Source organism: Ictidomys tridecemlineatus, chromosome 8 (genome assembly GCF_052094955.1).
Source record: "Ictidomys tridecemlineatus isolate mIctTri1 chromosome 8, mIctTri1.hap1, whole genome shotgun sequence".
Lineage (NCBI taxonomy): Eukaryota > Metazoa > Chordata > Mammalia > Rodentia > Sciuridae > Ictidomys > Ictidomys tridecemlineatus.
The window spans coordinates 37,797,316-38,079,127 of NC_135484.1; the positions used below are offsets into that span (position 1 = coordinate 37,797,316).

The following is a 281,812-nucleotide window of genomic DNA, read 5'->3' on the forward strand; positions in this document are numbered from 1 at the left end:
AAGGTCATAAGTAGGGCCCCTGGTTCTAAGGGACCTGTTAGATGAGGAAACATGCTGTCCACCTTACCCAGCCTATGGAAGCATCAGGGGCTTTTCCCTTTCTTTGCAATCTCCACCGTACATTTCAGCCAATAGGAACTGGTAGCTAGAAGAGAAAGGATCTGTAGGGACCTGAAAAATCAGAAAATCAGGTTAACGTTCACAGGTATACACACACACACACACACACATTTTTACTGGATCCATAAATTATGCATGCATGTCCAGAGAATTCAGAAGATAAAGGCACTTTCTTTTTCATTTTCAAGATAAATTATTTAATTGTATGCTGAATTCCTACGTACAAAGGTTACTCATTTAAAACTTTAAAATATATAATCACTAAAATTGCAATCTCTACCAGTCATCTAAAATTTATTAACGTTTTAAAGTTTTAATGCAAGGTTTTTTAACCTCAGCCCCATTTACATTTTTTTCCTGGATAATTCTTTGGTGTATTGTAGGATGTTCAGGAACAGGACTGGCTTCTCCCTTTTAGAGATAGCTAGTAGTAGCAGCTTCACAGCGGTGACCATCAGAAATGTCTGCAGATTTTGCCCCCTGTCTCCTGGAGGGCAAAACTTCCCCAGGGGAGTGAGAACCATGGCTTGGATTCTTTTTAGAAGACTCCAAGTCATTGATTACCGGGTACATGCCTACAGTGAAGGGAAGTCCTCTGAGCCTAGTCAGGGATGGAGATTTTTGTCCCTCATTTCCACAAAGAACTGCTCTTGGAGTTGTTCTGTCTCCTTTATCCAAGAAAGGACATAGGGAAATTTGCCTCCTTTCTAAAGAGAGAGGGGAAAAGCAATAGAAGAAAGAATGGCTGAGGAAAGTAGTAGACATTTTTTCTCTTATTTACTTTGGGATGGTGAAGTGGGGGATTGAACAAACAGATCCATATGAGTTCTGTCCAGGGTGGGTTACATTTCATTTCAAAATGACTAGTGTTCTTATATGATCTATTTTCTTGAGAGGTAATAATAATGAGGATTAGGAAGGATTTGGGTGCCATGATCTTTCATTCCAAAACCTGTAGTTTGCAAAATGATTACTTTAAGGCTAATTATATTTCTTTGTTTATTTTTAAAAAGTATTTTCTGCCTAGTTTTTATTACGTTTCCTGTTAAATATGTTCAACTCTTCCAGAAACACTGAGAAAGAAAGAAAGAGAGAGAGAGAAAAAAAGAGTATTGTCTCTAAGGTTAGGCCAATACATGGTATGGCAGGTGTAATGGACACAAGGGAACTTCAAAGAAGAGACACAAATGGATAGAAGACAAAGGCCTCCGTCATACACTGAATTACCTGTTTTGTTTTGTTTTCATTCTTAAAAGATGTTTTACTCCCCAACACCACCAAAAATAAAAAATAAAAATAAAAAGAGTTATAATTTCTTTTTCCCCCTTTTTTCCTATTGTTTTAAGTTGTACACAATAGTAGAGTATATTTTGACATCTTTATACAAACATGGAATACATCTTATTCTAATTAGGATCTCAGTCTTGTGTTTGTACATAATGTGGAGATTCACTATGGTATATTCATATATGTACATGGGAAAGTTAAGTCAGATTCATTCAACTGTCTTTTCTCTTCCTATCCCCCACCCCTTCCCTTCATTCCTTCCTTCCCCTTTGTCTAATCCACTGAACTTCTCTCTCCCCCTCCCCCCACTGGTTGTATGTGTTTTTAAGGATAAAACAATTAAGTCCTATTAGTGAAGATTTGTGAAATGGTTTTCCTAAGATTTAACACAATTTTTGTTAAATTTATTTTAAAACAGGGAGTGGGATCCAATAACTTTTATTATTCATTTTAACATTCTGATTAGAAACTTTGAAAAAAATCAATTTATACATGGATTTTGATATTCCTTTCAACCTATACATTAACTTTACAGAAACTAAAATATTAAACTAAAGTATTTTTAAGCCATAGAAAAACTAGAAGAAAATTTAATTGAATATTTATTAATTTTTCATCTTACACAGAATGTTCAGAGTTTATGTGAGGGTGAGGGGAAGACATGTGCTCTGGATAAAGGCAACCTTGGTATGCAAATAAAAGTCTGTAAGGTGATAAAAGCTGTCTTACACCTTTACTAGTCAAAATTTGCTTTGTGGATTTATATTTCCTTTATAAAAGGGAAGTTTGTATTTTATTTTAGGTTTTTGAGGGAGTAGCAGAGACTTTTTTTCTGCTTTGGCTTTTAGTTCAAAGTAATCAATACACCAAAGTGGCTTATTTGGGGGTGGCATATTCTGATTCCCCATCATATTCATGATGACATATTCTGAACCTCAACAGGAAAATAATTGAAATCTCTAGACTCTACAAGACCTTATATAGCTACAATCTTGATATCAAAACCCCACAAGAATAGTTCTGAGAAAGAAAATTATGAAAGTTATGAAAAACCATTATGGAATTTCTAAATAAAATGAAGGCAAGTAAAATTTAATAATGTATTAAAAGTGTGTGTGTTTATCAGCCATGATTGACATCTGGAATCCATGGGTGTCTCAACTCCAGGAAACAGTAATGGAAATAATGGAGTACTGGAGGCAGCTCATATCAGCTCATGAATGTTGATAATGAAATTTTCAAATTAGACAGCAAAATAAATAACTTGGGAAAAACAAATGTGAATTTGGGAGCAAGGTCAGAAATGCAAAATGGAATGAAAAGCAATAAAAGTGGTGAATACCAATAAATACAAATAAAATTTTGTCTGTAGAATGCAATAAAAAGCATTGTCTTGTAAGGTTTAAAATATGCATGGAATTGAAATCAATAGCACAATTGCATATATGTCAAAAGTTAAGGTGTTCTAAGAATCTTATATTGTCTAGGAAAAGGTTAAAACTAACATTTAACAGTATAATTTTATAAATCAAAGGTGAATTTATTAGTCATTTATAAATCAAGACAAATAGAAAATAACCAAATTGAAATGGGAAAAGATTATGCAAAAAAAATGATTCAAGCAGACATGTAAGTGACTGGTAAATTGATGAAAGTATTCAAATTCATTGGAACTCAAAGCAATGTGAAGTCATTTGAAAACAAGATAGCATTGCTTATCCATCAAGTTTAGGAAAGGGAAAATGTCTAACAATAATGTCCATAGGACAAGGAGCAATATGGATTCTCACCCACTGTTAGTGGGAGTGTAAATCTGTACGACAGCATTGGAGAATAATTTGTTGATACCTAGTAAAGTTGAAGATATATATAAGCTTCAACCCATTAAATCCATACCTATATCTACACTTCAGATTTGGAGAAATGCTTGCCTTTGTGCACAATGAGACATACACAGATTCTGATTGCTGTTTTGATTGTAGTAGCAAAAACTTTTAAAGAAGCATGTCAGTTTGGTTGAGCTAAATACATAATTGCACATCTGTTCTTTTCTTACATGTCTTTTTAGTTGTTTCTAGCTTTTTGCTATCAGAGACAGGGACTACTATGAACACTCTTGTTCATACAGAAATGTGCAACATTTCTGCCAAGGGTGTACTTAGAAGTGAAATTTCAGTGTTGAAAATTGGTTGTAAGTTGTTAAGGCTGAAGAACTAAAATGGATTAATATAATAAGTATTTTTTTTACAATTATCTGCATGTATGTCATCAATGTTTACTTCTATGAATTAAAAAAAAATAAGCAGAATGTTTCTTCAGTGTTTCTAGTAGGTAAAAAATTTCATTTTATTGTGCCCTGAATATTTACTCTCCCAAATTATAATGAGATTGTTTATCTTTTCATATGATTATTGACCATTCTGTTTCCTCTTTTGTGATATACCTGTTCATGTCTTTTGCCTGCTTTTCTGTTGGATTGTTTGCTTTTTTCTGATTGACTTTGGGAGTTCTTTACATATTCCATATACTTTTTTTTTCAGTTAATGTGTTGCAACCATTTTTCCACTTTATAACTTCCCTTCTCACTTTTTCATACATCTTTTGATAAAAACACATTCTTATGGCAAACTAAACAGATTTTTTTTTGTAAGAAAACATTCATTCCCTTGAAATTACAAATTGTATTAGTCAGCCTTCTGTTGCCAAGGAAAACAACTTAAAGAAGAAAATATTTATTTCAGCTTATGGTTTCAGAGGGTTCAGTCCATAGTCAGCTGGCTCCACGGATTCTGGGCCTGTGGTATGACAGAATATCATGGCAGAAGTGTGTGGTGGAGCAAGATTGCTCATCTCAGAGCACCTGGGCAGCGAGAGAGAGAGAGAGAGAGAGAGAGAGAGAGAGAGAGAGAGAGAGAGAGAGAGATAAAAGAAGAACCAGAGACAAGATATACCCATCCAGGACATGTCCCAGTGATTTATCTCCTCCAACTAGGCCCCCACTTCCTACAGATTTACCATTCACCTATGAACCTACAAATGGACTGATCCATTGATGAGTTTGGAGCCCTCATGATCCAATCATTTCCCAAAGCTCTACCTATGAACATTGCTGCATTAGAGACCAAGCCTTCAACAAGTAGACTCTGGGGGACATTCCAAATCATAGCACAGATATATTCTTATACATTTTCTTCTAAAAGTTTTAATATTTTGCCCTTCACATTTAAATAACTTTTTTGCAACTTAAGTGAATTAAATTTTGCTTAAAGAGTGAGAAAGAGGTCTAAGTACATTTTCTCCTGCCACAGTCCGGCTGCAGCAAAATAACCGGGGTTTGACAAGCAACTTGTGTACACTGATACAGCAGGAGAGGGAGCCGTTTATTGTAGGACTGAAGTGGTATATATACATTCCACACAGCTTATCTTAATTAACATAAACTAGATAACAGCAGTCAACCAATAAGGAATCTCCACACTTAATGGCTTGCTGGCGTTACCTCACAAACCATTTCCTCTGGCAAAATGCCAGGCGCCATCCTGACTTGTTTATAAACCCTAACATTCTCCATACCATCCAGTACATCTTTATTACTAGGACTTCTTTTCTACCTGTGGATATGCAATGTCAATTCTATCATACATCACATTTCCATGTTTGATTTTTTTTCTGAAATATCTATTCTGTTCCATTGTTCAATTTATTTACCACTAGTTCAATACTATAGCATCTGAATTATTATAATTTTATACTAAATTTTTACATCAACTCAGAAGTATCTCCCTGCTTGTTCTTCTTCAAATAGTCCTGTATTTAGACTTAACACAATACATTCTGTAAAAAAAAAAAAAAATGCTTCTAAAAATTTGGCCAAAATTTTATGAAATCTATGGATAAATGTAAGAAATTTGAATCTATTTTTCATTAGTATAGTAACTAACTCAATTCATTTTTTAATCTTTTGATAAAATTTTGTCATATTCTAAAGACCTTAAAAATTTTTTTGTTGTATTTCTTCCTAGGTTCCTTGCATTTTAATTTTGTATTTCTATCTGTAATAATGTTGCTTAACTGATAATTTCTAACTTTTGATATTTAGAAATGCAGTTTTTAATTCTGATTTTTCAGCCATTAAACATAATAAACACTCTTAATATATTTGTGTAGATTTTTCGTTTTCTAAGGAAATAATTATATTATCTTCAATGCAACTATCATCTATATCAATGTATATATATATATATATATATATATATATCATTCATATAACTTCCCCACTTTAATATTAAACAAAAGTGACAAGCATGAATGTTTTCTCTTCTTTCTGACTTTTAAAATGAAACTTCTAATTTACTATCATTTAGAAAAGTATTTATATTGGGTTTTTAGTAATGATAACCTTCAATTTCATGTTTCCTTAGGTTAGCATCCTGAAAAGATGTTGAATATTTTCAAGTGATTTCTCTGTACTTGGTGAGATAAATATATATATTTTTAATCTTTTAATGTGGTGTATTACATTAATATACTTTCTAATGTAAATTCACTTTTGCATCCTTGGAAATAAACATAATTTAGCTTGTTAATAGTTTGTTTGGGATATTTGCATCTCCCTTTATGAGTGAATCTTTCCTTGATATCAATCAGGGGTCAGTGCAGGAAACAAACAAGTCTATGTTTTATAAGTAGTCAGGGATTTTATATAGAAAATTAGGGACTTACATAATCCTTGGCATATGAAAAGAGCAAGTTTTGTATGTTTTGGAATATACAAAATATTCCAAAATATTCCAAAATACACAGAAAATAGAAGTGTCCCATTAAGAGAACTACCACATCGATACATCATTGCAGCTATGCCAATTAAGTCTGGAGCATCCATTTCATTTCTGAAGCCATCTATAACTGTCCAGAAGCTGAAGGATGTACATCCAAAGCTGCAGAAGTTATGGATCCTTGCATAATCAGCAGAAATAGTTAACAGCTACAAGAAAATCTCTTGCACCTTCTAAATCTCTCATGAGAGAATATCAATGAGGAACTTGACAGATGTTCAAAACACCACCACTAAGGGAGTCTGAGAAATGTAGTCTTTATTCTTCTAGCTCCTACAACATAGAAAGATATTTTTATGGAAGCAAAATGAACTTAGCAATATCCATTTATGATAGCTTGTATTTTTTATCACACTGTCCTTGTCAATAATTAATATCAAGGTTATGTTACTCAGAATCCAATGGACAGACTTCTCTATTGGTGTAATCTGGTATGGATGTAAATATTTGAAATTCTTTCTATATTGACTCTGGTAGAACTCACATGTAAAATCATTTGGGCTAGCTGCTTTCTTGTGGAAAGATTTTAACTACTTATTGAATTTTTTTGGTTGTTTTTTGGACTCTTTGGGGGTTTTATTTGTTTATGATTAACTTTTGTGAGCTGTATTTTGCTGGAAGTTGAGCATTTCAGTTACAGCTTTCAAACTTATTTCATAAAATCTTTGAAGTATTTTCTTTAAGTATGCTCTAAGTTCCCTCTTTTGTTGTTAACATAGTTTATTTGTGCTTTCTTTAATTCTTTCTTGATAAGCATTGTGAGGTTTGTATTGCTGTGACCAAAATACTCAACAAGAACAACTTAGAGGTGGGAAAGTTTATGTTGACTCATGGTTCAGAGGTTTAATCCATGGTTGGCTGGACATTCTCTGAGCCCAAGGAGAGGCAGCGCATCATGGCCGAAGGGCGTGGTAGAGGGAAGCAGCTGAGAACATTGCAGCCAGGAAGGAGGGGGCAGGTGAAAGGGGCAACAGGGAAGAACAACCCTTTGAGGGCACACCGCCAGGTATCTTCCTTCTTTAGTCACACCACCTGCACATGGTTGATAGGGAATAGGCAGTGAGAACATGAGATTAAGAGAATAACTCCATAAACTGGGCCCCTTGTGCTGATCCCAAATGCTATCTTTTCTTAAAAAAAAAAAAAAAGCAATTTGCCTGCAGTCTTCTCCCTGTTCTCCCTGGCTTAACTCAACAGGATATGTTACATTGCTCAGAAAAAACAAACAACAAAAAAAAACAAAACAAAAAAAAAAAACCCTCTCATCTGCAGGAGAAATGCAAGCCTGAAATGCAGATAAAAAGAACACAAGTCACCCTGAAGTGGGGGCCTTTTGTGACCTTTGACCAGGTCCCAGAACTCAGAGATATAAGGATAATTCCCCCTAATGATAAAATCGGTAAGAATGGGTTCCAATTAAAACCAGTCAGGAAGGGCCAAAGTGACCTGGAGTTGTCATGCACAGTGGAACAGTGGAGACTTGAAAGTCTGGGGCCTTCCTGCTGTCAGTCAAAAGTCAAGAGGAGGAACTCTCTGGAATCTACCCTAGGAACATCAATAAAACTGGAGGGCAGCAGAGGCACACATCCTTCTCCTCTCTGAACGGTGTTTCTGCCTCCCCTTTTCTCTTTTCCAATCCCTTCAATAAAGGGATGCCTGCGACTCTGAATGACATGTCTGAAATCTTTCTGGCGTAATCACAAGAATTGGAGTGAGAAAGAACTGCAGTAGTTGCCTCAGTTTGGCAGCGTGGCTCATGTTCATTAGCACAGTCAATCCATTCAAACTAGGATGGACTGATGAGGCCTCAACTCCCATAATTCAACCATTTTACCTCCAAGTATTCCGGCATTAACACCTGTGTTTCGTAGGGAACACCTCATATCTAAACCATAACATTGCACCTCTGGGCCCTCAAAAGCCCATATTCATCTCACAATGAAAAATGCATTTAGTTAATCTCCAGGAGTCCCATAGTTTTATCGGTTCCAGCATTACCCAAAGTTCAAGCGAAAAGTCTCCTGTCACAGGGAAGATGTACTCTTCCAGGGCCCACCCCTAGAGGGCCACCTCCTCCAGCTACATCCTGTCTGCCTACAGTTGCCACCCAGTCAAACAATTCAAACTGCGCTGACTGACTGGTCCCAGTTCTCACAATCCAAACATTTCAAATATGAACATTCTTGTATTAACACAGGAGCTTTAGGGGTGCCTGATTTCCAACTATAATACATTGCTAGATGTTTATGCATTTTATTAGTCTTTTTAAGGATTACATTTTTGTATTTATAGACTTTATTTTGCCTTTTTCTCTTTCATTAATGCCCTTCTTTATAATCTATGGACTATTATTTTTTTTTCTGAATTTTCACCTTGGAAGATAAGCTTTTTCATTTGCCTTTCTTTTTTCTAGTATATGCTTATAAAGTTTTATATATTCCTTCTGATACCAATAGCTCAAGTTTTGTCATGAAGAGTTTTTTTTATGATTCAACTGTAATTTATATTTTTAATTTTATTTCTTTTTTGACATGAAAAATTTTTAGTTATGTTTTTAATTTCAAAATATGTGAGGGCAGTATTTAGTTAACTTTTAATATTTTATTTCCAATTTAATTTTGTTGCATTTGGCAAATGTGGTCTTTATGACATAACTATTTAAAAAATTGTTGAGATATGCTCTAATATGTGGTCAACTTTTGTAAATCTTCCATTTATATTTAAAAGGAATATGTACATTCCCATTCTTACATATTTATGTGTCCTTGAGATAAAATTGATTCATTGTGTTGTGAACATTTTCCATACCCTATTGATTTTTTTCTTGTACAATCAATTATTAATTGTTGCATGTTAAAGTATTTCATTATAATGGTATAGTTATTCATTCTTCTATTGAAAATTGTTACCAAAAATTGTTATTCCTTTGAACAAATTTAATATTTTTTTCTTTTTATATTTAAAGACTTTATTTTGCCTTAAAAATCTGTGTAAACAAAAGAGAATATATAGGTATACTCTATGTCTTGGGGTTTGCATTTATCTAATTTAGCTTTTTCCAATGTTTAGTTTCAACATTTCTATGTTGTCTCTTCAGAAAAGCACGGTGCTGGATTTTTTCTTATTTTTCTCTCTCTACTATTTACTGCATATAGTCTATGACTTGCTTTTTTTGTTTAATTAGTGCATTTTAGCTACACAGAATATAATGGGTTTCATTGTGGCATATTTTTACATGCTAATAACATATTTATTCCTTTAAAATTGTAATTATTCATATGTGTTAACGTATTTCTATATTTTTACTGTGAGAATTTTCTTCCAATGTATCCCCTTTTTCCCTAAATCTTGTCTTTTTCTTGTTCCATTTATTTCCCTGTAATTGTCTGAAAATATACACACTAATTCTATTCATTAGGGATGAAATTTCATATATTAACCTTTATATTTAGGAAAATAAAGTTAAGTAATATTCTTATTCTCTTCCTGCCTCATATGAGAAGAATTTAAGAAAGCAGTGATGTCACCCTCTCTCCACCTTATATACAATTGTAGTTTGTTATATTTAAGTGTCATATTTTTTATACTAATTTTATTTCATTTCTTTGTAAATCTTCTCTATTTTTATTCTGGCTGCTTTTAAGATTTGGTGGGCTTTTTTGGTGTTTTATTCTGTATTTCTTCTGATATTTGTTTATGTTTGGATTTGTTATGCTACTCTTTCATCAAGTATTTTAACATTTAGGTTAAACATAATTATTGTTTTATATCATCTTATTTTTAAATTTTGCTTTCTTATATCTCAGATCTTATTTCTGGGAACATTTTACTTTGCATAAATGTATGTCTTTTAGAAATTCCTTTCTTAATAGTTTCTGAAAGAAAGTTTGATATTCAAGTCAAAATTTGTTTCTTTCAGGATTTTAAAATATTGCTGGGTGCAGTGGCATGCACCTGTAATATCAGCTACTTGGGAGTCTGAAGCAGGATGATGGAAAGTTTGAGGCTGGTATGGGTAAATTAGAGAGATCCTATATCAAAATAAAAGATATAAATGGCTGGGGATATAATTCAGCAGTTCAATCCCCAGTACTGGGGGGGGGGTGGCGGCAGGGAAGAAAGAAAGAAAGACAGAAAGAAAGAAGAAAGAAAGAAAGAAAGAAAGAAAGAAAGAAAGAAAGAAAGAAAGAAAGAAAGAAAGAAGGAAGGAAGGAAGGAAGGAAGGAAGGAAGGAAGGAAGGAAGGAAGGAAGGAAGGAAGGAAGGGAGGAAGGGAGAGAGAAAGGAGAGAGAGAGAAAGAAAGAGAAAGAAAGAAAGAAGAATTCTTGTCTTTTAATCACTGAAATTGAAAAGTTATTATACTAATTTTATTTCATTTCTTTGTAAATCTTCTCTATTATTTTCTGGCTGCTTTTAAGATTTTTTTTTGGTGTTTTTATTCTGTATTTCTTTCATCAAGTCTGGAAAAATCTTCAGTCAATTATTTTTAATATTTTCCCCTATATCAATGTAATTCTGGTTTACATATAGTAATATTTTTGTTTCAACTTCCATCTATTTTAAGCTTTCTTTGACATATTTTATTTGTCTTAGTTTCTTTTCGTTGGTAAAATTTATTCAGTTCTTTCAGTACCCAATTCTTTCTTTAGCTGTGCCTAATCTTCTGTATTCCTTGTAATTAATGCAATTTATTTATATGTATTACATAATTTAAATTTGTTCTTATTTTTATAATTAAAATATCTATATGTAATGTTAAATTTTATATTTTATTATTATTTATATTTTATATAAACATAAATTATATTAATTATTTATGTTTATAGTATTATTATTTCTAAATATTCAATGTTGTCTTTTTTCCAAAACAGCTCTTATTTTTTGTTTCTTGCTCCTTAATTATGATTTTAGATTCTTATGGTTACAATAGCAAATTGCTACAAACGTGGTCCTTTAAAATAACAGAAATTTATACTCTTATAGTTTTAGAGGTTAGAAGTTCAAAATCATTATCAATGAGTTAAAATCAAGCTATTGGCTGGGGCTGATCTGCCCCTCCAGTGATTCCAGGGAAGGATTCATTCCTGGCTTTTTCCAGTTTTTGGTCGCTGGAAAAAGCAATTTTTTTTTTTTTTTTTTAAAAGATGATATAGGGGCTGGGGCTGTGGCTCAAGCGGTAATGCGCTCACCTGGCATGTGCAGGACCCTGGGTTCCATCCTCAACACCACATAAAAATAAGAATAAAGATATAATGTCCACCAAAATAAATCAATAAATATTAAAAAAGATGATATAAAACAATAATTATGTTTAATCTAAAAGTTAAAAAACATGACACTTAAAAATAATAAGCTATAATTGTATATAAGGCGGAGAGTGAGTGATTGATGTTACAGCTTTCTTAAATTCTTCATGTGATGCATCCACTTTCTTCATCTCTTGTCATATTGACTTCTTTGCTGAGAGCCACAGCCCAATGGGCATGGCCCCTGGCATTTTGCCAACAGTATTGGTTGACAGGCGAGGCATTACTATCTGCCTCAGCCCTACTTTTGAGTTCTTGTGGGGATTCCTGGGGATTCCCCGAGAGTTCCCATTGGTTGGGGAAGTGCAGGAGGAGGGATTTCCGGAGGAGATATTTCCGGTGGCTGGTTCCTGGACGAGCCATGTGGCATTCGGGAGGAGTTGCTGGTGGAGTTCAAAAATAAAGTTTGTTCCTGCTTCAGTGGCTCTTGATTTGTGCCCAGCCAAACTGCAGCACTTCTTCCTTCTCCTTCCTGCATCAAATGTCCTTCTGGCTTTTTAAACAGATGTATAAGATTTTGGCATTTAGGATCATTTCTATAATCCAAGATAATCTCATATCAAAATTGTTAATTAATCATGTTGGCAAAGTCTTCGTTTTTTCTAATTGCTCTATAAAATAACATTCATACCAGAGATTAAGATATGCATATCTTTTATGGGGTCATTATTCAGCCCACCACAATCACAGTGTGGTTCCCTGTTTCATTTCTTTAAATATACTCATGATACTTGTATTCTGTTTGGTCTTAATAATAGAAGTGATTGATACATTTGATTCTCACTGGTGCTGTTTCATTTTGGTTTACAATTTTCCATTTTAATTTCATGTTTTTTGAATTTCACCAGTAGAATATTTGTTCCTTAGGAAGAGTAGATGTTCATGGGGTAGAAATGGTGTTTGATTTTACCAGGTAACTGAAGATCCACTTTAAATGACAATTCCAGGCTTATTAATATTTAAAACCATGCAAGCAATATTAATTCAGTCCCCAAACTCACATGGTGGCTAGCCATTATATAAATGTTTGGGGAAAGTGTTTTAACCCTCACTAAGAGGGTCATGTGCTTGTGTGGCTTAGAGTTTATTTGAATATTCCTTCTTTGGAATATTCTTCTGGTTTTGAGTCTTAACTTTATGAAGAATTCTCCAATTGGTTACCTATCATTTGTGGTTGCAGGATTTTTTTCTTATAAATGGAAGTAAGAATCTGCATATATCCCCAGATTTTCTAATCTCTCTCTGCTCATAATTCATTTCTGTCCTTGCATTTCCCTTACTATCTTTAATGCCACCTTTTAATTTAAAAAGTATCAGGCTTTTGAGTTTGTCTTGTTATTAGAGTTAGAGATTTAAAAGTTTTCATTTGCCAAAAATCAGATTTACCAATACAAAATCTTCTCATTCCTACTTTTTTTCATTCTAATTTCCTATACTTTGGATCTCCTACTCATGAACTGATAGATGGACAGATAGTCAACCATATATGTAGAATGCTATAAGAGGTGTCAGAATGTTACCAGAAATAACTCCTGACTCTTGAGAACATACTTGAAATTCTCCCATGAAGTACAGATCTGGATAACTTGAAGGCAGTGTTAAAAAACAAACAAGTTCTTTCAATGTATAAAATACCAACTCATATGCTAATGTCTTAAAAAGGAGTTAAAGACCTTTGCTTGATAAGTTTGATTGAAAAAAGTGAAAATGGGGTATTGCCTTCAAGTGACGTTTTCATTGGAGTCCCTAGAGAATGGAAGTCATTAAAAACAAAAAATACAATTGCTTTCTGATGTATGATGGTATCCTCCTGATAAAGTCTATGTTAAGTTGAAAATACTCTAAGTGAAAGCACAATTAATACACCTCACCTACTGAACATCATAGTGTAGCCTATATTAAATGCTTCCAGAGCATTTATATTGGCTTGCCTTTGGGCAAAATCATACAAAGATTATTTTATAATAAGTATTGATAATATATATTATATAGTTTTGGGGTTCTGTACTGAAAGTGAAAAGCAATGTGGTTTTGTACCATTTTAAAGTCAGAAAAATCATAAGTTGAGCTATCATGAGTCAGAAACTTTTGCAGTTCCAAAGAATGTTGGAAAAATGTTATAAACAAACTTTCATCACTCATGATATAGTGTTATGTGGGAGACCAACCTTGCATGTGACTCAGTTAACTCTCCTGCTGAACAATGTGGTGTCAGGCACCCATGCTGCTAGACTGCTCCACTCTTCTAGGGTTCCAGTAACTGTGTCTTCGTGCTGGGCCATATCTTCCTACAGCCCCATGGGTGGAGCTATACTAACCAGTTCCCTTGTAATATTATCCCTTGCCCTGTTTAGGATAGAATGTTCCATGGAAGTGCCTTGTGTGTGTGTCCTCTTCTCTTACTGTGCCCTTGTGTGTGGCCAACCTAGATGTCAGTCAACCTGCTGACAGCAGACATCATGAAGCTGGACTCAGCCCCCTGAAACCTGACCCCTTGCTTCATTTGAATAGCTTCTCCTCAATAAAAAGGGTCAGCGCATGCTCTCTCTCTCTCTCTCTCTCTCTCTCTCACTCTCTCTCTCTCTCTCTCTCTCTTTCTGTGGACCCTTAAGATCAGAGGAGCTGTCACATCGACCCCAAAGAAAAAGGTATTTGTGTCTCTTGTGTGGTTATTTTGCATAGCCCAGTTAGCCCTGTTTACCTGGAGTGACCTCTGAACCTTTTAGTCGCGAACAGAAACCCGGCAGTGTTATACTTGCAAAAAATCAGAAACGTTTGTTAATCTGATTGGGATTCATAATTCTGCTGTTAACCATCGTGCCAGATTGCCTCTGATCACTAATTTTGTTTTTCTCTATTCCTAGGAACAATTTATAAATCACTGTTGCTATTCATTCTATAAAAACTATAGCAGGGCTGGGGATATGGCTCAAGCGGTAACGCGATCGCCTGGCATGCGCGCCTGGCATGCGCGGGGCGCTGGGTTCAATCCTCAGCACCACATAAAAAAATAAAATAAAATAAAGATGTTGTGTCCACCTAAAACTAAAAAATAAATATTAAAAAAAATTGGACTGGGGATGTGGCTCAAGCGGTAGCGCGCTCGCCTGGCATGCGCGCCTGGCATGCGCGGGGCGCTAGGTTCGATCCTCAGCACCACATAAAAAAAATAAAATAAAGATGTTGTGTCCACCGAAAACTAAAAAATAAATATTAAAAAAACTGGGCTGGGGATGTGGCTCAAGCAGTTGACTGACATTTAGGTTGGCCACACACAAAGGCACAGTAAGAGAAGGGAACACACACAAGGCACTTCCAGGGAACATTCTATCCTAAACAGGGCAAGGGGTAATATTACAAAGGAACAGATGCACGTAGCTCCACCCATGAGGATGTACTACTATCATGCGGGGAGGAAGAGTAGAAGGAGGGGCCGATGGGTTCGATCCTTGGCATCACATAAAATAAAGATGTTGTGTCCATTGAAAACTGAAAAATAAATATTTAAAAATTCTCTCTCTCTTTAAAAATATTTAAAAAATTCTCTCTCTTAAAAAAAAACAATAGCAAATATTCAGTGAAAGTATAAATTATCAATCTGCAGATTAAATTTATGTGCTATGAATGTTGCATGATATCAGTAGAAGAATGTGAAAATAAAAGAAAAAATACATTGACTTTCTTTGAAATGTATTGCCTTAAATTTATGCTGGGAAGCATATCTAATGATATCTGTTCACCAACCTCCTGTTTTGTTTTGTTGTTTTGTTTTTTGTTTTTGTTTTTTATTGGAAGAAGAAAAGGGCTTGTCCATCATGAGCTAGGTCAACAGTTTAAAGCATTCACTGAAAAAAAAAAGGAGAAAATTAACACAATTCAAAAAGCTGCAAGAACTCTACAACAATACGACAGTTTAAAGCAGTTCAGTAAAGAAAATGCACAATTATTTCCTATAACTGTCAAATGACCATAACAACCAGTCTATATAATGGCAAATAGAATCAATCTGAATGCAAATAAGATCTGTCCAACTGCATAATTCAATTTCCAGCAGGAAAAAAAAATCTTTTTTATTCCTCTCACATATTCAAAGAGTTTTGTTTTCTACCTTATTATCTTTCATTAATTCCATCTCTTCCTAGTTCCAACCCACGTTTCCCAAATCACTTGGCAACAATACACACACACACACACACACACACACACACACACACACCATAAATACACACACTTGGGAACTTATTAAAATGTCACAGACCTCAATTTCTAGGAAAATGACCACTTCACATGACACAAATCTTCAGTCTTCTGAGTGACCCAGGTGCCTTCCTCAGTGGCCTACTGCCCATCTCCAGGCACTTACTCACAGGCACTCTGGGGTCCAGCCATTTATAACAATTTGAATCTCCCAATGAACCCATGTTTCCATAACTTTCTGTAACTGTACTTGGCTTAGTCTGTATTAGGAAGATGTTTTGCCCCCTTATTCAGAAACCCAACCTCTCGTAATTCTTTTTTTTTTTTGTATCAGTCATTGAACTCATGGGCTCCTCAACCACTGAACCACATCCCCAGCCCTATTTTGTATTTTATTTATAGACAGGGTCTCACTGAATTGCTTAGCACCTTGCTTTTGCTGAGGCTGGCTTTGAACTTGCAGTTCCCTTATCTCAGCTTCCTGAGCTGCTGGGATTACAGGCATGTGCAACCACACCTGGCTCATAATTCTTAAAGATTCAATTTTTTTAAAAAAATTGTTTTCTTTGTGAAGGATTTCCTGAGTTTTTATATCATGAAATATGTTAATATAAAATTAGGTTCTTCAGATATGGGAATGTAGCTAAGGGACAGAGTGCTTGCCTCCTGGAAGGTCCTGGGTTTGATCCCCAAGTACTGCAGAAAAGAAATTAGGTTTTCAAATTGTTGTATAAAGTATTATTCTGTTAAGCACTCAAATAAATATTTTTTAGTGTTAATTGTTTTGCTTTTATTATAATGCATATTAAAACTATTCTGGTTTTTTTTCATTTTGACATAACAGTATAACATTGGTTTGGGAATAAATTGATTTTATCTTAAAAATAAAGCAATTTAAATAGAAATATTAAATAAGTAGCAACTCATTTGGATGTCTCAAAATGGCATATAAATGATCATACTTTGAGAAAGTTCTGATCTATTACTAGCTTAACACCTGACAACTGAGTAAAAATTGTTATGCTCAACATGAACACCAGACGGCGCCAAATCACAAGCACTTTCAAACTATCATGTAAATAATGATTTTATTTCAATGGTAAATCCGATGATAACAGCTATAATTTCTTGATTATCTATATTGTTCTAAGCATTTTTCTCAGCAATTTACATAAATAAACTTGTCTCTCACAATATGCCTTAGAATTACCTGTTATTATCTTTGTTTTATAGATGAGATTATTTCAGATAATAACAATGTTTTACTGTTTTGTTTCAATTTGCATTTAACATGCATTTAATATTGTTCCATGCATTATGCTGGGTTTGTTATAGATTATCTCAGTTATAATTTGTAGTATCCCTGTCAATTATTTTGTATTATATTCCTTGTTTGTAGATGAAGAAGTTGAAATTTAGAGAGATCATGTAATTTACTTGAGAGCAAATAGTATAATGAAGTTATTGGTGGAGATGAGCCTATTCAGTGCTATAGCCGCCCATTTCACTGTCAAATAACCTCTTCAAGGTGTCAGAATAATTTTTTCTCTTTATCTCTTCCTGCTCTTTTTCTTATGCATTAAATTTACAACATCTAATATAGTAACTTTATATGTCATATAGCTGTTCTGATAGGTTAATGTTTTAAAGGCAATCCACATATAAACAACAATAATGTTCACACAAGCAATGGAAATTTATTACAATGTCTTTCTTTTAAGTTTATATGCCTATATCTGGTAAGAAAAATGTCCTTACTTATGTAATATTTGTCAAAAAATAAGGATGAGAAGGAGCCACTAGACTTCAATAAATTCACCACCGTGAATTTTACTATACTATATGTTCATTTCATGAGATAATAAAGTGACTTATAATAAAGTAAATACAAGTTAAAAATAAATAAGGATTTGTTGACTACAGGCTCTGGGTCATTTCAGAAATGCAAGAGTCAAACTCCGTTGTATCAGGACCCAGAGGGTCCTGAGAACAAGAGAGCCTCTTTAATAGAAAGAGAGATTCTAGGACAATGATTATAATTATGGCTTTAAAACTATTTCTGATTCCTCTATCAGTGCATATCACTAGAACATAGAGTGTTCACCACAAGAATCCTGCATTTTAGCATTTCCATTAGCAATACCAGAAAAAATTCAAATTGTGAAATTGAAAATGTGACCATAGTCCTTCATTAGAATATTTATTTTACTAATAAACTAACTGGGAAAAAAAAAAAAAAAACAAGCAGAATAGCCCGGGTTCCTGACTGCAAAGATAACTAAAGAATTGAAGCATTTTCCTTTGTAAGGTTTTCTCCCTATAATTTGTTCTGGGACTTTAGAACAGGCTATTAATTCTGACAAAACTTTCTATCCTTGGCCACCAGAGTGTCCTCTACATTGAGGGAAGCTTTTTGGTCTTTAGTAATAATAAATAAGATCTTACTAATTGCTTTTTGGTCTTTAGTAATAATAAATAAGATCTTACTGATTGCTTTTTGGTCTTTAGTAATAATAAATAAGATCTTACTAATTGCAAGAAGTTATAACTAATATGAGGAGCTCGATACTTAGAATTTAGGCCATAAAAGTTTGCTGTCTGATTTATAAAAAACACACTGTTTTTTTTTTTTTAAAGAGAAAGTGAGAGAGGAGAGAGAGAGAGAGAGAGAGAGAGAGAGAGAGAGAGAGAGAGAGAGAGAGAGAGAATTTAATTTATTTTTTAGTTCTCGGCGGACACAACATCTTTGTTTGTATGTGGTGCTGAGGATCGAACCTGGGCCCCAGGCATGCCAGGTGAGCGCGCTACCGCTTGAGCCACATCCCCAGCCCCCAAAAAACACATTGTTTTAATGAGGAACTTTGAAGTGACTGGAGGGTAATTTGCACCATGTGGCCTCCTCCTAAAGGTCTGGCAAGATTTGTGGGTATAGTGCACCCACTGAGCCTATAACAGGCTGACTTTGGCCTTCCCTCTGAAACTGCCTGGTGCTGTCCGTCTCCTGGCTGTCCAGGTAGATTTGGAACTCTTCAAGAGCCCTTCCAGCCTCCCCATCTCCTTCTACCTTTGTTCATGCCCAGAGTGGTTATTGGTCCCTAGTAGTGCTGTAACAATGTACCATAGATGATGTGGCTCAAACAAACAAACCAAAAAAAAAAATTATTTTCTCACAGTTCTGTAGGATAGAAGTACAAGATCAAGGTGCCAGCAAGGCTGGTTTCTGCCCAGGCTCTCTCCGTGGCTTTCTTTCCCCTATATCTTCACATGCTCTTCCTCTCTGTGTGTTTGTGTCCTAACATTTTATTATGAGAACAAGAGTCATATAGAATAAGGGCCCACATCTAAAGACCTCATTTTAACTTAATTACCTTTTTCAAGACTCAATGGTCACATTGAGATTACCAGGGGTTAGGACTTCAGCATATGAATTTTGGGGGAAATACAATCCATCTCATAATAAGGGTTGAGAATTGTAGTAGGACCGTTGCCTGAACTAATGTCTCCTTTTTCTCCCTATTTAATGCAAGGTTGAAAGGTGGTAGCAGTAACATTCTACACATATTTTAATCTCTCTTTTTTTCACAGTAGGGCTTCTATGGACCCTGTTACTTTTGGAACCAGAAAATTATTATTTTTAAATTTTATTTTACATTATTTTTTTATTTTGCCAAAATATAATTTACAAACAAATTATAGCCTTATCTGTATGTTATGTATCTACACCTACATGTACACATATGTGTATATATATATGTATATATACATACACACACACACACACACACACACACACACACACACACTCACACACTCATGGGAATGGTGTGGTAAGCCAGCTCTCTGCTGCACTCCCCTAACCTCAAAATCCTCTGTTTTTGTAGAGTTTGCCCATTTCTGTAGTGTAAATGCCATCATTTTTGCAGATTTCAAACTGCTGATTTGATGTTACTGAACATTGTCTGTAAGAGATGAACCTAATGGACTTTTGCAAATCGATAGAAGCCCTCTCTAAGACATGCACATGCACAACTTTCCTTGCCAAAAATGTCTGTGGTATTGTCTTATTCTTTCCTTTGTTATCCTTATCCCTACAAATTCAGTATTGATGCTGATCATGCTGCCTCTCATTTCCTTGGCTCATCTTTCCACTCCAGTTACACAGAAGCAGTCTCTTGCTAGCAAGTATACTGAGGCAGCAGCTTAGCTCTGATTTCCTCTTAGGATTCTCTGCCTCTACTTCACATGACATCCCAAGGAGACTATTAAACCCTGGAGATTCATGTGGAAATGCAGGCATATGAGGGAGTCATTGCTCCATCCACCCTTGCCAAATGGGGACCAGAGTTGGTGATAATTATCTCCAGTCTGCAAGGAGGGCGATTCTGAGGCAAACTGTGTGGTGCTTCAGAGGTCCTGTGGGACTGAGGCACAGTTGCACAAAGGGACCTTTGATAATGTATCCTTCCTCAGCACTTCCCCCATTCCCCACCCCTCATTTCTGTTGTTTGGATTCACATCCTCTCTCCCCCCAAATTATTACCTCCAAGCAAGATCTCATCTTGGGCTCTGCCTTTCTGGAGGGGGCACAGCCTGATAGGCTGTTCTTGATGCTGCAATGTTTTGATGAGATATAATTGCCATCAACATCGCTGAGCAGGTTGTTAATTAAATTTTGTCTACAAATACTTAAATTTCTTCCTCTTCAGTTGAAATCCAAATGAAGAGTAATTGGCTTAGATTGTAACTTTTAGAAAAGAAAAAGCTATATGACAATATCCAAATGTGCATTAAAAAAAGAAAATTCTTTAGAGACAGTGGTATATAAAATCATTTGTCTCAGCCATATTCTATTTAAAATGTTTATATACCAGCAAATTATCATAGAGAAGTGCAAATAGATTTACTCAGTAATCTATGGATTTCTTCTGATCACATCCACAAAATATGACTTCATAGTGAAAGTAAAAGGTTTAAGAACACACAAAATTCTTATGTAGTGTTTGAAATAGCTATGGAAACACTGGTCATTATATTATAATAGCAAAATATTGTGATAAAGCACATTCATAAGTAAAAGGAAAAAATAATGAACTCAGAGGGTGGTAATAACCCACATTCCTTCTGAGTTACAGACTGGGTTATATTATTTTCAGCTCAAGTTTGAATTATTTAAGTATAATAAGACAGCTAATTCTGGTGAATGTAATTCTTGTGTTTTATTTTTGTTTTATATAATCAGGAATTAAAATCTAAAATAGATCCATATTTAAATTACCAGCTCAAATGAAATAAAACCATAAAGACTTTAAGTGCATACAATAAAGTTAAATTAATAAGACAAATATAAATTTAAAATCTTCTGTAAAACTGTAATGGGAAAGACCCAAGTATATAACCAGATGAGTATATTTAATTTAGGTTTAGAAAAACAATAATTTCATTTTTTCCAACTTTCAAAAAGAATCTCAACACAAATGAAAGCTATGTAAATAATAAGAATTTAGAAAATGCCAAAAGAATAAAAAAGAAAATAAACATTGTATATTATTTGGGTGTAGAAGGATCTATTTTTCTTCTTTTGTGTGTATACATAATTTTAAAAAAATTTTAAACAATTTCATTATCCAATTGGCATTACATTTATATTTAAAGTATTCTAGGATGAGTTTCCATTCATGTATAAATCATTGTTATAATCAGGTTAAGGAACATTTTCCAGAAAGTTTTTATCTTTGCTGTTTTCTGTTCCTAATAACTCTGTGCCTCAGACTAAGACAGCTATAAAGAAAAGATCTAGCTGAATGTGATGGCACACAACTGTAATCCCAGTAACTTGGGAGGCTGAAACAGGAGGATGGCAAGTTCAAAGCCAGCAACTTAGTGAGGCCCTCAGCAACTTAGTGAGAGACTTTGTCTCAAAAAAAAAAAAAAAATCAATAAATAAAATGGTTTGAGGATGTGGTAAAGTGCCCCTGGATCCAATCTCCAGCATCCCTTTCCTCCCCAAAAAATGAAAAAAGAAAAGGTGTATTTTGGCTCAAAATTTTGTACCTTTCCAAAGGACTGCATCTGTTGATGGTTTTCTTATTGAAAACCAGAGCATCAAATGGCAAGAGACATGTGTGTGTGTGTGTGTGTGTGTGTGTGTTCCTCTTCTTTTAAAGTCATTGATATTTAATTAAATTGGGGGTGTCCATACTGATAAATTTACCTAATTCTAATCAATTCTCTTCCTCTAAACATCATAGTTGGAATAAAGTTCCACCCTCTTAATATCATGCAATAGGAATTAAATTTTGACATGTCTTCAAAGGGGACAACCCTTTTATAGGAATCTGTGAATTCCTATAAAAATCAAAAGCAAGTTACATGCATCTAATACATAATGGCACAGAGTAAACATCTCCATTTCACAAGGGATAAAAAGGCATAGAAAGAAGGGATGGGACCAAAGAAAGATGAAAATTCAGCTGGGTAAACAAGTCCTGTAGCTGTACATGGGGCACCTTAGGCACATGGCATCATGATGTTCTCTCCAAAGGCTCGTGTAACTCTGCCCCTACTGACTTGTTGGTTGCAGTCCACGTGGCCTTTCTTTTGGCTTATTCTGCTTTATGCCTGCAACTTTCTTTGGCACACATTCCACAGTACTGTCATCTCTTAATTTTGAGGGATCTCTACTATAGCTATGACTTCCTTCTCACTTCTTCATGCATTACCCTCTCAGGGAAGCCTGCAGAGACACCAATCCTGCTCCACCTTTCCTGGCCTCATGGCCTTCGTTTGAAAGATCAGTGGAAAACCTTCATGACCTCCTAACTCCAGCATCCTCCTGCATTTCTGCAGAGTGAGCACCACATAGCATATGCTAAGGTCTGCACCTTCTTGAGCAATAGCCAAATCTCCTGGGACCGTGACTGCAGCAGCCCCTGAATGCCTGTGTGGCTGAGCATAATGAAACAAATTCCTATGACCCCTTTTGAAAACATGGTGCCCCTGTGGTCTCTTCCCAAATGATGATTTACCTTTACAACCTTGAGCCTAAGATGGGTATGGTCTTGCCAATTCCTGAGTTATACCTCAAGCCATCTCTCCTATTGTTTCTGGTAAAGAACTTAGCATCCCTTTAGTGGCTGTAATCTCTTAACAACCACATCTTCCATATCCCCTGCTTTATACACACTTTTCTGGCCAAACTGAAAGTTTTTAAAATTCTTCAGCTCTACTTTATGCTCCTGATTATCAGAGTAAACTTAGCTAAAAGCTGCCAGCAATAACCATGACACTCCTGAATGCTGTACTGCTTGGAACGTTCCTCCATCAGATTAATTAGTCCATCATCTTTAAATTTAGTCTCATAGAAATTCTCAGAACCTGAGGAAAATATAGACAACTTCTTTGCCAGAATATAACAGGAATGGCCTGTAGTTCAGTTTCCAATAGAGTCCTCCTTCTCCCCTGAAACTTCATGAGCCCAGATTTTACTATTCACAGTCTGATTGGCATTGTGGTCTTCTGAGCTCCCACCAGAACTGCTCATTAAGCCTTGCTTACAAAATTTGAAAGCTTTTCCAGCTTGCATCTCTCATCTTTTAAAAATTCTTCCCACAAACTCCAAAAAGCTCCAAGGGCTTCTGAACCACATGGTAGGTTAGTCACAGCAACAACACCACTTCTCAGTACCAATTTGTGTTTTTGTCCAATTTTTCATTGCTGTGACATAAAGATCTGACATGAACAATTTTTAGAGGAAGAAATGTTTATTTGGCACTCATGGTTTCAGAGGTCTCAGCCTCTTAAGCTGACTCCATTGCTGTGGGACAAAGAGTAAGGGAGAACATCATGGAAGAAGCGTGTGGAGAAGGAAAGCAACTCAAGACATAGCCACCAGGAAGCAGAGAGTTCTGCTCACCAGGAACAAAATATCTCAAACTTTTGATGTGGTCCCATAGATCCTTTAAATTCTGTTCATTTTCTGTCAATCTTTTTTTTCTTTCTTGTCTTCAGACTGAATGATTTTTAATTGATTGATCTTCAAGTTTACTCCTTACACTTCTATCTCCATTGAACCTGTTTATTGAATTGTTTATTTCAAAGATCAAATTTTTTCAGTTTTAAAGATTTCTCATTTGGTTCTTTTAAAAGAAATTTCTAGTTCTCTGCTGAGATTTCCTTTTTTTTAATCCATCTCCCTTTTGCCAAGTCTCTCCTCTCAGGTCCCTGACCTCATACTCCAGGGCTGATCTGCCTACATTCTGTGGTTTTTGAAGGCAAACCAGGACCAGGCTTCTGTTAGCATTTTAGCAGCTGTGCCCTCTGCAACTGTGCCTGGGGTCAAACCACTGGAGAATAAAAACCAAGCACCTTCCCACTATGGGGGTTGGTTCTGCACATTTTGATTCTTCCACAATTTGCCTGGTTTTGCTTACTTTTTTAGCATTTTCAGGTGTTTTGTCTTTTATTTTGTGGGGGAAAAGGGTCTGCTGTCAGGGTGTCACATCTCCTTGCAGAACCAGAACTCCTTGGGAACTTTCATTTTTGCTTCAAAAAACAAATTTTATATAAAGGAATAAAAATCAGATGCAAAGCATTGGCATTTCATCATAAAAAGGATGACTTCTTGCATGAAGTACATTTGTTCAACCCTAAAAAAGTTTGGGGGTTGAAGATCTGGAAACTGTTCTTGGTTATTTGAGTGACAGCACCAAGTGAAGTTGAAAGAGTCATCTCAGAATAGGCTTCAGAAGCCATCTCAATGCCACGGTATTTTCCCATTTCTATTCCTGGTGGCGTATCCAATGAATTCATCATTGCAGTTCCCAGGTCTTTATTAAAATTTCCCTTGTGCAGAAGATAAGTAGTAGGGATGATGATGATGATGATGATGATGATGATGATGATGATGGTGATGATCTGAAGGACTCTTAACAAAGATATGAGAGGTGTTTGATGTTGTTCCCTAGTGACATGGTTAACTGTTCAAAATGATATGTGAAGTATTCCAGTGGAAACCTCAAATTGCCTCCGGTGACCTTAACAACCAATTGCATTTTCTTCTTTTTATTTTCACAGTTTAACACTGAGAAAAGTTTGAGTTCAAAGTAATGGAAGATGAGAACAATTGTATCAATCATTTAAAAAATGCAGTTCATTTAACAAAACACCACCAGTAGCTAGTCACAGAGTAGATCTTTAATAAATAATCACGAGGAAGCAACTCTGAGAAGAATGCGATGATTCTGAGTGCTTGTTGGTGGCTCCAGGAAATTTTGCAGTGGTGTGTGGGATGTTTAGTTCAGATTTCTTCCTTGGAAGACTGAATGGTTCTAGCAGTGAGCTAGCAACATGACCCCATGAGTTCTTTGAGCAGCCTTTATTCCCCTTGCTCAGGATTCCAGCTTCTGGCCGCCTGGAGTTAATTGCAGCTGCCAGCTTTTCCTGCAGAGCCTGCTGCTTTTTATGGTCAGAGGAGATAAACAGAGGCGCAATAGGAGATCTATTTCTGGGTGTTGAAAGAGCCTCTGTGCCCACTGGTTGAGGGGGAAATCATCCAACCTCCCCCATGGCATGCCTGTACTATTTCCTAGGGCTCTCCTCTTCAGACTGGCACTTCCTGTCCCTAATTTAAATAGTAGATAGGCTAAGAGAAATAAAATAAGTCTTAAAAAGTCTAAAAGTATGAACTCATGTCTAACTTGGCAAACCGAAATTCCAATTTGGCAAGCCAATACGTGTTCATTCAATGTTGAATTCATGGTCAATATAGAAAAAATATTCATTTGTGGGGTGGGGGGGGGGTCACAATTACTACCCAGCTGTGGTCAATAACATTCTCTGGGTCAAGAGTGACTTGCTTGAGGGAAGGAAGGAGGGAGTTTCCATTCACTGAATACTACTTTGGGCCTCCTGTGTGATTACAGTATCCGCAGTATATTTGTTCCCTTTATGCAGTTGTTAAAGCAAAATTGAATGTCATAAAATTGTGAAAGAGGCTTATACTTGCTCTAGTTTGATTTTATTATACATTATTCGTCACACATTGTGGTATAGCACTCTAGAGAGCTGGTTGTCCCCTCCCCAACACTGAAGATGGTTTGAGCAGCTGGACCAACGCAATAGCCTAGGAGCCAGCAGTAGGATCCAGGCTTTAGACACCTGAGCCCTGCTCATTTCACTACCCCAAACCATCTTGTTTATGTGATGTAAGTTTCTTGACTGGGGACACAAGCCAAGAACAAAATCCTAGTTAAAATAGTAGCATCAAGAAAAAATATCTTTTGTTAACAATGATATTAGTGTCTGAAAAGAAACAGTCATATGCTAATAAATAATACACTTTTAAGAGCCTTTTCCTTATTATCAACTGAGTACAGAGAAATGCATAGTATAGGAGATAGACATATTGATTCCAGCTCTACAAAATAAATGTGCTACTCAAATGATTTTCTAACGAAACAGAATCTGCTTACATTGTGATTTAACAACTATTTAGACTCATTTTAATTAGTTATGATCACTTTCACAAATAGGATGGTGTGTTTAAATTCAATACATGTAGAAACAGTCCGTGGAAGACTAGGTGACTTTCAAATTCTAATATAAGATATTGCTGTCTTTGGACTGAAACAAGCAATTATGCACTTTCTGGAAAGGAAATAGCACCTATGTCTAATTGACTGCATGTTCCAGCACCCCTCAGTAACAGAGAATATGTGGTGGGTTTTGCAACATGGGAGCCTAGAATGCTTCCTCGACTGTTTTGTGGCTTGTCTTAGGGCCCTTGTAGGGATAGCTACAAACTATCCCAGTCTTCCAGAGAATTCCATAGAGGAAAGAAGGGAAAGTATTCCTTAATTCTTTAAATAATATTTGTTAAGCGATTGATGACTGTGCATCACTGCTGTGGTTATCAAAGCAGTACATACAAGGCATTTAAAACTCACAACAATCTTTCACTAAAAATCTATTCAAATTTTATAGATTCTGAGAGGTACAGGGAGGTTAATTACCTTGTCCTAGGTCCCTGAGACAGAAAGTGAAACCAACATTTGTGGGACCAATGTCTATGATCTTTGTTTCATGCCTGGGTCTTTCAACTGTAATCCCTAAACTATAATCTCCTTAAATCTCTTATTTCCAAATACAGTCACAATCTGAGATTCCATGGGTTAGAACTCCAACAAATGAATTAGGAAAGAATCCAATTCAGCACTTAACACCACCCTGGGGAAAGTGGAGGCACTACAGGTAAAGGAAGGCACAGGAATGGAGGCAACTCCCAGAAGTTAGGAGGGGGAACAAAACAGAGCGACCTTCAGAGCTGCCAGAAGGAGGCAGAAAGTGCCTAATTGCTTGTTTCAGTCCAAAGGGGACAGACTTGCTGATGCTGATTTCAGACCTCAGGCCTTCAGATCTGTGAGAAGACTTTAAGCCACTGAGTGTGTGGTACTTTACTTAGGAAACCTATAATGTCAATACAACTGCCTTGTCCAGTGGTGACTTGTAGAGTGCTCAACAGATGAGCCCATGGTGATGGGCCTGGCTGGGTACAGACAGGAAGGCATCCTGCAGGAGAAGATGCTGGGTCAGAGGACTATGGAGACTTGGAATTAGGAGGAGGTGGAGGTAGAGAAGCATCCTACACAAAGGTGAAGTGGTTTGACATACCTAGTCTAACTGAGAAATACCAGAACTGAGTAGTTTGAACTAATTTTAAAAGTAGGTTGCATAATTTCACAGGAGAATAAATACAAGTAGTCAACAAAAGTATGAAAAAATGTTCATCATCTCTAGCAATTAAAGAAATGCAAATTAAAACTACACTGAGATTCCATTTCACTCTCATCAGAATGGCAATTATCAAGAGAACAAGTCATAATAAATGTTGGAGAAGATGTGTGGGGAAAGGTCCACTCATACATTGCTGGTGAGACTGCAAATTGCTCCAACTATGCTGGAAAGCAGTGTGGAGATTTCTTAGAACACTTGGAATGGAACCACCAGTGGACCCAGCTATCCCACTCCTTGGTAGAAACAGGACTCAAATGGTAGAAACCCAGAGGGCTCAAAATCAGCATACTACAGTGATGCAGCCATCTCAGTGTTTATAGCAGCTAAATTCACAATAGCCAAGCGATGGAACCAACTTAGGTTCCCTTCAACAGATGACTGAATAAAGAAAATGTGGTATATATTTATATAGTAATGGAAATTACTCAGCCATAAAGAAGAATGAAATTATGGAATTTTCCAGGAAATGGATGGAACTGGAGACTGTCATGCTAAAAATAAGCCAATTCCAAAACACCAAAGGTCAATGTTCTCTCTGATATGTGGATGCTAAACACAATACAGGAGGCAGAAGGGAAGAATAGATGTCTATTGAATAAGACAAAGGGGAATGAAGGGAAGGGAGAAGGGATGAGAATAAGAAAAACAGTAGAACTAATTGGATGTAACTTTCCTAAGTTCACATATGAATACACAACCAAGGTAATTCCACATCATGTTCAACCACAAGAATGGAATCTTAATTAGAATAAGTTATGCTCCATGCATGTGTAATATGCCAAAATACATTCTACTGTCATGTATGTCTAAAGAGAATAAAAAAATTTAAAAAGTAGATTGCATAGGTCTAAATTTAAGAGCTGAAAGAGGCCTTTGAGATTGCTCTTGCACTTTTTTATTTTATATCAACATCTGGGCAGGTATCAGAGAGCAAATTAGTGAAAACATTCAAGACAGAAATTGGTCTCCCAAGCATTATCTAATACTCTCTCCACTAGACCAGGGTTGCAGCCTGGCCTTTTTTTAAGTGCATATACAGCATATTCCTTAAAACAGAGCAAGGGGCACAAAACATATTTACTTAAAGAGTAATTAACTGAATAAATAATATTTAATAAAATTTGGAAGAACGAATGTCAGAGAGAAAAATAACCATTGGTCGTAGGTGTGCTTTCAGATACACTATTTCACTTGATGGGAACAATTCTGTGTTATTATTCTCTAATTCCCAAGGTTTTTTTTTTTTTCTTTCAAAACTGCAAGTGTTAAGAAGTTTGGGTAACTCGCATCAAATTTCCTGGTTAATCAGAGAAGGACTCTGAAAAGCAATCTAGTGCTGTGGCTTCAGGCTTCTGAACTCTGGGTTCAGATGTCAGTTCAGGACCCTTCCAGACTGTGACAGGGGGCAAGCTATTCAGTTTCAGCCAAATGTTAATGAATAATGAGGCAACTGTAATTTCCAGGACACCCTGATGTAGTGCAAAGGAATTTGCTTTGGAATTTGAATCAGGCTGGCATTATGACTTCATCCTGTTTCACTTTCTTCATCTCTAAAATGGGAATGGCATTTAACTCATAAAGTTGTGGAGTTTCTAAAAGAAAATTATATGCAATAACCCTGAAGATTTCTGCTCATTAAATTCACTTGGCAAATGAAAATTCTTTCCACCTTTCATCCCTTCCCTCCTCCAGGGGTCTTGCTGGTTACTGGCGACCCTTTTTGTTAACCTATCTTCTTAACGTTCCCTTTCTTTTCTCTCTTCCCTTTCATCTCTTTCCAGTCTTTTTCTTTTGGGTTACGTTCTACATGAAATGTAGAAAACAAACCAGACAGGTTTGTGAAAAGTGAACAGACAAATGGAAGATGTTAGCAGGATACTTCAGGTAGCTGCCTTCTAACCTCCCCAGAAACATTAAACTTATTTAAAAAAAAAAAAAGTATTTATCCTTCAAGCACGCAGGTAAGGGAGACCGCCTCGGAATGTGTTGTCCCCACATAGATGCTGCTCCCTGAGAGTTGCTCCCTTTGCTCATCTTCCTGGGAGGAGATCCGCCCTCCCTCCAGATCCAGCTTTGGCCAGGGAACCGCTGCAGAGGTGACAAAGAGCACTCCACAGGCACGCACTCTGCACCACGCGTGCTCCATAACCCACTCCGCCACCTACACTGGACCCAGAACAGTCACCACCACCCTGGCTTAACCATTGTCCACTGGCGGCCTCCATGCCAAGGCTGCAGTGGACAGAGATGCTCCTGTGCACACGCTCTGATGCCCCCAAAGATTTCAGATCCCAGGACAGCTGTGGTTCCCTGGTGTCCTCCTGCTAGCCCCAACAGACTTTGGTGGGACCTGCACAGCTGCAGGGTAAGGATCAGAAGAATGGGGTGGACTGGTCCCAGGGTCTAGGTGGAGGCTCCTGCCAGCAGAGGTCTGCTCTATTTTGTACAAAGGCAATTCTAATTTGTTTTTGCTTTATCTTGCTTTATTTTGTTGGTGATGGGCATTGGGGAATGGGGAGAAGAGAAGGATGTTGAAATTGTGAAAGGTTATGTTCCTCTTCTCTTGTTTTTCTTTCTTTCTTTCCTCTCTTCCTTCCTTCCTTCCTTCCTTCCTTCCTTCCTTCCTTCCTTCCTTCCTTCCTTCCTTCCTTCCTTCCTTCCCTTCCTTCCCTTCCTTCCCTTCCTTCCTTCCCTTCCTTCCTTCCTTCCCTTCCTTCCTTCCTTCCTTCCTTCCTTCCTTCCTTCCTTCCTTCCTTCCTTCCTTCCTTCCTTCCTTCCTTCCTTTCTTTCTCTTTCTTTCTTTCTTTCTTTCTTTCTTTCTTTCTTTCTTTCTTTCTTTCTTTCTTTCTTTCTTTCTTTCTTTCTTTCTTTCCTTTTCCTTTCTTCTTTTTTTTTCTTCAAAAGATAGAATTCTCCTCCTGGGGCAGAAACCAGGTTAAATTCAACCCTTGAATTTAACACCAGCTGGAGGGTGAGGACCCGAGGTAGTGACTTTGGTCTCTCTTTTCTGTCCTGCATTCTTTCCATCTCCAGAGGAGCTGTTCTCATCCACCACACTCACGTTTGGAGTAGGAAGACCCAATTTGAATCCCTGGCTTTATCATTTCCAGGGTTGCGTAATCTTGGGCTCCATCTCCTATTTTTAGTTTTATCATTTATTCTACAAGCATTTCAGTGTCATGACGTGCCTGCCAGTTACTGTAGAAGGTTCAGGGGGCACACTAATGAGTAGAATAGGATCCCTGACCTCCTGGAATTAATTTTCTTGCTAGAGAGCCTCAGATATTATAAAAGTAAAAATCATCAATTTTGGGGTGATTATAGAGTGGGGTGGGAAGAAGAGGCCTGTTTCATATTGGGGATAGAGGAAATCCCCAAGTCCACATGGAATGGACAAGTAACTTGGAATGTGTACCTCAGTTTCCACTCCCCTTTACCCCCACCCTACCCCACCTCATCCCACCTCATCCCAACCACTCCATTCCCAGGACTGCTGCTGAACGCTACTGAGTGTTCACAGGAGCTCACAGCTGCGTCCCCACTCTAGTGTTCTCAGTCGAATGTCCTGCTCCCTTTCCAGGAGCAGGTGGTGTTCAGAGTCTGCTGTATGTCTCGGGTAGTAAGGCCTGGTCTACTGGGTTCCATCTGGGACACTCTGCAGGGCTGTCTAGCTTCCTGCTGATGGACCCAGGCATTTGTGGGGACTTCAATGCACTTCCCTTTCTCTCCCTGCCTAATCCTGATTCCTCTGCTCCCTCAAGATGTTAATGCTGAGAGAACTTAGCAAAAACAAACAAACAAACAGAAAACTGCAAATTCTGGTGTTAAAGTCTGTTTCTCAGAAAAGGACCCTCCTGCCCCAGACAGAAGCAACAATGTCAGATTGTATTTTAGCCACATCACCTCAATAGCACACTGTAAAGAACTCCAATAAAGGACTATAATCTTTTGTCCGAAAAAGCACAGTGGACACCTCCTATGAGCCTGTCACTTTCATAGGTTTGGGAAATATTGAGAGGGAGCCTGAAAGTAAAAACACCAGTAACTGCTGTGGTCTGAACAAGAAATGAGGGTCATCTGCATTGATGCGATGAAGGTGTGAGTAGAGAGAAGTCATTTAGGAGTCGTAATCAACAGGGCTAGGGACAGAAAGGACGAGGTTGGGTGAAAGGAGCCACACAAGGTGAGTCCCAGCTTTCTAGCTTGGGCATCTGGAATCCATGTCAAGAGGCTGCCCTTCTCACATGTCCTTCAAATACCTGAAGGTCTGAATCCCAAAAGACCATTAAATTATTTTTGGCAATAGAAGAATAACTACGAAACACTTGTGAGGGATAATTTTTAAGATAGTTTCCCTTTACATTGTGAGTATGGTCCTGCAGTGGCCACAGGGCTCAGCTCTGGTGGCATGTGCACAGATTTGCCTTGTCTCTTCTGAGGGCCCATGATAAATAACATGGGCATCCTTCTCTGTGTGCTCAGTCGTAACTTGTTGAATAAAGAAAGAAGAAATGATTGCCTGTGACCAAGGATTTTATTATGGAGTGAGGAGGTCAGCTGAAGCAAGACGAGGCATCTTTTTCATGTTGGATCTACCCTCTGGCTAGTCAATAGGCACCTTTTTTCCCCCCTATCTCTTGCTCACTTTTTACAGGGTTGACCAATGGAGAGCTCAAACTTCTTTTACTCTCTCACCTTTCTGGTATGCATTGAAAAATCATGTTTCTAGCTTCTGCCACAAGAATGAGTCTGGTAAGAAATGCTGCCAGAAGTCCAACCACAGCTTACTAACAGGGAGTGTCCACCAGCAACTTAATGAGAAAACGGTAGAATCTACCCAGACCAGCAGAACTGAGGGGCTGCATCCGCTAGACCAGGCATTCCTAGTTCTGCAGAAGATCTCTCTATATAATAGGCTTTGCATGTAACCCCTGGAAAGCCGGCTGTTGGGGCTGAGATTGCCTAATCTAGCTGTGGTCTGGAGTGAGCAGACAGCCCAGGTTTGGGCCACTGAGACCTGGAATTCTCTATTACATTGATATAGAGTCTTCCTGCTCTAATATATTCAGGACGAACACAGAAATATTATATCGAGTGGTAAAGAAAAAAACTTGCTTTGCTAATGCATCAGCAGGTCTTATTAGTTCTAATCTTAAATTAAAAAACTTCTCATTGTACCTCCTATCACTGTCCTGCTCCAAGCTGCCTTCAGTTCTTTCCTGATACATTATGGTGCCCTCCTGGCTGATCTCCCGTTTCTTATCTGGCCTTGCTTCAATCTGGTCTCATGCCAGAAGCCAGAGTGATTCTGTTGGGAAATAGGAATGGTCATATTACCCTTCTGCCTACAATCTCCAGTAGACTTCTCGTCTCACTTTAATAGAATGAAAATATTCCAATTCTCCTTCTACCTTTGCAGCACTGTCCCCTAATCCTCTGTCCATACCACTTTCACCTGCTTCTATTCTGGCTACTCTGGCATCTTGCTCTAGGTTCTTGCCCAGCTGCTTCCTCTGTCTTGATTGCTTTTCTTGCAGTGCAACTCGTCAACACAGCTTCCTCCCTTCTCTCATGCTTATGCTCAAACTCCAGTTCCTAAGCAGCCCATACTCCATGACCTCATTGTCCATCTCTTTTCCCTGATTTACTTTTCTCCTTTTTGCTTCAACGATTTACATATTTTACTTATTGGTCTGTTTCCTCCATGACTGTAAAACGTGAGCTCCATGAAGGCAGGCATCTTTTGTTGACTCCTGTATCAACGAGTCTTGGAATAGAGAATGGCACATAGTAGGTACTCAAAAAGTATTTGTTGGATGAATGAATGGCAGCCATGCCTCAGAGAGTCACTCACTATGGCCAGGAGATTGGGGGAAAGCTTCACGATCTGTGGTGACTGTTTCTGTATTGCTGTATCACTTTTTGGACAGGTGCTTTAAGGAAATGGCATCCTTGATTTCTAGTTGATGTGAGATGCTCACTGTCAGAACTGTCACTACACTCATAGACCCAAGAAACCCTGGCCTCCAGAACTAAATTGCTTGGGAAAACACAGGAAAGATAGGTTCTATAAGGGTGAAGTAGATCCCTGTGACTATTGCCAATATTTTTCCAGCTTTCTCTCAGCTTCTATTAGTAGCTTTGTTCTAAACAAAGTGGGTTGAAACAGTAGAAATTTACTGTCTCATTGTCCTGGAGGCTAAAAGTCTAAAGTCAAGGCATTGACAGGGTCATGCACTTTCTGAAGGGAGAATTCTTTCCAATTCTCAAAACTCTTCTAGTTTCTGTTATTTGCTGGCAACCTTTGGCTAATAGAGGCATCCCTCCAGTTACATCTCTTCTAAGTGGAATAAACATCTTCTGGAAGCTCATAGGCTCTTATTTCATAGTTATAACATTAGAGGAGGACAGATAAAAGTTTTTCTTTGGTCTCGGGTTGAAAGACTGAGGAGGAGGGGTGATAGTTGGCTTTGTTTGACTCAGGCATCCATCTCTGAACTAATTGGTTTCATTGATGGGGTGGAGCATGAGAAAAAATGGCTGTGGTTGGGTGGGTGAAGAGGAGAAAACAATAGATGTTGACTAATTAATCACTTTCTGAGTAAAATTTTACATTTAACCATATACTAATCCGGAAATATATGTATCAGGCATCATGCATTAAAATAATTTGTCTTTTAGGGCACTTCATATCACAACTCTGAGACAAGGTACTAAGCTTGCATTCTCAGTTGCTTGTGGCTGACATCACTGCTTCATTTTGTATTAGCCAACCTATTCAAATGGGCAGTTACTAACAGTAACAAGAACTAAGTTTTCTTGAAATCTCATAAGAGCAAGTGCTTAAACTTGTATAAAACTTGGTTAATCCTCAAAACTAGACTGAGAGACATATACTGTTAGCTTCCTTTTATAGAAGAGAAAACCTTTTATAGAAAACACAGACGTTAAATGACTTACAAGATTACACAGCCTGGAAGATGCAGAGTTGGGGTTTGAATCCAGCAGTCTAGCCATCAAGCTGTACTCTTACCTTCCTCACAAACCTACCCCTTAGGATCTTAGGATCTGAGAATTAAAACCTGGCCTACTCTAAGTTTCATGCTGAATAATACAGTCATTTATCTCTTTTTGGAGGGGTTTAGGGGGGATTGAACTCAGGGGCACATGACCACTGGGCCACATTCCCAGTTCTATTTTGTATTTTATTTAGAGACAGGGTTTCACTGAGTTACTTAGCACCTCACTTTTTGCTGAGGCTGGCTTTGAACTCTTTCTTGACCCTCCTGTCTCAGCCTCCTGAACTTCCAGGATTACCGGTGTGTGCCACAGCACCTGACCTCATTTATCTTTTAACATGAAACTCCTAGTAGTAACTGTGATGAAATATAAAGGCAGTTAATAAATACGTGGAACAGAGTATTAGGTAAGGGCAAGGAAGAAACTTCATAAGGAGGTCTCCCATTGATGACTAATCCATCATCTCTCAATAGACTACCCTGGCCATGTTAAAGACATTTCCCCCCTCCCTTTGAGGGCTGGATGACATAAGTGGCTTAAAATGAGGGTGTATGTAGTTTGAAAAACACTGTTCAATGCCAGAACACATTCAGCCTGCTCAACACTTGGAAGAGGCACTGTGGGACCAGAATGCCAGAAGAAACAGGAATTCACAGTTCCCAGCTTATATTTATGTTGGAGCATATGTCATGCCAAACATTTGTGGTGAATTGTGTAAGTGCAATACATTTCTACTGTATCATGCATGTGTGTGTTGTTGGCAACTGTAACTATAATAGGAGATACCACCATCTTTTGTATTTAAAAATAACAGCTTAGGGCTTGGAGATACATGAGTGCTTATTACAATGAAAGAAACTAAGTGCAAATGGATTTAAGGGCAATTTAATTTAGAGAACAGAAATTCAGTACAATATATGTAACCAGTCTGGACATGTTTAAAAAAGGTTAGATGCCACTTTATCACCTGTCAAATTGGCACATATTTTTTAAAATGACAAAATCATTTTTATGAGGATGAAATAGAATGGATATTCTTGTAAACTGATCATGGGAACATAAACTGGCATCAACTTAAACATTTGACATTTGGGTATGTGAGTGTGCATGTGTCTCAGAGTGGTTTTCAGCCTCTTATCCTGAAATTCCATTACTAAGAATTTATCCCAAGATTTGCATTCAAGAGAGTTCACTGCAGCCTGCTAACAGCAAGAAAATACAAATAGCTAAAATACATTCCATTTGCAAAGTTAAATATTATTTTTTCAATGTAGTCTGATGATCCAAGAAACACAATATAGTAATAAAAGACAATAAATTATTTTAGGTAGATGTCATATTGGAGTCATGTTTGTCTGTATCTGGAATTATAGGTGATTTTTATCTTCTGAATTTAAAAATTATATTTTTTGCTCCCTTAAGTTTTCAAATGGAAGAATAAAATATATTTAAAATGTTTAAAGTATACAGATTTTAAATGTCCAGCACAAAAAACTATATATATATATATATATATATATATATATATATATATATATATCCTGATGAAGTTTTGTGCATCATATAAATATGGAATGCAGACTGTATTGTGTCTGGCATAATTTGTACAACCTAATCTTCATGAGATTCAACTATTTTTGCATTGACTGCTCAGTAAGTTTTGCAATTATTATTATTTTGGGGGGTAGGAGTACTGGGGATTGAACCCAGAGGTGTGTAATCACTGACCTCCATCCCCAGCTGGCTTCATATTTTTATTTTGAGACAGAATCTCACTAAGTTGCTTAGGGCCTTGCTAAATTACTGAGGCTGGCCTTGAAACTGCAATTCTTCTGAGACTAGAAATGTGCATCACCATACCCAGTATAATTTTTTTCATCTTTCTTGCTCTGATATGTTTCATTGTATGAATATACCCCTATGCATTTATCCATATTCCTGCTAACAGAAATTCTTATACATACCTTCAGATCAACAAATGCCCTTATTTCCCTGTAACACAGCTAGGAAAAGTATTACTAGGTTGTAGAGTTGGTGTGTATATTTGACTTAGATGTTTCCACTTTTCTTTAGCTAGTCTAGCTTCCTTTATCAGGAGAGTGATCACCACCCTAAGCCAATCTCTTACTTTCATATTATTTGTTTATCATGACTCACTGAAGAATATCTGGACCAATCTTCACCTTTTGGTGCTTTTCTCCAAAAACTTGTCACAGCAACACACTCCACCAAAATCACACTCATGAATTTCTGTTCATTTTCTGCTTCTCTATTCTGAGAATCCAGTGCAGAAATGACTCCAATAACTTCAGATTTACTTTTGTTTGGCATTAATTCATTTACTTTAGAATACAAATCTATTGGAAAAAAACTCGAGAGTCTTGTCTCTTAAAAAACTTTTATTAGGTGTTGCTAGATGACTTTGCACGATGTATCGCACACATCCTGCAGTAAACGGCACTCACAGTAATCCACACGACAGCTCATACAGTGACAGTCACAGCTGATTCCCCTTATAGTTTTCATCCATGTAGAGTGAGCATCATTAGATTTTTCCATGAGATCTGATCTCAGACTCAAGATTACCCTCCCATCTTAAAATAACCAACCAAAAATAATTAAAAAAAAAACAACAAAAAACAAATAAAAGCCCAGCCACAACAAAAGGCTATAGGGAAATTACCAAAAGTCTATAATTAGACTCTACAAGAATATCACAAGGTATTCATCTTTTAAAGATGTGTCCCTAAAATTTATGTGATCTGACACTTGGGTTGCTTTTACCACCAGCAGCAAGTGAGATAGTACTTCTATAGAAGGAGCAGTACACTGACACATATCCACTGAAAATTCTTGAGGTAATAGATTTTTAAATTTCACTGCTTAAAAAAAAAAAATCTGCTAATTTCCAGGTCCTGTCCAGCAGGACCTATCTGTTGGATAGGAAGATTCTTTTCTATTTTTTTCTTTGTCAAATATTTACACATATTTGCATATACAACCTGTGTCTTTGTCTTTTCTAAACACATGGTTTATTTTATTCATTCATCATACATTCATCAGGAAAAGCTGAATTACATACTATGGTACATAAAGAATACAACAAAACCAGCATTTTGTATAAAGCAAAACAAAAGACATAGACCAAGAAGAGCAAAATAATATATTAAACATAATAGCTTGATGTCGATAAAGCCCACAGTGAATGAACAGCAACATGAATTTGTGAGTCTCATGGTTATCCAACATCTGTATGGAAATTTATTACTAATAAAATATCTCCGAAGACATGTTGTAGAGAAATGATCAAATTCCTGAAGTAGCATATACTTTGTTTTATTTTTAATGCTTTTGTCCTAGTTTGAGCTATAGATTTACCTGACAGTCATTCCAATTCCTGTTTTAAACTTAATTAGTATTCTTTTTTGTGGTTTAAAATACACTTCAAGTTTAATGGCTTGAATTTCTGGTACTTAATATTCATTTCATACTTTCTTTTAAAAATGAACAATAAGTTTAAGAAAAATGCACTGGCTAATTTGCTGTTCTAGAGGTAATACAGTAGATTATGGTAGCAAATACAGGCTATATACATCCCTAAAGAGATACTATCTCATTAGCACTTTTTAAATAAAGGGACAAAAGAACACTCACAAAAAATAGATATGGCTCTTTAGATAAGAAATAAAGTCAAGTGAAAAAAATAAGGCACTAATAACATATATAAATGTTATATACCCATCACACAAAGCACCATATGGAAGGTTAAAGGGACTATACATTAGTGCTATTGAAAAAAGGGAATAAGCCCAATTTCCCTGGCTTTTCTTCACCCAGTTTCCTCCTTTCTTTTCTGTAATCGGTGTAGACACACTAAGGTGGTGAGAAAATTATATACTATGCAAAATTAATGGAACAGCACAAAATAATCATTTGGAAATAAAAAGTTGATTGCTCTAGCAACGTAAGAAATTTTTCCTTTTAAATTATCCTTATTTTCCAATATTTTTAGCTCAGTAAAATTTGTTTTCTCCTTTCTAATTTCTTTTCAAGGATTTCTGATAAGAATATTGTCCATTTGCTTATTTTATTTTTACCTGTCTTTTTCCTAAAATACATTAAAAATTTTTTTCCAAATAGTTTTATGAATACCAAACTTAGTAATATAACTAATGAAAATCAGAAACAGTTAATATTAAAGAAACATTGTTTTTCAATCAGGCTCATTTTAAACATAAAAATATTATGATATATTTTCAGAAAATGACTACAAATTTTAAAGAAAACTTTAAGCAATATAATAAAATGGATAAAATCTGGTACAAGCTACTACTGGAAGTCACTCACCTTAAATTTAAAAAATTTGATACTGTTAATAAGAATATAACTAAAATGAAATATATTCTGATATTTAAATAGGAGATGCAAATTAGTTTTTAGAACTTCAATTTCTGAATATATAGGAATAACAAATTAAAAACCCCAATGTTTCTTTTTAGCATTTTATACTCTTCATGAAAAAAGGAAAATGTGAATTATTTACTTGTCCTACAGTTTTGCTATACATCTATATTAATAGATATGAGTATATTTGTTTCATAAAAATGTTTAAAATATAAACAAAACAATTAATTCTCATGGCTTCTTAATAAATAATATTAACATAGTCACATTTTAATGCTGCAGTTTTTGTGTTTCTTATACACAAAATTATTTCTGTGGCCTTATGAAGTTGAATTATTATTATATGTTCATAACTGTTTTCTGAAGCAATAAGATTGTCAATTAAATTTCACATTAAAAACCTGTAACAGATTGTCCTTAATAAGGTAAATGGTAATATATATAAACCAATTACTGTTCTAAGTTTCATATGAAGTATAATTTGGTCTATTTTAAAAAATAATATCTGTAGATTAATTGTGATGAACATGATCAAATAATAAAAGTAAGCTATTGAGGGGAATTTTAAAAAATGGAATATGGAATTTCAAAAAGAGGGGTCTTTAGAAAATAGTCAGCTGATAAAAAATCATGATACTTGATCAAAAATTTCTTTAGAAAGAAAGATAAAGCATGCTAATTTATATATTGAAAAATTTAGATTGTTTATGTCAGATATTTAGATACTATTTCCTTCAAATAAACAAAATATAATTGAATATAGAGGAAGTAAGACGTTAACAAATAGCAGTTTTTAAAAAATACTTGACTGGATTATTTTGAGAATATTTCCCTAGCTGGGGCATGACAGGAAGATCTCCCAAATTTGAAGAGAACTGATGACCGAGAGAACACATGCCAGCTACAAGGAAGAACATAAAGTGACATTATTTCCATAATTTCTGGGGCCATTTACAACTAACTTTGATGCTCCCTTGAATTTTTTTTGTTATGTACTAAACCTATATGAAATACAGTTTGAGTGTGGCTTATGTCTATGAAAAAGTTGAACATTTGCAATGACAAATGGTTTCTAAACCATTCATTTAAGGTCATCTATTTTGGAGTATCAAAAATCTAATTATGTTCACAGTATGAATCAATGTTTGACTCTTACAGACAAATGCTGCACTATATAAATTCCCCACAAGTCCAAGATGGAGGCCCTCTGGTTGAAACAAGGACCAATGGCCATAACTGGAACCATAACCTATTTTGGATGAAGAATAAATGACTTGGGTTCAGGTTGGATGAATGTCTACACAAACTTTCTAGCCAACTGATGTGCAAAGACAATGCTGATCTTAGGATAATGTAAAGCAATTTTTGAGGCTTTTTTCTAGAGTATTATTAAGCTTTCTGGTCCAACTAATATCTTCTCATTTGTTTGATTTACTTTTTGGCAGAGAGCTAGGTGGAAGTTCTTCAACTTCATCAAGAGGCGGGAAGAGTGTCCCAGAAACTCCTGGATATATTTCAATTTACGGATAAAATTAAGCAATATAAATTATGCTCATTATCAGAGTTAAATTGTATAGTCCTTTAAGAGTAGAATTTCATTTCATCAGAGTGAAAGGAGACAGAGGTGAGATAATTTATTCATCAGGGAAGGTAACTGCTGAGGCAAAAAGCAAGATTAATCAGGAAATCTAAGAGATAGGTAATGTTTTAAATAGATGGGTATCACTGCCCAGTCAGATAAGAAAGTCATGTAATTATTCATGATGGAACAGTGACAGAAATGAGGCACATGATAGAAAACAAAGAAATATTTTCTGTTAACGAGTCTGCATAATCTAAGTGATGTGTAAGAGTTAAGAGTGAAACTAATAAAAATCCTTTTATAGGTATAAGGAAATGGCAAAAAGTGTGGGATAGTGACAATGTCTTGTGTATTTTTAAAGAATAATTTACCATATTTTAAAATTTAGGTCCATATAGTTACTCTTAAAATGTCACTTCTATAGTCAAAAGGAAAAATAAAGAATATCATTTCTAGTACGCATAATTACATGCTTCTATAATTGGCAATATGTATAAGGGGACCCTAGGGTAGGTGGTAGGTTCAGGTTTTAGCTAATACTCCAAACAGACAATTATAATAGTCTCACACTACTGTGACTCTGTTTATTGGATCTGGGACCTCACAACTTATGGCACACAAAGGCTCTATACAATACTTTGTTATGAAATGAGTATTAGTTCTAACCTCAACACCAGGAGTTCCATTGAATTTTCCTCTTAAAGATTGTTATCATTGATTTGCATCCAAAGAGTAACATTTCACAGTCTTAAATATTTCCTAAGTAATGTGGTGTGTGTGTGTGTGTGTGTGTGTGTGTGTGTGTGTAAAATGTGATTTTAGAACCTGATTTCCATAATAGGAGAAAAAGGTCATAATTAAATTATGAGTTTGAAAAACAAAATATGTTCAAATTGTTTTGATCTACCATGTTTTTAGTCAGGGATACTTCTTTCATAGAATACATGAACTATGCATATATATTTAAAAATTTCAGTAAAAATTCACTTAACATTTTAAGCCAATGTTACAACTAGGTTATTAGATAACATTTATTAAATATTATTTGCTATATTTGAGCTTTAAACACAGCAGAAGTTTTGAAAATTTCCAGGTTTACTATAAAGAAACTACTACATTTTTTCAGGTTTTATTTTTTTACTTGTTTTAAATGTTTAGCTTCTGATTCTACACAAATTTAAAGAAATGACAGGTTTGCTAACATTGGTATTCTACTCTATTCATTGAAACATCTACATTAGTTGCTTTGTCATTAAGTTATTTAAATGGCACAAGTATTTTAAAGTGCGTGGACTTTTAAGGCTATATTTACAACCAATTATCACAAAACAATAAAGCTAACCACAGGGAAAAATTATTTTCTATAGTTGGGATAGATTTCAATCACAAATATGGTTGGATAAGCATATGACCCATTGAAAAGATTCACATTAAGGCCTATGCATATGTAGCTTCCTTGTAAAATCTATGATGGCTTTTGATGTGAATTTTCTTTTCTGTTTTTTGTACTTAGTAATATATGTCGACTAATGTGATTTAGGCCACTACATTTTTTTTCATCAATATAAATTTAATAGGTGGCATAAAAGTCTGATGTTAAAAACAATTGCATTTGTTTAACAAAGGAGAATTCATTTAACTTGGGATGTCTTGGCAATGCCTTCCAATGTGACAAAGGTCAGTCAGAAATGCTGATGCTCTGCACAGACCAGAGAACTTTTCACCTCTTCTTTTCTTCTCATTTCTTTTGGCAAAGGAGTAGTTAAAATAGCAGAGGTGTAAATGTATGATATGTCAAGATCATTGTATTGTCTTGAGCTACTAATAAAAAAAATAGCAGAAGTGTGGAGAAAAACAAGGTTGGGAAAGGTAAAGGAAGTGGAAAAGACTGCAGCAGTTTACAGGTATTTTATGGGAGCAATGGGTCTTATATTTGGGTGGTGGAATTGAAAAACAGAGTCTCAGAGAGGGCCTGGAGGCTCATGAGATGGTGTCACAGAGCAAGGAGTTTTCTGACAGGCACCACTGAATCTTGATCCCACAGCAGAGAAAGTACAATCGAAGATATCATGTTGTAACCAGATTGGTGTTTAATTACCTCGTATCATTTTCCTGTCTGTTCTAGTCTTAGGATACAATAGCACCTATCACTAAATCACGGTAGTGGTAACAGGAGGTTGCTTGTACCACGGGTTGGCCTCTTTCCTCTTCCTACTCCATGTACAGAAATCTCTAGGGCACTGTTGTGATTCACTGTAAAGTGAGAGTTCCCTGTTATTCTATGATTTATACTCATTCCACCAAACCTTACATAATGTAATTTATTTTTCTATGGATTATTGTGGGCATTTGTAACTACTGACATACTGTTTTCTACTTTTCACATGAAATAATTAAATTTCTCTGTGAAGTCATGTGCATAAATGTAGATAGTGTTTAAAAAAAGTGACAAACATCATCAGTTTGGTTTGAATATTTCATTTAAATCTCTCAAGTTTAAACCAGGCAATTCAAAAATCTTTCTCACGTTATCTGACAGACAGTTCATCAGATTTTATTATTATTGGAAAAAGATTAATTTTAAATAAGTTTTGGTAAGGCAATTATTTGGCTAATCAAGCAGGGAAGAAATTATCATTCAAAAGATGTTCTCTTTAAAAATTCTGCACTCCTGGTTAATATTTCTTTTACTCAAAAAATTTTTCAAATACATTATTTCTCATTTCCTGAAAATGCACTGAAATTTTTATTACAAATATCCTGTAAAAATCAAAATTTAAAACTATGGAAATGTTCATGCATGATGACAAAAATATATGCCAAAGGGTTTTCACTAATGCTTTGTAACAGGGAAGTGGAAACAATCTTGACGTCCATTCAATAGGAAACTAATTCAACTAAAGTATAGCCCCACAATGGATTATGTAGTAATTTATAAAAGAATGAGGTAAATATATGTATATATATATATAAACTCTTATGGAAAGATATCTACCAATATATAATAAAATGAAAAAGTCACAGCAAAGAAATAATATTATTATTCTATTTATATAAAATACATGCATGAACATGTACACACACACACACACACACTCACACATACTCATACACCCCTCCCCACATGGTTATTTGTAAATTTGTAGAAAGTGTCTGGAAGGACACATACCAAAGCATTAACAGTGGTTACCCCTCGTAAATTAGGGTGTGGTAAGCAGAGGAATTTGTGTTTTATAATTCTATATGATTTGATTTTTTAAAGGAGAATATATTAAATTTATAATAAAAACATATAAAAATGTCCAGCCTTTGATAGAAAGATATTTATTTAATGTGCACACTTCTTTTTCTAAAGTAGTTTTTAGAATTTATTGTAAAGATTACTACTATTGTTTTACCTTCAAAGTTGGCACTGACATATAAAGAATCCTTTTTATTTTCTTCTTTCTGTGTAAGATTTTGAAATTTAGTTTTTAAAAAATCACACATAATTACTTTATGTTGCAGGGAAAAGCCTAATATGTATCCACCTTTAAAGAGAAAAATGCATTCATTTATTTTAAAAATCTATGCAATAGAAAAATGAAATCCTGTGCAATACAGTGCACACTGTCTCAGTAATGAAGAAACAGCCTTCACTGATAACAGACACTACTTTGTAACTGGCATATTGGAAAGTTTTCCAAATCATATGAAAATACCTCAAAAGATAAGTTATTTAAAGAAAGGAATAAAAATCCCTGAGTAAGCCAAAGACAACAGATATAATGATCTAAGAAAATAGATGATTTATGACCAGAGAATATATTTTTCAACTAATTGGTATATATGTGTATGGCATATGTATTCATATATGATATATATATATCATATATGTATAGATCCTCTATATTTAGAATTCATCATATTCACACATTGCCAAACTGATGCCTAAGTCCTGGAAAGATGAATTAAAAAAAACTTGAGCACTTTTATGTCAGAGCCATGTATTTGGGCTAGAGATTCTCCTTCTCCCTAACTAATACTAAAGCACCTAAAACAGACACTCAATAAATACCTGACAAATGGTTGGATGGGTGAATGGAAAGATGAATTTGTGAAACTAGAGCATCACTTTTTCTCGTCTCATGTCATGCTTTAAGATACACTACTCTAGAATCACAAATGTCACAATCGCCTTCAACAGAAAATAGATGAGTCCAAAAACCCAACAGCTATTCTGAATTATTCTGAAAAAAAATGCAAGCATGCTGCCCTTTCACCCATGAGCTAAACACAAATGGTAAAATGTCTTACACTCTGGAGCCCAATAAAGACCAACCATCTATATGAATGCATGTTTTTTATCATATAATCTATTTCAAGTCATATAAGTTTGCTGATACATAAATGCTACATCCATGGCAGATAGCTAATTTTGAGAATTTGGAGACAAGTAAAAAACCTTAGGCTTCTTAGAAGTCTTTTCTGCCTTTCTGCTGATAACAGACACTACTGTTCATGATGGTAACAAATGAATATACTAATTAATTGTCCTTCTCTTATTTTCAAAGATTTCTCCTCTGAGAAAAACTTTCTGAAAACACTTTCTTCATTTTTTGTTTTCCTTCTCCAAAAACAGCTGTTTTTTTAGATGAACATATGAACATAACCCCTCTATAAGAAGATACCAACAAAGCATTATGCACTTGAGCAGTAAATGAGAAATCCTTTCAAACTGGTATGTTTCCATGAAAAACTTGAGGTCAAATAAAAACAAATAGGAAGAGAAGATAAGGAAGACAGTGGAGATTAAAAAATTTAAAACCTTGATCTAAAATAAATGATCTATCATCATAAGTTGGTAATTAAAAAAACAGTGGAATATGGAATTTGTTTAAAGACTTAAGCAATTCTCTTACTAATAAACTTGTTCTTTGGGTTAAATAATCTCACATGAAGGATTTATCCACAGAGTAAAGCACATGTGCTATAATGGAAGAAATTGAAAAGACTGAATATTTGGGTCTTGAGGGCTTACTAAAAGCAACCTATTAGTTTTGTCAGTTTACAAAGTCCAATACACCTCAGGATGACCATTGCACAAATTTTTCTGTGTGTGACAGAAAGAGAGAGCAAGAAATAGAAAGGGTCAACATCAAAATAGCCTGTTGTCTACATTGACTTTAATTCAATATGTTAGCAAATTATGCCCACAAAAGAACTATCATCTCTAAACAGGTCTAAGAAAATGTGAAGGAAAAAAAAAATAGTGTAGAGGCATGGAAATAGATACGCACAAGGTTACTGGGCCTAGTTTTAACATATATTTATATACACACATTCACACTCCTACACATATACACTTCATTAACTCATAATTCTTCTCATTAATTTAGTTTCATTATTTCCCTTTTGGGCACTGAAAGTTTTAACAATTACAGTATCTGAAAGATAAAGGAATTACACTGTTTGAGACACAGATGAAAACAGATGCCATCCGTGAACTTGTATCTTCTGAAAAGTGACCTTGCTTATTGGGACAGACAGGACCTTAGCTATTCACACCAAGTCCCACAGATAGGCTGGAGGGAGGTTGAGGGTTCAAAGACAATCCAAGCAATGCTCAGAAGAGGCACCCTCAGAACAATTCTGAGGAAAACCAGTCCTCAGTTAAAATATTTTCTTCCAAGAAACACAAAGGTCAGAGATATGATACAGATGTTTATAGTTTATGAAAGTGACCATTTTTTTTTTAAAGCAGCAATTTGTTTAGGGTAAGGACAGGATACCATATGGGAGTGCACCGGTAGCCAGAGGCATTGTGGCTTGCAGAGAGCCATGGGGAGACGAGACGCAGAAGGTTCCTCGCAGTGTTTTCAGGGTAGAACTCACAGATGGTGTGCCATCTTGCACAGCTCCTCCTGGGACCAGCTTAGTGGGGTGAGATCACCTGCATTTTACCAATGCATACCTGTCCTTGATCGCTTTCTCTGTTTCTTACAAAGGCAATAGATAGGAAATACAAATAAACCTAGGGATTAAAAAAACATAAAGGCAATTAGGGGGAGACACATTTTGGTTTCTTTGAAACTTTTCCCTTTCATTTCATTGCATACTCTTTAGAAATAATCTTTTTTTTTTTTTTTTTTTTTTTTTAGCAATACATGGACATGAAAAGAGAGAAGATACCTATGCTATGAAATATGTTTATTATTATTTAATTCTTTATTATTTTTCTTTAGCTCTTTCTGCCTTTTAACATTCTCAGTGATATAGTTTCACTAGGGAACAAAGCTTTCTAACAAAATATCAAACCTTAGATTTAATCTTAATTATCCATAGTCGAATCCTTTGTACACTATGACAGTCACATTTCAGTTTCAAGTAATACCACATCTTATTTAAGAACACCTTGTGGAGCCAAATATCAGATGTGACTCCCAGTTTTAAGACTAATAAGGTCTTAGTAAGCCTTAATTTTCTCAAATATAAAATGTAGATAGTAAATAATTACCTCATCCAGTCCTGACTTACTGCAGTAACTGAAATGTCAGACACTGTCTATCTGTCCTGCACATGTATTACTTTCCAAATAAAAATTTATGTATGAAAAATCATTTTATTTAGCAAAATTAAATAATTACAATTAATAAACAATTAATAAAGCAGCCTTTATCACAGTGTTTAACTTAATCTTTTATAAAGCAATGGTTCTCAAAGTGTGGTCCTTGGACCAATAGTATTAACATCACTTGGGAACATTTTAAAATAAAAAATCTATGGGCTGTGCCTCCATACTCAGTCAGAAGTTGCAGGTACAAACAATCAACTATGTTTTAGCTAGTCCTTGTGGTTATTTTAAGACTTGGTAAAGTCTGAAAACTATTGGTTTAAGGTGCATACTTTAATATACTTGTATGAATGAAACTATACAAATCATTAATAGGTTTTCTATTTGTCCATGTTCAAGTAGATGTTGATATGTTCCTGTATACATGGAAGGCATTTTTTACTAGGTGAAACCAAACACCTACCAAACACCAAAGCCTCTTTTCTTTAATGCTCCAACCTGAAATCAGAATTGGAGAACTTTAAGTCTAGTTCACTTGACTCTTGCACTAAAACACAAATGCGTCCTTGGTATAAAGAGGAAGCAATAATGAATCCAAGTGTTCAAAGACTGAAAAACTGTCACACAAATATATCCTACGGGAAACATGATACTCTGAATTTAGAAGTCACGTGCTGAGTAGCTGTCTAAAATAGGCATGGGACAGAAATTATGGCCACTAACAGCTGACTCACTTTACATTTACACTCATTTTGTCTCCATTGTCATGTGAAAAATCTAATCTCAGACATGATAAGTGTTTCTTACCGATTACAACTGCTATGGCCCCTAGTGCTAATCCCAAAACCAGGATTAGAGGTGCAACGAATAATTTTCCAGCTGGAAAACAAAAAACAAAATAATTTAGTATCTAAAAGCTAACTTGCCAAACACTTCCAGCAACGCTTCTAAATATCTCAGTGCAGGTTATTTTTAAAGAAGTCTGATGACAATTAAGACCTTATTTTCCTAAGAAATATACAAGGTGTAGAACAGCTAATGAACAAATAAGTTCATCATGGATGTCTTGGGCAATCTGTGTCAAACATCTCAGAAATCATTTATCTTTCATAATAACAACAAAAACAAATCTAAACCAACTGGCTCACTTTATACTTCCAAGGCCATCCATCTTTGTGTTTTCCTTTGGATATTTTCCATTTTCAAGATGCTGAAAGATTAAGAAAGGAGTGACACGTTCTGATTTGGTAGGAGAAAATCCAGTTATTTCACAAATGAAGAGCTGGTAGGGACTACAGAGAAATTCCACCTAAGACCACATCTGAAAAAAAAGTGGTTTATTTACTTCCTGAGTCCAAAGAAAATTAATAATATGACCTAATAGAATGAATGACAAATGGAATGTTGTTAAAACTCCTCTTAAGGAAAATTACCCATAAAAATCATGTTGGGAATAATTCAAGTAAATAATTTTTAAAAATTTAAAAAGGAAGGCACCTATAAAACAAAAAAGGCTACATGCTGGTAGGGTACTGTGTCTGGCAGCATCAGCCAGTATTTTCTCTCCTAGATGAATAATTTATCAGTGATAATGATCAGTATTGTCATATGTGAACACAGAACAGAATCCACAATGGGAATCTCACTGACTTTGAAAGAAACTAGCGCACAAAATAGGCCAGAAAACAGTGTCTGCTCATTCCTTAGCACATGGGTTAGAGCACGTGGCACAGTTGTACAGCTGCAAAACTCAAATGTGGTAGGAGAAGTGAAACGAGGAGAAAAATCTGCAGGAGGATCATACAGCTATTTAAGAATGAAATAGCAATAGCATCCTATAAACAATTTCTTTGTTTTAATCACCAATTACACACAAAAGAGAAAAACTATGCAGCTACTGGTTAGAAATCTGACAGAAAAAAATTAACTTATTTTTTAGAAATGGTCTGAGGAACCAGATGACCAGATGTATATGGAACATAGCTTTTAATATCTCATTTTAAAAGATAGATTTAATAGCTGTAATGATCAACTTGAATTGTCAACTTGATTGGATCAAGAGAGGACGGATATTAAGAAATTTATGGGTGTGGCATGAGGGTGTATCTAGGAATGATTGGCATGTGGGAAAGCCAAATGAAATGTAGACTCTCCCTAATCATGGGCAGCATTGACCAATAGGATGATGGCTTGGGTGGAAAACAGCAGATGCCAGCTCCATTCTTCTGGAATGGGTTCTTGATAGCAATTGTCTGAGGATATTGGACTCCTGCTATTTTACTCTTCCAAAGCAGACTCTGATAGTGATTCTCTCCCGAAGCGTGGTTGATCCTTCTTGTACTGGGGCTTCAGCCTCTTGGACTGTGCAGCTACTGATTCTTCCAGCTCTAAAGCCTGCAGAGTGCCATTGTGGAGTATCACCAGCTTTTATAATTATACTTCCTGTTCATTCTGTTCCTCTAGAGAACTCTAATATCTAATTAATATCAACACAATGTCTAACATGTGTTTTCTTTTTTATTTATTCTAATTAGCTATAGATTACAGTAGACTGCATTTTGACACATCATACATAAATGGAGTATAATCTCTCATTCTTCTGGCTGTACATAATGTAGAACTACACTCGTCATATAATCATATATGCACATGGGATAATAATGTCCAATTCATTCCACTGTCCTTCCTACCTTCCTGACCCCTCCTCTCCCTTCACTCCCCTCTGTCTGATACCAAGTACCTCTATTCTTCTCTAGGCGCCTGTTTATTGTGAATTAGTATCTGCATATCATGGAAAATATTTGACCTTTGTTTCTTTGGGATTGTCTTATTTTGTTTAGCATGATATTCTCCAGCTCGATCCATTTACCAGAAAATACCATACTTTCATTCTTCTTTAAGGATGAATAATATTCCATTGTGTGTGTGTGTATATATGTATACACATCACATTTTTTAAACCCATTCTTCTGTTGAAGGGCACCTAGTTTGATTTAGCTATTATGAATTGAGCTGTTATAAACATTGATGTGGCTACATCACTATAATATGTTGATTTTAAGTCCTTTGGATATAAACTTAGGAGTGGGATATTTGGGTCAAATGATGGCTCCCTTCTAAGTTTTCTGAGGAATCTCCATACTACCTTCCATAGTGGCTGCACTAATTTGAAGCCCCACTATCAATGTATGATTGGACCTTTCCCCCCACATCATCACCAAAATTTTTTGTTGCTTGTATTCTTGATAATTGCCATTCTGCCTGGAGTGAGGTAAAATCTCAGTGTAGTTGTGATTTGCATTTCTCTAATTACTACAGATGTTGGATGATTTTTCATATATTTTTTGATCAAATGTATGTCTTCTGTGAAGTGTCTGTTCAATTCCTTAGCCCATTTATTGACTGGGTTGTCGAATTCCACCATCAAACACTCACAGTCATTCCAGGTGAACCGGGATACACTAAACAACCACACAGAGGCAGAGACAGAGAAATATCTTTTTCTTTAGGTCCTGTGATGGCTCCACTAACCTTAAGGGTCCGTGGAAAGATAGACAGACAGAGAAAGAGAGAGAGAGAGAGAGAGAGAGAGAGAGAGAGAGAGAGAGAGAGAGATAGAGAGAGAAAGAAGAAGAAGAACAACAACAATAACAACTAGTAGTAGAAGAAGTAGTAGTAGAAGTAGTAGTAGTAGTAGTAGTAGTAGTAGTAGTAGTAGTAGTAGAACCCTTTTATTGGGAAGAAGCCATTCAAATGAGGCAAGAGTCAGGTTTCAGGGGAGTTGAGTCTAGCTTTGTGATGTGATGTCTGCTGTCATCAGATTGACTGACATCTAGGAAGGCCAAGCCCAAAGGCAGAGCAAGAGAAGGGGACAAACTAAGGGATTTTCCATGAAACATTCTTATCCCAAACAGGGCAAAAGGGTAGGGTTACAAAGGAATAGGTGAGTGTAGCTCAACCCCTCTGGGTGCTGCCTACTCCTGGGACCACACCTTGTTAGCACTGTTATCCAAGCAAGGAAAAAGACTAAGTCATGAGTCATGGCACTACCACTCCAGACTACATTGATCTTTCAGATCTGCTTGGTGCATTAGGACTTAAAGGTGCTTGCATTTGGAGTGAGTCCCCACACTGGATTATTTTATTATTTTAACCATGAATTTTACTTATTTTTCACCAGTGACATAAATCAGTTAAATAATACAAAAGCCCACTGAATGGTGGTGACCTTTGTATATTCTTAGAGCTATGGTTAAAAGTTGGAATTTCAGAATCTAGGACTGTATATTTTAAAATACCCTGTTTGTCTCCTATGCACATAGCTCAGTCTTTTCATTCAAACTTCCTCTAAAAATAATTATCAACATATTTTCATCACAGTAATGGAGCATGACTATAAAGAAAAGTCACTGATTTTTTGTCTTTCAAAATCACAGACATCAAGGAACATGTGCTCCCTCCCTATGGGGTGAAATAAGCTTATTCTAAGGATGATCCACATTGAAACCTTAGTATTCCTATTTCTGACAAAGTCTGGAGAGAGTGAATACACTTTTTCTTATTCCTAGGACAGTAACACATTTTTTAAAAATACTATTTTCAGTAGGAAATAATATTACACATACACTCTATTATTCATATGCCTATAATTTAATTTTGCCTAATTATGTGTTCCTTTTTTTGCTGTTGAACATTCTACTTGCACATAAACTATTAAAGTTGATCATGTTTTAAAATCTTTCACATTACTATCAAATTTCTTTGCAAAAGAATGATACATTTTGATATTTTGTCCATCAAAGATTTTTAAATACTAATTGTGATTTTTAAAAAATTGCATTAAAATATTATTCATTTTGAAAAAAAGAATCGTATAAAATTTCCAATTTGCTCAGTACAGTATGAAATTTCAGCATTGAGTGGTAATTTTACAAAGTAATGGATAATCAGGAGTCCCAAATATCTCATTTTATTTTAATTTATATTTTTCTACCAATAACTCTGAAAATTTCCTCCCCCTCCCTCTCCCCTTCTCCTTCTCCTTCTCCTTCTTCTTTTTCGTACTGTGGATTGACTCCAGGGATATTTTATCACTGAGCTATATACCCAGCTTTTTTTATTTTTTATCTTAAGAGAGGGTCTCACTAAGTTGTTTATGGCCTCACTAAGTTGCTGAGGCTGGCCTCAGACTTGTGATCCTTGTCTTAGCCTCCCAAATTGCTGGGATTATAGGCATGCACCACTTCTCCTAGATATACTGAATATTTTTGAACATGTTTTTGGTCTATTCATATTTCTTTAATTCTGGTTCAACACTCTGTTGTCTTTTTTAAAAAATTTGGGTATTTATTTTTGAAGGGGGGCTCATTGCTTTTGTTCATATAAACTGTCATCTAGAAATCACTTTACACACTGATTTTTTAAAAATTATATGATTTACTTAAAACCTTCAAATTTTGGTGTGAAATATTACAAGGATTTAAGATGTTTCCTTAAGTACTTTCATTTCTAATACCTGAATTATCTGCCTATGCCCTACCATGGAGATGCCCTGCATTGGAGTCTGCTCATCATCCCCTTTCTTGTGAGTAGAACCTTTGGTTTCTAGCTGGGCAAATGGTAATGTGCAATGAACACCATATTTCCCATTCCTCAGATGTGGGAGGCATGCATGCCCTACCTCGGCTTCTGACCAAGGACATGTGGAGGCTGTATCCAAGGCTGCGGGGCCAAGATGTATAACATTACACAAGAAGAGTGTCTGGAAGAGTTGACCTATAATTCATCCACTCTCTTGTATGACAGGAAGTCAGGGAGTCACAAGGTAATTCCTTTTCCTACTTTCATGGAGAGAGGTGAGGACTCCTCCATGGGAGTTAAAGTCAATAGCAGTTGAGGTTATTGTGCTGGGGTGGGAGAATACATGTTGGAGGGAAAGCTCATCTTAAGCCAGCTGCTCTCTATTTTGTCAGGTGTATCTTGACTTGGCTGCACGTACACACATGCATGTGAGCACACATGTGCACACGCATAAGGCATAAGAAGAAGACCCAACAGAAATCCATTTTCTGAAATCTGACCAAAAAAAAAAAAAATTAAATAAGAAAACAGAAAAGGTACAGAGAAAATATTGTCTTGCTGACAATGTCTATGGTATTCTCCGCTCACTGTCCATTTCATAAGCTGTAAGATAACTCAACCCAATTTTTGACCAGAGAAGATTCTCGGGGTGTCCAGGCAAATATCAAGAAGGCCCAAAGAGATATATCCTGAGAACTGCTGGAAAGATAGAACACTAAATAACTTCCTTCATAAGAATGTCTAAAGAGAAAAAGAAAAAGGAAAGAAAAAAAAAGACTGGCCAAACCAAAGATATTTAAAATAAAGAATGGAAGGAAACATCTTACAACAATAAAATCTAAAATGGCACTGAAATAGGATTAAAAAAGACTAATCAGGCTGAAAATATAAAGGTTTTGTATTTGGGACTGCTGTCTGTCTCTATAAACTTACAAATAGGGTCCTGCTCAATACTTTATTTGCAATTATTTTTCTCATAATATTCATTATAAATAGGGGAGCTTCCTTATCTATCTCTAAAGGCTATATGACTAACCAGCAAATATAGCTAATATACCAACCAAGAAAATAAATAAACAAAAAATTGCTGAAAATTACTAAAACTAATCTTGATTACTGGATGCTGTTGGCTCTGTAAAATTATGTTTAAAATGGGAGTTCATAATCTGTTTGAATCAAATGTATGAAATATGATATGTCAAGAGCTTTGTAATGTTTTGAACAACTAATAATAAACAAATAAATAAATAAAATTTAGCATATTTCAATCATGTAAGATTTTAGACGTTTCCATGTTAAAGTGCATTTAAGGTGTATATTCTTTTTCCCGACAGAAATCTGTCATTAGCACCAGCTTTGTTCTAGTCAGCCATCATGATTCCAAAAAAGGAAAGGGCGGTCACACACCAGTGTAGTGGCTAAGAATGGTTACAGAGAGATTTTCATGAAGTCACTAAGCCGAACTAGATAGAAAAGGGTAAGTATGGAAGATGTTGAAAAGTATCTTATACACACAACAAGACTGCCAGAAATAATGTAGCACAACACTGTGAAAAGAGAGGAAGAAATCTCACAGTGGATACATTACAGAGGTGCCAGGAGCTAAGGGAAGACGACATATTAGGTCACAGGAATGAAGGTGGTGGCATTAGGCCAGGGGGATTCGGTTACAGGCAGATATCAGCTTATGGGTGTGCGTGTGTAGAAGTCATGTGTGAGGCTGTGTGTTACTGAGGAAGAAGGGGTAGAAAGTCAGTCTACAAGAGCACTTACGCTTGCGTAATTAAACTTGGGTCTATATATAATGAGGACTTCTGAAACTCATTCCATTAACGGCTGGCTCTTAATTAGGAATATGATAGGAAAACATATACAATGGCACCGATTAGGAAGACATAATGGAACTCCATTACAGGGCTGTGAAACGTGTGCTTCTTTCCATCCTGCTAGACCATGTTCCCTGCTGTACTGTACTGCAGTACTTCATCAGTGAACAGAGGATGTGTGTAGATATTGTCCCTCTGATCAAGTGGCTTATACTAGGGCTTCAGAAATTTAAAAGGCTGATCACTTCAGATTTCTTCCATGTAATCAATGATTTGTTTTTCAAATAAAATCTGCTTACTCAAATAACTAATGTCCTGTTAACAAATTAAAGCTTTCAATTTGGTGGGTTTTGGTTTTGTTTTGTAATGGAAATGTAACTGAAGTGATTCTGCAAGCTGTATATGGGGTAAAATGGGAGTTCATAACCCACTTGAATCAAAATGTGAAATATGATATATCAAGAACTATGTAATGTTTTGAACAACCAACAATAAAAAAAAAAAAAAAAAAAAAAAAAAGATCTTGCTAGGTTGCCCAGAATGGCCTCCAATTCCTGGGCTCAAAAGATCCTTATGCCTCAGCCTCCTGAGTAGTTGGAATTATATATAAGTAGGTGCCACTGCACCAAGTCGTTTTCAATTTTGTTCACAAAAGGAGAGAGAATATTCTCCTCTTGCTTTGGGGTAAAGCCCTATCTAGAATACCTGGCACACAGCAAGTGCTCAGAATTATCACGGGTATTCCAAGTTCTACAGCTTCATTCTGAGGGAAGAGTCCCATAAGCTTGTCAGATACTCACCACAGACTGACCCTCTCACTAATCTCCTTAAATGAGGTCTCTCTGGGAGGTAGCGATATTTGCATCCAAATATACTGAGGTTTGATGTGTGGTCTCCAAAAAACCGGAGTTGGCGGTATCTCTCCCCACATCGATAACAAAAATTAGTGTTACACTGTGAACATGTCATGTGGTCACATCCTTCAGTTCTCTGGATGTGGATCTGTATTGGAGAAAGAGGCAAAGAGAAGAAAAGATTTTTAAAGTTTTTAGAAAGTAAAATCTAGCAACCTTTATTGGAACAACACAGCCTTTACCAAAGTGGAAGTGTCACATGGCATCCCTTAGGCATCCAATATACTTATAATAACACTCTGCAAGATTAATTTGTTACTAAGTACTTTTGTGTATGGAAACTTCAATAATTTTTCAGGTACTCAAGTTGTTGGCTTATTTTGATCAACCTATAAACAAACACTGCCCACAGAAGATTCATTCGTCTTTCCAGGCACACATCTAACTCAATGGACAAGAGAAAATTTAAAATGCTGTGAAAGTATTTTTATCTTTTATTTTATGCTATGACCAGCAAGAATAAGGTGACTCAGGGGGAATAAGACAGGAGAGTTTTCCTTAAAAGAAACGATTACGTAAAAATTTCTGTGAATAAATATCAAGGAGCAGAAATTTCTCTTTGCTCAAAGAAATTGTAACAAATACACATGTGTATGCAATACCTTTTCACTACCTAATATTATTTGTAAATATGTTGTTCATAGGACTGTGAAATGCCTTCTATGCAATTCAAACCTTCTCCTACTGTTGCAGTCAAGCTACGTGTAGCCACAGCTTCACCCATAATGTAACAAGGACATTATTTTTGGACAGTCCATATACTCAATGTGTAGTCACTGTTTTAAGCACTCCTCGGTGCTTAAGATCATGTTATAATCAAGATATTGATCTTTTTAGGTATAACTGGACTCTGAGTCCTCGTGGATCCTGTATCCACGGATCCTGGAGCCATCTTTTATTCCAATGTTACCCACTTTTCCTGTTAGGAGAAACATCATGAAAGAAACTCTAAATATACAACAATATTATTTCATCAAAAGACACATACTTTCATTATACTGCCTAACTCTCATGAATAAAATGGGATCACCTAAAAATACAGTTTCACCATAGAGTAGCCACTTACTACATTCAAGGGCCATCTTCACTCATTAATATATATTTGCAGTGGTGGCACTGGGTTCTCATTCCATTATATAAAATGAAATATACCACACACAAAAGTCATTTGCTTAGAAATTTCATTGCAATTGTTCCCATTACCATTTTTACTACTATCAACTTCTATTCATGATGTTGTTTTGGGATTTGTTTGTCAGTGAATATTTTAATGCAATTGGGAACTTCACCCTTCATACCAGAGTCAAAACCTCCAGGAGTTATCTGGCTCCTGTCAGTAAAGCTTAAATCCCAATCTACAACATGACACATTTCATCTGAAATTATGCTCTTTTTCCCCTAATGCACACTGCATTTCTCTGAACTAGCAGAAATGGGGTTAGAATCACATTTTTAAAAAGCTGGTCAGTGATGTTAGAGACGGGATAAAATCATCCGGGTAAAAGAGATCTCTGAAGAGAAAAAGCTAAGAGATGAAAATGATTGCTCATTTCAAAACATAACTTATTTTATAGGTGTGAGCATAAAAATTTTGGAAGTTGTTATCTCCAATCACATGCCACATTTGTTTTGTGATTAAACTGCAATTTAAAGGAATTTTAAAAGGACTCATGAGACTAAAATAACAATGGATATCAATGATAAAATTTTCATCAGAAAAATACACACACATGTGAATTTATCTATCATATCCTAATCTACCTACCAATGAGTTTCTAGGTGAATCTGAGAATTTTGAAGAATAGGTAAGTAGAGGGCAGCCTATTACAGGCAAGCACTGGACACATGGATAAATGAATGAACCACAAAAGAAAAGTCAGCGGAGTGGCCAGCAGGACCTCAGGTATCCAGAATTGTTTTGTGAATTGTAGGTTAACTGCCCGCTCTCTCCAGTGACTCTGGGCAAGTAATTCTCAGCCCCACAGGAAAGCGGAAAGAACCTGGGATTTGACTTCCAGTGGCCTGTGGGTCAGTACTAGCTCATCTAGCTACTTAAAATGAAGTCACTTACTTCCCCTGAGTCTCAGTTTTAATGATGTTCCTCTCATGAACCCATTGTTTGGCACACCCAAGTCAGATCATTATAAAGGGTTCTCATCTACCTTTATCCACCTAAACATATGAGAAATCAAATAATTAGGTAATATAACTACAGACCTCTTCCTTGCCAGGTGGTCTCTCTCCCTTTCTTGGACTGACACTGGACTAGAGTACCTGCAGATAGGCAAGGTGTTTGTGGTCAAGAGGAAATGAACATTTGCGCTCAAGGATTACAAACAAATGATTATTTTGGCAACAAAAACTACATTTCTTGCTATTGGCCACCCTATTCCTTTATAGTCATACCGATTTTTAAAAAATTTTATATGACAGTGCAGCTGTAGTGAATACAGGTTTTATGGGGCCTGAGGTTATTTAATTTCAGGGACCCTCTTTAAAGAGTGCAATTACAAACAAAAATTTGATACAAGGCCAAAAATGGGGGCCGTGTAGGTAAGGATCTCCAGAGCCCAAGCTTTTTAGCTTCCTAGTAAAACAGCACTTTCCTGGTTGTGCCTGTTTATTAGTGATTGTGTGTCCATATCAATTCAGCACAGTAGATGGCATGAAGGTATAACCTAGGCCAAAGTTCTACTGGACCCACCCTTCAACCTTTCATGATTCTTTAAACCATCAGGGCACTAAGAAACACATCTGAAGATAATTGCTGTGCACCTCAAACATCTTACACTCAACTTTTTGATTATATTTTGCATTTGATCTTAAAATGGAAATGATACAACTTAACAGATTTCCTCATCAGACAGCAGTGTTGTATGGAGCCTATAAAGGGAAGAGGACTGATATCTAGAGTTTATTTTGTGCCAAGCATCCTACATACAAAGATTAGCTCTTTAAACTGCACCATGAGATTGACATTCTTATTCTTAATGGGTACTCAGAAAAGTGATTTGCTGAAATAACAATCCTAGTGAGTGGAGAAAAATTTCAAATTTCTTATGCTATGCAACCTTTTATTGTGAAATTAAAGGTAAAACCAGAGGGTCAAAATAGTCTTTGCTAATCAACAGTGTAATCTTCACAGTAGAGGTTATGAGACAAATACGTCTGCTTTTCTAAGATTTTCTGCTTGTTTTTGCTGCTCTCTGGATCCACACTCTTCCTTCAAAATGGCATCAAAACTTTTTCTGATGGACAACTTGTTCTTATAAGTTAAACTTGTCACTTATAGTATATATGCCTCAAAATTTTACATGCAGTTCTGTCATTTTATATCGGTTTATAATATTGCTTCACTGAGTTCTAAAATCTTTATGTGGCCTATTTATTATTCCATTTAAATACCCAAACTGCTATTTCTATTCTCTCTTTTAAGGTTTTTCCTTAGTACTAATATTGTTATTATATTATAATATTCTGAACATAGCATGAAACTAAAATATTATTGATCTTACCACACAGGAATTGAAAAAGTAAGGTCTCATAAGGATGTTCAGTAATTTTGTACACTGTAGGAATATATGGTTCTATAAAGGCAGGGATTTAATTGTGGAAAATGGTATCATGATTTACCAACTCTGAAGTACACAGTGCTTTCTTTAGTACTATTGTGGATTGAATATATCTTGATTATATATAAATATTTTATTATTTGATACCAATAGAGAAATGAACAGATATGACATCAGTTAGCATACAACAGAACACACAACTTTTTACATTTGTTAAGCAAATTGCAATTTTGAACTTCTGAAACTTAGTGGGAAATAAATTTCACATGCTAAATGAGTTCCTTGGGTATGTCTTTGAGTGGCATGCTTGTAACAATGCCATCTTTTTTTTGAAACATAAAGCTTTAAAATAGATTAAAATTATATTCACATATGGTTCATTTTTTCCCCAAAACAAAAAACATTCATCAGATTAGCTCACTAAAAAATAAACTAATTACCCAAGTGACTACAATTCAGCATCAAAATTCTGTTTTTACTTAAAAGATGGAAATAGACTAGGTATTTCTAATTCATTAGCTTAAACTGAGTATTCACAAGCCATGGATGTTATGTGTATGTGTGTATGTGTGTGTGCTCACTACTGGGCATTGAAAACAGGGCCTTGCTCACATCAGGCAAGTACTGTGCCACTGAGTTGCACCCCCAGCCATCCCAAATGCTACTTGATTTGTTATTACACACACATTTTCTTCACTCCATCAGGATAAGGATGGCTACTTAAAGAACTCAATACTTATGACCCAAATGTTGCTGATACCTCTGTACACTTAAAGTCATGAGATGAAATGTTCAGAATATGCCAGACATTTTTTCAGTAAGAGTCTGATATTAAGTTCACATTGTAGTAGACGTAAAAAGACACAACTGTTTATCTTTGTGCCTATGATATTCTTCATCCCACAGACCAAAAACCAGTAATAAGAAATTAACCATTACACATATGAACATACATAAAATAGTACCAGTCTCCCTCAAGTTGTTTACATTTAGTTTAATAAAATGATCATATAGAATCTAAAAAATAAAAGTGGAATATAGTTTTTTTATTTTCATAGAGATTCCACTTAATCAATGGGTGGAAGAAAATCTCCAAGGGCCCAGATCATGCATATCTTTTTCACTCCTTAATAAAGGTCCTTGCATTGGTCTCAATATACAGCATATTCTCAATTACTATTTATTAAAATAATAAATAAGCATTATCTAGGATCTCCTAACTCCAAAATTCAATGAACACACTTGTAATTTTTATTGTACTGCAGCTTCCAGTATTATTTAATCAGTCAATCACTATCCTTTCCAGACCTCTGATGGACTTGTGCTTTAGTGACATTGTTTTTCCAGGTTCTCTTCTGATCTCCCCCAGGTTGCTAGCCCTTCACCTATCCCTTATTCCCATCCACACGCATCATGTTGCACAATCTCCTTGGGTGATTGCTTCCACATTCACCTGGCTTTGACTCCCCTCCACAGGATCTTTTTTCTTTATCTCCACTATAGACCTAGCTCCTAAGCTTCAGACTCAAACAGCAACTGTGTGCTAGTCACACACATCTGTATGCTTTGTAGGCATTCCCAGGCCAAATAGGCAAAATCAAAGTCATCATCCTTATCCTATGCAAAGCCCTACTGAAATACAATAGTGTTTAATCTTTGTCAGTCTAACAACAATCTCTCCCTTCTGTGAATCCATGAGAAAAAGGAACACATCTTATAAAGCATATAAAGGATCCACATTCGAAGTCCATATGAGGAAGAATGAAAAATGAAATTCATTTATTCAATAATTATCTATTTAGTGCTACAGAGTGCCCAACACGTGCTATAAACACTAGAAGTATCTTTAGTATCTCTCAAGAGAACAAAATTAATTAAAAAAAATTCTTACTCTCATGGCTGAAAATACATCCATTACCTTAAAGAACAGTAAGAAATAGAGGGCTACAGATAAGTAATATGACATGTGCTTTATTTTAGCTCCATATTATCTACTGAAGAAGGGGAGGAGGTTTGAAATTATATAGCCTTATCAGGAAGCTGAATATTACTCCAAGACAGTGAAGTGAACAAACTAGCCATGTAGATGTCTGGGGGAAAGAACGTCTAGACAGAGGGAAGAACAAGTGCAGAGACCCTGAGATGTTTTAAAGCATGCATGGAGGGCATCATGGCTGTGGCAGGGAGAAGGAAGTACATGCAGCTAGAGGAGTAATGGGGTGGAAGCATGTTCAGGCTGTGAACTGTCACATGGTTGTCATAGGACTAGCATTTGCGTTGTTTAAGATGAGAACCACAAAGTTTGAATCAGAGGGATCAGAGGGGTGATGTGAACTGTCTCACATGAAACAGCCTCATTTTGGGTGCTGGGTTAAGAACATTGAAAAGTGGGAGAAAACAGTTAGGAGTCTATTGTAAGAATCCTAGAAAGGGAAAGATGATGTCTTGCCCCAGACTGTTGATGATGGAATCCTGGTATGAGTTCAAACTCTGAATAAATTTCAATCTGATAATCGATTGACTAGAAGTGAGTTATAAAAGAGATGACACAGAGTTCTTGGCTCAAGCAGCTGGAAGATTAAATGGTTATTTAGAGAGATGGGGAGTTATGGGAAGAACTATTTGGGGGAGAAGATTATTATTGCATTTGAGAAGTCTATTAGAACCCAGAGAAGATGCTGCATAGTATTTGGATATACACCTTTTCCCACAGTTCCCTAAAACTTTACGACATGTCAACTGCTGCCATCAGCAAAATTTGTATTTGTTTTTTTAATTGGTGTTTGTTTTTTGGTGCCAGAACCTAAGGCCTTGCACATGCAAAACATGTGCTATACCACTGAATCACCCCAGTGCCCCTGTTTTGAATTCTTGTTTGAATTTGCTCTATAGACAGAGACGGCAACTCTTAAAACTTGAAATGAAATGAATGCATTATCTAAGAGAGCTTAAGATCCCCTAGCAAAAAAAAAAAAAATGGCCCCATCAGACTCCAAGGGGAAAATGAGTAAGTAGCTTTTAATTCAAATGTTCCCTTGTGGACATGGTTCACTGGACTTCATCCTTCTCAGAAGCCCTCATCAACTATAACAGACTCAACAGGACACTCAACTCTCTGGAGATGTTTCAGATTTTACTTTTTCTTTTTAGTCAGGGGATAATTAACTCACACAGGTGGCTAGTGTTGGCATTATGGATGTCCTGCACAGTAAAGAATCAGACTCTTTCTGTAAAATTTTTAAATGCATTAGATATTTGTGTTGGTGAAAATCTTTTGAAAAATATCTGAACTTAGAAACCTAACTTTATTTTACATATAAACGCAAAAGAATGTTTATATAGTTTGCAAATACAATGAAGTTTTTTGTCACACTATTACTGTATAAAATGAGGAAAGATTGACTGCATTTAGAGCATAACTCCATTTTATATATCAGCCCAAAACACAGTTCCAGTACTTCAACTACATACACATATAAATACAAATACATATAAATATGCATATATATGTACAAAAATGTTCTTTTTGTCTATATGTTAAAATGTTAAATCCAAAGGACAGGTATCGATAGAATGTCACTTTAAGATTTCTTAAATGCATGGGTAGGTATAAATCTGATTGCATCATTATTTGTTTTAATGTTATGTTACCTAAGTATTTACACAATGATATATATTATATTATAATATTTTAATTATTTCTATATTATATTCAAACTAGGAGAGTTTTCTGACTTTTGAAGGAAATGTAACAGGTGGTCACATTATATATTTAAATCTTGGGATAGTAAATAAGCATTAATTTTTTTGGCATTAAAAATAGGGCATTAGAGGCAACACAATCTAAGTCCAGGAAGTATTTGCTGTCAAACAATCAGGCTATTCTCATGTCTACAGTTCACCCTTCGGCACACCGGGAAAATAGCAGTAATAACCACTGCTCCAAACTAAGATATTTCATGCAATATGAAAAATTAAAAATGGTAAATCAGTGATCCAGTGGAAGCTATTTTATTTCCTGAGTGGCACTATTTGGAAGCTACCCTCAGCCCCTGTGCTTTTGCAGTAGTAAATAAAGTACTGAAGAACTATAGGATATATATAAGAGCAAACATGGATATGCCAACCTTTTCCCCAGTAACCACAAGCTACATAGCTATGGCTCAGATATAAATGACCAAAGTCATAGCTTTTGTGTTAATCTTATGTGAACAGAAGAAAATTAATCATTTCCTCTGAATCAATATATTCTTGCCCAAAGCATCCTATTATAGGACTTAAGAGGATAAAATATCTAAAGAGAAATATCTCTACAAGTAATTTCCCTTAGTTGCAAATTCACAATAAATTGTGAATTAGCATAGTTTATTTTCCTTAGTCCTCTTTTGGGTTGTTACTCAATCAACCTGAAACTGGCTCTATGTCTTAGAATGGTGGTAAATACTTTATCCTTACAACTTTCTTTTGAGAATTAAATTAGACTACTATACACACTATTAAGGCTCTCATGTTATTTTTACTGTATAATATCTCAAAATTTTATCAAAAGACAAGTAATGATTAAGATCTTGAGAGCATACTGGAATCAGCATCTTACTATCACACCTGAGGATCTGATGAGGAAAATATAATAACTGTAATAGAGACAGACATACAGTAAATGTCAGTAAGTATTAAACAGTGTTATTACTGTGCTAATACCTTAAAAAAAGATCACTGGACAAGGACATTTTATAAACATGGAATAAAAATGGCTTATCAGAATTTGGCAACCCCTAATAGTATTTTGGCATTTCTTTCTTTTTTTAATGGTTCTGACACTTGAAACCAAGACCTCCCATATGCTAGGTAAGTCCTCTACCACTAAGCTAAACCCACTCATGGATGTTCTTTTAATAACAGAAAAGTGATTATCTTGTCACCTAGAAATCAGAAACGTGTTGATCCTGGAATAAAATAAATAACTTAATTTAAATTCATAAATCACATTACTTGTATACTGACCTAAGAAAATGTATAATTTCCTAGCAAGGTGTGGTGGCACACACCTATAATCCCAGCAACACAGGAAGCTACAGCAGGAGGATCATGAGTTCATAGCCAGCCTCAGCAATTCAGTAAGGCCCTAAGCAACTTAGTGAGATCCAGTGTCAAAATAAAAAAATTAAAAGGGCTAGGGACGTGGCTCCATGATAATGCTCCCCTGAATTCCCAGTACACCATCCCCAACCAAAAAAGTATAATTTCTTAATTAATGATCTCTACTCAATGTCTTGTTAAATGTTTTACATAGAGATGTGAAATTATTTATAAGAGGAAAATCAAGGTGGTTAACTCCAGGTAATCTAGTCAATTGTGACTACATTTCTAACACATTACATACATGTTTAAATAAATATTTATTTAATCTGACATTAAGAAAAAAGATAATTTGGAGAAGAGAATTTGATGAATTCCCTTTTAATTTCCCAAATCAATAAAAAAGCAAACTGTTCTGAGAAACATTAACCCTAAACTTGGTTTAGTAAGTTCAGTATTCCAAGCAACACTTAAACTTTACCCAAGGAAGAATGGAAAAAAAGTGTGTGTCTGTGTGTGTATGTGTGTGTGTGTGTGTGTGTGTAGCAGCCAAATCTCAAAAGAGTTGTCTTTCTGTAAGCTCCACATTTCTGGAAAAGCTGTGATGTTATGGACCTCCTGTTTCGTGATTAGATTTTATTTTTAATATTGAACTGTTTCAAACATTTAAAAAATATATAGATAACAATGTAACAGCTACATAGGGACTCACCACCCATATTTAATTATGTTGACATATTGAGATATTTGCTTCAGAAATATTTTTGAAGCGATAATTCTTGCTTTGTATAATGCTTTCTTTGTATATTTAATGTTTCTTGACTGTAACTTCCTGCTTGCTTTACACTCTTGCTTGCCTCACATAATCAGGTAAAAGGGCCTAAATTTTTTACTTGCATTTTAAAAGTTCATGTGTTAAAAATATATATTGAGATTTCAGAAGTCTGGCCTTTGGAAAAATGGTGTTTTAACAATTTGAAACTTCAATAGGGAAAAACATGGTATGCTAGATGTCAAAATCTGGCTAACTGGAGAATAACCAATACTAATTGGCTAATAGTAAACCTTTTGAGTCAGATGGATGGCTTATTAACCATTCTTTTTTTAAAAATTATTTCTTTTGTAGTTATGTATGGACAAAATGCCTTTATTTTATTTGTTTATTTTTATGTGGTTCTGAGGATGGAACCCAGTGCCCTCACCCGTGCTAGGCAAGTGCTCTGCCACTGAGCTACAGCCCCAGCCCTTATTAACTATTCTTAAAGATTCCTTACCCACATTCTTGAAGGTTTCCTAACTGCTTTTATTTTTCATGATGGTTATCATATTGGGCAATACTATTAGACCTTTAGAAACATCCAATGGGTATATGCTACTACCTGAGACATATTTAATAATAAATATTCATTAAAAGTTTCTCTTAAAAAGTATGCTGAACAATAAAACTATATGTGGCAGCCATTTCTGGAAAGGAAACAATGAAATACTTGTTTTGTTTCTTTCCTTTAGTTTAGTCAGTGGTAGATTACTCTATCATTTAAAGAACTACAAACGGCTGGGCCAGGTGGTGCACACACACCTGTAATCCTAGTGACCCAGGAGGTTGAGGCAGGACAATAGCAAGTTGGAGGCAAGCCTCAGCAGTTTGGTAAGATCCTGTCTTAAAATAAAAAGGAATGGAGATGTATCTCAGTGGTAAAGTGTCTCTGGGTTAGATCTCCCGGACCCAAAACATATATATATATTTTAAAGACAATTGTAATGACTGTGCACTTTAGTTGAGGAATTTTTTTAAATTTTCAAATGAAATACAAATTTTTAAAAATCATATTTGCATTTGAAAATAGTAAGCCTAAATTATAGAACATGATTTTTACCATGATTTAAAAAAATATTGAATTTTCCACAATTAAAAAAAAAATTCAATCAAGCATGGTGGCATATGCCCAAATTCCCAGTGGCTTGAGAGGCTGAGGCAGGAGGATTGCAATTCAAAGCCAGCCTCAGCAATTTATCGAGACCCAAAGCAACTTGGTAAGACCCTGTCTTAAAATTTAAAATATTAAAAGGTTTGGGGATATGGCTCAGTGGTTAAGCGCCCCTACATTCACTGTCCATTACACACACAAAAAATTACTAACAAATAATAACTCCGATAATAATTAAAAGCTAAAGTTTAAGTATGTATGAAGCTATGAACATGGTATTTATAGTTTTATCTTGTATATTACTGTTATTTTTAGGTGTGCATCTAACTCAGATTGTAGTATCTCATCAAACATAGTCTAAAAATGAATTTTTTTATGTGTAAAAATGAAAAGATATTTCATATTTTCAACAAAATTTAATTTTCTTACTTTCTTTAAATTTATTTTAAACATTAAATTTCATAAACTAGATTTAGTTTTGTTGATAACTAAATAAAAAAGAAACTCAATATTAGCATAGGTTTTCTGTAGAGTAAGAATCTTATAAAAAATCATTTGTAAGATAACAAATGGTATTTCATAACTGACTGAAGAAAATTCTGTATTAGAAGGCAATGACATTCAAATAAAGATGCTAACCAAAGTTGATCTTAACACAGTACCATAAAATTTTCATAAAATGTTTTATAAATAGGTAAATTCCAGAAATGTTTGTATATGTTTACCTTAATGTGAAAAAAACCACACTTATAAATTTTCTAATAAATGTGAGAAAAAAACTTTTAAAACTTATTATCTGTCAAAAATGAATTATAATACTAATTTTGACTTCTTAGCACAGGTTAATTTCTTAATAATACTATACCAAGTATTAAATTGGTCTTTCCACTTTAGAAAAAGGTAAAAATCTCATTATGGGAGAAGTAAAGGAGAGAAAAGAGTTACTCTATTGAGAGTATCAATTAAATGAATTTTTAGATAATCAAACTCTGCTTGAATGGGCAATTTTTAAATAACTATTTTGTAGTTATAGGTGAACACAATATCTTTATTTTTATGTGTTGTGGAGGATCAAACCCAGTGCCTCATGCCTGCTAGGTGAAAGCTCTACCTCTGAGTCACAACTCCAGCCGAATGAGCAGATTTTACAAAGGCATAATCATTTAAAATTCATCAGTGTGGATACATAAATTTCATGAAAAATTAGCAGTAAGATTAAGTAGCTAAGAAAAGAGACTCTTATGTATCAAAACTTAAAATGTGCTTAGAAAGAAATTACAAATCAGTTGGTAGGAGAATTATTTAATAACCATTCCAAGATGGAAAAACTAGTTTCAGTACTCAATGTATAATAATCAGGAAAATAAATTATGGGCCAATTAAAGAGTTCAAATATTTGGAAATCAAATGGCTTAAAGACAGGAAGAAAACAGACCTTTATAATCAAACATATGAATAATAAATGATTAAGTTTAGAAGAAAAATATGTATGAAAGATTTGTAAATATATAAAAAAATATGTGTGTGTCCAAAAGGTAAGAGAAAGGTATATATGGTAAAAGAAAAATTTGAAAAAATTTCAAAAATATATATGCAAGCCTAAAGATAAGGATTAACCTAGAAATAAGGACTATCAAGTAAAAAAGAAATAAACAAACAAAAAACACTATCATCTGAGTAAAAAGAAAAAAGGAAAATATGTAAATAAAATACACCAGAAAACATTTTCAAATAAATAGTTCACATAATTTGATAATAAAATTTATGCCCCAACCTAGGCCACATAAATAGGCAAAGAATATGAACAGAAAACTTTAAAAAGGTTGCATTATATACTACAAAACATATTGTATTTTAAAAGAATATTTATATTCAGTTCATAAGTAAATAAGAAAGTGCAAAATGTGAGAACAATGCATTTTAAAACTATTAAATTTAAAGAATTAAAGAAGTGTTCACACAGAAACAAATCCTCAAAATTTTTCTCATAGAATTACAAATTGTTTCATTCCTTTTAGAAAGCAAATTGGCAGTACATGCCCAAAACTAAAAGCACTGATATTTAACCAATAATTCTACCTTTATGCATGTTTTAGAGGTTCAAAACATGGAAAAAAGATACATTCAAGATAAATATCATCAACACATTATATACAGACACAAACCTAAACCAGCTGTGGTGTAGAAAGGTAAAATATTCACACAAATATTACACAGTTAATGAAATGTTTTGGAAAAGGCTTTAGAATTGTTTGGGCTGTTAAGTGAAGAAACTAATGTATCAAATTATTGGCATATTTTAGATAAAACACTACAAAAAGTAATTCCAATGGGGCAAAAACCCCATTTGACACAGTGAGTAGATTAAAGTCCAGGACTGAATACTCTGCCTCTTTGCCCAAATTTCCAGCATATGTTTTATAACCTTTATAAATAAAATGATTATTTTAAAATAAAAATCCATTACAATTTTGAATTTAAACATAATATACCTATAGCAGGGTACAAAAATATAAATATATTTTGCTCACAACAAAATTTTACATATATTTGATTATTAATATTAAAAGCATTTATATGAAAATAAATAACAATGTCTTTGTCCATCTGAAGAGAATACATGAAAGTTTTGTTTTACCAACCCTCCTACCATCTTCCTTTTTTATATTTACAAATTTTAAGAGAGATATTTATGGAAAGAACCTAAGCAAGTAAAATAAACATGAATTCATTAATTTTATCTCAATTTCTATCATAAATATAGAAATGTTTCATGGGGGGAACATAATTTTAAGGTCCAACAACAAAAATCAGAATAAACAAAATCTTTTAGGCTGCACTTAAAAGAAAAAAAAAGTTTGCACTCAAAATACGTCATAAATCGTGAATTAGATGAATATAAATTTCATAAATGTGAATTTGACCAGAAAACAGGTTCTCAGCTACAATGTAGTCATTTAAATGAATTCCCTGGCTCTTTTCCTTTCTTCTATTTAAAAGGTAATTCTTCTTAAAGCCCAGACCATGGAGCTATTTCTACAAGAGGGAATCAGCATGCAGGCTTTCTTTTAACTGATTATCTATATTTGTCAAAACTGTGGGAGGTTATTAGTGTGCTCAGAAAATTCCTTGTTTCATTCCTTTTTCTTTTACACATGAGGGTCGATTTAATGTTAGATCAAGGGATTAAAGTCATAAGCGTATGACTTCATTTCAATCAGAATTTCCTCAAGGCATAATGCTGCAGTATTGTTCATTCAGAGAATAATCCCAGAACTGCTGACTGAAAATTGTTTTTTATAGTTTTCCAGGGAGATATAAAGTATACTTATGAGCAAAGTGCTAAGTAGAATGACTTAACAGCACTCAAATTCCCAGTAGCCTGTGGTTTAAAACTGAGCAGTAGCTTCAAATAAACACAAAAGGCAAGAAAAAAGGAAAAAGGTCCTCCTTTTAAATTGTTTTTCAATGGGATGAAAAATATAAGGGTACTGAACAATCGATGCACTGAGCTGAAATAGACCTAAATAAATAAATAAATAACTGAATGAATTTGCCTCCTACAGGGAAAACAGACAAAACTTTAGCTCACACATCTCTATACATCACTTTTTACAAAGCTGGTTCAATTAAACTATTTCAAAATTTCTTCCAATTGCCAAAAATACAACATTATCTTTTCATGCTATACATTTTACTTACGGTATTTATAAAACAGTATGTAAATTTGGAATAGTAGATCCATATAGTAGTATTATTCTCAATAATAGGATTTATAAAATACTTTTACTACTTCAAATTGTATTCACAATTATTAAAATTTTAAGTATTTCTGATAATTTGAATTTCACTTATCTGTTCTAAGTCTCCAGGAAAGAAGGAATTGCAGAGTTACTCTTAAAAGAAAATTAAGCTCAATTTGGATATGATAACCAAAAGTAAATTTGGCAACAGATAAAAACCACATATGGTAGAGTGTACATATATACATGCATAAAATTTTCTAAAGTAAGTTAAAAAAAAACACTTCAACAGATCCCTATCTTATAAGAACCTTTGTTTTGTTTTGTTTTTGTTTGTTTGTTTGTTGTTTTGGCTGAATTTACTTGGTGATCTCTCTTCAGGAGGATCTTCCCTTGCTATTCGCATGGCTAACTTTCAGTATCCAGGTTTCAGCTCAAATGTCTATTAACTCTTGATTACTTGAAAGATTATAAGAGGGAAATTAAAGTGGGATTCATAAAATCCATAAGTCTTGATTTTGAGTATTAGTGTCTATCTCAAGAAATATACAAAGAAATGAAATGATCAATTTAAAGTAATCCTAAAGTGATATGCAATGGCCAAAGGACAAGAAAAGCAAAGGACGGTAAGGATTCAAAGCCTGCATAATTAATTGGGTAGGGATTACAGTAGTGTGGCAAGCTAGAAATGATACGTTGATATCATTTCCAAATTAACTTTTCCTTCTTAGTTTTTAAAGAAAAAATAAAGATTTTGATGTTTTAAATTAATTCAAGTGGTCTCCTTAAATTTTGTAATGTAATACAAATACATAATAACTCATAAGAATATACCTTGTTTATATATAAAATGTTAAGCTTAAGACATGATATAATTTCTCTTCTAAAATGAAACAGCAAATACTCTTTCTCCATACCTGTGTTCAGATAATCATAAATATGATTCACTTCAATATCGTGGATATTATTCAATTACATTCAGACGTACACATTTCTTCCCTTTCTTCCAAAAGGTCATCTCACCTTGCACTTTGGACACTTCTGGGCATTCCTCTGCCCATGCTCGATCTCGCTGGCCCAGTGACGCAACAGTTTGTCTCCTTTTTTGTACTCCTTGCAGTTAACACCTTCATGCCAAGGAGAGTGGCACTTGAAACACCAGATGAATTGGCAAGTGGGGCACTGGATCTGTGCAAAGAAAAATAATATTAAGTACTAGTAGACAGACTGAAAGAACAAGAATGGAGGTGCTTGGGAAGTTAGCAAAAGTGTTACAATTTAAAATGCCTCCTTTTCAACAAGAATAAGACATGAATATTCTGTTATTAAAAGAGGAATGAATTGCTTTAGCAAAGATGATGTGGCTGTTCATAGACCACACTGGAATTCAACACTTGGGAAGTTGTAGAAATCAAATTGCCTTTATGAACATCTCCAGATGGAAGCACCGAGTAAAACTTGATGGTTCTCAATGCCCCAGATCCAGACACTTCTGCTCCCTTTAACTCACTTTTCCCTTCCATCAATTTCCCAGGTTTTTCATTGCTCTTCATAACAATGACTTGCTTCACTTTATGAAATCAAAGCCCCACAGATACTTCATCACATGAAAAACACACTAACCAATACACTGCTATACTAACCATCTGCTGTGAAGCAGCATCCAAAATAATGGGTACCCTTGGTTTGCTTCCAATATAAGGAAGGCTAGCTATAAAAATAATGCAAAGAATAAAATAATTAAAAATGTGTCAATATAGTGACCCTGTAGCTTGTATTGAGGAAACCATCAAAAAGAGGTCTTCATGCCATATCAATGTTTATAGCAGCACAATTCACAATAGCTAAACTGTGGAACCAAACTATATGCTCTTCAACAGATGAATGGATAAAAAAATGTAGCATATATACCAATGGAATATTACTCAGCAATAAAAGAGAAAAAATAATGGTATTTCCAGGTAAATGGATGGAGTTAGAGAAGATAATGCCAAGTGAAGTTAGCCAATCCCCCCAAACCAAATGCTGAATGTTTTCTCTGATATAAGGAGGCTGATTAATAGTGGGATAGGGAGCAGGAGCATGGGAGGAATAGACAAACTTCAAATAGGGCAGAGGATTTGGAGGGGAAGGGAGGTGGTATGGAATTATTAATATGGTGGAATATGATGATCATTATTACCAAAGTACAGGTATGAAGACACGAATTGCTGTGCATATACTACGTATACAACCGGAGATGAAAAATTGTGCTATATATGAGTAATAAGAATTGTAATGCATTCCACTGTCATATATAAATAAAAAAAGAGGTCTTCATATTTTCACTATGTGGAGGTGTATATGAGCATCTGTGTACATGTTCATTGAAAATATTTGTCTTCCACTTGACATGGAAATGTTTTATCTGTCTTCCTTTACCTGAATGGCAGTGGAGTATACCACCCTCACAGAGTATTTATTATATATATATATATATATATATATATATATATATATATATATATATATATATTCATATAGACATAATGGACTTTCCCCAGCCTCATTTGATTAAAATGAATTATCACTTTGAATGAATGAACTAAAGTGATGAAAATGAATCACTTTGAATGACATTTATAACTTTTCTTCTCTAGGCTCCTGCATATCAGGACACTGCAACATGGGTGAATGTACTAATGTTTTGAAGACCAAATTTGAATTTCTTTTGGTAAACTGTGCACAATATCACCACTTACTTCTTTGGATCACCATGTTTTGATAATGGAGATTCCACTACATAAATTAACTGACAATTACAATCACAGCTCTTCTGTTTATAACTCAAAGCACTGAAGTTTTCACTTACGTCAAGAATAAATAATGCTTTCCTACACAAATGTGAAAATGCAAAAGTACTTCTGTTTTTAACTTTGGATAAAACAATAGAATTTGTCATTAAATTAAAAATCTTCATGTCTTTTTAAAAAAATTCTGTTAAACGGAAATATTATGCAACATTTTTTTTATCTTCAAGATAATCCTACAAAGTAAGTATGAAGGTAACATAGCAGGTATGTGTTAAGAAGAGATTTAAATATACATTTGTCTGACTCCAAAATCAGCACTTTCTAACTGTGCAGAAACACTTGCTCACACTCAGCAGTGTTCCTTCTTTAATAACTGACAACTTAAAACATAGTAGTCAAAGATTGTTAAGTGGTTAAACTATTCAGTAATTCAAAATTCTACATGAATCCCAATGAAAGGTGAACTATGAAAATCCTTTTCAAGATTTTCATAAAAATTGGAAGTTTCCTTGGATAGAAAAAAAAGATCTCATGATTCAGTTATTTAAAATAACTGTTTTTGCCTTTTTTGACCACGAATATTAAAATAAGTCATTTTTCAAAGAAGAATGAGTTGAAATGGGTGTGTTTCAGAAAATAAAATATTATGTTTATTCCCTTATGCCATTGAACACTGAAGAACAGATGTCACTATCAATGGAGCCTTCCTTCTGAAGACAGTGAATAAAATGCAAAGAAAAAAAAATGACATCATTTTTCCTCCTGTACCTGCCAATATGTCAGGAGGAATTGAATACTTAATTCAGTTCTCTTCTATTAGATATAATCCATGATTTGAAATTGCTGGGCTCTAGTATCATTAAATAAAAGTGTAAAAGGCCTCTTTGGTTTTTAAATCAGTCTTAGATTTTATTTATGAAATGAGTAGAAATAAAACTTTGAAATGGACTCATTCTATGAATATCAGACATTATTATGGTTCAAGGATCCTTGTGAACAGATGTTGAACTCATGTCTTTGGATCTCCAACAAAGATAATGAGAAGTGTGCAATTCTCCCAAGGTACCAGAATGAAGGAATCTGACACTTGGTGTCTAAACCAGGCATGGTGGCTCCCAACTGCTTGTGATAAATAAGTCCTACTGCATGTCCTACCACCCTTCTCACCAACAAAACAGAACTACTGACAAACTGACAGGAGTCATGCAGCAAGCTCTCAAGTGAATATGAATAAGGAAAATTCATACTCAGCTGCTTACCATGTTTTGGATTAAAATTATGAAAAGACTAACTGCCAACCTAAACAACATTGGTATTTAGAAACTACATCTGAATTGTTTCAATACTGACTTTTTGGTCTAAAGACGTCTTATTGACCTTAACTATATTCCAAATTGGCCTTATGTAAACACATATAGACCTCAACACCACACCTTCCTCCACGCTTTTATTCACAGTTATTCCCCTCATGAAATGTCACCTCACAACCACAAGTCTGCCACATGGAGTGCCTTGCCTTCTGCATAGTCATATTCATACAGAAGCAGGAGAAGAGGCAACATCAGCATTGCTTAAGAGCTTGTTAGAAACAGAGAATTCCTGAAACCCCAGAACCGCTGAATCAAGAGTGCACATTTCCACAAGGTCCTCAGGGGATTCATATGCATGCTGAAGTCTGAAATACACTCTTCTATACCAAGTGATCCATGGTGTTGTCCTGTACACAATTTATTGAATCAGGAAAGGCCAAAAAACATGTATCCTCTGGTTGGCACATTGGCAAACTGCCTAAGAGGCTGCTGCCATGAGCTTTGCCCAGCAGAGGTGCTCATTGTTGAATGTAGATTAGCCAAAACAGATTTTTTTTTTCTCTCCTGAGAAGTGCAATGGGGACACATATACACGCTGCCTTTGCCATTGAGAGGAGCTGAGTGTCCACAGTGAAGATCACTGGAGAAGGAAATAGGCATTGACTGTGGTGAGATGACAGAGGGGCTCTCACACCACCAGAGAACTATCTGTTTCTCCATGAGGCCTCCCTGGGTGACTGCTGAGACTGGTTTCCTGTCCTTCCCACTTCCTGTGGTGCATTCAACAAACCTTACTCATTGAGGCAGGACAAGAAACAGCACATCTCTACTTCCTATCACTGGGAAGACTACAATTAACACAATCTGTGTCTGTAATCTTATCCTAATATAATTTTTCTTACTTTAAGATATCTTCCTTATTCCTCCCCATGAGATGCAGTTCTCTCTTAGGGAATTTACGTTGGGCAGGTAGATGTGCAATCTCCTTAAGAGTCTACAAGTTTACTGAGGGCAAAAGCTGGGTCACATTCATTCTGTATTTCCTGAGTCAAGTAACACAGACCCTCTGACATATGGTGGACCCTCGGTAAGTTATTTGTAAAGTGGATTAAATGAATTCAAAGAAAAACCAACATCTCTAACTTAGAAACAGTAGCTGAGATGGCATTACCATTTCTTAGATTCCCAGATGATGTTTACTAAATATTTTTATTAATGTGCTAACTCTTTTTACACATTAAAATACACATTGGGCAGAGGGTGCAGTATGAGTCACCACTCAGAGGTCTCAGGGCACACTTGTAAACAAAAAGTGTTCCAATGTAGCCTGAACAGAGACATCACTTTACCAGCTCACCTCTGAACCTTGATGAAGTGTCCAATAAATAAGGTCTAGTAAGTACCTACAGTCTGGGCTTGTCTGCCAAAATATATTGTGATTCAGAAATTTCTTATATGAACCATGTAGAAATTACAGGTGTCATACTGGGCATGGCATTACAAGCCTGGAAACTCAAATGCACTGGAGCTAAGGTAGAAGGATCCTAAGTTCAACACTTACAAACTGTTTCAAAATAATAAAAAAAAAAAAATACAAAGGGCAAGGGATGTAGCTCAGCTAGAGAGTGCCTCTGGATTCCATTCCTCAGTATTTAAAAAAAAAAAATCACAGCTATCAGGCTAATTTCCTAAAGAAACTAACCAATACAGTAAGTGATTTGGAAATCTTACAGTTATAAAAAGTTTAAGAACTGAAGATCCATTTCCTGTACAGGAGAAGACGTGAAAGAAGTGTAGGGTATTTCAGAGATGAGAAAAGGAGTCTTGATGCACAGCTTCAAACACCTGTAAGGAAGCCATTTGCTCCTTTATAATATCAAATCCTAAAGTCGAAGCGCAGCCATCAAAGGAGAGTCCCCTCACAGGAAAATGGGCTCAACTTCCTGCCTTGCTCTTATTCCCTGGGAGTCCAGTGCCTACCTGGGATCTCTCCCTGCATAGGAGCACAGTTATATATGGGCTCCACAAGGCACTGTTCCTTAAAAGAGATACCAGATGTGGCCAAGTAACCCTTGTGTTATTGTCTCACAGCACAGCTGAAATTGGAGTAAAAAAGGAAAGAAAAAAACTTTTCTAAAGTTTGGGGACCAAAAGCACACATAACGATGCAGGGTAACATATGACAAGATAAGGTATATCAAGTTACAGTGCATACTTATATAATTAATCTTATAGACCTCCCTCAATATTGTTTTCCTAGCTCCATTTACATATGTAACACATTATTTATTGCATAATACACCCTCCTGGCTTTTATTTTTAAGTGAGAGGTATGCTCTTCCAGGACAGCACGTTGGAACTTGGGTATGGGGTTCTCTGCAGTGTCTCTCCTGAAATTGAGAGTCAATGTTCATACCATTCCACCTGGAATCATCTTTAAGCACCTACAGATTCTACATAAAGGTAGAAATACAGAGGGTAGTAGACAAAAAGTGCACAGACCAACCTTCTTCCAGAACATCTTCTGAGTATTTTATAATGAGAATCTGACTGGCTAACTTCACTCCCTTTCCAGCTAGTCAACAGAGAGAAATGATTCTTCACTTATCTCTTATGCTGAAGACTCAAGGGAAAACAAGATGAATCAAAAAAACAAAACAAAACAAAAACAGTAGTTCCCAACATTGTAGGCCAATACGTAGGACCTATAGGTCTTTATTATTACAATTATCTATTTTTTTTTTTAAGAGTCAGATATAGACTAAAATATCAGATGTATTCCAACATTTAGCTATGGATAGAAGTTGAAGCCCAAGCAAAAACTCTGAAAATATCATGGCCAGTTTGTGTGTAAAACAAAGAACAAGGTTAGAAAATACCTCATTAGTGACTAAAGGGAGAAATGCACTTTAATAAAATTTAGTAGGCCGGCATCAGAGCTGGGCATTAGACATTTTGTCAAAGGAAGAGTATAACACCCCTTTTGTTTAACTGGCCTCTTTAAGTGGACTAGACGACTCATTTTATCTCCCTCATAAATCTATGCCAGCAGCAATCATTTAACAAACTACACTTGTTTACTATCGGTTTCTGACACGGACGATGCATTAATACCAAGAGAAATCAGCATGTGTCATAAACTAGACTGACCTTGCAGAGCTGAATCATGGTCCAATTCTCAAATTTGTAAACACTGTCAATTTAAAGTGATGGTGTCAGGGAAAAACAAAAGAGCAAAGGAGCACACTAATCACACTTTCATGGGCAAGCATTACACATCTCTATATATGAAAAGAAATTCTCAAATCATTTCTACCAAAGAAAACTTTAGCACGTTGTAAAGCACACCAATTAAGGACAACCTATGGACTCTATGGTGTTCTGAAAGCCCTTAGAAAAATTCTTTTACTACACAAGGAAATAATACATCTGTGAAGTTTTATAAAATGTGATTTCTACCCTGAGGGCTTGTAATTGTAAGAGAATAAAAGACTGCTAAAGATATAAGGTCAGAACAGAGAGAGTTTCTCCGGGATATTTTATTGGTTCTTTTCTTCCACCTTACGATGAGTCACAGCTCCTTTGTGTAAATGATGACGGTTCTGCTTAACATTTGTGGGAAGAACAGGAGGAATTATTATTAGTTTTGCCTCAAGGAAACCATAAAGAGAATTGCCTTCACCATGTTCCTGTGTGGAGAGGCATGACCTTCAACTCTCACTGCAAAGCAGCCTACGCTTGGGATGGGAAAGGAACCTGGAACTGCACCTATCACAGTGAACTCCTGAGTGAAATAACTTAGTGGCTTTTAATCCTGTGCAACCCTCTACCCTCCCCTCTCATCCACGAAGAACAACAGAATAACCATCAATGTTCTTTCCCTGAAAAACATATGCTCTTCATTTTCATGACTTCCTTGTCAAAATTCCTTCTCTTCCACCTCAAGGTTGATGACTTCTATCAGGTCACTCCTGAACAATGTTTCATGACATCTATTTCTTGATGCCCCCCCCCAAAGTCTTCAAACTTAACACCATGAGCATATCTCAAACCAAACCTTCTTCCACTCCCCAAAACCTTTCTTCCTCCAGACACAATTTCTTCCTTGCTTTATTCCCACTGCGCACTGATCTCTGTTCATTTTGACTCCTTACTCTTTTCTCCATAGCCAGGGATGCTCATTTTGCTCCCCTTGCCTAAGTGATAATGAGCATTATAATTTTTAGCATGCATTGAGCACTTTATGTGTCAGTCGCAATGCCAAGCACTCTATATGTGTGACTTCATTATGTTCTTACTATACTCTTAGGACATGGATACCATTACTGTTCCCATTGGAAGATGTGAAAACGGTACTCAACGTTACAGAGCTAGTATGTGGCAGGCTGAGAATTTAAATCTAGTTTGAAACCAGTGCTCTCACCCAATGTTCCTCCTTGGTCAATTCAGCATTTCAAGGCTTAGTGTGTTTGCCCCTCAGTGAAGTCCTCCCAGTCTTCCACGTCCTTTCTTCTCCTAGACACTCAGAATTTTCCATCTACATTCATTACAGTTCCAAATGTCATTCACACATTGGACAATTTATTAGTTCCTTCAACAGAGGTATTTGGAATGCATACTCCACAGGACATGGTACTGTATGTAGAGTGAATGAAAATGAAGTAGGGAATGAAGCAAGTCAGGTCCTGGCCTCCTAGAGACTAGTAAAGCAATAGGCATAGATATATGCCATAAAACCCCAGATGATAGTTGCTATGGAGAAACACTTTGGATACATAATTTTGGATACATAAACATAATATGTCTGTCTCTAAGCATCATATGAGTATATAACAGTCACAATTATATTTTAATTTTTTTAATTTTCCCACTACTAATGTATTTCCAAGTTGATGGGCAGTTGGTGTTGCATTAATAAATTTTGGGAACTATTTAGGTTAGAAATTAAATTTCAAATTGGAAATTGAAGTCAATCTTGTAGAAATGGGATCATAAAACCTTTTAGCATCATGACGTGAGTTTCAGAGAGAAGACATAAATATTATGAATGAAAGAATAAAATTGGATTTGACCAGAGGCAAGGTTCTCTCAATGTAAATCTCTCAATTCAGGAATGTACTTGTTTAATTTGATATAGTATGAGTTGACAATGTTCAGAACACAATGAAAAGCTCTATTACTCGAAATTTTTCCAGCTGAGGTTGCTGAATTAGTGCTTCAAAGGATAAATGAATGTGAAAATGAGTTCTGGTTACTGCGTCTTGATTGTACTCTGTTCAACCTTTTCCCATCTGCTGATTACACAATAATTAACAAGTGGTCGTTACAAAGAGCTATGTATGAAAATGAAATCCCCAAATATAATATTTTAGATCTCAACCTTCATGTGAGAAGCATTTACTCAATCATAACATTTCCAAACAACTTTAGCCTACTATATTAAGTGCTTCTAAATTTTCAGGAAAAAAAACAATAATAAATGCTCAAAGAATAACATTAGAACAAGATACTGTAACTCAGTGACTCAAAAGCAGTACCACTGGGCTGGGGATACAGTTCAGTGGCAGAGCTCTTGCTCAGTATGTGCAAGGTCCTGAGTTCCATCCCCAGCACTGCCCCCAAACAAAACAAAACAAAACAAAAGCACTAGTACAACTGAGATAAACATTACAAGGGATTTATCAACAGTTACAAAACCCACTTAAGGATATAAACATAAGGCAGTTGCCTTAGGATGCAGCTTGTTGCATTTGAGTACTTGAATTCACTACTTTTGAAGTTATGATAAGCTATAACAGTTTGGAAGTGAGTTCTATTACTGGAGAAACTGAATTAAAATTAAAAAAAAATACAGCAAAACGAAAGATGTCCATCTGTTCACCACAAAGAATAAAGACCTTAGTGCCAGTTTAGAGTACTATACTTTAACCATGAACATCACAGGAGTTTGCTGGAGTCAGAGCCCTCCCTGCCTATAATATCCAGACAGGTATGGGCATATAAATCCGGTCATGTTAATGTAGAGCTTAGAGTTTAATGATGATAAATGCTATATAAAGGTTACACTAAAAACAGTACACATCATAGACCCAGGAAGTGTTTGAATCATACCTATAACTGTGTACAATGTAGAAAAGGGGAATTATCCCCACATTTGGTAGTAACTTTACTTTGGTTGGAAATGGCTTTATAGTTTCTTTTTACATTGTGCTATAGCTTGGATCTGGAGTGTCTCCCAAAGGCCCATATGCTAAAGGAGTGGTCAGCAGCCTGTGGCATTAATGGGAGGTGGTGGAACCTTTAGGAGGGAGAGCCTAGGGAAAGGAAGTTAAGTCCTTGAAGGGCACATTGGGATCCTGGCTCCTGCTCTCTATGCTCTCTGGCCTCTGTAAGGTGAGCAGCTTTGCTCTACAACCCATTCATCTCCATGATATCTGCATGGCCAGAGGCCCAAAAGCAATGAAGTCAGCCAACAAGAACTGAATCCTCTGAAATCCTGAAATATCCTTGTAAGTTGATTATTTCAGGTATTTTGCCACATGACAGAAAGTTGACTAACACATATTTAGATTTCTATGCCATACTACCCTCTGAGGATTTTAAATGCTTTATTATCACTTACTATGTATTGAATTTCTTCCCAGAGCAACTTTACATTTCCTGTGCTTATAAGAAATAAACAATTGCATCTGCAAGATTTAATATCTTGATCCATTTGCCCCCTGCTTCTCTTCTTAACCTATAACTGACTGACAGATATCAGGGGATGATCATTGGGAAATGTTATCAGGATACCTTTGGTTCACTCAAAAATCATACACATACAGGATTTTATATTTGCAGTTTTTCCATATTTCATTCTCAATACATGTGCACTGTGATAAGTAATGCTCATTACAGGATGATTTCAGATGAAATAAGACTTATAACATTTTATGCTGCTGTAATTGTTTCTAAATGATCCTTTGACTCATTTAATAAGAACAATACATTTTGCCATTATTCAATTATTCCCATTTTGGTTCAATTATGTGTACATTTTGAATATCACAAATAACCTCACTTATCTCTAATTCTAAACATAATTTAGAAAAAAGTAAAATATCCTATGTTCTAAAATAACAAATACTTTTAAAACTTCAAGTTTCCTGATAAAATCAATTAACATACAATTGGAATATAAGTAAATAAATAAAGACATATAGTAACAAAAAAAGTATTTCATATCAAGTCAGTAGTCAATATCACTGTAAGGTAGTTATTTTAGTCTTACATTTTTGTAATGTCAATAATGACATTTCTTACAGAAAATTAACAAAAGGTTTCTCCTAACAAAAAGGCACTAGCTTGCATAAAAACCAGAAATAAAAATATTAACCATGAGAGTCAAGCAGTTGCAAAGACCAGTTAGTCACTAAGAAGCTCTAACTGACTCAGGAATACTCCAGCTCATCATTGTAATGGCAGAAGAAGGTACTTGCTAAACCACACCAGGGTTCCCTCAAAGCCACAGGAAGAATAATGTACAGAACACTGCTTCCAAGACTCAAAACATGGGCAAAAACTTACCTTAAATGGAGATGATTTCAAACAGCCTTTGAAACCACTTCATCCTGCCATTTACTGTAATAACAAGGATGAAAACTACTGCCACAGCCTCATTAGTTTTCTGCTTCATTTACTGAAAATGTTCCCTGTTCTTCTGACTAATAGTCACCTGGTGAGGCTCAAAACTTTGCAAGACAATTGTTCTGGGGTAGGCCTGGGGGCACCTGTGCATCTTAAAAACTCTCCAAGCAGTTCTACAATAGTCAGGGCCATGAGTCAAAGATTCCTCCCACAGCTGTTGCCTTGGTTTCCCAGCCTTCAGTCTTGGCCTCCTGTGACAGCCTCTGAATGCTGCCACAATGATCTTTTGTAATGCTCATGGAATTAAATTCAAACTTCTGAGCATAGTGTGGAAGACTCCACAGGACTGCTCTAATCTACCTGCCAAACTGCTCTTCACTATTCTTTCCTCATTGTCTCTGCAAAGCTGCCTCCTAGGGCCTGGCTTCAGCCTCTGCACCTGAGCTCTTACTCACCCCTTGCTCTGAGCTCTGAAATGCTCTCCATTCTGCCCAGACCCCACCTCCTCAGCGAAGCTATTCCTGACATCCTAGTGCCCAGCTTCCTGCAAGTGTCCCCAAACACCCTATATGAATAGGTGTGTGTGTGTGTGTGTGTGTGTGTGTGTGTGTGTGGTGGGGGTGGTATTTGTTCTTTTCTAATCACAGTGAAGTGTCATTTTAGAGAATATGTCTCCTTTTATCTTCTGTTATAGTTTGATTTTTAAGCATCCCCTGGATGGTAAATAAAGGCTGGCTCCCGGAGTGGCACTAGTAGGAGTTGGTAGAGCCTTAGGAGGTGAGGACTAGTGGGAGGTCTTCAGGTCACTGAGCCTGTGCCTTCAAAGGAGATTGTGTGACCTGGTCCCTTCCCCTAGCTCTCTCTTGCTCCCTAATCACAAGGAGAGTCCCAGTTAGTCATGGACTAAATCCTCCAAAACTGTGAGACAAAATAAACATTTTTTCTATAAGTCAACTATCTCAGTTACTTGTTATACTGACAGAAAACTGACTAACACATCTTTATTAGATTTTATGAAGCAGGGACAATGTCACCTTTACTTTTGTGTCCCCTAAACTTAGCACAATGCCAAGCATACACTGGTATTCTATATTTGTTGAATAAAAAATGAATAACATTTTACATTATTTTCCTTCATTAAAGAGTTAGAAGAGATTTTCACTGGGACCACTAGGAAACTCAATATCAAGCTCAGAGTTTAAAAAAAATCCCTAGTATTAACTTGGTATTGGTAATGATAATGAGTACTACTCTAATAAAGATTATCTTTCCAACTGTATTACCAGATAAATTTTCAACATGATTAAAGTCAATAAAAAAATCTTTAATTAAATCCTCAAGAGTGCCATCTTAGCATCAGTCTCCCCAGACCACACATTTTCAGAATCACAGGCAATGTATGCTCACCTTCAGCTCCGGGAAGGGAAGGAAGCCCACTTAATGCCCACCACAAGTTGGCCCAATAGGGCTGCTCCCATCATGTGACATTCTAACCCACAACTCTGGTGAACATGCTTACTTTATATTTGCTTTCTGATCTTGAAGGGGTGGGAATATGTCCTTTTTTCTTAAAGGTTGTAAAGTGCTTGCACTGAGGACACGGCTTGGTGCTGGAATCAATGCGGCCAAGTTCCAAGAAGTACTTATACTTGATGGAGTCTTCGTGTGTTAAGTTGTAGACAACAGTTGTTTCTTCCAGGAATTCAAAGCACTCTGTGATAGGGCATTTGATTTCTACTTGGCCAAGTTGTACCTGTGTGAAAGAACAGGTGGTATTGGTTATTAAATTTCTTTCTCTTTTTTGCATTAAATATTGTTATATCTTGATTACAGTAAAGGGTTGTCTATTATTTTTAAAAATGAGGGGCAATCACTTTGATACCTGTATTAGGCAGTTCCAAAATAATCACTGTTTCCATACTGATTTATTATTGGATGTTTAGTTTTCTCTGATCATATTGGTGAACCTAAGCCACAGGCTTGCCAACGAAACAAACTTCAACCCCATCCTAGAAACACCATGATGAGCCAGCATTCACACCCTGTGCCAATGATAGGAACAGCAGGGTGAGCCACATTCAGACCATGTGCCAACTACAAGGTGTTTCAGATGTCATTACTGTAGAATATTTCGGCACTAAACTTTAGGCATATTTTACTTTAAAAGGACAGAAGATATTTTGTAAAGTATATTATGCAATATATCTTGTAGTTTGAAAATCATTGCCAAAAAAATAACATTTTTTTCTGATCCTTCCACCTGGCCTCCACTTATGATTTTAATTTTACGTTTGCTCCTATGTCTCCAGAAGCTCAGGAGCAAGGAAGAAAAGTAAATCAAACACAAAGGTGCAAAATAAAATTAAAAAATCGGCTATTACTGATGAAATTCACAAAATGAATTTATTCAGAGGAACTCATGTATTTAGCATTTTGTACAGGATTCTAGATATGGCTAAAGTAGAAAATAACAGTAAAATATTAAAGCACAAAAATGTGAACACAACTGATTTTTGAAAGCTGAAGGAAATAAACAACTTTCAAATAAGAAGGGCTAGAATCTCTCCTTTATTAGTGAATAGGAACTCCTCTATGGTATAATAATCTTCTTTGTCCTTCCTAATATAGCAAAGGCAGGCACTGAAAACTCCACATGGAAAATGATGATTCTCCCTTGTGTGACTGACATTCTGAGAAATAAAAACACATCCACCTGAATGAGAAACGCAAACCCTAAAGGCCGAGGCAGGAAGGGGAGGAAGCCACAGGCTCTATGGGAGAAAATCGTCACAAAGAGCAATGAAACTTTGAAAAGCCTACATTCACAGTAACTTTGAACTTTACTGTTTATACTGCGCGAACTTGGAGGAAAGTAGTTACAAAGTTGGAGGGTGAAGGGTGCATGAGAATGACACGTTTAATTAATACCGTGACGGATATGAGCAAAAAATGATACAAAATGGAAGGGTCTGAGGAAGAGAGTCTGACTTTGATTAAACCCCTGAACCATTACGGATCTGATGAAAGTACAAAATGATACTTATTTGATGCTACTACTGTATAAAATGTGGTCCAAAGAGCTTTGTTTTTAAAATAGTTACCCAGTTTTTTTATTCTTTTTGATGAGTTTGTTTACAGACTCAATTTTTTCTATTTACATTGTGGTGCTTTCATGGTATACTGATTCTATTTTTTTTTTTTTTTGGTACTGGGTATTGAACTCACAGGCGATTAACCACTGAGCCACATCCCCAGCCCTGTTTTGGATTTTATTTAGAGACAGGGTCTCGCTAAGTTGCTTAAGTCCTTGTTAAGTTGCTGAGGCTGGCTTTGAACTCATGATCCTCCTGCCTCAGTCACTTGAGCTGCTGGGATTACAGGTGTGCACCACCACACCTGGCCTCTATTTATGATTTATTAAATTATTTTAAGACAGCAGTCCTCAAGAGAGTTCATGTAGACAAAACTACAAAACAAGAAGTCTGGCTCGGTGAAGTATATAACTTAAACATTCAAAAATGATGAAATATTTCCCCCTTCAACATTCTGTTGACATTTTTGAAGGCCAATCCTGAGCCTCCTACTGGGTTAGGGACTGAAGCTTCTCAGGTGCCCATTGATCAAGAGGCAGTGAGGACAGAGTGAGTGTCAACACCTGGCATGATGAGTGCAGGTGTCAGAGTGCAGCATGGGGAAGCATGGGAACCTCGCCTGGGGAGGCTCAGAGGAGGCTTCTGGGTAGAAGGGAGGCTCCAGATAAGATCTTAAGATCTGTAAGATTTGGCAAGCAAGGATGAAGGCATTCAAGCAGACCGAAAAAACAGCACAAAGGAGGCCTGGGGAATACAGCAGAGCACACAGAACAGGGATGGTCATATTGTTCCCATCCCTGAACCCCATCAACTTAAACAGCACATGGGCATGCATCTGAATTTAGAGATCATCACCTTAGCAGGGGGATTAAAGATGTGTAATAATAAGAGTGTGTGAGTACGGAAAGCTGAGGCTGTGCAGATGAACTTGGACCAGAGGATGAGAGTAGAATCGCTACCTTGGGAATCTGCATTTTGTCCTATAAAACTAGAAAACTATTCCATTTGTAGCACATGAGAGTTTCTTTTCATTACACACCACACACACACACACACAAACACACACACACTGCTCATTTCAGTCACTTTAAGGGCTCCTTTTTATTGGGGAGCAGCATACTTTATTGGTTTTGGAGAACGAGTTCTCAATTCCCAGGTCAGGGTTCGAATCCTGACTCCCTCAACTTATAAGTTTATTTATTTTATCTAAATACATGATAACCATTGATGCAGCAATTTCACAGCCATCTGGGAATAGTCATGTCTTAGGGAAATGGAATGTAGTTTAGGGACTACCATCTTCTGCAGCTCAAGAGACCAGGCCACCTTGTCACTCGTTCAGCAGTGGGTGCTCGTCAACCACACTGGGCTACCTACCACTCAACATCCAACAAGCACCTTGTCTTCTATTTTGATGTTTCTCAAATTTGTCTGTAAACTCATTTTATTTCCCATAGAAAATTCCTCTTTACTTACATACTCTCCTATTGACTATTCCAAACCTTCTCTTCCTTTCAAAATCCCTATCCTACCTTATTGACCCAATAGCCTTATACAGTATTTTATTGAACATGCAAAAATCAGATGCATATTCTCCTGTCTTCCCACTGCCAGCTTTATCAGTGTATCAACTCTGACCCCATCTTTTCTTCCTTGTTACCTTGTATAGTGGAAGGCTAAATCTACTTCCAGGACAACTGCATACAAATTGCTTGAAATGTTTGTTGAGAATTCAAGTTTCTTGGCTGACTCAAGACCTTACATATTCAAGGTTGAAATTATTGTATTTTGGGTTTTTTAAGTATTTTTTCCTTTCCACTTTTTTTTTTTTACTGGTACATTATAGTTGTACATATGATGTAATTTTTTTGTTACATATTCATATATGCACACAATATAAGAAAATAATTTGGCCCATGTCAATCGCCAGCACTTCTCCCTACCCTCCAGACTTCTCAGCTGTGGTCCCTTTCCTCTACTGATCTCAATTTGATTTTCATGAGATCCCTGGCCCCCACTCCCATTTCCTTCTTTCTCTCTAGCTTCCACATATGAAAGAAACATACAATCCTTGACCTTCTGAGTTTGACTTATTGTTTTTTTAACATGGTCTGTAGTTCCATCCATTTCCCTACAAATGACAATTTCATTTTCAGAGTTGGAATTCTTGCCAGTAAGCCAATAATTGGCAGTCTGAAAAATCACTCTCATAATATTTTCAATCTCTCATATTTCTTCATACTAATGCCTTTTTCATGCATAGTATTATTCATGATCTGTCTGATCTCTTCGTTTCTATATGTGTTTTTTTTTAGAAAATAATTTTCTTAAAAGATTACTGCCAAACAAAAAAATCTTGACTAAGCAAAGTGCATTCATTTATTTAGTCAACAAATAAGTGTTCCATTAATTCAAGATGCACTTTAAAATAATCATTTGACATCTGAAAAGTCAAGACTGTTTCAGAATCAATAGTCATTAGCCACAGTTTAATTTGCACTGTTTTTACTTTCTTAGTGGTACATAACATGATACTGCATCCTACAATTGATCATATCTTTTAAATTTCAATGAAGTGTGATTTTTATGGATCAGGCATTGATATGAACTTCTGGTGAGATGGCAGGAGAGAGAAACATCACATTGGAGAAAATGCATTATAAGTAAACAAACAAACAAAAAGATTGTAACCAGTGTTACCATAAACTACATACACATAGGGAGAGAGTCTGGGAAAGTGTCTGGGCCTGACATGCAGAGGAAGACACTGCCTGCAAAGCAAACCAAGACAATGGCCCCAGGGAAGAAGGTGCGGAATGCGCCTGATATATCTGTGCTCAAAGCAAAGAACAGAGTGACTGAAACATATTAAGTGAGACAGGGAACAGCATGAGATGATACTGGAGTGTCAGGCCGGAGACTGATCACACAGGCCTGGTTGGCAATGATTAAGTTTACACTATATTCTAAGTTCAATATAAATCATCAAAGGTTTTAAGGGGAGGAGTAATGTCTTGATTTACATTAAAAAAAAAGAAGAAGAATCAGGCTCTTCTAGGAGGATGCATTGTGCAGGAGCAGAAGTGCAGGTTGGAAGAATAGTGGCTCTCGGATTTTAACTCTCTTACCACCAGTTGTCCAAGTAGTAGATAATGGATGACTGAACTTGGTAGCAAGAGGTGCCCAGAGAACCAACTGGGATGTTTTAAAATTGACAAATAAAAATTGTATATTTATGGTATGTAACAAGTTGTTTTAAAATATGTATATATTGTGAAGTGAAATGGTTAAATTAAGCTAATTAACATATGCATTATCTCACTATTTTTCTTTTCTTTTTTCTTTTTTAGTGAGAACACTAAAACCCTTGGGAGCTTATAACACATTGTTATTAACTAATCACTATGTTGTATAACAGATCTGTCAAGTTTATTTTTTCTAAGTAAAAGTATGAATCCTTTGACCAACCTCTCCCAATCTTCCCCACCCCACCCCAACAAACCCTTGGTAATTAACATTTTACTTCCTGTTTTTATGAGTTCAGTGTTTTTAGATTCCAATATAATTATGGTTCTGACATCATTCTGCTTATGTTATTCAACATAATGGCCTCCAGGTTCATCCATATTGTCACAAATGACAGGATTTCCTTCTTTTTAAAGACTACTATTCTATCGTGCATAAATAACTCATTTTTTTTCTATTATCCTAAATGATGGACACTTAGGTCAATTTCATATTTTAGCTATTGTGAACAATGGTGCACTGAGTGTGGAAGTGCAAATCTCTCTTCTACACATTGATTTTATTTCCTGTGTGTGTGTGTATACATATACATCTATATATACACATGTATATATATATACACGGTATACCATATATACTACACATACATATGCTATATGGTAGTGTGTGTATATATATCTATATACATATACATGAACACACACATATATACTATATTGTGTGTGTATGTATGTATATATGTGTGTGTGTGTATATATATATATATATATATATATATATATATATATATATATATATATTTAGAAATCAAGTAAAGGGAGGAATCAATTTTAGGTTTTTTACTTGAATAGCCTGTGGACTGGTAGGTGGTACTTACTGAGAAACTTCTAATAAAATACAGTTTACAAGGATATATTTGCTGGAAATGATTCAGAACCAATTTTATAGTAATAGAAACAAAGATTATTGATGTATTAAGAAATACTGAGTTTCTACAATACGATAGTTAATATAAGAAGTCCATGATATAAAGTATATTATGCCATAAATCTTGTCTTCATGGAATCTCAGAATGCAGCAACTAAATTAGCCTTGGTAGTCTCTTCTAGCGACTTGGGACTTGATGGCACTAATTTACTTGATATTTATCTAATATTTTTAAAAAAAACTTTCATTAGAAATAATTATAAACATATGTAAGAGTTGGCAGTTTAATATTAAAATCCTTAAGTAGTCATACTCCAGATTAATAATTGTCAATATATAGCCATTCTTATTTTTTGTGTGCCCTCACTCATCCTGTCCTATCATACTATTTTGAAGCAGGTACCAGATATCATGACGCTGCATTCATAAGTATTTCCATGTGGGCTTAAAGAGTTAGATGTCTTTTAAAAAGCTATCTATATATCTCCCAAAATGTTTTAATACCATATTAACATTTCAAACATGTTATTTAACTTTTTTACAGGAATTTTACATACTTAACATACTGAAAACCAAGTTATTTTTGCACTTTTGTTGTGGTCAAGGCTAACTGATGATTGAACACTCACCAATCAATTCCACTATTTATATTATGGCAAAATACGCTGAGTTGCTGAAAAAAATCATGTCCATTCTTGTAAGAATAAATTACTTAACTCTAAAACAATCTCCAAGGTATCAGTAAGAGACATTATTATCCACTTAACACCTGAGGTAGATGGCTAATTTGGAACTTGGGAGCGCTCCAAAGTAATTTAGTGACTCAGATAAAGAGGACCTCTGAAGTGGAAGATTAATTAATTAAATCCTCCAAAGAAAAGGACAGAGAAAAGTATAAACCTGAGGCCTCAAGACTCACTTTGTGGAATGTATAATGTATGACATTTATCAGGGTTATAAGGTTGGTTAAGAGAAGGTATAGTGCCTTGGCCTTTTGCTCACTCAATACCAAGGGATTTCAGATTTCCTGTCCTTAGATATGGAACATATACATATGGCAGAGGAAAAGAGAATACCACAATAAAAACATGAACATGAAACACACATGGCATCTACCCCATGCAGAGCACAGCTCCAAGCTCTTAGTGCATACTAATTGTTCTGCCAAGCACCAAAGGGCCAAATTTGTTTTCAAGTTCAGCTTTCCCTGTAACTTTATCATCAGTGATTATTGGGAGGTGGATGTTCTACTGATATATGTGCTTTTTTTCTACTCAGCAGATACTACAAGACCCTGTGATATATACCTTGATTTAAAAAAAAAAAAAAAAAAAAGAATGATGAAAAACATCAGGCCAGAAGTTTTGTCAATTTTAAGCATGATAAACACAGGGACAGCTACACATAGACGCACCACATGAAAGTGCCAAATACCAAACACAGAAACTTATTCACAAGCAATCAGAAGAAAAAGGCATATTATAAATAGAAAACTTCAGCTCCAGGTATATTGCTGGTAAATTCTACCAAGGTTTAAGGATGAAATAACACCAATATTACATGAGTTCTTTTATAGAAAAGACAAAAAGAGGCAAAGGAGGAAACCATTGCACTAGCTGCTATCTAAGGTAAACAAACCTGCACAGGACAATGAAAGACAATTACTGACCAATCTCTTTAATAAAAACAGAAGCAAAAATCCTAAAAAAAATGCTAAACAAAATATTAGCATCTAAAGCCAACAATACATAAAAAGGTAACATATCACAATAAAGCTGGCTATATACAAAGAATGCAAGACTGGTTTAACATTACAAATCTATTGGTATAACTCATATATTAATAAAATAAAAGGAAAAACCACATGATTATCCCAGCAGACAGGAAAATTTTTTGATATATTTAAAATTAACTCATGATAAAATTTTAGCACAATAGGAACAAATTAAAATTTCCTTCATTGGATAAATGGCTCTACAAGAAAATCTATAATAAACATCATAATTGTGAAATATTTGACACTTTCTTTGTAAGTTGGGCATGGGGTCATCATGCCAACTGCCATTATTATCAGCAATGATGAGAGCTCATAGCCAATGCAAGCAGACAAGAGGACATGAAAATAAAACAATTAGAAGCAAGGATTTAAAAATCCCTCATTGTTTATAGACTTCATGATTGTATCTGCAGAAAATTCAAAATAATCTACAGATAAAGTATCGGAATTTTTAAAAGTAGGTTTACCAATTTGTTGAATAGATCAAGATAAAAACATCAAATGTACTTCTATATACCAGTAACAAGAAATATAAAATACTTAAGAGATAGTGTCAACAGCAATATTAAACACATCAAATATGAATAAATCTAACACAAGATGTTCAATAACTCCACATATAAATACTTGAAATGTTTTTGAGGAAATTAAAGCAGTAGATAAATGGAGAGATATTCTTTGTTTTTTAATTAGTAGATTCTATACTAAGATGTAAACCCAACTATTTTCCCCCCCTTTCCCCCCCCCTCTCTCTCTTCCTCCCTCCTTCCCTCCATCCCTCTTTTTCTTTTTTATTTTTGAGGAAAATTTGGTTCAAAATTACAAGTCAGTTCTAAAATATGCGTGGATAGACATGATTCTTGCTATGGACTAAATGTGTTCCCCAAAGTTCTTATATTGAAACCTAATTACCAATGCAATGGTGTTTAGAGGTTGGGCGTTTGGAACATGATTATGTCAGGAAGTTAGAGTCCCTATAAATGGATTAGTGCCCTTACAAAAGAGGCCCTGGAGATCTGCCTCACCCCTTCTACCATGTGAAGACACATTATACAGATGCTGTGTATGAGGAAGAGATCCTCACCAGATACTCAATCTCTTGGTGTCTTGATCTCAGCCTCCAGAACTATCAAAAGCAAATTTGTTGTCTATATGCTACTGTGTTCATTAACTTTCCATTGCTTTTACAAAATATCTGAGATAATCAACTTAATAAAAGGTGTGTGTTGGCTTATGGTTTCAGTGCACAGAGGAGAGGAGGTTGGCCCTGTTGCTTTGGGACTGTGCAGTACATTATGGCTGAGGCACATGGCAAAAGGGGTCTGTCTACTTCATGACAGCAAAAAACAAAAACAAAAACAAAACAAAACAAAACAAAAAAAAACCAGCAGGAGAAAAAAAAAAAAAAAGGAAAGGAAAGGGGCTACAGTGCCAACATCCCCTTAAAGGGTATGCCCCTAACTTTCTTCCATTAGGCTTCACCTACTAAAGGTTCTACCACTCCCAAATAGTGCCAAAGGTGGGGACCAAGCTTTCAACACAGGGGCCTTTGGGAGACATTCAAGATCAAACTACAGCAGCTACTCAGTTTATGGTATTCTGCTGCAGGAGCCTGAATAAACTAGGATAACATTCTTGATTTAGAAAAACAAAAGTAGTAAAACTTGTTCTACAAGATAAACGACTAATTATAAAGCTACAATAATTATAATAGTTTGACCCTGGAACAAGGTTAGATTATTAAAAAAAAAAAAAAAGCAACATTGGATCAGAAAAGAGTACAGAACAAAACCACCTACATTTGGACATTAGATATATTGACATTATAGAGCATTGGGGAAGATCCTTTTTTTTTTTTAATAAATTGTTCTGGGTTACTTAGATATTCATAAAAAATATCAGTCATGATTCCTACCTCAAACCAGGTGTACAAGTGAATTAAAGGTGAAAAAAGGAAGACTTCTGCGATGATCAAGAAGAATATGAAGATAATTATCTTCAAAACTTTGGGAAAGAAAAATATTTCTTAAAGATGATACCGAAACACTAACCATAACAAACTGATAAATAAGACTAAATAGAGTTTAAACCTCTGTTCACCAACAAACACTATCAAGAGTGTGAAAAATACCTTCCCATACAAAGCATGGGAAGGTATTTGATATACCTTCTAAGTCTTTCATATCTAGAATATGTAAAGAACTTTAAAATATTAAGAAAAAGGAAGACAACTAACCTGATAGGAAAACAGTCAAGACTGAACATGCATTTTAATACCCAAAAAACTAGTAAACACACGAAAGAGTGTTCAACTTCAGGACTTATCTGCAAAAACACATTAAAACTGCAATGACATGTTATTTGGAATGAATTAATTGAGCTCTCCTAGAACTTAAAGATTCATCAAAACAATGTTTAAATAGTTCATAACTATAGAATTAATGTGGTATTAATGTTTTCTACAACCAGTCCAAATGTATTTTCCTACATACAGTCATACCTTTTTGTTAAACTTATTTTCCCCCTTCCTCACCCTGAATTATCATGCTTCACATATTTATACACTTATGTACATTTAAAATTTTTAATTCAGTTTTTTATAAGATCATAAATTCTCAGAGTTCAAATACCAAAGAGTACAAAGTAGATACACAATTAGTGAGTCTGTCTTATAAGTATTCTCTTTTCCCCACTCATGACAAATGATTGGGGTTTTCTTCCAGAAACTTTTAAGGCATATATGAGAAATGCAAATGTATATATATATATTATATATATATATATATACACACATATACATGCATATATATATATATATTCTGTCCTTTTTAAAACCCAAATGATGTGCTGGAGTTGGGGCTCAGTGGTAGAGCATTTGCCTTGCCCATATGAGGCACTGGGTTTGATCTTCAGCACTACATAAAAACAAATAAAACAAAATAAAGATATTGTGTCTATCTAAAACTAAAAATAAAGTTTGAAAATATTATTTTCCTTGCTTTCTTTATCTGATAAAATATTTTAGAGATTTTTCATACCAGCCTACAATGAGTTTTCCTGTCTTTTGTTTTTAATAACTGCCTACTACAGTATTCTACTTTACTGTAACCAGTCTGTCTTCCTTCCTATCTTGATGAACATTTTGATTGTTCCAATATTTTGCTGTGTCAAACAATGTTGCAATGCATAAATTTATACATATATTATTCACATGTGTACAAGTATTTCAGTAAGATTGTTAGGGTCGGGCAAACGTCGGAGGAAGAGACCACCAAGAGACTTGTCTCATGCAAAAGCAAAGGGTTTATTGGGGGGGGGGAACCAGTATGCTGGGGCTCAGAGTTCTCCTGAGAGAAACTGGAGCCCCGAGTACAGCTTAAGCAGAGTTTTTATACAGTGTTTAAACAGGGAAGTTCATATGGCAGTTAGGGTGCGAGAGAGTGGGATTGTTACAAAATAACCATTACAGAATAATCATGCGTTTTGCCAGGGGGTGTTGGGTCAGGGTACATTTTGACATAAGTAACTGTTTTTAACATAAGTTTCGGGTTCCAGGAAGACAGAACTTAAACTTACAGAAAAGCAAAACTTAACAGGAGAGAAAAACTTAAATTTAACCTTTACAAGATGAATTGCTCTAGATCATAATTGCTAGATCCAAAGGATCATGTTTGTATTTTTAATGAATGGGTCTAACTTGCTCTCCATTGCACAGTTAAAACAACTGGAAAGGGGCTGGGGATGTGGCTCAAGCGGTAGCGTGCTCGCCTGGCATGCGTGCGACCCGGGTTCGATCCTCAGCACCACATACCAACAAAGATGTTGTGTCCGCCGAGACTGAAAAATAAATATTAAAAATTCTCTCTCTCTCTCTCTCCTCTCTCTCTCTCCTCACTCTCTTTAAAAAAAAAGAAAAGAAAAGAAAAACAACTGGAAATCTCACAATAAAGAGGCATGATAAGAATAATTTAAGGTAAATTACAAAGTTTTATTTAATAGGTGAGTAAAAATTTAATATTCAGAATTGAAAGGGCAATAAACATTTCTTCCTTAATTATTAGAAAGAATCATAACTAGAATCCAATTTTCTCTGGGGAAAACACAATGATATATATTATCAGATGGTAAGCAATCTGTTTTTTAGGAGTAAATACTGGGTCTTTGAGAAGGCAACTCCCTAATTCTAAGCAATTAATGAAGAATATTACTATGATGGGTATTTTTATGCAAATTACTAAATAAATAGACTGACACAAGAATGTGTGGCATGTGCTCAGATTAAATGGAATGAGTACATAGTCAACCATGATTAAAATGAACTTTGTGAAAGGCAGAATTTGAAAAAGAGACTAGATATTTGGTTACATTTTAGAGTGGTGAAATTTCTTAAAGAAGAAATTTGAGTTCATTTTGTTGAAATGTTACATACTTTTTTGCATCACTAATCTAAATGAGATACTCCAATTTCTCAGAACCTGAAAATAAAGACATGATACAGGTCATTTCTTCATGGAACCCTGACATGGGAATCAGCCACAAAGTCCTGGTGCTGCCTTTGTTCTGTGTGTGCTGGATAACCAGGGTCACAAAAATCAACTTTCTTAGAGATGGACTAGTTCATTATTACACATCCCTTCTAGCTCAAAAATCAAAGAATTTTGAGATGTCCAGTACAAAATCAAAACTGCATTTAAGCCTTCTAAAGCTTTAGCTCTAGCTTAAAAAGCTGTTGCAGGTAGATCACAAGATCTAATCACAAGAATAGATTCCAGAGTCAAACCAGCACTGACCCTCTTTTAATCTTCTTCTGTCCTTAATCTTTCCTTCACTAGAATCTGCATTTGTAAACTGGGATGGAAATAAAACAGCCAAATTGGGAGGATTAGAGCTGTCTTGAGCTAATGTATGTAAAATGCCTAAAACAGTGCCTGGTAGATAGGGAATACTTAGTAAAAATAAAGATTTGTCTTTCTTGGCATTTTACACAAAGTATTTCACAAAATTAATTTTAGAAATTAAAAACACTTTTGTGCTTATTACTCATTTTAGGAGAACATTTTAAATTCTGCAATCATTCATAATTCAGTATTCTCATTCATAATTCAGTGTTCTCCCTCCAAAAGCATATTATTAAAGGCATATAAACAAAAGTACAAACTACATAGTGCACAGTAATAAGCACGGTACACCATAGGAAATATTTTCAGCTGAACCAGTACCACAGAACAATAATTAACATCATTTCAGTGGGAAAAGGAAGCTTTAACAAAACATCTTGCCCACATGTTCAATCTTGGTGAATAGGAACACATGAAAATGCTAGGTACTAGTTCATGAAACAACTTTTAAGTTTTAAAAGACTCCATAGACCCACAAGAAACTGCAACTCATCTCTCTCTCTCTCTCTCTCTCCTTCTTCATTAGTTTCTTTCTCTCGGCCCTTATGATAGGTTTAAATATCCTATAAATGCCCAAAGTAAAAGTCCTTGATTTATATGTTTACAGCAGCACAATTCAGTACAGCCAAACTATAGAATCAGCCTAGGTGTCCATCAACAGATAAATGGATAAAGGAAATATGGTACATATAAATAATGGAGTTTTATTCCGCCATAAAAAAACCCAAAATTATTTCATTTGCAGGGAAATGGATAGAACTTGAGACCATTATGTTAAGCAAAATAAGCCAAACTCAGGAGGTCCAGGGTTGTATGTTTTCTCTCATTTGTGGAAGCTACAGAGGAAAAAGGAAAAGAAAGGCAGGGATCTCATGAAAATGAAAGAGAGATCAGTAGAGGAAAGGGACCAGGGGAGTGGGAGGAGGGGGGATAGAGTAAGTGTTGGGGAATGATATGGGCCAAATTATATTGTTAAATTGTGTGCACGTACAAAGACGTAACAACAAATCCCATCATTATTCACAATTATAATGTACCAATGTGTAAAAAAAGAAAGTCATTGGTTTAGTCATGGAACATAACTGTACCTTTGAAAAAGTCATAGAAAATTATCTTAACAACTCTGAACAATGAAATATGAGATTGAACTCTGTAAATACAGAGCAGTTTCGAGGATTTGTAAGTAGGCACACTAGAACCACTGACTCAAGCATGGGCACATTAATGGTAACAGATTAAGGGGAAATGATTATAAAACAAGACATGTTGGGCCAGTAATCTAGCAGCTCCTCTAAATCTCTTCCTGTTCATGACAGGGTGGTTTTTTGTTGTTGTATTTTTAAATGTTTGTAAGATGTTGATGGACCTTTATTTTATTTTATTTTATTTATTTTATGTGGTGCTGAGGATCAAATCCAGTGCCTCACACTTGGAAGGCAAGCACTCTACCACTGAGCCACAACCGCAACCCCATGACAGGGTGTTTTTAAAATTTCTCTCTTTGGTCTTCTAAGATGTTTTTAACCCCATCTTCTTGGTAATGGAGCTTCAAGTACTTGAAGACAGCTATCATACCACTTCAGTCTTTTCAAAGTAAACATCCTGTGTTAGTCAGCTTTTTCTTCCTATGACAAAATACCTGATATGCAGCCAAGAAGCAAAGAGAAAGAAAGGAGGGGTTAGGGCCTCCATATCTCTTCAAGGTCATGCCACAAATGACCTAACTTCCTTCCCCTGGGTTCCATATACAAAAAGGTCCACCACTTCCCAACAGTGCCACAGCCAGGGATGATCCCTTTTTAGCATGAGTCTTTTGGAGACACTTCAAATTCAAACTAAAGTGAAGCCCCACTTTTTCTTAGATATCATTTGAAGTCTTTCTTCTCAGATTAGTTGGTTTCTATACATGTGACAACTAGAAACCAAAGCCATTGTGCAGGTGTGGTCTGACTAGTGGAGGGAAAATAAGTTTTCTGTTTTAACCTTGGTAAAAATGGAAAGAAAAAGAAAAGACAGGTCCTTGGAATTGTAAGTTACCAAAATTAGTCCAAGAAGAGGTGGAAAACTTGAGTGATCCAAGTACTACAAAGATATTAGAGCCCATCTTTTTCCAAGGAAAGCTTCTACTTTCTCAGTTTTCACCACGATTGTAATGGAATATGATGTCCTCCATTTTTCTCTCTGGTGTTTTCTCTTTTTTCAACTCATCTTGTCTGTTTTTATTTTCTTTAATCATTGAATCTCATTCTTAAGGGTGATTATTTCTTCACGTAACCAGCTTTTGAACTAGCTTATCCATGGTATTATTGCTTTTTTCTTTCTGTTTTCCTTTTTTTTTTTACCCTTAAATATTTTTCTCTTCCTATTTTCAGTTGATTCATTTTTCTATTCTTTTCTCATTTTATTAGATAGTTTTTTAGTCTCTTTCATTTCTGCTTTTACTTGTTAGCAATGAATGGTTTATGCTGTATTCAAAAAAAACTGGGGTATAAAATATCATTTCTTCATTATGTTCTGGGAAGTTCATAATATGTGTTCATTTTCTCCTTAGGTGTTTGTTAATTTCTATGCAGGTAAAGTTTTTTATTTTTAACTTTTTTTCCATTATCTTTTTTTCAACTTCATTTGATTATGAATTGGGTAACCATAATATAAAATTTTAATTTCCAAAAAATAAAAGGCTTTACTTTTGGCCAATTGTATGACCTTTTAACAATTTTTTTACCGGACGTTACAAATTTTAGCTCTAACAAAGAGGTGTAAGATGCTATATAGATGGTTTTTAAAGTCACACTTTTTATTTCAGTCTATTCTGCTATGCACTTATAAATTGTAGACTTAATCTGATTCTGAATGAAAAGTATTAAAATTTACTACTGTAACTTTTTCAAATTATCTTTGCACTTCTAGTCATTTTTGGTTTATATATTTGATTACAACAGTGTTTAGTGCATGCAAGCTTATCACTCATATTTCATTGTCTACTCCCTATTTGCTGTTTTTACACTTAAATTATTTTTCTACTTCATCAGAAACTAATGCTGCCACTTCTACCCTCTTTTCACTGACATTTTACTCCTATGACTTTGCTCACTTCTTACTTCAACTTCTTACTAAGTCACTTTGCTGTAAATGATCTGTTTCAATTCAATACCCAAAGGCGAAGCACCCAACTAGTTACAATGGGGAATATTAGGATGATTAATCTGCTACCCTGTAGTTATTTCCCATTAATCAGGAGAGACAGATATGGGCATTAATAACATAGTCTGGGCATACACACAGGAGAACTCGTTACAACTGCTCATGTAAGAAGAGGGCTTTTAGTTAAATCATGAAGAATGAAAAGGATTTTGATGAGAACATCTGGCAATTTTATGTCTTAAGTGGAAAAAATTTGAAAAAATAATATAAAAATGTTACATGAGAAAACATAATAAAGTTATATTTTCAAGAGTGTAAAAGAATATGAGAAAACATGAGCTGAGAGAGAAAGAACCTCTCAAAATTGATTCTAGAATGTGAAATTTTTTTTTTATTTAATGTTCTGACATTTTTGTTAAAATTTTGATTGCACAATTTACTTTTTGCCTAAGTGTTAAGGGCATCATAGACTGGGCCTCAGTCTATGATAGATCCAGAACTGATGACAAAACCAGCAACTAAATCTTTGAATTTATCTTGAAAATAAGACAAGATACTAGTAATCATCAGATTACACTTATTAAAATTAAGTTATGACCATTATTTAAGTTTGTTTCTAAATATATGCAGTGGTCTCAGTTTATATCCTATGACTCTGTACCAATGGATTTTGGGCCATGTCCCCACCTTTGTTAGGGTGCAGCTGAGAAAGCAGCTGTCATAAGTAGACTTACCCCCATGGGAATACCACCCAATGATGCCATCATCTCAGCTAATTCACAGCAAGCAATGTGCCTTTTATGTAACTGATTTCAACATAATTTTTTAATTAAAAAAAATCCGAAAACTGTCCTTCCAATTTGTTTAACAAATAGAGCAACAAAATTTTTCCTTATGATAATACTTGTAAAGTTGGAGGTAATCCAAGTTTGACACGTTTAAAAAGACATGTTTTATATTTTAACTCTGAACTATTCAATTTTTTTTCCCTCTAAAGATTTTGGTCTTTAAAAATTGGCAAGTATCAATGCTTTCCTAGACGTTAAACCAAGTTAACATAGTTTTTAAACTTAAAAACAGCAGTTTCAACAGAGCCTTTCATGCCAAAACAAAGTATCTTTGTGCACCGTCCACCCAGTTCTAGGAATAGTCTGTTCATTACCTGGAGTTTTTAGATTTAATAAAGAATGACAGACTTTCCTTCTTCCTGGCTTCTACTCATTATTTCCAGATACAAAATACTGTTTAGTGGAGGGTCAGGACCAAATTTCCTTAATATCTGTCAGGAACAAAATAAAAGTGTACTTAAACATGAAAAGAAAAGTTTTGTTTTTTGTTTTTTTAAACTGTCTTCTCTTTTGATGCGAGAATTTAATGCCTTCAAAGTAAGGAGAAAACTTAGAAGTACAGCAATGTCTTCAAAATATGAATGTAATAGGAAGGTGTCAATAAGATATAGGTAGTGAATGAATACACTATAAATGAAAAGCTGTGATTAGATGGAAAACAGACTAGAAAATTCAGGATAAAATGTCCTGATTCACTGTAAATACATTTTAGAAATCCCTGTTGTAACTGAACTTTGTAATTTCTTTGGATGATCCTAATATAATTAAAACCTCTTGACTTTGCTATGGGTCAACAAGGTAAATATTTGCTCATGAATTAGAACTGAGATAGATGAAATGTGGGGTTCTTCACTGAAATAACAATTCACTTAACAAAACTAGCTAAGATAAATATATAGGACATCATAAAACAGAAACATAATTAGACTTACATGAACAGGAAAAGAACAGTGAAACCTGATATTTCAAGAGAATAAAACTAAATATTAAGTTGTTTTTTAAAAAAATTCATACCTTTTCTGGTAAGTGAGCATAGGTACAAGTGTAAAGACAGAACAAGGACATAATCTAAGTGTTTTATATACTGCAATTTTGTATTAGTTATTTCCAGTTTTATTTTATGCTCTTACCACATTTATCATACTGAGTTGTGTTTTCCTTAACACATATCTTACAAAGTAAATCCTTTTGGAACTGCATAGCATGCTGTATGTGTGTGCACATGTGTGCACATCTGTGTTATAGTTTGGACCTGAAATGTCCCCTAAAGACGCATGTACTTAAAGTCTTGGTCTCCAAAGTCCAGAGGTGAGGGTTTGGGAGAAGATTGCCTCATGAGGGCTCAAACAACATCAGTGTATTAATCCATTTAATGGTTTAATAATTTACATGGGTTTTGGGGAGGTGAGACCTAGAGAGGAAGTAGGACACTGGGGGAGTGCTCTGGAAGGGTTGATCTTGTCTTCAGCCCCTTTCTCCCACCCTCTCAGCTTGCTGGCCACCATGAGCTAGAGCAGCTTTCCTTTACCACAGCCTTCTACCTTGATGTTGTGCCTTACCTTAGGCCCAAAGCAACGAGTACACCAAGGTCTAAAACCATGAGCCAAAATAAACTTTTTCTCCTTTCAGTTGTTTATGTTGATGTTTTGGTCCGTTATAAAAAACTAACAAGAGGTGTGTGTGTGTGTGAGTGGGTGTGTGTGTGTGTATGCGCACGCGCAGAAACGCAGGTATGTATATCAGGATATCATAAACTATAGTCCTCAAATCATCTCTGTGTGCTGTTCACCTCTGTATTGTTGGGGGCAGATAACCTTAGGTTTCATCATATATCTAAAAGGATACTGAACCAAAAAAAGGAAGATTAAGATAAACAGATGAACTTAGTCTTGGATATCCAAGAATAGGATAGCTGATGGCATGTTCATTCAACAAATCCATTTAATAAATATTCACTAAGTCACAGACACTATTACTCTTTACATGATAAATATAATAGTATCATACTATGATTTTATCATTGTTGTATTTCATTTGCTTTCATTTTTTTTCACTCAGCAAAGGAGAAATATTCAGGCAGAAACATCATTCATACATCCATGTTGGCTTCCATGAGGCCACAGGTCACCCAGGAAAGTAGGGTGATTTCTGGAGAATGAAGGGTCTAAACCTGAAACCTCATATACTGAAAAAAATTAATAACAGATATCTTTTTCTCAGAGAAAGGTTTCTCACTATTTCAGTTTTAACTTTTCATTTTTCTACCACAGATCTGATGATCTCCTTGGGCTTCCAGTGCTCTAAAGAGTTCAATCACACATCTGTCAAGAACTTCTGCCACTGTCACAATGAATTGAAAGACAGTAACTGCAGCTAACATTTACTGAATGTTTAATATGTACCAAGCACTATTCTAAGCACTTTCCATCAATTATCTCATTTAATCCTGACCAAGACCTACCTGGATATAACAAGTAACTTCCCCAGTTACTAGAAAGAACATACTGAAGCTTAATTCATACTAGTCACTGCTAGAACCTGAACACATTGCTATTATGCCACTGCAGATTCCTATCCAGACTCTGTAAAATTAGCCACCTGGACTAACAATGACATATTGCTAGCAGCCACAAAGAATTCTTATATGCTTTAAAGGCAGATTTTTGTGTATGATACTTTGATAAGCATAAGCAGTGTATTATAGTTTGGATATGTGATATCTTCTAATAGCTCATGTGTCAGACAATGCAAAAATGTTCAGAGGTAAAATGATTTGATTGAGAAGTGTAACCTCACCTGGCTGAGTGTTGCATGCCTGTAATCCCAGAGACTTGGAAGGTTAAGGCAGGAGGATTGTGAGTTCCAAGCCAGCCTCAGCCATGTCCAGGCACTAAGCAACTAGTGAGATTCTGTCTCTAAATAAAATACAAAAATGGGTGGGGATATGTTTTAGTGGGTCAAGTGCCCCTGAGTTCAAATCCTAATATCAACCCCCACCACCACCACCAGAACAAAAAGAGAGGTGTAACCTAATCAATGGATTTATCCACAAAAGGAATAACTGGGTGGTAACTATAGGCAGGTAGGGTGTGGCTGGAGGAAATAGGTCCCTGGAGATACATGTTTGGGTGTTTATATGTTGTCACTGGTGAGCAGAGCTTTCTCCCTCTGCTTTATCAGTGCTCTAAATTGCGTTTCTCTGACACACCCATCTGCCATAATGTTCTGCTTCACTCTAGGTCCGGAGCTATGGAGTCAGCCAACCATGCACTGATCCTCTGAAACTGTGAGCCAAAATAAACTTCTCCTTCTCTAAGTTGTTCTTGTTAGGTATTTTGATCACAGTGATGCAAAGCTTACTAAAACAGAAATTAGTACTGGAAAGAGGGTGCATTGTTGTGACTAATTGACCATGTGGTTCAGAAACTTTTCAAACTGGTTTGAGAGAGGAATTTGGAAAGGTTTAGAGATGCAGGCTGGAGAAGTCTTAGAATGTTGTAAGCAGAGCTTAATGGACAATTCTGGTGAGAGCTTGGAAGAACAGAATGCTGATAGGATTTCAGGCAATAAACACTGGGCTTGTGAGGTTCCAGAGGAGGAGGACTCTGTTGAAAACTGGACTAGAGGATGTTCTTATAAGATTCTGGCAATGAAATGGTCTATATTTTGTGCATGTCCTGAGACTTTCTGTAAGGCTGAATTTGAAGGCAATGGACTATTTAATTCAGTGGAGGAAAGTTCAAGGCAGCACATCATTGAGGAAACGACATGGATATTGCTGGAAGCTTTCAGCGAGGTTTACTGTGAGAAGCAGGAGCAGAAAACAGAGCTGAGGGATTTAAAAAACTTAACAGTTTGTCCTGAAAAGTAAGTGTAAAACTGGGGTTAAGGAGGGTGTGGCTGTTAAAGAGATTACAGCCACTAAAAGGAAGTTCTTTACCTAAAAACAATAAGAAAGCTTGCTTGAGGATAATTCAGGAATTGGCAAGACCAAACCCATCTCAGGCTCAAGGCTGAAAAAACAAACCATCCTTTGAGAAGAGACCATGAGGGCACTCTGCTTGCAAAGGGGGCCTAGGAAGTTAGGCTCAGCCACTCAAGCACTCCAGGGCTGCTGCAGCCATGGTCCCAGGAGGCTTGGCTAAGGCTGAAAATTGCAGCAGACCTTGGAATCAACAACATGACATTGGATTTGCAGGAATGTAGGATACTGAAGTTGAGAGGTCATGGGGGCTTCCACTGAGATTTCAAAGGAAAGCCTGGAAGGTAAGAAATAGAGTAGCAGTGTTGGCAACCCTGAAGGCAGTTTCTAAGATGGTTATTCATGAATATGTGATGAAGATGAAGCCAAAGATGAAGTGAAGACTCCCAAGATTAAGAGATGCCAGTCATGTGGAACATCTGCCAAGGAAAGCTACAGAAATCAAGCAGAAACAAGCAAAGAGAGAGGCCATGTGGCCTGAAACCAGCAAACAAAACTTTCCGAGAGAACATCCCGATGCCATGTAGCCCAGGCTGGATATGGAGCCACGGGATTTCTTTGCCCAGCTGGATTTTGGTCTTGCTTTGGTATTATCCCTTCTTTCTATGCCCCTATTTCTCCTTTGTAGAATGAAAATGTTTACCTTGTGCTATTATATATTGGATATATGTAACTTGCTTTGATCTTCACAGGGACTCAAATCTAAGAGTTTGCCTTCCGACTCAGATGAGACTTTTGTATTTGGACTTTAGGCAAACAATAGAACTGTTAAGATTATGGTCTCTTGGGAATGAAATAAATATGTTTTTCACTGTGAGGTGAATATGAGTTTGGGGGGACAGAGGTGGAATGTTATAGTTTGGATATGCATGTTTCGTAAAAGCTCAAGTGTGAGACAGTGCAAGAATGATCAGAAGTGAAATGATTCGATTATGAGAGCTATAACCTAATCAGTGGCTTGATCCACTAAAATGGGTTAACTGTGTGGTAACTGGAGGCAGGCAGGGTGTGGGCAGAGGAAAGAGGTCACTCAGTGTATGCCTATAGGGTTTATATTTTGTTCCTCATAAGTGGAACTCACTCTCTCTGTGCACCTTCTGTCCTGTCCTGAGCTGTACATTCCTCTGCCGTGATGTTCTGTCTCACCTCATGCCCAAAAGCTATGGAATTGGCCAAGCATGAACTAAATATCTGAACCTATATATATTTATTTATTTATTTAGTTGTAGTTGGACACAATATCTTTTATTTTATTTATTTATTTTTATGTGGTGCTGAGGATTGAATGCAGGGCTCTGCACATGCTAGATGAGCACTCCACTGCTGAGCCACAACCCCAGCCCCAGGACATACTTCTTTCACACACATTCTTCTTGCCTAAATCCTTTGGGTCCTAGCTTAGATGTTAAATCCTTTTGGGGGTCTTTCCTAAACTCTCAAAATTGCAACAGGTGATCCTTAATAATAAGTGCTCTTGTAGCAATGCATGCTTAGTCCTATCATTGTATCTATTCTGTTCTCAATAATTGTTTGATTTTCCCATTATCCAGTGAGCTCTTTGAGCATGGAACCACTTACTATGACATCTTTAATCCCTTGCTCATCCCATGGTGTAGAGTAGGTTCTTAATATTTGTGGAAATTCAAAAAAGAGGTTAATATAGCCTGTGTGAGGTTTTCTACATAATGATTGGGTAATATGTCTTTAGCCAGAGAAGGTGAAGGTCAAACAGAGGGCAGATATGGGAATAATAGAGACCAGGCCACTAGTCCAAGTACAAAATCAATTAAAGTGGAGAAAACATGATTTTGTGAATTTGCCTTGTATACACAGTGGCCTTGTAAATTAAATGGTCAGTGTTGGGTTCTAGACTATTTTAAGGGGTTCTGGAGGGAGAGATGACAGTCAAAGTGGTCTTGATCAGTAACTGTGAAGAAGACAAAATAATCAGTCATAGCTACCAGGACAAAGACCTCACTCATGCTGGAAGTTTGGCCCCCAGAGGAATGGCTACACTCTTGGCTAAATACGGCTTCAGCCATCACATACACTATGCTAACTGAAAGGAAAAGATGAGATACAGAAAAGAGTACTCTTTATTGGTCTGCCGTCTTTCCCAGTCCAACTCCCCTGAAGTGTTTTTAGGCTGCTTAGATGAAAATAAAATGATTGTTATGATATTTTTTTTAATCATTGCACTAATTTCACCTTTACTGCCTGACTGGATTCCTATCATACATAATGGAACTATGTAAATTTTATCTAACTATTGAGTAATCTCATCATTTTATGAGAACAGAAACACACCCTCCCTGGCCCCTGTCAAAATCAAAAAGTTCTGGTTTGTGTCTCATTCTCTAGAAATAAAAACTATTCCCAGCATATTGGAGGCCTGGAGAATTGGGAAGTGTTTAATGACAATCCTGGGGGCAGGTAGACTTATTTACTCAACAGCACAATGTTTTATCTTCCTAGTTATACAGAGAAAATTTGGGAACTTTTATTTGCACAGCTGATATATGGTTTTATAAAAGAAATTTGGAAAATAGAAAAGGGGGAAAAATCATACTTTGTATTATCATCCAAATACTATTAAGATGAATATTTTCATGTATTTCCTTACAAAATATATCATGCATGTACTCTAAATTTTATTCATTACCTTGCCTTTCTATGGAACACAATGTGAGCCTTTTCCATGTTATTGCCATGTGTGGTCACTGTTTCTGAATGTTGTGTAATATTCAAAAAGTAGACGACCCACAGTTAACTTCATGAACACTGCTTCTAATTTAGCACTATTTTACATAATGTGCAATAAATAACTTGGTTATAAAAGTTTTTCTGTACTTCATATTATTTCCCTAGAATATATTCCCAGAATTGGAATTATTAGGCCAAAGTATGTGATCATTACAAGACTCTTAACACGTATTGCCAAAATGCTTTCTAAATGTCATATTTACTTACACTCCATAACAATAATCATTTTACCACATCTTGCTCTGCAAAGAACTACCATTAAAAGGCAACTGTCTAAGCAAAAATAACATAAGAAAACCTTCAAAAAATTTGCCTTTAATTTGGCAAGCAAAAAATGGCAATATTACTATTTTATTTTATGTTTACTTCTCTAATTATAGGCTTCAATATAGATCAGTATATTTGGTATTTTCCCCTGCTCTGTGAATTTTTTAGCATGTGTTGACCTGTCAGTCTGATGCTTCAAATACACTATGAAGTATTCATGGAGATTATATAATATTCTATGTAAAGTCAGAAGAGTTTCCTGCAAGACAAGCCAAAACAGCAAGTCTTTATCCAGAATCTGACCCTGAACAGATGTTTATTTGGCAGCTGAGCTGCAATAATTAACATCAGAAAGCAGGGCAATTTAAAAAATATACAGCCAAATCTCACATCCATGAATCACGGTTCTGTAAACCATCTGGATGACTGAGAAATAACCCTCCATTTTGAGAAAGACCTGCATGATAGTACTAAAGACAAGAGTCCTCTGAATACCAAGTGCTTACAGCATATTGTTTATCTGCCTCTTAAATCACTTCCATTCTCTACCTTTTAATAACAGATATTGATTTAGTGGTCTCAGCATTCTTTCCCTGGGCTATATGCTTCTCATAGGCACATACCACATTTTATTTTTCTTGGTATCCTAGAGAGCACTAGGATTCTGTCCTGTATACAGTCAGCACTTAGAATTTATTTGTTGAAATAAATTGGAATAGAATAATCCAGATCTTGGCAGACATCTGACCCCAAGCCAGAGGGTGTCTCTAAATTGTACTGGGAGCTGTTTATCATCAGGATAAATAGTTCTGTCTCAAACTCTCACCAGTAGCACTGCATGAGAAGAACAACATGAAGAGAGAACAGCACTTGTCCTCCAAGGCAGGTGGGATGCCTTCACACCACTTATAGTCCTTTGCCCAGGTCTGTGGGGCTGTTCTGTGTAAGCTGAAGGAGCCATAAGGTGAACTGCAACTTCAATTTGATATTTGAAAATGGTAATACATTATTTTAAGATATATTATTTTAGCATCCTCCTCCCACCAAAAAAAAAAAAAAATAGTTACAGGTAATTTCCAAAGAGAAAGAAAGTTTCAAACGTGGTTTTCAATGTACAAGTAACAACTTAGATTTTCATTTTAATCTCTCAAAATAATTTAATGGTGTATTTTCAAAACACTTAGCTAAGATCACACTTTAGGAAAAACGCTGATTGATTTCAGTTCCAAGTTATATCTGTTTTGCAAAATTAAAAGTCTTCACAAAGTCCCTGTATTGGTAAAGAATTTAGAAAAAAAAAAAAAAGAACAACAACATAACCAAGGTCATGATTCTATAATCTATCTACGAAATTACTCCCATCTTTCGATTTTGAGACATTTCATCTCCCTCTCTCATACACACACAAGACCTTTTCTTTTCTTTTTTGCCTAGCCATTTAAAGTAGGACTGCTTTATTTAATCACAATATAATCATCTGATCAGGAAACTATGTACAGATAAAATATTTTTACCTTCTATAAATTCCATATTCATATTTTTCCAGTGTTCTCCAAAATGTTCTTTATAGCTGATTTTTTTAAAAATCACTTAGAATCCAATCAAGAATCATATAGTGCATTTGTCATTTCTCTTTCAGCTGTTTTAGTCCTTCAGCTTTTAAGGAAGTATTCTGTCACTAAAAATTTGAAAAGTTCAGGCCGGTTGTTTTGTAGAATGTCCCACAATCTGGATTTGTTGATTATGTCCCCATGATGAAATTCGAGTTACACTTTGAGATGAGTTTCCTTCTCACACATCCAATCAAGAAGCACACATGTTTCCTTTCTCTCATTGTTGCCCAAGACAAGCTTGATCACTTCTCATGGTGAGGTCTGCCAGGTCTCTATTGTAATTACATGTGTTTCTGCAGTTGGTACCTGATGATGGGATCATATCTTGTTTACTAATGACACTTTACCCAGTGGCAGTACCATCCATTTCTGGTCTTTCCTGCATCAGACATTGCACTGCAGATCCATAATGGTGGTTTTTATGGTTCTGCTATTTCTTCTGCATTAACTGGCACTCTTTTGCACAAGGCAAAATTTTTCATGCTACTTTTAAAAATATTACTAGAGACTCTAAATTTCCTTTTTTTTTTTTTTTGGTATTTATGATGCCCCAAAGTATGGCCAGTGGAGACCTCTTTAAGTTAGCATCTTTTGACAGGTCTGCATTAGTCTTGAGTAATTCCTTGCCCGACAGCTATAATCAGCTGATTCTCCATAGAACCCTATTTATTGAAGTGGAAAATTTAATTTTGAAACCAAGATGAAAGCTTTAGAAATGCACTTATTTGTGCTGGAGTACAATGGCCCTAGGGCTTTTCAGTGATCACAGCTATTTTACCTATTTGTGAACCTACCTATCTACCTGCCTGTCCACATAACTATATACTTTCCTGTATTTTCAATCATAATTTCAGGCATATGCCTCCAATTCTAACCCAATAGTATAATTTTTCACTTTCCATCATTACATATTTGTAATTCTCTCCTCCAAAAGTCAGAAAACTGATATGAACACATTATTTATTTGTTTTATTTTCCAATATGTATAAAAGTTTTATAATTACCACATGAGAAAACTTGCAAAACAAAACTATTACATAAAAATAAAGATTTGAAATTATTTTTCTGCTCAGAACATACCTCCCTAAGTGCATAGTTAAAGCATTACATCTAAAAGTTGTCCCAATTAACTCATTCATTGATTATGCAATCTATTTGAGAAAGAGTTTAGTTCCTTTGTTTGTTCTTATTCTATTTTCAGGCTTGCCTTTTTTAAAATTCCACTTGGATTTCATTTTATTTCTGTAAGTAAAACATTAATATGATTCAAAAATCAAAACTATATGAAAAATAAGCAGGGTGCAGCGGCACACATCTGTAATCCTAGCAGCTTGAGAGGCTGAGGCAGGAGGATCCCAAGTTCAAAGCCAGCCTCAGCAAAAACAAGGCGCTAAGCAACTCAGTGAGACCCTGTCTCTAAATAAAATACAAAATAGTGCTGGAGATGTGGCTCAGTGGCTGAGTGCCCCTGGGTACTCCTCCCCCTAAAAAAAAATCTATATGAAAAGAATACCCAGAGTTTTCTCAATGTAGTTCACTCAATATTTATACAGACAATCCTTCCACCTCATTCCCACACACTTCTATTGGTTAACCATTTCATTGTTTCTAGTTTATCATTCCTAGGTTTCTCTTTGCAGAAATCAGCAAGTATTCTTATTTTATTTATTTTTTCCCCCTATATACTCTTAATTTACTTGAAGAAATAAAGAATTCCACCTAAAAAGTTAGCTGAGGAATATAAGGTAGAGTATAGGTAACAAAAGCAGTACAGAAAATAGATACATTACCACTAAATGTTCTTGTGGTTTTCTTTAGTATATCCATAAGAAGTGTTCAGAGACAGATTTTGACAATCATATTAATCACACACTTAATCTAAAAAGCCATAATAATCCAAAGTTTTGCATTAACAAATACATAACACAAAGAAATTCTTTACTAATTGAATAGAATTTTCTTTTTTTTTCTTTTTAAACAATTTTTTACACTTTTATTTTATTTATTTATTTTTATGTGGTGCTGAGGATCGAACCCAGGGCCTCGCATATACTATGCGAACACTCTACAACTGAGCCACAACCCCTCTCCTGAATAGAATTTTCAATGCTAAAGAAACTGCAGTCACTGTGCACACCTATTCTTAACTATCAAATGAGCATAAACACTGTGCCATGCACTAGATAAAAAGGAAGCAAGATTAAAAAGAAAAAATCACAAGACACTGGAAATTATTAAAAATTGCCTTAGAATTAAGTTTTTGAAATTCAATTAAGTAAACATAAGCTAAAAGCTCACTTTAAAATAGTATGCAATACAACTAACTCCAATTTAAAATAGAAAATTTGCAATTTGAAGAGTTTTTCTTGTACACTTGTTATGATCTGGATCTAGAATTTCCCCCCAAAAAACCTCATATTTTGACAGCATAATCCCCAATGCAGCAATGTGCAGAGGTGGGCTTTTAGACAATGATTAGGGCTCTGACCCTATCAATGGATTAATCCATTTGCTGGATTAATTCACTGATAGCTGAATGGACTACTGGATGGTAACTATAGGCAGGTGGGTCATGGTTAGAAGAAACAGGTCACTGGGGACATGCTCTTGGGGACAATATCTTGGCCCTGGCTCCTTGCTCACCTGCTCTCTTTCTGTGTTTCCTGGCTGCCATAAGCCAAGCAGCTTTCTGCCTCCACATCCTTCTGTCTTACCTCGGCTCAGAGCAATGGGATCAGTCACCTTCTGAAGCCTTCTGAACCATGAACTGAAACCTCAGAAATCCTGAGCCCCAAATAAACTTTACCTCCTAAGTTGTTCTTGTCAGGTATTTGGTCACAATGATGAAAAGCTAACACAACATTGTTGATGGGAATGTAAATTAGTATAGCCACTATAAAAATCAATATAGAAGTTCCTCAAAAACTAAATACAGAACTACCGTATGAACCAACTATACTACCCCTTTCTATTTTATCCCAAAGAATTAGTGTCAGCATACTTTAGAGACACATGCTTACCCATGTTTATCACAGTACAGTTCACAATAGGCAAGTCATGGAATCAACCTAAGTATCCATCAACTGATGAATGGATAAAGGAAATGTGGTATATGTATGCAATGAAGCTTTATTCAGCCATGAGCACAAAACTGTCATTTTTAGAAAAATGGATGGAACTAGAAAACATAATTATGAGTGAAATAAGACAGGCACTTAGAGAAAGGTACCATACATTTTCCTTCATAGGTGGAAGTTAGACGGAAGAAAAGGTGGGAAAGGGGATGTCATGAAAGTAGAAGAGTTATCCCATTAGTGTAGAGAGAGGGAACGATGGACGGATGGTGGGGAATGCATAGGAGGGTGAAATTATCAAGTTGTGTTTATGTACATGAGAATATGTCACAATTAAATCCACCAATCTGTAATTAAAATGCAGTAATGATAGGACCATTAATGGAAATTTTATTAAATATTCAGACATTTTTTACTTTACAGATAATAAGTGTTATTCAGATATAATTTGACTTTCTTTAGCCTAACAAAAATTCAATGCATTAGAGTGCCAAATATATTTAAAGAAAAATATCAAAATAATATTAATAATACCCAACACTGATAAGATGTACCAAACACTATACTAAGAGATTTAGGTGTATCACTTTGCTTTCTCTTTATAATATTAGTTAGGGATTATTTTATTATGATAATTACTGTAATTATCTCCATCTTGCAAATGATACAACTAAGGATTTTCAGAAGGTAAGTAGCAAAGTCACAGAGTAATTCAATTGTGTCTAAGAAACTTAAAACTTAGGTCATTCACATGTGATTGTGTATTCTATTTTTATCGATATTAAACATGTACATTATTTTTAAAAGTCAAAATATTTCTTAAGAAGTAGATAATAAAAAAGAGACCCAATCCTAACATCTATTCCCAGAGGCAAAAAAACTTTCAACTCTTAGCTACTTCTTTTGGTATTACCTTCACATTCCCATATGTGCTTATGCTCCTAGATTAGAGATTATCTGTTGGATTTTTTTTAAGAGAGAGAGAATTATTTATTTATTTATTTACTTATTTATTTATTTAGTTAGTTGGTTAGTTAGTTTTCTGTGGACACAACATCTTTTTTTTTTAATTTTTATGTGGTGCTGAGGATGGAACCCAGTGGCCCGTGCATGCCAGGTGAGCGCGCTACTGCTTGAGCCACATCCCCAGCCCCGTTGGATTTTTATTCTTAGAGTTTAGAATTTAGAACTCTTTTACATATCTTGCCATTTTATTTACTTGTATCCATTTTCCTAATAGTTATAGTCCAATACCTTAATAATCCACATCTAGGTCATTAAACGACTAAATAAGCAATATTAACTATTTACCTTGAGAGTATATCATCATTACATTTATTATATTACTATAATTTCATTCTTAGTAGTTAAACATTTACTTTTTAATCCATCTTTTTAGCTCATATATTCCAATCACTAATGCTTGTTAAGACCCTCCAATTGAAATAAAACCTCCCTAAAAATGATTTTTTTTCCCATAAAATTAGATGAATTAGTCAATCAAGTCCCACTTTTTCTTTCTTGAAGCACGCCTTCTGAAGCCTCTGTCTTCAGACTGATGCTAGACCTGCTACTTTCCCTCTACTTCTTGGATTCCATGTTTCTACTCTCTTCCTTGATTTCCCCTTTTTTTGGTGGAGATCCTTGCAGAGTTTTCATGAAATCCATTATTTAAGAGTGAAGTAATAAGAAGGTCATTGGAAGATCTGGGAGCTGGTATCACTGGCTGATCAGATGGTTGTGATAAAATGCTACATTGGCTGGTGCCAGAACAAGTGGCCACAAGGAGTTTGAGGAATTTACCAACTTTACATTGACTTCCTGTAAATTCCTATTTTCATTACAGAATGCCTTATTACAGTGTACCTGAGCCCATCTGCTAGACCTCAAGTCTTCATTACTCTGGGAAAGAGGTAATCTTCCCAGCTCTGCAAGGTAGGGAGAGGTATGGGGGATGGCATTCCTTTTCTGTATTTAGGTTTTCAACTAATCCTACTGCTTTTAGCCCCACAACTCACCACTCTCACCTAAATATTCTGTTACCATCTATACCAAAGACTTTCTGAGCTTCAGTGGTGTGAACTAACACCTTTCTTCTTGGTTTTCCATTTTTAATCATGTAAGTTTTAAATATCTCTGTTAAGTCAGTCATCCCACTACAACTACTTCTCTCCTAAAATGAGTCTGGATTTCTGGTCTACTGTTGTCTTCCCCCTTTTTTTCACAGTCTCTGTAAGTTAAATTCAAGTTCCATGAATGCTTATGTATTTGGAAAGCCTTCAACAAAAACAAACAAGATGTTATATTTTCAATTAAAATCCTTATGCTCAAGAAGATCTGCCCTTAAATAAAATAAGCTCATTCCGTTGTATCAAACTGAGAGTTGAATTAAGGCAAATTCTGGAAAGAAACTACTGTAAACAAACACTCAACCAGTGCCCCTTGGATTTCATTTGATCTTAATGTCACTTGATCTGATTAAAATAAAGATAAGCATTATTTTCCTGAAATTTAAAGTGGGAGGTTTGATTAAGAAACATTAAAATGCTGTACAAAATACAGATGTAAAGCAGTATCACTACATGTTTCCATACCGTCTTCAATCTCTGTTGATGCCAAAGTAAGGCACCTTCATACCATAACTCTATAAATCTGAATAACTCCATGTTACCTTAGCTCAAACTTTTAAATAGCCAGTCTTAAAAATGGCTAGTGGTTATAATTGGAAAAACTCTAATTTAAACAATTATGTACTAATAGAGGGGTGAGTGTAACCAAGAATGTTTTAAAGGCACCTGAGAAAAAATCTGATTAATGGAAATAAATAGTAACCTTTTTTGTAAAGTGAATAAAATATCTGGTAACTTGTAAAGTAAAAAAAATGCTTTCCTGTAACACTGGCTTTGTACTTCTACAGGTTTCATTTTAACCTTTGCCACCAAATGTGTTAATGCACTTATAATACTATCTTTGTGCCAAAATAACCACTGAATGCAATTTGACAGAAGGATTAAAGTGACTATTGCCCACACTGTAAAAATATATACTCAGTTAAGATGTAATTATTTCCTCCAAAGTCACTGATATTTAAGTATACATAATTAAGGAAGGAATTCAACCTCTATTTTAATTACAGGATTATACACTTGAGCTTAAAGACCTATACAACATATGATCCTAGTACGAAGGAGAAAGAAACGTGTACACTTCCCATAACATTTCCTATACACAAAGTCTTTTTTTTTCCCCTGAAATAGGTTATCTTTGTTATTTTATGTGTTTGTATAGTACTCATTTTTTATACCTACTTTATAATTCCACAGCACAACCTTATAGCAGCTTATGATAAGAGAGACAAATATAATAAAGCTGCAACACAGAGGTAAAAGAACACTTGCTAGTTCATCAAAGAGCTAATACTATTGAATAAAAAAACTTGCAAAGGATAACAACTCCAATTAATCCCCACATTTAACAGTCTGCCAGGGCCAAGGCAAATAGAAAACACAATGTCATGTGGTCATTTGGGTCCCAAAGAGGACATTAGTTCATTGGGAAAGCGAAACTTTTTTTTTTCTTCATGAAATTCAAAAGAAAATGTCATAATGCTTCATACAAAACACTCTGAATACCCTGAAAGGCAATGTTGTCAAAAGTAGTTTATAAAACATATTTTCATATGACCAAGTCTTTTTTTTTTTTTCATTTTATACTTACTCAGATCTAAGACTGATCTGCAAATGGGAAAATAAGCAAAGGGAAAGGGGCATGGGGTGGAGTCGAACAAACTAGGCTCCAGTTTCCAGGAGTCCTCTCCCAGTGGAGGCACAGAGAATGTGCATGACACCCCCAGCAACAGACCTATGAAGAGCTGTCTACCAAGGACAGTTGTCAGTGGAGAAGCAGAACCCAAGGGGTTTTTTATTATTATTATTATTATTATTATCTCATTATAGATAAACATAACTTTGAGCTTCATTTTAACATAATTATACAAGCATGGGACATAATTTTTTTCCAGTTCAGTCCCCAGTATTTCCCTTTTCCTTCTCCTCTTCCCTCCCCACTGCCCATTCCTTTTCTCTACTGATGTTTCTTCTATTTATTTATCGCTTTCAAAAATGAGTGTATTATGAATATACATACAGAAAGGTAAAATTCACTGTGGTTTATTAATATATGTACATAGGAAAGTTTGATCGGATTCATTCCACTCTTTCCTTTTCCTGTCCCTCCTCTTTCCCCTTCAATCTACTTTCTCTACTCCACTGATCTCTCTTCTATTTTCATGGAACTCCACCCCACACCCAACCTCCCATGTCCACATACACTTTTTTTCTTTCTTTTTTTTTCCCCCTCTCATTTTGGTTTAGCTTTCACATATGAGAGAAAACATTTGATCCTTGACTTTCTGGGTCTGGTTTAGTTCACTTAGCATGTACCAGAGACTAGAGGTTGAGGTAGAAGGATCCCAAGTTTGAAGCCAGCCTCATCAACTTAATGAGGCCCTAAGCAACTTATCGAGACCCTAGGTTTAAAAAAAAAAAAAAAATTATAGAAAAGAGCAGGCCAAGTTTTGGGGGGCACAAAAGTTTCCTGTACCTAAAAAGCACCAAAATCCCAGATTCCCAAAGGTGAGTTTTCCGTATAAACTATACCATGTACACAAACAAGTTAGACAGCAAACCACTCATACCATTTAGGGAAAATGACATCGCTGTAAGCTTACCAGCCATATTTCCATGTCGACTGAGGGCCAAACCTGCAAGTCTGACTTTCTAAGGATAGCTAGTCTCAACCCCTCAATTATTTTTCTGCATGAATTCCATTAAAAACAAATGTATCAATGACACACTAAGTTGATTTGCCAGCCCATTGATGAGTCATAACTCATTTTGAAAATAAAGCTACTATACCTCCCATTTTAAAAGAAAAAAAAAATCCCTCACTGGACACTCTATTCTCCTCAAGCTTCTGGGTTTTTTTTTCCCCTCTGCTCTTCTTTACTATAAAATTTCATAAGAATGTTCTATATTTCATCTTTATTTTCTCAATTCCAATGTTTTTGGAAACATTTCTTAAGATCTACACAAGCACAAATAATGAAAGAATACAACGAAAGAAGCATATTCCTCTAACTACTATCAAGTTGCTATATTTGCTTACAGATTTCTATTCGTCTAATAATCTACCTGTTGAAGACTCCTTTGGCCAGCCCCATTTCTGCTCACTCCTTATTTCTTCTTCCCCTGCATCAGCTTGGCCAGCCTCCTTTTCCTTTCCTATACAAAAGACTCACTCACACATAAAACTGACATACCTGGTTCTGTATTGTATTTTGAGACCTAGTAATACTGACATGCAAAAGTTTAATTTATCAAGTGGTTTTGTTACATTATATTCTATCAAACCATATTGTGTTAATACATTCTCTTATTGGTGCATTGTGAGGTTGTTTCCAAATATCATCTCTATAAATGATTTTTGGAGGTCTTATGTCCTTTCTGACACTATTATTATTTCAGAGCATGTGAAAATCTGAAGAACAAAGAAAATGTCACAACGTATGGCAATATCCATATTTATAACTCTTTTATAATGTCCATATTTATAATTCTACATGATTAGTGCATTTATGTACAAAAGTAAGTAAAACAAGAATCATACTATAAATATGCTAACTTGAGACTTACATTTATTATATCACGATAATTTTCTTTTATAAAATATTTTAAAATGCCCATGAGTTCCAGTCTATATTTAATCTGTCATTCAACACTTCAACTATCCACATTTTGCCTATTATATAATATTATTTTCTTAAAAGTATAAAGTTGCTGGTTATATAAGTATTTTTAAAGGCCAGTTTAAAAATCAACACTAATTTTATGAAGAGGGCTTTTTTTTTTTTTTCCTTTTTGGAAAATAAAGCAACACAGCCTAGGTTTACAGCTTTATGAAGATGTGAGTTAGGACTATTTAAGTAATAGGTCCCTTTGCTTCCTTTCTAGAATATCAACAATTTTAGGTGATCTTCTAATAAAAAGCTACACAGTGTACACACTGATACCAAGAAAATTGAAATAATAAAAGAAGAAGAAGGAGGAGAAGAAAACTACTAAGTGGCTATCATGAGTTGGGTGAAAGTTTGCAATGCTTCAGATGGTAAGTATCTAAAAGGCACAATGGTGGGTTTTTTGGAAAATAAAAACATGTGGTTAGTATATTCACATAGTCACAGCCCTTTCATCTCAGTTCACAGTGGCCTAAAACAGTAAGATTGTGAGCAGGATGGCTTAAGAAGCAGCTTTGAATTTGCTCAAAAATTCAATCTAGCACAAGACTAAGTTCCCACAACATTACGCTATGAAGTATGTAGGAAATGAACTTGGCACAAAATGGTATTAATTTTTAATTTAGAAAGTAACTTTCCTTTACCACAAAATAGGTTCTTCAGAAAATTGTAACCCCAGTAAATGAATGAGTCACTGGAAGAATGAAACTTGGGCTTTGATGTGTTTTGAGTTTGGACTGCTTCTGATCATAACTAAGATTCAGTTACCTCTTGAAGCTAATTATTCCATTTGCCATTAGAGATAATCAGCACAGAGTTGGATTCCTGTGCTAGTTCCTGCATCAAAATTGTTTAATTAATAGCTATACCAAATAACTTAATTATATTATTAAATATGGGAGAAATCAGGGCTTTGCCTCAATTATAATTTTATTTTTGTCTTGTGTACCTCAGTTTCCTTACCTGCAGGCACCTCACAGTACTGTCCAAAGGATTCAGTGAACCAAACCATGCAAGGCATTCTGAGTACAGGCAGCACAGCTCAGTAAGTCACTGCTATAATCGTTATTCACAATCTCTTCCTACCTTCTCTGCAGTAGTATTTTGATAACAGCAGAGAAGAGCCACTTATTTTACTTAGGACCAGCCATTTCACCCCCTGCCCCCTGACTCCAGGGAACCCAATGGAACTCCCTGGGGCTGTCTGGGTGACAGTGCCCTCTGAAGTTCTGCACATATTAGTCCCGAGTTTAGTCCAGAAACCATTCCCATTTAGCAACAAGCAGACAAGCAGAAATCTTAAATAAAATGAACTCCTTCTGTAAACAGAGACAGATGGTATGACTTGTGCATGGTGCTGAAATACGATGAATAAATAAGGAGTATTTCTTCCTCTTGGTTTTGTTCTTCTGTTAGTAATAACCATTATTTTTACTGTCTTGCTACATATATTTGCTTATTATCTGTTTCTTTTCCACTATAATATAAGCTTTGAAAAGTAGGGGCTCATTCTGGTTACTTGCTATGGCCCCAGAACAATGAACAGTTTATACTGTACACAGTAGATGCTCCATAAATAAGTAAGACTAAATGAAATAAACCAAAATTAAATATTTCAAATATTTTTAATTCCCTTTTTAATGTTTCTTTAAGAAAAATCAAGGTAGAAATTATAATTTTCAGAAAAAAAACTAATATTTTGTATCTGAAAAACTACCCTTGACAAACACTGTGTGGTTCAAAGATATTTTAATTCAGGCTCTGAAATGATACCTCCAATTTAAGGATTTATGAAAGACGATTTAAAAAGAAAGTGGAATACAATCAACAAACATAATGTACATGCATAAGAAATTCAACTATGGTCATAAAATTGCCAATAAAACCAAAAATCAAATTAAGGTAAATCATCACATGCAATTTATTTCAATTATAATGACATCATCAATCTGTGAAAGTAATTGCACAGGCCATGGGCTACTGTATTGTGCTAAGTATCACCGAGGGAAAAAGAGAAACAAATTCATGAAAAATCTGAGTACAATAAATCTCTGTAAAATACAAAACTAAGATTTGGAATATGTACTATACCCTAGTTGTAAATCCACCTTTATTAATAAGGACCATGTAAAATTAAAATCATTATGAAAACATATTTTAAATAGAAAACTAAAAGTTTTATAAACAATTTGAACCATTACCCATAATGGGGATATGCAACTTTAAAACACTTGATAAATAAAAATGTGCTGAAGAAATTATAGAGTATATTTAAAATCTTATATTCATTGTAGTTGCCTCATATTTATCAGTGAATATTAATTTGCAAAAACCCTTCTCATATTCTGACAGGTAAGCTACTCAAACTGAAAAATATTGTTATTCTGACAAGGGTAACTCTTAGAAAAGTGGTCTATTTTAGTATCATGTCTACTATATTTTAAATATTTGAACTTATCTAAAATGCCCCAATTCCTTCTTATTCCTTCATAGTTTATTGCTTCTTTTTAATTATATCTCTTGATGACTAGATACCAAACCACCTCTCCCTACTTCTTTTATTTAATGAGGCCTTCATGTTAAATTCAATATATATTTGTTCAATGACTGTTCTCTTAAAAGGAGAAAGTGGTTTTTTATTTAAAAATGGCATTTGGCCAGCACCTCCTGATGTAAACCCTTTGACTCACACTAAAATGCTTATTAAGACAAAGGAAAAAGTCAAGGACTCAGCACTAAAAACTATGGCTGGCAGTTAATATCCTACCAAAAAGAATGTCTTTAAACGCCAGCACTGATGGAAGTGGATACACAGAAAAGGAATAAAGGAAAGTAAAACAAAATGTAAAGGACTAGATAGAAAAATGCCATGAAAGAAACCATACTTGATTTCTATTAAGTTTTTTTTTTTTTAAATTAAAGTTAACTTTTTCAGAACCAACTCTTCCTTGCTCTTCATGTAAAACTACTGAATCTATTTAAACAGAAGATGCATCCACACTAATGTTGGTACAAACTTTAAGACATTGTAAACCAAGTGATTTTCTTTTGAGTAATTACATAATGAAAATCAATAACCACACTAGAACAATGAATCAAGAACTGAAATACATGGAATGAGAGGAGCAAAGCCGGGGGCTCTGAAGTCAGACCTTGCCAGGTCTGCAAATCAGCTCAATACTTATTCTGGTCCAGAAAGTGATTAAGCTTCGGAGCCTTTGGCTTATGACTTCTCAGGTGAACATAATATTGCCTAAATTGTCATGCTCGCACAAGGTAAGAGAATGTGATGACACCTGACACATAGCCTCAGCAAATGGTGGTTATTATTATCTATATTATTCAAAGTGACAATCCGGTTAACTCAGTATTTACTTCAGTCCTTAGCTTTCTACTGTCCCTGAAGATCCACTTTTGCGGAGTTAGTCATAGACAAAATTTAAAAATAAGAAAATTTTATCTTAGGTGTTTTGCTTCCTTCCCTTTTAACATCCTTATTTCACTTCTTGAGTTTTTTGTTACCTATACCAATACCACACCACCTTCAAAATTACCATTTTCTAAAGTGATTTATCAAATCTAAAGAGTTTGCTAATGTGTCAGATAAGCCAATCAATGGCTTAGTGTGTTAACCTGTTCAGGTTATAGGTGAATTTCACCCTTCATCTTTTTGGAGGTACATCTTATATTGAAATTTTGAATATAAGAGTTTTAGGAACCTTAAGCAGAGCTGGTCATTGAAGCTGGCTGATTTAGATCACTGCTGAGTTCCTCAACCACTGCACTGCAATCAGACACAGCCTTATCAGGGATACTACTAAGGAAACTGAATTCCAAGTCCCTGGTCTAACCTGTGAAGTAAGGATGGTCAGGACCAAACACACAAAGTACCCTTTCTTTAAATTTTGCTTATAGAAATGAATAGCCTAGGTCAAAGTACATATATTAAACAAAAGCAGGTACTTTTTCTTGAATTCTCAAAGTCTACTTTTTTTTTTTACATAACAAACTATTTTTATTGATCTTTTTTTTTCTTTTCTTATTTAGAAACTGGGGATTGAACCCAGGGCTTTGCGTATACAAGTCAAAACACTTTACCACTTAGTTATATCCCAGCCCTGAACTATTTTTATTGACTAAAATAAATTTAATTGAAGCACTTTTGAACAACATTTCCTGGAGATTCAATGTGAAATAGTTTCCATCCCAATAACAGAAATTGGTTCAGTCACTCAAATCTGCAAAAAACAGTGTTCCCTTGAGCTATTTCATGAACCGTTTATTTGGAAGACAATTATAGTAATGCAGATATCTAAAGTTGTATTATAACTTCTTAATTAAGTCAGTTCATGCATTATGGCTGATTAGCACCATACAATGAGAAGTTTCAACTGAAACCAAAGTTGGACTTATTTAATACTAATAAGCTGGAATAAATAAAATCATTATAAATCATTATGCCCTGGCTGTTCCCATCTTAAGAAGAAACAATTTCTAGTCCCAATAAACAGAGTGTATCTGCTACTTAATAACTCTATCCTCATTCCTTCACAGCAAATGCTCCAGCAGAATACCTTAAGAAAATGTTGCTAATTTCAATTATGTGAAATGGATGAGATGCAGAGAACAGACAGTACTCCCCGAGGGTGCCTGCCAACTCCATCTACTCTTCCTCTTTTCTCTGTGAAGGCCAAACCTGCCAGTCTGAAAATTTGTCTGACCCTCAGGTTTAGCAAAAAAGAATGCTGAGCTGGCTTCACATTATCAAAAGGGGGTGGAAGAAGACCAGCATGAACCAAAAAACTATTAAATGAAACTAGTTTAATATAGGGAGATAAACATGGGAATCTAAATTTTTTTTTTAAAGATTCTATAACAGAACATGGGTAAGGTCAATTGGAAATAAAACTGCAAGGCTTTAAACGGTTTTTGCAGAAATCTCTCCCTGTGTGTGCATGGAAATGGAATGCAGCTTGTCAGCAGTTTATCTCTGATACTAGTTAGAAAGCAAAGGCTTTGATATTTCTCCATGTCTTTCAGAGGGATTGCACAATAGAAGGAAAAATAAAAGAGAAGGGCAAGGGGGGGGGGGCGGCAGGGAGGGAAAAGTAAGCCTATACCTAATTATACTACAAGTAATCAGCTGCCCTGCAGTGATGTCCTAGACATCATGATACACTGCTGCATGATCCACCGCAAAATTTCATTCTCTTATTTCCTCCTTCTCTCTCCCTCTCCTTTTTTATATTCTTCCTAGAAAGAGATCACAACAATTGAAAGAAAATTACTTCTACTTCCAGAAAAGAAAAGTAAGAAGAAAAAAAAAAAAAAGTTGCTTTTCCAGGCTTGATGTCTATGAGGTGTCTTGAAGAAACCACAAGGGCTCCTGCAGCCTGGTGAGTGTGTCCTTCTGCAAAACCTGCCCTTATCCCTTTCAGGAACTGACTTATGGGGATGGGTAAGAGAGGAAAGTCAGTTCTACTACAGTCTTGATTCTCCAATTCTGTACCTTGACCCAAGTACCAGCAACAGGTTCACACATATGAGTTATAGAAAAATGGTTTCAAATCAAAGAACAAACCCCTTGTATGCACATACATTTCTGATGTGTCTGTTCAGGGAGGTCCATTCTATCTACTCCCTTATTCTCTGGGAATGAGTGATATCAACTTGCATATAATGAGATATAGAAATGTATATAATAAAGTATCATCTTCAACCATTAAATCAGAGGGAAAGAACCATTTTAAATGACAACAATCAATGCTAATGTCATACAGAAAAATTAATACTGTCATTATGTTACTGATAGTATAATATAAACCTTTTGAGAAAGTATTTAGTAACTTCAGTTCAGTATGGTGAATTGAATTTTAGAGGAAAATCTCTCCATTAGCCACAAACAAAGTACTGAATAAGATAAAACATTTTTTACTACCTAATTAGGCTTGAAACCAAGAGAGAAAAGTCTCCAAAAAAAAAAAAAAAGTCATGGCGAGGAGGTGGCCAGCTGCAAGGCAGGGAAGGCTTGACCTGAGTTAAATGCTCAAAGCCACAAAGTGTTGCTCCATTTTTCAAGATTAAATAAAACCCTATTGTGTTAGTCAGCTTTCCATTACAGTGACAAAATATCTGATAAAATCAATTTAAAAAGGAGGAAATATTTTTTGGCTCAGGGTTTCAGGGGTTTCAGTCCATGGTTGGTTGACCCTGTTGCTTTGGGCCTGTGGCAGCACAGTGAATCATGCTAGATGTGTTAGTAAGCTTTTTGATGTTGTGACCAAAATATCTGAGCAAGTTAGAGGAGGAAAAATTTATTTTAGCTCATGGCTCAGAGGTTTGATCTATGGTTGGCTGGCTCCATTGCTCTGAGTTTGAGGTGAAGCAGAACATCATGGCACAGGGCATGGTAGAAGAAAGCTGCACAGCTCATGATAGCCAGGAAGCAGTGAACATGATGAGCCAGAGAAAAAACACATAATCCCCAACGGTTGCCCCCAGGGACCTACTTCCCCCAGCCATGCCCCACCTACCTATAGCTACCACCCAGTAACCCATTCAAATTATTAATCCATCAAATGGCTTAATTTACTAATGAGGTTACGGCTCTCATAAAATTTTGTCACTTCACCTTCTATACTAACACTGGAGCTTTTGGGGGACACTTCACAGCCAGGGAGTGGATGGCAACAGAGGCCTACTCACCTCAGCTGGGAAGCAAGGAGAGATAAGAAGGGTCCAGGGTCCTATATCTCCTTCAAGGGCACACCCCAATGACCTAACTTCCCCTGATTAGGCTCCACCTCTTAAAGGTCCCACCATAGGCTGGTGTTACCTACCAAGTGTTCCACCACATGAACCTTTGGGGGTACATTCAAGATACAGACTACAATACCCCATTAAGAGTGTCAGCCCTGACCAATGGTAAAGAAGTAGAAGCCTGGACAGTGCTGATGGCTAAGATGTCCATACTCATGATGCCTGAGACTCCCCACTGTAACCCCAGGCAGATATGACAATGCATTACACCTGTCCAGGACTGGTTAACACTTAGCTTCTTTGTCAGTATGGTTCTCTCACCTGGAACATGAGGGAAGTCAGTGTATCGTAACAGAACAAATGCAAAATACCGATAAAGGTATATGTAAAAGATGTTCATCACCATTTTAATAATAAATTCAAAACTGAGAACTCATGTTAATGTCCATTGATAGTAGACTATTAAATTGTTATGAATTCACTTAGTTGAATAGTAAGCTTTGATGAAAAGGAAAGACTGTAAAGCACATTAGAAAATGTATATGAAATAAATCTAAGTGAAAAAGCATGCTGGAAATTTCTGTTTAATAATAATAACTATATAACACGCACAGAAAAACATAAGTAACTAGAAGCAAAATAACATGATGCTAGAGACTATGCTAAGGGAGTGAGGTTATAAAATCTTGTCCTTTCTGTTACACTGAAGTTAAGAGAATTAATTAAATCATCTGCATTAGATAACACCTTCAATTGAAATTTTTCAACTCTTGAATCACAGTTTTAATGTGAATCTTGGAATCTTAAGTGAAAATTTCTGAGCTCTTTTCTCTTTATTGACATAAACATCTCCAACACAAGTGGTGCTCTACTCTTCATTCACACTTTAAATGACACCACTAAGGGCAAAACCATTTCAGACAAAGTAGGAGCTCTTGATATGCAGTCTCAGGTCTTTGTCACTTGCAGGAGCTGTCAGAGATGGCACAGCACTTCAAACAATACCACTGAATTAATAACCAATTACTGGGTCCTTCCAAACAGACAACACTTTTAACCTATTCCTCAAGATTTTAGGACATGATATAAATGATGTTCACCTGAATTTTAAATGCTATTTCTATAAAGAGTGATATAAATCAAGCCCAAATCTCCCATAAAAATAAGAATAATTTCTAGTAATGCCTAACTAAGCTCTAATGCCTAATTTTGTATAGAAAAACATATTTAGTTACTTTATGACTTATACTTTAAAACTTTTTAATGAATATAGTTCAATCAAGAACAATAAATAGGGCTGGAGCTGGGGCTCAGTGGCAGAGCACTTGCCTAGCATGTGTGTGGCACTGGGTTTGATTCTCAGTAGTGCATGTAAATAAATAAAACAAAGGCGCATTGAGGACTAAAAAAATTAAAAACAAAAACAAAAATGCATTTATATTTAGAATGTAATGTGGCATATAAATTTCTAGCATTATACCTTAAGAATTCTTAAATATTAAGAGTTCCTTCAAAATTTCAAAAATTTAGTTTTAAGAGAAAAAATTTCTCAAATGGTTCAAATGAATAGTTGAAGATCTGTTTCAGGAAGTTTAAGGCAAGAGCACTTGGTGACCAAAAATCCAATCTAGATTTATCTGCTTTCATCGTGACATTCCTGCAGAGATCAAGTTTATTCTGTTGCCTGAAAAACAGAATGTCTTTCTGCTTTCTCATCAGCATTAAGAAGTTTCACCTTGAACCCTTATCTTATGCAAGATGTATCTGTCTTCAAATTGCAGAGTCAACATGTTCACACAAATTTTTTTTTTATCCCTTGAGTCTCACTATGCTGATATTTCACTGTCAAGATGCTTCAGATTTCCTCAAGTGACTTCAGGCACAAGCTTTGTGTCTGAGTTCACAAAATTGGTCCTATTGCAGCTATAAATCCCAATATAGGCCTTTAGAAAGTAGTTTTTTTAACTCCTTAAGTCAACTATAAAAAAAAAAAACCAAACAAACAAAACCTAAGCTTCTGTATGACTACAGAGTAAGAAGATTAATTAAGAAACAAATCAGACTCACCATGAGCTGTGGCCCTTGCCCTTTGTGCATACATTTCTGCCTTTGTAATTTTACTGCTCCCTTTCCACAAAAGATTAGTGGTTAACACAATGAACAACCATTTATAAAGATCTAGGCCTTTCCAGAACCTGGCTAAGAGCCTTGCCTTCTTCCAATGATGCTATCATGACTCAGAACACTTCTGTACTTGCCTTTGGGGACAATTCCCTAGCCAGGCAAGACAATCATTCTGGTTATCTTGAATTTGCCAGACATTTATTCTCCCCAGGGGGAGGTTTTCTCTGTTCTGCTTATCTCCCCTCAACAACCACCCTCATTCCTCCTAACCACGGGACTCCTCAGCCACAGCAAAACTATCCCGATTGGAAGCCAGTGGGTGAGGCTGCAGTGGAGGGCAGAGGTAAAGGCACTCAATTAGAGCTGGAAGGCTAATGCTTGGGAGGGAGGGAGCTACCACCCTATGACAGCCATTCCTGGGCCAGCTGTCTGCTGACCCCTGGGGACACAACTGAACCGTACCTCTATAACAAGGTTAGAAATTAGACACATGCTCCAAGTCAAAGGCAGAATATAACTGGCATGCCCCAGAAACTGTCTAACATTCTGACTACATTTTATTTTTCAGAATTGCCTGCGAAAGATAAACTTATTGGATTACTGAATTTTAAATAATAATAATAATAATTTAAAAAACACTTTTAATTCACCATCCTAAAAAAGAGAAATCAGAGTAAAAATTTAATTTAAAAACAGGTATTTCAAATGCAGATTTTTTTGTTTGTTTTGTTTTTGCAGAGCTTGGTTCACTTGGCTGCTATGGAATTAAACGTAGATGTTAGAATCAATTCATTTTGAGTTCCCATTGCAGGCCTTTTGTAAATTCTCTGAACCTGTTTCTCTTCCAAAAACCACATGCCTCACAAGGAGATGTTAAGGACTGAAGGACACAGTAAAAGTGAAACTGCATGCTACAATATCTGATAACAGCTACAGACATTGAAAACTTTTTTGCCTTTTCCTTTACTACAATTATATTTAGTTTCCTTTGACAAAAAAAATAACTGTATATAATTATGGGAACAAGGAGATGTTTTGAAATATGTATATATTATGGAGTGATTAAATCAAGAAAATTAACATATTCATTATTTCATATACTTATGTTTTATGGTGAAAATATTTAAAATCTATACTTTTAGCAATTTTGGAATTTAAAACCATGCTGTGCAGTAGATTCTGAAAACTGATTCCCCTAGCACCTTGGGTGATGATGATAATGGTGATATTGCTAAGAAGTTCTGAGTTTTTGTTGTCTACTAGTTACTGTCCCTCCATTGGAACAAGAGGACTCTGAGGCTTAGAAAAGTCAAAAACTTTTCCCAAGGCCACCAAGAAGCAGTACTGGGTGTATAATTCATATCAGTCTGACTCCAGAGCCAATGTTGTTTTTCACTATGATATGCTTGCTCCTTTTCTTATCAGAGATTATAGAAACATGTTTCCTCTTCATTCTGCTTCTTACAGACCTGAACTTGAATCACATATAACTATGCATTTTAAATTCACTTAAGAAATATAAATCATAAATTGCCAATCACAGGTATGTATTTAAGTGCCTCAAGGGACATTTTGGTGACAAAAACAGAAAAAAAAAATCAAATGAGAAGAAAACAATATATCATGAGAATTCAGTTTCATTCAAATCAATGTACTGTAAACTAAAAGCCAATGCTAATCACTACATCATATGCTTTGTGTTGAAAATCACAACTTTAAATCTCATCTACAATTTTTTAAAAAACTTCCCCCTTCTCCTACATCAAAGTTTCCTGACTCCACAGCTTCCTGGCTGTTCTGGTTTATATTTCTGCCTTTTACTGTGGACCCAGAATCATTATAATATACCAAGCTGCCTCCTCTCACTTGACTACAGGACTTTCTCCTTCACCTAGATATAAGAGAACCAAACGGATTCCACACTACTCATTTAGTACTTAGTTACAAAAATAATGCCATGGGGAAAGTTCCACTCTAACACGGAATATGAACTTTCTCCTAAGCTACTTTTTTTTTTTTTTTTTTTTTTTGGCACAAAAGTCATGTGCACGCTGGCAGAAAAAGGAGAGGAGGGAGGGATCAGCAAAGCTTCAAACAGGAAAGTAAAGGGCCAGACCCAGGCAGACAACCAAAAGCAAGCAGAGGAAAACAGGGTGGCAGCCGTAGTAGATAACATGGTCATAACAACAACGAGGACGATGATAAATAATAACCTTTGGGATGAAAGTCAAGAAAGGAAGTAAATGAGGAATGAAACCAAAATAAAGCACAGAAAAGCAAACAATTCCTGTAAGTCTCAAGGGGAGAAAAGGGGAAGCGATGACAGCATTTAGATTCAGAAATGGAAGCAAAAGTAGGACAGTAATTCAAAGAACTTGGGCCGGTTAGAGACCATGAGACTTGTGATGGGGAGGATTAGAAGGTTGAGGTCATGGTTTACTTAATCCACCAATGAGCACATTGTTCCAGTGCCTGGAAAGTGGAAGCTAAATTCCTCAGCAGCCAAACAAGCTTCCCAACACTTGGTAGCAACAGACCAGAAAGAAAGACACTTTTAACAAGAAGAGAAAGATGTCCCAGTGAGGATAACCAAAGTAGGCCACTGGGGGGATTAGCAGTCTCTCCGGTATTTTGCTTTTAACAAAACCAAATAATTCAATGTGTGTCATCCATTAGGAAGTTGAGCTTTATAAGAGTTTTGGTAACTAAAGATCCTGTCTCCTATGGAGAATACAACAGCACCCAAACCTACACATTAAAAACTACTTGAGCACACCCTGCCTGGATGGAAACAGTAATTCTAGAGGTCTGCCTTGGCACGCTCTCCCATCTGTCAGGGATAATTGATGGGAGTCACACTTGTTCTTCAGCTGCTGTGCATTTTTTTCACTTATCATTGGTTTGAATCACACCACTCAGCATTAGAACATAATCATCTGTTTCCCTCTCTCAGCACAAATAATACAAAATCTATGCAGTGGTGCATGCAGGATTCCATTACCATGTACTTGTATCACATAGGGGAGAAATCTTACACTTTGTTCAAAATTGTAGACTTGAAAAGGACACATTTCTGAGAATTATATGGAAGAAACCCACTCAATTATTTCCATTTATTTGTTATCACATTTTAATCAGTAGTTGAGAAATCTGATTGTTGCATCTTTATCTGCCAAGTTATAAGATACGGATAGGGGGTAACATTAATATGGGATACTCTTCACCACAGGTTTTACTAGACCCTTTATTCTACAGTTCTCAAATTAAGACCAACAAGCCTGAAAGCACAACTCCCTTCACCACTAATCTCAAACGTCTATCCTCTAAAAAATAAATGGTGGCAAGGTGGTGGAATATGGGTACAACAAGAATGATAAGAAAAAAAAAACAGGAAGAAAATGAGGAAATTTACATGGAATTTAATATTATACTGAAGTCACCATTCCCTAATAGACCTCTAATCCCTAGAATACCTTTGCCTTCATTTATTTTCCTTATGAAAAAAATCTCATAAGGGGTCAGTGAATATTAATCAATAAAAAAATCAAAGGCCAATTTAAAAATCAGCATTCTGAAAAATGCCAAATCAATAAGTAAAAGGTAATCTCTGAGTTGATCACTGGAAAATTGAGATTTCTATGTTCCAAGCTCATTTTAGATTGTATTCATAACATGCAATTCAAAGATATTTTTTTAGACATTATACTTCTATTAAGTATAGGTGTCCTGAAAACACCTTATGGCATAAAACATAAAAAACAAAAGATGCTTAAGATAAGTATATTATTTTTAGAACTAAGGAGTTTATGCAATTCTGAAAATATCTTTTTTGCTAATGTAATCAATTTAGAACTATCCCCCCTTCCATTAATGTAGTGTACTGCTGGTGTGAATACTCAGTCAGGGACAGAAAAAGCTTCCTTAGAATGCACGCATTCGGACACTCACATATCTCAGGCAACAAATTTAGATAAATTATATTCTAGAGTGTCAATTTCTCTAATATGCATACAAATATGAAATTTATTCCATTTTCCTAGAATACCTAATTAACTTAAGGACTAAAATTTCCTTAGGATATTATGAAAGATTATATATTTAAGAATGAAAGAATGAATAGTTGTGATTTTCAAACACTTAATAAATTTTTCCTTACATCATTTTATATTCATATAAAAAGAATGATGAACAAATCAGAGCTGTCATCTGACATCTGTTACATATGCTCTTGTGTTTATATATGTTGGGTTATATATAACACATCATATAACATTAAGGGTTCGTGTTTCTCAAAATAGATTCTAATGTATAATGACAATTAGCTGTGGTCACAAAGGCATTTTCGTTTGTTTTTTTTTTGTTTCAACCAGTTAGTTACATGAAACTTTTCAGGTGATTATTCATTTTTTATCACCATTTAAATAGAATGCATATTTGGCATTTAGATTCTCAAATATATTAAAATACTTATTTAAGATCAAGATATTGGCACAATGTGGCAAGGTTTTATACTTTGCCAATCAATAAAGAGGAAGGAATAGAGATATAAATGGAGAGTGGGAGTACTGAATGATGAACCCCATTACATACACTAAGTGTTCTTGGTAGCTTAAACAGACATGAGACTTCAGAGCAAAGGAATCATCACATGATCAATGACAGCAATCAATGACACACTCTGATGCACTGATTTACGTTCAGAAGGAAAAAGAAAACATCATTACTCTGATCTTGTTAATTTGCAGATAATTTGTTGGTGGTATAATTAGGATCTATCATATTTTGTAAATGTTTCAGTTTAATAACTATATAACAGTTTAAGAGAAATATGCATAAGGTATGTGAAAAGTATAAATATGTTTAGTGTATATTAGAGTGTTAAGTCAAAACCAGATAATCTGTATGTTTTTTTTCCCTTTAAAGATGGTCTGAACATTTCTCAATATTAAAAAAAAAAATGCTGCATAAAACTTTTCAAAGGAGTCTTTATCATTTATCTGCTACCCAGAGGAGTCCAATAAGGCTCAACCGCATTTTCAAGCTTAGGCAAATGGAGCAGAGGTGGGTTACCTCACTGGTCTCTAATTACACTTTAGGCATTGACAGAATGGCAATTTGTAAACCTAAAGTATAATACTTTTCCCATAATATCACACTACACATAACAATGAATTTGAACTACAATTTTAAAAGTTTAGAAAAATAACAGATAAAAAAAAAGACCATTAGTTTTTGCTCTTTTTTTAAAAAAGAAGTAGAAGAAATGAGAGAAGAGATACACTTAAAAGGTATTCACAAGACAGAAAGCATCCAGTGAAATTGGAGATGAGATCTGCTGGGGCGTCAGCTGAGGAAGAAATGAATCCCTGCCAGCTCCAAGTGCCAACTTCCTCGTGCACCTGCGGTTAACCACTGATGTCACAAGCAGGCTAAAATGGGAATGATGTTCCTGCAAGAGGAAATTTAAAATAAAATATCCCAAGACCAACAATTCTCTGAACTTGAATGGGAGACTTTGAACCAGAGCTAACAAGACCTGGCAGGCCTTGCTTGTCCTCACCGAAGTAAAGACTATTTATTCCTTATTTATTGGAGGCACTAAGTCACCTTGAAAGATTAAATTGTGTTTGACGTCAAATACTGCCATTAGTCAACTACAGGCTCTAGAATATACAGGAAGGTATAAACAGACATATCCGTAGAGACTGAATATCCCTTGTCTTAAATGCTTGGGACTAGAAGTATTTCAGATGCCAGAGGTTTGTTTGTTTGTTTGTTTGTTTGTTTGTTTCGGATTTTAGAGTATTTACATAAACCTTAAACATCCCTAATTTGAAAATGTGAGATGTGAAATGCCCCCAAACCCAAAACTTTCTGAACATCAGGTCAGCACTCAAAAAGTTTTGGATTTTGAAGTATTTTGAGTTTGGGATTTTCAAATTAGGGGTGCTCACAACCTGTATTCGAAAACAAAAAGTAGCAGCAAAAAACAATTTTGAAGGAATGGATTCATCATCTATTTATTCAGTGCCTATTATATGTCAGGCACTGTTTTTCACCAAAATAAGCATATAGATTCCTTTCCCACTTCAAATTTATAGGCATTGTTTTGTTATGTTGACAAATGGTTAGTTCAAATTTGATAAGGGTTATGACTGATGTAAGAACAATGTATAGGAGGAAATGGTACTTGAAGGAATTCTGAATTTGGGGGTGGTGGGCAAAGTGAAAATCTAGATAAACTTTGGGTTTACACTAGCATTTGACAAAACCAATTGAACTGGTCCTCACTCTTCTTGTCCATATCCCACAGCAGTTTGTCCCTTGAAGCCTGAAATGGGGGAAAAGAGGTGAGGGGAAAAGGCAGGTATGAGTGAAACATAAGGTAGAATCCACAGAAAAATGGGGAATGGTGAATCAACACAGATAACCAAGACAGACGGAAGTGGCAGGGAGAATGGAAATGGCGGGAACTGAGAAAGGAGCAGAAAAGGAGGCAGAGAGGAGAGACCTGGAGAAAACAGAAAAGCTTTCCTTTTGGACATAGCTGAGGTATCTAAGGAAGAATGTGTATTAGGAGATGTCTGGTCACCACCAAAAAAAAAAGGGGTTGCTGGAGTTTGGGAGACACATCAGAGCTAAATATTGAAATTCTGGCATCATCTCCACATAAGGGCAGCTAAAGTGATAGGAATCAATGAAGTTAAAGAAAGGTGTACTTACAGGGCAGAAAAATTAAAGCAAAAAACACACACTGGAGAAATAAATTAACAGAGAAGACAGGGTTAAGAGAGGCCTTTCGGGAAAGACCGAAAGTAAAAATGAAGAGAATGTACAGAAAAAAAAACAAAGACAGCAGTGCTTCAGGGCTTCAGAGGGAGCAGAGTCTGTCATTTGCATAGGCTTCTCCAGGGACTTGGGGATGTGTTCATCGAGGGCTTCTAAGAAGCAAGATGTTATAGCTGCAACTGGTCAAAAACTCGGTCATTTTCTGCTCTGACTTCCCCTCCGCAGTGTGTTGGTTGCCATTACTGCAGCTGTGAGGAAGCATTTTTCAGGTTTGCCTAAGCAGAATTTGAGGTGGGGATGTCTTAACTCTGAGTTTTGAGGATCTATGTGATTTAGGGTCACTTTGATGTAGTGAAGTAACTGGCAGAGCCCTAGGGAGAATAAGCTCCAGGAATACCTCGTACCCTTCTGTACTGACTCGTCTGGAGTCACGACTTAAGGTACAAGGTCTGTATCATGATGAGTCCCACAGAGCTCATGTGGGAAGCTTCTGAACACTGAAGGAGAAACAAGGTCTGAAACCCAGCCAAAAACTTGTGTGTAGAAAAACCCTTCCAATCATCATCAACACAAAACAAGTTAGGAAGAGGCTCTGCTTCTCCATGACTGGTCCAAACAGAAGTTCACTTCTGTCAGTTTATCAATTAACAATTAAAAACATACCAAGCCAAAGAAAGAAAAAGAAAAATTATGTTTTGATTAAAAAAATGATAGAAAACAGAATTTATCAGCATGTCTGAGTTTATAAGACACAAACCTGAAAGACAACTAGAAGTTAATCTTTGTGAGAAGGTATGTTTCCTACATGTAAACAATCGATACTAAAACATAATTTAACTATTTGAGGAAAACCTTGGCCCTCTTGTAGTCCATCTCTCAAAGCTATACAAAATTTCTGTCTTACAAATGTAATCAGATTGTATACAGTAAAAAAAAAATGGTAATAGGTAACATAAAGACATATAAAGCAGTTAACAGAAATATTATATTTTAAATTAGTATATTTATGGCATTTGGCAGTTTTTAAATGTTTAATTGTCATGATTTATTTTCTCATTCTAATAATTTATTTTTACACATAATTTTCATATTCATGACAGTATTCTTTATCTTTTCTTTTTAAGAGAGAGAGAGAGAATTTTTTAATATTTATTTTTTAGCTTTCGGCGGACACAACATCATTGTTTGTATGTGGTGCTGAGGATGGAACCCGGGCTGCACGCCTGCCAGGCGAGCACGCTACGGCTTGGGCCACATCCCCAGCCCCTATTTTTGTCTTAATGAATATTCTTGCACCACAGAAGCTTCAATTTACAAAAAACCTAACCTACTTCAGATTACAGATGTTGACTTCAGGAGAGTGACATCTCTAGAAATGGGTTAGAACTTCAGACTACAATGAATTGAAGAGAATTAAAACTCTTCAAAAGGGACTGGGGGTAGCTCAGTGATAGAGCATATGCTTAGCTTGCATAAGGCCCTGAGTCTGATCCCTAGCACCCCCGCACCATATGCTATAAAAAGAACACCACAGAAAGAATAGAGAACCAGAAGATGATCTTTACAACATATTTAACCCATTAAGCTCTATGTTTTTGATTCTCTGAATATTTTAACTATATTGACAGTGGTGCATTAAAATTGTTTAGAAATTATAATTTATACCTTATATATTATATATATATTTATATACACATATATTTTTTCCATGAAATCTATATTTTCAAATGCTATAGTCATTCACCCATTACTTTTCTCAAAAGAAGAGAACTCTAAAGACATAATATTTATTTTCAAAGTGACCATAAGTGGTATGTTTATTGCTCAATTTGTTTTTCATAGGTGTTCTACATTTGATGATGGGACATAATGGGTTAAATTAACAAAGGTTTAGTATTCTGGGGATTAAAAACAGAACTCTTATGAATCAATAAAAAAAGAGATAATCCAAGAGACAGACAAAAGAATAAGTTAAAGACAGGAAAAAAACAAAGTAAACATAAATGACTCATCATCTTCAAAAACATTCAAATTCATTATAAATCATAGAAATGCATATATTAAATCATGACACATTTTTTACCCAGAATATTGACCAAAGTATGGTATGACAAAGTGCCATTGAGATTGTGGAGCAAAAGGAACACTCATCAGCTGTGAGAGTAAATATCATCAGTTGACAAAACTACTTTGGAAAATAATTTGACAATACCAAGCTAAATGAAAAATGCACAGACTTGTGAAGCAGCAATACCTTTCCTGGATAAAAACTCCTGGCGTATATACTGTCTGTGAAGGATACAGCAAACAACAACAGAAAAAATCCAAGTTTTTCAACAGTACAAGGTCTATGTGAAACGGGGGCCTATTCAACTTCTAAAGAGCAATGAAAATGAGAAAACTCTCACATACTTCAATAGGGATGAATCTCTGAAATTTACAACTATGAGTTTAAAAAATCTTTCAATAAATGAATATACCAAATGTATTTTTTATTTGTATAAAGTTAAAATCAGGCTGAAGTAAGCAAAACTATTTAGGAATGCAGACATTAATAAACGATTTCATAAAATCCAGGATGTTGGTTAAGTCTGTCTGAGAACACTAGACATGTTTTGGATGGGCACTGGAATAGTTTTCAGAAATAATTAATGTTCTATTTCTTAGGAATAGTGGTGTTATGCATTCATTTGACTATTGTTTTAAAAACTCTTGACTAGATATTACATATACCATATACTCTTTGTACATATGTTAGCTCACAAAATAAAAAAAAAATAAGGGATAAGGGAGAGGCAATTTTTAATAAATTATGATTTAAGAAGGTGATTGCATAACAACAAACTGACAGGCCACAGATAACCTATTCAAGGTTAACAATAGTCAAAAATTAGCAGTAATCTTGCTTTAATTCTTTCAAAGTGGAATCATAAGTTATCTTTTGGTAATAACTGAATACTCACCATCCCATTTTAGCACAGTCCTGGTAGCCTAAATTTACAAATGAACTTGTATACCCCTGGATCATCAAACATTCTTGTATCATATCCTTAACTATCTCAGGGCTATCTCTTTCAAGCTGTGAGTTCCAAATCCCTGGGGCTGCCAATAGTCACACAGAACTATAAAACTCAGGGTCAAGTAACAGGTGTAAGGTTTTTCAAGTATAATTCTTACTACTAAAAAGATGAAAGCATAACTTGAAATATGATACCATACAACTGCCTAATACAGCATTTCTGGCACAGAAGACACTGGGCAGCTCAAGATATAGTAGTTTCAGTATATATATAAAAGAAGATTATAGAAAATTCTGTGCTTATCTAAAAAGTCTTACTAATAACTTTTCTCCAATTTAGCATGATAGAATCATGCTATTCTGCTAATTTAAAAACATGTTTAAAATTTTGCATAAGGGAGAAACAACACACACACACACACCCCTAACATATATTTTTTTCTCTCACCTAACATTTCAAAATTAATTTTTTTCTAGGCTGGCTCTTTTCTCCTCTTCTTGGCATGACACCTTCCCTCTTTGCAATCCCTTTCTAAGATGCAAAGTGTTGTTTCTATACTTTCATTGACTTCCCACTGCTGGCTGGCTGAAGGCTCATACACCTTGCCATGGAATAAGGGCTCAGATACTGACACATGTCTCAGAGTTCCCCCTGCTTCTCTTGAGCCACTTCAATTCACTAGAGGAGCTATGTTCTTGCAGCCAGGGTTCTCTCAGATCTGGCTTGGCCCCTTCTTTATCTGGCTAACTCCTAATTACATTCATATCTCACCTGAGGCCTCATGGTGCTCCATAAAACCCTCCCTGACAGCGTCCATGTCCTTGGTCTATGCTGCACCCATCAAACTGCACCCTGCTCAACGTGGCTCCCACTATACTATAAGACAAGTGCTTTTATATGTAGCTCTAACTAAGAGGTAATTCCTAGACTTCGAAACAGGACAGGTTTACCTTTGAATTTCCAGGATCAGAAAAAGTGCAAGAAGCATCTAAAAAGCCCTAAGTGAATGTTTTTGCAAGTGGCAAATAATCTTATTTTATTATATTTCCTCAGCCTCTTCATCAAAGAAGAACTAACCAAATTCTGGTTAAGATAGTCTAAAGATAATTTAAATCATAGTGCTAGAAAGGGAGAAGGGAGAAGAGAAGAACTAATATTCATTAGTATTTCCCATCTGCCCCTTAGTGTTCTAAACATTCTATTTATATTAATTCATTTATTCAGAAAACCCAAGATATCTTTTAAAATTACACATTCCTGGTCTCCATTCCATAATTACTGAATCAGAATTTCTCAGGGCAGGACCTTGAGATCTATTTTTAATAGATGTCTCTCACATTAGGAATAGCTGGCCTAGTAGTCCAGAGCAAAAGAAATTTTATATGACACCATACGCATTGTTCAATTTGAAGTTCACTGTTGCCAACTAATGTTATATCATGATGCTGTAGAAATCTGCCAATAATTCTATCACAGACAAATCCAATGACATTAGTTTCTTAGCCCATAAAATGGACAAGTAGTACATTAAATGGAAGAAATTAGAAGATTCCACAGTAGTGTCTTTTTATATATGTTACTATGATATCATCAAAGAAATAAACTGTTGAAGGTAAATGATGGCTTTTCAACTTTATTAGCAACTAAAGATGAATTTATTAAATTTGCTAATTAGTAATTTACCAAAGTATTCCGATTACTTTACATTGAAATTTGACCAATTATTTTACAACAAAGAATAATGACCTGCTAAATAATTATTCTTTACAAAGATTTGGAAGAACAACAAATGTAATTTTATTATCAAAAAGTTAATATAATACTTTCCTAAACAACTAAATTCTTACCAAAAGAAACCAAGCCAATTTCAACCACAAAAGCCTCCTGCCCTCTCTCTAACTGTTCTAAACTTTTCATTCTATAAACTAGAGTGAGCTGACAGCATCCACTATTTTGCTATAGGAATCAGCAAAACAACATCATATTACATAGAAACGTTAAGTACCACCAAGCATCTTGTGTCAAGTACATACTTAAAATGAATGTTACAGAGCCTCAGCCTGTCAGTTTCTTGTTTTCTCTTGCTACACTATAATTATGAGGTTTTCATTTAATAGGAAACATGTTGTAATATATGTAAATTTGTAGGAGATCAGTATTTAAGATATCAGAAGCTTTACTTAGTAAATGTTATTCTACTTACAAAAGAACACCTTTGTGATAAAAGAATGTCCTACTTAAATAATGCTAAAAAAGAGTAATCCTTAACATTTTTAATGCTTCACAGCCTGGCATCTCAGAGTGTGATGCCCCAGTTTGGCAGGGCTGGCATCATCTTGGAATGACTTAGAAATGCAGAAGCTGGGGCTTCATCGTAGAATTGCTGAATCTGAATTTGAAACCTTAACAAGACCTCCAGGGTGTTCATTTGAGAAGTGCTGATTTGCAGTGTTTGTAAATCATTTTGGATCCCCTGGGTTCAATGCTAGTACTAGACTATGACCTATATGACTTTGTGGAATCCAAGGGCCTACAGTGAGGCATATATAATAATCAATATAACTTTCTATGATGATGAAAAAGTTCTCTGCCTGTGCTATCAAACACAGTAGCAGTCACTGTCACAGGGGCATCTGAAATGTTGCAACTGGGGCTGAGAAATGCATCTTTAATTTTACTTAATTGTAATTAACTTTAATGTATAGTTAAATAGCATCATGTGGCTAGTCACACAGGTCTAGAGACTATAATATAAAATTGCTTCCAGTTCTAAAGTCTCAAAACTCGAGATACAGAAAAATGACTTTTAAAATTGTACTCAAGAGAGTACTTAAATTATTATTTGAGCACCTACTATGTCGCTAGTACTCAGCCTTCACGACTGAACAAAACAGATCAAAATCTTTGTCATCATAGCTCACAATTGTGCAGAGAAAGAAAATAAAAAGAATTATAAGTAAAAACACAACATTACTTGAAGATAATGAGGCTATGGAAAAAATAGAGCAGATTAAAAGAAAATGAAGAACACAGGTGTGCGGATGAAGATTGGTGGCATTCATACATGGGATGCTAAAAGGAGACAACTAGGAGAATCTGACACTTGAACAAGGACTAGAAGCAGGAGTTAGCCATGTAAATGTCAGAAAGAGTCACCAGGAAGAGCGAATAGCTACTGTACCAGTCCTAATGAGGGCAAAGGCCTGATGTGAGTGAAGAACAGAGTAAGGAACAGCAAGGAGTCCAAGGAAGCTGATTTTCTTGGTGAGCAATGGCAGGAGTAATGGCAGATGGAGTCACAGAGGTCAGAAAGGAAACAAAAGGAGGAATAGGGTCATTGTCATACTTAGTTTTCATCACTGTGACAAATACCTGAAAAAAAAAATCTTAAAGGAGGAAAGATTTATTTTGGCTCATGGTTTTAGTCCATGGTCAGCCTGGCTCCATTGCTGTGGGCCTGAGGTGAGGCAAAAATATCATGGCAGAAGGGTGTGGCAAAGGAAGGTTGTCTAGCTCATGACAGCTGATAAGTAAAGGAATGGAGGGGCATGGACAATAAATACCCTTCTGGGGCATATCCCAGTGACCTACTTCTTCCATGATGCCCCACTGCCTATATTTTCCTCTACCTACCAGTTCTCCATTCAGCTATGGGTGAATTAATCCACTTCTGAACACTGTTTGCATGGGGGACCAAGCCTTCAACACATGAGCCTTTAGGGGACACTGCAAATTCAAACTGTCAACACCTTGTATCATGTAAGGCCTCGTAGATCACTGTGAGATGTTTGATCTTTACTCTGAAGAGTCAATATAAAACATGACATAATTTTAAATGGTTCCTTGGGCTCTACTCTAGACAATCAATAATCTACAACTGCATGGGGCAGAAGCAGGGAAACTGGGATTTTACTGAATTCCTGGGGAGAAATGATGGTGGTTTGGTTGACAGTGGAAATAGTGAGAAGTGGCTTCATTCAGGGTATATTTTAAAGGTGTTAACAGCCGTGCATGAAGTACAGGACTGTGGTGTAAGAGGAAGAGAAAAGTCAGAGTCAATTCTGAAATTTTAATCTAAGCAGCTAGAAAAATGGAGTAGCTATCAACTTAGATGGTAGCACCATAGGTGGAACAGACAGAGATGGAAACAGTTCAGTTTTTGACATGTCAAATGAGAGTTGTATATTACACACCCAAGTTGAAATATATTTTTTAGACTAATAAATCTGGAATTCAATAAAATAACCTAAATATAGATATCAATTAGAAAGCTGGTGACACAAAGAGAATACTTAACAGAAATTAAACAATATCATGAGAGTAGTAAGCATATAAAGAGAAGATAAGAGGACCAAGAATGTTTAAGGTTAAAATAAAGGTTAAAGAAGTATCTCAGAAAGGGATTAATAATGAAAACCACAGAGAAATATCCAATGTGGAAAAGACTGTGGTGTCCTTGAAGCTACCTGAAGAAAATATTTCAAGGAGAAGGAAGTGATCAATTGTGTCAAATATTGTTGAGAAATCAAGTAATATAAAAACAAAAATTAAGCATGGATTAAGTAACATGAAGATCAATGGTGATCTTTACAAAAATAGTCACATAGAAAGGTAGAGACAATGCTTAACTGAAGTGGGTTCAATGGACAATAGAAAGAAGAAATGAGAAGGAGGACAGCCAAGTTTTGCAGAACTGGATTATAAGGAGAGCTAAGAAAAGGTTTTGTATCTGCAAGGAAACAAAAAGCCATAGCAAGAATTTTTGTCTACATTTTCTTTTCTTTTTAAGGAAGACAGGAATAGGAGCTAGTTTGTATGCTGATAGGAAAGATCCAATAAAAGAGAAAAAATCAATGATAGAGGACAGAGTTCAGGCAACCATTTGGCCAAAGTGCCAAATTCGGCCGATTGCTTGTTTTTGTTTTATTTTGTTTTGTTTTTTGTTTTTGTTTTTTAATAGACCATGAAGTAAAATTTACTTCTACATTTCCAAGTGGCTGAAAAGAAAAAAAATCAAAGGATAGTTCATGATATGAAAATCATATCAGTTTCAAATCTTAGTGTCCACAAATAAAGTTTTACTGGAACTCAGTCACGCTCATGGTTCATTCACTATCTTATGTGTGCTTTTGTACTACAGCAGCAGAGCTGAACTGTTATGACAGAGCTAGTATATAACATCCTACCACTGATTCCCACCACTGCTCAATTCACTATGAATCACAGTGACACAGTTATAACTTGACAGCATTTCAAGTGCCACACATATCGCTGAGTGTGACACATTTTTTTTTTATTATCAACATATATGTCAAAAGAAGAAGACAAATTGCTTTGAAGACAGAGTGGAGTGTGGATTATCTGGCTACAGAATTGGATGGCAAAGCATTTGGTTTATTTTACAGGGACACTACAGCTAAGAGTATCCCATGAAGGACTTTCAAATTATGAATATGCAAACAAGCCAACGAATTGTTACCAATATCTAGCCCTACCTACCTGTGTGAAAAGATGTTTTCATGATGAAAAATGTAAAATTTCAATACAGATCAATATAATGAATATTTGCAACCCATATTAATAGGGAACACTAGCACTGAACTATAATCAAGCAAAATGCTATCTCAAAAGAAACAATTGTTTTATATATTAATAGAGATGCATTGTAAATTTGAAAATATTCTGTTAGTATTACTATCAGATTTTTAGTTTTGTTAATAAAATTTGTGCAAATTTATTATGTCTTTTCTCTGACATGATGTAATTACCTGTGTGATATTTGTGATTTTGCTTCTTGGCCTGCAAATACTAAAATATTTACTCTCTTGTCTTTTACAGGAAATGTTTGCTGATAATAGCACACAGAAGGAATAGATGTTAGAAAAAAAATTTTTTTTGAATAGGCAAGCTATTGCACCAATGATTCAATTTGACCTTTAAACAATTCTATTTGAAATGTACAATTTCTAGAACAAATATACAATGTATAATAATCAAAATAACCTTAAAGGAAAGTCTGAGGACAACTAGAGGAAGCATTCAAAGAGAAGCCATGGACAAAGTACAAAACCTAAAGGACACTTTAGACCAGTATTTGAGAATAACCTCAGAGGAAATCTGTTGCCTGATGCTTGTCTTCCCCTTCCTCTACCATGAAACTGCATCTCCTCAAATTGGGAGGAAAAGTCAACCTGACAATAACAACATTTCAAAAGAAGGGAAAGCATGTATATAAATGATCATGTTTGAGTTGGTAAGCAGCAATAAAGATCGAGAATCATGCCAAGCTGGCAGAAAACAACAAATGCACTTAGAGGAGTCATTGAGGAATGCAATTTGAATTGAACTCCCTCAATGGAGATGACAATTTCTACTTCTGTGACTTATCTCAATTTGCTTTAAAATGCAATTAAAGAACTGAAGGCAGAGGGCACTGATTACACACATGAATAATTTTACAGTGTTGTCCTTAATTTCCACTGGAGAGACTCCCCAGAGCGTTGGTCATAGGTTCAGAAAGCAGCAGACTTAAGATGGTGAATTTAAATCCAACCATCTCTACTGAAATATGCTACACTGTGATTTGTAAAAGTGTGCTATCAAGTAAAAAGAAAAAAAAAAAAAGCTAGCTTACTTACAAAATAAGCCAATGTGAGGATGATGATTATATAGACTATTAGAGTTGGAAGAAATCTAGTGATCACAGTGTTCATATCCCTGACTTTACAAGTGAACCTGTTGAGTATTGAAAATAAAACTTAAAAAATAAAAAGTATTTGTCTTAGGATTAAGACTGTTTAGTCTGACATGACAAAATGCCCCATACCATTCATTTCTTTTGGCTGTATTGGCTGGGAAGTTGAAGATCAGATTTCGTGTCTGATAAGGGCCTTTTCCTCAGAAGTGGCCCCCTCCTGTGTCCTCACATGCCAGAAGGAGCAGATGAGCTCCCTTAAGCCACTTTTGTAGTGAGTGGCACAATCTCTTTCATGAGGACAAAATCCTCATGTCCTAATTACCTCCTAAAGGCTATACCTCTTGAAAACTCTGAAATCTGAAATACTTCTGGTTCAAGCACCTTTTGATAAGGGGTAATCAGCCTATACCTATAAAATTTTACACTATTTTGATTAGCACAGCTGTGGTCTGAATATTTGTTTCCTCCCAAAATTCATGCTGAAACCTAATTCCCAAGGTAATATAATTAAGAGGTGGGACCTTTGGTATATGACTAGGAAAGTGCCAAATGAAGAATTAGTATCCTTATAAAAGGGACTTGAAGGAGATTATTTGTCCCTTCTGTCACATGGGGACACAGAAGACACCATCCATGAAGAATGGACTTGCACCAGACGCAGAATCTCTTGACATCTTGATCTAGGACTTCCCAGCCTCCAGAACTATGTGTAATAAATTTCTGCTATTTATAAGTTATCCCATCTAGGGACTTTTTGTTACAGCAGCCCAAAATGGACTGATACACTTAACTTTAAAGCATGTCTTTATATTTGTAGAGAAAAATTTCCCTACTTTCTTATAGAGAATTTTGTTAATCTTGGACTTTCATTCTTTAGTGCACACAAAAATAAATCTGCATATGTGCATTATATTATAATTTATTCAGAAAAACTCACCTCTTTATAATATTTCATCTTCCCATTCAATGGAAACTATCTCTCCACTATTTCAGATCTTCTTTCATTTACCTTTATCATGATTTTCTTTGTAAACATCTCCTATGTCTTTAGATTCACTTCTAGGAACATGTCTGAACATAATTTCTTTTTCTAATTGGTTTTGGTATTATCCTCTGGAAATAATGACCCTTTATTCCCCTCCAAACCGCAAGTCTGTCTTTCTTTCTTATACTGTGTTGACTAGAACTGCCATAACAAAGCAAAACGGAAACCATGACAGCAAAAATCATTTTTTTTCTAAATTTAGTGGAAAAGTTCCTAATTTAATATTGTTTAATATTTAATGTAATCTTTCAGTACATCTCAAAAAGTCAAAGGATCTTTTTTAAAATTTTTTTTTAGTTGTAGATGGACATAATACCTCTGTTTTATTTATTGTTTTTTATGTGGTGCTGAGGATCAAACCCAGTGCCCACATTTGCTAGGCAAGTGCTCTACCACTGAGCCACAATCCCAGCCCACAGATCTTCTTATTTTTATATGTTAATGAATGCCTTTCTTCATCTACTAAGATGATATAATTTTCCTCCCTCAATCTACTGATGTGATAAATAATATGAAATCTTTTGTTGATGTTAAATAAAGCATACTTTATTGAAAATTCTCCTTGATTGTGATGTTGGAGTTCTCTTTTTTCCTTTATAATGCATTTGCTGGGTTTTATTTGCTAGTATTTTATTTAGGATTTTTAAAATTGGTATTAAGAAGGCAAACAGGACTATACTATCATTTTTCTTGTAGTTTTTTTATTTCTTGCAGTTACTTATCATTCAGAAACAACATCACCTTGAATCATTACAATAAGAGTGAGCATAGTACAGCAGTACACTGAGAGAGACTATATACACATAATTTTAATTACAGTATGTGATTATAATTTTTCAATCTTATTAAGAGTTATCACAGTTAACCTTATTATGCCTAATTTATAAATTAAACTTCACCACAGGTACATATGTATAGGAAAAAACACAGTACAGAGAGAATTTAGTAGTATCTATAGTTCCAGGCATTCACTGGAATGTACCTCCCACAGATAAAGGGGGGCTACTACTTAGAGTACATCTGCTTTTCTTTTAAAATAAAGTTTCTATTAAAAAAGTGGTCCTTTACTATACCAGTTATATCTGCTTCTTTCCTTCTCTCATCTTCCCATGAACTAACAGCAAACTTGACAGCCAAGGAAAGATGAATGACTTCTCAGCACAGTTTTTCAGTTTTGCTCAAAGGTAGTAGTATATGAGTAATGCAATTCCATTTCAATCTTCTCATCAGGAACTCGGTAATTTACTTTCACATCCCAGAAAGTCGTCAACATTTGGCTTTCTTGATATATATTCAGTGATATATATCAGTGATGATATCAGTATATCAGTGATGTACCAAAGGTGATTGAGAAAACAAGTGTCTGCATAGCATCTAGAAATTAAAAAAGCCTTCTGAAGGTACAACATTTGTTTAATTTGTTTCCATGTTGGATTGTGCATAGCTTCATATATTAATATCCTACTAATGATGAATAATAAATTACTACATAAACTGTGTTATTTAAACACAAAAAATGCAAAACTACTTTTCTTTTTTTGGTGGCTTGTGTGGGTTTTTAGACTACTGAATTTTCCCATAACATGAGATACCAATTATGACATTTTTGTTATAGAAAATACCAAAGTACTTTATCTATCAAAAGTTAAAATAAACACTTTAAAAAATCTTGTATTACCCTTCTGAAATGTTTGTTCTATAAAGGAAAAATGTTTCTTTTATGGTAAAATGTTAAGCTGCTGGAACCCAAAAGCTAAATCCATTCACACTTATGAAGAAATTTTTTGCAAACATTGACTTCCCTTTTAAATGAGAAGATCCTTGACATAAAGATGAATATAAAGGAAAACGTAAATTCCTTGCAAAGCACTGGAAGGAGGTATTACAAATTCAATGAATGTTCTAAACAACAATTTAAAGTCAAATTTTAAATTATTTTTCCCCAAATTGTATTATATACATTTAAGACACCAAAGCACTTCCGGATACTACCTAGAATCTGTGACAGATGGCACCATCTAATTTGAAAGCATTTTCAATTTACAAAACACTACTTCCCCTTAGCTTATTTTCCAGTGGGATTATATGGAGGAAAGCTGAGAAACTGAAACATGAAGCAAACATACATATTTATTTTCTTCCAAAATCTAGTTAACACATACCATGGGACAAATTAGATAAATATTTGAGGTTTCCTCATAAGTTAAAAAAAAAATCACATTGACATTACCTCTACCTGAAATATTACAGATTTTATGATTAGTGTCGGATGTAAAGAGAGGAAACAACTTTAGGAGTTATGAACTAAATCATGGGGAGGGAGGGGCAACTCAGTTGCTCAGCATAAAATCAACAAAGCAAATCTTTGTTTAAGTAGTTATTTTATTGCTATACTTTTACTAAAAACAAAGAAAAAGATAGCCACAATCAAAATAAAACAGCCATTGTATAGTTAAGCCATGACCCCAGGGCCTTTGTGACTAAAGGCAGAGGAAGTGGAACTCAGACACACTGTTACAAAAACAAGATTTAGAAGGAAAAGAGGAATATGCGTAATCAAACAGAAATTAACCGGGGAAGCAAATGACAGTTACTAAAATAATTCAACAAAGTAAGAACAAGCACTAAACAGAATTACCAAAAAATTCTAATAACATCCTCTGAGAACTAAAGGTTGCTGGCCAGTAAGACCTTTGTTATCTGAGGGAAGGGGAGGTGACAGTTCCTACTCATTCTTTCTACATGGCAAACTGTATCCAATGGAGGAAACAGTAAAAACAAACAAACAAACAAAAAAAGAAAGTAAATTTCAAAAAAGTGACGCAAAAAATGGCCAACTTTATTGACAAATTACTTTTGATGGAATCAGTAAAAGAACATCCATGGACATCTTTTCAATAGATGTTTCCATATTTTTTAAGAAGTGACTCCTCACATGAGCATCTCTGAAACCAGTTAAAAAATAAAACAAAACAAAATAAATCCATTCCAGACAGGTGAAATTCGAGAAGAAATCAAGTGAAAAGATGCTGTGTCTATGCTGCTTGAAAGGCAGGCTGCAGCCAATGCATGTGGCTGTCCCACTTGGGGCCTTCCAACAATACAGAGCTGCCAGGATTGCTGTGCTGCTGCTGCTGCTGCAGCGAAGCTGTGCCCTGACAACACCTTTTAAAGGCAAAATATCCAGAAAACAATAGGATGTGAGAAAGAACGTCTCCACTGCTTGAACTCTAGTGTAAGTCACTGTCGCCTCTGCTCTGGTCTATTGCAACTGCCTTCTAACACACCTTCCCACCCCTCCACACAATTCATTCTCCACACTGAAGCCAGAATGCTTTTTAAAGCATTAATGATCATTTTACAGCTCTGCCACACTGACAATGTGCAGTGACTTCCCTCACAGCTGGAATGAATTATTGATTCCACAGAGGAGCTATACAACCGGACCCACACCCACCCCCACAAGTCATCTCCTGCTCCTCTCCACCGGCTGCACCGCTGCAGCCGCACTGTCCCTTCAGTTCTTGAAACCTGCCCATGCCTGTGCCCACTCTGGGCTCTGCACACTCAGCTACCTGCCTGGAGAGTTCAGCTCTGTACTGAGTTTTGTTCTGCTGACTCTTGCTTTCCCCAGGCAGCACTTGCCTCTTCATTTGTATATGCCACACTCACCATCTGTACCCGTCTCCAATCATGATCACCTGCACACCCAGTGGGTTTTGAGTGTGTTATGTGTGCTTGTTCACTCCAGCTCACTTACTTAGACAGCTCCCTTCCCCATTTCCCTTCCCTTCTCCTACCCTCCCCTGGACAGCAATCAGCACTTTTCAGAGGCAGCCAAGTTTCAACTTTTTCTGCTCCTACAAAAACAGCTTTTTCTTCTTAGAACCACTTAAATCAATAGTCAATACCAAAACTTTCCAAGAAGATGGAAAGTTTACTGCTCTGTAAAGATACACTGTCTCTTCTGATGGCAACTAGAACGGGCGCTAAGCAAATATTTTGTGCTCAGTAAATATTTTTAATAGAATAACAATGCTTTAGTTCTCCCTCCCTCTAATTCCCTAAAACTAATTGCATATTAAAGAACCAATTCTCTAAACCTTGCCTATGGTGAAAGACAGTAAGTCTCAGTTAGTGGAAGAAAAGATTTCTCTATGTAACAAGTTTGTGATTCACAAACCACCAGTGATTCAATATGTGCTTCAATTTGTTTTTCCAGAAAAGGTGAGAAGATTAATAGCAATTCCTCCATAATGTTTCACCTACAGTCTTATGATCAAAAGCCGACACTTCATGAAATGGGCAGGGTGGGGCAGGGGGTAAGGATAGTCTACAGCCACAGATCAGCATGCTATTTGTTACCCAGACTATAAGCAGACTGCTTACTTGACTTTGGCCTTATTACCACCCTGAACAAACCAACTGGGCTCTGTTTAATCTATCTAGATTATAACACACCAAAAGGATATAAGAACAATATAAGAACAATCCAAAAGTTACAGTGATTTTCTTCTGCATCTTAATTTTAATTACATCTTGTTAACGGGTCATATAATAACATTTTGCTATCACTACTCATTGTAAAAGCAACATCACAGAACTGGCTTTTTATTTTCGAAAATTTTTGTTCAGCATTACATGATCCTGGGCTTTTATATTTATTTTGACAATTTGTTTTAACAACTGTTGTAACTGAAAAGACCCCTCACACAGCCACAGCAACACAGCACGTGTTGCCCATGCTTACTCAATCCTTCTACTGATGTTTGTGTCTCACCTATTAGTTATGCAAAGACTGCTGCTGAAATTCAGCTAGATCTACAACTTCCCTGATGATTATCAACTGCTCTTACAACTAAAAATAGTTTTTAACTTTTGAAATTACATACAAGTGATTTAAAAATCTCTCTGAAGTTCTTCATTTGGATGATTTTTAACAGGAAAAGACTGTTTCCAAGCTTTTGAAGTCTTAGATATGCTAGAGATTTTTAAAGAGAAAAGCATGACTGAACACTTTTGTTCTAAAGTCTTGAAAACAAATACAAGCAAACCTTAGGGGGGAAATGCTATCCTTTCAGTGTTTTCCTTGCAAGCATTCCTTCTGAACTCTTTCTTCATCTTCAGGGTGAAGTCTCAAAGACTCACAAAGTGACATATTAAAACTCAGAACAACAACAATGTGGAAAATGGTAAACCCAATGACTATCTGTTTTGGTTGATACAAATTACACCTGAAACACAAACTCCATTGGAAATGAATATATTTAGATTTTTAAAACTCAACATCAGTAAATATTCCTCTTGTGACACAAATAACTTTGAAAACTGGATAGGCAGACAGACAGTATGCATATATATATAAGAATGCCTGTGTATGTGCATGTGCACAAACATATGTACACACATATAGTTTTAACCTAGAGTACCAACACATACACAGAATATTTCTTTGTTTAATTTTAGGAGCCTTTCATTTTCAGTGTTTATTTCAGAAACAGTCTTAGGAAAAAATGATAGCACAGGGAGAAAAAAATCAACATTTCGGGTAAAAACTAGTTAAAAGTAGGGTTAAAGGAGAACTCTTGGGCTTGTGCCTAACACCAGGGCATCTCTGGCAGGAGACAAAACTTTGCATTTTCCGCCTAGGTCACGCATTCATACAGAAAAGCAGGGATGGCAATCTGGGCACATCAAAGTCTCTTCTGATTTTCTCCAACAGTTTTACTTAGACATAAACTATTGATTAACTAAACTCAAAACATTAGGAAAAACAGCTTATAGTCAATTGTTCCATTTTCCCTGCTGTTTTAAATTGTTAGGCAACCAGTGGGAAAAGATGTGGTGGCTGAAGTTGCCACATACAACTCAGGGCTGATGAGCCTCACCAACAATGAGCACAGGCAAGGATCACGTGAGGAAATACGCCAAAAATGAGCACCACTGAAAGGGAAGTAATTTGCTACGGAGCCTATAATTAGCTTCTGAATCTTATAGTAGGGAATATTATTGAGGCAAATGGCTTAGGAAGATTTTAAAAGGGATTAGTCATTCATGTAAATGAATTAGAGCAGAATTCAGTTACCTGAGCCAGGTGAAAAAAAGGAAAAGGGGAAAAAAAAAAAAAAGCCCACATCATAAAAGCAATATATCCTCTCTATTTCAGGATTCACAGATCCTCAATCAGGAAGAAACTTTTGAGTATAAACTACACACTTATGGAAATTTAAAGAGTTACCTACTCAAGAAGACATGAATCACAGGTAAAATCATCCACACAAACTAAAATATCATAAGCAAAAAAAATTCGACAGCAGTTCAATTTAACAGATTAATCAGGATGGATAATTCTAAGGTGTTATTAAAGGGAATACCATTTTTCTATAGAATGTGCCTGGGTTAAAAAAAAAATCTATTACATCAACTCTTTTTATGCAGAAAATATTCCTAAATTTTTCAAAATAGTATTTTAACTACCATTAAGCTAAAATTTTGATAGGATGAAAAGAAAGTTGTATGGTTCAGAATAATTTTAAATGGAGCTAATCAAAATAATTAAAAGCTGACTGGCACCCTGATATATTTCATTTACAATGATATAATCTAAGACATTTAATTCTAAAAGATAATAGCTTTTACATAAGCTTTGCTTAAAACCAAGTGAATCCTTACAATAATTCAAACGTAAAGTACAAAAAAGAATGCAACACTAAAGTATATTAAACAGTATAATGATACAAATTGGAAATACATTCAACTAAATGATTGACATATTTTTTAATCAGATCAAAATTCAGGCTTCAAAGTTTTACTACATAAGTTCACAACATTCCTTATTGTTTTGAATTGGAAGTTCTAAAACAGAGCTCCAGAACCCTTGGCTCATAAGATGTTGGGGTTCAGAGTCCTTCCACTTGAATCTGGGCAGACTGCTCTGCTCAAGTGATGCTGAGGGACTTCCAAGTTAAGATAGAAAAGATCATGCAGCTTCCACCTGGCTCCCTTGGTCACTATCTCCGGGGAAAGCCAGTGTCCAAGGAAGAAGCCAGAGACTGCCATGCTGGCAAGACCACATGCAGCATTCTGGTAGAGAGCCACAGCTGAAGTCCCTGACAACGGCCAGCATCAGCTGCCAGCCAAGCAAGTGAGCGGACATCTGACTACAACCCCATGAGAAGCCCCAAGCGTGAACGGACCAGCTGAGCCCTTCCCAGATTCCTTATGCACAATGTCACGGTCAAAATAAAATAGTAGCCTTAAGCCCCTCGGTCCTAGGGAATTTGTTAAACAGGAGGCACTGTACCAGAACAGGGATTATAATTAAAGACATACCTCAGGGATAGATGAGATGCTATAGGATAAAGGCTCCAGCCATGACATTTCATTGCATTCAAAATTGAAATATACTGTTCAACAAGATGTCACAAGTTCATACTCAATAATTCACCTTACTTTTTCTACAAACCTAAGCATACTGTTCATTTATTTTTAATCATTCCCTCAGTCTTTAACAAATATTTACTGAACACCAACTCTGCTCCGGGCTAAGTGCTACATGCTAGCTATGAAAGCAGCTCAGAAAATATCGGATGGAGTGGGGAGGGGGGTGCCACAGAAAATTAATCAAACATCAATCACCACCCAAACATATAATTACACGAAGCGAAAAATACAATGCTGACAGAGTAAGAAGGACTCTAAAAGCATTAAGAGCAGGACGGGTTCAGGCCTGAGACCTAAATCCAAGACATCTGAAGGCTGAGGAGCAATTACCACACTGTGGTTGGAGAAAAGAGAGCTTTAGTGCCAGAAGGGAGTGAGAGGATCAGAGGTCAAGTCTTTTCCGCAGTGCTAGGAAGTAGGAAGTGTGGATAAGGTAGTGGGAAAGTCTTACAGGGTTTTAAGCAAGATAATTAAGTATTGATCATTTTGGCCATCTGTGTTGGCTTTGTATTACAAAATACCTGCGATAATCAACTTAAAATGAAGAAAGTTTTATTTGGGTTCACAGTTTCAGAGGTTTCACTGTGTGGTCATTTGGCCCTGTTGCTTTGAGCCTGCAGCAGCATAATACATCATGGTTAGAGCTCATAGTAGAAGAGGAAGCAAGAGAGAAGGGACAGGTTCCCAAGTCTTCCTTGAAGGACATGCCCCCAAGGGCCTAGTTTCCTTACACTAAGTCCTACCTCCCAAAAGTTCCACGACCCCTCAACACTGCCACAGGCTGGTGTCCAAGCCTTTAACACATGGGCCTTTGAAGGACATTCAAGATCCAAACTACAGCACTCTCTACTCCAATAGTTTACATATTGACAACACCAGCCTGTGTATCAATTACATATGGAAAACAGAAGTCCATTCCACGATACTCATTCCATACCTACAACACACAAAGAGCCAGAAAATTAATCAACATCAACAACAAATCACTAAGTTATTCACACACACACACACACACACACACACACACAAGCTTCTGAATACAAGGCAGAACAGAACTGAAAAAAAGCCACTCACATACAGTGAAATAAAAAAGAATCTCACAGCAAGATTCCTGTGTTGTTTGGTAACCTCAAGAGGGCTACCCAAGAACAGAGGAAGCCTGTGTAATCCGGATACAGGGGGTCAAGGAGAATTCTCAGAAAAATGTTTATGTTCAGTCTAGAAGAATGAAGAGGTATAGAGAGGCAAGAAGAGCTGGAATCACAAGGAAAGAAAAAAAAAAAGATTCCCCTAAGATAGAAGTTCATGCCACCACAGGGAAAGACTCATAATTCTGAATGTCATGAAGTGTTCAAAGAACAAAAAGAAGTTGAGTAACAGCTACAAGCTGGAGGGGTACTTGATGAAAAACAAAGCATGGAGAGGTGCAAGGAGTCAGATCACGCAGGGACACGTAAACACTGCTGTTCAGTTTACATTCTACCCTCAAAGCCAGAGCCCCACAGTGAAAGGCAAGGAGAAAGAGTGCCAACAATGGTCTCGCATTATATAAAGAAACCTCCGGCTTCAGTGTGGAGAACCGAATAGAGACAGTCAAGGTTGGAGCACTTGGCACCAAAGGGGAAGTTGTTGTTAGAAAGCAGGAAGTGGTGGTGGCCTGAGCAAGGGAAATGACAGCAGAAAGACAGAAAGGTAGAGAAGAATAAAGAAATATTTTTAGGATGCAGAATTGAAAGACAGGTGGTGAGATGGAGGAAAAGTTCAATGATGACCCCAGGTTTCAGATCTGAGTACAAACTGGTGGCAACAGGGAATCCCAAAGGAGGAACAGGGAATCCCAAAGGTTTCAGGAGTGTGGAAGAAGAGGGAACTAGATTTGAGAGGTTAAGTAAGTTTAAGTTGTCCGTGGGTGGAACATCCAACCATAATCGGAGATGGTTGTATGGTACTTAGGTAAAGAGGGTGATGGAACTAGAAATGAAGATTTGGGAATCAATGGCTCACAGGCGTTATCTAAAACCATGGGAGAATATGAGATGACCCACCAAGAGTGTTTAAAGTAAGAAAGCATATAAGGCCATCTGGACACAAACTTTAAGACATATTTAAATAAGAGAAAGCTCAAATGAAAACAGAAATAATAACCAAAAAGTACAGGAGGAAACAAGAGCAGATACTGCCATTAAACCTGAGCCGTAAGCCAAACATGCTTTTCTAAACTGTTTGACTTCTGTTGATTTTCTTAGATGAGGCTAAGTTTGGTAGAAATTAAGTTTCTGACAAACATAATTAAATTTCTTCTCTTGCTCTGACTAGAAGACTTGTGATTTTGTACAATACAGACATTAACTTGAAAGAAAAGGAAGTTTATTAATACTAATCTTTCCTATAATAAATTTCCAATGGATCTGAATTTAAATCCCACTTTCGACATCGCCCAGCTTTGTGACTTTGAGCAGGTTACTGAATGTCTCTGGCCTTGAGTTTCCTCATATAGCACTGTACTACCTACAATACAGAATGGAGTTGTCCCTGCTCTCTTGAACCCACTCTAATCAGAAGGCTAGCTCCAAGACTGCTGATGCAAGCAGCCCTGCTCATGGTTACCAATGACTTCCTTGTTGGGGAATCTGTTGGCCAATGTCAGTGTTCATCCTGTTAGAACTCAGAAGCACTGGACACAGAAGATTCCTCCTCCCCTTTTGAAACACCACCTTTGTTTGACTTATGGGTAAGTACTGTATCTCATTCTCTTCTTGCCTAACTGGCCCTCTCGCTTTTCCTAACCAACCTTGTTGGTTCTTTCATACATTCCAGATTCCACATCTGTGCACACTGATATGCTCAGGTTCAATCCTCATTTCTCCTTCCCTATTTACTATCACTCCCAAGGTGATCTCATCTAGTCTCATGACTTTAAGTTCCATCTAAATGCAATCAATGTCCAAATTTATATATTCTATTCAGATCTGTCTTCTGAATGCCAAACACTGATGACCTACAATATCCCCCGGTGAATGTCTAAAATGGCATTTCAAACTCTGTACTTCCTCTCATCCTAGTCCTCTTACAATATTACTCTATGAAATGGTGACCCCATTTTGCTAATTGCCTGGGCTCAAAACCCAAGTTATCCTTAATTCATTTTCCTTCATCCCATATGTATACTAAAACATGAGGAATGGACATATTAATTATTTTAGATAAAACATATTAAGAGGAAAAGCAATGTGCTTAATAAAAGGTTAGCTGATGTCCCAGGAGTGGTTTAATAAAAACTCCCAGAGAGGAAGCAGAAAAGAGATCCAATAGGTGTCTGTTCACTTTAAGAAAAGCTTTTTCAGATAAAGCTGGGAAAATACTGACAATAAGGCTGTAAGATGGTTCTTTGAGGACATTTATTATAGTTATAAAGTATTTTGGTTCACATACTTGTACCCAATAAGTATTTGTTAAATGCCTAAGTGGTGCACTAATAAGTAAATAAGTTAATTATGAATAATTAGCCTCAGCTATCTGTCTACACTGCCCATCAAAAACTCTTTATACAGAGCTGAGAATTCAAGTCCTAATGATCTCCTTTTATGTCTCCCATACCAGGAATATTAGAAGAGTTTTCAAGTATAAAAGCAGCTCTACTCTGGGAGAAAGTTTTAAAAAATCATACTCTAAAGATATTGATTTGATTCCTTAGGTAAGTAGTACTTTCGATGTAATTTGCAATCTTTTAGGAAACAGAGCGCAACCCAGGGTGTCTCTGTACCATGAAGAGACAACTGGTAGGGAAGAGAAATACCCATGTAGCAGGAAGATCAAGTTCTGCTGGCCCACAGAGGATTTCTCTGCAGCAATTGAATACCAATTAAAACCAGATTTTTAAAAAAGCAAAGGAATTATTAAGAGAAATGTAGAACAGAGAGGAGAGGGGGAAAAGTGGCCTGAGTAAGGAAGTTGTAAAAGCAAATGTTACTGTACCTCTCTCCTTGACCGATACACACACACATAACACACACACACACACAGGCATGTACATATCAATTTTATACATAAAACTATATATTTATGTACACCTTAATTCTCACCTCCAAAATTTGTAGAGTGACTTTAAAATAAATTTCAGTCTTATTCTTCACACTTTTAGGACTACCAAAATCACACCTGGCATGATAGCATCTATAAACTCACATGCGTATTGAATGCCATGATTTCTAAAAATATTCAGGTTGCTTTAGGGTTTACAGAAGTGAAAAAAAAAACTCCATATTACGCATGAAGATCTGGATGACTTAGAGACCTTAATAACAGAATATATTAGCTTTGGCCCTAGGTCACTGATTCTGAAGTGACTATAATAGCAGTCATTTTAGGACATTACCATCCAGCAGCTGTTTAGCTCACAATCTGCAAAAGAAATGTTCTGCTCGGCTCTATTAATACTCATTGGACAGGTGTATGCATTCCAAGTTACATCCATCTGCCAATTCCCTGGCACTTTTAAGCAGAGTGGTGAAACCACAACAGCTGCTACCTTTACCATGCCCTTTAGCATGCTCAGTTCTTTCCTTTATCTAAAGTATGGATTATAAAATTTCATATTAAAAATACATTTTTATCTAAACCAAATTCAAAAAGGAAATACATTTGCAAAGGATTTCTAAAAAGAGCAATAGTATTCTATGGAACAAAGAAGTCTGTATTCTTCCTAAGAGAATGTGGAGAAGGCCACACCAGCTGAGAAGGTCAGCCGCAGGAGAGCTTGGGAACCTGCAGGAGACTGCAGACATTCCTGGGGCTGTGTGCGTCAGCCATTTTTGTGGAAATGCATTTCTAGGCTTTAGTATGAAGGATGTATGTTTCCAAGGCAATGTACACCAAGGTTACTTCCACTATCTCTGTCTTGATGCACTGTAGCCCCTAAATCAACACCTAATGTGGCAGCAGAGTTCTAATTCACCAGTTCAACCCTTCACTGGGGCAATCAGAAACTACTGCAGTGTAAAGTCGTTCCACTAGGAAAGTTCCCCTAGCTCCACTCACAGTGATAACTGGAGAATATTTGTGCTTTGAAAAAATAAAAGAGCACAGAGGTATTTAAGTCAACTGTTAGCTTTGTACTGAAATATTGATGACAACTACCCATCAACCTTTACAATATAGTCCGTCCCTGGAACTACTGGAAATAGACTTTTATCATTGAAAATTTTGCATTCCTATTTTCCAAGTTCATATTTTCTTTCAAAGAACTCAGCATCTCCTTTTAGAAGGAAATTCATTTAACCAGGCAATATTCCAACTCACATTTAATATGCATTTTAAGTGTTTGCATAAAATGCTTACTAGAGACTCTGCTTTATTTTCTTAAATGATGTTAAATAATGTATTAAGTACATGGCACAAACTCAAAAGAATGAAAAAAGTCAAATAGGTATTTAAGTTTATCATCCCCCACCCCCATGCCAGTCATAAAAACTTTGAAAATTAAGAATTGACACATTCGCTTCTGTTAAACTTAAAAAAAAAAAATTAACGAGAAAGAAAGAGCTCACCATGCCTCTTTGATTCAGTTCAACAGGGCAGCAAAACAACCATGCAGTTGGAGGTTGTTGTTTTGCTCTGGTGCTCCTAGGTTACTATGGATCATTGCCTGCCATTATAGTTCATTGATGAGGAAATTCAGGCATAGAAGGTTTAAGTGGCAGGGAAATAGAGATCCTTTGATGCCAAGAGACCTCAGCATTGAGTCAAATTAGAAATTTTAAAATCACAAGCCTCTTTTTATCCAACTAAAAAAAGTCTAATTTTTATGTCAAAAGTTTATCTAAACTCTTTTATTTTTTATTTTTTTTAGAGAAGGGAGAGAGAGAGAGAGAGAATTTTTTTTTAATATTTATTTTTAAGTTTTCGGCGGACACATCTTTGTTTGTATGTGGTGCTGAGGATCGAACCAAGGCCGCATGCATGCCAGGCGAGCGCGCTACCGCTTGAGCCACATCCCCAGCCCCAATCATCTAAACTCTTTTAATCCTAATTTAAAAAACAAATTTAGTAAACCTGTTGATTTTCTCTGCTTTCAGTTTTTGTCTTATCATCTTAAATATCAAGAAGTACAAGGTAGAATTTAGTACAGAGGTAGAATACCACTTTCCAGCCTTGGTTTCTGGGGCAACCCTCAGGTTCTTCATAAATTCAATAACTATTAGTTGCACATCTATTATATGCCAGACAACCTCGTGGATACTAAAGATAAAAAAGTGAAAAAAGCATGTGAAAACTCCTGTCCTCAAGGAACTTGACTAATTTCAGTACAAGATAGGGCATAATTCCTACTATGGAGAAAATAAGAATCAGGAAGAGAGATAAGGGGTGAGTGCAGGGTCAGTGAAGACCACAGGGTGTGATATTTGAAGAAAGTTGAAAGGAGGGAGGGATGGAGAGAGAAAGCAAAGGGACCAGAGAGGGACATATTAGGGACAGGAAGCAGCAAGTATAAAAGACCTGAGGTGGAAGTAGTCCTGGTGTTCAGTACTTGCTGCTTATTATTTTAGATAATATATATTTTTCTTTATAGAAATTTCTGTCAAATGTGTTGGGAGGAGGTCAGGAATATACATGTAATAAACACTGTAGACAAGTTTCAGATACTATGCCCTTTCAAAGGAATTTTTTTGGGTACCTGTTGCAATGACCACTGGATTCACCTTGCTACATCCCCCCTCACCTGCCCATGTCTTCTGCATTACAAATCAAAAACTAACTTCCAAAAGCTAACTTAGGGTAATTAAAAAGAAAAAAAAAAAAGCAATTTTTTTTTTTTAGGAAAACGTCCACCTCAAGTAAATCAAATTGGCTGGCAGAGTACCCAAGCCACAACGCCCACCTCCTTTCAGCTTCTAAACTCCCTGATACTTGAATCTTGCATTTAACATTTAAGTGCTACCTGGCCTTGTTATTTTGTTGACATCTCATTATATGCTACTTTGTATTATTATTGTGTACACATCTGCTCTCACAGTGACTTCTCTGGAGCAAGGCCTGTATTTGGGGAATGTCTGAAATCCACCACAGGGCTTTGCACGTGGAGAGCAGCAATATCTGTTTGATGGTGATGTCATAGAAACAACCACAACAAGCAGCAGACATTCCTCCTGTTTGAAGTATCCGTTTGTGGATAAAGCCTGAAAGAGACATCATCGTCTCTCATAGGCCTTTGGATAATCTCAGCAGTTTGGCCAAGTTACTGTTCATGTAACATTCCATTTTGTCTAAGTTTCCCTCTGCGTTTTCAGCTGGGCAGAATACACACTTTCAGTCTAAACCCAGGCATGGTCTAACCACAAAACATAGAAAAACCACACTGTATGAAACCCTGTTCAGTTCACTTTAACCAGTGTTAAACACTACTATGTGAAAGGGACTCCATGTGAAACTATTAGTTTCAAACTATAAGACATTGTCCAGACAGTCTAGCAAGACAGACATGTGAAAAACAACTTCAGTGCATGTATGATAGGAAGAAGTATTTAGAAAAGTCTATAAGCAGTGGCTTAGAGGATGAGGTAAGGCTTCGCAGAAGAGCTGGCACCTGAACACACAGGGTTTTGAAAGATGAATAGGCCTGGGACAATCAGACACGGGATCAAAGGGCATTATGGATTGTGCAAAACACTGGCTGCAACATCACAAATTGAAAATGGCTGGAAGAACACATTCACCACCAGTATAGGAAAACTGCCCTGTTTCTCAAGCTTTCCAAGAAAAGAAATATACTCTCAAAGAGGAAGTGAGAAGGAAAGTTCCACCAATACTTGTTTAGTTAAATCTCTTACTTTGTTTTGCTCTTTCTGTTTTGTTTCTCTCTTAAAGAAACAAAGTACTGTGCTGGCTTAAAACTTAAGTGAAGAAAAGTACTTCAACTTCACTGAAGAAAAAGAAAACTGAACGTGGACAAGAGCCAAGAAGTAAATATATAAGAAGTAAATATATGTATATACTTACTTTCACTTTTCTGGAAAATATGAAAGGAACACAATTTGGAAATCGGTTATCATGGAACTGAAATACTAATTCCAACCCTTTTCTTCACTGGGTCCATAAATGTTTATCTTGTGTCTACTGCCTGTTAGTATCTGGGATACCAGGCCAATGAGGCAGTCTCAATGCCCTCCTCTGAGCAAGCTCTTGCTTGCAACGTAGTAAAAGAAATAAGTAGAAGGCAACTCATTGTGTACCTTGCTCCCTCAGATGCCAACCAAAACCTGAAGCTCAGAGCAGAGTTAAATTCCAGTCAAGTAAACCGTTGAGAACCAAACACACTTAAGCAAAAACTATGAAATAAAAATTTTATAGAGGTCTTTGTTAGGTCGGGCGCAGGAAAGGAACATCAATCAAGTGCGTGTCAATCAGCAGGATCTCCTGACTAATACCTGTCAATTAGCAGGACCCCTTGGCCAATCCTGGAGTTCAGCCAGCTCCCCTGACCAACTGCAGCAGGACAAGGGAACCTAAAAATCCCCTTTCTTGTCCCAATCCCTTCCCTTCCTACCGTGAGCCCCATAAAATCTCAGGCTGGTGAGCTCCCACGAGGTTTCTCCTCAGACCCTTCTCCTGTCCACTCTTGGTCTGATCGAATTCCACCTGGGAGTGATATCTCAGCAAAGCCTACTCCTTCGGTGGCCTTTTCAAATCTGCCTCCTTTGGTTGCTACCTGCCTCGTGTGATCTTACATCTGGTGCTGACACCTGGGAAGGGATTTGGGGGCTTCTCCCTCAGGGGATTAAGTCCATCCCTTACCCCTTGAAACGAACCGGGAAATTTCTAAGCTGCTCTTTCTGGGCCAACAGGAGTAGGGTAAGTTCGCTTCCCCTGACCTTCCAGACCCTTTCTGTCTGTGGGGTCTATCCATAAGTCACGCACATGCCATAGGCCCTGCCCGTTCTGTTCAGGGCTCCTCCGGGAACTGTGGAGACGTCCCAGTTCTCCTGAGAGCCTTTTGGGCCCGAGGAGGCACAGGGAGGCCTCAACCTCTGCCTAGCCCTTATCCGTTCCTCAGGTGAGCGTGAGCCAAATTTGGGACTCCTTTTTCTGTTCCCACTCACCCCCAAGGGTGCCCGGAAGGTCATGGGAAACAAGAAATCCTCTTTGGATCCCACAACCCCTTTGGGCTGTTTATATACAAATTTTACCAAACTAGGCCTTGCTTAAGACCTGCGCCTTAAACGCCTGGTCTTTTATTCTACTGTGGTCTGGCCCCAGTATGAACTGGACAATGGGTCAAGATGGCCCCCGGGGGGAACGTTTGACTTTCAAGTCCTCACTGATTTAGATAACTTCTGTAGCCTGACAGGGAAATGGGTACAAATTCCTTATATTCAGGCTTTTTGGGACATCCGCTCTGGTCCCACCTTCTGTTCTATCTGTTCTACTGCCCAAGTTTTCCTTGCTAGAGAAAATCCTAAAACTCTCTCCCATTGTTCCCATTGGTGGGAAGACCCTACATCCTTTAGGTCTCAACAGCTGACATGGACAGTCCTACCCCAAGGATTCAGGGACAGTCCCCATCTCTTTGGGCAGGCCTTGGCATGGGACCTAACTGCTTGTGACTTGGGGGATAGCACGCTCTTACAGTATGTGGATGACCTCCTCCTATGCAGTTAATCACTTAAGGCTTCCCAAACACACTGTTCAGCTCCTCAATTTCCTGGGGTCCCAGGCTATAGAGTCTCTCCAGTCAAAGCCCAGCTTACTACCTCTTGAGTTACCTATTTAGGTGTACTTCTCACTCTAAAAGCCTGAAAACGGACAGGATTCAAGCTCTCTGTGAATTTCAGCCACCCGAAACAGTGGACTACATCCCTTCCTTCCTGGGTCTAGCAGGTTTTTTCAGGCATTGGGTTCCTAACTTTGCACTTCTTGCCAAACCTTTGTACCAGGCAGCTAAGGAGACTCCTCATGGGCCCCTTACCTCCCCTAACCTAGTAGCCAATTCCTTTTACAAGCTCAGGGATACTCTTACTTCTTTTCCCACTCTTTCTCTTCCTAACCCTAACCATCCTTTTCACCTCTTTACGGATGAAAGACAGGGTATCGCCACTGGCCTCCTCGCTCAACCAATTGGACCCTCCTATAAGCTGGTGGGATACCTCTCCAAGCAGCTTGACTCTGTGGTTCGGGGATGGCTACCATTCCTCCGAGCACTGGCAGCAGCAGCAGAAATAACTAAGGAAGCCCTAAAACTTACTTTGCTCCAACCAATAACTGTATTCTCCACTCATCAACTGCAGGACCTTTTAAACCATAAGTGTCTTCCTCTTCTGAGCCCTTCAGGAATTCAAGAATTCCACTTCCTCTTTATAGAGAACTCCACCATTACCCTCTGTTCTTCGTCTCCTCTCCATTCAGCCACACTCCTCCCACTATCCCAGCCCCCCTCAAGTGCTAACCATTCCTGTCCACAGGTGCTAGCGGCCCTTCGATCACCCCGTGAGGACCTCTTTGATTACCCACTTCCCTCACCTGACTTAACCATTTTTGTGGATGGCAGTTCAGTGATGGGTCATGACAGACATCGTAGAGCTGCATACGCAGTAGTCACTGCTGCCTCAATTCTGGAAGCCGGCTTCCTTCCTGAAGGAACCACCTCCCAGAAGGCTGAACTTTTCTCACTTATCAGGGCTCTTACTTTATCCAAAGGCAAACAAATATGCCTTCCTAATTGCTCATTCTCATTCAGCTATTTGGAAGGAATGAGGATTCTTGACCACAAAAGGATCACTAGTGGTCAATGCTTCTCTCATCTCCAAGCTCTTACAGGCACTACAACTGCCATCACGAGTGGCCATCATACACTGCAGAGGACATAAAAATCCCTCTGACCCTATAGCTATAGGCAACAACAAAGCAGACTCTATAGCCATAGAAACTAACAACAAAATTCTCAGCAGCTCCTATCTTATTTTTATCCACCACAATTAAGCCTAACTATCCTCCACAGGAACGACAGGACCTAATAACCCAAGGTGTCCATTTTGGGAAGGATGGCTGGATTTTCTGGGGGATAAAATTGCCCTCCCTAAACAGCAAGCTTACAGCCTACTGATGGACATACATAACTCTCTTCATATTGACCCCAAGCCCCTTTTCCAGTTTTTACCACCCCTCTTCTACTTCCCAGGAATGAGAACCACTCTCAGCAGGTCCACTGGGCTTGTTCTGTCTGCTCTACAGTATCCCCACAAGGGGGCATCAAACCTAAACTCCCTACACATCAGATGAGAGGCCACCAACCAGGCGAAGACTGGTAGATCTACTTCACTCACATGCCTAGGCACAAAAAGCTGCGCTACCTACTGACTTTGGTTGATACTTTTTCAGGTTGGACAGAAGGCTTCCCTACCTCCAGGGAAACTGCTGACACCATCGCCTCCGTCCTCATTGAGCAATTCATTCCCAGGTTTGGACTTCTCACCACCATTCAGTCAGACAAGGGTCCAGCCTTCAATTCTCAGGTTGTTCAACTAGTTTCCAAAGGCCTCAACATCACTTGGAGGCTCCACATCCCCCACGACCCCAATCCTGTGGTAAGGTTGAGAGGGCTAACGGCATTCTCAAGGATCATCTCACTAAACTTGCTATTGAACTCAGACTGTCCTGGCCCAATCTCCTGCTGTTGGCCCTCACCCGAATTCAGGCAACCCCTAGAGCCCCCTCAGGCCTTAGCCCCTTTGAGCTGCTCTATGGGTGCCCTTTCTTAATCAGCCAAAACTCTCCTGTCACTCCTCCTCCCCTTGTGTCCTCCCTGCCCTATCTCACACTTCTACATAAACTACTAAGGGAACACGCAGACGGGTGTCTTCCTGCACCATCCGTTACTTCTGTCCCAGCACAATCAGGAATTGAATCGGACCCTCTTCAACTGGGTGACACAGTCTTAATTCAAGAGCTCCATCCTCAGTTGTTGAAACGTCGCTGGACAGGACCCCATACAGTCATACCTGCCATCCCAACAGCAGCCAAACTCTTGGGCCACTCCCCCTGGTACCATGTCTCCTGCCTTAAAAAAGCACCGGTTCCAAATGTGCAGTCCTGGACTTCCACCATGTTGGGGCCCACCAAACTCAGGATTTCTCACCAACCCTCTCCTTGTATCACTAATTAATCTCTCTCAAGCTTCTATCCCAACCCATAGATGGCGCTTCTACATCCAAGCAACATGGCAGCAGGATGGCACCACCAGCTCTCAGTTTATGGGTCAAGGCGATTGCCCTTTCACTAGCTGTAATTGGACCATCACCCTTAATATTACTGGATTCAACCAGGCCACCTCGTCCCACTTATGTTCAGCAATGCTATGCTTCATAATACACCAAATTGAAGAATCCTGTAAGCCCTGGCCTGACACCTATGGCGGATGCCCTTATAATTCATGAAAGAAACACTTCCTAGATAAGTTTGTTATGAGAATCAAGCATACCCCAAATTAACTATTTGGGACCCATGGGACCCAAAATGGGCTTCTGGTGTTGATGGTAAATTTTATTCTTGGAGTTTTGCCAAACACCCTTCAGCCTCTATCAGAATATGGAGAACTTATATACAAGTGTTCCCTCAAATTCACATAACCATCCAGGAGCAAGAGAAGGAACTCCAACACCAGCTGGATGCAGTTGCCCATCCTAAAGCTGACCCTTTCTCATAGATGGCCCTAATCATCAGGGCCTTCAGCTTCTCAATTTGTCCAAAGTTAATAACATTTCAGACTGTTTCCTCTGCGCAGGTTTGGATCATACTCCATTAACCGCGATTCCCATTGATTTCTGCTCAATACCTCAATTAGACCCCAAGGACCCCCCTCTCCAGCCTTTGAGGAAGTACCTCTTTTTTGTAACTCATCAGGGAATTTCTCTTGCTGCTACACTTCCTCAGGTTCAGCACCCTGTGACCAGATTATTCGAATTTCTTCCTTAACCTTGCTCCACATGGGTTCTTTTTCTGGTGAAATGGTACCCTAACAAAAAATCTAAGCCTCAACATGCAGTTTGCTTTTTGTATTCCTTCCACATTGGTCCCCCAATTAACTCTGTACAGTGAGGCTGAATGAACATGGCTTGTTACTACCTCTCTTTCCAGGACTTGTTGCTACCTCCTTTTCCAGTCTTTCTACCAGTAGTAGTTAGACTCTCCCTGGCTTCCTCCCTTGCTGCCTCTGGACTCGGGGCAGGAGGACTTGGTTATGCAGTAACCGCTACTCAAAAGCTTGAACAACAACTTCAGGAAGCAGTAGAGGCATCAGTCGCTTCCCTACAAAGGCAAATAACATCTCTTGCCCAAGTCTCAGCTCTAGATCTTCTGGCAGCAGACAAAGGAGGAACCTGTCTGTTCCTGAAAGAAGAATGCTGCTATTATATCAATGAAACTGGATCGATCGAAGAGAATGTTGACACCCTCTGTCGTTTGGGTGAAAGGCTTAAACAGCAACAATCAAATGACCCTTGGCCAGGCTGGCTAAACTCACCCTCATTGCGTGGCTGACTCCCATTCTCACTCCTATAGTAGTAATAGGACTTCTATTAATGATTGCTCCCTGCCTCCTCAGGTTAGCTCAAAAGCACTTGAGTGAAATTGCTAGAGTGACCTTCAACCAGATGCTCCTACACCCCTGCAGTCACCTACCCACCGAACCTACACGGGAGCCATCCCCTTACCCCAGCCCCCTAAGCAGCAGGAAGTAGCTAGACGAAATTAGCTGACCTGAATCACCAAAAGGGCCTAGGATGTTAGGTCAGTGGCAGTGACTGCAGCCCACGAGGGAAAGGAAACATCAATCACCCAAAATGCCTGTCAATCAGCAGGATCTCCTGATTAATGCCTGTCAATGAGCAGGACCCCTTGGCCAATCCTGGAGTTCAGCCAGCTCCCATGACCAACTCCAGCAGGACAAGGGACCCTAAAAGTCCCCTTTCCTCTCCCAATCCCTTCCCTTCCTGCAGTGAGCCCCATAAAATCCCATTCCAGTAGAGCTCCCACCAGGTTTCTCCTCAGACCCTTCTCCTGACCACTCTGTGGTCTAATGGAGTGATATCCCAATAAAGCCTCCTTCGGTGGCCTTTTAAAGCCTGCTTCCTTTGGTGGCTACCTGCCTCGCCTGATCTTACAGTCTTCATTAATGTGTCCTGTCAGCTCTTCCCTTAGTAGGTAGCTTGAAAGGGGACCTCCTTGCCAGAGATTTGAAATGATGAAAGGGAAGCCGAGGGAGTACAAAAAAGGTGACATTACCTGGGAGCTCAGGTAGACTTTGAGGCACTCATCGCACACGGCCTTCTTGCAGCAGGGCAGGGGCTTGATGGGCTTGTCTTCCAGGCACACCCGGCACATCAGCACCGTGAGGGGCGCATAGGGATCCCCTACCCCGCCCAGGCCAGAGTAGGGTGGAGCTCCTAACAGGCCCGGCACAGAGAATGGCTCAGGCGCCAGGTAGAACTCCAGCTCGATGCTGCCGCCGTCGGGGGAAAGGGGGTCAGCTGGGAGTGACAGCCTGGGGCTGGGGAAGGAGGACTGGGGGTTGGAGGTGTTGGGCACCTGCGGAGCCCGAAGTGGCGACTCTGGCGGCGAGAGCTTCTCAGCGGTGGGGACCTCCGGCAGGTCGCTCTCCACGCAGTACACAGAGCAAAAGACTTGTCTCTTGGCTGGGGGCAGGCGCCGCTGACCCAGCACGTCCAAGACCACTCCATCGGGAGCCACGGCGTGGGTCTTGGGCTCCGTCTCCTCCCTGGGGGACGCCTCCTGCTGTTCATCCCCTCTCTCTTTTCTGTCCCCAGCTTCCTCCTCCTCCTCCCGCTCCAGCTGCAGTTGCAAAGTCTGGGGATTGAGGGGCCCGGTGAGTGCCAGTCCCGCGGGCTGCCCCAGTGCTTGGCTCTTCCTCCACTCGGGCGCTCCCGGGCTCCTCGTGGGCTCCGGGGCGCTGGTGTCCGCACAGCTTGAGTCGCTTCCGCAGCCGCCGCCGCTCGACTCCGAGGAGTCGCCGCGCGGCCCGGGAGCCCCGGCGCTGTCCCCCCGCGGCCTCGGGGACTCAGGGTGGCCCGCAGAGCCCCCGTCCGGGCCCCGCGCCTCCTGGGGCCCGCCGCCGCCGCTCACCGTGCTCTGCTCCTCGCCCATCGCCGCCCGCGGCCCGCGCCGCCGCTGCCCATCCAGCCGCCGGGACCCCCACCCGGCGCCGGCGGGCAGCGGGGGCAGCGGCTCGGCTCCACTCGCGGCTCCGCTTCTGCTTCCGGGTCCCTCCTCCGGGGCTGGGACGCCCCAAGCTCCCTCCAGGGAGCCCGTGCTCCCGGGCCGCGGTGCGTGGGGAGCCCGGCCCGGCCCGCCGCTCCTCCTTCTCGTCCTCCGGCGCGGCCAGGCACCGCCTCGGGGGCGCGGAGGGCCGCTCGCTCGGGGCGCGGGGGCGCCCGCCCCACATGCAGGTTGGGGCGGTGCCGCGGCCCCCGCGAACCCTGGGCGGGGCAGAGGAGTCCCAGAGGAGGCGGCCGTCAGTCCCGCGCCATCGCCGGTCCCGGCGGCGGGACGCGGGGCCGGGGGGGCGGTGGTCGGAGAGTCCAGGGGCCTGTGGCGCCGCGGCTGCGCGCACCAGTAGGTGCTGGAGCTCGAGCCTGCCGCCTGGGCCCCCGGGGGAGAGGCCGGAGAGGGCGACCTCCCTCTCCTCGAGCTTCACCTAGAGCCCTGCTCGCCACCCCTCACCCCACCCCTCTGGCGCACACCTCCCCACACGTACACACGCGCGTAAGCACCCGCGCACACACTCACACACCCGAGTGGGTGTGATCTAAAGAGCTGAGATGCGCTCTGGCGCCCAGAGTTCACACTCGGTCTCAACAAAACCCTTCAGGTCAGGCAGACTCCCCTTTGGGCTCCACATAAAGTAGAACTTCCTACAAAGCTACTCAATATTGCAAGCTGGAACTAGAAAACCCTGACTGCTTAAGGATGTTGGGTTGGAAGACACAATGCTAAGGATTATTCAAAATGCTGTTATATACTACAGTTTTCTGCCCAGTGAGGCAAGAAGGATCTTTGAAACCCACAAGAAATCCAAGAAGCACTTTCAATCTACTTCAGCTGGAAGTAAGGACAAGGGCTAATAACTGATCAGCGATTTATTCCTTTTTTTTTTTTCTCTGTCTCTCTCTCTCTCTCCCCAGTGTTCTCTCAGGAAATTTTGTATGTGTGTTTCTTTGATTTTTTTTCCTAAACCTTTTTTAAATGGGCAGCACAAGGTAACTATATGATCTGGCCTAATTAATAAATTGGATCATTGGTGGAAATCGTGAGGAGTTTCATTAACATAACCATATTCATCCCCAAAACTGTTTCCAGGACAACAATTATATTTGAGCCAGAACTTAATTATGTGTTGATCTATCTTTATTATACAGGAAGTATTAGTCACCCATACACTGGTGTATTTTAGTTCCCTAAAGCCAATGAAAACATTTTTGGGAAACCAATCTTTGGGAGTTTTTTTGTTTTGTCTTGTTTTTTTTTTTTTTTTTTAACTTTATCTTGGGAAGGAATTCAATTTACACATTCATGTGATAGGAAGGAGCTGTTAGGTGTGTAGAATTTTTTATTCTATCTTGAAGTTGTTATTGGTTTTTTAAAAAATATTTTCCAAATTAGATGCAAATGTCATCAAGGTGACTAGCTGTACAGTACTAATAAAGCAATGTACAGTACAAAGAACATTTCCATCATATGTATCCAATGCTCAGGTGCACCTGGAAGGGATAAATTTGATCACTCCATGTGCCATGTCATTTACATGAATGGCGAATTCTTATTTTGAAGATGAAAATTTTTTTTCCATCTTTGGTCAATGATTGCCTCATAACTGTTGTGTTTCTCTGAAACATGCCCTTAGTCCCCAGTGCTTATTGTTTATTTTTGTAAACTTTTTCATTGCTGTGACCAAAAGATCTGAAAAGAACAACTTTAGAGACAAAAAACAAAAAAAAAAGGTTATTTGGGGGCTCACCGTTTCAGTGGTCTCAGTCCATACATGGCTGACTCCATCTCTCTAGGTCCCAGGTGAGGCAGAACATTAGGGCAGAAGAGTGTAGCAAAGGGAAGCAATTCAGAACATGGCACCAGGAAGCCGAGAGATTCCCGGGGTATGCCCCCAATGACCTACCTTTTTCAGCCACACCCTACCTGTCTGCAGTTAAAACCCAGTAAATCTCTATCAGAGGGTTAATGCACTAATTAGTTTTAGGTTCTTATAACCCAATCCTTTCACATCTAAGCTTCTTGCATTATTTCCCACATGAATTTTGGGGGGATACCTCACATTTAAACCATAACATAGGGATAAGAAGCCCACTTACATGGTGTACCTTTTGTATGTGCTATGTCATAAACATCTCTCCCTGCTCTTTCCAAATGGACATTTTTTTAAAAAATCCGTTTTCCAGATGAGAACAGGCTGAGAATAAGGTCAGAGTAACAATAATAGATACAAAAATGTATGTTTCCCAACATCTGTAAAAATCAAATCAAACCGCTCAAAATCCCATAATTTTGTGTCTCCCTCCCACACACACTTGTCACTGGAGTTCTGAGAACTTGATCTTCCAGTATCCACTTTGTTCTTTATCCCATAGGTTTCAGCTCTCTGGAAGTGGCTTCTCTTGACACGTAACCAACTATAAGTCATTGTTGGGATTCCTGAATGCTGCCAATAACTTCAGTTTCAATGGACTCCCCTTTTCATTGCCATGACTTCTCTCCTACAGGATTTAGATGCCCTTTGTGAAAATAAAACCATGCTGTTCCCTATCTTCACTCTTCAAGTAGACCCAGCACTGAATTTAGGACCCAGCACCCCTGACATCCAGTTTGGGCCATGCAGAATCCCAAAAGTGGAGAAATTAGTTGAAAGACATAAGGTCAAAAAGGTGGTTCTAACATCAGTTTCCTTAGAATGCGCAAAGCACCAGTGATGATTGCACTTATGGGATTTGTGGTGCACACCTGTAATCCCAGCAACCCAGAATGCCAATGCAGGAGGATCTCAAGTTGGAGGCTAGCCTCAGCAAGGCCCTATCTCAAAATAAAAATAATAAAGGGCTGGGAATGTTGCTCAGTGGCTAAGTACCCCTGGGTTCAATCCCTGATACCAAACAAACAAAAAGGATTGACTGAAGATAGAGTTACTGTAGTAAAAACTCCACTTACCTCCCACAAACTTAATGTTCTCAAAACTTGAACAATGTGTTTGATGGCAGGCTCTATAAAATGTTAGTATAGCAACTCTCAATAACGTTCTGCCCCTACCAGTTTCTCAGCACGTCCTAATCTGCAATGAACTATGTAGACTTCAATATCAGAAGACTACCTCAGATCTAGAATTGTCAGTTTTAGAAGTGACAGGCAATTGCTTTTGATCATTATTGAATGCTATTTTTTCTGCTGCCACCTTTCTTATCTTGGCTTTTAAACATAGCTTGGTTTTGGCCCCTTAATATTTTTTTATGCAAAAATTAACTAGACAATTAAAAAGCCTAGATTTTTATTAACTTTTAGAAAAATGATATGACGTATGAGAAGCTATGAATCATTTTACTTTTTCATGTTAAAGCTAAAATGAATTTCTTATTAACTGTTGAGGAGAAGGAATACTCAACATTTTAAGACCATGAAACATTGTATAGAAAATATCTGACTTATTTGTCCACAACAGTCCCTCAATTATCAGAACATGCAAAAAGAAACAGAAATGCTTTAATTAAAAGAAATCTGTGTTCTGAAGAGGAATAAAGGAGCAGAATGGCTTCTGGGCCTACTTCTGAAAAGTCCTCCTCTCCTTTTCCCCCGGCTTCTTCTGAGGAAGAAGAAAACCTGGAATCCCAAAAGAAGTGGAAAAGAGAACATACCATTTCACTTTATTTTCCACCCAAATCACGAAGAAAAATCCAAACAGCAAAATTTATGGAAAAGTTACTCTGACAAAGAAGTGTTAATTGTTCAGAATCTAAAAGTAACAAATGTCCAAATGCTCATGAAACAGAAGAAACTAAGAGGGAGGAAGAAGAGGAGGCAGCAAGAGAAGGGAGGGAGAAGGGGAGGTTGGGAGTGGGGAAGGATTTTACCTATTCTCCAGTACTCTAAATAACTGTCTAAACCACTTAATACATTGATGTGTTTCATTCTTATGTTTGCATCTGTATGTATAAAATGTATATGAAATTTTAATACTTTTTCTTCTGCTTTTCTGTCTTTTCTTACTTAGTGCTATATCCTGAACCCTTTCATACTACAAATATCCCCGTACATGATCCTGAATTGTGACCATATAACACTGACTATATACACTATTGTGGTAACTTATTTAACCAATTCTACTGTTCTAAAAATAGATCACTTATAATTTTAATAAAATGTTTAACATTCATGTCATTTAAATGTTTTATATTAACCTAACATAACCTTTGTGCACATTCTTAATATACAATAGGAAAAAAGTCCTAACAATTAAATTGCTGCAGAAAACGGTGGACGACTTGGAAGGCTTTTGATACATATCATCCCAGAAACTTATCATGAATTTTCCCATCAATAGTGTGGGTATAAGATAGCACTTGAATCATTCTAAGGAGATTTGTTTTATGCATGATATGACAATTTTAATCAGTGGATACTTTTTTAAAATAAAAAAGGATAAATCTAATATTAACTCTCAATCCTCCTCTATTTACAATTTAACATGTATGTAAATGGTTCTCTGTTACTAAGGTTAGGATTCTGATAGCATCCCTTTCTCATCTCTTTTGAATTTCTTCTTTATCTCTTCTAATTACAATTGTGTTGTAATCAATTAAACTTAATCATCATTTAATACTTTTAAGCACCCAATGCAAATTATCCATTTCTGCTATAATAATGGACATGAACAAAAAAAGATTTTTAAAAATATTTTAGTTGTAGGTGGACACAATACCTTTATTTTATTTTTATATGGTGCTAAGGATCAAACCCAGTGCCTCATGCAAGTGCTCTACTGAGCTACAACCCTAGCCCCCAAAGAAGATTTTTTAAAAGAGTAAAATAGTTTTAACTCAATGAACAGAAAAATAGGTTAATTATTAAAGATGGATATTTGCATGCATGTTCATGACAAATTAAGGTACATAAGTCCTCCTTCCTTGTTATACTTCCATTCAAACTTTTCTCAAATATCTATTAGATTCTGTGTCAAGCTCTGGAAAATTGAGTTTCTTAATTTTTTTCAAAGGAGAAAATAATGTACTCCCAATTTTTTCCTTATTGTTAACTATGTTAACATCTATAAAACACTTCAAACTATCCAGAGCAGGTGTGATCTATATATGGAAGCCCAGTACCTAGCATTCTGCATATATTTAGATCCCAAGAAAATATTTTTAAAGGAAACAAAAAAAATATTCTATAATAACTCAAACATTATATAGAACTGTAGTTTCCAAATTGTGTACCAAAGTAGTCTGAAATGTAGTAAACTCGTAGGATTACTATGGGATATTCAAAATTCTTGAAGGAATCACATCATCCTTTCAAATACTATACAAATATACTGCTAAGCTGTTTGGACCTGATTACTATGAGAAAATTCTTTTGGCTTAAAGAGCTCTGTGAAAAATAACTTGAGACATCAAGGCATCATAAGCCAAGAAAGTTTGGTTGGTTTCTGGTTGAAAATCTCAAGCATAGGGTAGAAACTATGAGGTAGAGACCCTGATTTCTAGAAACTTAAAATTTAAATTTAGGAGACACATGTGTAATAAAGCTTTAACCTTGACCAAACAAAGTTTTGACCATTGCCTCAAATTCCCGGGAGGTAACCTCTAAGCCATTAGAATGGCCTGTTGAGTGAGTATTACCTGGGGTCTTCTGGCCGTGCCATCTACTCTGTGCTAACAATGTGATTTATGGTTGGGGCTTTGAGTCATGTGATATCAGCTTGACTTCAGGAAGGGTCAGAAACTGAGGTCAACTATGTGGGTGGTCAGCTATGTCTATGTTATTGACTCCCAGTAAAAACCCTGGACACCAAGGCTTGGGTGAATTTTCTTATTGCCAATACTCTGTGCATACGGTCACACACCATTGCAGAGAGAAATAAGCATGGACTGCTCAGATTCACTGGCAAAGGACAACCAGTGACTCTGTGCCTGGCACTCCCTGGACTCAGCCTGCCCTATGTACCTTTTCCTATTGTCGATTTTAATCTATGTCCTTTCACTGTAATACACCATAACTGTAAGTAATCCACTTTGCTGAGTTCTGTGAGTTCTTCCAGAGAGCAATTGAAATTGAGGGAGGTCTTGGGAATTTCCCAAATTATAGCACTTGGAAAGCCAAGTCCCTTACCTTCATAGCTTCTATTTGCCTGATTATCCCAAGTGGTAAGATGTCATGGAGAAGGTTTGGCTTCTGGTAATTCAAGAGTAAGACAATTCAGTATGGAAACAGAAAATGAATTATCTTTTTCTTTTTTAAAATTTATTTATTTGTTCTAATCAGTTAAGTTATACGTTACAGCAGAATGATCTTCAATTCATTATACACAAGTAAAACACAATTTTTTACTTCTCTGGTTATACACAAAGTAGGGTCACACCTTCGTGCAATCATACATGTACATAGGATGATGTTGTCCATCTCATTTCACCATCTTTCCTACCCCCATGCCCCATTCCTCCTTCCCCTTTGCCCTATCCAAAGGTTCTCCACTCATCCCCTTCCTGCCTCATTATGGATTAGCATCCACTTATCAGAGAAAACATTTGGCTTTTGGTTTGGGGGATTGGCTTACTTTGCTTAGCATGATATTCTCTAACTCTATTCATTTACCTGCAAATGTCATGATTTTATTCTCTTTTATTGCTGAGTAATACTTCATTGTGTGTGTGTGTGTGTGTGTGTGTGTGTGTGTGTGTATATATATATATATATATGTATATGTATATATATATCTCACTATATCTCACAATTTCTTTATCCATTTATCTATTGTAGGGCATCTAGGTTGGTTCCATAGTTTGGCTACTGTGAATTGTGCTGCTATGAACATTGATATGCCTGTGTTACTGTAGTACAAATTTCCTTTTTCTTGTCACAAAATAAAGTTGAGTTTTTTTTTCAGATAACACAGATCAGAAACTGACCATTTCAATTTGAGGTCTACTTGAAATTAGTGATGACATTTTATGTGACAAAATCTAGCAAGATGATCAGATTCTGAAAGTTTTTAAGCCACCAGCATAAGCCATTCAGTAATATTTATTTTAGAATTAAGGCAAATAATTTTATCTATTTATCTTTTAACATACTGCTACCAAGTTGGAATGGGAGATCCAAGCTGCCTTTGGGGGATGATGAATACCACAAGCTGTTTCTTAAACACTGTGGAATCAATAAAACTCAAAATATTTTTCTCAAATACTTTAAAAAATGTTCTCAACATGCAAATATCTTAAAAAGCTTTTTATTCACATATTTCTAACTCATTCACATTGTATTTTTTAATATTTATATAATTTTGGAGTTATATTTTACAACTATTAGCATCATGAGAATTATATTTGTTCCATAATTATTGGAAAAGTGCCAGATTGAGCAGATGGACATCTGTGTTCTAGCCTTGTCTTGCCATCGAGTATCCATTCACCTGCACTTTTCTGGGCCCTGGTTTTTACTTCTGTAAAATGGGTATCTCAAACTGGATGACTTTAGGGTTCATTTTAATACTAAAATGATCATTTTCAATTTAATGAATACATATTAATCCCTATTTTGTGCACTATGGTTTTGAAATACATAGGACTGTAACTTATTCCAAGCTTTGAAGAATCCTTCAATCACATCAAGACAACAGATCTCTAACCATAATTTTATCCTAACCAGACAGATTTTGTGGGAGCAATCTAGAACTATAAACTTAGCACTATGAGAGTGGCAGCCCAAGGCTGATTTCTACTTAGGTTAGTCATATTAAGTTTCACGGAGGGCCTGGCAGGGGACTTCAATTTTTATAGTTGAAGAAGGTGTTAAAGACAGTATTTAGAAGTGACTATGTCAGCAAATATGTGGTGACAGAACACATGGTGACAGCTGCCTGAAATGGCAGGTCCTAGTCCCTTGTGAAGACAGGAAAGAGAAGCTGACACACACACACTTGTTTAGGAACTTTGTGCAGCAGAATTTCATTTGCCCTTCTAGATCCTGTCTCTCCACTGGTCTACCCTCTGTGCTCCTGGAAGCTGACCCACAGAGACACACATCAAGAGCTCCAATACCCTGCTATCCTCCAAGTCACTTCAACCAGTGAACCTCCCGAGTGGGTGATCAGAGACTGGGGTGTTTATTTTTCCAGCTTTTCATCTTCCAGGCCACTGTGGGCTATCTCTGTCCTCTATTGAAAGCCATGGGTATTACCATCTCTGTGTTCTGAGAGTTTCTTTCTTTGGGCTAAAGGGAAATGTATTTGTTTCCTAGGGTTATTGTAAATAGTAACAGCCTGAAAGTGTTAAAATAAATTGGATGCCTTAAAACAAGAAGAATTTGTTGCCTCGTAGTAGTCTGGGGGCCTCCAAGTCTGAAATCAAGGATGTTGACTGGGCTGTGCCCCTTGGAAACCTGTTGGAAGAAATATTTCCATGTCTCTTCTAGTCTTGGGTGTTTTCTAAGGCATTCCTTGCCTTGTGGATGGAGCACTTGAATCTCCGCCTCTATCATCACGTGGCATCCTTTTCCAGAGTATCTGTCTCTGTGTCTGTTCTTCTATTTTTTTTTTTTCCTAGTACTAGGGATTGAACCAGGGGCTCTTAACCACTGAGCAACATCCCTAGTCCTTTTTTATTTTTTGAGACAGTGTCTCACCAAGTTGCATAGGGCCTCATTATTACTAAGGCTGGTTTTGAACTTGTGATCTCCTGCCTCAGCCCCTGGAGCCGCTGCGATTACAGATGTGTCCCACCAAGCCCTGCTCTTCACCTATTCTTGTAAGGATACCATCACATCAGACTAAGAGCCCATCTTACAACAGTAAGATCTTATCTGAATAAATTCTACTTGCAACATTCCTGATTCCAAATGAATCCACATTCTGAAGTCCTTAGGGTTAAGACTTAAATATCTTTTGAGATAACAGACACAAACAATTCATCTTGTCAGGACATAACTGTTCCCCATGTTTTCTAATCCTAGGGTACTGCACTATGGCATATGCAAAACCAAAGCCCTGTTCAGACTTTGTAATTGGTCCCATTAATAAGCTTTTCTAAATGGAGTTTGTTTTCTTCAGAGATTTTAACAGTACAGATTTGATTGCCTTTAAAATTATTTGGCCGGCTTTTGTTTTGGACAGTAGGATAATTTTAACAGAAAAATCAAGATCCATTCTGGATTTAAGAAAAAATAGGTATTATGGCAAAGTAAAAATAGGCATTAGAGAAAGAGGCCTCAGGAAAAAAGATATGAGGTGATAACCCACTATTATGTCACATTTTTATGTTGAGATATGATGGAAGTGGGAAGTAGGAGGGAGCACCAGTGGCACCAGTGGCTGACAGTGGCCCATAGTCAAATTCAGTCTCCTTAAGTCCTTTCACCTGATGGCACTCTCTCTGGCAGCCCTTTGCCTGCTTTCTCCCCAGTCATTCCACAGACTGTGTTCCCTCTGTCTGGTGTGCCCTTGCTCTCTGTCCTACATGCTGACCATCCCTGTCCCCCAACTCCCTTTGTCAGAGGGATCTTCCCTAAACAGCACCTGCCCTCCAACACCTATCCACCATCACCTCTCTCCCTTTCCTCTGTTTTATTCTTTAGAGTACTAACCCAACAAACTCGATAAGTTTGTATTTTTATATTTATTAGTTGTTAATCCAGTTTTAGATTTTTAAACTCCATGAAAACGAGGGCTCTTTCTCTTTATTGCTATTCTAACTTCAAGTGTTAAAAATGTGCCTGACATACAGTAGGTACTCAATACACATTTATTAAATTGCAGTCACCATTAGATATAGAATCTACAAGGTATGCTAATAGATATAATATAGTCATGAGTGACAGGGAAGAAATTAAACCTGATTCCAAGGTTATTTCCTCTCTCTCTTGAATAGTCCTGATGTCATACAAGTAAATTTTTTCTAATGTCATTGTATCTTTTATACCTTGATTTAATTTATTTATTTTTACGCGGTGCTGAGGATCAAACCCAGTGCCTCACTCATGCTAGGCAAGCCCTCTAGCACTGAGTCACAACCCCAGCCCTCATAGAAGTAATTTTTAATGCCTGTTTTACAAAGCAAGATTTGCTAAACCAGTTTAGTTATTTTTGATATTTATAATTTGAAAAGTAGTTTCTTTCATTTCCAATGTCATTCTAAAATCCTAATGTTAGTCATAAAAATTAGGTTCCCATGAGAAAAAATGTTAGTAGGTTGTGTGACTCATAAAACACTTTTTTAAGATTGTGCTTCTGATCTGTACGTCGTTATTCTACTGACACATTCTATTGATACTATTCTGACTATAGGTCACAGCTAGAAGTTCCAGGGCATTTCCCCCCTTTCTCTTAATTTCATGTACTTATTATGCCTATGCATCATCAGTTGACTTAATTTTCCCATCTTTTCATCAAATAGTTAAGTTAGAAAATTAGTCAGTGTATTTAACATGATTATCCAGCTTGTTCTATGATGCATGATTTTGTTATTTAATTTTTTGCTTCCAACTTTAGGCATGACTAAGAGATATTGTGAAATTGCAACTTCACCAGCATAGGCTTTCCCGCACCTAACAGTCCGGCCAGCATGGTGCCTGCATTCCTTGTTCCTCATAGTGGCAGCTGCAAGATCTTCCACCACACATTAAAGACAGAATCTGCTGATCTCTGACAGTCATAGTGAGTCGCAAATATGCAAGGCCTCTCAGTCTCTTGCTCTAGAGATTATGCTATGTGCCCAGCCATAGCCAAGTAGGAATGACCATGGCATTTTTAGTTGAAAGGTGACCCCAGCAAGCCATTGAGATGATAATGATTATGTTAAGATGTGCATTCAATTGGAGATTAGACCCCTGCTGTCTGCCTATGCCTGCTTCTTTGGAGCTCTCATGGGACTCCCAGAGAGTTCCCATTGGTTGGGGAAGTGCAGTAGGAGGGAATTCCGGAGGAGGGATTTCCTGTTGGTGTGGTGTGTCCTGGGAGAAGGCTGCGTGCGTGGCATTAGCGGGAGTTTTGAAAATAAAGTTTGTTCCTGCTCGAGTGGCTCGTGATTTTGTGCCCAGCCAGACTAAGGCAGCTATGTTATTATTTTAAGAATCATTTTAAATTCATAGGAAGAGTGAATAAAATTAGGGTGATTTTGAAAGTTATCAATGATAAGCTAGTGTCAGTAAAATTAAGTTAAATAAGACCAGATTCTTGAGAAAACTGGCTTCTGTATTCCTCCTAGAGAATCATTGTTAATAATATTTTAAAATTCAGACATAAAAGTTATTCTTATTTTTTTGTCTATTAAAAATTAGCACTGAAAGCCTCTAGTTAAGAGTCTTTACTTTTAAATATACAGTACTCATTTGAAAGACTATGAAATAAAAGTTAAAAACAGGAAATGAAGGAGAATTTTAATCACTGAAAAATTACACATTAAGATCCAATTGTAAGAAAGAAAAATTATAGTGTATACCTAGCTAGAGATGATAAAGATGGTTGGTTGATTTTGGCTTTTTTTCCCCTCTAGTCCCAAAGCAACCAAATTCTTTTTGATAAAAGTTGGCTTTAGAGAAATCATGTGAAGTAATGTGTGCAGTAGTGTTTACTTTGCTCATGGTATACATGCTAGGATCACACTTTTCTATATGAAAAATTCTCTCTCTCGCCATATTAGTCTGGCAAGATCCAGGATTTTCCTGCATTCTTCCCCCATCTAAACTTACATTAGCTTTGTTCAATTCCCTCAGGCCTTTGTGTCCTTCTTCTAATAACAATGACTAATTAGTTCCATTAATAATAAATATCTTGCATATCTGTAGCATGATTTCCAATATGTTTTTACTTGCATTCTCCCATCTGGATTTTCAACACATTACACAATAGGAATGGCTACTGTATAGAGTTGGCAATTTACAGTCCATTGCCTGTTTTTGTATAGGCCTTTAAGCTAAGATTGACATATTTTAAAGGACCTGTCAAAAACAAACAAACAAACAAACAAAAAAACAAGAATAGACAACAAAGTCTTGTCCAAGAAAGTCTAAAATATTTATTACATGTCACTTTACAGATAAAGTTTCCCACCTTAGGCAAGTATCATAATCTTTACTACCAGATTAAAAAAAAAAAAGGCAAAGCTACATATAAATGAAAAGCTAAAAGCCTTTCACTTTAAATTTTTCTTTAAAGACTAATTAAAAGATCCATCCCCCTAAATAAAGGGTAAGAGTACTAGTATTTTTTTTCTGAGACATGAAAAATTAATAGTAAGAATGAGGAGTTAAAAGGAGATGAAGAACAAGTATTTAGTAGATATTTCCTTTGTATCAATTGTTCTCAGGTGTACTTTTGTATGCAGATATTAAGAATTTTGAGATGCTCAATAAATATCTGTATTGCCTATTATATGAACCTATGTGTAGTATTGAAGAATACCCTGTGATTCTTCATAGATCACAAAATCATATGGTCCTAACTACACCCAATAGAAAGAAAGTAGTAGTTATATGGAGTGATACATTTCTGAGTAAAATCTCAAGGATATGTTCCAAATACTTCATACTGGATATGAACCATTAATAAACTTAGGGTAATGTATTTTAATGTTTTAACCACATAATCATTTGGTCTTTATTTTCTTCTATGTAAAATTGAAGTGTTTACCTAGATCACTTGAATCTGTCCTAATTTATAAAGCCATATACCTTTAAATGTCAACACTAGCCAAATTGCAGATAATTACCTTTGAGGTCTGAAATATTCTGTTACAATAATTTTTTGCAAGGGAATTTTATGACTCTCCCCAAACGTTTGAAAATAATTTAGGGTCTAATTCAATAGAAAATACAACTTTTCTAAATACATGTTTACTTTTCTTGACATTTAAGGCATTACATTGATTTTTTCTAATTCTATGGCCATGTAAGTTCTCTCATATAACAGCTATAAACTCTCATTCAAAACCCCAAATAACACCCCCCACCACACACACACCAACTATCTGAAAGCTCTAGACAATGAAAAAACGCAGACATATACAATTCTTGAGAGGAGAGGATTGACATTGGAAGATGTAACTAGCTGTTAATTTGCCTCCTATTTATATTGGCTTAACCTGAGGGCAGGGCATGGTCTATGTTGCACAGGGAAGAAGAAATCCTAATAGAAGGGTAAGCCACAAATTCTATGTATTGATTCTTCTAAAATCTCTGGCTGACCTTAAAACACATGTGCACAGGGCAGACTGCAAGCACCTCCACTAATGAGATAATAGTTAAAATGAGATGCAAAATCCTACACAGAGACAGCATTCATAGTTTGAGCCCAATTAGGTTAATCAGTTGATAAGAAAAATAAATTAACAATTTGAAAAAACTGTACAGAATTGAGAGTTTCTACAACATATTATTTTCTATACTGGGATTTAATACAAAACTGCTTGGTGTAAACAACGAGAAAAATGTGATCCATTTTCAGAAGACAAAACAACAGAGAGTATCTGCAATACAACCCAGAAGTTGGAATTAGCAGACATTATACTTATGGTCAATGAAGTATCTTCTCTCTTTCTCTTTTTTTTTTATGTTTATCTAGTTTTTTTAAAAAAAACTTTTAATTTTATTTTTTAAATATACAATAGTGGAATGCATTACAATTCTTATTACATATATAGAACACAATTTTTCATATCTTTGTATATAAAGTATGTTCATGCCAATTCATGTCTTCATACATGTACTTTTTGTTGTTGTTGTTGAATTTTTAAAATTTCAGCAAAAGTACAGATATTACAAAACAGAACCCAGTAGAAAGACATAAAACTTGAAATTTAAATATTCACCATATGGACAAAAGAATGGAAAGAATCAGTAAAACTTGAAGATAGATAAATACAAATTATTTAATCTGAAAAAGAGTGAAATATTTTTAAATGGCAACTATGAGACAATAATAAAATATCTGATATGCAAGTAACTGGAGTTGCAGAAGGAGAGGTGAGAAATCATGAGGTGAAACATACTTAGGGAAATAATATTCAAAATTCTTCCTAGTTTTATAATCAAAAGATTTCAACAAACCGCAAGCAGGATGAATGTATAGAAAAATTAACCTCTGCTTATCATAGTCAAGTTGCTGGAAACCATAAATATAAGGTAATATTTTTAAAGGAAAAAAAAGGACACATTATATTAGGTTAACACTGCTTCAAACAACTATTGACATCTGAAACCATGAAGGCAGAAAGACACTGGAAGAACATCTTGAAAGTGTTAAAACAACAATTTAAAACAGTTTTAAAAATGTCAACTCAGAATTATATAACCAATAAAAACAATATCCTTTAAAAATAAAAATGAGCCCTGATACCCTGTCAGGAACCTGACATCCTAGCAACTCTGGAGGCTGAGGTAGGAGGATCATAAGTTCAAGACCAGCCCCAGCAATTTAGAGAGATCCTGTCTTAAAAATAAATAATAAAAAAGGCATTGTGTACTGTAAGTATAAAATATTTCTTTAAATTCTTTAAGCTACATATGAGTGTTTAAAGCAAAAATTATGGTATTGTTTTCTGGGAAATATATTTCTAGTCTGAGGTTATTCCATTTTCTTTTTATAATAATAATAATTATTAATACATATTAACTGTGCACATTAGTGTGATTTATTGTGCTATTTCCCTCATGAATCCATCACACATTGACAGGTCCATTCACCCTTCTTCTGCTCTTGGCCCTTGCGCCCTTTTTTGTTTTATCAGTTTTAAAATGTCCTATCTTACAAGTCAGGGGTTCACCTTCACATCTCTATTCAACATTACATTGGAAGTTCTTTCCAGTATAGTAAGGAAAAGAAGATGATAACAGAAAAGGAAGAAGATGCTCTTATTAGTTACAAAAACTGATGTTTTGATTTACAAAGAAAATCCTATAAATCCTACAAAATCTATTAAAAACTTTTAGAAGTAATGGATATCTCATGAGATACAAGTCAAAATGAAAAATCCTTTGTATTTTTATGTATTAGCAACAATTAGATAATGAAATTAACAATCATTTTTAAATAGTGTCAGAAACATAAAATAAATGGCAATACATTTGACAAAAGATGTCAACGAGTACTACATCAAATTTAACATCATTAAATACTAGTCATGGGGATGGGGTTGTGGATCAGCAGTAGAGCGCTTGCGTCATACATGTGAAGCATTGGGTTTGATCCTCAGTACCACATAAAAATAAATAAACAAAAAAAAGTATTGTGTCTATCTACATCTAAAAAAATAATAAAAATAAAAATACCAATCATTACCCCAGAGACAATTGTGTTTTTCTTAAGAATTGACAAGATAATTCAAAAATTTGTATTGAAATGCAATCTTGAAGATGAACAAAGCTGAAGGACATGTATGACCTGACTTCATGTCTCACTGCAAATCTACACTAATCAAGACATTGTGTTATTGGCATAGGGTCCACCAAGAGGGCAACAGAGAAGGTAAATGCCCCCAAATAATCACATGCTTTATATTGTCGTTTATTTTTAACAAAAATCCTTGAGTAATATGATAAAGACAATAAATAATTTGAAATATTTTAGGCCTAAATGCAAGAGCTTAATTCATTGGGATTTTAAGGAAACCAAAGGAGAATATCTTTGTGACTTGGGCATAGAAAAGGTTTTTTAAATGATAAAAGGCAAACTATAGAATAAAATCAATTCACAAATTTAAAACCTATTCATCAAAAGACATACCCAAATCATAAAAATGAGGTATAAAGGAGAAAATATTTTAAAAACATATATGATAATAAAAGACTGGTATTCTGCCCATACAAATAACTCCTATGACTCAATAATTAAAAAAAATCAAAACAATCAAATAAAAATGGATAAATAATCTGAAGGGAAAACTTTATGCAAAAAAAGGGACATAATAATCATGAATGTGCACACACACACAAAAGTATAAACATCATTAGTCATTAGGGGAATGTGATTGAAACCCCAGGGGCTATCACTACACATCCACCAGAATAGATAGAATCAAAACTTCTAAGTTGAATAATGATAACAAATGTTGGCAAACAAGTGGAACAAATGAAATTCTCAAACTTGCATGGTAATGTAAAATCATATGATAACAGATGACTATAAAAGTAAACATGTATAATTCATTGTCGTATCATAGGACCCAAGGATTCCAATCCTAGGTATTTATCCAAGTAAAACAAAAACATGTCTACAAAAATACTAGTAGAAGTGTGGTCAGGAGAATGTAATTTATATTAGCCCCAAACAGAAGGTATACAGGAATATATTTTAGAACTCATGGCATATTTGTGCAATGGAATACCACCCAGAAATAAAAAATAATGATATACACATTGACATACATAGCAGAAACTATACTTGCCTTTGGGGGTGAATGGAGGATTCCTTGAAAAAAAAATTACAAAGAACACTTTGGTGAGATAATAATGTCTTAGTGCGGTTTAGGTTATACTAAGATGCACATTTATCAAAGCTCAGAAACAAACAAAAATGAACCCTAAATATGCATGCTGAAGTATTTGCAATTTACTTTGAATTGTGTCAACAGTGTAAGATGGGTTACTGGTTGGAAAGATAAATGAATATTAAGTCACAGATAGTAAAATGTTAATGGTAGAATCTAGGTGGTGGGTATATGAGGATTTATTATTATTTTTTAATTTTCTTTAAAATCTTTTATAATAAAATATTGAGGGGGAAATCAAAACTAGGATTATTATTAATTAGTAATTATGTTATATACACAACTAAAAGTTCAGCTTATTTTTAATTCTTGTTGAATTTACTTAAAGGTATTTTAGAAGCCTCTTTGTACCCAGTGCAACTACTTTAGCTTGGGGGGAAGATTCAGTTTCATATTAATTGTTAGAATCTTGAAGCTAATTCTAATATCACTGTAAAATTATCAACAAATTCTTTAATAACTTACAGATAAAGACAAAATAATTTTTTTATGGAAAAAGGATGAGGAAAGTACAAACTAGATCTAATTTTTTATATCTATAGAAGTTCAGTCTTAATGCAATGTCAAAACTTGAGAAGACAGGCCTGGGAGAAATGTAGCCAAACAGGTTCTCATATGAAGAAGAACCTTGGAACCCCTCAAAGGCATTGTCCAGAAACACATGTCTCCCTCTTCTGCCTGGCTCTCTATAAAAATGTAGACATAAAAGCATGGGATAAATTCTGTTTTTCAATATATAAATCTTTGTAAATTGTTACACCTTTGCAACTCCTGATGATGGTTTTGAAAGGGAATTTTTCACGTATGACTACACCATCTGACAATTGATCCAGGAGACAATGAATAATCTTCTGAACAGATGGCACAGGCCTATGACATGTATTGTACTAGTCAGCAAAGAGGAGTACTTTCTTTCTTGTGGAGTACTTTTAGGTAGTGACTCTAACATTCACTATGATGTCACTGATTTTAGGATAACTTCTTCTGCAAATGTGTATTTGCTAATATAAATTTTAATTACATGATATCATTTATGTTTAGTTTTGGATCTGGAATGTTCCACCAAAAGTACATTTGTTGAGAGATGGGTCCCCAGTGCAGCAAGGTTCAGAGGTGGGGTTTTTAGGCAATGGATGGGGCTCTGATCTCATCAAGTGGATTAACCCCTTTGATGAATTAATCTGGTGATAGCTGAATGGGCTACTGGGAGGCAGGACTTAATTGAAAGAAGTAGGTTAGGAGAGGCAGAACCTGGAAGGGTCCCTCTTTTCCCTGGTCCTCACTTTTTTTTTTTTTTCTGTTTACTGGCAGCCATGAGCTGAGAAGCTTTCTTCTGCCATGCCTTTCTGCCATGGTGTTTCTGCAGTGGCCTTAGAGTCTTCTGAAACCACGAGTCAAAATCCACCCTAAGTCATTCTGGTCAGGTATTTTTGCCACAGTGACAAAGATGACTAATACAGCTTATTTTTGCTTATCAATAGCAACATGTTCTTAGTTTTAAGAAAATAAATTACATTTCTTATGGAGTTGAAATATTCGTTTCTTTAAGCAAATATTCCCTCATATTCCCTTTTCTTTCTGGCTTGATCTCAAGTTGTTCTTGAGCTATATCAGTATTCCCACACTCAGTGCTCACTGCTTACCTCTGACACTAGAGTTTGCTCATCTCACTTCCTCATCAGACCATAATCTCTTTGAAGGAGGGTCATCACTTATGTCTTGTAATCCAAGCATAGCCACAGTCACATATAAAAAATGCCATAAACGTTTGTAGAATAAATGAATAAATTTTGTTAATTCAATATGATTTAAACTGGCCTAGTACATGAAGAAATGTAGATAAGAAAATTCAGAGTAGCAAAAAATAAAAAGTCAATATCAATTTATTAATTTGTAATTTGATCCAAAGAACCTAATTCCAGGAGATCCTATCTAAGGCCCCAAACTGCTATAGTCCCTTTCAAAGAAAACTCCCTTCCTGGTATCAAGATCCCTGGAAAACTGAAGCTTCAATCAAAAGAGGCTTTGGATTTTATTTACGTAACCTCTGCTGAAGTATCCCTGTCTGTAAAGAACACATTTCTCTAATGACTATCTTCATGTTTCTGAACCTTAAACAATACTGGTTAAACATTAATAGATGTTGTGCTTCTCTGAATTTCTATCTCTGTTTCTCTCTCTCTCTCTCTCTCTCTCTCTCTCTCTCTCTTTCTCTATCTCTCTTTGTTATCCCCCCTCTAGTTATCTGATTATCTCATTTCTGACATATTCAGTAGCTGTGTTATAAAGTATTATCGAGTTACTGTCATCACTGAATCAATATTCAATTTTCTTATTTGGACAAAGAACCAAATGATCTGGATTTTGTTTCAACTTTACAACTTTCTCTTCTATACTGTGTTCCACTTCTAGATGCCTTCTCTTCCCCCCCAATATGCCAAGGTTATCCCGACCTTGGGGCCTTTGAACTTGCTGATTTCTCCTAGAATGCACTCTCCTCTCCCCATTTATGAATGGCTGTTTCCTTCTCCACATTCAGGTCTCAGCCCAAATATAATCTCCTCAGTCATCCTCTATCAGGTCAGCCAGAGTCATTTTATTTCTAGCGCTTACTGACAAGGATACTCTCTCTCTCTTTTTAATCTTATGTATGTTTATTTGTTGACTTTTCCATTTGAATGCAACTTTCACTGCTTGTATTTTCTTTACTGTTATAAATTCAGCCTTGGTGCTTAGAAGATGTCTCACGTATAGTAGGCCTCAAATATATTTGTTTAACGAATGACTAAGGACAGAAGGCAGTATTCTGTTTCTATCGCCTCTTTATACGTACACTGATATTTAGAGTCCTGGGAACATGTTCAGCCTTATGACCTCACCTTTTAAATTTTATCATCCAAATACAAACAAAAATAAATATTGGCAAGAATGTGGGGAAAAGGTACACTGATTCATAGTTGGTGGGACTGCAAGTTAGGACAACTACTCTGGAAAGCAGTATGGAGATTCCTTGAAAACCTAGAATGGAACCACCATAAGACCCAGCCATCCCACTTCTAAACTAAACTAAAATCAGCAATACAGATATGGGCATATTGATATTTATAGCAGCACAACTCCTGATAGCCAAATTATGGAATCAGTCCAGATGCCCACCAATAAATTAATGGATCAAGAAAATGTAGAGTTTTATTCAGCTATAAAGAATGAAATCATGGCATTTGTTAGTAAGTAGATGGAAATGGATAACACCATGCTAAGTGAAATAAGCCAGGTTCAGAAAATCAAGGATCAAATGTTTTCACACAGAGGTGGAAGCTAGAGCAAAATAAGGGAAAAAAAGGCAGTGTTGGGGGGATTGGATATCATAAGGATATGAGATCAGTGGACTAGAAGGAGATTAAGAGGGAAAGAGAAGGAATGGGAAAGGGGAGGAAATGTTGAATGAATTTAATAAAATCACATTATACACACACATGCCATAGGAAATTTCACCTTTGTGTATATATAGAAAGTGCCAATCCAAAATAAATAAGTAAATGAGAGAAAGGAAATTTAGTAGATTAGAGGAAGGAAAATAAGGGGAGGGGAGAGGAGAAGAAAAGGAGTGGAGAACAGGATTGAAACCTCACTCCAGCTTGCATGATTTCGTCAAAATGAACCCAATGACTATGTGCAAATATAATGCTCTAATTAAAATAAAGTAAAATAAGATTCATCATCTACCAATGTCTTCTATAGTTTTCTCATCCTTTGCCAGTCTAGTTGTTATGATCTCTAGCTCATTTTAAGTACTTTGGGGTTAGAGCTCTTCTCTGTTCTTCTTCATCCCCAGCTCCATTTTGTTTGTTTAATGGTGATTCATGTAAGGAGAGGCTCACGATACACCTAAAATTGTGGGATTATTCTGCAGTAAGGATCAGGACGTTTGGGCACTTGTTAACCCAGGGATGAAATTATGGTGCAAACCCCTCACTGACACTGAGCATGGAGAAAAAGAGTGGAGAATTCTGGCAAAGAATTGTGAAGGGAAGCAGGAGAGGTAAAAAAAAAATAAAAACAAACAAACAAACAAAAAAACCAAGAGAATGTTCCCTTGGTATGGGAGTGGGGAAGTGGGATAAAAAGGAAGGTAGAATTTTAAAAATGGTAAGAGCAGAGGATTTGGATAGAAGAATCAGTTTTACTGAAACCATGATTATGAAGTATTCTGGAAGAGCTTGAGTGTTTGGTATTAAAAATTCCTTTTACTTCCTTAGCAAGCAAAATATTGAATAAATTACTGTGATTTAATGGACTAAGTTGTCTGACCTGATTTTCCAGAAGGAACATCCACACAAATGTATTTCTGTTGCCTTATATTTATTGGTCTCAAGTGTAATTGCATCTGGATATTCTCCATTTATTTGCACTTCATTCATTTTCTTTTCTTGAGACTTTTCACTGTCTTGCCTTTTCATAGAGTCCCTGCTTTTCCCATTCCAGAATGTTGTGCAATATTTCACTGGGAGATACCGAAGAGATCTCAGAGAGGAGATGTCATGCTTATAGGTAAGGAGCTGAGACAGAGCTCATGACAGTCCCATTCCAGCATAAGAAGGAAGAGAGGCATAGTTTATTGAAACCTACCCTAGGTATCCTGAGTGACTTACTGGGAGGAAAGCAAGGTTTCCTGGAAAATTGGAACATGGGGACCAGTGAAAAAAAACAAAACAAAACAGAATTGCACCTCTTTTTAAATAAATTAATTAATCAACCCAATCAAGTTGGGGTTTAGTGAAAAGAACATGATATTTTAGTGCCAAATTGACGGGGAATTGGTTGTAAAATTTGCACAAATTACTTAGCCTTCATGATTTCAGTTTTTAAGTTTAAGTGATGAAGAGTAAACCTTTGAGATCTCTATGATCTCACTGAGAGTTAACATTCTGTGATTTCTTGGAGAAGAAAGTCTGAATGTAAACATGTAAGCAATAAATTAGTTTTTCTATTAAGATACATAGTCTGCTGAACAGTCTTTTCTTTTTAAAACATTCCACTGTGCCAGATCCTTTAATCATTTCCTAATTTCTTAATTATTTTCACTGGAAATGTTTATATATATTTTTTCTTTTACTGCCTAATAAATGAAACACACAGCATATTTAGTAGAATTTTCAAAAACTAAAGTAGAAAGTAAATCCAAAATAAAACTTTCCCAATTCATTTTATCCCTGTTATATTTATTGTTAAAGACCAAAATGTAACAGTCAAAACAGAGAGTTTGAAGCAATGATTTTAATTCCTATAAAGATATGGGACAAAAGAATTTCCACATAACATAGGATAGACACATTTTTCCACAAAATCAATAGAGAATGTCCTGCCCTTTTAATTTACTAACTTGTTCTCTTTTCCAAGTGGCTTACGATTCTTCAATTACTAGTGGCATTGAATATTTTTGCATGCTTATTCACTATTTTTAACTCTCATTTTAATAGTCCTTTGTAATCTTTGGCCATTCTTCTACTTATTGGTTTATTTACATTAAAAAATTAACCTGTTATCTATTATAGATATATTGATTTGCACTGTAGATGAGCAAGCTCATGTTAGCCAATCATTTTTTTAAAAAACGATTTTCCTTAGAGGCACCCATGATTTTACTGGTTCAACAAGTTAGATGCAAACCTATAGAGCGGTAGCCACAGGAAATATCTCTAAAGGGCTCATATGCATTTTCTAACAAGCTCTGACTTTCTAAGTTTCCCATTACTTATGTGGACCACCAGGATTACAGCAGTGTTTTCTCTGTGCCTCTACGTCTAAGTTCATCATGGTTCTTTCCCAAACAATCATGTTTGATGTGTCACACTTTGTGTATGCTTTCCAGCATGCAGGACTTCATCCTTCAAGAATTCAGTGTTGAAAGAGTCAGAATTTCAACAGGTACCTGAAAAGAGTAATGGAAAGAGAAGAACTATTGTGAGCTTGCTTCAGCAGAGAAATAGAAGAGGCTTTCTTAAAAGGGTTGTCTTGACATTTGTCACTACCAAAATGACAAAATAAAATGAGCACATAGTTTTAGAACTCAAATTGTAGAAACAAATCGAATGGACTTTTCCCGATTTTGTATTTTTTAGCAGAGTTTTTTGAGAAATCTAAAATGATAATCTAATTTAGAGTTGCAAACACACGAGAAGAATCCATATATTAGGAACCACCTTTTTTTTTCTTTTTTGTCAAAAGAGGGAATATTTGGGCAATCTTTTTTGAATTAAACATTTCCATAGTACTAACTGACAAACAACAGGAAGATGAAAATCATAACCAAGAAGCAAATAATTATAGCAGAAATTATTAAATTAACCAGCTGTTCATTCTAATATACAAGTGAATGTTGGAACAAATTAAGACTAAGTCACTGTATTATCTAAATTGGATCATGTATAATTCTCAACAGAACAGCCATTCTTATTATCATTCCCCTTGTATAATTTTTCCTTTACTTGAAACCTTATTAAGCACTGAACATTTGTAAAAGATTCATTTAGAATGGCAATATTTTAAAATACCATTTCATCATTCAGAATATGAGAGTTTCACAATGTTAATAATTTAAAAGTATTCTAGAATATAATCAAATTAAGCAATTAAAGATGATAAATCTGTATGGATACATGGGATGTTCAAATTTGCAATTTTAATACATTTCTCTTTTTCCTCATGAAAAATTCTCTTTCAGAATTAATTTTTTAAAAATAGAAGACCCGGTATAAATTGGTTGAAATAAAACTTCCTTTATCACCTGATTCCAGATAATTTGTTTGCTTCCCGAAGAAATTCACTTTATTCTACAAAGCTTATCTGTTAATTATAGTACAAAACTTAAAATAATGAATGCTCTGAGATAAATTTTAATAACTTTGTAACTCCTAAAATAACAAAATTAAGTCCAAAAATAAATTATCTTTCAATATTATGGAAAAAGTTATAGTTTATATACTCATTTCTTTTTTTTTATTTCTTTTTCTTTTTGGTACTAGGGATTGAATCTGGGATGCTTTACTACTGAAACACATCCCACATCTTTATCCCTTTTTAAGTTTTATTTTAAGGTAATGTTTCACTACATTGCTTAGGGCCTCACTAAGTTGCTGATGCTGGCCTCGAACTTGTTGTCCTGTTGCCTCAACCTCCTGAGTTGCTGGGATTACAGGCATGCACCACCACAACTGGCTTCTATTTTTTATTAACTTGATACCCATAACATATAGTATAGAGATCCCGTAAGTTTCATTTTACACAATTCCTTGATGTGTTAAAAGACTGGACAGGTAATCACAATCAAATTGGTCACAAATTAGAAACATTTTTCAGAAAAGACTTTTTCGATTAAAAATTGTTCTTTTCCTCTAGCCTGTGTAAACTCTTTTGCAAAAGGTCTTGGTAGCCTGGTCCCTTGGTGGCTGAGTCAGAAATGGGCTAGAGTGGTACTTCTTTGCCCTATTCAAAAATAAAAATCAAGGTCATTAGTTCACAACCGTTTTGTACTTGGGACACCCTTTTGAAACAAAAATATTGCTGGAATTTTTGAACAATTGAAAGCCTCCAAACAAATAAGGAAAATTTACAATAAAAACATTCATGCTTATAACAATACACAGTTTAGAAATATCTGTAGCCACCACATTGTTAATTTGATTCCTTTGCTGAACTGGGCCTTTGAGGAAAAAATCTTCACTGCTCGAATCTCTGTCTTATGCTTACCAAGTAAATGTATTGCCTATCCCTGTAAACACATGACTTTTCTTTAACATCCTTTGTAGTTGACAATATATTGATATTTTCCTTAGAACCAACTTTATCTCATTTTGTCAAGTTACTCACTTGTGTTCACATTGTAATATTATATAGGTGTGTTTATAAGAGAAATGATTTTACACACTATAAAGTTTGAAAGAACTCCACAAAGTACTTTGAAGTTCCCAGAATATTCTCAGTAACATGATGGGACACAGAATGTTATAATTGAGAAATGTTCATCTAAAATCTAGTCTGATTATGTCCATTTCTTTTCTCCAGATTTATGCTTTTATTTTTTTTTTCAACTTGATCTAAACTTCTCATTGTTCTGCATCATTTAATATTTTTCAGGCATGCAGTGAACATTCTCCATTTGGAGCATTACTCTATTTCGCCTTTGGGTTGCAATTGAGCAGTTAACCTTATTAATTCTCCTTTTTCTAAATCCACTACCAATGCTTGTTTTTCTCTGGATGCACTCTAACTTTTGGAATTGGTCTGTTATAGAAGAAGAAAGGAAATTAGATAGCCTTAGACCTAGGCTTTTTAAATAGGAGCAGAAAAACAGAGCATTTGGGGTGTGCTCTGTTCTTCCATTCTTTAAACAGTCCTTCAGTCAGACCACCCAAATACCTCTGGAAGGTGTGGCATTTCAGGGGAGACTTGGCAGAGGCCCAGAGGCACAGTGCTTAGTGCTTAGGAGCCTCCCAAGACATGAACACTACCCATCACAACAATGGAACTACTCTGTAGTACAAATACCTGTTTTTAGCAGTATCTGGGCTCTAATCCTTTTGCTCAAGAGAGGCATATTGTACCTTGCTAGCCCTTTCTGTCTGGGAATAACAGTGTGGACAGCTTGAGGTCTGGAAGATGGCCAACCCTCAACCTTTCTAAAACTGCCAAAGAGCTCACTGTGTTTTCAGAATTGTCTGTGTGGACATGCATTTCCATTAGACTGGAAGACCTCCAGGTGTTTGCTTAAGGAAGTCATTGAAATTCAATGCAAATTAAGACCAGCTTTCCAGGAGAAGAAATTCAGCAGTAAAAATCTTCCAGGCACAAGATTTGAAGACATACTATTAAGATGTTCAATATATGATTTGTAATATAAGTAATTAAAATAGGTTTAACTTTAAAAATACTAGTTCTTTTGTATTTTGAAGTATGGGTCACTTTGCTTAGTGTTTATAACATAGCATATAAGACATTTTTAAGTTCAGGCAAAAAAGAAAAAGTTCAATGAGGATAGAATACCATTATATCATTTCTCAAGAATTTGCTCAAAATGAGTTTCCATTGAGAATTTATAAGAAATATATTATCATGTAGGAAAATCAAGAAAGCTAATTTTGGGGAAATATAAGAAAAACTCATAAATGAATAATACTAATTTTAAAAAATATTTTTACTTGACATGGAATTAGTCAGGTATTACTTAAGAAATAAGAACCTATATAAAAATTTAATAATGAATAGTTTAACTGACACATTGGAAAGTTAGACTAAATGAGAAGACTAAAGGAGTGCAATGCTTTGTGTCCCTCAAGTTCATGTGTTGCAAACTTAAGGTGAGACTCTGAATAGGTCAGAGTAAATCTCTCAACTTCAGGTATTCTGTTATTGAAGCAAAAAATGAACTAAGATACCAAGTAAACGGATAAAAAACATGCTGAATAATTGCTAAGTCAAATGTTTACAACTTACTAAGAAAAACATTCATGGGGTAAAAACCTACCATTATCTATCTCGTGTCTTCATTTTGTAGATGAGGCAATCAAGGTCATATTTGGGTAAGCCATTTGCTTTCTGTCACATAGCTAGCTAGCATGGTTGAAGTGACTTCTTGGCTCTAGATCTAGGCTCAGTAAACTGAACAGTATTAAAGTATGCATTAAAAATGGATTCTTTAAGCATTAATGTTAAAACAATTATAAATTTGCAGCATCTTAATTTGAAAACACATAATTTTTACATACACAGTTATAGTAATTTACTTCCAGTAGCACCCTGATCAATACATTCATGTGAGTTTCATAAGGATTGTAAATACTGTTGATAATATGGGGAAAACTTAGAAAAAGATTTTATTTGCATAACTAAAATTACAGGTTTCATTTTAAAACATTAGTTTTGTATATTTCATCTAAGAAGTTACCATTTCATCTAAAGACACACTGAATTGAGACCATGATAGCCCAGTCAGAAATATGGGGTTTTTTGTTTGTTTGTTTGTTTGTTTTATAGTGTTTTGGGAACAGAATCAGGGGTCTTTTTGGAGACAAAATAGGTTCTTGGGAAAAGACATATTAAGGTACAAGAATGAAAGAAATAACACCCCAAAATGTACAGTTATCTTTTATAATCTTTTATAATCTAAGGAAGGAAGGAAGTCATCAGAGCCATCTTAGATCAGGTCCTGTTCTTTCTCAGCAGGAGAATGGCTTTGTAAGGTTGAGTAAAACAAGCCTCCATGGCTGTGAGGTCACCTGACCCCTCTACAAAGTCCTTTCCTCCTCCACCGTGGACTCTGGGACTTTTCCCCAAAGATCATTTCCTCCTTGAAGTCTATATCCTGCCCTTTCAGCTTTTCCATGGCTCCTCCCAGATATAAGCATAGCTAACATTGCACCCCACTTAGGACTCTGACTTGTTACCCTGTAGGTTGACATCACTCTCATGTCGTTATCCTGTTTTACTTCTCTTCCCAGGACTTTTCACTACCTGGAATTATGTGATCCACTGATTGGTCCATGAAAATATAACTTCTCTGAGGACAGAACCTAAGTTTTATGAAAACATATATGCTTTTAGTTGTATATAAGAATCAAAAAATTTCTTTTGCATTACTGCATTTATTCCACCTTATAAAGGCTTTCCAGGATTGCTTCATTTAATCTTCGTATAAGAAAAAAAAATACTATTGTATTATCATCATTTGCTGCTGGGGAAACTGAAACTTATCAACATTAAAAATTATGCCTTAAGTTACAGAGGTATTAAATATCTAGAACAGGATTCAAATTTGGGTATTATTGGCTTTAGGTCCTGAGCCCAAAACAATGTAAAGGAAATGGAATTTCAAGGCAAATAAGTGACATAACTACTCATAGGTATAAAGTGGACTAAAGCATAAGGTAGGTATCATAACTCTCAGGGAATAGGATAACAAGAACTTTCACTTTCAAAAATAGAAGTTCATTGTATTAGATAAGGGGAAATGAAGGCAAAGGAGGGAAGATGGAAATAGAGACGGTAGAATGAATTGGACATAACTTCATATATGAATATATGTTCATATATGAATACATGACAAATGAAACTCCACATCATGTACAACCACAAGAATGGAATCCTAATTAGAACGAGTTATACTCCATGTATGTATCATAGGTCAAAAAAAATACACTCTACTGTCATGTATATTTAAAAAGGATAAAGAAAAAAAAGAAAAAATGTAATATATTGTCAAAGATAAGCAGAACTGAGCACATAGTAATCCCTTTCAAAACATATATTTAATTGGTGCAAAAATTGTCCAAACTATTATTGAGTCAATCATATCATGCTTAAATATAAAGGCCTGAATTCTTAAAAGGGGACAATGTTTAAAAACTCTTCTTGCTGTGGCTTCCCGTTAAGCTAATTTCTAACATGTAAAAGAAATGAATTCTCTTCTATATCAAATATTTCTGGAGTGGATTTTTCTTTTCTTCCCTTTGGTCAAATATGTTCATCCTTCTTTTAACCTCTATGTAATTTTTAATTTTTCTGTCCAAGGTTTCCTTCCTTTGCAAGGCATGGTGGTGCATGCCTATAAATGCAGTGGCTTGGGAAGCTGAGGCAGGACAATCATGAGTTCAAAGCCAGCTTCAGCAAAGGTGAGATGCTAAGTAATTGAGTGAGACCCTGTCTCTAAATAAAATACAAAAGAGGGCTGGGGATCTGGCTCAGTGGCTGAGTACCCCTAAGTTCAATCCTTGGTACACCCCCACCCCCCAAAAACGAAACAACAAAGTTTCCTTTTTTTTGTTTAGTATTTTTATGGAGTTGAAAGGTCTACATTTTCTCATCATAATTTATCTATAGATTTCCTTATTGCACACATAGCCGCAGTAAAAAGACTGATTTCTCAGTAACTAATTCCTCCCTTTTCATAAACCACAAAGTTTTAAGAGCTGACTGGAAGGTCTAGAGAATTTCTCCTCTCTCTTAAGTAACCAGAAGATTGCTCACTGGCTTCTGGAGGGAACATGTGTTCTTGATTATCTCTCTGGGATCCTCAAGTAGACCCAAGTACATCTTCACAGGATTAGGTCCTGGCAATAGAAACTGTAGCCTCAAATACAAAGTCATCAAACTGTGGGACTGGCATGGAGGTTGCACACACTTGGGTTGAATCAACCTGGTAAAGCTGGTCTAAGTCAGTCTTCTGTTTAAATGAGCAAAGTATGAACTAGTTTTTCTACATAAAACACAACTGAATTATTTGCCTCTTGGTGCTTACATAGAAAACCAATAGTGTATATCCTGGAAATTAATGTCCTGTCTGAGGTACAGGTGGCAAGAATACAAGTAACAATAAATGCTGGTGAGGATGTAGGGGAAAAGGTATTAGTGCAACCACTCTGAAAAGCAGTATGGGTATGGAGATTCCTCAAAAAACTGGAAATGGAACCACCATTTAACTAGTCATCCTACTCCTCGGTATCCAAAGGAGTATTTGGGGTAAAAATGGGAGTTCATAACCCACTTGATTCTAATGTATGAAATATGAGATGTCAAGAGCTTTGTAATGTTGTGAACAACCAATAAAAAAAAAATCAGCATACTACAGTGACTCAGCCATCTCAATTATTATTGCAGCACAATTCATAATAGCTGAGTTATGGAACCAACCTAGGTGCCCTTCAACAGATGAACAGATAAACAAATTGTAGTGTATATATACATATGAATATTACTTTGCCATAAAGAAGAATGTTTTTATGACATCTGCTAATAAATGGATGGACATAGAGACTATCATGCTAAGTGAAATAATCCAGTTCCTCAAAACCAAAAGTTGAATGTTTTCTCTAATATGCAGATGCTAACCCACAATAAGAGTGGGCAGGAAGTTCATTAGATTAGACAAAGGAGAATGAAGGGAAGGGAGGAGCAATAGGAATAGAAAAAACAATGAAATGAATCTGACATAATTTCCTATGTACTTATATGAATACACCACAGTAAATCTCCACATCGTGTACATCTACAGGGGTAGGATTCTAATTAGAATAAGGTATATTCTATACTTGTATAAACATATCAAGATAGACTATGCTATTATGTATAACTAAAATCAAACAATTAAGACAAAAGAAAATCAATCCTGTTGACTGGCTCAAATTAAATTCAATCAAGCTTTGTATGAAATTACCCAAACAGTTATGAATAGTATTGGCCCAAACATGTTCTCTGGAGCATTTTGAAAAGATGATGCAGTAGGAGCCATGGATCTAGACCATGCAGGCACATGCTAACCACAATATTTCTTTTGGTAGGGCACAGAGTAAAATCTTGTCTTTAAAATCTCTAATGAAATCCCTAAAAGCATGGAATATAATTACATTCAGAGTTTTTCAGGTGATCGAGGTTGTCTGTGTGAACAAATATGTGGTTCAACTGGGCCAGCTTAAAAATTCCTTGGTCGTTGTGTCTGTTTGCTCTTGCCACTCACAGTGCGTTAAAAATGGTCCAGTTTAAATCAGACTGTCAAAATGGTGAGGTCCCTGTTTGATTTACTCATGCCACATAAAACCACGCAGACGGTTATGAAAGCCACTTTTGAGAAAATCTCCCGTTTGTGAAAACATATTGGGTCACATTAAGAAGGGATTAAATGAATTCCTTTTTCAAAAAGTTTTTGGTAGGTAGAAAGGAATGCTGAGGTGACGCCTGGGTAATGGCAGAGCTACAGACGTCCCTGTCTCAGGGAAATCTGCTCTGTGGGCTAAAAGTCATTGCATGGGGGGAAGGGAGGACTGGGAGAGGCATGCTTCAAATTACCCTGGTATGAAAGGCTGGCAAATGAGAGCCTGACCTTCTGCAGGGTATTTAAGAGTGCAGAGCAAAACGCAGCCCCCACATTTCAAAAGAAACCCCGTTGTGAGGTTTGCTGTACCTCAGCACCGCCAGGCATGCTCTCCTTCTCTGTTCTACACTGGCAGGACACAGGCAATTGAGTGTGGGACCCATTTGTTTTACTTCTAAAGCATTTACTGCAAGCACACTTTGTACAAAAGTTCTCAGCTCTTGTTTTTGAATGGAATTATAAAACCAGCGGATATAAGTACAAATGTCAGTGTATTATATAAATGTGTCCTAGGTTAGATATAATGAAATTTTATAGAAACTAGACTCTCTTCCTGAGGGACATGCACACCGATGTCCAGCAAGGTGCATGTAAGCTCATAGGATGACCAGTGACTACTTTTAGGAATCTTAATTCATGAGGAATTAAAAAACAAAACAAACAAACAAAACAAAACAAAGCAAGGAAAGAGAATGAAAGGCCAAGATTGAGTCAGACTGCAATTTAGTGCGCCTTTATCTTACTCTGTTGGTGTTACTAAAACAAAATACCCGAGGCTAATTGACAAAGAATAGAAATTCTTTTTTTACAGTTCTGAATGCTGGGGCGTCCAAGATCAAGGCACCAGCATTCAGTGTCTGATGAGGACCTTCCTGCTATATTCTTGTACAAGCTAGGGCAAAAGGCCCAACTTCCTCCATTCTTCTTATGAGGACTAATTCCATCCACGAGAGCAAAGCCCTCATGGACTAATAAACTTCTAAGCCTCACATCTTTTCATACTGTTGTATTGGGGATTAAGTTTCAATATGGAGTTTGAAGGGGACACCAACTTTCAAATCATAGTATCCTATCAGGAGGACTGGAATTTGGGGCCCCAAGGAATGATTCTCTGCATGACTAGCTACGCTGTGAGTAAAATAATAGTGATTGAAGAAATATCTTCTTATTAACTGAAAATCAAAGGATTCTTGATAGAAAAGTGATGAACAATTTTGTTGTATGACATAGGTTGATACAAGTCCTTCTACTTTCTTTGAAAGTAGAAGGGTAAGAAAAATTTCAATGTATTTTACAAAGTACATGTATGAAGACTTGAATTCGGTGTCAACATACTTTATATAAAAACAGATATATGAAAAATTGTGGTATATATATGTGTATTAAGAATTGTAATGCAAAAAAAACAGAGTACATGTATAAAGACATAAATTGGCATGAACATACTTTATATACAGAGATACGAAAAATTGTGCTCTATATGTGTAATAAAAATTGTAATGCATTCCACTGCTGTCATGTATTAAAAAGAATAAAGTCAATAAAAGATGAAAAAATTTACATTTACAAGACTAAAATTTCAAAAATATCTTACAGGTTTAAGGATGCTTTATTTATTAAAGTCATTTATTTGCGTCATTTGACAATTTGCCTAGTAGGTAAATCCTACTGAAGTCATATCATATAAGCAGTCCCAAACCATCGCCAAAATGATTGTGCTGTTGGAATTTAACAGAAGCCAGTCATGGTGCCCAAGGCTATAAGTCCAGCAACTTGTGAGACTGAAGCAGGAGGATTGTAAGTTCAAGACCACCCTCAGCACTTTGAAAGAACCTAAGCAACTTAGCAAGGCCCTGTCTGAAAAAAATAAAAAGGGCTGGGGATATGGCTCAGTGGTAGAGCACTCCTGGGTTTAATGCCAAACCCCGCCCTTGTGCCCAAGAAAATAATGAAATAAGACTTCTTCATGATGCTTTTCAGGAGTTCTTTTTCACATTTAATTTTGTTTCTGCCTCTTTAATATTACAAAACACAGCACATTCAAGCCCAAATATTTAGTGTTTGAAGCACTAATTTCATAGAATACAAAAAAAGACCTAATTAACAGGAGTAAGTTAACACTGTTTATTGTAAAATTTCCCTTCTCAGACAGGAAGAAAGAGGGAAATGCTACCTAGAACTGTAAAAAAACAAATTTTCCCTAATTGATCTGCAAAATCTGTAATGCTATTAACTCGCTTGAGAGGCCAAACGAGTTAAAAGTCAAATATGTTCAAAGGATACCTGTCATTTATTAGATCTCTGGGGGCATTAAACATGTGAAAGGAAATAGGTTGACAAGACTGAGTGCATGTTTGAAGGTGGGTGAGGATGGTGGCTAAAGAAACATAGCAGAAACTTGGTGAGGGAGGGTAGGCAGAGCATGGTCTGCTTTAAGAAGAGGGAGCACTTGCCAGACACATCTCCCAGGCACAGCCTTGAGCGAGGCCACCACACAGACCTTCCTACCTCAGCACCACATTTCTAAAAGAGATATCAGGACGGCCGTGTTAACATTTCCTGCACAGAACAGACTTTGATCTCACTGATGAATGTCGGGCCTTATCCAGGAGTACTTTGTTAATACATCTGTTGATGGGTCAGATAGACGGATTTAGTTTTTAAGTGATTTCTTAAGTGATTTCTCCTAAAAGAAGGTCACTTGGTAAGGCTTTAGAGGTCAGCACGACTACAAGTCTCTGGCTTTATTATTTGACAATGTAACAATATTTTTTTTACAGGAAAAGAAAACAATTTTTTTTTTCTCTATCCTATTATGCTTGTTTCCTGGGGGTCCATGAATCAAACTGACAAAAGACAGATTAACAGGAAGGTAAGAGTTATTAGTAGGCAGAAAGGAGCCATCAAAGAAGTAGTCAGCTCACAAAATGATTAAGGTTAGAGACTTGCATACCTAGTTTAGTAGGTGAAAGGTGGGAAGGTGGGGGAAGAAAATACACTCATGAGAACACAAAAGGGTTTTTTTTTTTTTTAAAGACAAACAGATTTTAGGAGAACAAACTAGAAATAAAAACATTTGCAATAACATTTGTCTATACATGTATGAGTAGTCTTTCCCTCACTAGGGATATAGACCTCTTTCAAGAAAGGGGTTTGGGATAGATTTTATTCACTTCATTCCTTCTGTAATTAGATCCACCTTGAAGAGGGAATCTGTAGGAATTTATTTTCTGGCGCTTGCAGCTTTTGGTCAGATAAGGGAAGCAGAAGGTTTCTTTTCAGTATTTGTTGATTCCCAGTTGCCTACAGCTTAATGTAATCTTTTGCCAAAGTGGCATGTTACAGGGTGGCATATTCTCATTTCATTCAATCAATAACCAGTTGCCATAATAAAGCTATATCTCTTAATTAATAAAGATGTTAATCTTTGAAAAATAGGGATAGCTTTGTACCAAGATATAAGATTTTGGTGAGTTCTTGGCATGTAAGGGTAGGAAAAGATAAATATCTTAGTTGCAAATTTCAAAACCAGAGCCAAATTTTGCCCCAAACAGATGGCATCTAACACATTGTTCCTTAAACTATGTTTAATATAAAAAATGAAAAACAATATTTTGGCAGGAGAACATATAGTAGAGACAGAAAATACTAAACTATACTTTCTTGTGGATAGCACAGTAATGATTTAAATATACTGCAGAAAAATTTTACTAGAACAATTTCAGAAGTTTACTCATCAATTTTGAGATATTTGCAAAATAATAGGCAAAGTGCTGAAGAGATTCCTAGTATTAATGCTTCACTCAGAGCTTAAATATATGATTCAGGAATTTATGTAAAATTTTGGATAAAGAAAATGTGGTGCATGCAAACCATGGAATACTGTTCAGCGACACCGATGAACCTGTAGGACATTATAATAAATGGAACAATGTAGACATGGGAGATTAAATATTGCATGCCTCCATTCTCATGAGTTCTCTAAAGTAAGTGGTCAAGCTCATAGAAACAGGGTAGAGTGGTACTTACCAGAGACAGGAGCAGAGGAACACAAGGAATTGCTGTTAAGTGGTGTTCAAATACCTGAGAGACAATTAGCTAACTCCAATGCCCTGGATTCCTACAGTGGAAACCCAACTCAGCATCAGCAGATGAATCAAATGCTTTCTTTGTCTTGCTACTGTGTTCACTCTATAAAAGACCTCCCCTCCTGCCTCACTGGCAGACCCCCTGAACACTTTCACTTTGGAGCTTTCCAATTTATGAGTCTTGTCGGCTCAAGTAAACGTTTTTAAAATTTAATATGCCAAATCTGATCTTTTAACAATGAATATAAACTTTCAGTTATGCAAGATGGTTAATTTTGGAATTCTTCTGTATAACATTGTTTCTGTGGCTAGCTGTACTGTATTATTTCCTTAAACGTTGTAAAAGGAGTAGAACTCATGCTAAGAGTATTGAGCACAAAAAATATTGAAAATAGTAGGACTCAGACATAATTTTATAAAGAGTCACCATGTGCAATCAATCATCCATCTATGAATAGAAAAATTGAATATCTGCCTAAGTTAGGTGTCTAAAAAGTGGCCAAGTTTAGATTAAAATACTCAAAACAACTCTTGTTCTTTTTTAATATATATAAAATAAACATTAGTAGTAAACATGAGCTGACACACAGTGCTTATATGGGGCAGGTATTGTTCACGACAACACCCTGCATTAGCAACTATTTTTGGCTGCATTTTGTTGATGAGGTTGATAAAAAGAATTAAAGGGTATTATCAATGTTCATTTATACTGCTGAAACCAAGTCTGGGATACATGGGCTATTTAAAAACAATATAAAAGTATCTTTTGCGGGGTGTGGTGGCACACACCTGTAATCCAAGCAACTCAGGAGGCTGAGGCAGGAGGATCGAAAGTTCAAAGCCAACCTCTGCAAAAGCGAGGTGCTAAGCAACTCAGTGAGATCCTGTCCCTAAATAAAATACAAAATAGGGCTGGGGATGTGGCTCAGTGGTTGAGTGCCCTGGAATTCAATCCCCAGTCTCCCTTCCCCCGAAAAAAGAAAAGTATACCTCACAGTTCCACAAGTTGAGAAGTTCAAGATCAAGGTACCAGTAAGTCTGGTGTCTGGTGAAGGTCCACTCCTTACAGATGGCATCATGTAGGGTGGAAAGGATGGCTAGGCAAAGAGAAGAAGGGCACCCTCGCACTTCATTATTTTTTTAAGTGAGTAATTTTATTTTTAAAATTTTTATGTTTTAATTAGTTATACATGACAGTAGAATGCACTTATATACTTTGATATATCATACATAGATGTGATATAATTTCTCATTTTTTTGATTATACATATTGTAGAATCACATTGCTTATACAGTCACCTATCTACATAAAGTAATAATGTCTGTTTCATTCTTCTGTCTTCCTTATCTCCACGTTCCCTGCCTTCCCCTCCTTTCACTTCCCTCTACCTAATCTAAGGTAATCTAAGATTACGCTACTCTTTTTTTTTTTAAATTTTTGCCTTTATACGTGTACTTTTTTTGCATTACAATTCTTTTTTATTGATTTTTATTATTTTTTAAAAATATACAACAACAGTGGAATGCATTACAATCCTTATTACACAAATAGAGCACAATTTTTTTTGTATCTCTGTATAAGGTATGATCACATCAATTTATACCTTTATACATGTACATTTTTTTGCATTACAATTCTTAATACACATATATACCACAATTTTTGTATCTCTGTTTGTATATAAAGTATGTTGACACCCAATTCAAGTCTTCATACCTGTTCTTTGTATAGTGATGTCCATCACATTCCACCATCCTTGCTAATCCCCTGGCCCCTCCTTTTCCCTCCCATCCCTCTGCCCTATCTAGAATTCATCTGTTCCTCCCATGCTCTCCCTCCCTACCTCACTATGAGTCAACCTCCTTAAATCAAAGAAAACACTCAGCATTTATTTTTGGGGGGGGCAGATTAGCACACTTCATTTTTAAGGCCCTTTATCCAGTTCATGAGGTTGTACCATTACTACTCCATTGTCTTGTACAGGCCCTGCCTCTGACGACTATAACACCAATTACTAAGTCTCAACATACAAATTTTGGGGAACACAGAAAATAGCAGATATAGTATTAAATTATCAAATAGTTGGTTAACTTATTAACTAATGACTCAGAAAATGCTTATAGAACCCTTCTTACTTGCTGGGCACTTTTTGAGGCTTGGGGATATGGCAGTGAGCTACATAGCCATGCTTTTTGGTCCTCAGTGAAGAAGAGAGAAATAGACAAATATATAATATCAAACATGATAGGTACCATGAAGCATTAGCAAGTGTCCAATGAGGGAATAACCTAGTGTGGGAGAACGTTGAGCTGAATACATTCACAGAGCCAGCTCAGGGAGCAGAGGGGAAGAAGAACTTTCCAGGTATGGAAATAGCATGTGGAAAACTCTGGGCTGGGAAGGACCAAGCTTATTAGAGTCCAAAGAGGCTAGACAACAATTATAAAAGGAGAGAGTGACAAAAACTGGGTTAGAAAGGTAGGGAAGGGTGTGGTCACCTGAGGTTTTTTATAGGGCATTTTTTTTGGTGGGGGGGCAGGAGGTACTGGGGATTGAACTCAGAGCACTTAGCCACAATTTTGTATTTTATTTAGAGACAGGTTCTCACTGAGTTGCTTAGTGCCTCACTAAATTAATGAGGCTGGCTTTAAACTCACAATCCTCCTGCCTCAGCCTCCTGAGTTGCTGGGATTATAGGCATGTGCCACTCTGCCCGGCTATAGGGTCTTTTAAGGATGCTGATCTTTATATATTTCTGAGGTAGAAGAGTTAGGGATCTATGATAGTAGTTTGTCTGAGATATTGATTCCCTGGGCTAAAGCAGTAGCAGATGTAAAGAAAAAAAAGGGAAATTCTGGGACAGGTTAGTCAGATTTGGATATGGTTGGTCAAACAACAGGACAGATGAAGTGATAGTTGAATCTTGAGTTTCTAACTTGAACAATGAGATGGATGTATAGAGCAGGCAGAGATGATTACTTCAGTTTTTGATTGGTTAAATTTTATATGTTCATGTAATATTCAACTGAAAATACTGAGAGTAAACTACATACCCATGTGTATATATGTAATATATATGTATATGTGTATGTGTGTGTGTGTGTGTGTGTGTGTGTATCTTTTAAGAAAGATCCGAATGGAGGTCATTGGAAGGTGACGGCCTATAGATGGTAGATAAAGATTTGAATTACATAAGATTATGCCAGATACAAAGTCTAGAATGAAAAGATTGGGGTCCAAGATTGGCGTAAAAATTTAATGCTCTTTTAATGGATGGGCAAGGTTGGATAATTCATGACAGGGCAGATAAGCGAAAGAAAAATATTTTTCTTTTTAAGTAACTACAACTTTTAATAATACTAGACAATGTATTATAAGAGAAAATAAGTGGTGGATTAAGGCATGAGGGTAATTAGTAGAAGAAATTGCTGGTCTTAGAATGGTCAGGAGGAACTGAAAGGAATAGGGTCCTAGTTGGATTCTGAGATGACCAAGGGTCCCAGTGAGGAAAAGTAAAGGGACAAGAAAGATGGCACAGATCTGCAAAAAGAAAAAAAAAAAAAATTAAAGGTGGTAATTTCTGCCCTCACAGAACTTACATAGAGGTGGAAAGACTATTCCAAAAAAGCATGAAATATTTAAAAGGACCATATTATACAAATTAATATTGTGGATTGTCCATGTGGAATGCCCGGGAAGCATGAGAATGGCTGTGCTATTTTAGGGTTAATTAGTGGAGGATTGAGGAGGAAATGGTTTGGGAGTTACAGTGTAAAGAGAGCTACGGATGTGAATTCTTAGACAGGATTCAACATTTTCACTAAAGAATTTGATTGCCCAGTAAATATATTTGGACTGTCCATTCTGTTGCGGGTTTTCAAAGCCCGATAAACAGCACTTGAAAGGTTTTTCCCTTTACTGTTCATTATAAATGTAACTTGTAATTGCTGCAATGAACCATAATTACCTAAAGCCAGATGAGATGAAATCCAAGTGCCATTACTATCTCCCTTAATTAGGGAAGGCAAGCTCAAGGGAAAGAGAAAATGGATGTACTGATCGCTTTTACTTGAGCCGAGAAAGGACACTGAATAGAAGTTAGGCTACAATATTATAATTCTAAGCTTATCAATGCATTAAAAAGTTTACCATGAAAGAACGATATTATGACTGTTTTTGAGTCACATCCTGAACCCTGAATCCTCTAGCTTGGCTTTTACCATTAATAAACCTTTTTCTCTGGATAGTTTCTTTGTGTCCAATGAAAATCCTTCTTCAGCAACTGAAGAGAGAAAGGGAATGACTTTGTGGTAGCACCAACGAAAGGATTTCTCATATATTTATTTTTTTCTCTGCAATCATATGCTAATTGTTTGATTTCCCCCATTATTTTAACTTCTAAGGGAAGATGATTCTAACCTAGCTTAGATGGAGGAGACAAAAGAAACAGCCATCTGTTTTTGTACAGAGGGCATAATTCTGCAAATGTAAAGTTTCTTGCTATGTTTGTTTTCTTCTTTTCTAGGTCTCTCTTATTTCTGAACTGATTGTAAATAATTCCCAGAGAATTATGTAGATTGTTTTCTAATGTCAAGAAAAACAAAATAGAACCATAAACAACAAAAGAGACACGGTGCGTGATGTCACTCAGACCATAATGTCCACACTGTCTCTTAAAAGGTAGAATCTTCTCCACAACCAGAGGTCTTGGAGGCTCAGTGGGCTCATTTGGACATGGTTGAACATGACTAAGAACTTTCTCCTTCGTTTTCAACAAACAGGGTTTCTTTGTGGTCAAATAGGGGCCTGAGGCGTTTCTCTGATGAATTATTCCAAAAGGGGTGTCAAGCAGATTCACTAAGCCTATGTAACGTGTCTTGAGTTTGATGAGCTAGAACACCCACTCATGCAAGTTACATGAGTCTGGTTTGTTGCTCACGGAGGAGCCCCAAGGAACAATGGAAGGCCCGAATTCACTGTGAGGAAAGCTACCTGGACCAACCATTCTCCGGGGCTGGATCAGAGGCCAGGTGTTCCAGCCAGCTCTCCTGCACTTCAGGGTGTTGCTTTCCCAGCAGGTTCAACTACTCTTCTTAAGAACTACAAAAGAGAGTCAGGCACAGTGGCGCATACCCATAATCCCAGCTATTTGGGAAGCTGAGGCAGGAGCATAGCAAGCCGGAAGTCAGCCTGGGCAAACTTGGTGAGACCCTGTCTCAAAATAAAAATTAAAAAGGGCTGGGGATATAGCTCAGAGGTAAAGCACTTGCTTAGCATGTGTGAGGCTATGGGTTGGATCCCAAGCACCACAAACAAACAAACAAGTACACATGAGAGAGAAGGCAGAATTGTCCCACGAGGTTGGCTGTGAGGGGTAAAGACTTCTCTTTATACTGAACATGGGTTGCAAAACAAAATGGTGCCTGAGTATAATATTTGCAGTTAGATAACTCAGGGTTTGAACTCTGCCTCCAACAAAACATTTTTATTACAAAATAATGCCTGATAGTTGTAATAAAAATAGTAAAATCACATATAAGAAATAAAGAGTAAAAATTACCTTTTATCTTGCGGTCCAGAAGAAACCATATTTACAAAAATGACCATACTGACTTTTTTCATACAAAATAATTTTTCATCAGGTAGATGATTTTTTTTAAAAGGGTTGCATTTATTTTATTTAACAATTTTTTTTGCAGTTTTAGATTGACAGAATGTCTTTATTATATTTATTTATTTATTTTAATGTGGTGCTAGAACCCAGTGCCTCGCATGTACCAGGCAAATACTCTGCCACTGAGCTACCGCCCTAGCCCCAAGGGTCGCATTTATTTGACAGGAATACTGTGACTGAAAATTATGAACTTATAAGGGTGAATTACTTAACCTCTTTACACATTAGTGCTTGCAATTGTAAAATGAGGCTATTAATTCTGTTGAAAGAAGTTTGATTAGGATTAGATGAGTTAAAAGCAAAATTTTTGGTAAAGTGACTAGAATATGGATGAGGAAGTCCAGCAAAAGCTAAATGTTATCCAGAGCCCTTGCTTCTGTTATGTTCTATGATCACAACCATCCTCCAGGGTTCCTCCATTGCTCACGTGCCCAATATTATCTAGATCATCTGGTATCCTGCAACCATCAGAGGTCACGGGCAGTGCTTAGTCAGAGATCACTGATTGAATGAACATACCCTAAGTCTAACATTGAGCTGTGTTGCCGAGATTGATTATGTCAGTTTTCCTTTTTAGGCTGAAAGACCTTTAGTGGCCTTTTATCTTATGCATTTTCTTCCCTTCATCCTATAAAATAGGGCTTAACCAATATTTGGTAAATATAAGTATACTCTTAATATTGTCAAGCCCAGAGCACATCAGGACCTCAGCGGTAAGGAGTGTGAAGGAGCAAATTCCGAAGGCCCATCATGGAGTGGAATGAGAGGCCCCCAGCCTCCAACCTCTCCAGTAGCCTGGCATTGTTTTAAAGCACTCAAGTATCTTCCTCGCTTCTTGTGACATGTTTGATTTAGATTGCTTGATTTAAAATGCTTGATCTAGAATGCTTGTTTGGAGGACCGCCATGGAAGGGCGATGTGTTGCACAGGCCCATCACTCTTCTTTGAGAGGAGCCATGAGGGAGAGAAGACACATTGACCAGTGAGAAGATGCTGCAGGTTTCCGTGGTGCTTTCTGGTTGGACTCCCAGAACTGAATTGAGCTTTCCTATCTAATCCTCTGGATTTCTAGAGAAAAAAAAAAAAAAAAATGAAAGGGCACTACTAGGTGCTCTTTCTTTATTTTTACTTTAAATATACCTGGACTATTTGACTTTCCAACTTGCATGTATATCATCTGGAATTTATCCTGAGAAATTAGATGAGCATTTCTCTCTTAAACAGTGCTAAAATTAAAAATTCATCCACTTTACTTACCAGAATTTTCTGGCAGCCCTATTGTTTCTTTGAAAGACCACATGTTTACCTACCATGGAATTTAAATCAGCCCATACAATGGCCAACATTTCTTCTTGTTTGTTCTTTTTATATGTACATGACAGTAGAGTGTATTTTGACTTATTATACATACATGCAGTATTACTTATTCTAATTAGGATGCCATTCTTGTGGTTGTACATTATGTGGAGTTACACTGGTTATTTGTTCATAATACTGTCTTTCCTATTCTTATCCCTCTCTCTTCCCTTCATCCCCCTTTGTCTAATCCAATGAACTTCTATTCTCCTACCCCCCTTACTGTGTGTTAGTATCCACATATTAGAGAGAACATTTGGCCTTTGTCTTTTGGGGACTAGCTTGTTTCACTTAGCACGAAAGTCTCTTGTTCCATCCATTTACCGGCCTATGCAATAATTTCATTCTTCTTTATGGCTGAGATTTGTGTATTTTTGTGTATATTCTATTGTGTATATACATCACAGTTTCTTTATCCATTCATCTGTTGAAGGGCACCTAGGTTGGTTCCATAGCTTAGCTATTGTGAATTGAGCTGATATAAACATTGATGTGGTTGTGCCATTGTAGTATGCTGATTCTGAGATCTTTGGGTATATACCAAGGAGTGCAATAACTAATTCAAATGGTGGTTCCATTCCAAGTTTTCTGAGGAATCTCCATACTGATTTTCATAGTGGTTGCACAAATTTGCAATCTAACCAGCAATGTATGAATGAAACTTCCCCCCCACATTCTCACCAGCATTTATTGTTAGTTATATTTCTGATAATGCCATTATCACTGGAGAGAGAAAGAGAGAATCTCAGGGTAGTTTTAATTTACATTTCTCTAATTACTACTGATATTGAACATTTTTTTTCATATATTTGTTGACCAATTGTATTTCTTTTGTGAAATGCCTGTTCAGTTCCTTTACCCATTTATTGAATGGTTTATTTGATTTATTGGTGTTAAGAGTTTTGAATTCTTTGTATATCCTGGAGATTAATGCTCAATCTGAGGTGCAGGTGGCAAAAATTTTCTGTCATTCTATAGGCTCTCTCTTCTTGCTCTTGATTGTTTCCTTTGCTATGAAGAAGCTTTTTAGTTTGATACCATACACCCAACATTTCTATGCCATTTATCATAGGTTTCACACTTCCCACACATCCATGCAGGTAGTTGATATAGATGTGTGTGTGTGTGTGTGTGTGTGTGTGTGTGTGTGTGTGTGTGTGTGTATTCTGGAAAAAATCTATAAGAGTTTTCTCTAGTAAACATTTATTATATCTGAGACATTAAAAAGTTCTCTTTTATGAAAAACAGTGGTAAAATATCATTTTAACCATTTTTAAGTGTGCAATTCAGTGGTATTAAATACATTCACAAGGTGAGAAAGCACTACTGCTATATATTTCTAGAATTTTTCTATCATCCCAAACAGAAATTCAAATAAGGCCTTTTAAAATAAGACCTTTAAAATCATTAGTTCTAAAAGCATGTTGAAACATTTGTGAAGCCTTTCCTTGAAGGGTGGAAAGTATATAATGGGACAAATGATAGTATATTGCTTAAGTGGTGGTTGAGTTTTCTCCCCCACCCCCATATTGGAATAACAAGACTGCACTCAGAGTAGGTCTGCCATTGAGCTACATCCCTGACCTTTGTCTTTTTTTTTAAATTTTGGGACAGGGTCTTTCTAAATTTTCTAGGCTGGCTGTCTCAGACTTGCAATCCTCCTGCCTCAATGTCCCGAGTTGCTGGGATTATTATCTCATGCCACCTTGCCCAGTTTGAGTTTTCATTTTTAACTACAGCTTTAAAAATAATGTAGAAGCACATTAGAACCATCCAACATGGTCTATGGAATCAAGGTAGAAGTATAAGGTAGAAGAGCCGATCAATGACAAATATAACCTTCCCATCTTAGCCTTTTTAAAAAGACTCATTTCAAATTGTACCTCCTCCATTAACTTCTTTATTAATTTCACCAGAAATAATTCCTCATTCCCTGAAATTTGCTTATTTATTAGTTTCTTTTATTATTCTTTTACTTTGAGTCTCATTAAGAATTCATTGCCCTACCAAAGAAATAGTTCTTTGACAATGAATATTTATTAATTCAGGGATAAAACAGTTTAATATAAACTATTTTATATTACCTCTGATAAAATGTTTATCTTAGTAATACTTTTAAGTCTGTTTATTTCCTCACTAAAAATTACCATTTCCTAGCCCGAAAAATCTTGAAAAAGAAAAAGAAAACTGAATATCTCATAATTCTTGATTTTAAGATTTGCTACACAGCTACCCTAATCAATATGGTGTGGTACTGGCATAAAGACAGATAATATACCATTGGAACAGAATAGAGTCCACAAATAAATTCTTACATGGTCAAAGATTTTTGAAAATTGTGTCAAGAACATTCAATGGGAAAAGGATAATCATTTCAACAAATAATGTTAAAAAAAACTGGAAATCTACATGCAAAAAAATAAGTGAACAATAAAAGTAAAGAATAATTTGGATTAGATCCTTACACCATAAACAAAAATTAACTCAAAATGGACCAAAGATCTAAATTTCACAGCTACCAATGACAAACCTTAGAAAAAGAAAAACCTTAGTGACATTAAATTTGGCAATGATGTTTTGGATGTGACACCAAATAAACAGAAAGTGAGTAAAAAAGTTTTTTTCTTACTTTTGGATGTCCAATCACAATGAACTTCATTATAATTAATTTTTTTGTATATCAATGACCTTATCAACAGAGTTAAAACACACACATTGAATGGAAAAAAAAATTGCAAGTCATATATTTCCTAAGGGAACAATATCTAAAGTATATAAAGAATTTCTACAATTCAAAAAAATAAGATTATGATTTAAAAACATGTAAAGGACTTGATATAATAAAGAAGATTTACAAATTGTCAACAAACCCACGAAAAGATGTTCAACATACCATTCCTTAAGGAAATGCAAACCACAAAGAGATACTACTTGACAGCCATAAGGATACCTATTACTCAAACAAAGGGAAACAAACAACCAACCCCAGAAAATAACAAGTCTTGGCAAACACGGAGAAACCAAGAACCTTGGGTATTGTTGGTGTGAAAGTAAAATGGCCATCATTGTGGAAAATATTACAGCAGTTCCTCAACAAGTTAAACATAGAATTATCAGTTGCACTTAGTATATTCCTCAAAGAATTGAAAAGCAAGGACTCTCTTGGCACACACTAGCAACTCCAGCAACTTGGGAGGCTGTGGCAAGAGGATCACAAGTTTGAGGCCAGCCTCAGCAAACCAACAAGAACTTTAGCCACTTAGCAAAACCCTGTCTCAAAAATAAAGGACTTGGGATGCAGCTCAGAGGGATTCAATCCCCAGTACCAAAAAAGAAAAAAAAGAATGAAAAGCAAGAACTTGAAAAGATGTTTCTCTCCCATGTTCATAGTAGGATTATTTATAATAGCCAAAATAGAGAGAAATGCATGTTTTTATCAACAGAAAAATAAACAAACAAAATATGGCACATATATATAAACATACAACATATGCATAGACACACAATATTATTCAGTCTAAAAAGGGAAGGAGATTTTTAATACATGCTACAACATGGATGAACCTTGAAGATCTTATGCTAAATGAAGTACATCAGTCACAAAAGGACAAAGACTGTGTGATTCCTATGAGATGCCTAAATTAGTCAAATTTATAGGGACAAAAAGTAGAATATGGATGCCAGGTGCTGGAGAAGGGAGGATTGGGGAATGACTGCTTAACTCAGTGGAGAAGATAAAGGAAGAAGAAGGATGGTGGTGGTGGTGGCCACAGGGCAGTCTGAGTGCATTGAATGTCATAGATCTGTATCCTTCCGTGGTTAAAATGTACATTTTACATCTTACATGTTTTTTTTAACCATAAAAATTGATGTTTGCTCTTCAGCCTCATGTCTTTATTTTCTTAGCTGCCTCAGAGTAAATTTGTAAAGAAGACATATTTTCCCTTCTTTAACTTGCATTCATTAGCATCTTTCTGGACCTTCCTCACGAACAAAATGATCTAATGAGATTAAATCAATTAGACTCTGGAAGCATCTGTGATGTCTATAATTTATACCAGAATGGAAAATCAACAAAAGAGGCCTGGAGCTCAAAGATAATCAAATCTATCTCCTGAGTTTCCCAGAGGCCTGGGGAGGGGGGGGATGGGGGTGGCGTGGATTTCGTGACCTGAGCAGATAACACAGCTGCCTGGTGATGCGATGGGTCGGATGGGTCCCCTGGCATGATTGCTTTACCAGAAGCCAGGAGGTTTACGGCTGAGAACACTTGTGGTGCAAATCACATTAACCAGCGAGACAAAGTGCAGTACTGAGCATTCAGTAAACAGCACAGTCATTAGGAAAACAGGATTAGGTCAAGGGTGAAAGAAGCAGGTACAGGATCTAAGACTTTGGAGCCTGTGATTCCCAGTCATAGCACTGAGTGGCTACAGGATAGGGAGAGTAAACTGCTAGCACGGAAGTGTGATTTAAGGTTAATTGCAAGGTGTGTGTTATAGAGTTCCTCTTAGATTAAATGAGATAGGGCACCCAGAGTGGCACAGGATATGCACTCTATCAGAGTTTCCCTTTGGTATGTAATCCAGTGTTATCTATTCCATAAGGAAAGAAGGAGTTTGCTTGCTTTTCATAAATTTATCAGAATATATTTATCATAATATATGAGAAGGGGTGTAATGGAAATACATTCTTGAAAAGCCAAAATATTTTTCCTCTGGGAGAAGGGAACATATGCAGGGGAAATAGGCAGGAGCTCAGGAAGTGGAGTACAGTCTTAGGGCTCTTTAAATCCCCTACTTGCCCTTCTTTTTTTCTGGCAAACCACAGAACATTTTCTCTGGCTTCTTCTCCTCAACCCAGTTCATTGTACCACATCCCTTGGGTCAGCCTCGACAAAGTACTCCTCTTCCTCCATGATTCTTATCACTTAGGGGTTTTATTACTATTCACTATAGGAAAATACACAAAAATAGTATGTAGAGGAAAAACAAAGGTTTAGAAAATCTCAAAAGGATCTTTTAGTCCTACTGTCTGGATTATGCCAAACTACAGATGAAATCAGATCTGCCTTCTTCGAAGTCCATTTCTACTGCTAGATGGCCTGGTGGAATGACCCTCTTGTCATTTCTGTTTCTTTCATTTAAACAATTCTAGAGAATGCCCATGATATTACAATTCCAAAGCTATGTGATTGTTCTATGAACTCTTTTTTTTTCTTATTTGTGGATTGTGTTTACCAAATTTCTAGTTCAAATGTCTAGGGAATTGTGCTGAGATATTATTATTAGATATTCTGTACATTATTTAAAATATTAAGAGATATTAAACAACAAACATTCGTGATTATTTATGCACGTTAGAAACTTATTAGCTATAGTATCTTGATGTTTGCAGGTACAGCCAGAGAGGAGACTGGGGGATCTTCAAGGAAAACAACTTTTTCTCATCTCTGCTTCTGCAACCATAGTTGTAGGCACACAATAGATGATTATGAAATGGTCAAATAAATAAAAGAATGAACTAGAGAAGTAATAATAAACTGAATGGTCTTTGCTAATGGAATTGCCCACTAATCATGTTTTAAAAATTCATTTCCTCTTTTTTTTTTTTTTTAAGATCTAATCTGGAGTATGGGTAGAAATAGACCATAAAGGTGAGTTTAAAACAACAACTTGGGCTGGGGCTGGGGCTCAGTGATAGAGCACTTGCCTAGCATGTGTGAGGCACTGGGTTCCATTCTCAGCACCACAAATAAATAGAGTCCATCGACAACTAAGAAAATATTTTAAAAACAACAACAACAACGAAACCTCGTGGAGTAAAACTGTTGTGAGAAAAATGATAATTATGTTTAGTTAATATTGAATTAATATTTTAAGATTGAGTATTTACTATGTGCCAGGGAGCTTTATCCTTTATGTACTATTATTTTGATTAAGTTCTTTCATTAAAAGATTAGTTGAGGATTAATGTAATCCCTTACATGAAAATTATTTTGTTAACGTAAAAACGTCAGTTTGCATTTTAAAACTGAGCAAAGTACACACTAAGTATGAAGTTGGTGTCCTTGATGCAGTCCGGGTCATCAGCAGCTTTTGAAATATTAGAGTGCAGATTTTCACATCCAAACATACTGCTTCAATTTCATAAAAATTGGAATAATCATGAATAAGTTCAGCAAGATACAAGATTAATATATAACAATCAATGTGTATTTCTACACATTAGCAAGGAACAATGTAAAAATGAAGTTAAGAAAAGCAATTCATTTACAATAGCATCCAAAAGCATAGTACACTTAGGAATAAAGTCATTTATTTATTATTATTTATTATTATTTTTTTTTAGTGCCAGGGGATCGAATTCAGGGCTTACACAAGCTGGGCAAGTATTCTACCACTCAGATACACCCCATCTCCAGGAATAAATTTGAAAAAGAAGTGTTGATGGTGAAAACAATTAAAGAAGATCTAAAAAGGTAAATTATATTCATGAATTGAAAGGCTCAATTGAGAAGAAAAAAAAAGAATGGGAAAAAATATTAGTAAGTCATACATCTAAAAAGGAACTTACAGTTTGAATATATAAAATTCTTACACTTCAACAACAAAAAGTCAACTAATTAAAAAATAAGGAAAGAATATGAATAGACATGTTCCCAAAGAAAATAGGTAAGTGACCAAAAGTCCACAAAAAGATGTTCAACATTATTAGTTATTAGGAAAGTAAAAATTAAAACCATAATATGATACTGATTTATATTTACTTAGATGGTTGTGAGATGGAAACAAATAATAACAAGTGATGGCAAGGATGGAAAAATTAGAATGCTAATATGCTGCTGGTAGGAAGGTCAACTGGGGCAGCCCCATTGGAAAATAGCTTAGTGCTTCCTTCCAGTATTTAGAATAGAGTAACCATGGCCTAACAATTCCATTCCTCGGTATATCCAAGAGAAATGAAATCATGCTCACCCAAAACATTTGCAAGATGTCCATAGTAGCATCATTCATAATAGCTAAAAAATAGAAACAACCCACATGTCTCTCAACTAATTAATGTCTAAACAAAATATATCTACATGAAAGAATATTATTGTCTGAAAATACACGTCAACAACATGGAATTTGGATGAACACTGAAAACATTATGTTAACTTTTAGAGCCACTCACAAAAGCCTATTTACTGTATATTGTCATCTATGTTTATATGTCTAGAACAGGAAAATTGGACAGAAAGTAGATTAGAAGTTGTCAAGGCCAGACAGGGAAGACTGGGAGGAAATGTGCTCCTAATGAGTATAGGATTGTTTTTCAGGATGATGAAAATGTTTTAAAATTGTGGTTGCTGGTGAAAATAGTAAAACCCAATTAATTGCACACTTTACATGTTGAATTACATGTTGATCGAGATGTTAAAAAAAGATCTTAATACTGGAATCTGTGCGTTGAAACTAGCTTTGTAGCTAACTCTTCTCCCTCGTTATATTTTGTATAGAATTCAGTAAAGTAAAGCTGATAATGATTCAAACCAGTACTGCTCTAAGGGAGGAAACACACTCTGCCTTCCAGGTCAAGAAAAGTAAAATTTTCTACCAAAGATTCCATGGGCAAGACGAGGAGGATCCCACACTGTTAATGTCCTGCTTCAAGTCTTCTGAAGTGATTGTTGTACTGCCGTGAGGTTAGAGTCTGCCATTTAGAGGCTAAGAAAAAAACCTGTCATTGGGGTGACAGCCCCATACCATTCCTGATTCCAAAATGCTTCCACTTTTAGGGCTAGGTGACAGATATGTTACAATGTCATTGTACTGCACTAGAGCCATTCTCTTAGTGAACTCGTGGAGGATGAATGCCACACAGTATGGATACAGCACTCTTCACTGGTGATTGAAAAACTTGAGTTCCTAATGCTACATTATAGAACGATTTGAGAAAAGAGAATAGGGAGACTAGTCCAGAGCCACTTTATCAACAGAACTGAATTGTCTTGTAGAAGATGGTATCTTGATGCAGTACAAAATAAGATGGTAGGTTGACAAGTAGATGACATATGGATACACAATTTTTTTTTTGTAGTGTCTGAACTCAGGGCCCTATGTATACCAGGTAAGTGTTCTTCCGTTCTTCTACTGAACTACGTCCCCAGCCTCAACTATGATAATTTTGATGACTGATGATATTAAACTTCTGAGCTTACTAATACGTGAATCAAGTTTTGAAAGACAGAGAACTCTGTCCTATGACTAGGTAGTAGAGGCATAGCCACCTCAAGAAACTCAGCCCTGAAATTTTATTCATTAATAACATTATCATTTATTTTAAAATGACCTTATGGCTATAACTAAATATCAACCAAATACAGTGCATAATCTTTGATCTAATTCTGGAATTTAAAAATTTCAATAAGGAACATTGTTTAAAAAATAAGGAATGTATTTTTTTCATTTTCTATTTGTTCTTTTTGGATATACAAGTAGAGTATATTTTGACATATTATACGTCAATGGAGTATAATTTATTCTAATTAGTATCTCATTCTTGTGGTTGAACATGATGTGGAGTTACCATGGTGTATTCATATATAAACATAGGAAAGTTATTCCAATTCATTCTTCTGTCTTTCCTATTCCCATCCTCCCTCCCTTCCCTTCATCCCCCTTTGTCTAATCCAATGAACTTCTATCTTCCCCATCCTCCACTTATTTGTATGTTAACTTCTGCATATCAGAGAGAACATTTGGCCTTCAGTTTTTTTTAGAATTGGCTTATTTCGTTTAGCAAGATGTTCTCCAATTCCATTCATTCACTGGCAAATGCCATAATTTCATTCTTCTTTATGGCTCAGTAATATTCCAATGTGTGTATCTACCACATTTTCTTTATCCATTCATCTGTTGAAGGTCACCTAGGTTGGATCCATAGCTTAGCTATTGTGAATTGAGCGGCTATGAACATTGATGTGGCTGTGTCACTGTAGTATGCATACTCTTCAAATAAATGGTACTGGGAACACTGGATATCTACCTGCAGAAGATTATTGGTTTGAATTTCAGTGTTTTAACTTTCCTGTTTTCTGTTTTAGAACTGGTGTGTCCAAAGAATTTTGCTTTTTATTTATTCCAGAAAACAATTTTGCATTATTACTGTATCTCACATTACCCCAGCTAAATTTCTATTTTAGTGCATGTTGGGAGCTGATTTACGGACAACATACAGATGTGAGGGCTGCTCATTTCTCAACTACTCATCTCAGGTGAGTTGATCCAATGACAAGGTTGGCCATCAACATTATCTCAGTTCTGAAAAGACGAGTACAGGTGGCAATGTAGGATTTGAGGGAATAGTGGAGGAATTCGACAAAGGACATGAGACCTCTGATGAAAACTGTGGTGTAGGGAAGCAGGCAGCCAGGGGTGACAAGAGAAGGGAGTTCCGACTGTGAGTCTGTAAATGGAACATCGATGATGGCGAAATCTGAGCCCAACCCACAGGCTGTGTTACGGTTTAGATGTGAGGTCGCCCTGAGAGCTCTTTTGTGAGACAATTCAGGAATGTTCAGAGGTGAAGTGATCAGGAAAGCTGAAACCTAATTAGTGGATTGATCCATTTGAGGGGTAAGTAATTTGAAAGGACCACTGCAATGGGTGTTGACTTAGGCAAGTAGGATAGGGCTAGAGGAAGTAGGTCACTGGGCTATGCCTTTGGGGTATATTATTCCTGGTGCCCACCCCCCTCTCTTTCCTGGCTGCCATGATATTCTGCTTCACCTTCAGCCCAGAGCAGTGGAGTGGGCTAACCATGGACGGAGACCTCTGAAATTGTGAGCCCAAATAAACTTTTCCTCCTCTAAGTTGTTCTGGTCAGATATTTCGTTCACGGCACCCAAATCTGGCTATCATAGCCTGCATGTTTTGGGAACAAGAGGGAGGGGAAGGAGCAGAGGGAAGAAAACAGGGGCTGCTCTTAGAGATGGGGAAATTTCTAAACATAGGAAGACCCCAGCATATGTATCAAGAATGGATTATAACAAGAGGAGCTGAATTCACGGGGAACAGTTAGGAGGCCACCACAGCAATCCAGGGCAGAAAAGACAGGGCCTGGGTTTTGAGGTGAGTGGGCAGGTTCTGGACTGGTTTTGAAGGCAGAGCTGTCAGGATGTGCTGATACATAGGATGCGGAAACTAAGAGACACACAAGGTTCCTTCTATATTTATTGAGTTGGTATACGTGTTAGACATTGTGCTAAATACCTTGGCCTAGAAAGATAAAAAAGCACAGTTCCTGCTCCTAAGGAGCAAATGATCTAGTACATCTCTCTTTTTTTTTTTCTTCCAGACTTTTGACTGCACAGATAAAAAATACATTTGATCCTGTGATCCGTTACCTGCAGACATCTATTTGTATCTGCATGATTGAAAGAAAGATTTCAAGAGATTACATACTTCCCTAAATAATGTGTATTAATATAAAGTATAAAGTTAATATGAAATGTGACTTTAGTAATACTAAAATGTAGTAGAAATATATTCTATTTCATTTTAAAAATGCTGGTCACAATACATTAAATCAGTGGTTCTCATACATTTTGGTCTCACTAATTTTTTCTTTCTTAAAAGTTATTTGAGGAATGAAGTAAAGAGTTTTTGTTTATGTGGGTTATACCTATCAAGATTTACTATGTTATAAATTAAAATGGATAATTAAAATGTTTATTTAATTCATCTAAAATGACAATCATGTGCTCATTACATGTTAAAATACCTATTTTTTCTATTTTAATTTTTTATTTTTAATTAGACATGACAGTAGAATGTATTTTGACATATCGTACATACAGAGAGTATAACTTCCCATTTTTTGCGGTTGTACACGATGTGGATTTACACTGGTCATGTATTTATATATGAACATAAGAAAGTTATGTCCAATTCATTCTACTGTCTTTCCTACTCCCAAGTTGACTCCCTGGCTTCATTCTCTTTGTCTAATCCAATGAACTTCTGTTCTTCCCTGATGTGTGTTAGCATCTACATATCAAAGAGAATATTCAGTCTTTGGTTTTGGGGGATTGGCTTATTTCACATAGCATGATAGTCTCCAGTCCCATCCATTTACCAACAAATGCAATTATCAAGAATAAAAGTAACAATAAATGTTGGAGAGAATGTGGGGAGAAAGGGTACACACATACATTGATGGTGGGACTGAAAATTGGTGCAACCACATTGGAAAGCAATATGGAGATTCCTTAGAAAACTTAGAATGGAACCACCATTTGGACCAGTTATCCCACTCCTTGCTCTATACCCAAAGGATTTAAAAACAGTATATAACAGTGACACAGCCACATCAATGTTTATAGCAGAATAATTCACAATAACTAAATTATGGAACGAACCTAGTTGCCCTTCAACAGATAAATGGATGAGGAACATGTGGTACAGATGGAATATTACTCAGCCATAAAGAAGAATGAAATTATGGCATTTGCCAGTAAAATATCTATTTTAATGAAAATATTCTAAAGAAAACCTAAAAAGAAGTTAATACAAATATATATTGTTTTATATATATTTTTTCAAATTCCTCTAATGTATAAAATAGCTAGATTCCCATACCTTCTGACTTTCAGTCTGTTGAGATATGCTATTTTAATTGAAGTATACCAAGAAAATTTGGCCTTATAGAACTACTACAGATGGACTTTGCTTACAATAAGGTTTTATTCAGATAAACCCATTGTAAATTGAGCATATTGGAGCTTGAAAATGCCTCTTACACACCTAACCCTCCAAGCATGGTAGTTTAGATTCAGAGTACACTGGAAAGCACCACCTCTTTCCTCTTGAGATGTGATTGCCTAGGAGCTGAAGCCTGATGCTGCTGTCCCACTTTGCAAGAGAGTCATGCTGCCTATCACTAGCCTGGGAAAAGATAAAAATTCAATATTAGAAGTATGACTTCTCCTGGGTACAGATGGCTTTGTCACCATCTTTTGTTACATTTTGAAACTTCTATCTTTAAATTTCAAAGCATTTTTTAATTGACCCATAAATATTATCCATGGGCCTGGGGTACCTTCTAGAATCTCAATATATGTATAGATTGTGTCATGTTCAAGCATGGGTAAGAAAGTCTATTTCCTCAAACATTTATTTCTTTGTAATGAAAACACTCAATATTTTTTTCTTCTAACTTCTTCCAAGTGTAGAGTACATTGTTGCTATCCAGTTACCCTATCGCGCAATAGCACGCCAGAACTTAGGTCTCATATCTAACTACATTTTAGCACCCGTTGATCCGTCTTCCCCAGCCCTCCTTTCCCTCTGTGCTCCCTGGCCTCTGGGAACCACTCCTCTACACTCAACTTCTGTGAAATCAACTCTTAGATTTCACACGAGTGAGATCCTATTTGTACCAACTGAAAGTTAAAACATTGTAAATCAAACCGTTGTTACTCAAGGACTGTCTGTAGTTTAAAAGGAAGAGAATTTTAATAGGCTTTTTGAAGGTAATTGTTGATATTCTCTGCCTCATAGAATCTGAAACTGTGCCGATGAACTTTTAGTGTACGGGGAGGCTTCCAGAGCCTTGTTGGGGGGGGTCTTCTTCCTGCCAAGGAAGGCGTAAGCCACCTGAGAAATTAAAGCCAACAATAATCAGTGAAGAACAAGAGAGAAGTCAGAATTAGATTTAAAGGATTGGAGCACCTGATAGGTCCAATCCACACAGAAGCTGGAACCAGACTGTTAGAAAACGTCTCCTGTGGTTTATTTAAGGGGGTACATCAAAGGCAGGGGTAAGGTTGCAGGGGTGGATTCTTGCAGGCAGCAGGTGGATGGCATCTTGGCAGGTCACATCTATCTTGGAGTGGCTGTGCAGCTACAGCAGGTCACTCCATTTCCAGTGCTTTGTGGGACCTGGATCAAACTGAATAGGACTCACAGTGTGTCTGGGTAGTCAACCAGAGGAAATGTCAACTGGAAGATCCCAGACACCAGTTCTCCTATTCACTGGGTGGTGATGTATGACAGTCCACACACAGCCCATGGAGGATGGCTGTCTACATTAGTGTATTTTCATTATAATTCGTTGGCTTATCTTGGACTTCATTTCTTTGTTTTTGATATGGAGTCACTAAGTTGCCCAGGCTAGTCTCAAATTCCAGGGCTCAGTTGATCCTTCTGCCTCACCTCCCAAGTGGCTGGGACAATACATGTGTACCTACCTACCTGCCTTGTACACCGGGCTAGATGTCTAATGGATCATTTAACCACATGTGATTTGAGAATACCCTGAGTTGGTCATTTGGGAAATATTTATCCCTTGAATTATTTTCCAAATGTTTCAAACTTCTAATATCAAAAAGTCACATGTCTTAGTGTTACCATGGTTACCATGTTACCATGTGAAAAAAGTCATTAAGTTATTGGGAAGCTCTCAGGCTCACAGTGATGGATACAAGTTTTCCAAAGTTCTAATTTCTGCTTGACCTCTTGAACTTTATCATGGGCCTTAATGATACAACAATTTTACACATCGTTCCTTTTGTATTATAGTGCAAATGTCAACACCATGGCAAAGGTAAATGATGTGTTAGTACCACTGTGAGTAACTTGAACCTCATAGATCTCCTTGAAAATGTTTGGATCCCCAGGGCTTTATAGTCTACACTTTGGGAACTGTAACACTTAAGTTGGTTTGATAACCCACCAACAAGTGACAGACCTGGGTTTCACAAAGAGAATATAATAAGGAAGAAAAACAAAAACAAAACAGAAACAGAAGGAAAGGTACAAGAAATTAAAGCTACGTCACTGAGTTAGATTTGTTTTTATGCCCACTAATCAAGATCATGGCTAATAATAGGATGCGAGGGAATTCAATTTTAATTTGTGCAGTTTCAAAGCCTATAATCTTTTCAATAGGAATACTATCAATTTCTAGGAAAATCATGAGAAAAATAATTATTTTCTCAGTAAACATTTATTTACTATCTTCTATAAACCAGATGCTATTCTAGCATCAGGAGCATTGTGATTCCAGGTATTATGATAACCAGAGTTTATTTGTAGTCTCTTAGTCGCAATATTTTTTTAAAAAATTGATAACTAGGGCTGGGGCTATAGCTCAGCCTTACATGCACAAGGCCCTGGGTATGATCCTCACCACCAAATAATAATAATAATAATAATAATAATAACAACAACAACAACAATAAGTCAATGAAACAAAATAATGACATTTCAGATAGTGCTAAATTCTGTGATATAAATATAGAAAGGTAAGAATAATACTAACCAGTCCACATGCCTTAAAGATCAGTAAGGACCTTCTTCTTACACTCTTACCCACGAAGCAAAATGTCCCTGGGGTTAGGAGTCATGCACTCTCCAAAACAGCAGTCTCAGAACTCCCTGCTCCCAGGGCAGGGTTTGTATTTTAAAAAAAGAGTGAGCTACAGATGTGCACATTTCTAGAACTGTTAGATGAAGCAGGAAGTCCAGACTAAGCTGTTCTTAGGCTTGAATGTGAGGTCTTTCTTGGCCCAGACGAAACAAAGTGGAAAGGAAGGTGGTCATGGGGCAGGCGCCTCCATTTACACCTTTGCCTTATCCTGTCCATGCTAAGAGTGGACTTGAGTAAAGGGGTAGGAGAGACTGGGTGTATGGCAGGTGAATTAATTTTATTTATATACTATTGCAAGTATAAAATATGTGATATTAAATTGGGCATAGACTAGGCACTCTTGTAGAGGTCTCACCCAACACCATGTAAAACATGAAAAATGTACCACATTAAGTACTTATTTTTTTTTTGCTTCAAAATATTAAGAATTTTTTATATTTCTGTTTCTGATAGAATTGGGCCACGAGAAACTTGTTTAATTTACAATTGGCCATGATTCGATTTGGTGGCAATTATTATGTGTATTTGGAAATTCTTGTGAAGAAGAAAGACATAACCGACAAATTATTTGGAAAAATAAAGCAACTTTCTTGAGTTTTTATTTGAATATTTTTAAGTTGACAAAAATGGCATGTTAATATTTAATTATGCTAAATCAAAATGTTCTTTAATTTTGATTATGAGTTTTATTTTGTAAAACTAGTTTTTTTTTTTCAGGTCTCATGTATTTCCTTTTGCCCCTGAAAAGCTTAACATTATATTTAATGAATTTGATTTTCATAGTATGGTTTGATACGTTAGGTCCTAGATTGAGACTGTATTGTTTGGTACAGTAGCTACTAGCCAGATGTGGTGAGTTACATTTAAATTAATTAATATTAAGTAAAGTTAAAAGTTCAGTTCTTTTAATGCACCAGCCACATTTCTGGGACCCAATAGCCATGGGTGTGTAGTAGCTGCCATATTGAAGGGCAGAAATAGAGAACATTGGCATCATCAGGCAAAGTTGTATTGAATAGCACTGATCAAGGCCACTTTCAGCCATGAAATTTCAGAGAGTGATACTGTTTGTAGACTCCAGATCAAGTTAGTTGTGAAGTATTGAGAGAGAAAGCTTTCCCCAAACAGAATGTAAAGAAGAGGGGTGTGAAGAAGACAGATCATGTTTGCAGACTGCTTTGGAGGTAGATCTCCTAACAAAGTACCTATAACAAAGAACTGAGTACAGAGTGAAAATAGAGCTTGGAGTAAAACACAACCAAGGAAGTGCGTATAACAGCTGATTGAACCGATTTTCTTTTTAATTGAAAACTTTGAAAATTAGGACTCGCTCCTTGCAGGAAAATGAGAGACAATTTAGTCCAAGATGAGAGAATCAGATGCAGGGATCTGTCTGTTGCATCCAGAGGAAGAAGCAGATCTCCAAGATAACACAGAGGAAAGAGCAGCAAATCCGGCCGCTGATTATTAAGTGTGATGAGGGAAAAGAAGCTCTTGGGAGACAGCAGAGGAAAGGGAGATGATTCCACAGACTCGGAGCCGTTGAGAACAGTCCAGGTTGTGAGACTGGGACAGCCTTGGGAGGAAACAGACTTTGGTGTTTATCTTTTTTTCCATTGACAGGGTGGTCAGAAGGTGTCACCCATCCGAAAAACAGGAAGAAATGTGGGATTGGGTGGGGTTAGGGGTCAGTAGGTAAATCATTCACAAAAAAACGAAGGCTCAGAGACCTAAACAGATGGGCTTTCTCAGGAAGGAAGAAAATAACCAGAATCCTTGTTTGAGGGAGGCTCTGCCCAGTGAGGAAGATAAGACATTGCCTAAAGGAATGCAAAAGAAAGGGTCAGTAGGATGCCCAAAGTCCAGAAGAGGTAGATCTCAGGGAAAGGCAACAGCATGGGTGTAGAAAAGATCTTCAGAACAGAGAACGATAGACCTGTAAGTCCTCTATCACTAAACCTTTCTCATAGTCCCTGACTATGGAGGCCAGAAATACCTTGGCCTTAGGTCATGATGAATCAGACAGAAAGTTCTGGAATCAGTACATTTCATTCCAAGGAGCTGTGCATAACTGGTTGGTGGGATGACGGCAGAAGGGAAATGGTTCTGTAGGCCAGTGTTTAAAAGGTCAGAGGCACACAGACACAGTTACTCAGTACGAACAACCTAAGCTTGCAAGGCAGTTGGTGTTCCAGAGTGCTTTTCTTCAGCACTCTGTCTCATTTGAGCCCTGGCATGCATCCTGTAGGAAGGCCCTACTCCTCTCCCATTTCACACATGACTGATGAACTGACAGATAAGAAGAGGTTTGTTTGTTTGGGTATAGCAGTAAGGAGCTAAAAACAAGCCAGGAAAATCAACTCTACTTTAGTTGTCTCCTCCAGTTTTTCTTCCTACATTCCATATGCTACATTTGGGATTTTACGGTATGTTTGCAATAATAACCAGGCTGTAACTGTCTGGTTTTTTTGAACACACCATCAAATTTTGCTCAGTAGAGTCTTAATTGCTTTAGGACTGTTTAAGGCTCTAAGGTTCAACCTTGGCCAGAAAAGAAGAGAGAGATTTTGAAGGTACTAGACTAGTTATGTGCTCATGTCTGTATTTTGTCTCAAACCAATTGGAATTATCTAATAAAGACCTTGTGTCTTTCTGATATTAACAAGTCTGCTTTGTCTCAGGGGATGAAGAGATCCATCCTCTACTTAGCAACAGACTTTGCACTAAGAAAGTAAAACTGTATGTAGACTAAAGCTGTACCTTACTAGTAGCCACCTCCCCCACCATCAAAAAAAAAAAAATTGTTGAAAGAAGTGTATTTTTTTTTTTTTTTTTACAGGCAAAAGGGAGCCACGATTCTTATTTGAGAACTTTAATCAAGTTTTCTGTCTGGAGACATGGATTAGCAACTTGGTCTTATTTTGGTTTCTGCTGTGTATGTAAGAATGTGAAGAGACAGTAAGTCTGATTTAATGAACAGTTGAAATAAAAAAAAGAGCAATCCCTTCATATCAGTTCTCTGATTATCAGCGTGCTGATGCTCTTGACATCTTCAAGGACCCCCATTTAGCTTTCTAGTTTCTTCTGACAATTTTAATACAACCTACCATCTCATCCACATAGAAAGTCCCCAATATACAATCATGTTTTATGCCTCTGTGTACACCTCTACAAGCCTCTAGTATGATGTTTATAACTGTGTTCAGTTACTACTTGTTTATACATCTTCTCCATCTATAGATTTTGAAAGCATGTGGGTTAAGGATCCTGCCTAATGATCTCTGTGATTGGGTAACAGCCCCATTCAAAATTTCTTTTGTTTGTTTTGGGGAACCCAGAGGTGCTTAAGCACTGAGCCGCATGGCCAGTCCTTTTAGTTTTTATTTTGAGAATCTTGCTAAGTTGCTTAAGGCCTCGATAAGTTGCTGAGGCTGGCCTTGAACTTGCCATCTTTCTGTGTCAGCCTCCCTGGCTGGGATTTCAGTCATGCGCCACCACACATAGCCCATAATATTTTAATGTCAAACATCAGTTTACGAACCAGGTGTTTGCTGAGGAGAGATGTGACTGTGCCATAGAGTTTAGTGGAAGAGAAAAGAGCTGAGGTGTGAATTCTGATTAAAAAGGAGTAAGCATTTCTGTCTCTGGAATATTTACACTAGCATTTCCATTTTTAACCACTTTATGTATCACTGACTTAATAGTTCAACCTCAAGGGGACTCTTCTTGGTGTCCCATTCTCTGTCACAGCATAGAACTTGTATTTTGGTTCACTTGAAGAAGGCACCTTGTCATGGTGGAAACATTTAGTTCTTCTGTGGAATAACAGGAATGGGAGGACAATGAAGCCTCTTGGGTTGAACTTGGAATATTTAAAGTGGCAGCAAGTGACATAGTAAGCCAATGGAGTGAGCTAATTGGGGAAAATGATACATAATTTATAATCTTGAAAATGAATGTCAAATCCTTCAAAAATGATTAGAATTTTTCTTCAGAGGCAGTTTAGATACTTTTTTTGTTATACTTAAGAAGCATTTTAAAGAACATATACTCTATAGAGTATTAATAATCATTGTGTTTTTAAAAAGCTTCAGTGTAAACTTTTTAAAATATTGGTTTTTAAAGAATCAAAGTGGGATCTTTAAGATTTGATGGTGCATTATACATCTCCAAGAGACATATGTGGCATAGAGTAGTTTACATTTTCCTGAGACCACAGTCTCTTTTCTCTTTCTTAATATTAATGCAGGGGTCTTCTCTTTTAATGAAACACTTTGAGAAATGTTTTTTTTACATAAAGAGTTCCATAAGAACTTAGTTCCCCACAAAACACCACATGTTACACCAGTAGTAACATTTTGTCCTCACATTTCTGCTTGCCAGCCTGAGACTGAATATGATTCGAAGGATATCTATTTATTTGTTTATTCTATTTTATTGGTCCTGGCGATAGAACCTTATCACTGAGATACACCCCCAGTCATTTTTATTTTAAATTTTGATTTTGAGACAGGATCTTGCTAGGTTACTGTGGGTCTCTCTAAGTTGCTAAGGCTGGCCTCAAACTTGGGATCCTTCTGCCTCTGTGTCAGCTGAAGATTTCCTATTTTCACAATAAATAAAACAAGGTGGGAATGAGGTTGGAGAGAAAGAGTAGTGTTTTTCAGAATGAATTAGTGCTTGACGTAGGCCCAAACATTTCAAGAAATGACACATATTTGAGCAATGATCACGAGATAGAAACAGCAGTGAATCTCACAATGTAGGCCGTGTATTTGACCAAAAAAATACCAAAACAAAGCAAAACAAAAACAACCAAGTTAAAAACAAATTACAGGATAATACTTGCCTGTGTTAACAAAATTTCCTGATCAAATTTCAAATGACAGTTTGTACTTTTCTATTTTGGGGTGGTTGGGGGTCTTTTTCTTTCTTCCTTGAAAGAACAGACAGGAAATGATTCTTGCCACTCAGTCGAAGGGGGCATATTTACCTAGTTCCTCATGATGTGACCAGGATATCCTGTGTAGAAAAAAAGTCATTGAAAAAGAAGGGGGAAAAAATGTAGCCTGCTTATGTTTTCTTAAACTCCTGCCCCACTCAGGGAGCCATTGAACATAATGTCTCACTTTTTTTTTTTTTAAACAAATTTCACTACCCAGGTTCCTGCATTTGGATTTGCTTGTCTCCTGTTGTTGAAACCCTAAGGAAAGGATTTCAGATGCATTTTTCTCGCAGTCCCGGATTTCCCCAGGACCCACAGAGGAATGGTGGAATTTCCATGCGAGGAGAAGGCATTATTGTTTTGCAGGTTTTTAACCTCATGCCCCACAGGCCTTTTGGTCTCCTGCTGATGTCTGTGAGCTGCACCTCAAAGGCAGAAATGAACAGGCTCTGTGATCTCTCTCCTGAATGACAGTGACGCTGCCAGCCAGGAGGGGGCTGTCACTTTGGATTCCACAGCAACTTGAGCAGCTGCAGCTGCTGCCTCAGGGAAAACCAGATGCACCCATGTTTCCAATGCGCATTCAGGTTTCCTAGGAATGTACAGACTTGTCGCAGTTGCTTTGCAGGACTCTGGTATTTGAAATCTGTCACAAAGCCAATTCCAATTTGGGTAATAATATGATAACTCTTTGAGCGCTAGGCGCCACGTGCTAAATTTTACTTGAGGGTTCACACATTCTTGCCGACAAGTTCTATGAACCCCATGTTATAAATAGGGAAACTACCCAGCGTGTCTAAGGGTACATGGTGAGTCAGTTCTATAAATGGTAATCTGGCGGCACATCTATTCTCCAATAACTTTTATCCATTTATTTTTCTCCTCATAAAATATTCTATCCTCAGGCACAGTGGGGGCTATTTGTTAATACCTGGCTATGAAGAACTAGCAACTTAAATAAGTTGCTCTGAATCATTTTTTAAAAATTTTTTTAAAGTTATTGATGGACCTTTATTTTATTTACTTATTTATATGTGGTACTGGGAATGGGAATGCAATGCCTCAAGTGCTCAACCGCTGAGCTACAACTCCACCCTCTGCCCTGAATCTTGTTTGGAAGAAGTGCTGTTGTAGTTTAGGGTCAGAAAATGAGGGCTTTTATATTATATGTCTTTGTCTGTAGTGGTTATTGGTTTTCAAATGTGAGTTACTCTCAAATTTCCTTTCTTTCTAGAGGAGGCAGAGGCTGCATCCTCTTGATCCTCTATTTTCTTCCAGCTGTTTCCAAGTTTGCTGTTTTTGACACTTTAGAAAGTGTGAGCATGAGAATTTAAGATTAGATCACAGAAAGCAAGGTTTTAAAGACCGTAATTCTTCCTTTTTCTTTTGACTTTGGAAATTTATTTGGTAAAAAGTTATAGAGAAGTCTGAATAAAGTGACAGTAGTGCTTAAAATGTAGGTGAGCCTGGGACTGGGGCTGTAGCTCAATGGCAGCCTGCTTGCTTAGCACGTGTGAGGCACTGGGTTCCATCCTCAGCACCACATAAAAATAAACAAATAAAATAAAGGCCTTCTGTCCTTCTACAACTACATTTTTTTTTTTTTAATATAGGTGAGCTTGAAATGTGCACAAAGACACACAGGGTATCCAAATCAGATCTGGAGCCTATAGCTGAGGGTCAGGATGTCCAGAGATGGAGATGTCATCTTCAAGATGTGTACATGAGAAAGCTACAATTAAGTTCTTCCTGAAATGCTAGAAGCAGTGAAATGTTGCTCAATCTATGAAAATGGGGCCAGAAAATCTCTACTCACTGTTGTATCAGGTGTGACCAGAACATTTTTCTTTGATACGTTTTCGCAGGTCAAAGTGTCACCTTCAAAAAGAAAGTAGGCAAAACAGCCCTGGATCAGTCATAATTAATATTTGCCACAACGTTCAGATTTTTAAGCCGATGAAATAAGCATAAGCTGTTCCCAAACAACCCACATTCAGACTATGTATGAGAAACACACTGACAGGGAAGAATCGATAGAAAAAAAAGATGAGAAAAGGTACACCATGCCAATATTAATTAAAAAGAAAGAAGTGGCCTATTAATACTGGATAAAGTTGGCTTCAGAGCACTGAAAATTACCAAAGTGGGAGTATTATGTAATCACAAAAGGACTCAGCCATCAGGAAGATGAAACAAACCTAACTTCATATAGTCCAACAATATTCATTTAAAAAAAATAAAACCACAAAGCAAAAATTAGTAGAGTTGGAAAGGGAAGTCGGCAAATTCAAAGTTTGAATATCAAGACTGAAGAAGACTTGAACAAATACAAGAGATCTATGAACGTGCAAGAACACTGCACTTTACAAAAGCAGAATCTATATTTTTAAAAGTATCTGTGGAAAAGTAATCAAGATATATCATATTCTGGACTAAAAAACAAACAAACAAAAACTGAAATCATATAGTCCTTTTAGTCCTGATGAAGTCAAACGAGACATTAATACCAGAAAGACAACGGGAACATTTTCAAATACTTATAAATTAAATAATACACTTATAAATATTAATGAATTAAGAGGTAAAAAAGAAATGACAGATACAGCCAAAATGAAAATACAGTATTTCAGATAAGTGAAATGTAGTATTAAATGTTTGCATGAAAATAAACTTTTCAAATCAGTAATTTAATTTTTACTTCAAGAAACTACAAGATGAATAGCAAAATAAACCCAAAGCAAACAGAATAAAGGAAATAAAATAAGAAGCAGAAATCATTTTAATTGAAAATAAGATAAAAATACAGAAAATTAATGAAAAAAAGCCGCTTTGTAAAAAAGTATATGAAAATGATAAACCACTAACAAGGCTAATTAAAACAAGATTGATAAAAATAAGAAGTGAAAAATAGAAATCACCAATATCAGGAATGAAACAGAAGATTTCACTACTTACATTGTAGCTGATAAGAGAATAAGAAAGGAACCTTACAATCATGAATTTTATAGTTGGAGTAAAGTTGACTAACTCTTTGAAAAATCTCAAATTACCACAACTACAACAAGAAAAAAGTTAAGCAGACTTGCAATTGGTTGAGAAATTGAATTCACAGTTATAAAGCTCTTAAAAAAAGGAACAAAAGAAAAAAAAAATCTCCAAACCCAGATGGCTTCACTGGTGAATCGTGTAACACATTTAGAGAAGTATTAGCATCAATTTCTTACAACATCTTTCAGAAGACAAGAATACAGTTTCCAAATCATTTTACATAATCAGTATTATTCTGATATAAAAACCTGTCAAAAATAGTTTTTAAAAAAGAAAGAAATAAAAAAAAAACTACAGACCAACATCTCTCATCAACTTAGATGCAGAAATCTTCAGTAAAATGTCAGCAAACTGAATCTAACAATACATAAACCAACTGTATACCATGATCAGGTGGCATTTGTTGAGGTACACAAGGTTATTTCAATATTTCACTCACATTTAACATAACCAATGATATTAACAGGCTAGTGGAGAAGAATTCATATGATCATATCAATTCTTAGAGAAAATAATTTGTTCACATCTAACATCTACTTAGGATTAAAAAAATAAACAACTTAGCTCATTAGGAGTAGAGGGAAATCACCTCAACTTGTTAAAGAATGCATAAATAAATAAACCCACAACTAATTTTATACTTAATCTGAAAGACTGAATAAGATATAGAATAAGGCAAAGATTCTGTTATCTTTCCCCTTAACTCAACAAAATACTAGAATTCTAGACACAGCAATAAGACAAGAAAAAGAAATAAAATACATATAGATTAGAAATGAGAAAATAAACACTCTATTTTTTAAAAAAAGATTGTCTACATTAAAAAATGTCAAGGAATCTTAAAAAAAAATACCTCTACAATTAATGAGTTTAGCAAGGTTGTAGGATACAAGAACACCACACAAAAATCAATGGTATTTCTTTATATGAACAAGAAAGACTCAGTAGCAGAAATTAAAAATGCAATATTTATAAACATTAAAACGAAAATTAAAAACTTAAGTATGTACTGAATGAAATGTGTATAGCATCTGTTTTAAAAAATGCTGATGAAAGCAATCAAGGAAAACCTAAACAAACAGACCTATCTTGTTAATGAATTGAAAGGTTTAACAGAGTAAAAATGCCAATATACTCAAATTGAAGTACAGATTTATTATAAAAATCTTTGTGACATAATTTTTAGACATAGACAAGTTTATTCTAAAATTTATATGGAAAGGCACAAGACCTAGAACAGCCGAAATAAACCTTTCAAAGAAAAATGTGGGGGGAATAATCCAACTTAATGAAAAGTTTTACCATTTATATTATTCAAGACAGTGAAGTTGGATAGGAGATGAACATGGATTAATAGAGTAAAAACCAGAAATTGACTCACACAAATACGCTCAACTATTTTTGACAAAGGCACGAAAACAATTCAGTGGCAGAAGGATAGCTTTTTCAACAATGGTAGAAACAGTATTCTGAAAAATTGAATATTCACAGGCTAATGAATGAATATTTACCTAAATCTTATATTACTTAACAACTCAAAATGAAAACAAACATCAAAGCTAAAACTGTAAAACTAAATTTGGACATATATGAAAATGATATATAAAACACACTCAGAATGAATATAATAATAGGGAAAATCTTAACTAAGTAAATTAGAAATGTCAGTATCTTTGTTATTATATACTGTTCTATCATTTTGCAAGATGCCAATTTTAAGAGAAACTGAGCAAACAGTACACAGGATCTCTCACTATTATTTCTTGCAACTGTATGTGAATCTACAATTTTCTCAATAAAGTTTTCAATTAAAAAATTGATCTTGAGCTGGTGAAACCTGTAGTACCAAACAAACCAAAGAAAAGTGAGAAACTACTCTGTAGAAATGCTTCTACAATACAGATCCCCTTGAAACTCTTAGTTTATGAAAATAACACTGTTAGCACTTATGAAATGCTATAACAAAATGTCTTATATTGGATGCTTATAAACAAAAGATGTTTATTTCTCACAGTTTGGGAGCAAGGGAAGTCCAAAGTCAACATGCTGGCAGATTTGATGTGTGCTCCTGTTGACTGGTTCACAGATGGTAACTTTTCTAGCTCTTTCTCCTCATGCTGGAAGAGAGGAACTAGCTCTCTCTTTCATGGGGGTACTAATCCTATTCATTGGATCTCTGCAAATACTACTAAAAAGAAGCTCATGATCAAGAATTTCAAGCCACATGAGAAAATGAAGGACTACAAAACAATGTCAGCAGATGCAATAATTAAGAGATTTATATCCAACAATTTGATATAGAACACATTGAAAAACTTTTAACTTAGGATGTTCAAAATTTTCAAGGAAATGCTAAGAGGACAATAAAATAATCCAGAACATTGGAAAATAACAGAAGGATTGAATAAACAAACTGTTGAAAAGTATAGACATAAAAGTATATTGAATAAAATGAATTCCATGAGTGGATTAAAATAGCAGATTAGGCATAACTCAGGAGAGAATTGACCAGAAAGGTATGAGAAAATTGACCTGGATGTAGTATGGAAAGATTAGGGGATAGAAAATATAAATTATCAGTAAAGAGATGATAAAGGCTGAAATTAAAGAACAGGAAGAAAACCATACTCAAGAGACTGATGGAATCCTCTGGATTCAGTTATGGAAGGTGTGAGGGATTTGTGGAGGTGGGGTTTGGTAATGAGTCTGAGGTTTCTATCTTAGGAGAAAGGGGAGTTTGAGGTATCTGCTGAATACTTAAGTGTGTCCTGTTCAATTGTGTTTATGATCCCAGGCCTCAGGCAAAAGCAACACTTTGAAGGGGAATTGCTTTTCAGAAAAGCAAACCGAAGCCTGAAAATGGTATAAACTTTCATCCTGTGGAAAAGCAAAATTCACACCTACAGGTCAGAAAGATTGATTGACAGACAACTAATGCAAATAGACTGATATTAAAAGCTTTTGTTTTGTACAAATTCTTAGTAGGCCATGTGATAAAGAGTAGTAGCCTAATGGTTCAGTTACATAAAACTCTGTATATATACTGCAACAAGTGAACATTTTACCCTGACACATAGCTCACTAAAGAGAAATTTTGTTCAAGGATAAGTGAAATAAGTTAGCTTCTCTAGAGAAGTCACTGTTATAGATAGAACAAAGGGCTCATCACTAGAGTTAATTATTGATTTTAGGAAGGTGAGAACCACTCAACATAATTTCCATTTAAATATAGTTCAAAGGTGGTGTATTTGCACAGATAGTATCCGTTGAGCTGTAATCAATAGTGAATTAAGGGGATGCCCCAATTTATTTATTTATTAATATATTGTGTCCAAGTCAATAAATTTACAACTATTCTTAATTTATTTACTACGTTTTCTGTTTCCTAGGACAACATTATAATAATGCTATTGTAATCTCTGATTCAAATCAAAGAGATGGAGACTGTGATGCTTAGATCATACAAGCCAGTACAATTACAACAGGTTCAATCAATTTGTTTACCGATTTGCTAAAATTTACCGAGTATTTAAACCATACCGCAAATAACAATTTGGAAAATTTTCTATTTCAGAAGATACTTGAGCAGTGAAGGGAAATAATTCAGAATCCTCACTTTCATGGTCAAAGACACCTGCTTCGTGGACCACTAATTGCTTGGTTTTGAGGTAGTTAAGAAGTGTCTCGCTGCTTTCATGAATGAAAGGTGACCATAAAATGACCCAGCTCAAAAGAATGAAGATTGCCTAACTCCAGCCTGTGTAAGGACAGCATTCTGGGCTCTGCCGAGTTGCTCATGGTGGGTAGAACAGCGCATTCAGGCTGTCTAAATCTGAGTTCCTCCATTTTGTGAGGCAGTAGCTCGCCATAAGCTACTTCATTTTCAGTTTAAGGGCCGAGGTGGTGTGTCGCCACATCCTGTTTGAACAAATAATCAACCATCCTCTGTCTGTCACAATCCTAAGGCATAAACTGATAAATAAGTTAATCCTGCTAATAAGAAGGACCACTGTGAACTTATTGAATTAAGCATAGCAAACTCATACTGGAAAATCAGGCCCATGAGCTTATCAAGCACTCCAGATCTCCAAATTCTGCAAACTCTCGTTAGAGACCCATTAAAGGAGAGACACCCTGAGACTGGACAGAGCAGCACCCTGACCCCCTTACCTGGTCACTTGTCAGGAGCCTTTCCTAGGAAAATCACCACAGTGACATACACTGAGAAGCTACCACCTTCCAGACCTTGGCCTAGAACCAGTACTTGTATATTGACAGCTCCGTGCCCTGAACAATTCCTTGGGGAGCTCATAATCTTATCTGACCCCCATAGTGACTTTCTGTGTCTATATCTGCTCTCTGCCTTTGCACTCAGTTCACCCTCCTGAAACCCTGTGGCTGCCTCAACCCTTTCTTAGCCTTTCTGTCTTATATCTCTCTCTATCTCCCGGCTGATGACTAACAGGTGACCCACACGTATTCAGTGAATTGCCATTGATGAAAGTGGTATAACCTGTGAATGTATTGTTTTTCAATAAATGCTGACATTGTGGAGAGACACATACGTTAATGACAGCATGCTCACGATAATGTAACATTCAATGCCTAGTAGACAGTGTTAAAAAAAAATGTTAGGTTTCATTAGAAGTTGACGTTTTCTTGCTGCTGTCATTTTATAATCAACCATCAAGTCTATTAATGAGAAAGCTTTAATATGGAGTATTTTGACTGTTAGTTTTCTGTACGCAGTTGGTGTCAAAGCACAGCCTTCAACGATAGAGGTCGTGTAAAATTAGAAAGGAAGAAAGTCACTTATATTTAGCAGCTGTGTCACAGGCACTGAGAAAGGAACTTACACATATGCTCTCTCATTCAACCTGCCTCAGAGCCTTGTGGAACAGTGGCTATTCTCATTTCAGAGTTGAGATAAGTAAAATCTGTGTCAGAGAGATCATTAGTGGCAGAGCCATTTTAAAAACCCCAATTCCCCATTTTTTTTTTACTTTATTGTAGAAAAATGTGATTAAGCCCTGTTATTGATTGAATGGAGTCTGATTTTTTTCTTCTTTTGATACTTCAGGTGGTTTGAAGCTATCTGTGCACTAACCTCCTTTTACTCTTTCTGTTGTATATGTAACAATGTTAAAAATGAGTCACAAAATAATTATGTTTTGCGTAGTTCCTGCTTGATCTCTGATAAATTACGACCACTTAGGCTATGCGGTCTGAACTGATGAAATTATAGTTAGATGATAGATGCTATTAGAAACAAACAGCAGGAGTCAGAGCCTGACCATAAGTGGATAAAAGACTGAGAATCATAGAACTTGGCCACTTGGTGGCCTTAGAAATATTTTGTGTCCCTAAATTTTAGCAATAAGGAGAAATCAGGCTAGAAGAAGGATATAACAAAAGGAAAAACAACTCCATCCTCTACAAATTATCAAAAATTGTTAGCCGGGCCTGGTAGCACATGCCTGTAATCCCAGCGACTCAGGAGCCTGAGGCAGGGGGTTCACAAGTTCAAAGCCAGCCTCAGCAAAAGTGAGGTGCTAAGCAACTCAGTGAGACCCTGTCTCTAAGTAAAATACAAAATAGGGCTGGGGATGTTATTCAGTAGTCGAGTGCCTCTGAGTTCAATCCCCGATACCCTTCCCCCCATTTTTTTTTTTGAACACCAAAAAGTACACATTGTTAGGTGGGCATGGAGGAGCATGCCTGTAATCCCAGTGATTTGGGAGATTGAGGCAGGAGGATTGCAAGTTTGTGGCCAGCTTCAGCAACTTTGCAAGGCCCTAAGCACCTTAGGAAAACCCTGTCTTAAAATTTAAAAAAAAGACAGGTGATGTAGCTTTGTGGAAAAGTACCTCTGGGTTCATTCACTCTCCAGTGCCAAAAAATAGATATTTCATGTTGTCATACATTAGGAAACTTTGTACAATTTTGTGTGTATTTCGACATATAAATGGATATTTTAAAATAAACGTGTATTGAAAGAAAGCATTTTATGTTAATATCATTAAAGTTTGTATTTCATTTGAAAAAAAAAAATTACCCCATATTTAAATCCTTGGATAATGGTTCAGAATTTATATTTTTGCTGTCTTTCTGGATTTATTATGTACCTTAGATGTTTTTGGTTTAGAGTTTGCTTATAGTGAAATATGATAATTTAGCATGAAAACATGAGTTTGAATTCCAGTCTTAGAGCTCCCTCTTCTGTTTACCAGTAGGTATGAGAAATTCTTATTACTATCCCCAGATTTGAAGATTGGGTCAGAATTCCTATATCCGTTATTAATTTTTTGAAATCTATCTAATTTTAATAGCTAGTAATTAACAGTTTATCTGAAGTACAGTGTGGTTGACCAGGAACCATTGGGTGGAGCAGAAGCTTCTAAAATGCTTATATGTATGAGTCAAAATCATATGTCATTTGAAGTGCTAGGAACCCCTTGGCCATCTTCTCGAAGATCTCAATGGTTGCTGGTTTGACAGATGAAAAATCTGAAGCACCATTATTTTCTCAAAGTTACATAATTGGTAGAGCCAGACATCCAGTCTTCCGAATCCCAAAGTCTCTCCTCCCCTACATGAAAAATGATAGAGACAAGCAGAAGAGTGACAAAAGAGACAGAGAAGAGTTTTTGACTCATTTATTCAGTTACTCATCTAACAAGGAAGGTGAGATTTGTGAATTGTATGCATTTCAAAACTAATTTAAATATGATCTAATTTCTAATATCCTAATTGGGAGACAGTTATAATACTGTTAGATAATCTCTTCATGACAAGTTATGTTTACTAAAACTTGTGTTCTTATCCTTTTTCAAAAGTCATAGGAGAAGAAGATAGATATTAGGTTTTACACAATGCCAGCTACATGCTAAGTGTTTTATGTATTTTATTTTTATTAATTGCCACAACAACCGGTTAGGCATCACTGTTTTCTTTTTAAAAAAATTAGCAGTCTTTATTTTATCTATTTGTTTATTTATTTACTTTCTTTTTTATTAAATTATTTATTTATTCTAATTTATTATATCTGATGGCAGAATGCAATCCATTTCATATTACACATATAGAGCACAATTTTTCAAGTCACTGATTGTACACAAAGTATTTTCACACTATTTGTGTCTTCATACATGCACTTAGGGTAGTGATGTCTATCTCATTCTGCCATCATTCCTACCCCATGTCCCCTCCTTTAACCTCCTTCCCATTTGCCATATTTAAAATTCCTCCATTTCTCCCATGCTCCCTGCCCATTGCCATTATGAGCCAGCATCCTCATATCAAAGAAAATATACAGCCTTTGGTTTTTTGGGATTGGCTTACTCCACTTATATTCTTCACCTCCATCCATTTGCCTGCAAATGCCATGATTTTATTCTCTTTTAATGCAGAGTAATGTTGCATCATGTATATATACCAAAATTTCCCTGTCCATTCATCTACTGAAGGACATTTGGGTTGGTTCCACAATTTAGCTATTGTGAATTGTGCTGCTATACACATTAATATGGCTGTGTCCCTGTAGTATGCTGTTTTTAAGTCCTTTGGGTATAAACTGAAAAGTGGGATAGCTGGGTCAAATGGTGGTTCCATTCTAAGTTTTCCAAGGAATCTCCATACTGCTTTCCATATTGGCTGCACCAATCTGCAGTCCCAACAGCAATAATAAGAGTGTGCCTTTTCTCCCACATCCTTGCCAACACTTATAGTTGTTTGTCTTCATAGTAGCTGCCATTCTGACTGGAGTGAGATGAAATCTTAGAGTAGTTTTGATTTGCAGTTCTCTAATTGCTAGAGATGTTGAACATTTTTTCATATGTTGTTGATTGATTGTATACCCTCTTCTGAGACATGTCCGTTCAGTTCCTTGACCCATTTATTGATTGGATTATTTGTGTTTTTTGATGTTAATGTTTTTTGAGTGCTTTATATATCCTAGAGATTAGTGCTGTTTCTGATGTGCTTGTGGTAAAGATTTGCTCCCATTCTGTAGGCTCTTTATTCACAATCACTGATTGTTTCTTTTTTTGAGACGAAGCTTTTTAGTTTGAATTCATCCCATTTATTGATTCTTGGTTTTAATTCTTGCACTATAGGGGTCTTAATAAAGAAGTTGGGGCCGAATCTGACATGATGGAGATTTTGGGCCTACATTTTCTTCCATTAGGCACAAGGTCTCTGGTTTAAATCCTAGGTCCTTGATTCACTTTGAGTTTTGTGCATTTTGAGAGGTAGAGGTATAATTTCATTTTGTTACATGTGGATTTCCAGTTTTCCCAGCATCATTTGTTGAAGAGGCCATCTTTTCTCTAATATAAGATAACTATAGTTATATGGGTTAGTCTCTGTGTCCTCTATTCTGTCCACCAGTCTGTTTTGGTGCCAATACCATGCTGTTTTTGTTACTGTTGCTCTGTGAATGTAGATGCTCCATTGTTTGGGGCATATATATTTATAACTGTTATGTGTCTTGTTGATGTATGGTTCCCTTTAGCAGTATGAAATGTCTATCTTTATCCTTTTTGATTAATGTTGGCTTGAAGTCTACTTTACTTGATATGAGGATGGAAACCCTGTCTTGTTTATGTAGACCATGTGAATGGTATATGTTATCCCAAACTTTCACCTTCATTTTGTGGATGCCTTTTCCTATAAGATGCCTGCACGGAGAGCCACCCTGAACTGGGGTTCCTTATTTATCCAAGCATGGCTTCATAAACTAACATCAGGGTACAGGCTGGAGGCTGATACAAACATGAAACAGATATCATCACTTCTATCAAGGGACAACAATAAGGACCTGGTAGGACATAACTAAAGTCCCTTTTGTCCTGGCTGCTCCAAAAGTTTCTCTACTAGGGGTGCTAACATTTATCCTGTTGCTGAGGTAACAGGGAGTCTTGCATGGGGTTGCCTATCTCTTGTTTCTACTAACAGTCAACTTCTTATGATTACCCTCTCACTAGTCATATAATCAAATACCTCCCTATTCTCACATCCTACCTCCTAAACATCTCAGCCAACACCCCCAGGCCCGTGTTATAACATTAGAAACTATAAAATCATTAGGCAAGCTTATTGACTATATGGTATTTTCTCACCTATTGAAGATGGTAAGAAGATAACTGAACTCATCATTTCTGATTATAGTGACAAAACTGTAAATGTAAAAATAGAAGCTAACTGATATATGGCTGCACGTGGGTACATTGAGTGCTGGAATATTAATCTCTCCCTTAAAAGTGAGGTATTGGTAACCTATAGGGACACTATAAGACAATAGAGCAGAAACTGTAATACCTCAGATCTACACTGAAAGAGATGAAGTCACATAGATATCATAAATAAACAAGAGAGGAAAGTGTCCCAAACAAACCAAGATACTACAACAATAGAATCCATAGATAGTGCAGTAGGTGAAATGTCAGAGAAGGAGTTCAGAATATACATAACTAAAATTTTTGGGAATTAAAGAATGACCTAAATGAGCAGATTCAGGCAAAAATCAATCACTGCAACAAAGAGATAAGAGAACAAATACTAGTGACCATCAATCAAACCAACAAAGAGGTAAGAGACCAAATACAGATTGCAAGAGATTACTTCATGAAAGAGATAGAGATACTGAAAAAAAAAAAAAAACAAAATAAAACCAGAAATCCAATAGATAGCATTACCAACAGACTAGATCACTTGGAAACAGGACCTCAGACAATGAAGACAAAATATACAATTTTGAAAATAAAGTTGACCTCACAGTAAAGATGGTAAGAAACCATGAACAAAATATCCAAGAATTATGGGATACCGTCAAAAGACCAAATTTAAGATTCATTGGGATAGAAGAAGGTTCAGAAAATTAAGCCAAAGGAATGCTCAATCTCCTCAATGAAATAATATGAGAAAATTTCCCAAGCATGAAGAATGAATTGGAAAATCAAATTCAAGAGGCCTATAGGACACCAAATGTACAGAATTACAACAGATCTACACCAAGATACATTATAATGAAAATGCATACCTTACAGAATAAGTATAGAATTTTAAAGGCTGCAAGAGAGAAAAATCAGATTACCTATAAAGGAAGACCAATTCAGATCTCAGCAGATTTTTCAACCCAGACTCTCAAAGCCAGGAGATCCTGAAACAACATATACCAAGCTCTGAAAGATAGTGGATGCCAACCAAGAGTCTTATATCCAGCAAAATTAAGCTTCAAATTTGAAAATGAAATAAAAACCTTCCATGATAAACAAAAGCTAAAAGAATTTACAGCAAGAAAGCCTGCACTACAGAACATTCTTGGCAAAATATTTCACAAAGAGGAAATGAAAAATGATAAAAATCTGCAAAGGGAAGAACTACAATAAAGTAAAAGCTAATTAGAGGAGAAACTAAGTCAAACTAAATACCAAAAATAAACAAAAATGACCGGTAATACAATTTTTCATGTCTCAATAATAACCTTAAATGTTAATGGCCTAAACTTACCAATCAAAAGACATAGGCTGATAGATTGTATTAAAATAAAAGACCAAAGAATATTTTATTTATTTTTGACAATTTCAAACTTGCTCTTTTTTGGGGCTGGGGATGAGGCTCAAGCAGTAACACGCTCGCCTGGCATATGTGAGGCACTGGGTTCGATCCTCAGCACCACATAAAAATAAAATAAAGATGTTGTGTCCACTGAAAACTAAAAAATAAATGTTAAAAAATTCTCTCTCTCTCTCTCTCTCTCTCTCTCTCTCTCTCTCTCTCTCTCTCTCTCTCTCTCTCTCTCTCTCTCTCCCCCTCTCTCTCTCTCCCTCTCTCTTAAAAAAAACTTGTTCTTTTTAGATATACATGACAATAAAGTGTATTTTGACATATTATACATACATCGAATATAATTTATTCTAGTTAGGATCCCATTCTTTTGGTTGTATACCATGTGGAGTTTCACTGTATATACATGTATATATGAACATAGAAGGGTTATGTCCAATTCATTCTACTGTCTTTTCTATTCTGATTCCCTCTCCTTTTCCATTATCCCCCTTTGTCTAATCAATGAACTTCCATCCCTTCCCCCACTTATAGTGGGTTAGCATTCACATATCAGAGAGAACATTTGGCCTTTGGCTTTTTGGGACAGGCTTATTTCACTTAGCCTAACAGTCTCCAGTTCTATTCATTTACTGGCAAATACCATAATTTCATTCTTCTTCATGGCTGAATAATATTTCATGTGTATTTATTTCACATTATCTTTATCCATTCATCTGTTGAAGGGAACCTTGGTTGGTTCCATAGCTTTGCTATTGTGAATTGAGCTACTATAAACATTGATATGGCTGCGTCATTAAAGTATGCTGATTTTAAGTCCTCTGGATATATAGCAGTCTTAATTGTAAGAGAAGTTTCAGATTAACAGCAAAATTTGGGATAGAGGATCCCCATCCCTGCCCCCATCCACAACTTCCTTCTTATCCACAAACCTGTTTCAACTGATGGAGCTACATGGACACAGCATTATACCAGTCCATGGGTTACATTAGGGTTCACTCCTGGTGCTTTGTGGATTTAGACAAATATATGATTGTAACCATCATTATTATGTGATACAGAGTAGTTTCACAGCACTAAAAAAAAATGTACTCCATGTATCCATCTTACCTTCATCCTTAATTCCTGGCAGCTACCAATCTTTTTATTGTCTTCATAGTTTTGCATTTTCCAGAAATTTCTATATTTGAACTCCTACAGTATGTAGCCTCTTCAGAATGTTTTCTTTCCCACTTAATAGTGTGCATTTAAATTGGCCTCATGTATTTTCATTGCTTGATATCTCATTTCTTTAAATGTTGAATAATATTCCATTGCCTGGATATAAGAGTTTATCAGTTCCAGAGAACATCTTAGTTGCTTCCAAGTTTAGGCCATTTTAAATAAAGCTGTCAGAAACACTCATGTGCAGATTTTTGTGTGGACATAAGTTTCCACCACTTTTGAGTAAATAACAAGTGGCACAATGCTGGATAGTATGGTAAGAGTAGGTCTAGCTTTTTTTTTTCTCTAAACTTTAGTTTTAATGGCTCTCAAAATTCTGTGACAGATTTTCAGTCAAGTTGTTTCCATTAAAAAGTACTGATTAAAAAAAATCTGAAAACTGCCACATACACACACACACACCAAAAATGCCCCAGTGGTCCATAAAACATTCTCCTTTCCTCTGAAGTTTTCATGATGCATTGTTATCATAACCAGTCTTTTACTATTAAACCTGAATGGCCAATTGGGACAACAAGTTTTGAGATTGTTCTTTCATAATGGATTAAGTCTGGGGTGGCAGGCATTGGGGGTAATATTTCTTTAGCTTTCTGAGCTTTCTGGACTGTTATAACCTGCCTGGAATCAAATCAACAATGTCAGTTTCACATGAATTCAAGAATTTAGAACCATCTTCCAGCTTCTGACCAGAATGATGATCAATTTTTTTCTTTCAGCTCTGCAACTTGCAAGCATTATGAGCTGTTTAACAATCCAGGACAGGGGCACTGATGGCTTGGCAGGTTCAGGATAATCACCAAGCAATGAGACAGCTGCTTCCATCGGTGGGTCATTTTTGATGTCACCAGCAACATTGCCATGATCAGCATATTTGATAGACACGTTCTTGACATTAAAGCCCACATTGACCCCAGGAAGAGCTTCACTCAAAGCCTCATGGTGCCTTTCAACTGACTTGACTTCAGTTGTGACATGGAGTGGAGCAAAGGTTCCACTGGGCCCACAGGCACATTAGTAATATCATTGATTTTGTAGACATCCTGGAAGGACATATGCAAAGGCTTGTCAGTTGGATGGATTGATGGTAGGATGAATCCAAAGCTTCAAGCACCATGATTCCCCTGGCACTGCCCTCTTTATGGGTGACTTTCCATCCCTTGAACCAAGGCATATTAGCCTTGGCTCCAGCATACTGTCCCCATTCCAACCAGAAATTGGCACAAACTGCACTGTGTCAGAATTGTAGCCAGTTTTCTTAACGTGGATGCTGACTTCCTTAACCATTTCTTCATATTTCTTTTGACTCTAGGGTCACTCAGTGGAATTCATTTTATTAACACCAACAATAAGTTTTTTCACACTCAGTGTGTAAGTCAGAAAGGCATGTTCAGGGATCTGCCCATTCTTGGGGATACCAGCTTCAAATTTACCAACACCAGCAGTGACCATCAGGGCAGTGCAATTGTCCTGAGATGTGTCTGTAATCAGGTTTCTGGTGAAATCTCCATGGCTGTGGGCATGAGTTCTAGTCACATTATACTTACTGGTCTCAAATTCCCACAGGGATATGTCAACGGTGATACCATGCTCATGTTCAGCTTTCAGTTTCTGCAACACTTAGGCATACTGAGGTGCCCTTTACCACCTTAGCAGACTCCTGTTCAATTTTGTCAATGTTTTTTTTTTTTTTGTTGTTGTTGTTGTTGATCCCACCACATTTGTAGATCAGATGGCCAGTAGTTGTGGACTTGCCTGATTCAACATGTCCAATGACGTACTTTTAGAAAATTCTATATAATTTTTGTACATTTGAGTAGCTGATAAAATTACTAAAAGAAATTTAAGATGTTAACACTATTTTAATTTTATTTTGTTCTTTCCTTTTATAGAAATTATTTCTATAAAGTGCTTTGTGAATTACAACAGTAATAAATACATGGCTATGGCTGTTTATAAAAAAAAAAAAGACAACAATGTCAATACAATTTTTTTTCCTTTTCCATTTTGGCTTTGATTTAGTGATGGTTTCCGAAACACTTGTGTTCTGGCTGCAACCCTGCATGTGTTTGATTTTTAAAGAAACTCCCAAACGGCCTTTTGAAGTAGTCATACCCTTTTAGCATCCTTTTCAGCAACAAATACAAATTCCTGTTTCTCCCCATCTGTGTCAGCATTTAATGTTGTTGTGGAGGCATTGATTTTTCATTATCTTGACAGGAAAATCATATGTATTTGGCCTGCCCCAGTGGTCTTGGTTCACTCCTGTTGTCCAGGTGTAGTTATTAATAATGACCCCTGTTTCACTGTTCAAAGTATCTCAATTTGACTAATCTAGTCTATGTTTTTCTAATCACCTGTATATCACACTGGTGGGAACCATGGCCAGAGAAGTTAAACAACTTTTCCAAGGTAACCAGTTTCTAAATTGTCCAGTACTGCAACTAGAAGAAAATTGTGCCTGACCCTAAAGCTGAGAAGATGGTGTCCATCTGTAACATCTTCAGAATTTCTTCAGGACATTCTTTACCTTCCTTTGCTCTTTGAGAGATATGATTTATTGCTTATCTTGCAGACTTTACAGGCTAAGTCATAACTGCAGTTAAGCATTCTCCATAAAATATAATTCCATTTTCAAAATGAAACATAGGTCTCCCTGATGCAACTACTCATGAATGCTAACAGCTCTTTAAATGGCTGCATTTGGTTACTTTGTAGATTGATCACCACAGAGTGCTTTGCTGGGTCATATCAAAGGCTCATATTGAAAGGCTGTATTGTCTTTGCTTAATATTCTGTCCTTTCTGTAAGGCTCTATCAGATCAAAGTGTTGACCTTGTTGAATAATAATTTTACTGATGAGTTCCTGGTAAAATGGTGTCATTGTCAGAGAACAAAGTATCCTTTGTATTAAAACTTTAATGATGGGGTCATGTATAGATGGTTGAAATTCATCCTCAGGAAAGCTGTGCACAGGTGTATGAACACAGGGTGATTAGTGGAGGGTTGGGGTGGGATAAAGTTGAGGTGGGGGCTGCACAGTTACCCTTGGGAGAAGAATTTAAGAAAAGGCAGCCTAGGAGATATGTGGGAAGTGTGTGTGCCTGAAGAAAGAGTTCTCCCTCCTTTTTAAAAAGGAAGGTGGTAAGCTATAAACATTTTGGTAGCAAGAAACTATGCTAGATAAAACTCATTAACTTTAATGTGACTTAACACATTTCTTCTAGGCAGAAATGTCTGCATTAGTTGACAGCTTAGGCAAGGGCAGATATTCCGTGAGGGGTCTGCTTAGAAAGTCTCAAGTCAGATGTGAGGGGCTATCTGCTCTGACATTTAGCAGGGCATCTCTCAGGACAGTGTTATAAATTTATGGGCTTAAAGAAATATTTGTGAGTTTTGTTTTGTAAAAGTCATTCTCTTCCTGGGCTTTGTTCCTGTATCAGGAACCCAATATCAGAAATATTGTGTGTGTGTGTGTGTGTGTGTGTGTGTGTGTGTGTATGTGTGTGTGTGTGTGTGTGTGTGTGTGTGTGTATATATATATATATATATATATATATATATATATATATATATATTCTTCTTCCCCAGCTTAAAATAACATAAACTTTCTCACTTTTGTGTTTTTTTTAATGTGGTGAGAAAAGGATTATGTATGTGTGGATGTGTGTGTGTGTGTGAAATGAGGGAAAAGGAGAGAGAAATATTGCAAAATTCGGTGAAAAAACTATCCTGAAATCTCACAGAAGCACTTCCACAAAGTCAGCTAGCTGTGAACCTGTCCAATTTTTTGCAAAATCTACGGGAAGGATTCTTCGCCATTTTTCTCAGCATCTTCTTTTTTCATCTTGGCTTATTAGAGATTACCAGAATGTATTTCAAAGTACATTACCAAAACCCTTCTTTTCTTTTTCTATTCACATGCTCTTGTGTGTTGCCTCTTAATAGCCCATAATCAGGTGAATTGTTTATGCTGCAGTTAAGTGAAGGTGGCTTCCTGCTGGAGACCCCCGCTGGGTTGCCATGGCAATGCCATGATCACTGATTCAGCATTAGAATTTTTGGCCACACTATTCAAATGAGCATAGAGGGAAGGCAAGTTGAGATTTTAGATAACAGAAGATCCAAAGTAACCTCTGTTATACTTGTCCCTTGCATATGCAATAGACGTATTCCATGCAGTTTAGTGTGTGTTTGTGTGTGTGTGTCTGTATAAACTTTACACAGTAAAATCCAGTTACAGGTATATTAAAATAGTCTGATAGGTATACTCATTTGGTTTGAAAATAAAAAAAATATTAAATTTTTTTTTTTGCTCCTATTGTTTTTAGTGATAACAGGACCTATTGCCTGGTTATATTAGTTTTAGGAAAATTAAACTTCCTAATATATGAAAAACACTCAGCTGGCATTTGATGTCATAGTAGGCAGATTTCTGAAGATGTCTGCCCAAGTTTCCTAATCTCTCATTATTAAACTAAACACTAATCTGGATACTATCCTGAAAGGAGCTTTCTAAAAGTGGTTAACTTACCTATCAGCTGACCCTAAAACAGAGATTACCTTTAATTATCTAGATTGGTCCACTTTCATCGTAGGAGTCCGTGAAAGCCACAGAAGTATCACTCAGAGAGAGAAGGCCAAAGGAGAAGTCAGAGACATCTGAACCATGAATAAAATGTGATCCAATGTTGCCATGAGCCAAAGAATGGGGGCAGCCTCCAGAAGCTAAGAACAACCCGTGGCCAACAGCTAGCCATGAAACGGGTACCCGCGTCCAACAATTGCATGGAGCGAATATCTACAGATTCATCTCCAGAGCTTCAGAAGCAAATGAAGTCTTGACAACACTTTGATTTGAACTTGGTAGGTCCCAGAGAACTACCTAAGTCTAGAGGCATTCCGACTTACAGGCCTATGAGATGGTAAAATAGTGTTGTTTTACGCAGCTCAGTAAGTGGTACTTTGTTATGACAGAAATAGCAAATTAATATGAATACGAAGTCATGACCAAGGCCCATCTTTTCTTTTTCTTCCTTTCTCTATTCCTGATGTACTGCTTCATCTTTGCTCTCCTTTCCCCCCTATCAGTATCCTTAGGTTCCTTTTGTGTGTGTTACAAACACATATGGAATCAGAGGGAGTGAGAGAAGGAGAAGCCCTATTCTTTTTTCAGAGACATATTCTGCTTCTGCTTTTCTCAGAGTGCTCATTTCTCCTATGCAGCAACCATAAGAGGCTGAGGTGGGAGTATTTTAATGTATTTGAGAAAGAAAAAGGGGGATGCTATGAACTGGAGAGATGGTGGTAGGAAATGAGGCTGGATATGTATCCTGCGGCTAGCCTTGAAACTGTCTTTCAAGTCATGGTCAGGTTTCAAGTCGTGGTCAGGTAAGTTGATTTCATTCCAAGCATATGAGGAAGTTATTAAAGAGATTTAAGGTAGAAGAAGTGACATGATCCAATTTATATTGTAAATGCAACCTTCTACTTACTAAGTGGAGAATTCGATAGGGGCCAAGACAGGAAGCTTGTAAAGCTAGTGAGAAGAAGGTTAGGAAAGTGATCTAGGAGAGGGAATCTAGCTGCTTGCTCTAGGGTGATGGAGGCAGAGATGCGAAGAATTGCCATATTTGGGGCACAATTTTAAGGTGGAGCCTACAGACCAGAGGGTGGTTCACCACTCCAAATAAGCCAGTCTGATTTGCTAACCAGGCTTCCGTGCTCATCTCTTGCTGCTCACTGGATTCATAAAATGTCATCTGTCACATATATGCTGTTTCTCCAAAGTGAAAATAACACACTTCTTGCCCTCTGACACTGACCTGTGGGGCTTGGACCCATTACTCAAGCCTTGATGATTCTCTGTTTCTTTATAGAATCCTCCCCAATGTGTTCTTTGGTCTCTTGAGCCAGCAGGCCTGGGTGAACTCACCTTGGTGATGGAGGTACTAGAGAATAAGAGTCTGCTCCTGGAGAGTTGGCTGAGCTGGTATGGGCACAAGTACGTGGAGGATTTGTGTGGGCTGCTTAGTGTTATGTTCCAGGCATGGTTAACGATTCTCACCATTGTGGGAATCTTACAACTTGAAGAAAGGAAACTGGTTTATCCTGGATTACACAACAGAAGATTAACCTGCCTCTTATCCGAAGGCATTTGCTCTTCTGCTTATGGTACTCTTCGTTTCACTTGTACTTGCTTTTCTTTATGCTTTATTCTGGCAAAAAAAAAAAAAAAGTCCTTTAAATCTGTAAAATACTTCCAGCTATTTTGAAATCAAGAAAGGATTTCAATATCAAATGAATGAACAAGCAAATTAACATGTGCCGTTTACATAAATAAAGTACTTAGAAGGTTTATTTTACTTTATTTTATTGTGTTTGCACAGGGGATTGAACTCAGGTCACTTTATTATGGAGTGTCACTTCAGCCCTTTTTATTTTTTATTTTGAGACTGGGTCTTGCAAAGTTGCTTAGGGCCTTGCTAAGTTGAAGAGGCTGGCCTTGGACGCCTTAGAAGGTTTATAGTGAAGACCAGGTTGGGGAAGGATTACTTATCTTACAGAGGAGGGCTTCATAAAACATTTCATTTTTATTTTTATTTATTTTTTGACCAATAAACATATTTCTTTATTAAACACATGCTTAAAAAAACTACATACTATATTTCAAGTACCGCTAAAGTTCTGGAAAAACAGTAGTAAATAAGAGAGATAAGTTTTATGCTATAAGGGGCAAAACTTTTGTGTGGATGATTCATAATAAACACATTAGACTATTATATTCTGAAAACTAATTGATACATGCTCCCAGGATATGGAACAAGTGGAAGGGATGTGACCAGCAATAGACAGAGGGGAGTTAAGAAAGACCTGAGAAGGTGACATTTGAGTTCACCAAGTATAATTAAGGCTGGAAGATACTGAAGCACTTGCAAAGGCTCTAAAAATAAAATAAAATAAAATAAAATTAAAAAAAATGAGTTTAAGAAAGAGAAAAAGGAAACTGGTTTATCCTGAATTACACAACAGAAAATTAACCTGCCTCTTATCTGAAGGCATTTGCTACTACATCTTACTGACATAGGATGAGGAAGAAGTTTCTGAAGGAAGACAGAAAATAGGCAGAAGCTAATGAGAAGAATGGCTTCAATAGTCTGTAGAGTGAAAAGATATTGTAAGAAATTTAGCAGGGGTGTATTGTGACCTGATTTGTGAGGGTTTTTTATTATTATTATTTCTTACATACATGACAACAGTGGAATGTATTACATTCATAATTGTCCATTCACAGCACAATTTTTGTAACTCTGTATATAAAGTATGTTTATGCCAAATTATGCCATTATACATGAGCTCTCTTATTATTATTTTTTTTGCATTACAATTCTTAATACACCTCTATACCACATTACCACATTTTATCATCTCTATTTGTATATAAGGTATGTTGACACGAAATTCACATCTTCATACATGTATTTTGTATAATGATGACCTTCTCCTTCCACCATCCTTTCTATTCCCCTTCTCCCTCCCTTTCCCTCCCACCCCTATTCCCTATCTAGAGGTAATCTTCCTCCCATGCTCTCCCTCCCTAACCCACTTTGAGTCACCCCCCCCTTATATTGGAGAAGACATTCGGCATTTGCTTTTTAGGGATTGGCTGGCTTCACTTAGCATAATCTGCTCTAATGCCATCCATTTCCCTGCAAGTGCCACGATCTTATTCATTTTTAGTGCTGAGTTATATTCCATTGTGTATAAATGCCACACTTTTTTTATACATTCATCCACCAAAGGACCTCTAGGTTATCTCCACAGTTTAGCTATTGTGAATTGTACTGCTATAAACATTGATGTGACTGTGTCCATGTAGTATGCTGTTTTAAGGTCCTTTGGGTATAGTCCGAGAAGAGGAATAGCTAGGTCAATGGTGGTTCCATTCCCAGCTTTTCATGAAACATTTTAAAGCTTACTTTTCATGTATATGAAAGGGAGTAGAGCTTTAATATTGATATTCTTCAAACACAGGGGCTTGAATTATTTACTAGAAATATGGAGAATATGATAGGTATTTATTAGAAAGAATTTCTATGAAGATAAAATTGTGACATGTTGGAAGAGATCAATGACAGTAGTTGTAATTTAGACTTAGGTGATTCTTTAAAATAACTTGATTTCCTCTGTCTGAGACCACTTATTTGTGATTCTATGTGGACAGGATAGAATAAATGGTTAAATAAAAATAATATTTTACAAATAAAGGGTACAACTAATATTTGACTTTCCCATAAATTTATTTTTGAAAACAATATAATGTGCAATTAAAATGTTCTAACCTTTTATCATGTAATAAATAGCATTATATCCTATTTGCATCAGTTTTTAATGTGGTGTTTAGAGTAAAAAATTATGAGCAAAACCAAGCAGCAAGTGAAATTTATGACAATTTATGACTCATTTTTTGTTTGTTTATTGTCTCTATATTCAGCTGGAGAACTAATATTCTAATAGATTATAAACAGGAATTATCAGCCAAGATTCAACCATGCACTATTGTAACCAGAATAAATTTCAGATTAAAGATGAATAATTCAGGAAATATTTCTCAGAACTTTTTTTTTAACATTGAAACTCTAATCAGCAGGTGGAATTTAATAGCACCTGGATTAATCAGAAACTAATAAGGTAAAAAATTGCTTCCTCTCTAGATACATAAAAATTTTTTCTCATTTGCACTGACTCTTTTTAAAGGGAGAAATCATTCATCGGCTTTTATCAAGTAGCTCCAGGGTATAGCGGAGTAATAGAGAGCCTGCCATGTGAAATATCAGTTACAGTTATGGACCAGAGATGAATTCACAGAAAAACGTACTCTACTGGATTATTAGTCAGAGAGGCTTCTTGGTGTTGCTTGTCACTTAATGTACATGGATTCTCACATACACCCACACACACCACTGCTACTCTTTTTTTTTTTTTTAAGAGAGAGAGAGAGAGAGAGAGAGAGAGAGAGAGAGAGAGAGAGAATTTTTAATATATTTTTTTTTTTTTTTGGTTTTTGGTGGACACAACATCTTTGTTTTTATGTGGTGCTGAGGATCAAACCCAGGCCGCATGCACGCCAGGCGAGCGCTCTACCGCTTGAGCCACATCCCCAGCCCACCACTGCTACTCTTGTTACCCAATTTTCAGTTTAATCAAGGGGCTTTCCAGCCAGGAACTACTCACCTGCCTATGTTCCCTTCTTTCCACCTGGGTTTGACTGGGTTTCAGTACTGCCAATCTATTGATTGATAGATAATTTAGTGGAAATAACTAATTTCATATTTCCATGACTTTCTGGTGGGTCATGAAGATTTAGTCCTACAATGCCTAGCATAGTGTAGATCTGGAAAAGATTGATTAATCTAGGGTGGCAAACTGAGAGGTGATGAATTATTTGGATGAATCTGCAAATGACCCAACAGCAAGCTTCCACCTATATTAGAAGCACTAGTTGTATTAGCTGGGCGTCTCTGCAGAAACAGAGCCCATAGGATATGCATAGATACATAGAAAGAACTGTATCATGAAGCACTGGTTCACATCAATACAGAGGCTAAGAAATGCCATAAACTACATCATTGCAAACTAGAAGCCTGAGAAAGCTAGTCGTGTAACCCTGGTTCAAGCCTAAAGTCTCAAGAATGAGAACTGATGTCCCAGAAGAGAGACTATAGATGTCCCAACTCCAAATAAAGAGCAAACCTACTCACGTTTGTACCATTTGGGCCCTTAATGGTTGCATGGTGCCAAACCACACTGGTGAGAGTGATTTTTTTTTTTTTAAACCCAGTTTACACAAATGCTTATCTCTTCTGGAAACATCCTTATAGACACACCCACAAATGTTTTTACTGTCTATCTGGGTATCTTTTAGCCTAGTCAAGTTGATAAATAAAATACACCATTGTGCCAGTGTACCATGATAACCATCACTGTGTGACACTGCTGGGTTTTCAAAACACCTTTGTGAGTGATTGGAGCGTAGTCTGCTACTCTGAGTTAAAAAAAAAAATCATTCTACTTTATAATATTTTCTGAATCTTGTGATATTTGTAGTTAGAATCAGGTTTTGAAAAAATCTAAACTTGTTTCTCACTCGAAAGTCTCCGATAAAAGGGCAATATGAGTTTAATATAATAAGTTCAGTTGTTTTATACTGTCAATAAATTAATAGTAGAAAGATAAAAAAACAAGTCTCTCTAGTTATTTTTTCATGTTGACTTTATAGAAATTTTTTCTCATTTTTAGTTTTATGCTTCACACATTACACTAAAATAGCTTAAATAAGTTTTTGTTTTGCTCATGTAGCATTGTTTTATAGAACTAAAAAAGTAAAACAAAATAAGTTAGATTATTATTATTTTTAAAATATTTACTTTTTTAGGTGTAGATGGACACAACACAATGCCTTTATTTTTATGTGGTGCTGAGGATTGAACTCTGGTCCCTCCCGTGCTAGGCGAGTGCTCTACCACTGAGCCACAATCCCAGCCCCAAGTTATATTATTTTGATAAAATAAAAGAACTTAACTGTCTACCTTGGTAAGGATAATAATAAATCAACTGATCTTTTAAATAAGACTTTTTTTCTTTTAACAGAGCTGTAAAGTTAGTCATAAATCATTATTTTAAAAGATATCATGTATAGCTTAGATTGAACTTGATTTGAATCAAATCTATATTTCTAGACTTAAGATGCTGTGAAAAATATCTGGTTGGACATTTCAGTCAGAACTGAGCTTTTTGTCTTAGTGGTATCTTTAAGTCTGGACTGAAATTTCCTGTCAGAATTGTAAGGGAATGGCTCAATTCTTCTTATTGCCTGATAATTTAGAAATTCCTAGAAGCCCTTATGGCTGTACAGTTATTTCATTGCTAAGTTTTCATATAAAGTCTTAGAATCACTGAAATGTAGAACCCAAGAAAAATATTGACAAAAATAAAAATTAAATTGTTTATTTTATCAGAAGTTTTTAAATTAAAAGTTCACTTATACTTTTTAAACACTAGATGGCACTAAAACACATCATGATACATTCTGTTACTCATCATGAGATCATATTAATGATTTGTTGAACACTTACGATGGTGCTTTCTTTAGTTGTGTTTTTAAAAATAAAAAATTTAAGGATGTTCTACTAGTGGCATTGATTATTGAAATAATATTACCAAAACTGTAGAAGTACACAATATTTAGTTAGGGATTATTCAAAGTGTTACTTTGTTGGTTTAAGATAGCACCATATATTAATTGTTTTTATCACATGAGTTTGCTTCTTCGGAATTCCCTAAGAAGAAGAAATACACTGCAAATAAAAATAATGAATAGGTCTTGAATTTTTGGATAGTCTGATAAATTATGAGAAATAAAGCATAAAGCACACTGGGAAAATATTTAAGTTTTTGACAAACAATACTTCTTTTAACAAAGATAACATAAAACTAACAGTATAGCACTACAAGAGAACATCAGTGACAAGTCTTTTGTCAATCCAAGTGATATGTACAGTTAGTCACTGCACAGGATAATTGGAAATTCCCCCAAATCTCACAATTTTAAGGCTTTCCTAAATTTGACAGTATTCCAAAAATTTTACGACCATCAATTATGATTCTTGTGAAGCTGATAGAAACTTTTATATGCTATTAATACTAACAAATTTGGATCAGCTGCACCCGAGGAAAAACTGAGTTAATTTTTTTTTTTGTCATATGGAGACACGATTGAACATACTAGTTAGTAGATGGAGTGTGTCAGATGATAAAAGTATTCTGAGCATTACAATAGTTTCTTGTGATTTTTGTAATATTTGTCTGATGTTAAAAGATTTTGATTTGTTGTGACTTTTTTTTTCTCCTTCAAAATACATTTTCATTTTTTAAAAATATTTAACTTTGGATTCTTTTACTTTGATAGGGGCTTTAAAAACTATGTAAGCTCCCATCTGTACACATATGAATCCATTCTATTCCAACTCCTTTTAGTTCCTGCTAATGTCTGGTTATTTAACTTTCTGGTCTTATCTACATTCAGTCTTTTACCTTGTATCTCTATTTAAAAGGAGTTTTTCATATTACAAGCAGCTTTTTATTTTTATTTATTTTATCTTATTTTTTTTACTACTAGGCTTCTGTTTATGTTGTGCTCTCTCTTTTTCTCTTTACTTTTAATGCCTTTTCCATTCTTTTGGAATTGCCTTTATGATTTCTACTTAGATGGATCTACAAGACACAGTTCATACATGTTCTCCCAAGAAAAGGGCTCTGAATTCTCCTTTAAACCTCCATGTTACTTCAAGCCGGCCAAGAATAATTTCTCCCTCATTTACAAAAACATATCTTTATTTCTTTTGTGACATATTTCTATTACACATTAAATATATTTATGCATCTGTTATTTCTCTTCTTGGTCTCTTAACTTGCTGATGAAGGCCTAAACCCTACCCACGTTTTGTCCCTTATAGTACCTAGCACAGTTCATTATTCGTCATAGGCAACCCATAAAAATGTGTGAATTAAATTAAAGGATACATGAAAGTTGTTTTACCTGATGGCCACAGCATGGTTTTCTCTGCTTATTTATTTGAATTCTTAATGTATTGGTCTTATATTTAAAATAAAATCTGTAACAATCAAAGACTCTTGGAAAAAAAGAAAAAGTATGTTTTCTTGCATGTTTATAAAAATTGTGGTTCTCTCTCAATATGGACAGTACCCCAAGAATGAAATTCCCAGAGAGGGCTGGCAGTTGAGTTTCTGTTTGCTGGAAGTATTCCCAGAATCTGGGGATATTCTTCCTTATATCCTAAAGGAAAATCTAGATGGTATAAGATAGCATCCTTTGTACCTATCCAGAGGTATTGATGGCTTGGATCAGAGACTCTGCCAGTGATTCTCCAGGGAGTTTCCAGAAGCCTTCAGTCTCAGACTGGGTCGGAGAGTTGATCCCTCTTGTTCTGAGGCTTTAGCATCTTAGATTGTGCAGCTACTGGTTTCTCAGCTTTCCAACCTGCAGACAGCCATTGTGATCTATCCAGCTTCTGGTTGCATAAGATAATCTATTATATCTCCTTTTTATAATTTTACCTCCTATTGGTTCTGTTTTTCTAGAGAACTCTGACTACTACAGAAATTGGTACCAGGAGTGGTTCTGGAGAAACAGAATTTTAAGGATGAATTTCCTTAGTTTGTTTTGTGGTTTCTGGAGTTGGCTGTCTAAATTGGTTAGGCCTAAAGTTGCTAGAGTCTTTCCTACTGGTACTATGGAGAACACTGATAATCTATGGTGTGAACTTTAAACTTTTTAAAACTTTATAAAATGATACATTTGATGATGCTCCCAGTATGGCACTTGTAAAAATCAAGGAGTTTAATGACTCTATACATGATACTTTTGAATACTTCTGGAAGTCTAAGAAATACGACAATATTGGTTGGTTGCTTCTGGCTTCCATAGACAAAGTAACAAAGGAGAAGGATGAGCTCAGAAATTTAGTTTCTCAGCTGCAGACGCTCATAACTGATCTGAAAGCTGATCAGTGTGTTGTGAAGGAGAATCTTCTCTCTTGTAGTCATAGGGCTGAGGTTGCTGAAAACCAAACACAAACCCTCATCTTGCAATTGACTGAATTAGGATGCAATCTTAGCTCTCAGTCTCAAAAGGTATCTGCGGTTAAAGGGAGGCTGCTGCTTGGAAAAGAATGGGATCCTGTTAATTGGGATGATGGTGTATGGGAGGAGCCTGAGGGGGCTGGGGACATTAAACTCCTACATTATGATGCATTTATTTTGCCAGAAGTTGTTGAGTCCTCACCCTTATCTATGGCTGATGCATTCCTATCCCCATTCTCTGTCACATTGGCTTCTCCACCTCCGTTGGAGGGAACAAATCCTGCTTTGGCTGTGGAAATAGCAATGACATTTCATGATTTATTGATCAGCATTAAAATGTTGATACTACACAGGACCCACCCTTACTACCCATTTTTGCTTCTATGCCTATATCTAGATTCAAGTCTAAGCAGACTCCTAGAGGTGAGATGATCCACAAGGAAATATATTATACTCCAAAGGAACTTTTTGAGTTTTCTAATTTATACAAACAGAGATTTGGGGAACATGTGTGGGGATGGATTTTAAGGGTGTGGGATAATGGTGGAAAGAATATAAAATTAGATCAGGCTGAATTTATTGATATGGGCCCATTAAACTGATTCTAGATATAATATAGTAGTTTGCAGTGTTAAAAAAAATAAGGTACTAATAGTTTGTTTGGATGGTTGGCTCAAGTATGGGTCCAAAGATGGCCTAGGGTGAGTGAGCTGGAAATGCCTGATCTCCTTTGGTTTACTAGGATGAAGGAATTCCAGAGGCTCAGAGAGATTGGAATGCTAGAGTAGATCTGTTATGTCTGACCTTCTCCTCCCTTCTGGGAGGATCCAGAAGATGTTTCCTTCACCAAAACTATAAGAAACAAATTTGTGAGGGGAGGATCAGCATCCTTGCGGAACTTTGTCATTGCTCTTCTCTGTGTGCCAGACCTTACCATGCAAACTACAGTCAATCACTTGGGAGACTTAAATGCAACGGGAATAATTGGAACCCAGGGAGAGAGGAGCCAAGAGGCAGCACTCAATCCCCAAAGAGAGGGTAGTCATAGTTCCCATAATGGACAGCAAAGGGGAAGAAATGAACAAAATGTTCTGACTCGTGCAGATCTCTGGTGTTGGCTAATCAACCACAGTGTTTCTAGAAGCCAAATAGATGGGAAACCCACAAAATACTTATTTATATAAGCAGAAAAATTCTAGGGCAAATGTACAAAAGTCTGCCTTAGATCATAACAGAACCATGGTCCCTCAACCACTTCCCAGATTTGAGTCAGTTTACAGATCCAGAACCCCTTGAATGAAGGGGCGGCTTTGTTCCCTTGTGGAAGGACCCACATACAGTACCAAAAAGCTTTACTGTTAATCTTTCTCTCATTCTTCTTCAAAGGGACCTAAGGCCTTCTATCAGGGTAACTGTGCATTGGGTAAAAGGCAATGATCAGAACTTTTGGGGACTACCAGACCCAGGCTTTAAATTGACATTGATTCTGAGAGATACAAAATGTCATTGTGGCCCACTAGTAAAAGTAGGGGCTTATGGAGGTGACCAATGGAGTTGGGCCAAGTTCTGACTCATAGTGCTTCCAGCGGCTCCCCAACCTCATCCTGTGGTTTTATTTCCCCAGTCCTAGAATGTATAATCAGGATAAATATACTTAGCACTTGGCAAAACTCCCACTTTGGTTCTCTAACCCATCAAGTGAGGGCTATTATTGTGGGAAAGACCAAATAGAAGCCTCTAGAGTTGCCTCTACCTGGGTAAATGGTAAATCAAAAGCAATACTGCATTCCTAGATGAATTGCAGAGATTAGGGCCACCATCAAGGACTTGAAGGATATAGGGGTGGTGATGTTCCCAGAACATCCCCCTATTAATCAACTCTCCTATTTAGCCTGTGCAGAAGACGGTTGGGTCTTGAAGCACAGTGGTTATGGTAATAAGCTGAATCAGGTGGTGAGCCCAATTGCAACTGCTGCAGCAGATGTGGTTTCTTTACTTGAGCAGATTAACACATCTGATAACTGGTATGCAACGATTGATCTGCAAATGCTTTTTTTTCTCCATCCCTGTCCATAAGGATCACCAGAAGGAATTTGCTTTCAGCTGGCAAGGCCAGCAATATACCTTGACTGTCCTTCCTCAGGGGTTTGTCAACTCTCCATCCCTGTGTCACAACTTAGTTCACAGAGATCTTGATCACCTCTCTCCTCCACAAGGTATTACACTGGTCCATTAATTTGATGACTGTATGTTTATTGGAGCAACTGAACAAGAGGCAGTAACCACCCTGGGCTTGGTAGTGGAGCATTTGTGATGGGAAATAAATACCACTAAAATTCAAGGGTCTTCAACTTCAGGAAAGTTTTTAGAAGTCCAGTTGTATGGAGCCTGCTGAGATATCCCTTCTAAGGTAAAGGATAAGTTGTTGCATCTGGCCTTTCCTAAAAACAACAAAGAAGCAGAATGCTTGGTGGGTCCGTTTGGATTTTGGAGGCAGCACATTCCTCATTTGGATGTAACCTCTGCTCGTCTACTGAGCTTCTTGTTTTGCATGGTGTCCAGAACATGAGAAGACTCTGCAGCAGATTCAGGCTGCTGTGCAGGTTGCTCTGCCATTTGGGCCACATGATCCAGCAGACTCAATAGTGCTTGAGATGTCAGTGGCAGATAGGGATGCTGTCTGGAGCCTTTGGAAGGCTCCCATAGGTCAATCACAGAGAAGAACATTGGGATTTTGAAGCGAGGCCCTGCCATCATCTTCAGACAACTACTGTCCCTTTGAGAAAGTGTCTACTGCTGCTGGGCCTTAGTGAAAATTGAAAGCTTGACCATGGGCCACCAAGTTACTATGTTACCTGAACTGCCCATCATGAACTGGGTGCTAACTGACCCACCAATCCATAAAGTTGGACTTACACAGCAGCACTCTATCATCAAATGGAAGTGGTTCATATGAAATGGGGCCTTAGTGTTAGAGTCTGTAAACAAGTCAGGATGGTGCCTAGCAAATGTTAGAGTCTGTAAACAAGTCTGGATGGCGCCTGGCATATTGCCAGAGGGAGTGGTTTGTGAAGTAACGCCAGCGAGCCATTGAGTGTGGAGATTCGTTATTGGTTGACTAATGTATCTAGTTTATGCTAATTAAGATAAGCTGTGTGGAATGTATATATACCCCTCCTGTCCTACAATAAACGGCTCCTACTCCTGCTGTATCAATCTACACAAGTTGTTCGTCACCCCCCACCCCCCTGGGTTATTTTGCTGCAGCCGGACTGCGGCACCTTGGCAGGACCTGAAGGCAGAAATAGGTTACCTGAAGAATTGGCCCAAATGCCCATGGTTCCTACTCCTGTTTCAATACCTACTGTCCTTCAGCATGACCCTATGGCTTCCTGGGGTGTACCTTATGGTCAATTAACAGAGAAAGAGAAAACTAGGGCCTGGTTTGCAGATGGTTCTGCACAATACATGAAAGTGGACAGCTATAGCACTACTGCCTTTTTCTGGAAGAATCCTGAAGGAGAGTGGTGAAGGGAAATCTTTGCAATAGGCAGAACTTTGGGCAGTGCATCTGGTTGTGCATTTTACCTGGAAGGAAAATGGCCATACTTGTGACTGTATACTAATTCATGGGCTATAGCCAACGGTTTGGCTGACTGGCCAGGGACCTGAAAAGAACATAATTAGAAAATTGGTGACAAGGACATCTGGGAAAGAGGTATATGGAATGGGCAAAGGATTTTTGAAGATATTTATATCTCAGGTAATTGCTCAGCAAAAGGTGAACTCAGCAGAGGACTTTAATAATCAAGTAGATAGGATGACTTCATGTGTGGATAGAAGTCAGTCTCTTTCCCCAGCCACTCCTGTCATTGCCCAATGGCCTCATGAACAAAGTGGTCATGATGGCAGGAGTGGTAGTTGTGGATGGGCTCAACAGCATAGACTTCCACTCACCAAGGGTAATCTAGCTAAGGTCACTGTTGAGTGCCAAATTTGCCAGTGGCAGAGACCAACCCTAAGCCCCTGATATGGCATTATTCCTGGGGAGATCAGCCTGCAGCCTGGTGGCAAGCTGATTATATTGGACCATTTCCATCATGGAAAGTGCAGAGGTTTGTCTTTACCTGAATAGATACTTCTGGGTATGGATTTGCCTTTCCTGCATGTAATGCTTCAGCCAAAGTCACCATTCATGCACTTACAGAATGCCGTATCCATCATCATGTTATTCCATACAGCATTGCTTCTGGCCAGGAAACTCCACAGCCAAATAAGTGAGGCAGTGGGATCATGCTTATGGGCTTCACTGGTCATACTGTGTTCACCAGCATCCTGAAGCAGCTGGTTTCCTAGGACGATAAAATGGACTTTTGAAGATGCAGTTACAGAGCCAGCTAGGTGGCAATACCTTCCAGGGCTGGGGCAAGGTTCTTCAGAAGGCTGTCTCTACTCTAAATTAGCATCCACTATATGTTACTATCTCTCCTAGTGCTAGAATTCATGGCTCCAGGAATCAGGGGGTAGAAACAGGAATAGTACCCCTTACCAATACCCCTAGTTACTCATAGAAGTTTTTACTTCCTGTTCTGAAACCTTATGCTTTGCTCGCCTAGGAGTCTTAGTTTCAGAGGAGGAATTCTTCTGCCAGGAGGTATAACAATGGTTTTATTAAACTGGAAGTTAAGACTTTCCCCTGTTCACTTTGGTCTTCTCATATCTCTAAGTCAATAGGCTAAGAAGGGAGTTATGGTGCTGGTGGGGGTGAGCGATTCAGATTACTAAGGGGATATTGGACTATTATTCCACAATGGAAGTAGGAAAGCATACTCTTGGAGTGCAGGAGATCCTAAGGGTGTCTCTTGGTATTACCCTGTCCTGTTATTATAAATGATGGGAAACTACAGCAACCCAATCCAGGCAGGATGATAAATGTCTCAGACTCTTCAAGAATGTAGGTGTGGGACACAGCTCCAGGCAAAGAGCCAAGACCTGCTGAGGTGCTTGTTGAAGGTAGAGGAAATACAGAATGGGTAGTAGAAAGAAGCCAAAAATATCAACTATGGCCACATGACCAGTTATAGTAATGAGCATTGTGATTGCCATTAATACTTCTTCCCTATTCTGTTAAGAATATGTTTATGCATATTTACACATGCACTAAGAAGACATGTTTGTTACCCTTCTGTTATTCATCATTCATCAAACTGACTTAATATCAGTACTTTAAGTGATATTTTTGTTTTCCCTTCTATTATGGAGGAAGAATTAATATTTTTCACTTGTATCAAGGATAGTTCTGTTGTGTTAGGTCGAAAGAATTATGACCTTGTTATTGTTTTTATTTGAAGATTAAATATATAAAGAGTCATGTTTGGATATCAAGTTGACAAGGTGTGGACTTCTAATGGTTAATTTGAATTGTCGACTTGATTGGATTAAGAGATGCCAAAGATTAAGAGGCTTCTGAGTGTGTCAGTGAGGGTGTTTCTAGGAATGACTGGCATGTGGTATAGCAAGATGAAGTGAAGTGGAGGCCTTCCCTAAGTGTGGGCAGCATCATCCAATAGATTGAAGGCTTGGATGGAATACAAGTTGAAAGAGTAAGGGAACAGATGCAGATGCAAGCTCAGTCCTTCTTGAACATGTTCTTGATTGCTGCTGTGATCATCTTAGAACATCAGACTCTCGCTCCTTCACTCTTCCAAAGAGGACTCTGCCAGTGATTCTCCAGGGAGTTTCTAGAAGCCTTCAGTCTCCGACTGGTATAGCACATTTGATCCCCCTTGGATTGTGCAGCTACTGGTTCCTCCACTCTCAGCCTACAGATGACCACTGTGGACTATCCAGCTTCTGGTTGTATAAGCTAATCTAATAAATCCTCTTTTTATAATCATCCATCCTGTTGGGTCTACTCTTCTAGAGAACCCTGACTAATATGTCTCTCAAGGACTTTTTCTCTAAAGGGGAGGAATAAAATCATTCATTAAGTAGAGGGAAAAGTAGGGAAAAGAGAACATAAATTATGTAAATAAAAGGTATAATGTTTATATATTAATGAACATAATATAGCAGAGAAGGGAAGGATGATGCACAAGAGAGTGATTTGTTGATGCTGAAGTAAAAACTATATAATTATATTTGAATAAATAATATGGCTATTGCCACAAGAACACATATAGACCATTTTCTTACTGTGGCTTTCTCTGGAAGTATCCCTGAAGTAAGGGCTAAAGTGTGGGTGGTTTATTTGGAAGATGATTTCATCAAACAGAAGTGGAGAGAGCAAGGTGTGGAGTACAGAGAAGGAAAGAAGCTGGTAAACATGTGGTTAAAAGCTGTGAGCTCTGGCTACTAATCAATTTATTTCCTCTTGTCTCCAAATCCAGACTTTTTTAATCGCCTTGCCTTAAGAAATTGGGACCTTTAAGTAGTATATTAAGTTTTGCAGTAGAGAGTGCTCAAGGGACCTGGAAGAAAAAGGAAGGTTCTCTTGCTGATTATACTGTGCTCCTATCATTATGTTCCTGTAGCAACACGTTTCCTTTTTCTGACTTCTTGGTGCACAACAACATAGCCTGGCTTCTTGTGGATAGTAGCTGCTGATAGAACTCTCAAATGGCTTCCTGGTGAAGTGACATTGTTAAAGAGAGGGGTGCCCCTGTGGAGTCTCCATGACGGGTTTCTCCCAGTATGCCATCATCAGGTGGCTTTGTGGAGGAGAGCATGTGTGTGTGTGTGGGGGGGGTACATTATTCTCTTGGATGGTTTCTATGATTGCCTGCAGGGAAGTTTTACAGTCAGTTCTGAAACATGACGACTGCAGCTTCCTTAGGCCCTTCAGAAGGAGTTCTGCAGTGAATTCTGTTCATGTGGTGGGAACTTCTTGGCCATCTAGTGAGCCAGTCATGCCCTCTGCAATGAGGTCTGTGCATCAAACTTGGGAAGAAGTGGCCTCTTCTTCCTTCTTTAGTTCTAAGAATAGTGGCTGCCTCCCATATCTGCTATTTTTCCTATAACATACCCAATCTGTCACTATTCAAGCCACTGTTAACTTTTTTTTTTGGGGGGGGTTGGGGGTACTGTGATTGAACTCAGAGGCACTTAGCCACTGAGCCACATCCTCATCCCTATTTTGTATTTTATTTAGATACAGGGTCTCACTGAGTTGCTTAGCACTTCACTTTTGCTGAGGCTGGCTTTGAACTTGGAGATCCTCCTGCCTCAGCCTCCTGGGCTGCTGGGATTACAGGCATGCACCACTGTGCCCAGCTCTGTTAACATTTTATACTGAATGTTGCCTGTCTATTTTACTGTGTGATTTCTGTCTCCTGATTGGACCCAGACTCACACTAATTCTCTAGCTTATTTTCATATGGAATCACAGTAAAGGTCATTTATCCTGGATGAAGTTCAAACAGTTTGGTAAAGTTCAGTATTTGATGATATGAACTTTCAGATAATCATAATTGAAACAAAATAATTAAATATGATGAAGAAACCCTACAAAAATGGTACAGATGACATCTTATTAAATGTTGAAATTTCCATAGCTTTTCCCTTGAAATTAAAACACAAAAATGTCCACTATCAAAATTTCTATTCAATATTATAATAGAGTTTATTTTAAAAGTTAGAAAAATACATTCTTATTGAAAAAATTAATAAGATCATTACATTGCAGAAGATATGGTTGTATGAAATAGAAAAATCATAATCTATAAATAGATTAATAATCAAATTGAGCAGGAATTATGAGTATTGATCATGTATAAATTGAACCTAATCCCAGCTAATAAATAAGTGGGTGTTATGATTTAGATATGGAGTCCCCTCAAAGCTCACATGTGAGACAATGCAAGACAGTTCAGAAAAGAAAAGATTGGGTTGTGAGAGTCTTAACTCAATCAGTGATTAATCCTCTGATAGGAATTAACAGAGTGGGTAATTGAAGTTGTAGGGTGTATCTAGAGGAGGTGGGAATTGAGGGCTTGGCTTTGGGGTGTACATTTGTGTATGGCAAGTGATGACGTCTCTCTCTCAGCTTCCTGATCACCAAGTGAGCTGCTTCCCTCTGCGGTGCTCTTTTGCTATGATGTCCTGTTTCATCTTGAGCCCCAAAGAATGGAGCCAACTGTTTATGAGCAGAGACCTCTGAAACCACGAGACCCCAAATAAACTGTTCCTCCTTTATAATTGTTCTGGTTGAGTCCTTTAGTCATAGCAGTGAAAAAACTGACTAAAACAGTGGGTTTTGTTTTTATCTTTTCTTAGGAACTGATACGCTGCCTTTAAATTTTATATGAAAATGGAAAGGACCTGGGTTAGCTTAGGTACCTTACATTAACAACAGAGCTATAAACTACATACTATCAAATATCAAGTTGTATTGCAAACCTGTGACATTTAGAATAATATAGAATTGTTACAAGGATACACAAATCGACCAATGGAGGAGATGAAAGAGTCTCAACAGACCCATACAAAAATAGTCACCAGGGGCTGGGGCTGTGACTTAGCAGTAGCACACTTTCCTGGCATGTGTGAAGCACTGGGTTGGATTCTCAGCACCACATATGAATAAATAAAATAAAGATGTATCAACAAATAAAAAAAATTAAAATATAGTCACTAGATTTTTTAAAAAATTGCAAACCAAAATTAGTAGGAAAAGGCATTTTCAATACTTTGAATGGTATCAATTGAATGTTAATTTGAAAAAAATATTCTAACTCCTTCCTCACAATAGACAGCAAAAAATAAATTCAAAATGCTTCATAAATGGTAAAGAAAAAAAGGAAGCTGTGGAGGAAAATTTAAGACAGTATTTTTATGATATTGGGTCAGATTAAAAGGCAACTATCATAAAAGGGAAGGTTGATAAAATTGGACTTCATTTAAATTAAGAATTTTTTCATCACAAGACAGTATGTATAGGACAAGAAGACAGACTGGGGCAAGATATTTTCCAAGATAAAAGCTCAATAAAAATGAAGACTTCACAAATATATCCAAATTGCCATTATGCTCATGGAAATGGAACCCATATAACACTAGTCATCAGGAAAATGCTAAAACAACCATAATAAGACACAGCACCATATCCACCACAATGGCTATAATAAATAGAATTTATGGACAATCACAGCTGCTGGGAGGATATGGAGCACCTTTGCTGAGTGGAGGGTAAATGAGTACAAAAGTTGAAAACCATTTGTCAGCATCTTTTAAAGAGACAGATAGATGAAAAGATGGATAGATACTGCCAAAAAGTTTTTGAAAAAACTTATTTACATTTGTGTGTATATATAGATATATATATATCTCCAATATTTGTCAGTCTATCAATCACATTCTATTATCTATCATCTATCATCCATCTATAATCTATTTTCAATAACTGAGCAATCAACTCCTCAAAATGTATCCACAAATGTCAGTTTGAATCAGGAAATTATCCAAATATCTTCTGTAGAAGAATGGATGAGTATATTGTGGTATATTCACATAATGATGTCTTAAATAGTAAGAAAAAGAACCTAATACCACCCCTGGCAACAATCAGAGTAAAACAATGCCCAAATAAAAGAGTATACACTATGTGATTTTATTTACATGAAGTCTAATCCCAGGCGACATGAATTTATGCTGATTAGAGATTAGAGCAGTTTATTTGAGGGGATGAGGAAGGGATATGGTAACAGTGTGGTACCTGAGGGAGCCTATGTGTGCTGACAAAGTATATCTTGATTTAGATGCCTATCACACAGGCATGATCAATGTAAAAATAGTTGAGCTATAGACTATTTGTATGGTGCACGTTAACTATACTTCATTTTAAAATGGTAAAAAGAGAACATTTTCTGAGAATGAGAAGGGAGTAGCAAGGTAGAAGCTTTTTGAGACATATGCAGTATATTTGAAATGGTTATTGTGGAGCATGAAAAGAAAAAGCTAGCCTAAGCAAAAGGGCATTGGAGCTCAGTGCAATTGATGACCATAGGATTTTACAGTAGTCCTGTCAATAGCTTTGGTATGAGCCTAGAGAAGGTACATGCTTGAATCTCAAATAGATTTAGTAGAAAAACAATATGGAGTGAATATCAGATATTTGCAAAAAGAGGAATGAAATTCTGGAACTTGGACTTTCACTGGGATAATGGAGATAGAAAGAATATGATGGTCAGTGAGGAAGCATAGCCAAATAACAAGTGATTAGTGTAAATACCAGTGCAGGTGAACATCTGGGAGCAGTCAGTGGGTAGAGGTCTGTAGTTAGAAGGACTCTGACCAAAATTGCATTTCAGCTCTGCAACTGTTTGCTGTTGATATTGTTTCAGGTGAGGTCCTCTGAGATGCAGTATCTGAAAAAGATATTGGAGTATAGACCACGTATTTGGGAGAACTCTGGGAAATAATACCTGAGGGATCGTGAAGGAGGCATGATTATGCAGAGAGAGAAGTGTAACTATGTTAGAATCAAAACTAAAGACTTAGTTTATGTATAGGCAATTGGGGTTGGATGGTCCTTCCACACTGAGACAAGGGGCCTGGGGTATTTTGTTCTGATATTGAGTAGTTGTTGGATGTGGGCTTGGGTGATAGGAGGGTGGTGTGATCTTGGGTGAGCTGGCTCACTTGAGCCAAAAAGATGTCCCAGGGATGGTCTTAGTCCAGAGCTGTCAGTCACCAACACTTTCAGGAGCTGGACAAATGACTGTTTCAGAAAGTCCTGAGAAAGGAAACCTAGGTGGTTCACCTGTGTTTACCTCAGGTAGGTTCCAGGGTTGTCCATGGGCTGAATGGCTAAAAAGAAGTGAAAGGTGAAACGATCTGGGAACCAAGAGGATGGGGGGTGGGAGAGGTTATTCACATAGATGTTTACATCATGAAAGATGCCACCAGGGAAAGGCAGAGTCAGGAGGAAGACTGAGAGCTGGGTGGCAAGCTCCTGCCTTGAAGGTGCTTATGATTCTCCCGTATCGCCTTTGCCTTAAATTGGGACATGGTTAAACACTCTTTGTTTTTTTTCCCCCAGAAGTGCATTTAATGGACCTTGATTTTACCAACTTCAGCTGTAGTTTATTCTTTTTTTGAAAAAAAAATTTTCATTCTAGATAGACACTTCTATTTTTTTAAATTTATTTTTATGTGGTGCTGAGGGCCTCACATATGCTAGGCAAGGGCTATTTCACTGAGACATAACCCCAGCCCTCTAGTTTATTCTTTTAATTTAACTTTGACGGATGCCTAAAAACTGTACATATTTATGGAGTACCATATTATGTTCAGACACATGTATACACTGCACAATGCACAAATCAGAGTAAACTTACCTATATCTCCATTATTTATCGTTTCTTTATGACAAAAACATTCAAAATCCTTTCTTGTAGCTTTTTCAAAAAGTAAACAGTACATTATCTGTGGTCAATACATTGCATAATAGAATACCAGAACCTCTTTCTACCATCTGACTAGAACTTTGTACCTATTAATCAATCTTTCCTAACCTCTTCCTTCTCTCTAGTCCCACTGGCCTCTAGTAACCACCATTCTAATCTCAGCATCTGTGACATCAACTCTTTTATATTCCACATGTGAGTGAGATCATGTAGTGCTTGTTTCTTTGTGTGTCTGGTTTACTTCACATCCATGTTTTCACAAATGACAGGATTTTATCCTTTCTTTTTTTCTTGTAGCTGCACAGTATTCAACTGTGTATACCCACTGCATTTTCTTTCTCCACTCATCATCAATCATAATTTGTTTCCCTTTCTCAGTTCCCGTAAAACGTGCTGCATTGAACAAGGGGATGCAGCTGATTTTATTTCCTTTGTCTCTAAACCCAGAAGTGGGGTTGCTGGATTGTATAGTAGTTCTATATTTAATTTTTTGAGGAATCTCTAAACTGCTTCCCATGGTTATACTAATCTAATTCTTAACAACATTATATAAGGATTCCTCTTTCCTACACTCACCAGTACTTACTATCTTTAGTTTCTTTGATACTAGCCTTTCTTACTGGGGCAAAGTAATGTATCACTATGGTGTTGATTTGCTTTTCCTTGATAATTAATGACACTAAGCAGCTTTTCATAGACCTGGTGGCCATTTGTATGTTTTGGAGAAATATCTACTTAGGACTATTTCCCATTTTTAGCTGGCTTATTTATTTTTTATAGTTATTAGGTTTTTGGAATTCTTTATATATTTAGGATATAAACACCAGTCAGGTGTTTTTGTAAATATTTTCTTCCATGTAGATTGTTCTTCACTCCTATTGATGATATCCTTCACTGTGCATAGACTTTAGTTGTTGAAGCTTCATTTGTCTACGTTTACTTTTGCTTTTTGTACTTTTGAGGTGTCATATAGAAGATCCTAGCCCAGTCCATGTCCTGAAGTGATTGATGTTCATGTTTTTTCCAAGTAGTTTCATAGTTTCGGGTAGAGAAAATCCTTTGGTCTGAGAGTAATTGGTGTCTAATCATTTAGTTCTTGAACATATTCTGAGTTGATTTTTGTATTTGGTGAGAGGTAGGGGTCTTTTTTCAGTCTTCTGCATGTGGATATCCAATTTTCCCTGCACCATTTATTAAAAAACTTCTCTTTCACCAGTGAACTTTCTTACCACCTTTGTCGAAGATCCACCGGCAGTAGATATATCGGTTTACTTTTAAGCTCTTGTTATGGTTTAGACATGAGTGTCCCTCAAAAGCTCGTGTGAGACAATGCAGGAAAGTTTAGAGGTGAAATGATCAGATTATGAGAACCTTAACCTAATCAGTGCCTTGATCCTCTAGCAGGGATTAGCTGGGTGGTTAACTGTTGGCAGGTAGGGTATGGCTGGAGGAGGTGGGTCATTGGGATAGTGGCATTTGGAGTTTATATATTGTTCTTGGTGAGTGGAGCTCACTTCCTCTGCTTCCAGGTGCTGTGTCCCAAGCTGATTGTTCTCTACCACACCCTTCTGCTATGATGTTCTGCCTCACTCAGGCCCAGAGCAATGGAGTTGGTCATCTCTGGACTGGATCTCTGAAGCTGTGAGCCCCCAAATAAACTTTTCCTTCACTAATTGTTCTTGTTAGGACTTTCGGGCACAGAAGGAAAAAAAAAAAAAACAGCTCTCAATTTGGTCTCACTGTTCTGTGTGTCCATTTTCGTCCCAATACTATGGTTTTTAAATCACCGTATCTTTGTAGTGTGTTTTTGAAATTAGGTAATATAATCCTTCCTGCTTTGTTGTTTTTGCTCTAACAGCTTTGGCTATTTGATTTTTTTTTTTCCCTTGTGGATCCATATGAACTTCTGGATTGTTTTTTTCTAGTTATGTGAGGAATGCCATTGCTATTTTGCCAGGGATTATATTAAATCTGTAGATCATTTTGGGTTGCTCAGCTCTAGATTTATGCGAAGCTGCGAGGCTCATTCAAACTCTTCCTCATCACTGATCATCTTGTTAATTGCTGGCCTTTGGGCCATGATCTTCCTGCACCAAGTCCTCAGGTTGTAAACTCCATGTGAATGAACCATCAAAAAACCTGGCAGCTTAGATTTTTGGATGACTTACTTCTCTACCCCGCTGCACTTCAACACTCATGCTCCCATAGCCAAAAGAATGCAAGAATGAGAAAAGCATTCAATTTTAACAATTGATGGAAAATATTGCAAGCCATCTGAAGTTGAAGAATGTGCTTTCAGTGGTATAAATTAGCAAGATCTTAGATTTTTAAAAAATTTTTTAAACCTGTAGCATGATTTAATATAAATAAATGAAAACCCGAGTTTGGTGGCACATTCCTATTATCCCAGGAGCTTGGAAGGCTGAGGCATGAGGATCTCAAGTTTGATGCCAGGTGTGACAATTTTAGAAGAACCTATCTGAAAGAAAGAAAGAAAGAAAGAAAGAAAGAAAGAAAGAAAGAAAGAAAGAAAGAAAGAAAGAGGGCTGGTATGTAGTTCGGTGGTAGAGCACTTTTAGGTTGAATTCACAGTGCTACACACACACAGATAGACACACACACACACACACACACAATGTAGAGGAAAGGTTTTGCTGTATGAGAGTAACTGGAACCAAGGACGCTAAATAATTCAAAGTGTGGGAATATTCTGGGAGCCTATGATATTTGAGAAATTAGGGAGAAAGAATTTGTACGCTGGGGGCACATGGAAGGATCAGGATTTCTCTCTGAAATCACACACTGGGAGGCAGTCTTGGATCATGAGAGGGCGCTAATGACAAGAGTATGATCAGAGTGGACAACTGGAATTTCACATTTCTTTAATGGACAGATGCTAGTCTTGACAACATCTAGGAGGTCTCCTGAGAAGAGCTGGAGTGGGAATGGACGTGAGAGCCCTACTCTGGGAGGGGATCCTCAGTCAGCATTTGGATAGGTTGAAAGGGCTCTGACTGCTGTCAGGACTTCCTTAAGACTGGTGGAGGAGAAAGAGTGTCATTGGGTGTGAGAAGTCTCTCTCCTAAGGAAACAAATTCACTAGTCTTCAAATCAAATTCCTCTTAATCTTTCAAGAAGTGAATTCTTCCAAAAGACTGTTAACTTGATGTTTGTTTGTTTTTTTTAAACAACACTTGAAATTTTTATATAGGTTCAGTTTGGCATTTAATTATATACACTCCTGAGATGTTTTAAAACTGTTTCTTGTAATTCCATTTTTATCGTCCTTCAGACAGTACACTGCTGGATGGCAGAAAATTTTGCTTTTATGTTCAAAGAATTTTAAAAATTTCTCTGGTGCTTTTGATAAAGGTAAACCCCAGGGATAATATGCAACAGAGGCACAAAAATATGGTAATTTTTGTTGATTTTAATACAATTTTGGCATATACTATATATATGTGTGTGTGTGTATTTGTATACACATATATGTGTATGTATATGTGTGTGTGTGTGTGTATATATAAATATAGTTTTTAGAGTTGACTTTAATCTTCCAGGGACAATTGGTCTGAGTCTTCTGGGTCAATTTTATGGTGTCATGAAGTTTAGAGAAGTGAACTGGTTAATCTAAAGGCCTTGTTCCTAATGTACTTCTACCAATCCATGTGTTGCCTTTTCTGAAGAAAAGAATTCTATTTTCCCCCAGCCTACCAATTCTTTCTGAAGAAAAGGTAATACAATAATACCTTCAGAAAAGGTAAATACAATTCATTTATTACCTTTTCTTCCTTTCTAAGACAGTAGTACTGATGACATCACTTAATGCTGACTGTTTCTTTGCCCTCTTGCCTCTTTACTTGTCTAAACACTTTCAGTAAAACCTTTAATTTCATTTAATATGATTTAAAATTCTTTACAAATGATTGGTGATTTGCCTTCTTCTTTGAGTTATAGATTGTGGGCTTGAAGCTTCATTCGCCTTTTATATTTTTGTATAAGTGCCAGGTAACTTATGGTTGGAACTTGAAACAATATTGGAGAAAATTTTCCCCCTCTTTTTTTATAAATATGAAAACTGATGCAAAGAGTAGAGACTTACCTATTTTCACATAGCATATTAATAAATTTATCTTGTGTGTCCAGTGTACATTCTAGGACATCCCTACAGTCATCCTGCACTCTGAAACGTGTCATAGTTACACCTTAGCAAAGAATGGAAGGGAGACAATATAAGCATCAAGTACCTGGATGGAAGTAAAAGAAGACTGATTTGGGGAAGCAGTTCTAGAAGGGAGCCAGAAGGAACACCGGAAATGAAGGCTGAGCTGTAGTAAAAATGGCCCAGGCTACAGAGTCTGAGAGCTAGTCTCTGCCGAATGACAGAGCCTGTGAGTTTGACTGGACATTAGAGATGAAGAGCCACTGGGTTCCAAAGAAACAAGTGGGGCATGACCTCAGTAGTGCAGAACAGGGGAACTAAGGGTCTTGAAGTCACTGAAGGAAGGAATCATGGTGACAGATGGATCATGTACGTGGATACTGAATTTATCAATGATGGTGGAATGTGATGATGATTAATATCCAAAGTACAGGTATGAAGAGATGAATGGATGTGAATATACTATGTATACAACCAGAGATACGAAAAATTGTGCTGTATATGTGAAATAAAATTGTAATGCATTCCTCTGTCATATATATATAAAAAATCAAAGTCAGATAATTAACAAACAATAAATAAAAAAGAATCAGGATAGAGATGGGATTAAGAGAGATGCTGGCATCCCCACTAAGAAAAGAAGAAGGGGGTCTACAGTACCACAGATCATAGCAACAAGGATGGGTAGAAGGTGGTAAGGTCTGATTAATGGACACTTCAGACTATTTGGGGTTTTTGAAATAAGAAGGATAAAGGAAGGGAAGGTATGGAGGTGAAATTGGTGAGAAAGAATTCTACATCAGCCAGAATGCCCCCAAAACATGAGGTATGGGTGACAGGCAGCCTTTGTGTGTGAAGACTTCCGAAGAGAATCTCAGTAACAACCCTGAGAGGTGACATGCCTGCATTAATTCAGATGAGTGTAAAACTGCACTTAGCTCTGAGAAGCACGATTTATTGAAGATCCAGCCTTCATCGTCGATCTACTGCCTCCCACTCAGGTCTAATGGCAGTGACACAAAATTGAAGTTACTGCTTTTACTACATGAACCAAACATTCCACTTAGTCTCTCAGAGCTTTAACTTTCAAGTGTATCCAACATGAAAACTAATGTGTTTTTTTTCTCATTACTTAAAATGAGGAACATTTCATTTAATTTAAAATTTTGATCCTTTGGTGTGTGTGAATAAACACACACTTGGGGGAAAAACCTCTGGCTTTATACAAATAGGACTAGAATAGGGGTTTATGATTCTTCAACTATTTCAAAATTGAGACAATACAATAGAAAAGATGGAAAACTGTTGCATAATGAAAGTCCCTCTCTCTTTCTCTCTCTCTGCAGTTGGCTTAGAGGCAAGACAGGATGGAAAGAAGAATGAGGACAAAACGGACTTTACATTTTATGCAGTGGACTACTTCATTCTTCCTACCACTCAACAATACCAGATTATGAATTTTGTAAGTTTTTCATAATGTAAGTGCCTGTCATTAGATGTATTTTGTTTTTTGAATCACTAAGAACATTCATTCTTATTTGCTTAGTAGAATCTCAGTAACTGCACAAGAAATAAATCATCGAAACTTAGACTGTTTGTTGTTAGCTATAAACGGTTTCAATTGGCAATGATATCTACAGTGCTTAGTGCATACTTATCATATATTAATTTTTTCTTATGTTTAGTGAGGCAGAAATCTAAATCTTAAAATTCCTTCATATTTCATCAGAGTTTATAGTACTTGTAGATCTTTAATGTGTAAGAGTTGATTTATATAGCTATGAAAGATAGGATATGTTCAAATTCATTGATAATCTCAATTGGAAAATTTGAGATCCATTGCACACGAATGGCATAATGGACATTTACAACTGAAATATCTGGTGGATAATGTGATAATATTTCAGCAAAAAATACCTATTTTTGAGAATTGGGCATTTATTTAAGCAATGAGACATTTACAAAAATGATGATATATTTCAAAGCTTGTCTTCTAACTTTGCATTTTCAAAGTTAGAGGAAAATATATATCACAGATTCATTTGAGTGTTAAACATGATTTTTATGTACAAATTCTATTGTAACTGAACATAAAAACTCTGCACAGACCCTTAGTCATCAATTTCTTCTTATTGATGGAGACAGTGACTCCTGACTCTTTTCTTGCCTGCAGTTTACTGCACGTGTCAGTAATTCGTTTTCTCTTCTGTGTGCTCCATCCTAGAATAGAACTATTTGTGGTTCTCTTTGCTTTTTGATCAGATGTAAATGCTTCCCATTCTGATATATTATATCAAACATTAGAGTTGTTGTGAAACATCAAGAAACAAATGAAATCCTATGTGATGGGGATTTTTAAAAATAAGAAATGTTTATTACCGTTTTATAGGGGGCAATACACAGCCATTTAAGTCTTCACTGAATATAAAATAAATGTCAATAAGCTCAAATTGCTATAAAGTGCACTTCAAGCAGGCATGAACGAGGATATGTTAAAGTCTCCGAATGGGTGACAAATGTGGTTTGCAGAATAGATTTTTCTTATTAATAAATTTTGGACATCTTACTTATGACTCAAATTATCATGGACAAATATATAATTCTCATTTTAGAAATAAGAAGCAAAACCAGAAATTCTCATTAAAAATGAGAGCTGGTGATAATCAAAGGATATGAAATAGATCTCATTGAAGACTGTGAACATAGCCACCAAAAGATCTTCACTGTATTTTGTGAAGTGAAGAAAAGCCAGGTGCAGAACAATGGCCTATTATGGTTATGAAATAAGTACCTATAAATTCATAGACATTCTGAAGAAAGATACCCATGCAATGTATAACTATAATTTACCTGAAGAAGAGAAACCAGGTGTTAAGGCCCAGGGGTAAAGGACATTTTTGATTTTGAACTGCGTGCATATATTATTTAATGTGAATGTTACAGTTTGGATGTGAGGTGTCTCCCAAAAGCTCACATGTGAGACAAGGCAAGAAGGTTCAGAGGGGAAATGGTTGGGTTATAATAATCTTAACCCAATCAGTGATTTAGTCCTTCAATAGGGACATACTAAGTGGTAATTGAAGTGGTAGGGTGTGGCTGGAGAAGGTGGGAATTGGGGCATGGCGTTGGGTAATATATTTTATATCTGGAGAGTAGAGACTATCTCTGCTTCCTGATCCTGGCGTGAGCTCCCTCCCTTTGCCACACTTTCCCGCCATCATGTTCAGCCTCACCATGAGCCCCAAGGAATGGAGCTGGCCTTCTGTGGACTAAGACCTCCGAAACTGTGAGCCCTCAAATAAACTTTTTCTTCATCCCTTACAATTGTTCTGGTTGGGTTCTTTAGTCATAGCATCAAAAAGCTGACTAAAACAGTCAATATTCATAAATGTGACAAATTTAAAAAATTCTGTGTTACTGAGCATTTTCCATGTATTTTTTGCCCTTTATGTACCTTCTTTTGAGAAATGTCTCAATGTCAATATCGATCAGAGAACTGCAAATCAAAACCACAATGAGATACGATCTTACCCCAGTTAGAATGGCCATCATAAAAAAACAAGACAAGACAAAACAAAACACAAATGGTGGTGAGGATGTTAAAGGAAATTTTATTCACTGCTAGTAGGAAGGTACGTTAGTATGGCCATTGTAAAAAATAAAATGGCAATTCATCAAAAAATTAAAAATAGAACTACTATATGACTCAGCAATTTCACTATTGGGTATATACCCAAAGGAGTTTGGGTATATATTCTTTGTGCCAAAAGAATATTTGTATTTCCATGTTTATTGCAGGACTATTCATGATAGCCAAAATGTGGAATCAACCCAGATGTTTTTTCTCAGATGAAGAATAAAGAAAATGTGGTATATTGACATAATGGAATACTAATCAGTCATAGAAGAATAAAATCCTCCTATTTCCAGAAGCATAGATGTAACTGTGAAATATTATGTTGAGTGAAACAAGCCAGACATTGAAAGACTAATACCATGTTCTCCTTTATTTAAGGCAACCAATAAGTCAACCTTGAAGAAGTACAGAACAGAATAGTGGTCACTAAAGATGGGAAAAAGGATGGGGGACAGAATATAATTAAGAAGAACTTACAGGGACTGGACAGTGTGCTGGGGGGAAGGTGAGGTTAAGAGTAAAGAGGACCCAGATGCTGGGGTTCACACCTGTAATCCCAGCAATACAGGAGGCTGAGTCAGGAGGACCACAAGTTCAAAGCCAGCCTCAGCAACTTAGTGAGACCTTAAGCAACTTAACAAGACCCTGTCTCAAAAAATAATAAAAAGGGGTGGGGATGTGGGTTAGTGGTTAATCACCTTTGGGTTAAATCCCTGGTTCAAAAAAAAATAGAGGAGGTTGGATAGATATGTTACATGCAGGATTTATGCATGAACAGAAAATCATAGTGTCAATTTGTATAATTAATGTGTTAGTAATTATGATAAAAATGTTCCAAAAAAGTTCTGTTACTAACAAAACAAAACACTCCCCTCCTTGAATCTACCTAAGGTTTTTCAATAGAAGAATAATTAGATACCCCCCTCCTTGAATCTACCTAAGGTTTATCAATAGAAGAATAATTAGATAAATTATGGTGCTCCTTGCAATGGAATATACTCTGCATCTGTTTTTTTTTAAAGTGAGGGAGAAGGGTATAGGTAAATTAGTAAGTGAACAAAGAATAGCATGTGCCAGGTTTCATTTCTGTCACTTTTAAGTACCACACAAAGAACTAAGTACATGGAAAATGTACATGAAAGGAGGCATGAGTGCAGGGGAAAGACCTGTTTATCATTTTATACATTTCTGTAGTACTTACATTTTAAACATGTGTTTGTATTATAGTGAACTCTTTAAAAGTCAGTTAGGTTATGATTCTCTGACAAATATTCAGTGTTATAAAAAAATCTATATTTTTCTAAACTGATGTGAATCCCAATGGATGGATTATGCAAATATTACAGCAAACTCTCATAAACATTTTAGAAGTAGATAGATAGACAGAAGCTGATCAATTTTAGAAACTTTCTTCTTTTCGTCACATCCAGTCTTCAGGGGTAAATTACTGGAAATGGACTGGATATGACATCATCAGCAACCGTATGATGTAGTGGAAATAACAGTGGCCTGAGGGCCTCACGGTGGCACTTCTACTTATCTTCAGCCTAAACTCAGCACTGTCCTGTGTCAAAAGAAAGAAGTGGGGGCTGGTTTGTGGCTCAGCATAGAGTGCTCACTTATCATGTGTGAGGTTCTGGGTTCGATAGGAAAGGTAGCAGAATACAACAGTTACTAATAGGGCATTATGTAAAAATGTGGATATGTAACAGATGTGATTCTGCAATCTGTATTTGGGGTAAAAATGGGAGTTCATAACCAACTTGAATCTAATGTATGAAACATGATATGTCAAAAGTTTTGTAATGTTTTGAACAACCAATAAAAAAAGAAAATAAAAAAAATTAAAAAAATTTAAAAAATAAAATAAAGATATTGCGTCCATCAATAACTAAAAAAATATGTTAAAAAAAAGAATAAATGACACTGGAAACAAATACTTTACAAGAACTGGCTTGCTCTTCTCCAGGTGTCTTTCTGTTACAGCTCAGCACTTCTCTGCTAGTTTCAAGTTTAAATGTCAAGCACAAGTAGAACTGATGGAGAAGATAATTTATAAACATGGTATATTATAAGTGCCATGTTTTCCCCGGAATTAACTGTGCTTTTATTTCTCTCTGAACAGACAGGGGAATGGTGTTTGTGAGGGAGTTTTGTGGTCATGGTAGGACCACAGTGAAGCCAGAGGAGGGATCATTCTAGTCTCTTTTTGTATTACTCTCTGCACAATGGCCCTTGTTATCAAGAAATTCCATTTCTTGTTCAAATTGAGTGTTTCTGTGGGAGGAGAGAGTGGGAGTAGAATGAGCAGATGTTATTCCTTGAATAGGGTAGAATTATCAATTCTGAGTGAGTGAGACTGACATTATTCAAAGAGATAGGGTCTCACATTCTAAAGAAAAATGTAGCTACTTATATGTGCATGACGAACTACTTTCTGGACATTTCATCAGAGATTGGAACTGAAGAGTTGGTGACAGAATAACTAGGTTTAGAATTTGGGTCTTCCATTTAGATGTAGCAACCATGCAGAATAGTGTATGGGACTTATTTTATACTTAATAGTATTATCTTACGTTGCAGGAAATTAAAAAAGAGAAAAAACATAAGGGGGCTTTTGCACATTAATGTTTCCAAAGTATATCCACAAAGAAAATATGAAGAAAGGAGTGCAATCTTCAGTTACACAAATATCAATTTAGTCATTTGACATCTCAATTCAAGTCCTTATAATTAGTTGTACTTCTTTCTTCATGCTTTTAAAAAACAAATCCATCTTATTTCAAATGCATTGGGCACATACTATGATTAACTTAACACGTCTTATTGTATAATTTTATTAAGGAATAACACTTGTTTGTTTTAAATTCTTTCTTCAATCTACATAGATTTACATAGCCAGAATTGCTTTGTTAAATTTTAAACATGGCCACATGGTGGTGCACACCTCTAATCTCAGTGGCTTGGAAGCCTGAGGAAAGAGGATGGCAAGTTCAAAGCCAGCCTCAGCAAAAGCAAGGGGCTAAGCAGCTCAGTGAGACTCTGTCTCTAAATAAAATACAATAGGACCAGGGATGTGGCTCAGTGGTTGAATGTCTCTGAATTCAATCCTCAGTACTTCCCCTCCAAAAAAATATTGTAAGTATGAAATGTTAATATCTACGCAATATAATGAATTTCAGGTATCCAAATAAAATCTCTTTAATAGAAGTGTAATAAAAACATGACTGATTTTTCATGTAACCAGAGTTGAAAGTTTTGAGCCTTAGTATACAAGGTATTCTATATATGTATATATATATATATATATATATATATATATATTTTTTTTTTTTTTTTTCTTCTGAGATGGGGATGGCAGCACTGGAGATTGAACACATTAATGTGTGTGTGTGTGTGTGTGTGTGTGTGTGTGTGTGTGTGTGTGTATTGTATGTGTATATATGTATTGAGGCAGAGTTTTATTAAATTGCCCAGGATGATCTTGAACTTGCAATCCTCCTGCCTCAGCCTCTGGAGTAGGTAGGATTACAGGCATGTGCCACTGCACCCAGTACATTGGACGTTTTGGAAACATAATCATTCATCATTCTTAGGAAAGCATCCCAGGACTATTTTCACTAACAAGTGTAATATGTTAGTAAAAAATTGGGGACAAGGATGAAGTGGCAGTAGGTGTGGAAAGATTTGCTCTTGGCCTCTCCAGCAAGCAGGACTGGCTTCATGGACCTGTGATGTGCAGTTGCACGTGGTTCCCATTCTCAGAAGATTTGGTACTTCATAGACCTGTTCATGCAATATTATTTTGAGCATGAAATGAGCAGAGAGGATACACAGGCAAATGTTTGTGATCCCAGTGACATTGCTCAGGGTCCTAGGTATATACAGTGTGCAGACCAATTGGCCTTGTCACCAGGCATGAACACATGGTCCTCTGGGCAGTCCAGGGAGCCAGTGGGCTGAGCAGGTGACTGGGGAGGAACTGGAGACCAGACTGGCAGTGGGGACAGAAACAACAACAACACAAGCAGCAGCTGAATCCAGGGAAGAAAAGGGACCCAAACTGTTTGAAAACATGAGAAGACTGTCAGTTTCCCAGGAGAGTAAGTCCTGCAGCTCCTGCCCAATTATTCTCTGGTGTTCAGGCAATAGACTACGTCAGTAAATTATTACAAAGTAAAAGCGAACTCATGCATGTGGCAATAAAGCATGTCAGAGAGTTACTAGAATTGGTGAAAGAGTTCAGAGTCTCTAGTTCTAAAAACTACTGCAACACTGCAATACAAATATCCACAGCCTCACAAATAGAAATTAAACCTACACAATGTAGTTATAGTGATAGAAAAAATTCCATCATCATATGAAACTTCAGATAAACAACTTATTCGTGAGGAAGACAAAATATTATTATTATTAAATTATGTATAAGTAAATAAGTTATTAATGAGGAAAACAAATTATTATTATTAAATTATTTTTCTTTCTTTTTTGTCTTTCAGTAACAATTTTTAAACTGTTTTAGATCCAAATATCTGTATATAAAACATTTATACAGATAAATTAGTGTTAAGAAATTTAAAAGGCATAGTAAAATTAAAAAATGTCCTTTCTATGTTTTGAAATCTTACAAATGTTTTTGAGATTGGAAACCTCCACATCTTGGCTAGATGTGAAAAACATGAGAATTCAGTAGGTTATGGAAAGATCCAGAACTGACCATCTCATAAAAGCAAAAACAAAGTTATGGTGCTCCTATTATTGCTTAATCCCAAGGTTAAAAGGGAGACCACGGAATACTAAAGTCAGGTATTTACTAAAGAGTGTTGATGTCTACTAGCCAAATTCAGCCCTCACCCACCAGTTGAAACAGGAGTCTTTCTCAGTTCATTGTCTAGTAGGAGTTTGAAACATTTCAACTAAAACCTTTACTTTTCCTTTAGCCTTCAACATGTGTGGTCCCAACACTGCTGTCTCTGAGGTGGCCTCTGATTCAGACCTTGTAGCTCCATTTTCAAATTCACCTTGCTTCAATATCCATAAGCACACTTCTTTTTCAGAGCTTCTGCTATGTGGGCAGCAGGGCCAGTAGCACCCACTGGCTTGGGCTTTACATCTTCCTCTGACTCTTGACTGACTGAAGTTTTACACTATCCATCTTTTTAAGGATCTCTAGCATATTTGGCACATCTGATTTCTTGGGATTATTCTTAGCTAAAATCTTTCCAGCATTGGCTTTTTGCTCTCTTCACTCTTTAATCAGATCAATATCAGATTTACTTTGCTGGAGCTCTAGTGGAGTGGTGGATGGGAGGTGGTGGTGGTGCTGGGGCTGTGATAATAGATGTGGTAGAATCCAAGTCACCTACTGCAGTGAGATTCTGTTGCTCTTGCAGGGTCACTTTTTGCTAATCCGAGGTCTGAATATAGCAAGTTCATTGTCAAGTGCATGGATCTTCTCTGCAGGGCTTCCTCATTGGTCAGGGTTGCAGTCTTTGGTGGAGGCTCTTCTGGACACAAGTTTGGTAAGGAAATATGCCTACTTGGGGGCTTCTCAAAGAAAGGAAGGTCATTTTGAAGGGGTGGCTTTGATTTTACCTCTGTCCTTAGTCTTACTGAGTACTCTACTCTCCTTCTTCTGTGGCTACCCATCCAATATCAGCAAAAGACAACATTGCCTCCTTTCCTGGATGGTTGGGACTCCATTCTGTTGCACGGCTTTAAGTTGAAATTGAACTCCAAGACACTGAATTAGAGATAAGTTAGTAACAATTTTCCTTATGATACTTCCAGATGAACTCATATGGTTTTTCAGACCAAAGCACTGATTGCATGCTTACTCCAACTTGTTGAAAACCATTCTCATCAGATGCGTAATCCAGACAAGCATTCAGAGGGCAAAGTCATCCTAAATTTGCATTTCAGGTACTTCAGGCATACATAGCAGCACATGGTCCATTAGAGCACGCTGCTGACTGCCTCCCCGACCCCTATTCCTCAGCAGCCAGCATATTCTCCAGCTACTCAGGTTTTCAGATTCAAATTATTTTTTTTGTAATTGAAGAATCATTGATAGAATATATAAACAAGTATTTTGAATTATAAAAAAAAAATCATGAAGCCACTTTCAGTGAGTCAACAAATTATGAGAAATCTCAGGAAAAACACTAATATACCACAGAAAAGGTTTTTATTTGAAATTAAATTTAAATTCAAAATCAGAATTCTAATGAAATTTCATTAAAATACAGATGATTAAAAACTTAAAAATAATTTAAATATTGAAAATTAAAATTTTAACTTTAATTTTAAGTGACTTAATACAAATACAAAGTAGTGATAATTAAAAAGCAATTTTTAAATCTGAATTTTAATGACTAATATTTATGAAAAATTAAATCCTTTTAGGAGAATTGTGCCATGAATCTTCAGGTATAGATGACTAAAATTTATATTCAAAATTATCTACGTAATTATTTTCAAAATAATTTACTAGAAATATGTCCCAATATTGTCAAAGTCTATAAAACATTTTAACAACTCCAGTAATAGTTACATCCATAGAAAGATACTTCTCAAAATTCAAAATAATAAAAAAAATTAATTGAGGTGCATTTGCCAGGAGTGATTTAAATCAACTTCTGTTACACTGATTGAAAACTAACTTGCTAAAAGTATACATTTTGATGACTTATTAATAAAGTTTTAGAAAAATAAATCAGAAAAAATCCTTATGATCAATCAAGATATTCTATTAATAAAGTATTAATTAAATTAATACTATTAATAAAATTATTACACTTAAACATTCTTTTATAATTTATAATTCTATGTTGTGATTCATGTATTAGTATTATACCATAATTATACTTTATAAGTAATAAAATATTGTTAAAGAGAAATGTGTTGTATTTGACCACCTTTATCAGTACTTTTTTCTTAATTTTTGAATGAGGGAAACTCACATTTTTAATTTTCCCTGGGTCATGTAAACTCTGTAACCATCCTTGATAGCAAGATTTAGCATGAATTTCCTCTCCAGTTTTTTTCTTCTTGGATATTATTATTTAAAATTAATTGATTTTAATTTTGTATTTGTTCTAAATAGTTATACATGAAAGTAGAATGCATCATACATAAATGGAGAATAACTTCTCATTCTTCCAGTTGTACAGGATGTAGAGTTACACAGGTTATGTAATCATATATGCACATAGGGTAATTATGTCTAATTCATTCTATTATCATTCCTACCCCCATAACCCCTCCCCTCCCTTCACTCCACTCTGTCTAATCCATAGTACCTCTATTTATCCCCCTAAACCCCAGCCCTTATTGTGAATTGGCATTTGCATGTCATAGAAAACATCTGGCCTTTGGTTCTTTGGGATCAGCTTAATTTACTTAACATGATATTCTCCAGATCCCTCCATTTACCAGCAGAGCTATAATTTCATTCTTGTATTTGTG

General features: G+C 36.4%; 1 protein-coding gene and 2 pseudogenes across 6 annotated transcripts; all 3 read right to left on the reverse strand.

Moving 5' to 3' along the window:
- Positions 1-36,936: 36,936 nt before the first annotated feature.
- On the reverse strand, positions 36,937-166,062 carry Rnf217 (ring finger protein 217). Of its 6 annotated transcripts, XM_078019250.1 has the most exons (7): positions 165,407-166,062; positions 165,041-165,334; positions 82,987-83,220; positions 70,760-70,924; positions 55,301-55,502; positions 47,902-47,973; positions 36,937-46,554 (listed from the first exon to the last, which is right to left on the reverse strand). In XM_078019250.1, the coding sequence occupies exons 1-7, from the start codon at positions 165,917-165,919 to the stop codon at positions 46,481-46,483; spliced, it is 1,554 nt and encodes a 517-aa protein (XP_077875376.1). In that variant the 5' UTR covers positions 165,920-166,062; the 3' UTR covers positions 36,937-46,480. The 6 variants fall into 6 exon arrangements, 5 of the variants coding, with proteins under 5 accessions (XP_077875376.1, XP_077875373.1, XP_077875377.1 ...); XM_078019247.1 differs by having other exon boundaries at positions 165,041-166,062; XR_013424904.1 differs by lacking the exon at positions 36,937-46,554 and adding an exon at positions 48,243-48,304 and having other exon boundaries at positions 165,041-166,062.
- Positions 166,063-242,089: 76,027 nt separating this feature from the next.
- On the reverse strand, positions 242,090-247,549 carry LOC144365748 (elongation factor 1-alpha 1 pseudogene; annotated as a pseudogene).
- Positions 247,550-278,916: 31,367 nt separating this feature from the next.
- LOC144365857 (mitochondrial fission regulator 1 pseudogene) lies at positions 278,917-280,573 on the reverse strand (annotated as a pseudogene).
- Between the last annotated feature and the right edge of the window lie 1,239 nt (positions 280,574-281,812).

What these genes read in the sequence shown, in the direction of transcription:
- Rnf217 (XM_078019247.1), bottom strand. Translation starts at nt 165,919, where the DNA reads ATGGGCGAGGAGCAGAGCACGGTGAGCGGCGGCGGCGGGCCCCAGGAG. An exon ending in AAGTCTACCTGAGCTCCCAG is followed by an intron (nt 83,221 to 165,040) that starts GTAATGTCACCT and finishes TCTTTCACACAG; the next exon opens with GTACAACTTGGCCAAGTAGA. An exon ending in GATCAGAAAGCAAATATAAA is followed by an intron (nt 70,925 to 82,986) that starts GTAAGCATGTTC and finishes TTCTTTGCACAG; the next exon opens with ATCCAGTGCCCCACTTGCCA.